This window comes from Erpetoichthys calabaricus, chromosome 1, assembly GCF_900747795.2.
Source record: "Erpetoichthys calabaricus chromosome 1, fErpCal1.3, whole genome shotgun sequence".
NCBI lineage: Eukaryota > Metazoa > Chordata > Cladistia > Polypteriformes > Polypteridae > Erpetoichthys > Erpetoichthys calabaricus.
The window spans coordinates 35526818-35815175 of record NC_041394.2 but is presented as its reverse complement, the minus strand read 5'-3'; the positions used below and the strand labels follow the sequence as shown (position 1 = coordinate 35815175).

At 39.9% G+C, this 288358-nt stretch overlaps 3 protein-coding genes across 7 annotated transcripts; 1 reads left to right on the top strand and 2 right to left on the bottom strand.

The window, feature by feature from the left end:
• Nucleotides 1-19160: 19160 nt before the first annotated feature.
• il1b (interleukin 1, beta) lies at nt 19161-26250 on the bottom strand. The gene is made up of 7 exons (XM_028797752.2): nt 26159-26250; nt 25878-25935; nt 25730-25775; nt 23686-23821; nt 23391-23579; nt 20653-20783; nt 19161-20453 (listed from the first exon to the last, which is right to left on the bottom strand). Exons 2-7 carry the CDS (start codon nt 25925-25927, stop codon nt 20232-20234), a joined length of 774 nt encoding a protein of 257 aa, XP_028653585.1. The 5' UTR covers nt 25928-25935; nt 26159-26250; the 3' UTR covers nt 19161-20231.
• An 80817-nt stretch (nt 26251-107067) lies between these two features.
• LOC114648586 (PH and SEC7 domain-containing protein 2-like) lies at nt 107068-221784 on the top strand. Of its 5 annotated transcripts, XM_051936253.1 has the most exons (17): nt 107068-107256; nt 107400-107634; nt 157576-158582; nt 174709-174793; nt 176717-177086; nt 181745-181942; nt 184785-184865; nt 191288-191400; nt 193743-193801; nt 201989-202078; nt 202426-202469; nt 202565-202737; nt 210369-210439; nt 210520-210665; nt 210749-210893; nt 211228-211371; nt 218983-221784. In XM_051936253.1, the coding sequence occupies exons 3-17, from the start codon at nt 157698-157700 to the stop codon at nt 219232-219234; spliced, it is 2856 nt and encodes a 951-aa protein (XP_051792213.1). In that variant the 5' UTR covers nt 107068-107256; nt 107400-107634; nt 157576-157697; the 3' UTR covers nt 219235-221784. The 5 variants fall into 5 exon arrangements, with proteins under 5 accessions (XP_051792213.1, XP_051792217.1, XP_051792207.1 ...); XM_051936257.1 differs by having other exon boundaries at nt 107068-107539; XM_051936247.1 differs by having other exon boundaries at nt 107068-107634.
• A 25165-nt stretch (nt 221785-246949) lies between these two features.
• pax8 (paired box 8) lies at nt 246950-266988 on the bottom strand. Its single transcript, XM_028820520.2, is given in 11 exon segments — nt 246950-249507; nt 255025-255111; nt 256289-256390; nt 256590-256817; nt 257048-257168; nt 259569-259747; nt 263294-263321; nt 263323-263420; nt 263506-263582; nt 263769-263966; nt 266429-266988. Coding segments are annotated over 11 exon segments (1383 nt in total). The 5' UTR covers nt 266620-266988; the 3' UTR covers nt 246950-249433.
• Nucleotides 266989-288358: the final 21370 nt, after the last annotated feature.

The window sequence follows — 288358 nt, the reverse complement described above, 5'->3', positions numbered from 1 at the left end:
TGGGTCCGCTTATCTTTTCTTTCTACACTTTTTCCTTTGACAATGTTATTTCTTCTTATGGTGTCTCCTGTGAGCTCTCTGCTGATGATGCACAGATCTTCCTCTCATTTCCTTCTTACAACTCATACAGGTTTCAGCCCAGATCTCAAGCTGTCGATATGATATCTTAACATGCATGAATGTTCGTGATTTTAAACTTAACCTTTCAAAGTCAGATATCCTATACGTGTCTTCTGATTCTCCTTCCTCAGATTTGTCTCTACGCATTGTTCTTGAAGATGTTTTAATGTTTTAAAACTGTTACAAATACATAGGTTGCAAAGTTATATTTTACAAACGGAAATCATTACCAGTTCGCCAACTTACGGGTTATACTTAAACGCGACGTGACGCGTGCGCCTATGGACGCTACTGCTACATAACTTGCCCGCGTACTTCATGTAAATCAGGAAGATTCCACCAGGTGGCAGTGCGAGATTTCATCTCGGCGAGAAAACGTTCGGCTTCCCAGTGTTGTGAATTGTTTGAAACATCCATTATTTTTAATGATTACATCCATCATTCCAGGGATGCGCCCATTCCAAGAAGGGTCTCACAGGCACACTGTGGAAATCCACTAAGGAAACATGCAAACTCAGGGCACGGAACACCAGGATTTCCTGCGTGGGAGCCGCTGTACCGCTCCACCACCGCGCGGGCGCAAGTATTAGGCCAGAATAAACTCGGCCCTTACTTCGACCAGACTCTCTCTCCGTCGGTTTATTCCAACCCAAAGTTTCAAACCCTTCAACCTCATTATTAATATTTTATTATTCTCTCAAAGATGATGCGAACAAAAGAGAGCGGTGCGGCTTTTAGAAAAGGAAATAATTATATAAAAAGAATGAAGAGGCATTATTGAACTACCTCAATTGTAGTAGTAATGTAATGTAGTTATAATTTTTGTCATTTTCATTTTTTGTGTGATATGTTTATTTTGTAATGGGGGTTTGTGCGCAAATTCAAAGAGTGCCCTGAGAACAAAACCTCTAGCTGGGGCTACTGGACTGACCTCACAGATTGGTCCTGTATTCCCCAAGTTCATGTAGCACTTTGCAATAAATAAACAGTAAAGAGTACCGTAGTTAAATTGTAAAGTGTATGCCATGAACCATATGGAAGCTGTTCGCACTAATTACTAACACCGATCTTCTGTTGTGTAACTGTAAGATGAGCTCATTTTAACCGCTGTAATGCTTAATCCAAACTTCCGTCCTAAAAGTGTACTCACGTCGTGGCACTTCAAATAGATTTAATAGACAAAATAATAGACTGATGTATGGATAAAAGGAAAAATCTATCAGGACTGAATTGGTCATCAAGAAATGAAAGAAAGAAATTGGGATTAAAATGATTTCCAAGAAATATACAATTTGTGCCTTTGCAAAAATGCCAAGTGAATTTGAAAAGGACGGAAGTCTAAGAAAAGCTGATAAAAAGTTTAAAGTCAAAATCGAAGCAGCCTTTACATTTTGCAAAACGAGATTACTACGATGCAATGGTTTGTCAATTGAGCATTAAGTAAATGTTTTGCGAAATGTCTTTAAGATTTAGTAGAGATTTATGTTTATATTGTGGTAAAAGAATTAACTGATGCAGTCTTAAATCGAGACAAGGAAGAGTGTTTAATAGCACACACGTTACCTGTAAACCTTCAGACCTTTTTACCAAGACCACTTTAGGATTTTACCCCATGCCAGCCTTGGATCGCAATACACAGGACGAGTTCGCCCAATCAGAATGCTAGACCCGACCGTCAATGACGATATTATTATTATTATTAGTATTATTATTATTATTATTAGTAGTAGTATGCCCTTCTAACCAGTTTAATTTCTTTTGATATCAAGACTGGATTATATTTTTATTTTGTCGACCTGGGCATACTGCTGTTCTTTAGAATAGTTGGGGGAAGGCAGGGGTGGAGGCCAAGCTCGTTAGGGATGCACACATGCCAAGGATTTAAGAAAATGTCTATAAGAAGTTTTATCATATTAGGGTTGCGCGTCTCATTTTAGAACCTCCGCAAATCGGCGGAGATGATTTCTTCATTATTAAGCCTGCATGAGGGGAGCGTGGTCAGCACTGGTACACTGTGACTGGTCGCGGAACATCAGTTTCTGCATGTTTATGTCTCTCTCATTAGTTTAGTTTTCTTCTGTCGTCGTCACACTCTTCTCTGTGTTATTTGTGCGGTCGCTGTCTTCATCAGACGATCCGTTTCTGTCCGACTCGTCACTTTGTTCTTCATCGTGGGGTTTGCCGTTGCAGTTTTGACTAGGCGTGGTTCTCGTTTGGCTTGAAGGAAACACACGTGTAAGTAGAATCAGACTTGAAGTTTTCGTTGTTATCGTTTGTGCTCCAACACCCCTGACGTGTGCTAAGCCATAAGCACGCATTAAGGGTGAATAGACATGTAAAGATGTGATGTTAACGCAATCACTATACAGTATGACCCATTTTCTGCAGTTATGTTTATTGTAAAAACTCCACAGTCCAAGTGTATGTGGTTTTAAAGCTTTTGTGAATCTCAAACCATAAGCAATTCACTCAAATATGAAGAGAAAAATTGATAATACAAAAAAAAAAAAAAAAAAATCTTCCTCTCAATGATGTTTCCATTAAAGGAATACTCCACCCAAAAGTTAGAATTCAGTTGCACCTCTAGATTAACAAATTTGAAATTCTCAGTTTCCCTTATTCACAAGTTGGCCCTGAACAATTTAATGGGAATATTATTGGACCTTGCTGAAAGGCTGTAGAAACTCACAGAAGCCAAAACATATTTAAACAATACCAAAAATGATTTGTAACACATAAAATTATATAATATATAAATACTGGTGTTTTTTATATATTTATTAGTGTAAGTACATACTCTTTTGTTAATATTAAAGGTTTTTAATCCTGTGTTTCCTGCAGAATGCAAGAGAAAAACATTTTCACCTAGAGACCCACATCTTCCCCTCATTTATTGGTCAAGAGTCCTGTCTTTAATTCATTTCACCACCCTTCTCATGATCCATCCATTTTAATAACCTGTTTGGCTGTGTTTGACCACTTCGAGCCTGTCACTTTGTCCTTTTTAAAGCAGCTGGTTTTCAGTATGAAGCCATCTGGCTCCCCCCTTGATGTTGTTCCTCCTCTACTTCTTAAGGAGGTGTTTTCTACCTTGGGTCCTTTTATTCTTACTATTTTTAATAGTAGTTTAACCTCTAGTGTCCATCCATCCATCCATTATCCAACCCGCTGAATCCGAACACAGGGTCACGGGGGTCTGCTGGAGCCAATCCCAGCCAACACAGGGAACCAATCCTGGGCAGGGTGCCAACCCACCGCAGGACACACACAAACACACCCACACACCAAGCACACACTAGGGCCAATTTATAATCGCCAATCCACCTAACCTGCATGTCTTTGGACTGTGGGAGGAAACCGGAGCGCCTGGAGGAAACCCACGCAGACACGGGGAGAACATGCAAACTCCACGCAGGGAGGACCCGGGAGGCGAACCCAGGTCTCCAGATCTCCCAACTGCGAGGCAGCAGCGCTACCCACTGCGCCACCGTGCCGCCCACCTCTAGTGTGGTGCCTAAAAATTTTAAACATGCTGTTGTGCAACCACTGCTGAAAAAAACGGGTCTGGACCACTCTGTTATGTCTAACTTTAGGCCTATTTCCAAGCTACCTTTTTTGTCCAAACTCTTGGAAAAAGTCATCTATACCCAACTGAAGTCCTTTCTAGACGAACATGCAATTCTGGAAGTGTTCCAGTCTGGATTTAAAACTCACCACAGCACTGAGTCCTCTCTGTTAAGGGTTTTTAATGATATTCTTTTGACAGTGGACTCTGGTGACTGTGTATTACTTATGCTTTTGGATTTAACAGCTGCATTTGACACGATAGACCATGAGATCCTCGTCTCTAGGCTGGAACAGTGGGTGGGCATCACAGGTTTAGCTCTCCAATGGTTTAGGTCCTATCTTTCAGATAGAAGTTTTTGTGTGATTTTACTTCCACCTCTGTTGCCCTCCCCTGGGGGGTACCACAGGGCTCCATCCTGGGACCTCTTCTGTTCTCCTTGTACCTGCTGCCACTCAGCGCTATTTTTTGGAAACACGGTATTTCCTTTCATCTTTATGCAGATGACTGTCAGGTGTATTTCCCTCTGAAGCACCAAGGTCCATGTTCTGTCCAGCCCCTGCTTGATTGCCTTATTGACATAAGGAGTTGGATGGCATTGAATTTTCTAAATTTTAATGAGAACAAAACAGAAGTCATGCTATTTAGGCCCAATAGCACCAGCGGGACCCCCTGCATCGACCTTTCCACTGTGGCTCAATTTGAGAAGTCCATGATCACAAATTTAGGTGTAAAAATGGATTCCACTTTAAAACTTGATAGCCATGTGAACACAGTGGTAAAATCTTGCTTTTTCCAGTTGAGGCGGCTGTCAAAAATCAAGCCCGTGTTATCTAAGCGCAACCTTGAAACAGTGATACATGCTTTTATAACCTCTCGTCTAGATTACTGCAATGCGCTTCTTTTTGGAATTAGCCAGGCCTCCATGGCTCGCCTACAGCTGGTGCAAAACGCTGCTGCTCGATTTTTAACTGGCACAAGAAAGCATGAGCATGTTACCCCGATTTTGGCTTCCCTCCACTGGCTTCCAATTCGTTTTCAAGTCCATTTTAAGATCCTTGTATTTGTTTTTAAATCTTTTAATGGCGGTGCCCCTCTTTATTTGTCGGAACTGCTGCACCCTTACGTACCGTCTCGCTCTCTCAGGTCAGCAGACCAGATGCTTTTACACGTTCCCAAGGCACGATGCAAACTCCAAGGTGATCGAGCTTTTTCAGTTGCAGCCCCAAAACTCTGGAATGATTTGCCGTTGCACATTAGGCTGGCTCCTTCGCTAGCTGCCTTTAAATCCTATTTAAAAACACATTTTTACTCTCTGGCTTTTAACCCTGTGTAATATGTTGGCTATTTGTATACTTTTTATACTTTCTATTAAGAATCTCTTCAGTTCTTATGTGTTTATGTGTTGTTTTTCTTTGTACAGCACTTTGGTCAGCCTTGAGGTTGTTTTTAAAGTGCTTTATAAATAAATTAAATAAATAAATAAATAAAATAAAAGCACAGCGTTATGGGAATGCATTTTTCTGTTTACTACAAACACTGCTTTTTTCTGGAAGTGACTGTTAATGATATTTTTTCAAATTAATGTGTTTTGTATGTTTTGAGAATACAACTTAAATAACAGACATGTGGATTCTGAGGCACAAGTAATGTGAGAATTTTTTTTGTTTTTTCCAGGGATGATTTTCACATTGTTTGATGGTTCTTTTATATCATAATTTTTTCTCTCATTCCTCATGAAAATATGAGATTAAACATTTTTCTTTGCCATCACATCAAACTGCTTGGGGTAACATACAAAATATCATTTTTGGGTGAAGTTTTCCTTTAAGGCTTACATGTTTGTTACATTTCTTTAAGTGTCTGTATAGCTTTCCACTAATACATATGTTAAATGTTAAATGATATATGTACATATACAACAAACAGTCAGGAAACCATATGCAATTGTATCTTTCTATTTTTCAAGCAATTCTAACAAGTTGACTAATTTTCTGATATTACATTACATTATTAGAAAGCTGTTGTAGACAAGAGATGGATGGAAAAATTGGATGTCATCATAATAAAGTCCTGTCCATCCCCACCAGGAGACAGGCACTCTCTTGGAGCACTTTTAGCCACAGGCTCATTCCACTACGGTGTGCGAAGATGTTCCCACTGGTACGGTTCTTTCCCCCGATGCACTCATTACATTTTTTTAAATTTATTTATTTATCAATTGATTCATTAATTGGCTATATTATCTGCCCTATGAGTCTGTATCCTTTTTATGTTTCTCCTGCTGTATGCATAATAACATAATATAATTTAGAAATACAGCTGAGCATAAGGATGTTCTAATACGTGATAGCTTTAGAGGATAAAATAATCTACCATGAACTCTAACTACATTGATCAAAATAATTAAGAGAACACTTAATCATTACAGTCTAACATCAAGTCAATGAAGCTTCAAGGATATCAGTCTGTTCAGTTAGGAACCATAAGCGACTGTGAATCAACTTCTTCTGCTGTGATGCAAATATAAGTGATAACAGGTGCACTGGAGAGGCAACAGCAAGACAACCTCCAAAAAGGGAATGGTTTTGCTGGTAGTGTCCACACACAATTGTTCTCTCCTTATCCTTCCTGACAGACTTTAATCTTGGTCTTGTGTTTTGCTAGTGTTCTTGTCACTACTGGTAGGGTGAGGTGGTACCTGCAGTCGATTTAGGTTGCACAGGTAGTCCAGCTCCTCCAGGATGGGACAGGATGTCCTATCACAAGAACGTTTGCTGTGTCTCCTACCACAGCCTTAAGAGTATGGAGGAGATACCAGGAGATGGGCCACTACACAAGGACAGGGCCATAGAAGGGCATCAACCCAACAGCAGGACTGATATCTGCTCCTTTTGCGTGAGAAGGAATAGGAAGAGCACAGCCAGAGCCCTACAAAATGACCTCCATCTAGCTACTGGTGTGCATTTTTCTGACCAAACAGTCAGAAACAGACTCCATGAGGGTGGTATGAGGGCCCAATATCCACTAGTGGGACGTGTAATCACAATCCATCACTGTGCAGTTCAATTGGCATTTGCCAGAGAATACCACAATTGGCATCTCTGCCATTGGCACCCCATTCTCTTCACAAATGAGATTAGATTCATACTGAGAACATGTGACAGACATGAAAGAGTCTCAAGACACCGTGGTGAATGTTAGGCAGCCTGCAACATCATCCAGCATGACCAATTTGATGGTGTGTTAGTGATGGTCTTGGGAGGCATATCTTTGGAGGGCCTCATAGACCTCCACGTGCCAGGCAGCGGTACCCTGACTGCTGTTGGGAACCAGGATAAAATCCTCAGAGCCACTGTCAGACCTTACGATGGTCCAGTGGGCCCTGGGTTCCTCCTGGTGCAGGACAATGCCTGGCCTCATGTGGCCAGAGTGTGTAGGCAGTTCCTGGATGATGAAGGTATTGATGCCATTGACTGGCCTACACGCCCCCAGCTCTCCTCTTGTAACAGCCCGTATGCTGGTATCTCCTCCATGCTCTAGAGACCTACTTGTGATGGCATGTATGGATGTGCCATTATGGAGGAGCTGAACTACCTGTGCAACCTGAATTGGCTGCAGGAACCACCTCATGCTAACAGTAGTGACAAGGACACTAGCAAAATGCAAAACTATAGAAGAGTCAGTCAAGAAAGATACAGAGAGAGCAATTGTCTGTGGCCTGGAAAACCATTCCCTTTTTTGGGGGGTGTATTACTGTGGCCTGTCCAGTGCACCTGTTGTCACTTTCACAATCGCTTATGCTTCCTAACTGGACAGACTGATATTCCTGAAGCTTCATTGACTTGGTGGTAGACTGTGATGATTAAGTGCTCCCTTTATTTTTTTGAGCATTGTATATGAAAGTAAGAATCTATTCAAATTAAATAATCACATATTTATATTTACTATTAACAATACAAGTAATTTTCTAAGGAAATTTTTTAAAACAAGAACATAAATTGAGGTACAGTAGGTCATATTTGCAGATCTTTAGTTAAAATCTGGCCTTGATAAAGGGGAAGGAGTCCTGAAACGAGTTGACCACGATGGACAACAGGAGAAAATTCAAGGATATCAGCTTTTAGTGAGGATATTACGGTTTTTCTGGTTTGGAGCATTTCATATATAACATCATGAAACTAAGGACAAATTACCTGATCTGCCTATGTTTAAAACATTTGTTGGTTTGTGAAAGACTTTGAGCTAAAATAAAAATGTACAATCCCTTCTTCTTAAATAAAATATATTTTTTAAAGAAGTGGAATGTGGGAAATGGTGAATTTGTAACTTCTAATATACTTCTAATATATGTTTGAAGATTGACTTTGGAAAACTGAAAAGTAACAGTTGGGAAGCACTGTACATTTTCTTTGTCACATCATGATTTCCATTTCATTTGTTTAAACTGCAAGGGCTGAAACCCTTCAATCTCTCCTAATAGGTCATACTTTTTAGTGGCAGAATCTGCTTGGTCACTCTTCTCTGGACTTACCCTAGTGCCCTTCTGTCTTATGGAGTCAAAAACTGAACACAGTACTGCAGATGAGGTCTCACGAGTGCGTTATTTAACTTGAGTATAACCCCCCTTGACTTGTACTCCAGACATCAGGGAGTTATATACTGTAACCTAACGTCCTATTAGCCTTCTTGATCACTTTTGGTCTGCTCTGTCTTGATGTAGAATAGTGACAAGTTCTCTATGACCTCTAGGTCCTTCTAATATGGGGTGCTGTCAAGTTTATATTGGCATCTCACCAACCATTGTTTAAAAAATATTTTTACTAGAAGTGGAATAATTGTTGCAACAGTAAATAAAACCTCTTACTTCCTCTTTATGATAATGTGTTTGTAAATTTTAGAACCGGATATGACGCAATTTAGAAAATTACCAGTATGGTTAAAGTGCTGTCTATGCCAGAAAGTCAATTGCAAAATTATTTTTCAGTAGATTAACGTAAGAAATAATAATTACCACCACTTAACAATGCATCACTTTATTCCAATTTTGAAGTTTTCTTTTACACATTCATAATAAAGGAAGACAAGTACAGGGATCCAGTGTTTAGTGCTACTGTATCACAGCTCTGGAGGCCTGGTTTCCAGGTGTGGGCTTTTTACTGTCTGTGTGCAGCTTGCATGTTCTTTGTGTACCCATGTGGGCACTTTATCCCACATTCCAAGAATATTTACTCAATTGACAAAACTGAACTGGCACCTTACTAGTAATAATATGCCTTGAAATTAACTGGCACCCTGTCTGGGGTTGGTTCTTGCCTAACATTTACATTAATTTGCTTAGAAGATGCTTTTATCCAAAGTGACTTACAAAAAGGTCAACATAATGGAGTAAATATCAGTCTGGGGGACTGCTTAGGAAAAAGTGCTACAGGGCAAGGTTACAAAATTGATGATCACAAGTGAAGAGCTCAGAACAAAATACAAATGAGTTACACCTAGGTTACAAAATCCTAACAGCTAATATTAGTTAGACAGAAATTTACTGAACAAGAGAGTCTTCAGATGCTTCTTAAATACATTGAAGGGCTCAGAGGTTTTAATGGAGATGGTCATCTCATTCCACCAGCTGGAAGCTACACATGAAAAAAATTTGAAATGATCTTCCACCCAATGCTGATGTCATAGCCTCTGGCACTTGTGACCCTGAACCTGATTAAACAGGTTAGATGACAGATAGATTAATCAAATAAAACAGTTTAGGTCATTAATGAAATAGCAATTTGTTATGAAAATACATGATGTGACATTCTTAAACTTACCTTATCCTATTCTGAGTCATGGGAGTACAGATCCTGTGCTGTCAGCCCTGCATACAAGGCAGGAAGTAGCCATTGACATTGTGCCAAACTATTCCTGGGCTTCTTAGCAGAAAGTTAAAATGAATTCTTTCAGAAGCAACATGACTGATAAGTGATGACCAAAGTTTATTAGGGGGTTTGTGATCCCATGATTTGTCTCTTGGTATTTAGCTATCATCTAAATCATTGAGAAAAGCCAAGCAAAATGACACCTTTTATTGGCTAACTAAAAAGATTACAATATGCAAGCTTTCAAGGCAACTCAGGGTGTCATTTTGCTTGGCTTTTCTCTACATTCATAATGGCTAACACGGTACAACACCCTAGTACTATCTAAATCATTGAAAGATTTCCAGTTTGAGTGGACTACAAACTACCCCATATGACTTAGTGAAGGCATGTGCCCCATCTACAGCTGCTCTCTCTCCCACGGTTGGTTTCTCCCTTGGCCATAGGATGGTGTTACATGCCCCCTGAAACCTGACACCCCTAGTCTTCTAATTCATATGCCTCTAACTGAGCTCATGAGCTTCTAGACATCACTGATGATACAGCAAGCCATACCACATGCACTTCAGGAGAGGTCATCTACCTGAAGCTAAGCATGTTCAGGCCCTGCCAGTACTTGGAATGGAGACCATCTTGGGAAAGCTTGTGTTCTTGCTAGAACAGGTGTTGGTGAGACCAGCAGGGGAAGCTTACCCTGAGGTCTGTCTGTGGATCCTAATGCCCCAGTGCAGTGATGAGGACACTGTTCTGTGAAAATGGTGCCATCCTTTGAATAAGACTTAAAACAGAAGCCCGGACACTCTGTGCTCATAAAAGATCCTGGTGTATCCTTCATAAAGAGTAATAATAATAATAAGTTTTATTTATGTAGTACCTTTCATACACTCAAGGACACTTTACAATTCAATAAACACATTAACAAGACCATATAAATTACATGCAAGAAAATGAATAATACTCATTGAAGAGATGTGTTTTAACAGGATTTTAAAATGAATAATAGACTTTTCCTCACAAAGGCTGAGAGGAAGAGCATTCCAAATTTTAGGGGCCATCACATTGAAAGCTCTGCCACCCACATTACTAACCTGTATTTAGATACAGTGAGTAAGTTAGCAACCGATGATCTTAATGCACGAGCAGGAGCGTAAGGAACCAGCAGCTCAGACAGATAATGAGGGTATAAACCATGAAGAGCTTTAAAGGTGAGAAGAATAATTTTATATTTGATTCTTGAAAAGACTGGTAACCAATGCAAATCATAAAGGACAGGAGTGATGTGAGCAGATTTTTTAGTGTGTGTAAGTAGACGAGCAGCAGAATTCTGAACATATTGTAATCTATTGATATATTTAGTCAGGAAGCCATAAAACAATGCAATAATTGCAATAGTCCAGACAGGTAGTGATGAAAGCATGAATCAGTGTTTCAATATCCTTCACACTGAGGAAAGAATGCAGATGAGCAATGTTGCAAAGATGAAAAAAGACTGTCTGTACAATTGAGCTAATGTTTGGTTGAAAAGTAAGAAGCTGATCAAAGATGACACCCAAGTTATGGACTGATGCTGAAGGTTCAACCAAGATCCCATCAATGTCAATTTTTAGCCCACGAAGGGTAGAGAGGACAGATTTGGTACCAACTAATAAGATTTTTGATTTATCAGAATTAAGTTGTAAAAAATTATCTGTCATCCAATGATTGATTTCTTGAATGCAATCAGTCAGTGCAACAGGTGAAGATGTTGTAGTTGCATCAACACTTACATAAAGTTGTGCGTCATCGGCATAGCAGTGGAAGCTCAGACCATACCGACAAATAATCTCACCTAATGGGAGCATATAGATGTTAAAGAGGATTGGACCTAGAACTGACCCTTGAGGGATACCTTGTGTGAGTGAAGTAGTGGCAGATTTGTGTTCCCTAATGAAGACCTAATACTGGCGATCACTGAAGTATGATAGGAACCAAGAAAGAGCAGCACTAGGGATACCAGTTTCTGAAAGCTGGGACAGTCAAATGTCATGGTTAACTGTATCAAATGCTGTGCTAAAGTCAAGGAGAACTAGAATAGTAGCCATCCCAGAATCAGTGGTTATAAGAAAGTCAGTGGTTACCTTAAGTAAAGCAGTTTCAGTGCTATGTAGGGCTCTTAACCCAGATTGAAAAGGCTCAAGCAACTCATGCAAGTTTAAGTAATCATTAAGTTGAGCAGCAACAACCTTTTCTAAGATCTTAGCCATAAATGGAAGATTAGAGATTGGGAGATAAAATTTTAGCTGTAATGGATCTAAGCCAGTTTTTTTTAAGATATGGGTTACAGCACCAGTTTTTAAATCACTTGAAAGAACACAAGGAAACAACAAATGATAAAGTGAGAAATGGGAACGGAAAGTTTATCAGTGCAAGCCTTAATCAGTAAAGTAGGGGCAGTATCTTGGTGGCAAGTAGATTGATTTAATTTAGATATTACTTCAGCAATATAAGTTGGTGTAGTGGGGTTAAATTTAGATAAATAAACTGAAGATTAAGAAGTAGAAACGGTCAACAGAGATGAGAAGTGGTTGGTAGAGAAACCTTGATATATGGTGTCACACACGTGTGTTTAGGAGACAGCTAAAGGGCTTAAATACAGGTAGTTCCATGCCAGACTGGGGGGGGGGGGGGGGGGGGGTTTGTGGCGGAGTGCACTAATTCTCCCTCTCGATCTTTTGCAGACCATTCTAGGGAAATCCCACCCGGCTCTGGGGCAGCCACTGACGTCACTTCTGGTTCCGGTCGGGATGACATCACTTCCGCTACTGGCCTTTAAAGCTGCCATCTTGCTACCTGGAGATCAGTCCTGTTTTGGACTCGGTTGAGTGAACATGTTTATGTTTTGCGATACTATTTGCAGCCGTAATCAATTAAATGGGTGGCTGCCCCAAACCTTCTCGATGTCTTTTGGTCGTTTTTCTGACAGTGGCGTAGTCAGCAGGATGGAGGAATCCCTGAAGAGAACAGGACCGGACCTGAATCATGTCCAGGTGGGAGAGTACCTGGGCCGAGCTTTCGGGTGGGGAGTGCGTCTCGGGTTTCGGAAAGAACCGGTGCAGACTCCGCTCCCTTTGTCTATCTCTGGGTCACCTCAATTGAATAGGGAGAGTGTCGTTGGGACACACAGACGTGGGCTGGTCTCTATGGGAGATACGATGGGGACTTATTATGCTCTCTTGGAGGAGAGAGCTGTCCATCCCACCGGGGCTAAGGTCCCAGAGGAAGGTAGACATTCCCCAGACCAGCAGGTGAAGAAAATTAAAAACTGGAGGTTTAACCCTGAACGGTCTACCCAAGAACAGCTAGACGTTCTGTGGGAAGAGGTGGCAGGCTGGTTAAGGCCCGCTGAATGTACCACCTTTCAGTTAGTGAAAAAAGTGGCCTGTTTTTTGTTCATAAATAGCCTGCCAGAGCATTTCACCCAGCCAGTCTGGGGAGAATTTGCAAACATAAACGAGCTCATTGAGCTCAAAGTAACAGCTAGGGCAGCCTCACAATTTGAGAGGGCTGAACGGTCCTTAAGTAGAAGCCGTAGAGATTACGTCCCTCTTACACTGCCCTCTCGACATAAACCGGAGTTTGCATTCGAAGTCCCCGATCCCGCGGGCGCAGTCCTCGCTCGGAGGCGAGGCGGAATGTAAGTGGAGAGAGAGGGATGGGTTGTGTGCACTTTCAAACCCCCTGGCTTTGGCTCATAAAGGTGAGGTCATAGTAAACGGTTATAAGGTAGAAGCCTTATTTGATTCCGGCAGCAACATTTCTATTGTTGATTGCCGATATGTACTACTGCAACAGTGGTTAAAAACAAAGACCAGAATTACCTGTGTACACAGAGATGTCTGCGCCTATGACTCCGCCCAGTGTTTCATCTGCCACGGAGGAATACTCCGAAAACTCGTTGTAGCTGTACTTCCAAATCCACCGTGTGCGGTGATTCTCGGGCGGGACTGGTCTGACATTAAAAGCGGTGCAGTACTGATCTCGCCTTATTTGAAATTAGGCCTAGTAACCAATGGGAATACACCGTCTCAGGTTGTCTCCATACCGTGTATGCAGCCGGTGGAGAGAGATATGGGAAACCCCGAGGAGGACTGAGAGATTCCCGGCCCGTCGCGGACTAATACGTCATCAATCCGCACCTCACCAGAGCGGGACGACTCTCCGCCCCTTGAGGTCAGCCCGGACCCTCTCTCAGATCTGAGCTTTCAATTCAGACAAACACGGGCATCATTTAGAAGGGAGCAGTGGAATGATGATTCCCTTAAGTTTGCAAAGAATGTAGTAGTCCTCGCCAACGGCCAACGCACCAATCAGCCCATGCCACAAGGACCCCACTTTGTGTTAGAAAATGATTTATTATATCGGGTCAGTGAACACGAGGAGGGAGTGCGGAAGTTGCTGCTAATTCCACGAACTTTCCGGCGGCACGTTTGTGAGTTAGCGCACGCCCATCTCCTAGGAGGCCACTTGGGCACCGAAAAAACTTTAGAGCGTATTAAGCTCCGCTTTTATTGGCCGGGAATTAACGAGGAGGTTCGCCGCTTCTGTGTTTCGTGCCTGGAATGTCAGCTGCGGCAAATTCCTAGGAGGGACCATGCTCCTCTCGTTCCCCTCCCCTTAATTGATGTTCCCTTTGAAAGGATAGGGGTCGACATAGTGGGACCCCTGGAACCCTCGGCCCCTAGGACATAAATATATATTAGTCCTCGTGGATTATGCGACCCGATATCCAGAAGCTGTCCCATTATGCTCAGCTAATTCTAAAGCAATCGCACGGGCACTAATGGAGGTCTTTGCGCGAGTTGGAATCCCTAAAGAAGTCCTTACGGACCAAGGGACGCCGTTTACCTCGGAGACGTTCAAGGAAACGGCCAAGTTACTCAAAATAAAGCACTTGAGAACCGCGGTGTATCATCCTCAAACCGATGGTTTAGTAGAGAGATTTAATCAGACTCTCAAACAGATGCTTCGCAAGGTGGTCAGCGGGGATGGGAGGAATTGGGATCAACTCCTCCCCCTCGTACTCTTTTCCTACCGGGAACTCCCGCAAGCCTCAACGGGGTTCTCACCCTTTGAATTATTATATGGACGACAACCCCGGGGCATATTGGACATTCTAAAGTAAGGTTGGGAAAGAGAGGCCCTTCCCACAACTAATATTTTGGAATATATCGTGCAGTTACGCGATAGATTTGCGAAGATTCGACCCATATTAAAAAGTCACATGCAAGAGGCGCAATCAGCACAGGCCCACTATTACGACTGTGGCACGACACTCCGGGAGTTCCAACCGGAGGATCGAGTCATGGTATTGGTTCCCACCTCCCACTCTAAACTACTTGCCCACTGGCAAGGGCCATACAAAGTTAAAGAGTGAAACAACCCAATCGTCGACCGAGAGAGCGGATATATCACGTGAACCTGCTGAAACCATGGAAGAAAAGGGACCCTGATCCCACCTCCGGCCAGCCCCGCTCCCTTTTTGCTCAAAGTAACACCCTTAACTTCGGGTCTAATTTAAATAACCGACAGAGGCGGGAGCTAGAGACAGTTATCTCGTCCGTCCCGGAGGTGGTTGACGAAATCCCCGGAAGGACTTCTGTGGTTGCCCATGACATTGTGACTGAACCCGGGGTCATAGTCCGAGAACGCCCGTACTGTCTTCCCGAGGCAAAGAAAGCAGAAGTGGAACTGGAAATCAAGCGCATGCTGGACCTAGGAGTTATAGAGGAGAGTCATAGTCCCTGGTCCAGCCCAATTGTCTTGGTTCCTAAGCCCGACGGAAGTTGGAGGTTTTGCAATGACTTCCGTCGACTTAATCAGGTCTCACTATTTGATGCTTATCCCATGCCTCGAGTGGATGACCTCCTTGAGAGGCTTGGACAGGCAGAATACTTGACCACACTTGACATGACCAAAGGGTACTGGCAGGTTCCTTTAACGGACTCCGCAAAGGGTAAAACCGCGTTTAGCACCCCTAGTGGGCACTGGCAGTATCGTGTCCTTCCATTCGGGTTACATGGGGCTCCTGCAACTTTCCAGCGTCTGGTGGACAAAGTGCTCCGCCCCCCTAGCATGTATAGTGCTGCCTACCTGGATGACGTCGTCATCTATTCCCGCACCTGGAAGGAACACCTACAGCACGTTGGAGCCGTGTTACAGACACTGGGAGAAGCCGGTCTTCGCATCAACCCAAAGAAATGTTTCTTTGGATTGAAGGAGGCCAAGTATTTGGGCTACCTGGTGGGTCGTGGTATGGTGAAGCCACAGTGCTCTAAAATACAAGCCATTTTGACATTGCCCCGTCCGCGAACCAAGCGGCAAGTCCAGGCATTTCTCGGATTAGCTGGGTATTACCGCCGGTTTGTACCACGTTTTTCGGAGAGAGCCGTGCCCTTGACTAATTTAACAAAGAAGAGGGCTCCTAACACTGTGGTATGGACTGATATGACTGAGGCAGCCTTCAGTGACTTAAAAAAGGCCCTGACGTCGGCACACGTTTTAAAGGCGCCTGATTTTTCATGGCCTTTTATCCTCCAGACGGACGCTTCGGACACAGGCCTAGGGGCAGTGCTGAGCCAAAGTGTCGATGGTGCTGAAAACCCCATCATGTTTCTGAGCCGGAAACTGTTGGATCGGGAGACCAGATACGCGACAGTGGAGAGGGAGGCTCTTGCGATTAAGTGGGCGATCACACAGTTGAGATACTACCTCTTGGGTCGGGAGTTTACTCTAGTCACGGACCATGCCCCTTTACAGTGGATGGCCCTACACAAGGAGTCTAACCCACGAGTCACGAGGTGGTTCCTCGATCTGCAACATTACAAGTTTTCGCTCATTCATCGGAAGGGTTCTCTACATACCAATGCCAATGCTCTCTCCCGCGTTCACGACCTCTCGGTGGAGGACGCCCGACCAGACGGGTCTGGGCTAAGGGGGGGGCCCTGTCACACACGTATTTAGGAGACAGCTAAAGGGCTTAAATACAGGTAGTTCCATGCCAGACCGGGGGGGTGCGGAGTGCACTAATTCTCCCTCTCGATCTTTTGCAGACCATTCTAGGGAAATCCCACCCGGCTCTGGGGCAGCCACTGACGTCACTTCTGGTTCCGGTCGGGATGACATCACTTCCGCTACTGGCCTTTAAAGCTGCCATCTTGCTACCTGGAGATCAGTTCTGTTTTGGACTCGGTTGAGTGAACATGTCTATGTTTTGCGATACTATTTGCAGCCGTAATCGATTAAATAGGTGGGTGCCCCAAACCTTCTCAATGTCTTTTGGTTGTTTTTCTGACAATGGTCATAATTTGTGACTGAAAATAGTCCAAAAATAGATTACAGTGCTCAACAGAGTAATATGGATTTTTAACAGCAGGTTGACAAAGTCTGTTAACTGTATTAAAAAGAGATCTAGGGCGACAAGTACCAAATTCAGTAAGTGTGAAATAGTACTTTGAACGTGCCGCCGATAAGGCACATCTGTATTCCTTCAGGTGTTCGGTGTAAGCCAGGGCGTGGACTACCAGACCAGTCTTCTTCCAGGGCCTTTCCAAGCAGCGACCAGTTTGTTTCATGGTACGCAATTCTGCTGTAAACCATGGAGAAGTCTGGGTAGTAAGAACAATCAAGGATTTAATAGGTGCATAATGATCCAAAATTTGTGACATTGTGGAATTATATCAAGACAAAATACGTATAGGGGAAGACAACCCAGAAACATCAGCGAGACAGGAAGCACCGACAGACATAGAAAAGGATAACTGATCAATAGTCTTGATATTCTGAGGTGGGCTGGTGCCCTGCCCGGGGTTTGTTTCCTGCCTTGCGCCCTGTGTTGGCTGAGATTGGCTCCAGCAGACCCCCATGACCCTGTAGTTAGGATATAGCGGGTTGGATAATGGATGGATGGATTGTCTTGATATTACAATAGGTTATTTTAGATTTTAGACTTATTTTAGGCAGAGGATAAGTGAAACTCAATTCAATCAGCTTGTGATCTGAGATACCGATAACAGAACCACATGTACAAACATTGTGCAGATCAACATTCCTGAGACCTCTGTGTTTCTTTATTTTCAGATATTATATGATGGACACATGCGGTGGGGCTGGCGCCCTGCCCGGGGTTTGTTACCTGCCTTGCACCCCGTGTTGGCTGGGATTGGCTCCAGCAGACCCCCGTGACCCTGTAGTTAGGATATAGCGGGTTGGATAATGGATGGATATGATGGACACAGTCTGCTGGTCATGTTTTGGCTCATTTTGTCTCATTACTGTTTGGCTGCTACTTAAGGAAAAAAACAATTAGGGGGTGTAAGTCTTTGAGAGTAAGTCCATTAAAATTAATTCAAAAGACGTTAATTAGCAGCAAAAACAGGTCACTAATTAAGAAAAGGGTTAGAATGAAAACCTGCTTCCACTGCAGCCTTCAAGGACCAGAGTTGGGGACCCCTGCTCTAACAGCTAATGTGTGTGGCTGCTGTTGGATCATCCAGGTGGAGGCTGCACATTAGTGTTGTTTGAAGTGGCTCCCCACTCACTTAAGTGCTTTGCCTAGTGAGAAAAATGCTATATAAATGTAAAGAGTTATTATTATTATTATTATTTTTATTATGGGATATTGACACCAACATTTGTCAGTATACTTGAGTCCATCCATCTTTCAAACTCACTTTATCCTGAGTAGCATTATGGGGTTACCCCAGCAAGCACGGGCACAGGGAAGGTACAATCACTGGACAGGGCGCCAGTCCATTGCAGGGTTAACACACACACACACATACATATACTAGGGTCCAATTACTGTCTATTTATATCTTATTAGCACAATTTTTTATCTATTATGTGTGCATATAATGCCATTATTATCTTTTTAGATATTTGTGCACCTATATGCTTTCTTCATATATTTAGTTCATTATCATATAAAGACTCTTTTTGATCTATATTTTGTCAGGATTGTGACCTAATCTCTCGCAAAAATGAACAAATCTAGTTTTCTGTCTAGTTTTTTTAGGCCCATAAAATAATGGTGTCCTATGTTAACAACAGTATGAAAATCCTGGAAGTAGAAGGAACAGGGAATTAAAACAGGGAGACAGAATTAAAACACGTAGAAATACAAATCGTACTATAGTGGCTGCCACTCGTGTTTCCGTGTTCAACAATAACCTTCAGGTGTTTCAAATAAATTGAGAACCTGATAAGCTCCACAAATCTTTCCTTTTTCCCACGCAAGTCATTTCCATTATATTTGTTATATAGAGAGTCTTAAGGAAGTAGTCTGAACTTTATTTTATATTTTTTTTATTTTATATTGTGGGTTTATCCTAAAATCATTTAAATTTGTTTTTCCATCACCAATCAACACTCAATACCTCAAAGACAAGGCAAAAACTTTTTCCAAATCTTTTAAAAATAAAGCTGACCCAAGTATTCAAGTCAAAGCACCTTTGGCAACTTGGACTCTTTAAGGCTCTGATACAACAAACTGCTATTCATTTCTGCAGAATATTTCAGTCCTGAGAAATATTGATTATAATGCATGCCATTCAGATATTGGGTAAGATTCTTTTAAAAAATAATTTTTTATTTGAGTTTTTTTATACAAAAAAGAAACTAGTAAACACTCACTTTTGTATTCAGTACATTTCATAACAGTCATCACATTTTCACAATAAATAATACACACACAGTCATAAAAACAAATGAACAGTTGCACACACAGTTCTCATTGTAAAGAAGAAAGCTGAACCTTTGACTCTACTGCCTCTCTACTTTGACATGTTTAGAAGTGGTGGGATATGAAACAAGTGATGAACAAAGAACCAAAGGATAGAAACAAATGGAATAAATTAAATACAAATGAAGGCATAGTGAAAATCATTATGATAAATAATTAATAAATACATAAATAAATAGTGGTGATGTCACCATTAATTTAAAAAAATCAGTCTTTAGTGTGTATATAGCTGAAATGAAGTGATAAAATAAAGAATAAAAATTGTAATTTAACATCCAAAATTAGCAAAGACACAATCATATTTAACATTATGGCCTTGCCTAAGCATTTATAGCAAATCACTGAATCTGAATAAGAGTTAAAGGTTCACAATGGGATAGTGCAGAGAGTCCGAAATGACACTCAGTTTTACATTTCCTTGCATCCCACATAAAGGCTGTTAAAACATTTTCATATTAAACAGTGCTATACAGTACAAGATATTCATAAATAAAACATTTAAATAAGACAGATTTGTTCCAGGAGAAAAAAGAATGTGTGAAATTAAATACACTAGAAATACTGACTTGCAAGCAAGTAAACCAAAGATAATAAATAAGTCATATAAAAATAAATTACAAAATAGAAGATCTTGATGCTACTTTCAAAAAAGTAGAACACTAAAGGATCACTCTGTGATACGTGCCCGTCTAAGTCTGTCAGTTCTTTCATTTAATGGAGGGATTTATTAGAATTGTCCTTTGCTACCTGAGCACCCTCCCTGACAGGCACATATACATAAGTGCAGTTACATTCATTTTTCCTTTACATTTTGTACTTTGTACATACTTTGATTTAGTTTTTATTTATAAACCAGCAGCTGGTTTCTTAAAGAGGTGGATTCCTTTTGTGGGGAGATTTCTTAACGAAACATCAGGAACCTAGTGTTGCGTTCTTGCACTTGGTTTTCCATGTGGCATAGCGTCACCTCCTTCCGCTCATCAAAATCTGTGCTGATGAACCAGCTTTCACAAAGGGCTGACTCAAATTGTGTGGTCGAGCCACTCTCTTGCTTGTAGAAGAGAAAACGAACCATGTCAGAATTAGAGTCAATGATCTGCAGTTGACTGCTGTCATCTACCTCCTGTAAAGAAAAAGAGGAACGGGGATAAGCTGCCACTGAAATGCCAACCACATGAGACATCTGACTGATTAGTAGGCTAATTACGTCATTCTCTACAGAACTTCTGTGAATATGTATTAGGAAGCTCATATGAGACCCACAGTAGTCAATATATGTTTTTTTATGTACTCTGTGTCTGGCAGTTTGAAAATCTCCTTACCTCCAGCTGCAGTACAGGGGTGTCCGCAGGTTTAGCACATGACAAGTACAGCTTTGTACCTGCGATTCCTAAAATGACAGGCTGCATCTTTGAAGGATTTACAAGCCGGTAAGTGGAGAGATTCAGTTTAACTAGAGAAAAAGAGAGAACCGGATTTTACAACTCTGTAAGCTTGAGCACATCACACAACTCCTTTCTTTTAAGCTAAAACTAAAGAAGAAAGATGTATTTTATGTATTGACTGTCAGTACTGATTTACAATTATTTAATGGCAAATTATACCAAAGCTTGGATCAAGGATTCAGTAAAGATGATGTCTGGAAGCCAACCACTCAGTCTTTGCCTGATTAGCAGTGATACCTATGTGAAACCAAAAGTGATGCCATTGTGCAGACACTCCATATTACATGTGTAGCCTACAGATACAAGCAGGAGTCTCTCGTATAACTTCTCATAATGTTGGTATCTCCCAGACTGAGCTGATATCTCATTGGCTATGAGTTCTACAGCATGTTGGCACTTCAGTTAACATTCCAGAGTTCTTGGTTCAAACTCTAATATGGACCCTGTCTACGTGACGTTTGCATGTACTTTTGTTGAAGTTTTTTTTTTTTTTTTTTACTGCAGGTACTTTGGTTTTCCTTCCATATCCCAAACCCATACAGATTGAATTTATTGGTTGAGTATGAATGTGCCCTGCAACGGACTGGCACTCTGGCTAGGATTGACCCTTTCATTGTACTTGTAGCTGATGAGATACATCAATTAGACTGAAAATGGATAGATGGAAGGGTAAAAGCCCAAACCCACAGGAGAAGGGCTGATTTCAAGTGAGCTGTAACCTATACGTGGAGAACGCCAGTATTCACAGAGCACCCTGATTATCATATCATGCGCTCCATTTACATTTGGTTTTGTGACACGTTTTCCTTTAATTTACATCTACAGCTATTTGTCTTTTAAGTGAAGGACCCTTTAAAGCCCATTGAGACATTCCTTGTTAGATTTTGTGCTAGAAATTAATTGCTGTTGTTGTTGTTGCTGGAGCATTCAATAACAGTTTGCATAAGAACAACTTTGAGGAGAACAGGCCACTGGCACCACAAAAACTTGCCAGTCTATTGACTGAAAAACATCATCAAGTGAAAATATGAGAATCCACAAACTACCCTCCCCAAAACACAATTTGGTAACTTGTATCTCTGATAAACTAACACCAATAACTAAAACCCTTTATAAAATCTGTATAAATAATATTGTTGGTGCTCCTTGACCAAATGCTTGTGTTACTTCATTGCAACACTCTAGCATGGTAGTAAAAGATAATTGTCTTGTCTAAGCCCATGTCGACTGTTCTAACTAATACACCAGTTCTTGATAGCTATTGCTCTCTCTTTCTCTAATAACTGCTTGCATTAATTTATCCATCACACATGTTAACCATGACATTTACAGAGCACATATCACCCACACTTTATAAAGCAAACAAAAGTATACTTTAAGTTAATAATATAAAATTTACAGTCAATTAATAAATATGTGCATTGTTAGTTGAGCTAGAGTCCCTGTGGTTTACTTTCCAGTGCCTTTGCCAGTAGGCCACATTAGCTGTACTGTACTAGGTAATACTAAGACTAGGTACGCTAATAAAAATCAAGGTGCCAGGGTGGTTCCTCTGAGTGATGACATAGGAGAACCATTTCTGTTACCCAAAAGAGCCATCTGCATGAAGGATCCAAGAAGAACCTTTTATTAAGCCCCCAAAACAAACATCATAAATAAGCATGAATAAATGATGACAGATTTATAAACTACCATGGGGTTCCTAATTTTAAACGGACTGTTGCTGCATACTATAACACAGGCTCAGTTAAGGTTTCTTAGACCTGTGAGTATCCTGCTAAATCGCCTATTATAAAGGTGCCAGAGCGGTTCTTCAGAGTGATACCATAGGGGAATAATGTTTGATTCACAAAATACCCATCTGCATGAGGTTTCCAGAAAGAGCCTTTATTTATTTAGATCCATTAGAGGCTTTACACAGTAAAAAACCATGAACAGATGGTAACAGATCTGTGAAATACCAATGGGTCATGATTTCAAAAAGACTCTCGCTGCATGCAAAAACACAGGCTGAGTTCAGGTTTGTTTAATCTGTTACTGTCCTGAAAGGTAGCCTACCACACATTAAATATTTCATTTTATTTCTACATATTAGAAAGTTTTTCAAAGCACAAAGAACCAACTTCATATGTGAAGAAGCCTTCCAAGAATGAAATGGTGTGTTGTCAAGCAATGGTTCCACAATGAACCATACAACCTAGTGAAGCACCATAAAGTGCCAATAAAAACATTTTTAAGAGTGTACTTTAAAAGATTTAAAGATTTCTGTTGTGTCCACATATTAGAAACCTTCTCAAAGTTTAAAGACTCAATTTAATATGCAAAGCACCCTTCACAGAACAAAAATGTTTTTTGCCAAGCAATAGGTCTACAAGGAACCATACAACTCTGTAAAGTGCCATGAAAGAATCAGTATTTTAAAGAGTTGTAGTATTAACTCTGAAAATCCCTGGATCAGTAAAGTAACTGGGAACACAAAGACGGTGTGAGTTCAGTCAATAAATCTATGCTGACTGTGGACATGTATTCTCTAACCCTAACCCTACCCCTAACCCTTTGACAAGTTTATTGGTAAGTAAGCCCTTCCCTTAATTATAAAATGCATTACTCCTTACCTTCACGCTTGAGGTTGGGGCCCTGCAGAGTCACAGCTATCAGGTCAGAATGGTCAGAGAACTGCCGGACCACCCAGCATTTCTGCTCCAAGTCCCTGATGGAGTGCAGAATGTTGCTCTGGTTTTGGGAAAAGATGCTTTCACTCTCAAAAGGGTTGCTGCTGGTGACTTCCTGGACTTTTTTCTCCTCTATAAAAAAAGAATGCGAAATGAGTATTCTGAAGATTAATTTGAAAGGCCACAAAAGAGTAATGTTAGGGAAAGCTTCTGGAAGTGGTAGTGAACTTTAACCTACCTAGAATTTCCTGATCCATGAGAAAGCGGACTAAATCTGTGTCGCTCAACGGTTTGGTGACCTTCCTTCTGTAGGATTTTAGCCTTCCCACAGTGATGACCAGGGTGACCAACTGTTGCATTGCTGTATATTTAATCTGCATATAAAAAGAAAGAAGCATTGAAAATTTGCACAGAAATAGCTTAAAATAACTCTTAAACTTAACCGACTTGGTTTAGGTGATTGGTAAAATGCATAATGTTAAAAGAACCTGCATAGCTGGGTTCAGAAATTATCAGCTAATATGGCTTCATTCATCTTAGATAGATAGATAGACAGACAGACAGACAGACAGACAGACAGACAGACAGACAGACAGACCGACCGACCGACCGACCGACCGACCGACCGACCGACCGACCGACAGACAGACAGACAGACAGACAGACAGACAGACAGACAGACAGACAGACAGACAGACAGACAGACAGACAGACAGACAGACAGATAGATAGATAGATAGATAGATAGATAGATAGATAGATAGATAGATAGATAGATAGATAGATACTTTATTAATCCCAATGGGAAATTCACATTTTTCAGCGGCAGCATACTGATCTTGATAAACTGTGACCCACTGCATAGCTGCCAGACACAGAACAAATCTGGACATTCACAAATACGTCACACAGACACATGAGATTTAACAGAGGAAATACAATTTCATTTTTCTTAAAGTTAATGTTGTCATCTCGATGCTATACTAACTTATTCATTTTAGATAATATAACTTTAAGTTAAATCACAGGTACTCTACATGAGTGTGTTCATACTGTTGCTAAAAATCACTTTAATCAGTAAAGAGCACATTTTTTATAATTCAACTTTTCATTGAAACACCTCAGTATTGCACTTAAATGTATAGGGTGGTACAATGCTTGGCACCACCAGCTCACAACTGCAAAATATGTATTATTTTTCTAATTATTCACTTTGTGAAATGTTAGCAATTCTTCCACTATTCTTCCCATGTCTCCATTTCATTTCTCAGAGAACTCCAGTTTTGTGTTCCACATCCCAGATGTGTTTTCTGGTGTGTCTTTGTGCAGCACAGACAAGTGTGCCATGCAGTGTATTAGTATCCCATTAAGAGATGCCTTTTATCTTATGCCTAACACTTTGAAAATATTCACCTGGCTTCTCCAACCTTAGGTAAAACCTGTAAACTGTCGTCCTTGCCTAATTACTATTCCTTTTAATTACCTTTGGCAATCATAACATCTGGAAGTGTCAGTTTTTTTCCCTTTAAGGCACTTCCAGGCCAGTCTTAATTTTTTAAACCTATTTGCCCTGTGTAGAGCAGTGCCAGTTGCACTGATCACAAATCAGATAAAAAGCCCATCCTACATAGTGTGAACTCACTCACACATGTTACAAGCAAGATAGGTTATTAAGGGGAAAAAACTGACACATCCAGGAAAACATACAAACTAGAGATAACAAATGACCAGGAATATAAATTAACCCACATCCATGCATTTGTGAGGAAGCAGCATTAACTACCATACCCTGTGCTTCCTGAAACTGAAACTGACAAAATGCTTTCCTTGCACTAAATGTCTTGTAAATGGAAAATTCCGACATACAAATTGTGCCATACTCTGCTATTCGGCTATGGGTGCAAATATGTATACAGTATATGTGAATATTAGTTAAAGAATTAAAGTTTTTAACATTATACATTTTAAATACACAAGCCTCCATGAGGTCATAAAATACTTTCCACCATATTCTGAGAAGTATCTGTTAAGTCAAAATAACTTTTGGCTAATAATTAACTGAGATACATCCATACATTCAACCATGTGTGTGACCTACAATAAGCTTTTAAAATGACTTGGAAATGTATTCAAAATAACCGGCAGTTTGGAACATAAATAAGTGATATACATCCATATATCCAACCATAATCAAGTAACCTTTTAAAATGATTTGGTCCGATATGATGCATTGCACCAGATATCCAATCAGAAAAATGCCTGAATGTGCAATTCATGCCTACCTGGGACTTAAAAGGACATTCCAGCTCCAGGTCGAAATGGGTAGTGCTGTGAAGAAAACACAATCAGGATTTAGGAAGAGAGCTCATTTTTTATCGCTGGATAAACATACGATCAAGTGAAAATAAGCTATAGAAGAAGAACTCTTACTTGGTTTGCATCATGGAGAGGCACTCGCTACTGCTGGATTCGTATGCCATTCTGAAAGCTGTAAGAGAAGATGATCTTGTCAATAATTTAAAGCAAACTCGCATGTCAGACAACACTTCTTCACAACAACTTGTGACAAATAATTCGCGACCCCATCTTCTTATAAAATCAGTTCTAAAACTGAAACTGTTAATCCGCTATAACATTAGTAAAAACCTCCTCCGAAAGTTCCTATTCCCACCCAACTCCTATTTGCCTCAAACCCCAGACGGATATCACACCTTTGTTACAACTCCACCTGTCTGACAGTCGCTTCGATACTGAACTGCTGCCCCGACTCCGAGCGGTTTGCTTTAATAGTCTCGCTCTTCCTTTTTGGGAATTTCCTGACTGTAAACCGCAAACATTTCCAAATTGCAGCCCCGCCCGCCCGAATTGTAAGCTTGTTTTTGTTAATTTCGCAGAGTCTTCAGATTTGTCACTAACATTTAATCGGTATTGTACTAAAGAGAATATAATGTACAGTACACCTTTACATTAAACCTTTTGTTTTGTTAGTTTCGCAATGTTTGAGATTTGTTACTAAAATTTTATCGGTGTCTTACTAAAGACGTATAATGTACAATACACCTGTAAATTAAAAAGATTTCACTCACTTTAAGAAATATAGTCAAAGTAATGATCGGTTAAATGTTTTCCAAATAGTATTTTAAATATAATCACTGGAAAATTTTTGTATGTAGCATATTTATCTTCTAAGCATTCATTCCGCCATTGACGCTTAACCCAACTTTAGTGGTGCAGGAGGCCGGCAGTATCGGGAGCAAAGCAGCATGCTAGACGGGGAACCGCAGGTCGCCATCGTGCAATCACCCACACCTCCTCACCCCAGTGTTATTTTTCGAGGGCCTTGTTAACCCTGATTTGTACGATTTTCAGATGAGAGGGGTAAAATCCCTTGCATTACTGATTCATATATAAAGGACAAGGAATGCAGATGTATGTTTTACTTTAAATGATTTGAGCACATATGCAAAAATTAGCCATAAATTACTCCGTACTCCACACCCGAAAAAGATAACACATTCACCACAGTATCTTGCAGAAAACAATAATGTATTAAAGGACACGTATTCAATCTTCTTGCAAGACAACAAAATAACGCATACCCTCCCCCTGATAATTAGACCAAAAATAGCAATAACCAGAATATGAAAAACTCTGTCCTTCTCTTCAATGAATTGGAAGTGCTCCGGCATAACAAGTCCTCAGCATAAGAATAAAGCTATTAACCTACCAGAGGGTCTGACACAGGCTTTTTGTATAAGCGTCCATAGAGGTACTTCTTTTAAAAGGAAAGATAACGACTCCTTTCTTCAAGTCACTTTAATTCTTCGGGATAGACGCAGGTATCACCCAGCTCCTTGCTGGTTTCATTACTTTTTTTCTCTTTTCTACCATCCACTTCTTTTTTTGTTTTGAGTTTTTCCACCAATTAGCACACTCAGGACCTTTCCCAAAAAATGCTGGATAATTCCTTTAAGGTCAGATATAGCCAGATTCATCAAGGCATGCTATAAATATTAATAACCCACAGGGAAATACATGCAAAATATTAATCCAGCAAACCGTATTTAGCAAGATGGCTTCAAGTGTAACTAGCCATGAATAATCTGTTGTATTTTTCTCATACTGTATTCCCTTTACGTTTCTCCTACCAGCAATACAAATGCAAAGGAACTGTAAATTAAATAACGTCTCTGGTGAATTAAGTGGTGAATGATCATCAGTACAAGGATGGAATAAAATATTTGTTTACTACTAGCTAAGCTAACCTACTGAAGACAGGTAATAGAATAAAATATAAGATATCAGATATTTGACAGCACGTGACCTGCGTATACTCTCAATGTTCCTCCTACGCCTTTCCTCGGGATCCTTTTGTGTTTCAACCTGTCTTATCCTGTGGTTCATCTCTTGATTGCATTCCCATAATGCCTGCTGCTCAGACTGTGTCATTTCGAGGCCCCTTGCTTGCCTCCTGTCCACCCCTATTACCTGCAATGCAAATACCACTCATGTTCTTGCAAATACAATACGTCCCGTCTTTGAAAGCACCTTGGTTGTATTTAGCCAACATCACCTTTAAGTTATTAATGTTGTTATCATTAAGATGCTAAATTTTTATTTATTTTTTTGCCAAAATAAAACAAAAATATCACACTCAGGAACTGATTTTCAAACACCTTATCATCCCTACCACTCAGCCAGCAAAGCCAAGCTGACCAATCAGATTGCTTAGAGGAACCAGACACACACACACACGCACGCACGCACACTCAGACAGTAGCGTTTAGACTATAGCAGCTGCACTTAGCTCATTATTCAGTTTTGACATGAATTGATCATCACCTACTTAAACAATCAGTGATAGAGTAATGTTCTTGCTTGTGGTTAAAAGAATCTAACATTACCAGAGTGACACTTGGTAATTCTTGGTAATAAATTAAATTGATATATTTTCTCTGTGATTTAATCTGGTTATTCTGGTTCATCCTCAAAAACATTATGCATTAGGTTAATTGGTGGTCTTAAATTAGGTATATGGATAAGTGTGCCCTCAAATAGACTGGTGCCTTCTCTGTGTGCGGTGGGGTTAAACTCTTATCAAACAATAAAGCCACTACATTGGATTAGGCAGTTGTGGAAATGTTGGGTTTGACTGAAGTATAAAGGGCTTGTTAACATTGCTACAATACCTCCTTGGAAGGGTACTCTGGAGGATAGTCAGTCTGGCTCTTCCCAGTACAACTCTGTGGTGAAGGGAATATACAGGAACACCCAGTGCCAGTGGATGGTGTAGTACCCATGCAGCAACAGGACTTTGAGTGCTCAATGTATAACCCAGACACGATTGGCATGGGTAACCTGGAAGTGATTATGGGCCTTGGCTTAAAACAACCTTCCAACCATATGACACTTTGAGCTTGCAGTTTGGATGTTGCTAAAAGACTGGCTGGAGGAGAAAAGTTGACTGGGTTTTAGAAAGAGTGTGATTTTATTATTAAATTGAGTGAAGGACAGTATGGCAGAGATAAGTGAACCAGTCATGCCACCGTGCAGATAAGGCCCGGATGTTTAGTTAAGCCCAGAAGGCTGAGGTTTTGTTGATTTCCTTTGTGATTAATAATTATTTTCTATCTGTTGGTAGTCAATAAAAGCAGAAATGCTATTTCCCACAGTGTGGTGCCAGCACTGGATGTTTTACATCCTCATTCTGTGCCGAATTGCATAAGTTGACTGAGCACTTTTGACTCTCTACGGACAGAAGTCTGCCCCCCTTGACTTCAGCACCAAGAAAAGCGGAAGCAAAAATAAGAAGTCGAAAGGTATTGCATAAAAGTTTAAACCTTCCTAGAGGTTTAGCTTAACTGAACTGAACAAACTTAATTACACAGACATGTAGACATATTTGGACAGCACCCAATAAACCACCCAATATATCAGTGGCTTTTATATGGTTGACATTCCCAAATTTAAAAATATAGCACCATTGTTAGGTTTCAGACAAAGGAAGGCTCCAGCCATAATTTGGTCTGTCTGTACTGATGAAAAATCTACCAACAGCATGCTGTGTGAACACATACAGTCAGTCAGCTTTATAGATCAGTTAACAATTAAAAGTACGTTAAAACAATTGTGGCTACACCGAATTATTCAGGTCAGCTGGTCCATTCATAATCACACAACGCTGGCAAAACATTGCAAGGTCAAATTCTGAAGGTCCTCCAAGTATGATCTCTCCCACCAGTTGTGGTTTTATGTGTATTCAGACCACCACACCAGTGGTTTAAGTCACTACTCCTGAATCCTAGTTATAAAGCATTGCATCCACAAAGTCTATAGCATTGTGAAGGACCGCTCCCACCCTTCCCACGGTTTCATTGTCATACATCCATCTGGAAAAAGGTACTGTATCATCTGAACCAAATTTACCAGGTTCTGCAACAGCTTCTACTCCTTGGCTGTCCAGACTCTGAAATTCTGTGCTGCCCCTCGTTCCCTGATGTGTCCCTAGTGGCCTCTTTATATATAGTAGATTTGTTACACTTGTTAATGCTGTTATTTTTGATTTTTACTATTTCAAATTATAACTATCTATTTATTTACCTATTATGTATTAATTATTTATCTGTTTATACTATAGTAAAGTTCTTTACCAGTTGCTTCCTTTACATTGCACTGCAGCCCATTGAAATATTATTTAGTGTTATTGTATGCTGCAATACTGTGTGTGGATGGTATGATAATAAAGCCACTTGACCTGACTTGATATATCTCCCTAAATTTTGTCAAATTGGCATCACAATTTGAGATTGGATCCTACTGTACCATGGTAACTAGTACAAGATGTGTTTGATGATTGACACGAATTACTGATGTATTTCATACTGGCACTTCAGTAAGTCTCTACTGTTTTTTGTTTTTGACTTACAACAGTCTGAGAGTCTCTACTATCACTAATTAGCATTAAATCTGGTGGTGGAGAAAGTGGGTTAGAAAACAGACATCTATGTTTTATAGATTGCTTTTTTTATAGTGCCAAGGCACTTTACAAGTACAGATTACATTTCATATTTGCTTTCATGCAATTTTTCCACAAACCACAAACAAGTTACATTTCTCCATGTCACAGAGCAATGAACTAGCAGCTTGTTTTAGAGTCCACTCCCCTAGCAATTACATTGCACTTGCATTGTCCTCTGGTCCCTTGAGAAGAGAGCACTCTAATGAAGGAAGTGCGGCAACTGGTTTCCTCTTCTGGCTATTACTAGAGTGTCTGGCCAGAGTGAAAGAAAGAAGTGATTTATGATGTGGACTGATCAAGTTCCCTCTCCCACTCCACGGAGCTACACTGATGTTAAGACTGAAGAGCAAGTGGCTGAGCTTGGGAATGAGCCGTGCCCCAGTTGCTTTGAATTTAGAGAGGCACACACAAGTTCATATTGATTTATAAACAGACTGAGCTAACATTTTTAGGGTCCATGGGGTGCAGATTCCCAGAAGCCTAAGATCTAGTGCTACACAAGGCCTGTTAAGACAGCAGATTTAATAAGGATACAGAAATCCACCTGCACCCCCAACATGCCTTTCTGAATGAATGACTGAGCAGCTCTTACTGTACCAGTTTCTGCTCTGTACTTCATCTAATAACAAAGGTGTAAATCAGAGTTGAGCTGATGCTTTTGCAGAGGCTCCATTGGACAGAGAGGTGCCCAGGTGGATTTTAATCTTGGACTTGTAACTGAGAATAGAACCTGCCAGGATACTATGGAGAAAATAACGCTCCTGTGTAACTGAAAGGGACTTTAATCCAATCAACAGAGGATACACCTACCTTTAAAACCAGCGCTGCATTCATCACTTGCACTCTCTGAAACCTAAAAGGTAACAAGCTGCTCTCTCTTTATTTGTACGCTGAAACTATAACCTTCCACTCTCTGTGGAGCAAACAGCCTGCAATGCTACTCTCCATACCACCTTGGAACTGGACACTCTGGACAAGCTCTATCAACTCTGGTAAGCCAAGCTCTGTGCCAGTGACTGAGTCCTGTCTGGGAACAGTGAGAAGCAGTAACATGTCACACCATTGATAAAGGGTCTCATGGTAAAGAGAAAGAGTGCACTCCAGTGCAAGAAGAATCCTCCACTTGAACCCCGAGCATGAACAGCAATAACTCCACATAATTATCGGACACCAGTCTTTAAGACTTGGTATCATAAAGCTGAATATCTGTGCCAAAATAAATTAGAACTCTAAATAGCAATAAAACAGCCAGCCCCTTCTGTGTTATATGTTTGTCTGTCTCATCTGTCTTGTGTCTTGTTTTATGTGTCAGTATATATGCATTCATCATATTCCTATATTTGTTATGTTTATCAATAAATGTTATTATGCATTTTAAAATAAGTGTGCTTCAGTGACCTTGATATAAGTCTAACTACTGAAGGCCTCATTTTACAGAGAAAAGTAAGGTAAATATAGTAGGATCGTCACCAAATTATTTAATTAAATACCAGCATTGTCAAAGGCAAAACTGATAATTAAGTAACAGAGTTAAAATTCATTTCTCTTTCTACAGTGGAGAAAAAAATCAGAGAATGTCTGGGCTGGAACGTATAAAGTTGTCTTATGCTGTATTGTTATTCTGCATTTTGTGTATTGTTTCTGATACTCTTTTTTGTTTCTAAGGCCTCATTTCTTTCTTAAATAAAAGTGTGAGTGTGAGAATAATTGTAATATAGTGAAAATTTATTTGAAAACTAGACACAACAGTATAGCACTGTATTACATAAGCGAAGGTGCCAAGTCAGTAGAAATGGATATGAGACAAACTGGCACAGAAGTTCAGACCTGTGAGGAAATGATAGCATGGAAAGCTATTTTATATTTCCTTTACAACAGGTAAAACTGGCATGGCCAGAATATGCATCGGGTACACCACATCCTGAACATCCCAAAAGTTCCAACGCCCATATTCAGCCCTTACTTAGAAAATCACTATTTCAATTAAAATGTGTCCAGGTAGAACCTAGACAGAGCACACGGTCCCAAGTTTGAATTATTATGGGGATGTTAACCATATTCTCCAGTAGTGCCTGTCCTTCAGGATCGCTAATATACAAGCAGCAAACTGGACTGGTCTGACAACACAGTGATGCTGTGCAAGAAGGGCCAGAGCAGACTGTGCTTCCTAAGGAGACGTGGGTCTTATGTGTGCAGCAAGTTGATGAAAATGTTGTACCAGTCCGTAGTCACCAGCGTGGTGCTTTGTGCTGCCGTCTCCTGGAGAAGCAATTTGAGTACAAAAGATGCACAATTCCTGAGCAAACCTATTAGGAAAGCCTGCACCATATTACAGTGAAAACCACAGACAAGCTGGAAGTTGTTATGGACAAGAAGATGGTGGCAAAATTGGATGACATCATGAAAAATCCCCTCTATCCCCTCTAGGAGATGCAGTCTTAGAGCACTTTTAGCCACTGGCTCATTCCTCCATGGTGTGCTTAGAAGTGCCTCAGGGGGTCTTTTCAGCCTGCTGCTATTAGACAATTCAATGCTTCCTCCCAACACCCCAAACTAAATGCTGATACTCTTTAATCTCATTTTGCAATTTCTGCACAATATACATGATTGATTGATTGATTGATTGATTGATTAATTGATTGATTGAATCATTTGTCATATGAGTCTGTATTCTTGTTTTTTGTGTTTGTGCTGCTCTCTGCATCTATATTTCTCTTGGGAGCAATAAAGTTGATCTAATTTAATCTATTGACCATGGAGTAAATTAATCTTAGGACTTTTTGTTTTGAGTCAACACAGGAGTTTAAAGCCATCAGAAAAAAAATAAAAGGTTTCACAACCGTCTGAAATAATTAACAGGAGCCTGGAGACAATTGTATCTAGCAGTCAACATCTAGCCCTGTAGATAAGCATAGGTAGTGTAGCTTTTCACTTTAATGGGGCGGTGTTTGAATAGGCATGCCTTAAAGGTACATTGAAATACTAGGGTGTTGTACCGTGTTAGCCATTATAAATGTAGTGAGAAGTCAAGCAAAATGACACCTTTTATTGGCTAACTAAAAAGATTACAATATGCAAGCTTTCGGGGCAACTCAGGCCCCTTCTTCAGGCAAGATGTAATCTGCCCTTTTTTCCTCCATCTGACTACAAGCACATGAACCTACAAGTAGGTTGACAGGTTCTTGTGCTATTGAAATAAAGTAGTACTAGGGTGTTGTACTATGTTAGCCATTATGAATGTAGAGAAAAGCCAAGCAAAATGACACCTTTTATTGACTAACTAAAAAGATTACAATATGCAAGCTTTCGAAGCAACTCAGGCCCCTTCCTTCAGGCCTGAGATTACATCTTGCCTGAAGAAGGGCCTGAGTTGCCTCGAAAGCTTGCATATTATAATCTTTTTAGTTAGCCAATAAAAGGCGTTATTTTGCTTGGCTTTTCTTGAAATAAAGTGAAATTCATTTATTATCGACCTAGCTTCTGAGTCTATTAAGGAACGAATACTGCATCACTTTTTGAAGTGTGTTTATAAATACTACATAAGGCTTATTGGGTAAAAAATTGTGTAGAAAATAATTAACTGAGGGAAACTTTGAAAAGAATGTTGAAGTGCCAATGAAGTTTGGCTTACCTTGCAATTTGATGTCAGCACAGATAATGAGGGGAGGAATAGTATCAGCAACAAGCCATACTATGAAATCCGTGCACTAGGTTAAGATCCATGACTAACAAGATAAGCAATTTTGCATTTCTCTCCACCCACATCCATCCATCCATTATCCAACCCGCTATATCCTAACTACAGGGCCACGGGGGTCTGCTGGAGCCAATCCCAGCCAACACAGGGCTCAAGGCAGGAAACAAACCCCGGGCAGGGCGCCAGCCCACCGCAGGGCACACACACACACACACTAGGGACAATTTAGGATCTCCAATGCACCTAACCTGTATGTCTTTGAACTGTGGGAGGAAACCAAAGTACCCGGAGGAAACCCACGCAGACACGGGGAGAACATGCAAACTCCACTCCACCCAGGAAGTGAACCCAGGTCTCCTAACTGCGAGGCAGCAGCGTTACCCACTGCGCCACCGTGTCGCCCTCTCCACACACATTTACACCTAATTGAAACAATTACAGGGTTGCAAAAAGGTGAAGCTCATTCTGTTTTTACAGAGTATAGGGTATGAACCTCCAGTGAATAAGGCATCATTCTTTAACTGGGAACATTCATTTACATACCCACACACCTGTACCTGGCCAATTTAGGATCTTACACTCCTGTAACTGCCAAGGAAACCCTACACAAAGGCTAGACTAGGATTCAAACATAACTTTCTGTGTCACTGAGCGGCTTTAAATCTAGTGACCACCAATTACAGTCCAGTGTATATCATCTGACTTGATTTGTCAGACTTTATGGATCAGTGGAATATTCCATGGACTCTCACCATGAAACATCTCATTTTAGAGATTCACTCTGTAGTATTGGTAATAGCCATTGGCCATCCGCAATTTTCATGCAGTATAAGCTAAATGGAGAGCTACTATAGTCAGCCATGAAGAGATTGCTTCTAAACACCATGAGCAGAACACTTCCTGGTGACATGAGCTGACCTCACTCTCTCATGCTTCTTCAGTCCCCATCTTTTCTGTGCAGCATTGCAACTACACTTCACGTTTCCATAGTGTAAATCCCATCTTCATCTCCAAGTAAATTACCATGAACTCACACCATAAAGCACCTCATTTCAAAGATTTGCATTATGGTAAACTGTCAGTGGTTAGTCATGAACCTGTAACATCTGACTCAGAAGCAACCTCCTTGCAGTTTGAGTTAAAGGAGCAACTTCGTTAGTCAACATCGCACAGACCATCTTTGAATACTGTGAGAAATGCTCTTTCTGATGACATCAGCTGGTCTCTCTCTTCTCCGGCCTCCACCTTTTCTGTGATATGTCACCACTACACCCATTCACATTTCAGATCCCAACCTTGCCACCAAATTAATTGCTGTGGACTCACACCATAAAGCATCTCAAAGATTTGTGCTACAGTGTGGTAACTGCCACTGGCCAACCACAAACCTTCAACATCTGGCTCAGATGCGATTTCCTCACAGCATGAGGTAAATGGACAGCTCCTTTAGTCAGCAATGCAGAGATGACGTCTGAACGGTGTGAACTTCCTGGTGACAAAGTATTGCTACTTCACTTGGCAAGATATACTCGGGATTCTTGCACATACAAGAGTATGGTCATTCAAACAGCACAGACAATGGACTACTGATTAGTTGAGAAAAGTAATCAAACCTCACTGGCAATGGAAATAACAATGACAATCTTGTAACTTTAGTTACTGAACTCCTATAATTACCTAGTTACACTTCTGTGTTGCTGTAATTTATTATTTTAATTTATAAAAATATTTTTTGGTGATGTCATTGTGAGTCCATCATTTTAAATGACCTCTGAACGTATGTAGCATGTTCCTAGTTATGATGCTCTGTTTTCAGACAAATAATTGACATCTTCGCAAAGCACAATATTGAAACACGATTATTATTTAAAGGTGGCTGCACACTATAATGGACATCAACTTACTGGATTCATAAAAATAAGAAAACAAACTGCAAATTAGAATTAGGTGAAGGACTAAAGTATTAGAGTTAGTACTATAATCTTTGGTTAGTGTTTCTCTGACTTTCTCTGATGTTTATGGCTTTGTTCACTTGGTATCTCTGATTCATTGTGATTGTGACTTACACTTCTACCCTTTAACTAAAAATGAGCTCACAGATTTAGTCTTGTTTTTCTCCTCCCAACTGTTTCTCTTTCTGATATCATGGAAGTCACAACAGAAACAAATAATTACAGCCACAGTGGTTACACAAGCCAGAGTGGTCTTAGTACCGGAACCAAACCCAGATAAATTGGAGAGGATTGCATCAGGAAGGGCATCTGTCATAAAACCAGTGTCAATTCAAACATGCGGACGAGAAATAGAATGTTCATACTGGATCGGTCAAGGACCGGGATACCATCAACTGCCACCGATGCTGCTCTCCAGCAGGGTATCAGCGGAAACTATGCTACTGCTGTGCAAAGAAGGTGAAGAAGAACAAGAGGAGCAAAGCAGGTTGGACAAACGGTGGGAGAGGAGAAAGGGAAAGAGTGTGGAGTTCAAAGTCGGAACTTTGAATGTTGGCACTGTGTCTGGTAAAGGGGGAGAGCTGGCAGATATGACAGAGCAGAAAAAGGTAGATATATTGGGTGTACAGGAGACCAAGTGGAAAGGGAATAAGGCCAGAACCATGGTGTGGAAAGGAACAGAAATGGGGTAGAGGTTATTGTGAAGGAAGAGTATATTAGGAGTATATAGGAGGAGAAGAGAATGTCTGAGAGAGTGATAATCTTAAAGTTGGAAATCGAAGGAAGACTAGCTATGTTGTATGATCTGGAGACAGTGGCATTGATGAAAAGACAGGAGGCAGAACTGGAAGTGGCAGAGCTGAAGATGCTATGATTTTCGCTTGGAGTAACAAGGTTAGACAGGATTAGGAATGAGAATATTAGAGTAACAACATAGGCACAACAGTTTAATGGCTGTTGTGGGGTACAAAATCTGTAAATTTTGTTCTGTATTTTCATTATATTTTGCTCAAGCCAACAACAGATGAACTAAATTCTTCCCAGTTGTACCTCACTTTTAAAACAGCTGTTCCAACAAAGAAAGGAAGACATGCTGGTACCTAAAGGCCATTGATTAGTTTATAACCTGGGCATCTAGGACAACAAGCAGCTAAATTGGTTTACAGCCTGGGAAAGGAAGACTAACAATCACATTTTGCAAAACCACCTGGTAGAATTTTATAATAAATATTCCTCATCTGAAGAGAGACATAGGAGGGAGGAAGAAGAAGGGATGAAGACATCAGGAGAATGGAACAGAGCAACATCAGAAGAGTGCGCCGGCAATGTGCGGCCATTTCCTTCTGATCATCAGAAAAGCATCTCACGAACAAATACAATTGCTAGATCACAAGCCGCCTGTAACATTCATCCTTGTTATCTTTACTTTTTCGTAAGCTTTTTCTAAAGACTGTATATATTCAGACTTTACTATCAGTCCTATTTACTATTATTCTTTGTTCTACTGGTATTATTATTCCTGTAATAAATACCATGCTGCTTTGTCTTAATGTCTAGAGTGATTGAAGTAATAAGGTAGATTTCTTTGAGCACCTGGTGCAGCCAGAGATTTGCCATTACCTCTGTGCTGTGAGGTTTAGTAAGGGCTGAGGGTGAAAGCTCCACCCAATAGTAGGGAACAGTATGTAAAGTAAGGCATTATTGGCTGATAAATGGCCTGTAGTCTTGGATGGTGAGCCTTTGTATGTTTAACTGCATTCTTGGAGACCAAAGGTAATATTTAGGTCTGAGATATCATTAAAACATCGCTTGTTGTTTGTGCCGATAATAAGTAAGTCTCTTGAAGTGCTGAGAGACTGACAGGCTGTGTTATTCCTAAGGCACTTGTGTGGTTTAAAGCGCTAAATGTTAACCAGCTGTGTGTGTCATTCATGGGACACTGATGTGGTTAGAGTCTGTGTGTATGTAAGTTTCATGCAGTGCTAGGAGAGTGACAAGTTATGTTATTCATAAGGTACTTGTGTAGTTTAAAGTGCTAGAGATTAACCAGCTGTGTGTTTGTCATTCATAGGGCACTGTTGAGTTTCTGTGTTTATGCGTATAGCTATGTATGCGTGTGTTAATCTTAAGATACAACAGTAAACCAACCTGGTAATGAATCTGATGAGTACACTTACACCTAGGTAAAGGGTAAGTAGAGGGAAATTCCACAATAATACAGTGGCCAAGTGAAAGTGGCTAGATTGAAATGATTTAGGCATGTGCAGAGGAGAGATGAGGGGTACACCAGGAAAAGAATGTTAAGGATGGAACCAGTAGGCAAGAGAAAAAGAGGAACACCAAAGAGGAGGTTTATAGTTGCGATGATGGAGGATATGAAGGCAGTCGGTGTGGCAGAAAATGATGTAAAAGACAGGGATAGATGGAGACGGATGATCCACTGTGGTGATCCTTAAATGGGAGCAGCCAGAAGAAGAAGAAGAAGACAACAAAAGCCATTAACTTACAGTGCCCTTTGTAATTTTCGGAACAAAGACACATTTTTTTCCTCAATTTACCCCTCTGCTCCACAGTTTAAAATTACAAATCAAATAATTCAGACGTGATTAAAGTTCACATTGAAGACTTTCATTTTAAAAGGATTTGCAAATATTTCGTCGCATCAGTAGAAATGACAATACTTTTTCTACATGGTCCACCCATTTCAGAGCACCATAATGTTTGGGACACAGCAATGGCTAGTATATTAAAGCAGTCATATTTAGTACTTTGTCGCATATCCCTTGCATGCAATGACTGCTCGAAATCTGCGACTCATAGACATCACCAGGTGCTGAGGATCTTCTCTGGTGATGCTCTGCAAAGCTTCTAATGCAGCCATCTTCAGCTCCTGCTTGTATCAGGTGCTTGCCCCCTTACATTTTCTCTTTAGCATATGGAAGGCCTGCTAAGTTGGATATAAATCAGGTGACTGGCTTGGCTATTCAACAATTTTTCATTTTTGAGCTTTGAAAAATTCCTTAGCAGCATGTTTGGGGCATTATCTTGTTGTATGATGAAGTGCCATCCAATGGTTTTAGAAGCATTTACTGGAACTTGAGCAGATAAGAAGTTTGTTTTTATATGCCTCAGAATTCATTGAGCAACTTTCGTCAGCAGTTCCATCATCAGTGAAGATAAATGTGCCAGTATCTGTGTCAGCCATACATTCTCAAGCCATAACACCCCCAGCACCATGTTTAACAGATGAGGTGGTCTACTTTGGATCTTGGGCAGTTCCTTTTTCTTCTCCACACTTTGCTCTTGCCATCACTCTGATGCAGGTTCATCTTTGTCTCGTCTGTCCACAAGACCTTTTTCCAGAATTCTGCCGGCTCCTTGAAGTCCATTTTCACAAACTGTATTCTGGCCATCCTGTTTTTCTGGCTAACAAGCGTCTTGCAGTATGGCCTCTCTCTTTTTGTTTATGAAGTCTTCTATGGATAGTTGTCTTTGACACATCCACATCTGCCTCCTGAAGACTGCTTCTGATCTTTCGGACAAGCATTTGGGGCTTTTTCTTCAACATAGCGGGGATTCTTCTGTCATCAGCAGTGGAGGTCTTCCTTGGTCTACCAGTTCCTTTACGATTACTGAGCTCACCAGTGCGTTCTTTCTTCTTTTAGATATTCCAGACAGTTGATTCTGGTCATCCTAAGGTTTTACTGATGTCTCTAATAGTTTTGTCGTTGTTCTTTAGCATCATAATGGCTTCTTTGACTTTCATTGGTACAGCTCTAGTCCTTATGTTGAACAAAAGCAAATTCAAACTCCAAAGGGTAGAAGCAAGCTGAGGTGTGTTATGAAGCAATGAAACCCACTTGAGGAATCACAGACACCTGTAACGCCAATTGTCCCAAAGTTTATGGTGCCTTGAAATGGGAGACCATGTAGAAAAAGTGTTGTCATGTCTACACGGTGTGACTGAAATGTATGCAATTCCCCTTAAATGAAAGTCTGTAATGTGCACTTCAATTACGTCTGAATTGATTGATGTGTAATTTAAAATTGTAGAACGGAGTGGTAAAACAAGGACAAATGTGTCTTTGTCTAACATTATGGAGGGTACACTGTATTAGAGTAGGTCCAGTCCTCAAGTCTAGTGAGACAATGGAGGCAGGGAGTTTATGTTTCAAGCTGCTTTCAAAAATAGCCTTCCATCTTAATAACCCTAACCCTAATTTTGTTTGCTTTACCAGAGAGGTAGTGAATCTTAAAATGAACTGCAGCTTGACAAACTATGACATATGGTGTTTTTGAGTCCCTTTTCCTGGTCACCCCAGGTTCTCTGATCTCACCTCAGTTGGGAGTAGAGGACTTGTCTGAGAAGATAGGAGTTGGGCATTCTGAAGCAGTGGCTCATTCTCTCGATTGTATCTGCTAGATCATAACATTAGTGCTGGTGGGCTGTGATGTGGTGTGCATACAAGAATTGTTAAATGCCCAGACTCTTGAAATCTGACAAATTTTGCAAATTTTTGCAAATGAGCTAAAAAAAATTGAGAAAAATTGTCTATGACAAGGTTTCATCACCAAATTTTCGAGCAATAGTTGGGTCTTCTGGAGTGAAAAGGCAAGATGTCACTTTCTTTTTTTTTTGTTTTCTTGACCTCAGCACATTTAGGAAAATGCAACTCTCTGTTTGCTGAAATGCTGGAATCTTTTGAGTTTTGTTTTTGCAGAAGCTCCCAAGGTTGATGGGGGTGGTGGTTTTGGGATCCGATGTGTTCCTCTTTTTTTATTGCTGAAACTTGTCAGGCACAAAAGGTCATTTTCCTGTGCAGCTCTAAAAATGTTGTCAACCTCTCTGTTACCATACAGAGGAACCAAAGCAGGAAATCTGGTGAAATTGAAGCCCATCGATTGATTTTGTGTGACCCCAAGCAAATGACATGACTGCACTTTCAAATTGTACATGCCATAAATATCTCTTCACTTAACTTAACTTCATCTTTCATTCTTTTGTCCCGGTGAGGGTCAAAGTGGTAATACACACTGGCTTTCTTTTCTCCAGCTTTCCAGAAGCTTCTGCTGAATAATCCAACTTTGAGATATCCATCCATCCATCCATTTTCCAACCCGCTGAATCCGAACACAGGGTCGCGGGGGTCTGCTGGAGCCAATCCCAGCCAACACAGGGCACAAGGCAGGAACCAATCCTGGGCAGGGTGCCAACCCACCGCAGGACACACACAAACACACCCACACACCAAGCACACACTAGGGCCAATTTAGAATCGCCAATCCACCTAACCGGCATGTCTTTGGACTGTGGGAGGAAACCGGAGAACCCGGAGGAAACCCACGCAGACACGGGGAGAACATGCAAACTCCACGCAGGGAGGACCCGGGAAGCGAACCCAGGCCCCCCAACTGCGAGGCAGCAGCGCTACCCACTGCGCCACCGTGCCGCCCAACTTTGAGATATGATCTATTCAATGTGTTTTAGATTAGGTTTTCACACACCTGTGGGAGATGCTCCGGGGATGCCATACCTACCTGCCTGCATCACCTCAACAGGCTCAGAAATGCGTTTCTCTGAAAAGTACTTGGAACTCTCCAACTGGAAAGTTGTACTAAAAACAAAGAATGCCTCTTACATCTGATAGTTTGCATTTCTATGTTTAAAAATAATCTGATACTAATTCTCATCTTTTATGTACACTAGGGGGCTCCGCCCCTGCTTGCTTTGCTTGCCCACCCCCATGTTTGGTTTACCGGATATACAATACAATACAATTTATTTTTTGTATAGCCCAAAATCACAGAAGAAGTGCCGCAATGGGCTTTAACAGGCCCTGCCTCTTGACAGCCCCCCAGCCTTGACCCTCTAAGAAAACCAGAAAAAAACTCCCCAAAAAAAAACCCTTGTAGGGAAACAATTGAAGTAACCTTGTGAAAGGCAGTTCAAAGAGAGACCCCTTTCCAGGCAGGTTGGGTGTGCAGTGGGTGTCAAAAAGAAGGGGGTCAATACAATACAATACACAGAACAGAACACAAGTAATCCTCAATACAGTATAAAAATAAAAATTCTAGAAGTACAGAGTAGAATTTCATATTAGATGATATCATATAATATGATTTGGATTTGTTTTAAGTCCTGGAGACCTCATTCATCAAGCTGCCTCCCCCATTTTGCCATTCCACATCTGAAATAGTGCTAATCTGATGAAAGGACCCCTCATTCCCACGTCCCCAGTCATCAGGGATGACTTTACCTTAGGCAGGCAATCTACAATTTAAAGAGATTGTTATTTTCTTGGGAATTGTTACATATGCATTGTTTTCACTTTTACTTTAAAAACTTTTGTAAAAACAATACTTGTTTCTTTATTTCCTGACCCACGCGAGGTTACATCTCTTTCTTGCCAGACATATAATACTGCTCGTGTTGTGAAGGGTGTTGCGGCTGAACGCATGCTAACGATATGCCTTTGGATCATTTGCCGTCTTTTTGCTGCTTGCTAGCTGCCTGTTCTGCCCGTCGCTTGTCGTTGTTTTAAGAGCTGGGAGCACATGATGCTTGTCTGCCAAAAGCACTCCAACAACTGCTAGCTTAGAGGTCTGTGGACTTGTTTTAAATGATGGTTCACTGCCTGGTCTTGCGTGACGTTGTAAAAACAATACTTGTCCTTTATTTCTGGCCCCGGGCGTGGTTAAATTCTTTCTTACAGGACGTATAATTCTGCTCGCATTGTCTGGGGGGTGGGCTGCTGTCGCGCTGCCCTTCGATCTTTTTAAAGCCTGTATGGCCGCTGTCCTTTTTGCTACGGCCCTGGGACAATCTCTTGGCACCAAGTCTCATTTTCACAGTCCCCCGCGAGACGATCTGTGGCAAGTCTCTTTTGTCTCATGGGTCTTTTAAATGTCTTCCGAGAAGATCACGTATCATCAGATTGCTTTTGCTTTCCAGGACAGGATTGTTTTTTTATAATAGAGAGATATAGAAGCATTTTGAAGCAATTATCCTTATACAAAATATCACTAAGAAAGAAAAATATAAACAAATGATAGATTAATTTTAAAATAACTACAAGGAAGGAACATACAAAGGGGGTGACACAAAGTACTAGAGGAAAAGTAAAACAGCAACACCTGTTGCTACTCTATAATTAATTGATAAGGTTTGATTTGCCATTTTGCCGTGGTGCTATTTTGGACTTTTCTTGTCTCAATGCAATCATTGGGGGTGTTTACCAGCAGTCGCGTCATTCCGACATCTGCAACCGCAATGGTATTTAAACCCCTTTGTACATCCGGGAGATTGTCTGTATTTGAAGACATCAGCGGAAATGAATGAGAAGTGCACTTTCAACTGTAGCCAGAAAACACTTCTTTACATAACAGTTGTGGAAGTCTGGAACAAACTACTGAGTCAAGTAGATGAAGCGGAAGCCTGACAACCTTTAAGAAGTATCCGGATGAGATATTGGGAGCGCTTAACGATTGGCTAAACAAATGAGTGGCAAGTGGACTGAATGGTCTCTTGTCAAATTTCTTATGTTCTTATGGTGAGAAAAACAGAAAGACATTCACATTCATAGCACCTTCTCTTGGTGTGCACTGTTGACATGACCTACTGTATATAACAAATAATGTGTTTTGTACTTGGTCTTTAACTCAAAATATTGTAGGTTTAAGACAAGGTAGTCACTTGGTGGCTAAGGTGTGTGATTGTAAGTCATGAAAGGATAAACTCACCATTGACTCACTGAGTGACCCCACATGAATCACTTGTTATGCCCTTAATCCAGTAGTAGACAAGGAGAGTTGTTGCACTATAAGTGTAAAGCACTTTCAGATGGTGTAATTTACTAAAAGGGGCTATACAGAATACTCTTCCTACTATAATTTTTATTCAGTTTTGGATGTTTTATAGTAGTGTACCTGGCTAGTGGCTGCAACTCACAGAGGTGGCCAGTTCAGTCCCAACTACCTGACCTACTTTCAATCCAGTTGTAGAAACGTCTGCACTAGATAGAGTGGCGGGTGCTGGCCAGGAAGCCTTCTTAATGGAAGGACTGGGAGAGAAAGTTTGCTCAGGGTATTATCTCCCCCGATCATTAGATGGCAGCCCCCTGGGTTGTTACAATACCATTGATTCCCACAGGCCATGCTGGGAGTTGGAGTTTGATGGCTTAGCCCTGTTGGGTTCCAGGGGTGCTTCCAAGGGGGCGCTGCAGACATTGTTGAGCCCTATTTTGTCAGGTGGAAATGCTTTCTGACCAGGCTTAAGGGGCACCAGAAGTATTCCTGGGCACAGCATAAAAGGAGCCAGCTGCCACTGCTCCACGAGCCAGAGTTGGGAGAAATAAGACAAATCTTGCTGGAGGAAGCAGGAGGTGGGAGAGAGAAAGAGAGTTGGCGCTGCGGGAAATGAAACTTGTGTGCAGTGAAAGAACTTGTGCCTGCATCTGTCTGTGTCAGGTTTGGAGAGCTGGAGCGCCCCCTGTAGGCCACAACATATATAGTGCTATGGCATGGTGTGCACATTACAATTGGCTATGTAAAAATGGCTTGTTTTGGGGTTGGTGTTTAATTATGAATAAAAAAAAATGATTTTTTTCCTAGTTAACAAACTTTTGGCATTAAGGTCTTTGATTTTTATTTAACAATTTGAACTTGACATATAGACATTTGTTAACAACATTGGCTTGAATATTCATCTACATCTCATCTCATGATTCTTTTCATTGAAAGATTTTCATTGTCTCATTCTGAGTTAGTCTACTGTGACGGTCTAGGTTAGCTCCCCAGTCCCTGGCAGCTTTAACCCAGAACTACTGATAACATGTCTGAGGATGAGATGAGAAAATGAGGACAGACACATTCAGCAAGTGTAGGTGCAAGTGTTCTGTACTATTTTTACAAACAACCAACGTCTAAAAGTGCCATGCTTTAATAAATAAATAAATGCTCCATAAAAATGATGTACAATGTGGAGGTTAAAATCCCATAAACAATAAATAACTCTTTAAAATGAGGTTAAACACAGGCAGATATTCTTTTATGAAAACATCCACCCCAGTTACCTCATTAGGGCCTTGCAGCATGAGGAGATGCCTGGTCCCATCGACCATTAAAATCAGGCTTACATCCCTCGCTACCATATCCCAGCTTTACACGGGCGACCCCGCGAGCCCTGATCCTACTCAAACCATCGTTCCCTTCATGTCCTCAGGAATCTATTTTGAGCGCATTGGTCACACATGTTCTGTGAGGTGCTTAGCAGGAGTGACCCTCTTCAGTCCTGTCGAGTGCTGGCCACAACCGACCACCTGCTTCCATCTCTCTCTTTCCTTTAACCTATTTTCCTTTCCTTTCTTCTTTTGTCTCTCCAATGTCCACTCTCCTGATTTTAATAATAATAATAATAATAAGACATTTTATTTATATTGCAGTGTAGACACCCTTTTATGCACCAATCGGGTGCAGATGCCGCAATCACCTGCTCCGAGGTGTGAATAAAGCACATGACCAATGCGGGTACATTTTCACATGAATGTTCAATCAGCCAAGCACCCCAATCAGCCCTCGGTGCAGTGTATGCATGTTCCCATGTGCACCTGCACCCTTCTCAATATCCTTTAAAATGTGCGACACCACAAATCTCTTTCATCACATCTGTTCATTTAGCATCACTGGCAAAATAAGCTGTTCTGCAATCTGAAGACCCCAAGTTCAAGTCCCACTGCTGTCTTAGTCTTCTTCTACTCTTCTACATTTTCATTTAAAAATGGTGTTTCCAAATCATTTATGAAAGGATCTCTGTCCACACTAAAATGGCCCGAAAACACACATGATGTAAACTTTCGTCTACACTAGGCAAACACGTATTGGTGGAAAAATTATTGAAGGGATGGTAAAGCTGCCAGCCATGCCGTCTTAGTGACAGTTAAATGATTTTACTTTTACATATGTATCCAGTATTTAAACTGTACAAAATACTATTTAGATTGTAGAACAGAGTGACTTGCGGAGTCCCAAAAATAGCTGGGGTCCCAACCTGGCCATCCCGTTTAGTCGTAAGGCAACACAAAAGTAATAAACTTTAAAAGAAACAAACATGTGTATGGGGTTTCAGTAACACAGATTAACTGAATAGCCGATCCAACTCTATGTCAGTTGGTATGACTGGGGGCTCAGGACACAAGTGAGACGCCACCTTCCAGGTTTTTATAGGCTCCCGACTGGAAGGGGCGTGACTTTCTTGGAGTGACAGGGGCGTGGTCAGTTAGCCTCCTGGAGCCTTTTTGTGCTGCTGAGGGAAGACACAATACAGTTACTGTAGTGACAGGGTGGTACCACATACCTGACTAAAGCTGGCAAGGTAATCCTCAGCCACGCATGCGTGACAAAATGCATACATACAGGTAAGCAACACAACAATCACCATGGAAAGCAACTCTTTTTTGCCCTCTATATTGGGATATGGTTTTCTTTCTTGAAGGGTGAGATGTTGTAATGAGCAGGATGTAATCAGGGAAGAGCTACATAATAAGAATGAGCAAATAAGATCGCAATTAGAGCATTCACCTTTGAAAGACTGTATTTTTGCTCGTCCACTCTATAGTACATAATAATAGTACACTCTCCTTGACCTAAAAGTAGCCATTGACCACTAAATGGAAGTGGACTTTAGTCCAGCAGAGTTACAACTTCTCTTATAAGCTAGGTGCACACATTCCTTTACTTTCTTTAGAGCCAGGAATCTCAACAATATATTTCAGTGAAACCTGAAAGTTACTCTCTTTAGATCCCGTGGACCACCCTGACCACCCTGGAAGTATGGGAATTGTCACTACCTGCTCGATCTAGTCTTCCAAGCTGAGCTTTCCACCAGTGCCTTAGCCCAGTTTGGGGGAAGACACATTATTTCAAGTAGAGAATCTCAGACTCTACACTCTTGTATCACAAAGCCACAAATGAACTGATAAGACACCACCAATTGGACAAAGAAGAGTGTCCCTTACAGCAAACAAAGTTCTTCTGTTAAACCCGGACTCACAACATTGCAGTACACAGAGCATAAGACACAGGATCAGCTCTGTCATTTTTTGTTTCCCTAGTTAAAACTGTAAGTGGTGCTCTGCCATCCCCTTTGCTTTGAGTGGAATCATCATTGCCAGACATGTACATAAAAACTTGAAGACACATGAGAGGAGCCAGGACTGGGAGGAGTGGAATATGGAGGGTTTGGAAATAAAACAGTCTCTTGACAACTCGAGGGGGGTGGGGGGGGGGTTTAATTACTTTAAGCAATGTCCATTTCAAGGACTATCTCAGAAAGATATATGCTTGAGGAATGCCTTTTCAGAAAACACGTAGGAATTGGGCTGTATTAGCAGGCTTTATTTATTAACTAGCTGAAGTACCCAGTGTTGCCCAGGTTCATTTATTTATTTTTACATTTAACGCCATATACTTCTGAAAACAAAGACGCTGAATTGTACTGTGATAGATAGAAATTACAAAAGAAAGTTGGTCTTCAATAGGCGTGTGCCTGAAAAAGAAAAACAGATTTCATAGAGAAGTGATAGGGTGTTGTACCGTGTTAGCCATTATGAACGTAGAGAAAAACTAAGCAAAATGACACCTTTTATTGGCTAAACAAAAGGTATCATTTTCCTTGGCTTTTCGCTACATAGAGAAATGACAAAAAGATGAACAAAGATGGAAAACCAAAGAGATTGTGAAAGTAGGGGTTAACAGATTCATCAGTTACCTTCTTCAGCTCTTTGTCACTTCTCTCTGCTTGTACAGTTCCAGTTCTGATTACAATGAGATGGTCACATGGAGCCTACATCTTTACTACAAACAGTGGGTGAAGTGTAAAGAAATATATTTTGAGGGAAGATCATCCTCCATTCTTTTGCAGATACATGGAGATCATTGCATGGGTTGTCCCAGTGAAGGATGTCAATTTAATTGCTTTTCAGTTTATATCTATTAAATATGATTTCTGTATTGTTCTGTATTATTCATGTATTCAAAAAAGACGACTGTTTGCAAAAGGAACTTAATCATAGAATCCTGAGGCGTTTGCATTTATCAGGATTTGCAGATAGATAGATAGATAGATAGATAGATAGATAGATAGATAGATAGATAGATAGATAGATAGATAGATAGATAGATAGATAGATAGATAGATAGATAGATAGATAGATAGATAGATAGATACTTTATTAATCCCAAGGGGAAATTCACATACTCCAGCAGCAGCATATTGATAAAGAAAATATTAAATTAAAGAGTGATAACAATGCAGGTATACAGACAGTTGATAACTTTGTATAATGTTAACGTTTACCGAGTCGCATAGTGTGGGGGAGGAACGATTTCCTCAGACTGTCAGTGAAGCAGGACAGTGACAGCAGTCTGTCGCTGAAGCTGCTCCTCTGTCTGGAGATGGTACTGTTTAGTGGATGCAGTGGATTCACCATGATTGACAGGAGCCTGCTCAGTGCCCGTCGCTCTGCCACGGATGTCAAACTGTCCAGCTCCATGCCTACAATAGAGCCTGCCTTCCTCACCAGTTTGTCCAGGCGTGAGGCTTCTCTCTTCTTTATGCTGCCTCCCCAGCACACCACCGCGTAGAAGAGGACGCTCGCCACAACCGTCTGATAGAACATCTGCAGCATCTTATTGCAGATGTTGAAGGACGCCAGCCTTCTAAGGAAGTATAGTCGGCTCTGTCCTTTCTTTCACAGAGCATCAGTATTGGCAGTCCAGTCCAATTTATCATCCAGCTGCACTCCCAGGTATTTATAGATCTGCACCCTCTGCACACAGTCACCTTTGATGATCACTGGGTCTATGAGGGGTCTGGGCCTCCTAAAATCCACCACCAGCTCCTTGGTTTTGCTGGTGTTCAGGTGTAGGTGGTTTGAGTCGGACCATTTAACAAAGTCATTGATTAGGTCCCTATACTCCTCCTCCAGCCCATTCCTGATACAGCCCACGATAGCAGTGTCATCAGTGAACTTTTGCACATGGCAGGACTCCGAGTTGTATTGGAAGTCCGATGTATATAGGCTGAACAGGACCGGAGAAAGTACAGTCCCTTGTGGCGCTCCTGTGTTGCTGACCACAATGTCAGACGTGCAGTTCCCAAGACGCACATACTGAGGTCTGTCTTTAAGATAGTCCACGATCCATGCCACTAGGTATGAATCTAATCCCATCTCTGTCAGCTTGTCCCTAAGGAGCAGAGGTTGGATTGTGTTGAAGGCGCTAGAGAAGTCTAGAAACATAATTCTTACAGCACCACTGCCTCTGTCCAAGTGAGAGAGGGATCGGTGTAGCATATAGATGATGGCATCTTCCGCTCCCACCTTCTCCTGATATGCAAACTGCAGAGGGTCAAGGGTATGTTGAACCTGTGGCCTAAGGTGGTGAAGCAGCAGCCTCTCCATGGTCTTCATCACATGTGATGTCAGAGCAACAGGCCGAAAGTCATTCAGCTCACTAGGACGTGATACCTTTGGGACTGGGGTGATACAAGATGTTTTCCAAAGCCTCGGGACTCTCCCCTGTTCCAGGCTCAGGTTGAAGATGCGCTGTAGAGGACCCCCCCCGCTCCGATGCACAGACCTTCAGCAGTCGTGGCGATACTCCATCTGGACCCGCTGCTTTGCTGGCACGAAGTCTCCTCAGCTCTCTGCTCACTTGCGCTGTTGTTATTATGGGTAGGGATGTTTTTCCTATGCTGGTATCAGCAGAAGGATGTGTGGAGGGTGCAGTACTCCGAGGTGAGAGTGAGAGTGGGTTAGGGTGGTCAAACCTGTTAAAAAAGTTGTTAATTTGGTTTGCTCTCTTCACGTCTCTCTCAATGGTGGTACCCCGCTTCGAGCTGCAGCCAGTGATGATCTTCATCCCATCCCACACTTCCTTCATGCTGTTATTCTGCAACTTCTGCTCCAGCTTTCTCCTGTACTGCTCCTTCGCCGCCCTGAGTTGGACTCGGAGTTCCTTCTGCACGCGCTTGAGCTCATGCTGATCACCGTCTTTAAAAGCCCTTTTCTTCTGATTCAAAAGGCCCTTGATGTTACTTGTAATCCATGGCTTGTTGTTAGCATAGCAGCGTACTGTTCTTACAGGAACTACAATGTCCATACAGAAGTTGATGTAGTCAGTAGTGCAGTCAACAACTTCCTCAATGTTCTCATTATGAGATCCCTGCAGAATATCCCAGTCTGTAGTTCCAAAAAGTTCTCTCAGAGTATTCTCAGCCTCCAGGGTCCACTTCCTGAATGATCGTGTGGTTACAGGTAGGACTCTAACTTTTGGTTTATAGTGAGGCTGAAGCTGAACCAGGTTATGATCTCCTTTCCCAAGCAGTGTCACTGTCCTGCTCCACAGACAGATTGAGGAGATCGTTCCTCCCCCAAACTATGCGACTCTTTAATTCCACCAGGGGGGGTAAACGTTAATATTTAACATTATACATAGTTATTGTCTGTTTTTTTCACCTGTATTATTATCATTCTTTAATTTAATATTATTTATTGTATCAGTATGCTGCTGCTGAAGAATGTGAATTTCCCATTGGGATTAATAAAGTATCTATCTATCTATCTATCTATCTATCTATCTATCTATCTATCTATCTATCTATCTATCTATCTATCTATCTATCTATCTATCTATCTATCTATCTATCTATCTATCTATCTATCTATCTATCTATCTATCTATCTATCAACAGAGTAAGCAAAAGGTCAGCTTGCAGTTACAAGCTTAAGATGAATGTCTTTTTCGATTCCTGTTTGGTCTCCAGTCTTCATGTTTGACAATCACATGAAATACAGAAGATAATCTGAGCGGTATGGCTGTTGATTAGTTTGGCCAGCCCTTCAATTTAGTGTTCCTGTGGAATATAAACTAGGTGAAGGGGCAACAGCTGGTTTTCTGCATCTCTGTTAAGTCTTATCTTTCAGCAGAGAAGGCCCTTGTGTAATGCTGGAAGCCTAGCAATGCTCACTTTGCCCTGAAGTGGGTTGAATGAAATTTCCTTTATTTACGGATGATTCACTTTAACAACTTCCTTTTAATTGAGTAAATACAAAATGGGTTCATGTGGAAACACGTCTCCTCTGACAAATTTACCGGCTCATGATGCAGCAAACAGTCTATCCTGGAGAGAGGGGAAGTCACAAATCGCACTTGTAAAATCCAGATTGACATTGCAGGGTGTTACTTCATGTTAGAGTTGCTCAAACGGGTGAAATGTCAGTGACACTTTCGCTCAAATCTTTCTCAAGTCTTCCTGCAGGATATTCCAAAGGTGTGGGTAATTAGGATAGATAACACACCCCTTACTATAATTTGTGTTTATTTATAGCTAAAAATCTTATAATTAGTGACGTACACATCACAATTAATTTGATATGTGCATACTTGCAGCACTTGTTTAGAGTCACAGTGTGGAACTAAACCTGTAACCTTCTGCTCTTCACTTCAAAGCCTTAAGTCACTTGATTGCACTCCCGTCGATTTATTGAAATAGAAAAAATGTAGCCATTATTGTTTAATATTTGGCTGAAACCTTTGCCGTATGTGACTTACGATATTGGAATACTCAACTCAAGCACAGAGTATTTAGCAAACTTGTGATTTCAAGTGCAGTGCTATAGCTATTGGACCACTTGCCAATAAGTAAGGAGAGAACATTTTCTTAAGTGATTTTTTTATATGTTACCCCATGAAAGTTTGAAGTGATGACTGAGAAAAAAATTTTAATCTCATGTTTTTGTGGAGAAAGTACATTACAAATTTTCTGATAATAATAATAATAATTAATTACATTTATATCATGCTTTCCTCGCTACTCAAAGTATTTTACACATAAAGAGAGGAACCACTTCAACCAACACCAATGTGCAGCCCCACCTGGATGATGCAACGGTAGCCACTATTGCACCAGAACACTCACCACACATGAGCTGTTAGGTGGTAAAGGAGTTAGAGAGATAGATGGCCAATCAGGGACAGGGGATGATAAGGGGGCCAGAATGATCTGGCTGTGGTGGGCAATTTAGTCAGGACATCGGGATACACATTACTCTTTTTGAAAGATGCTCTGGGATCTTTAATGATCATGCAGAGTCAGGACCTCAGTTTTACATTTCATCCTAAGGATAGGGCCATATTTAGAGCACTGATTCCCCGTCACTGCACTGGGACATTGGGATCCACATTGGATCACAGGATAAGGTCCCCCTGTTGGCCTCACCAACACCTCTTCTAACAGAAACCCAAGCTTTTCCTAGATGGTATCCCATCCAAGTACTTGCAGAGCCTAAACATGTTTAGCTTCTGGTGGCTGACTTGAAGTGCAAGTCATATAGAACAAGACTGAAAAGTGGCCAACGCTGGACAACAGCAAACCTGTCTATGTCTATGAAAAAATATCTCACGTTACTCCTGTCTGATAGTGTCCCTTCAAGTCAAGTCATCCAGTCGCATGCTCACAATGTGCAAAATGCATGTATTGTTTGCTAAAATATTGTTAAACAAACATCTCAAGAAAATTAAAATAATGTACAAACAGGGGGCACACTTTTGAACTGAAAGCAGGACTCTTGACTAATGAATAAAGGAGAGAGGCGTTTTGCATGCCATGAACATATGACTGAATTACTTGACATGTGGCTTATTAGATATGAGTAAAATGAGATTTTTTTCATGGTCTTTTTGATATTGTTTGATATTGATATTGTTTACCATTAGTCACTATTAGGCCACATTCTATCAGAAACTTTGTTATGTCCTTTCACATAAAGCTGAGCTTAAAATGTTTTCTCAGCTATGACTACAAACAATGTGGGATAATTAATGAAAAAATTTATTTTTTTTTGGGTGGACAACAACAACAACAACATTTATTTATATAGCACATTTTCATACAAAAGAGTAGCTCGAAGTGCTTTACATAATGAAGAAAAGAAAAATAAAAGACAAAGTAAGAAATTAAAATAAGACATTAGTTAACATAGAATAAGCGCAAGGTCCAATGGCCAGGGAGGACAGAAAAAACAAAAAAAAAACTCCAGAAAAAAATAAAATCTGCAGAGGTTCCAGGCCACGAGACCGCCCAGCCCCCTCTGGGCATTCTACCTAACATAAATGAAATAGTCCTCTTTGTATTTAAGGTTTTCATGGAAGGACTTGATGATGATGGTCATGCAGACGTCTGGATTTTAATCCATCAATGTTGGAACATCACGGTGCTTTGAGTAGATGGTGGTGGCACAAGCCGCCACCACAAAGAAACCGGAAAAAGAAACAGAAGAGAGAGTAGGGGTTAGTACGGATTTTAGAGCCACCATGAATAGTTATTATAATGAATTGGATATACAGAGTATCAGGATTAAATTAAAGTGAAGTTATGAGAAGGCCATGTTAAAGTAATGTGTTTTCAGCAGTTTTTTAAAGTGCACCACTGTATTAGCCTGGCGAATTCCTATTGGCAGGCTATTCCAGATTTTAGGTGCATAACAGCAGAAGGCCGCCTCACCAGTTCTTTTAAGTTGTACTCTTGGAATTCTAAGGAGACACTCATTTGAGGATCTAAGGTTACAATTTGCAATATAAGATGTCAGACATTCTGATATATAAGATGGGGCAAGATTATTTAAGGCTTTATAAACCATAAGCAGAATATTAAAGTCAATCCTGAATGACACAGGTAACCAGTGTAGTGACATCAAAACTAGAGAAATGTGCTCGGATTTTCTTTTCCTAGTTAGGATTCTAGCAGCTGCATTCTGCACTATTATTGCAAACGATTTATGTCTTTTTTTGGGTAGTCCTGAGAGGAGTGCGTTACAGTAATCTAGTCGACTGAAAACAAATGCGTGAACTAATTTCTCAGCATCTTTTCAATGATATAAGAGGTCTAACTTTTGCTATGTTTCTTAAGTGAAAAAATGCTGTCCTAGTGGTCTGATGAATATGCGATTTAAAATTCTGATTACAGTCAACAGTTACCCCCTAAGCTTTTTACCTACGTCTTGACTTTTAATCCTAATGCATCCAGTTTGTTTCTAATAGCCTCATTGTATCAATTATTGCCAATCATTAAAATTTCAGTTTTCTCTTTATTTAGCTTTAGAAAATTACTATTCATCCATTCAGAAATACAAGTAAGACATTGTGTTAGTGAATCAAGAGAATCAGGGTCATCAGGTGCTATTGATAAATACAGCTGCATGTCATCAGCATAGCTGTGGTAGCTCACGTTGTGCCCTGAGATAATCTGACCTAATGGAAGCATGTAGATTGAGAAGAGCAGCGGACCCAGGATAGAGCCTTGTGGAACACCATATAAGATATCATGTGTCTTTGAGTTGTAATTACCACAACTAACAAAGAATTTTCTCCCTGCCAGGTAGGATTCAAACCAATTTAAGATACTGTCAGAGAGGCCCACCCATTGACTAAGGCAATTTCTAAGAATATTATGATCAATGGTGTCAAATGCAGCACTCAGATCTAAGAGGATGAGAACAGATAAATGACCTCTGTCTGCATTTACCCGCAAGTCATTTGCTACTTTAACGAGTGCAGTTTCTGTGCTGTGATTTGTTCTAAAACCTGACTGAAATTTATCAAGAATAGCATGTTTATTGAGGTGGTCATTTAACTGCATAATGACTGCCTTCTCTAGAATTTTACTTAAGAAAGGCATATACTTTTGGAGTATACCTTTAAGGTACATAAGAGCCACTATGCTACAATACCAGGCCTCCATATGGGCTGATCAGCCTCTTAAAAACACCTAGCAGGTTTGCATATTCTCAGAATGGTATACAGTGTTAATAAAAAGTATTCACTTCTTGTACATTTTTAGATTTTATTGTCATACAACATTGACTCATAGTGAATTCAATTTGGCTTTTTTGAAACCTATCAGCAGAAAAAGGCTCTTTAATATCAAAGTGAAAACAGATCTTGCAAGGTGGACTAAATCAACACTGGGACAACCATTTGACTTTAAATGTCACAGAATTAATTCAATGATCCTCACCTGTCTGGTTTTCAGTTGTCTGGAAGGTCCAACTTGTAGTGAGTTAATATGGTAGCCCAACCTACACAATGATGACAAAAGAACTCTCCATTCAACTCTATGAAAAGGTGATTGAAAAGTACAAGTCAGAGGATGGAGACAAGAAAATAATTAAAAGAAATGGAAAAGTATGGCACAGCTGGAAATCTGACAGAGTAGACTGTCAGAGGGGGGCATTTTTTTGTACACTGGGTGGTTTCGTTTCTCTCTTAGGCGAAAGAGCATGTAAATATTACATTTAAAACACATTAGATGAAGAGGCAATAGGCACCCATTGTTGGGACTGGGGTGAGAAGTTAAAAGGCAAATTTCCTGGGTAATCCTGTTACTGATTATTACGATGGCTGTCTACAAGATATAGGTATTTGCTGTCTTGCAAAAGAATCACCACTTTGAAGTTTTAACTGGTTAAACATACAAACACTATACAATTGTGTAACAGGTGTCTGGTCACACTTACAGGTAATCTAACTTAGACACCATTAAAATATCCGACTACGCCACTCAGTTTTATTAAGGGACTGGGAACTCTTGAAATTTACCGATAATAGCACACAGGTTTCTTTAAATTAGGCGGTGAGTAAACACACAATGAAAGACACAACAGTAATTCCAGAAAAAAGCAACAGTAAGTTCTATTACACAAGACAATAAAAAGTACATTAAAAGATAAACGAACCTAATAAAATCTAAACATATCAGGAACGAATTTCCCTTTTTTAAAAGGAAAATACACAGTCCACAATCTAAAAGTCCATTAAAAGCAAGAATTGGAGGATACAACCTTTAGTGGTGCAGAGTTCAGTTTGTGCACTGTGTTACCCCAACACTTAATCGTTCAGCTGTCCATGGATGCACTCTGTTCACCGGACACTCATTTCCCTACAGAAGTTGTGTCAAATTGTTGAATCCCTGTCAGCATCTCTTCGTCGTTCCTTTTTTTCCATTCTGGGCTCCTTGTGTTGCTATGACCTAGGCACGCCTCATTTCTCGTCTGTCAGCTTTGCTTGGTCCTTTCATGCGGATTCCCTCTCTCGCTGAACCCACAACTGGTGTCTCCTTGTGGAGGTGTCTCTTCCTCCCTGGAAGTGTTGCCGTCCTTGTGCCTCACGTGGTGTAAGCCAGGTACCCTCGTCTGCCTACGAGCCCCTGTGCTCTGTCCGAGTGTCTTGGCAGCGTTCTCAGTGGACTGTCCCTTCTGCCTTCTGCTGCCCAGGAGTTTAACACTAGAATTACCAGAGCCTACGAAAAAACTCGTAAATCCGTCCCACCTTAAATCGCGTCTTAAATCCGTTTGCACCTCTCCGCTAGAGTCCTTTGTCATCTAAATGTGCTGATAAACAAAAGCTACTAGCAGCCAGCTATTCCATCCCCCCACCGACTTAGAACGAATTTCTCCTAGCTCATGCCTTGCCTTGATTTGATTATCTGGGATTGAAGTGGAGTTTTAGAGTGGAAATAATATACAGTAGTGTTATTTGGAATACACGCATTTCATGTGTGTTCCGTTCCGTTCAGTAGTCTGTGCAAACACATTTTTAAAACAGAAACGTTTTTCATATTCTAATAGTAAATGACACAGCTGTTTTCACATAAATAAAAGTGCATTTTTATTCAAGAGTATAACCGAAGAATAAAGAAAGCAAGTTACAGTTGGTGGTTGATACGACAGCTTGCGTGGTGCAATGTTAAGAACTGCTGATTTCAAGTGACGGTGAGATACGAAGAAGGCAGCTTCGCCAGCGTTTGTGTGTCAGAACCCTTTTGGGGGGGGGCGGTAGTATGCATCGTGGTACACTGCAGACCTATAGCGTGTCTTTATGTCAGATGGGGTTGCATGGATTGATTCTGAATGCGACTGCGAGAATGAAAAGTGAATTAAAAAAAAAAAAAAAAAGCTAACCTTTACCAGTATCATAAGTTACACCGGCTGTGACAGACTGAAATCAAATTTATGTTGTTATTCTAAAATTGTAAGAATAAGAGCAGTTCACTTCTCGAAGTGGAGCCGTGCGGGATCAAACTCGCCACCCTCTGATTCCCAGTCAGGAGCTGATACCATTACGCCACCACAGCGGTTGAAGTAAGTGTGTCAATGTGGCATGCTAACGCGGCTTTTTTTTTTGTGCAGTTATATTTTTGAAGAAAAGCGCACGTGTTCTCTTATTTGTACCTTTTGTGAAAGTGTTTCTTTGATATATGGACTTCAGGCTTCATACGTTATATAGTTTATGCCTACATTTTGTCATTTACTATTAGAATATGAAAAACGTTTCTGTTTTAAAAATGTGTTTGCACAGACTACTGAACAGAACGGAACACACATGAAATGCGTGTATTCCAAATAACACTACTGTATATTATTTCCACTCTAAAACTCCACTTCAATCCCAGATAATCAAATCAAGGCAAGGCATGAGCTAGGAGAAATTCGTTCTAGGTCGGTGGGGGGATGGAATAGTTGGCTGCTAGTAGCTTTTGTTTATCAGCACATTGAGATGACAAAGGACTCTAGCGGAGAGGTGCAAACGGATTTAAGACGCGATTTAAGGTGGGACGGATTTACGAGTTTTTTCGTAGGCTCTGGTAATTCTAGTGTTAAATCTCCTTCAGTCCCTGCTGTTGTCAGTCCTGGACAATCAGTTTAATCAATGGCACATCTAAATTTCCTGGGTTTAACAATTAATGAAAACACAAGTTAACAAAATGTATTGTTACCAACCATTAATGAGTACAGATCTGCTGATTAGAGACCAATATTTGCAAACATGTTAATTTCAGGTAAATACAGACATCCTCCAAGGAAGGAGCAGTTCTGTTATCACAACTTGGTATTGTTTGTAATCTCAACCAGCCAAAGTGACTCCTTTGCAATACGGCAAATACCTACATCCTGCAGACAGCCTTTTAACTTCTCACCCCCCAGTCCCAACAATGGGTGCCTAATGGAACCACCCAGTGCACAAAAAAATGTCCCCCTCTGACAATTGTCACAACAGAACTGCTACTTTCTTGGAAAATATTTGTATTTATCTGACTTGGAAAGCAAAATGACACCTTTTATTGGCTAACTAGAAAGATTACAATATGCAAGCTTTCGAGGCAACTCAGGCTCTTTCTTCAGGCAAAGATGAAATAAGATTATCACATCTTGCCTGAAGAAGGGGCCTGAGTTGCCTCGAAAGCTTGCATATTGTAATCTTTCTAGTTAGCCAATAAAGGTGTCATTTTGCTTGACTTTTCACTACATTCATAATGGCTAACACGGTACAACACTCTAGTACTGACTTGGAAATTAACATGTCTGAGAATATTGGTTTCTAATCAGAATATGTGTACTCATTGATAGTTGGTAACAATACATTTTGTTAATTTGTGTTTACACTATTTGTTAAACCCAGGAAATTTGGATGTGTCATTGTTTAATCCATCATCATGTTGATCTAGGCAGGGACTGAAGGACATTTAAACTTCTGGGCAGGAGAAGACAGAGTGAGGGACGGTCCACTAAGAACGCTGCCAAGATACTCGCACAGAGTACAGGGGCTCACAGGCAGACGAGGGAACGTGGCTGGTATGACGTGAGGCACAAGAACGGCAACACTTACTTCCAGGGAGGAAGAGACAGCTCCACAAGAAGATGCCGGTTGTGAGACCAGCAAGAGAGGGAAGCCACATGAAAGAACCGAGAAAAGCTGGCAGCCAAGAAGTGAGGTGTGCCTAGGTCGCAGCAACACAGGGAACCCAGAGTAGGAAAAACAAACAATGATGAGACACTGACAGGGATTCAATGATTTGACAAGACTTCTGTTGGGAAACGAGCGTCTGGTGAACAGAGTGCATCCGTGGACAGTTGGACGATTATTTGTTGGGGTAACACAGTGTTCAAACTGGACTCTGCACCACTAAAGTTTAGATCCTCCAATTCTTGTTTTTAACAGATTTTTAGAGTGTGGACGGTATGTTTTCCTTTATTAAAATAGGGAATTTTGTTCCTGATATTGTTAGATTTTTTTTAGGTTTGTTTATCTTCTTAATGTACTTTATGTTGTGCTGTGTAATAGACGTTACTGTTGCTTTTCCTGAAATTACTGTTGTGTCTTTTATTGTGTGTTTACTCCACTGCCCAATTTAAAGAAACCTGTGTGCTATTATCATTAAATTTCAAGAGTTCCCAGTCTCTTAATAAAACTGGGTGGCGTAGTCGGATATTTTAAGGGTGTCTAGGTTTAATTACCTGTAAGTGTGATCAGACGCCTGTCACAAGACTGTCCACACAAACAGAAGAAGATGAGTGACTGAGGCCACCAAGAGATCTATGAGACATGGAATAAATGTCTGAGCCTTTCTGTCATGCTAGAAGACATTCTAGAGCAAGGGTGTCGAACTCCAGGCCTGGAGGGCCGCAGTGGCTGCAGGTTTTCCTTCTGACCCTTTTCCTAATCAGTGACCAGTTTTCACTGCTAATTAACTTATTTTCCCTTCATTTTAACAGCCCTGTTTTTAAGGATTCAGTCCTCTGAATTTATTCCTTTCTTCATTAAATGGTAGCCAAACAGAAATGAGATGTGAAACGAGCCAACAGATGACCAGCTAAACTGAGATTTCAAACTCCAACTAATTTCACTCCAACTAATCTCTTAATGAGAAGTTGATTCTTGCTGTTAATTAAATTCGTTATTTAATTCCATTCTGACACAGCAGACATTTCCAAAACTGTTGATTTTTCTGTTTTTTCTAAGAACATCGTCAAAATGTTTTGGTGACCTGAGAGTTCGACCTTACCGAGACCATCACCTAAATTTTCTAAAATTGTGTGATTGGCACAGCTGATCATGTGGCGGCCTGTTTTGTGCCTGTGGTGTTATGGGTCCACAGCTCTCCAGCAAAGCCCAGTTCATTTTAAATAAATAATTGCCACGCTCGCGGCTTAGCGAGGGGGCGTGGTAACTGTAGCAAGCCGCAGGGCGATCTGCGGCATGGGCGTTTCTCACCTAAGTGCACAGGTGAGAGACTGCCCACATCCGTGATTGTTCCTGTGGCTAATGGGCTGCAGCTGCTATGTTCTCTCCACATACAAAGAGAAGCGCGAGCCGGTTAGAAGAAGAGAAGTAAAACGAAGGAAAGAGATAATGGGAGGTAGCAGGAAGCAGGTGGAGAAAGCCGGTGTGAGGAAGGAGAGTGAGCGAGCGAGCGAGAGAGCGAGAGCAGGCTCGTATTAGAGAAAGCAGGCAGCTGGGAAGAGAGCCCACGTGGGGAGTGTTTGGCCGACACTCAGTGGGGCTGAGAAAGCGGTCGCTCCAGCTGAGTGACTAAGTAGCTGGAGTGACCAGTGGAGGAATCGACTTGACCGTAGAAGGCAGCGGGAGTTGATGAGGCTTTGGACTGGTGTAGCCTCAGTGTGAGCGCCTTGGCCACTGAGGAATGATCCAAAGTCTTGGTCCAGTTGGGAGCCCGACGAAGCCAAGGAACGGAGGGCTACCGGACTAGGTTGAAGGACAGCTGATCTTGCAGGTAGGCGACTCTCCTGTAGAGCAGACCAGATGGGCGTAGCAGGGGAGCCGCCATGGAAGCAGAAGACACCAGGCTTGTGGTTTTAACATTACTTCCTGTGACATTTTACCTCGTGATTTTTATACAAAGACGTTTCCAAAATTTCTTAAATTTTAGCATTCCAGAAACATACAGTTGCTGAGACTGGAGAGACCGTGCAGACAACAACAGTTGCTTGGGTTCTTTACCAGTCACAGCTTTATGGGAAAGTGGAAAGGGAAAGAGACAGAGGGGTTAGAAGCACGCGCTGATACAGCACATTGCCGCCCCACCATATGACAAATCAACTCATGATCCCAGATTTAAGACCCTCAGCAACGAGTGACACCTCAGCACCACACTAGTTCAGATGGAGTGGAACAGTGTGAGGTTTTTTATGGTGGCTGGAGTGCCAATTCTGCCATCAACCCCCAGGTTTTTCCCTGCAGGTTGAAGGGCCTACATGCACGGCTAGATGCAGATTAACATCATACCCAGGTCGGTGCAATTGCAGGTTAAGGGCCTTGCTTATGGGATTTAAACCAGCAACCTTCCTGTCACCAGTGCAGATCCCCAGCCTCAGAGCCACCACTCCACCCCAAAAGAGAAAGCTACTGTTAAAAAAGGAAGACAAACTGGAGACTCTGAAGTCAGCTTCAAAAAAGTTTTATGATTTGATGAGAACAAAATTTGAGTGTTTTGGCCAGATCACTAAATGCCATGGTTGATGTAAAACCAAACACAACACATTATCATAAACACACCATCACCACTGTGAATCATGGTGGTGGCAGCATTGTGTCATGGAGATGCAGGCCCTGAAAACCTTGTGAGGGTAAAAATGAATGCAACAAAAATACAGAGAAATCGTGGAGGAATCATGGAGGTAGTCTGCAAGAAACCTGCACCTCGGGAAAAGATTTTCCTGCAAGACAATGACCCCAAGCTTAAAGTGAAAGCTACCCAGAAATAAACGGCTTAAAAACGACAGCAAGATTAATGTCCTGGAATGTCAAAGTCAGAGTCCAGATCTCAGTCCAACAGAGAAGTTGTGGCTGGACTTAAAAAAATGTCTGTTCACTCTCAATCAGTACGCAACCTGACAGAGCTTGAGCAGTAGTGCAAAGAAGAACATGGAAAAATGGCTAAGCTGACGTAGAGGGGCCTGTGCATACAGCCTCAAGGCTATCATGGCTGACAAAGGTGCATATACTACATACTGACTCAAATACTTATGTGATCAAATATTTTGTGTTTTATATAGAGCACTTTTTTCAGTTTGACATTAAAGAGTCTGTTGATCAGTGTTAAAAAGTCAAATTAAATCCATTGTGCTTCAATGTTGTATAACAATAAAATGTGAAAATTTCCAAGAGTTGAATACTTTTTGTAAGCACTCTACATGGGGTAAGTAACAAATAAAAAAAATCATTTTTGGGTGGAGTATTCCTTTCTGTAACATCAGTTCAGATCCTTCAATGGTCGAAATCTCATCTTCAAGCTTTTCATTGTATTTATCAGTTTGGAATTTTCACATAACTCTTTAGGAAGCATGGCAGCACAGTGATATCACTGCTGCCTCGCAGTGAGGATAGCAAATGTTCACATGGAGTTTGCATGTTCTCCCCGTGTGTGTGTGGGTTTCCTCCAGGTGTTCCAGTTTGCTCCCACTGTCCAAAGACATACAAGTTAGATGAACTAGAGACGCTAAATTGGCCCTAGTGTGTTTTTCATGTGTGGGGTTGTGTTTTCCTTGTGATAGACAGGCACCCTGTCCAGGGTTTGTTCCTGCCTTGTGCTCCAGCGCCCCCTCCATGACCATAGGCAGGATTAAGTGGCTTAGAAAATGACATGACATAATTCTTTCAGGTTAATGACTTTGACACCAGAAAGTAAATCTGTGGATCCACACACACTCTGTATATGCTGTATGCATATACATTAAACGAGTAAACAGTAAGAAGTTGTTCATTTTAATCTGGTGTTGTTTTCTACAGTTTAATATAATTCATGTGGGTTTATAACTTCAAATACATCTAAGGTAAAAAAATTAAAAACATATGGAGTTCCAATAAACTGATTCTACAAATCAAGCTTAGGACATTCAATAACAACATTAACTTAGTCCTTCTTTATGGAGCTGACACCTGGAAGATGAGAGTTACATCCAGCAAGAAAGTTCAGACCTTCAATACAAGTCTACGAAGAATCCTCCAGATATGCTGCCCAACACCATCAGCAACAATGACCTTTGGGGGAGGCCAAGCGGATGGACTGGACACACCATCAGAAAACCTCCCACCAACATCACCAGACAGTCCCTGATGTGGAATCCACAAGGCAAAAGGACAAGATAAATGCCAAAAAACATGGGGCACCAGGACCTACAGTAGTGGCAGGCACCATTAGGATGGGCCTCACTTGAAGCCAATTGGAATAAAAGGTGCAGAACTGACATGCCTGGAGGACATTTGTCCATGGTCTATGCCCCAGGAGTGGTAGAAGGCATAAGTGAGTAAGGCAACATATACTGTTGTTTATGATTTTATTTGTTTTAAATGTGGAGGCAATCAGGCTCCTCCACAAGAGACTAGACATTGCATTCCCTCCAGCACTTTTCCATTTCCTTCATCTCAGCTTCTAATCACGGCACAATCCTTTTATTGTTTTTTCCACTTCAACCCAGTTTATTTTTCCAGGACTGAGTTGAGAAGTTTCAGAATGATTTGGTTACTGCTGGGTGCAATGCAGAACCAAACTGTGGATAGAACAGCAGTCTCACACAGAGAAGGGCAAACTCACTCCCACCAGTCAGAACAACTGGAGTAATCAAGATAAAATGAGAAACTGACCCCAGATCTAAGTACCACTATTCCAGCATCTTCTGCAGTCATAATTGACTTTGATTATATTTGTAAATGGCCTTTCATTGTTTTAGATTCAGGGTAGGGGCAGTGGCAGAGCTATTCGTGCTGCTGCTTCATGGATCCATGTCTGTCTCCTGCACCCTGTCATTGTCCATGAGGTGTTTGTACATTCCTGCCGTGTCTTTCTGGGTTTTTTCTCTGAGTACACTGTTTTTGTTTTTTTTCGCTCCATGCCTAAATATCTGGTTCAGTTCATTTTCAATTCCAAACTGGTTCTTTGATGTGTGCGAGTGGGCTCCTTAATGGGATGGTACACCCATTAAGCTCTATTTTTGGCTTTTATGGGCTCTTACCCTGTGTGAACCTGAATTGGAGTAAGTGGGTCTAAGAGTGTGATGCTCTGTTGTTTTATAATGGGAGGCATGTGGCACAGATACAACAACAACAACAACAACATTTATTTATATAGCACATTTTCATACAAAAAGTAGCTCAAAGTGCTTTACATAATGAAGAGAAGAAAAATAAAAGACAAAATAAGAAATTAAAATAAGACAACATTAATTAACATAGAAAGGAGTAAGGTCCGATGGCCAGGGTGGACAGAAAAAACAAAAAAAAACTCCAGAAGGCTGGAGAAAAAAATAAAATCTGTAGGGGTTCCAGGCCACGAGACCACCCAGTCCCCTGTGGGCATTCTACCTAACATAAATGAAATAGTTCTCTTTGTAGTTCGGGCTTTTCACGGAGTCACTTGATGCTGATGGTCATACAGACTTCTGGCTATGCAGCCATTTGACCCCCAAAATGTGGAAAAAAGTAAAAAAAAAATCACTTGTAGAGTAATGCATCCATAAGGAAAACAGCAAACAAGGGAAAACACGCAGGTCAGTGAAAACAAATTATCTCAGATTCTTTACCCGCTTCTTTAGTAAACAGACTAACTTTACAAAATACAGGAATTTCTCATGTTCACTGTAAAAGTGATTTAGGTCCACACTTCAGTAACAGTACAAACTGCACGTACTAAAAAGCAGCTTTTTCTGGTTTATAAGCACATTCCTCAGCACACTTCCTCAGTACGGACTTGCTCAGACCTGTTCCCACAGCAGCAGCTGGGAAGGCCGAAACGCATTAACATCTGTAAATCACAGGCCACACTCCGGGAAAACCCCACAATCAATACATAAAAGGATATCCACGACATCACCCATGAGATAGCTCATGCTGGAGTTTCATCACCACGGCGAAATCTCCCTGTAGGCGTACTAACTGAGAGTGTTACGCTGACTGACCCTTGACAAAAAACATGCTTTGGAAAATTGCCATTTGCTTAAGAGACCGCGCCCAGTTGTGACTGTGCCAGTTATGTAAAACTTCTATCTAAGTCAAATGGTGTGATTGGCCAGGAAAATGAGTAGCTGTGCACTGTCACTTCCTTGTCTTGTGGGTAAGAGTACATGTGTGTAAAGTGGGAAAAGAAATGTCAAGTAATATCAAATATTTAGAAAATGTAGTAAAAAAAAAAAAATATATATATATATATATCCATCCATCCATTTTCCAACCCGCTGAATCCGAACACAGGGTCACGGGGGTCTGCTGGAGCCAATCCCAGCCAACACAGGGCACAAGGCAGGAACCAATCCCGGGCAGGGTGCCAACCCACCACAGATATATATATATATATATATATATATATATATATATATATATATATATATATATATATATATATATATATATACAGTGATGGGTGGCCACAGCCATTACCCGGCCAGGATGACCGCTAAATGGAAGGACCAGGGGAGAGAGTATCCACAGGACACTAAAGGGCAGCCCTTCTGGGAGACTGTAGCACCACGGATTCCCACAGGGTACACTGGGAGTTGCAGTTTGGTACAACCCCATTGAGTTCTGTGGGGACTGCCAGGGGAAGCTGCAGAGCCCTACATTGAACTTCCATCACACCTGGGATTGATTCTAGGTAACGCTGATGAGGCACCTTGAGCAGTCCCAGGAGCTGCATAAAAGGAGCCGCCTGACTCCATTCGGCAAGCTAGAGTTGGAAGGAGGAAGATGAAGCTTGCCAGAGAGGGAGTCGAGGCGGAAGGACTGAGAGTGACCCTAGGGAGAAGGAAGGAACTGTGTCTTTTATACTTTAATGTTGTACTGTGCTGTGCTTTGGGAAGCAAGGAAACAGCACTTCCCCAGCTCTGAATAAAAGTCTATTGTGTGCTGCACTTGTGTCTCTGCCAGTCTGTGTTGGATTAGGGCAGCTGTACACACCCTGAGCTATCACAATATATACATATAGTAGGAGGAGAATGGGCATCAAGATGGCTAGGAAGGAGCATGAGTTATTACCTGGGAGGGAGGCCTGAAAGGATGGATTGACAGTTTGGCCGGCTGGGCGGAAAGATAACTATGTGCCCAGCTGGTATAAAAAAACGAAAGGACCAGCGGAAACCAGAACTTGGAAGTGGTTCCATTCCCCATATCCTAGGCTGCAGTTTTCCTCATATGAGAACCCACTCAGGATACCTGCAAGTGTGCTAGAGAAATGTGGTCCCTTGGGATCGGTAGAGGGCGCTGTCGTGAGAAGACCACCCTACTTTGTCTGTGGCCCATTCCTCCTGGTGCACCACAACGGCCGGCCTCATGTGGTCAGAGAATGAAGGAATTGATCCCATTGACTGCCCCAAGAACACCTCTGGGTGGGACATTATGTTTCAGTCCATCCGACGCCACCAGGTTGCACCTCAGACTGTCCAGGAGCTCAGTGATGCCCTGGTCCAGATCTAGGAGGAGATCCCCCATGACACCATCCTTCATCTCATTAGCAGCATGCCCCCCCCCAATATTGTCAGGCATGCACACAAGCACATGGGTGCCATACAAATTAATGAGTGCTATTTGGAGTTGTTGCAATTAAATTTCGGCAAAATGGACTCGCCTGCCTGCCTGTCGCATCGTTTTTTCCCTTTGATTTTCGGGGTCTTTTTGAATTCAGCCCTCTGTAGGTTCATCATTTTCATTTCCAACAAACGATGTGCCATCCTTTTGTTCCTAACACTTCAGTCCATAGCAGTAGAGACAGCCAGCAAGATTTTTTTCCCATTAAAATCTCATGTGCTTTCAAAGTGTTCCTTTAATTTTTTAACATACTATATATATAATACATACTATTGAAAACTACATTGATGTAAACCAGATTTTCAGTATAAACCAATGAGAAACGACAATATAAAAACGCCTTACCAGAAATATCATTGCCAAAATAAATTTCCAACTGTTCAGATTGAATTATTTAATGGCTATGACTTGACAGACTCAGTGCAGTGTGTGCTAAATGACCAGTTAAGTGGAGTCGTTTACAGCTGTACAGGTTGTTATGTCAGGGCCATACTGGAGTATACAGACTCGGTGTGCTCTTAATATGCTGTTTGCTTGGATACTCATATAGGATTATGTCCTGCTCAAATATCTGCCATCTCTATCTTGTTACCAGCTGTGATGCTGATGCCCATCAGTGCCTGCTGTACAGTTGGACTCCTGGCCTCCTCCAGTCTCAGAGACCCTAAAGACAGGCTGACGTGTTCAGCACACCAGTAGGACCTGATGGAGTCAAATGGAGGCTCAATGAGATATGAACTACAAACATCTGTCCTGTTTTAATCTCTAAATGTAACTTTTGCATAAGTAATATGTATTATAATAAACACATATTTGATGATCTTAAAGAGGTATTTAAAATCCCAAAAGTAATAAAGGTCCAATTAAGTCAAATAATTGAATACCCTGATTAACAGGTGCACAGTCACAAAAACTGCAAAATTATTACTCTTTTGAAAGCATAATATTTGCTCTTCACAGATCGTTTAACATAGTAAAGTTCATTGTAAAAATAATAATTGAAAGGTGACTATTAGCACCATGACAACTGTGTTTCTTACATTTAACATTGATAACATAGAGACAGCCAATGGATTCTTTAAAGTCACAATTTTATTGCCAGCTTTCTTAACGTTTTATATTCCCTGATACCTGAACGTGAGAGTGTCAAGTATGTGATTTGTAATAATCTGTAATCATAATACAGCTAAAAAATAAACTTAAATACGTGATTCACAGGCAAGAAACTCACTAGAGCTGCTGGTATATTGAGAACAGACATGAAGACCGAAGAATATTGACATCAGCAAACAAAGAACAGAGACTGATCTGCAGGCAAGAAGGGGCTACAATGGAATATTAGGAACTCTGACAGTTTATTCAACGTTTAAAATTGTGATACGTTTATAACCTTTAAAGTCTTTAAGGTGACCCGTTAAATGTAGACGGCTATTTCATTTGGACATTCGAGTAAACACCAACAGTCAAACATTTGTTTTAATCTGACTGACTTAATCAAGTAGAGCCCACACTTAAGTCCACGTCAATCCATTAAAATTAGGCGGACACAAATTTGTATTGTTATGTTCATTTAAATTTTCTTCAGACGTTGTTCAGTAACGATAAATATCTCATATGCAAACTTTTATTATTATTTTTTCAGAACCGCTACTTCATAAATGACTGTGGTAAAAATACACTGCAGTCTTAATAATGCACTCAACAAAGTGCTATAGTGTAAGATATTGACACTAGTAGACTATCGTCGCAGAGGTATTTTATGAATATACACTCCGTCTCTTACAGTCACTTTATCTTGACCGTCCACCTTTAGAAATCTTACACGTCCACCTTTAGAAATTACACCCACCTTTCTTTTTACGTATCCAAAAGGCAATTGGCTAAAGTGGAGCATGAAAGACAAATAACACCGATTGGCGATTTGTTGAATAAACCGCGACGCTTAAATTTACGATTGGCTGATCAGTGACTGACGTGCGCAAATTTAATATATGATTGGCTGAAGTCGAAAATGATATTAACGCCCATTTTACTCCGGTCTGCTGCAATATGTATTTGCCGTCTTCAGGCAAGAGTCTTTTTAGTATCCAATAAAAGGTGTCATTTTGCTTGGCTTTTCTTTACATTCATAATGGCTAACACGGTACAACACCCTAGTACTAACTTTGAAGGATGAAAGTGACACTTTGAATTTTAAGACAAATTTCACGTTGCTTATACTGTCACTGAAATAAATAAATGAACAAATAAATAAATACATGCATAAATAATAAGCGACGAAAGAAAACATTTCATGACTCATTTAGTTATTTATACTCACATATCCTCTTTATTTACTTATTGTGATATTTCACAACAAATCTATTTGTGTATTTATAGAGTTGCCTCGAAAGCTTGCATATTGTAATCTTTTTAGTTAGCCAATAAAAGGTGTCATTTTGCTTGGCTTTTCTCTGTATTTATATATTTAATTTTGTCTGAAAAATTCCTCCATACCCAACATGACGGAGTTTTGTTTAAGCATGTTTACGTTACTTGCACTCTCTTGTGCCATCTGCTGGTGAAACTCGTATATGCGGCATTCGTGCTGTTTACATTGAATTAACACGTTATACAGTAACATGGTTTGAATAGAGACACGAGTTTTATGGCCAGATACTGTATAAGGAATGTTTGCATCTCTCGGACTGACACAGACAACCTGGTCTACAGATCCACATTGTATGAAAAAACTCATCAAAAACTTCAAAAGACTTTGTGAGACAGTTATCTTATCCAAAGATCTTGACCATGCATTGTTCTCCTCTCTTGCTAAATGAATCTTAGCCTGGAGAGGTCTATTCATTTTTTACATTTAAGATGTCTCACTTAAAGGTTTTCCAACGTTGTCTCTGTCTTTGTGTCTATATGAACACAGAGAACTCTAGTTTCAGTATTACATCTTACCTGAAGAAGGGGCCTGAGTTGACTTGAAAGCTTGCATATTGTAATCTTTTTTAGTTAGCCAATAAAAGGTGTCATTTTACTTGACTTCTCACAACAAAAAATGAGTAAAGGCTCTACTTTTTTGGCCTTGGCTGAGGAAAGCTACCTGCAAGTTATCTATCTAGCTGCCCACACAACCAGCTATCCACAATATCTGAAAATAAAGAAAGGTGAAGGTCTCAGTAAGACTGATCTCTCAGATTACCAAAACATTTTGACGATGTTCTTAGAAAAAACAGAAAATTAACAATTTTGGAAATATCTGCTGTGGCAGAATGAGAGCAGCAACAAGCCATGGAATTAAAGAACAAGTTTAATTAACAGCAAGAATCAGCTTCTCATTAAGAAACTGGTTGGAGTGAAATTGGTTAGAGTTTGAAGACCCAATTTAGCTTGTCATCTGTTGGCTCGTTTCACGTCTCATTTCTGTTTGTCTGTGATTTAATGAAGAAAGGAATCAAGTCAGAGCACTGAATCCATAAAAACAGGGCTATTAAAACAAAGGGCAAATTAGTTAATTAGCAGTGAAAACTGGTCACTGATTAGGAAAAGGGTTAGAATGAAAACCTGCAGCCACTGCGGCCCTTCAGGCCAGGAGTTCGACACCCCTGCACTAAACAGTGGCATCTCCAGACAGAGGAGCAGCTTCAGCAACAGACTGCTGTCAATGTCCTGTTCCACTGACAGACTGAGGAGATCGTTCCTCCCCCAAACTATGCGACTCTTCAATTCCACCCGGGGGGGGTAAACCTTAACATTATTCAAAGTTATTGTCTGTTTTTACCTGCATTTTTATTACTCTTTAATTTAATATTGTTTTTTGTATCAGTATGCTGCTGCTGGAGTATGTGAATTTCCCCTTAGGATTAATAAAGTATCTATCTATCTATCTATCTATCTATCTATCTATCTATCTATCTATCTATCTATCTATCTATCTATCTATCTATCTATCTATCTATCTATCTATCTATCTATCTATCTATCTATCTATCTATCTATCTATCTATCTATCTGCAAATCCTGATAAATGCAAACACCTCAGGATTCTATGATTAAGTTCCTTTTGCAAACAGTCCTCTTTTTTGAATACATGAATAATACAGAACAATACAGAAATCATATTTAATAGATATAAACTGTGAAAAAGCAATTAAATTGACATCCTTCACTGGGACAACCCATGCAATGATCTCCATGTATCTGCAAAAGAATGAAGGATGATCTTCCCTCAAAATGTATTTCTTTACACTTCACCCACTGTTTGTAGTAAAGATGTAGGCTCCATGTGACCATCTCATTGTAATCAGAACTGGAACTGTACAAGCAGAGAGAAGTGACAAAGAGCTGAAGAAGGTAACTGATGAATCTGTTAACCCCTACTTTCACAATCCCTTTGGTTTTCCATCTTTATTCATCCCTTTGTCACTTCTCTATGTAGCGAAAAGCCAAGCAAAATGACACCTTTTGTTTAGCCAATGAAAGGTGTCATTTTGCTTGGCTTTTCTCTACATTCATAATGGCTAACACGGTACAACACCCTATCACTTCTTTATGAAATCTGTTTTTCTTTTTCAGGCACACGCCTATTGAAGACCAACTTTCTTTTGTAATTTTTCATCATGGAAATAGCCTTCACCCATTATTTCCTAATTAATTCCTAATCATTTAGAAGAAGTAGAATATAAAACTCTCATCTCCTCGAAGCTTTGGTGCCCTCTAGTGTTTGCTGCTGCTGATGTTCTTTATTTATCTTAAATTACCACTGGCCTTTTTACTTACATCTTGCAACATTTATCCAAAACTGATCAAAGCAGAATTGTTTGAATGACATTTTTAAATGTTCACATCCCAGCAGGTGACAAAACATTTGTACAGCCTGCCAACTACAGGGATGTCATCTATAAAGCCTTGATGCCAACGCTGGGGTCCAAAAACATTTACGGTAAATCATTGCATAGATAGATAGATAGATAGATAGATAGATAGATAGATAGATAGATAGATAGATAGATAGATAGATAGATAGATAGATAGATAGATAGATAGATAGAACAGAACAGAACAGAACAGAAAAGAACAGAACAAAAATGAAAATATGGGAAAGGGATTTGCCAAAAATAGGCAATCCAAAGGAAACAAGACTAAATCTGCTATCCAGTACAAGGAATACAAAAACAGAAGCAGAAACTCCACAAGAACTAGAAAAAACAATAAAGTGCTTGTAGCTAAGACCTCTCCTCCACAAACCTCAAAGACACTCTACTGGTACCATCTCCTCAAACTCAAAGCAAAGGCTGGGGTTGGGGCAAATCAGTGATGTCACAGTGGCCCCGCCTCTTCAGGTTCAACCCACAAAACACAAAGAATAGATTCAAAGAACTTACGTGCACAATACCCAGATACTAACTAATAAATGAACATGATATTAACAAAAATGCTTTAAAGATAATAATTAAAAAATTATAATCAACCAGAAAATAAAACACTGAATGAAGTCTGCGATTGAAAATCTCTGGAAAAAGCATGTAGTGTCATGGGGGTCTTTACCTGCTAAATTTTAGCATATGTTTGCCATAATCTGGTAGCCTAATAAAAAGCAGACACATGAATGACCCCACGCTTCGATATTCAAAGGTCGTTCAAAAAGACAATTTCACCTCGGTGATTAATAAAGTATATCAAAATCAAAAATGATGTGTTGTTGTGTGTAAAAAAAAACTAATAGTCACAATTTAACAAGCACTTAATTCCAATGCAAAAGTAAACATTACAGTCCTCAGATACTGACGAAGAAGCCTAACTCCCTTTATTTAAGAAACCTTGAAATCTCAGAGATTGAAATGTGGAAATTAAACATTGAAAAACATACTAGTTAAGAAGCTGGCCACCATCCCATTTTAAAACTAAATATTGAGTTCAGAAACTTAGCATATGCAATTATTTCATGGTGGCAGAGCGGCTGCCTTGCAACAAGAAAGCCCTCCTCATGTCTGTGTGGATTTCCAAAGACATTCCAGTTAGGAATAACTTGGCCCCTGATGTATGTACAGTATGTGAGTGCGTGTTCACCATGCGATGGACTGGCGCCCTGTCCAGGAATTGTTCCTACCTTGCGCCCTGTGCTTACTGGGATGGGCTTCAGCTTCCCTGTAACGCTGTTCAGGATAAAGTGGATTTAGGAACAGGATGGGTGGATGATTATTTCACGTAGGAGACAAGTGAGACTAATATTTAAAAACTTGTGTGCAGCATACCAGCAGCCACTGTGGCCCCCCAGCCCTGATTCTGACACACCTACCAGATAACACTCCATCTTTGGGATTCATGTTTGAAACCTATGCTGTATTGTGCTTAATTTAGATGACTAATTTTGCCTTTTCTTTCAGCCTGCAGATGGCAGTAACTTTCATTTTAATTTTTTTCCATGTGATTGAGGTAAAACAGGAAGGAAGCGTTCTTGTGCTGCCATCTGAACACTAAATTTCAAGTATGTGATACTTTTTGGGAATAGCAAAGTATCAAAAGTATTTATTTAGTCTTGTCCTCACACATCACACAACCCACTCCCATCTTTCAAACACAATAAAACCGAGCAACAATTTAGCACAATGCAATCTGTGAGAAGTAAAGTGGATATGCTGAAACAGGGCAGGGTTACAAAACTGAAAGTAAACGCAAACCATTGGCGGTGTCGTAATCCCCGGTTCTTCCTTATTTTATTTGAACATTTCATAAATGTTATTTGAACACAAAAAAAAAATGAAGGTGGAAGGAATTTGGAAGGCAGACAGCAAACCTGTAATAAACACATTGCCCATTATACTAGTTGTGTTAGTTTCCTGCTAATGTACAAAAAATGCAGTCCATATTAGAAAAATTGATTTATATGAGAAGTATATAACAAAACAATTAAAGGAATTAATCAATCTGATTTGTTTTTCTATAAAAATTACTATTTTGCAATAAAATTGCTACCCTAATCGCCAGATATTGTGGTGTCTGCAAAACAAATCCTGGTGGAGTGTCGTATTGGACCAGCATTGCAGACGATGACAGATTTTTAAAGCGTCTTTGTCGGCTTGACAGGACAATTGTTCAGGTTGTTACACAAAAGTCATTTTTCATCTTTCACTACCTCACTTTTTAAAGCAATGGTTCTCTAAGTGTGGCCTGTAGACTACTAGTGGTCCCCAAGTGTGGATGAACAATTTAAGGGTAACATTCTTTGAGAAATAGCATAAAGGGTTAATAAATGTTGGAAACGAGATAAAGATCAAGTGAACAACAAAATGTACACTGAAATATAAGATTTGGTTTAGGAAAAATACCGAGATGCTCAAGTAAATAAAGAATGTACCAGAAGAAAAGTTGATGTAAAATACACAATGTACTGAAGGATGACTAAGAGATGACTAAAAAATCAGCAAATGTCCTATAAAGTGAGAATGGAGAGCTGTTATATGCACTGAAATTTCAAGGGTGGTGTCTCATCTCAAAAGGTATAAGAATAACCAGAATATAATATAATAGACCTTTATTTTATATAAATCATTTGGGTGTAAACCAATGAATCCAACCAGAGTAAAATGTATGCATTGATTGACACTGTACATAAATTCAACAGTTCATAAAATGAACCTCTATGCTTTGTTTCTCTGATCATTCTGACTGTGCAGTAACAGACTGCTTTTGAATGCTCCCTCCAAGGCATTTTGCTGAGGAGTAATTAAAAGATACCATGAACAGCTTTTCTCCTGCCTGATTACTGAATTGTCCTATTAGAGGACATTTCATTCTTTAATAAGATGTTATATTTCAACCACACAAGTGTGAGTCAATTGGTCCACAAGCTTACAGTCATCAGGGCAAAGTGACTTTTAAATCACTCAGATACTTGGTTCTGTTTATCCGTAGCAATCAAAGCTGCTACTAAAGCACACTCTGTGCAGTATGCCTTTTTCCGCAATGCCACTAGACTATCAAAGTACTAGGGGGCTCCGCCCCCTGCTCGCTTCGCTCGCCAACCCCTGGTGTTGGGAATGACAAAGAGCGTGATGTATGAATGAGATATAGAATAGTGTGACGGTGCAGATGATGCAAATAGAAAGCAAACAATTAAGTGTGTGGCACAGTGTAAAGGTTTATTGGAAAATTTCTTTGTACACGCCGTTTAAGTGTAAAAGGTAATTCCAGGTCAGAACTTGTAAGGTCAATGAAGATGGTCATTGTCGTGATCAGAGTCAACTTTGTCACAGCTTAGAAAGAGTTGTGTCTCTCTAGGAAGTAATGCAATGACTTGGGTATTTATGTTTTACACATTAATATTTTTTGGACATAATATAGTGCGTTGTGTTAAAAGGGGCATTTGGTCTAATGAGATTGCTGTTCCAAATATCTCTGTAACTAAGTTGTCGCAGATAAAGGCTTGAGGAATTGTAACAATATCTGGGTGAAGTCTATCTGTATTGGTGAGTGTACCATCTCCCAGTTGTAATAACCAATTGTTATGATCTGGATCTGGATATCGCATGTTTTGTACTAACTGTATCTTTTGAAAGTAATGCCAATTGTCTGCGTATTTTAAGGTGCACTGAACAATAGCTGAGTGCATGGCATGTGGAACAATAGCTAAGCACTGTCTAAAATCTCCTCCTAATAAAAGTACCTTTCCTCCAAAGGGAATATTATTATTCATCAACGTTTGTAGAAGTTTATGAATGGTGTTGAGTAAGTGACTGGATGCCATTGTACATTCATCAATAATTAACAGTTTTGCAAGACGGATGTCACGTGCAGTGCTACTGTTCATGTTCATAGTGGATACCGATTTGTAGGATCTAATGCAGTTCAAAAAGTTTTTACTTTCAGGTACATCGTTAGTTAGAAGCTTCTGTAGATATTCAGGATATGAATGTAAAGGAGGCAGTCTAATTTGACCCTTTTGACAACAACGTGTAAATTCATTACTTGTATTGCCAGTTGTTTCTTCAGGGAAGTTAAGTGAATGACAATGATTGCAAATGACATTCATTAATCCCAATGAATTTTCCTGAATAGTGGACTCATTATTGAACGCGTTGTCAGCTAACTGGCGCAAGCGTTTAGCAGGTGTCTGTCGTTGATGTCCGTGACGTGTATGTTTTGCTTGTGCCGTTTGAGAGGCGCGTCGTTGTATGTCCAGTATTTGGGACGTGTTGTTTTGGAGCTGTAATCGATTTGCCGGTGCTGTGTGAGAAGCCCGTTGTAGTCTACTACGTGCATTGTTTGTATTGAGCCTTGCCCGTTTTTGTATGTCGGTCAGTTGAGCTTTCTCTTTTTGGAGCCTTGCCTGCTTGTTTTCCGGCATTCCAGATGCGCGGTGTAGACGTCTGCGTTTATTTATTTTGTCCCTTCGCTGCCGTTTCTGTATGTCTGAGACGGGAGGTGTTTCGTTTTGAACCCGTGCCTGTTTCGATGCAGCACTGTGAGACGCGCGCTGCATGCGTCTACGTTCAGTGTGTCTGTCCATTTGGGTTCGTTTCTGTAACTGTGTTAGTTGAGCTTTGCGTCTTTGGAGCCGAGACATTTTTTTCTTCCAGAGTTTTAGAAGCGCGTTGTAGGCAGCGAAGTGTATTGTTTTTTTTCATGCGGGTTCGTGTGTTTGGCCCCGTTACCCGAGCCGTATCGTTTTGTACCCGTGATCGTGAATGCATGAATTGTTTGTTCTTCAGCGTTAGAAATATGGATAAGTAATAAGGAGGATCGCACTCACTGTTAATATGGAGGTTTTTCTGCGGTTGAACGGTTAATAGTGCCTCATTGTAATGAGCTCCACCTATGCTGCATTGTGTGAACGTGTTGAGATGACGTATGTTTAATACGGACGGTTCATTTAGAAATGGGGCTTTGTGTGTCATTTGTTATTTATGTTACTGTGGTCGTGGGTCTGAATCGTCATTTTTGTGTACGTTTCGTGTGCTATGTCCCATCTGTCCCGTTTCGTGTCCAATGGGCTTTGTGTGGTGCTCGCGGTTTCTTTTTTTTTGTGTGCTAGGGGCTTGTTGAAACCTCCTCTTTGTGTGTGTCCCGTTTCGTGTGCAATGGGTTTCGTGCGGCGCCGGCGTCTGACTCCTTTTTTCTGTGCGCGACGCCTCATTTCTTATTTTACGTTGCATTCCATCCGGTTCCCGTTGCTTGCAGGGTGGGGGTTGGATTTGTGGGGCGCCTGCGCAGTACGTCTTTTGCGTCCACGGCCCATTGCCGGATGTCCCTGCGTCCATCCGGTTTACCATTCTCGGTTAGTAATGTGGATAGTGTGTCCAAAAGCGTCTGGTCTTTTGATTCTAATGCCAAACTAATCCTGGCAGAGTACTCTTGACTACAGTGGAAATTGGACATGGTGAACAAAGAAAAGTGACTGAAGTGTGGCTTAAATCAAGTCTTGTCCTGAGCAAGCAGGGGGCTTAAACACATGTTGAAGGCCACACACTTAGAAGTATGAAAGAACATGAAGCTCTAGCTAAAAAACTTTATGCATTAACTCAACATGCACCGGCCTGTCTCTAAGTATTTAAATAAATAATACATTTTATAATAAATAAAATCTCTACTCCAGTGAATGGGACAAGTGCATATCCTCAACTAGGATAAGGTCATTGGTAAGTAACGGCAGGAGTAGGGGGCTTGTCAGTGGTGTCTTTCCATATAATGAGTTTCCCATGGCGAAAACACAGTAATGCATAGAATGATGCCTTTTCGTGTGTCTTTATGTGGAAAATATTCAGAATGACATTTTTTTAATCATACTGCACTCATCGGTGGTAATGTGAATGAGAGTCATAAACAGAATTAATTTTACCATTGTGGTGGTAACAAAATTATATGTTTAACACAGCTGCAGAGAAGAACACATGAAAACATGGAAGTTTAGAGAGCAATATTGCTTCCTTATTTTTAAAACTACAAAAAAAAATCTCTGTGGTGAATTTCACAATTGCATAACTGCATACAAAATGAGTTTAAGTGACAGTTTCGGTCATCACTAGTCCTCACAATGAGCATACATGTGCACGTTAAACATGGCCACAAGTTACTCTGAATTTTATTTACACAAAAGGAAGGCACAACTCCAGTGCAGAACTGGAAAAAAGAAACCATAACAGTTAGAAAAGTTGCATAACTCCGAGAGTTGGTTGGTCTTCAGGTTTAAGTTTATAGGTTTTATAGCTTCATTATTGTCACTTGTACAGTCAAATTCTTACTTGCATGACTTAATCAACATGCAACATGTTGCTACTCTCTGGCTCCATGATTAGTGAATATAATAACCTGACCTTGAAATTTCTGTCTTCTTTACATGAAAAATCTCAGAATGTATTTGTTGTTAAAAGAAGAACAATTAGTAAATTCTTGGAATAGCCTACATAGTGTTACAGCAAGTAAAAGAAATGTTAATTTAGGCCATGACTCTGAATTGAATTCTGACGTAAAGTGTTTTCTAGTGTCCAGAGTTTATTTCATTGTTTGAATACAATAATTCCTTGAGAAAAGTAAGCACCTTTTTTATTTTTGAAGCTTGCAATGTTGTAACTGTCTAGTCTGGTGATTCAGTACCCATGTATAATTAAACAACAAGAAATCAGAGAGAAGGTTTGCAGTTACAGCAAGAAAACTCCTTTATAATGATGATAATTAAAGAGCACGGCTACAATGTAGTATCAAAAATATCTCCTCGTGCTGGTATGGTCGGTGGACAGCTTCAATTTGATTTTATAAGACAGATGCGCTGGCTTTACTGAGTCAGACACACTACAGGGATCTTCTTCAGGGTCATTAACACTTTGAACTCACAGCAGGCATAGTGCTGAACCCGAAAGGCTGGTATAACTGCCCACCTATCTACCATCACAACCCTGCAGGCCTGAATAACAGCCTAGAGATATTTGTTATGCTACTCTACTGTTACACTACTCTACTCTCTAAATCTTGCAGTCGCCTACCGTAGAGTGATATTCCTGAAAGTCTGCTACACCTCTCTGCCATTATAACCCAGCTGGCCGGAATATCGGCCTTTGTGGTTTTAGACTACGCTCATAATATACCACGGTCTAGATATGTTTTTACACTCCTTACAAAAGTTGCACTGTTGTATTTTGTTTTTTTTTTTGCTGCAGGTCAGTTTTGATTTTCTCTCAAAGGTTTCAAGAAGAAAATGGAAAGGACTTCAGTTGTAATTTAGCATGGGAGCAATTCAAAACAATAAATGCTTTGTGTGCACAGAGAAGTACAAGCAGATAAAGACAGTTGTGCCCTTCTGCTCCAGTGGAGGTTTCTTTCCTCCCTGAGCTCATCTTAGGACAATCAGCGTTATGGTGTAACACGTGCATCTTCCCAGTCAAACTCCCCACCTGCTACTGTCCCCAGAGTGGGTCACGCCCTACCCGAGGGAGTTCAGGTGCTTGATAGCAGGAGTGAGAGCCCCACGGGGAAGGGGAGATGCTGGGCGATTGATTGGAAGATGGTGAAGTTCATGTGCATTGCTTCTGACACTAAAAACTACTTTAAAGCATATTACTCAATGGTATCGCTTTGGTGTTAGGTCCTTATAATCGACAGTAGAAAATGAATAAAACTGTGAGACTGTGAGTGATAGAGCTTATTCTAGAAATTAACATTTTAAATAGAGCTTATTCTATAAATGAACATTTTTGGCTTTCAAAATTGTTGAAACTTGCTGGGAGACTTGGGTTATAGTGTGAAAATGCCAGGGAGGGCAGGGTTCAAAGGGTTATTTTGGAGATATGGAGGAAATAGACACATACACTCACTAAGCAAATAATTAGGAGCATCCACAACACCTACCTATCCATGTCATTATCTAATCAGCCAATCACGTGGCAACAGTGTAATGCATAAAATCCTGCAGATACAAGTCTAGAGCTTCAGTTAATGTTCACATCAAACACCAGAATAGGGAAAAATTCAATATCAGTGATTTCAACAGTGCCGTGATTGTTGGTGCTGGACTGGCTGGTTTGAATATTTCTGCACCTGCTGATCTCCTGTGACTTTTACAAACAACAGTCTGTAGAGTTTTACTCAGAATGGTGTGAAAAACAAAACACATCCAGTGAGCAACAGTCCTATGGATGGAAACGCCTTTTTCATGAGAAAGGTCAGAGGAGAATGGCCAACCTGGTTGGGCAGAGAGAAAGGCAGCAGTAACACTCTGTACAAATGTGCTGAACAGAAAAGCACTTCAGAATACACATCATGTCAAACCATGAAGCAGATGGGCCACAAAAGCAGAAGATCACATTGGGTTACACTCTTATCAGCCAAGAAGAGAAGGCTGAGGCTACAGTGGTGAGCTATGGCTCACCAAAACCAGACAGTTAAAGACTGGAAAAATGCTGCCTGGTCAGAAGAATCTTGATTTCTGCTTAGGCACGCAGATGGTGGAGTCAGAATTTGGTGTCAACAGCATGATTCCATGCACTCATCATGCCTTGTGTCAACAGTCCAGCTTGGTGGTGGTGTAATAATTTGGGGAATGTTTTCTTGACGCACTTTGGGCCCATTAATGGCAATCAATCATCACTTGAATGCCAAGATCTGTTTGAGTGTTGTTGCTGACCATGTGCATCCCTTCATGTTCACAATTTACAAATTTTCTAATGGCTAGTTCTAACATGATTATGCACCATATCACAAAGCAAACTGGTTTCATGAACTTGACACGGAGGTCTGTGTTATTCTATGACTTTCCCGGTCACTGGATCTGAATCCAACAAAACACCTTTGGGATCCGGTGGAATGGGAGATTTGCAGCCTGAAGGTGCAGCTGACAAATCTGTAGAAACTGTGTGATGCACTCATGTCAACATGTTGCAGAATGTCAAAGGAACATTTCCAATATCTTGTGGAATTTAGGCCATGAAGAACTAAGGCTGTTTTAAAAGCAAATGGAGACAATAACCAGTATTAGTATGGTGGTCTTAAGAATTTGCTCAGTGAGTGCATGGTGGACCTGCAGTTTCTCTTGTAATCCGTTTTCATGTTCTCATGTTCTCTCAGTTCTGGTGAGTCTTGTATGGCACCATCTGCTACTGACTCCATGTTTGAGATTCTACCAGGTCATAAACTTGACTGCATTACAAAAGTACAGAGACGAGTATTGTAAAATTTGTGACCAATAGGTGGTAAATAAGCCAAAATTCACACCAGTTTATGCACACATTTTTACCTTAGAAGTGTATGCACGTGAGTAGAGTTGGTAGGATGCAAACATTCAGAGTAGTTGTTAATATCAACCACAGATGAGAAGCAGTAAGAAACTTGGGTAATTATTCTTACCGACACAGATGTGACAATAACTGAAATTTCATTAAAACTACTAGGCCTTAGTCAACACCCTCGCTAGCTTTGCATGAATTCAAAATCTTTCTTAGTTTATAAATCACTAGTATAATTTTGCAGAGAATTTATAGTAAATAGTAATGAATTACAATTTGTGTAATATTTAAAAAATTAAAATTAAGGCAGAAATGTTTTGAAGAACTCTTGTAAAAGTACATATAGGTGTTGTGATTGTCTTGAATGGAGTAATCTTTTTTTCATCAATTCCCGATGGCTGATTCATTCAGTTTTAAACTCACCATGACTTACTGCCTGTTAGGGAAATCTTTCAAATATCAATCATGCAATATAACATTTTCTGTTCCCAGACTTCTAACCATGGGGATAATCTGCACATAATAGTGTTTAAATAATATATTGTCACACACTTAAGCTTGGGGACACCTTCAAGGCACTATTGAGGTAAGCTGTTCCACCCCAGGATGAAAGGGGGCGCTGTGACTAACCACCTCTCCCTATTTACCTGAAGGTCTGAGGAGCAAACACCTGAGGATCTGTGACCTCCCCCCTGGCCAGGCTTCAGAAGCCCTGCCTGTTTCAGCCCGGTAAGAGAGAGAGAGAGTGCAGGTCATCATTCTGAAGTAGCCAGTAGACGCAGGAGGACTGTTCTACTATTGCAACGTTTACAATGAAAGTGTAACAGAAACATGTCAATACCAAAAAGTCAAGATAAATACAATAAAGAAAATATGTTTAATGTCTGCTGCTGTGCTAACAATGATTTAGTGCCTGTCCTTCATGTGACATGTTTTGAAACAGTCCAATGTCGCAATTGGGACAGTAGTGCTGTGTTTCTTTGCACAATTTTCTTCCAATATTTTTTCTGTTGCTTGCTCATGAAAGGGTAGAATGTCAGTGTCTGACCTGCATGATCGACATGCCTTTTAAGTTATTGTAGGCCACCACCGTGCAACCCCTTAAATTAAAGCTGAAAAGTCTACACTTCAGTCACATAATGACTCCTTTATTACAAATCCATTGTGGTGGCATACAGAGCTGAAATTATGAGAATTGTGCAACTGTCCAAATTTTTGTGGACCTGACTGTACACCTGACTGAACATATATGTGAATTTAACATTAATATTAAATTACTGGGATTGGCTTTTACAATGACAATGCCAAAACTAATGACAAAATATAAGATGAATAAAAATGAGCTGCCCAAATTCATGACATGTAAAATGTCCTTTTGATAACCTTCCTCTTATGCCAATTTTTAGAAATTCTGTTAAGGTTATCATTAGAGTCTTTTACGCAGATTTGATTGATGTGTCTGTGTTATTATTAAATTTATTTAGGAATGATGATTATTATTGCCCTCATTTTGTATGTATTGATGTTTTTCTGTGAGATTCACTAAATCTAATTCCATGTAACTGACACTGTTATGGCAGTAAAGTGTTTATTTATTTATATAATCTGACTGAGCTCTCTCAGGAACCAATGACATCATCTGTCAAACAGAAAAGTCTTCTATTTTTTGCTAGGGGGTCATTTTAATAACAAATGTGCCGTGACACAGAAGTGCCTTTGTATCTTGGCTTATGTATACATTATTTTATTTGGCTTATAAACAAAGTTGCCCTATATAAGAATACAATAACTATGATGCATACAGTATACCAAGAACAATAAGAGCCTACTGTGACAACAATGCCTTTTTAACAGCATGTTTCATCTAAAATGGGTCTGAAGGCCTGAGGATGTGAGCTGAGAGCATGTTTCCATGTTAAAACCGGCAATTATATAAATTATTCTGCTCTTGCCGTATTTCTTTATTTTCATTTAGCTGAGGTATTTCAATCTTCCTCAGGAGTTGCTGATTCAATTCTACACAGCAGTCATTGAGTTTGTTCTCAGCTCGTCCATTACAGTGTGGTTCGAATCAATGACTAAACATAACAAAAACAGGCTACACCGAGTAGTCAGGTCTGCCAAAAACATCATTAGTGCCAGTCTGCCCACCTTACAGGACTTGTACTCTTCCAGAGTCACATACAGGCCGCAACCTTGTTGATTTACTTCCATCAGCCAGGCATTGTAGATTAATATACTCCAAAACAAGAAGATATAAGAACAATTTTTTTCCCCACAGGCCATCAATCTCACAAATGGTTAATTCAGTTTAATCAGGCTGGGCACCACACCCTCCAGGCCTCCCAAGGTCTTGCCATACTGTTTACATATTGTTAAGACTTGTTTTTCAGTGTTTCTTCACTGAGTTGCACTCTGCACATTGTATGCATATGTCAATTTACATTCTCTGTATTGTGTTTTTATCTCAGGTGTGTGATTAACAGCTGTGTCAATTATGTAACTTATACTTGGAGAATAACCAAAACCGGAGTCAAATTCCTTTAATGGATGCATGCTTGGCCAATAGATGTGATTCTGATCACATGGGACAGTGACACACACAGATTAGATAGATAGATAGATAGATAGATAGATAGATAGATAGATAGATAGATAGATAGATAGATAGATAGATAGATAGATAGATAGATAGATAGATAGATAGATAGATAGATAGATACTTTATTAATCCCAAGGGGAAATTCACACACAGTTACTTATTCATACAGGGCGAAAGATATTAGGCTTAGGGCACTCACTCGAACCTTGGTTGATAAGGCATACACATTAAATGGCTGCTACAAGGCAATTCCACGCATAGCTTGCTGCTATGGGTCAGCAAGGGTCTCATCCCTCGATTAATGTCATTGACCATATTTTTGCTTTTATTCTTTATACGTATTAGTCATACATAAAGGTAATAATTAGGTCATAGTTTCTTAAAGTATGAGTCGCATAGTCTTGAGACTCGCAGTTCTATTCAATGGGAAGGGGTCATATAGAGCTTACCGAATGTCTCCCAGTGGGTTGCTATGGGCAGTTTAAGCAATTGACATTGTTCTGCTATGTCCTGCGGTGGCAAATCCCCAAGGGGTACACTGGGATTACTATCATCAACAATTTTTCAAGGTGAACCATGGGATGACTGTCAGCAGCAATTCTGGGTCTCAAAGACACTGAGATGGTAAAATTATGTTGTAAGGAAAAAGGGTTTAAGAAATACTGCATTATCCATCCATCCATTATCCAACTCATCCATCCATCCATTTTCCAACCCGCTGAATCCGAACACAGGGTCACGGGGGTCTGCTGGAGCCAATCCCAGCCAACACAGGGCACAAGGCAGGAACCAATCCCGGGCAGGGTGCCAGCCCACCGCAGGACACACACAAACACACCCACACAAGGGCCAATTTAGAATCGCCAATCCATCTAACCTGCATGTCTTTGGACTGTGGGAGGAAACCCACGCAGACACGGGGAGAACATGCAAACTCCACGCAGGGAGGACCCAGGAAGCGAACCCAGGTCCCCAGGTCTCCCAACTGCGAGGCAGCAGCGCTACCCACTGCGCCATCATGCCACCCAATACTGCATTATCTATAGATAATTTAAAGGTGCAGCATTAATTTGTAGGATACTTCAGGGAGATCAAACTGTAACAGGAGAACAAATGATGTTAAGAACCCCCACACTAGTATATGTATATTATCAATAAACAAGACAATTGAAACAAATTCTGAAGAACAAGAGACACTGAAAAACTGATGCCAGTCTATAATGCTTTTTCCTCGAAGACATCTCCACGAGTTAATGTCGAACAATGAATGTGACATGAGCTTCTGACCTTGTGTCTCTGTTAAATTTATCAGTTTGTTTAATGTCATGTAACCTGCTTATTCCAGTACAGGGTTACGTGTGATTTCTTATTTTCAATCATTTTTTTATTTCACTTTTGACACCTTGACTAGAAGAGCTGGCAACTCATCCTGCCTTGAACTGATGCCCTCTGCAAATGTGAAAGAAATTGCAGCTGTTGGTGTTGCCACCTCATTATTTTTGAGACCTGGGTTTATTTCTTATCTTTGTGAGGTAATCCACTAACGTGGATTGTGTAAATCCTCTTCATATCTCCACTCCAAGGACACCATTTTAGGCTGACCTCTAGCTCAAAGCTGGTGTGATATATGTGCATGAGTGGTCATGGTGCATGTGTGAGTCTGCCACATGTCGAACTGTCATTCCATTCAGAGCTGATTCCGACCTTCCACCCTGTTTTGTCTTGGTAGAGTTCTATATTACTCTACTTTCCCCTTTTGTATTCTTTATTGTGTAGCCTTTAAAAGGATGCTTCAGATCCCATAGACTTAGCACTGCTTACAAGGTATTGTGCTTTATAACTTTTCCCCACCTTCCCTTCTGCATCTATAACCTAAGGCAATTACACAGAATAAAAAACAAGCAGAAGTTAACTTAGTTATTTGATTTAAATAATGTATTATTGATAATTTTCATAAAATAATAACAAAAAGCAAAATACATTTGAATATTGGCAGCCATATAACCTGATAAATGCTGATGTGTAGTTTCAGGCGGCACACAGTCTTGCAGTTTCCTTAAATGTCTCTAGTTAAGTCACCATTTTATGGCTTTGTTCAGGACAGCCCGCATGCCTGTCTCAATATGACTGCCTAGTTGTGCTTCTCAGTGTCATCTTCTTTTCAGGTCATGGTGTGAGATGCTCCTTCATCATGATGGTGAGAGAGGGATAGGGAGGGGTAAAGCAACTGAATTTATACATTCTTTGTCCTTACACCAATAGGGCATCGTGCTACAGAATGGCCTCTGATTCAAACCAATCCCAAAGAACCATACTTCAAACCAATGGGGGCACAGAATACGTTTCACCTTTGTTGAGTTGATGCTTGTCAGCTAGGTAGTTTGGCTCTCCTGTGGGGGTTGATTGAGAGAGTCCTGCAGAGAATCACTTGCCAAACTGGTTTTAGCCACTTCCCCTGACCCTGTCATAAAATTCTACAGTCAGTCCTAAAGTTGGGGGATGGTTAGTTAAACCTGTTCTTATCAGTGATATAACACTAATATTACTTTGCTTTGTCTAAGTTACAAGTAAAGACATGCAAAATATTTATCAACTTGTATACAAAATTTCACACCACAACACACCCATTGCTGTTAGGCTAGCCTTTGACTTCCTGCTCCCTAACATTAAAAAAAGCAGAGTCAGAAATCGCAGGGATGAGCTGGATGTATGCACTTTGACATTGGTGTAGGCCTTTGTGTGTTCAGCAAGTGAGCCACCGATAACACAGATCTGTTCACCTGTCCATTTTTCCACACCCACTTAGTCCTTAATGATCTGTCTTGGCAGAAATTGACTAGATAGATAGATAGATAGATAGATAGATAGATAGATAGATAGATAGATAGATAGATAGATAGATAGATAGATAGATAGATAGATAGATAGATAGATAGATAGATAGGAAAGGCACTATATAGTAGAGGAATAAATAGTGTAATACAGGGATTGGCAAATTTTTATGGTAATGGGCAGAATTGTTAATAATGCTAAAGGTGCGCCATATATAAAATCTACATGTGACTATGAAGATAGATAGATAGATAGATAGATAGATAGATAGATAGATAGATAGATAGATAGATAGATAGATAGATAGATAGATAGATAGGAAAGGCACTATATGACAGACAGACAGACAGACAGACAGACAGACAGACAGACAGACAGACAGACAGACAGACAGACAGACAGACAGATAGATAGATAGATAGATAGATAGATAGATAGATAGATAGATAGATAGATAGATAGATAGATAGATAGATAGATAGATAGATAGATAGATAGATAGATAGATAGACAGATAGATAGATCCTTAGGGGACATTCACATACTCCAGCAGCAGCATACTGATACAAAAAACAATATTAAATTAAAGAGTAATAAAATGCAGATAAAAACAGACAATAACTTTTAATAATGTTAAGGTTTATCCCCCATTGGTGGAATTAAAGAGTCGCATAGTGTGGGGGAGGAACGATCTCCTCAGTCTGTCAGTGGAGCAGGACAGTGACAGCAGTCTGTTGCTGAAGCTGCTCCTCTGTCTGGAGATGACACTGTTTAGTGCAGGGGTGTCGAACTCCAGGCCTGAAGGGCCGCAGTGGCTGCAGGTTTTCATTCTAACCCTTTTCCTAATCAGTGACCAGTTTTCACTGCTAATTAACTAATTTGCCCTTTGTTTTAATAGCCCTGTTTTTATGGATTCAGTGCTCTGACTTGATTCCTCTCTTCATTAAATCACAGACAAACAGAAATGAGATGTGAAACGAGCTAACAGATGACCATCTAAATTGGGTCTTCAAACTCCAACCAATTTCACTCCAACCAGTTTCTTAATGAGAAGCTGATTCTTGCCGTTAATTAAACTTGTTCTTTAATTCCATGGCTTGTTGCTGCTCTCATTCTGCCACAGCAGACATTTCCAAAATTGTTGATTTTTTCTTCTAAGAATACCGTCAAAATGTTTTGGTGATCTGAGAGATCAGTCTTACTGAGACCTTCACCTTTCTTTATTTTCGGATATTGTGGATAGCTGGTCATGTGGGCAGCTCGTTTTGTGTCTCATTATTGTTTTGCTGCTAATTAAGGAAAAAGAAACAACAAAGGGGCTGAGTCAAGTTAATTAAAATTAAGGCAAAAGAAGTTAATTAGCAGCAAAAAACTGGTCACTAATGAAGAAGATGGTTAGAATGAAAACCTGCAGCCACTGCGGCCCTCCAGGACCGGAGTTCGACACCCGTGGTGCAGTGGATTCTCCATGATTGACAGGAGCCTGCTGAGTGCCCGTCGGTCTGCTACGGATGTCAAACTGTCCAGCTCCATGCCTAGAATAGAGCCTGCCTTCCTCACCAGTTTGTCCAGGCGTGAGGCGTCCTTCTTCTTAATGCTGCTTCCCCAGCACACCACCGTGTAGAAGAGGGCGCTCGCCACAACCATCTGATAGAACATCTGCAGCATCTTATTGCAGATACTATACAATTTATACAATTTATTTTTGCATAGCCCAAACTCACACAAGAAGTGCCGCAATGGGCTTTAACAGGCCATGCCTCTTGACAGCCCCCCAGCCTTGACTCTCTAAGAAGACAAGGAAAAACTCCCAAAAAACCCTTGTAGGGAAAAAATGGAAGAAACCTTGGGAAAGGCAGTTTAAAAAGAGACCCCTTTCCAGGTAGGTTGGGTGTACAGTGGGTGTCAAAAAGAAGGGGGTCAATACAATACACAAAACAGAACAAATCCTTAATACAGTATAAAAATAAAAATTTTGCAAATACAGAACAGAATTTAAGAGTAGATGATATCACATAATGTGATTTGGTGACATAAGGCAACACAAATGCCATGCAATACACATTTACACACGTACACTGAGTCACTTTAGTGGTGTCAGAAGACCTAACAGCATGGTGTAAAATGGAATCTTGGGAAGAACCATACATAAATATAAGGGGAACATGATAATACACATTAAAGGGCAGGGTTCAAATACTGTGCTACACCTCATATAATAAAAGGGTGACATACCTGTCCTGTCAGCCCACAGATTTAATCATTATTTATTCAGTGGGTGATCCCTGAGTCACAGTCCACATGATAGCACACATGATTGCACAGGTCAGCAGCTGCTATAATAGCCATAATGGCAATGGTGTCTAGGGCCAGGGTTTTGGAAGGATTTCCCATAGTGCATGTGACTTTGACCACAGGTGACAGATTTCATGAGGTCATTCACCTTGAACACTGTGCTAAAACATAAGGATGAACAGATTTCAATAATTACGTGTGACTGGTTTGTATGTCTAATAAAGATGTCTAGTTTTGAGTCGTCAACAATGATATAAAGGACCAACGTGTGATAAAAAGGACCAGTGGAGGGTATCCACTTCCCTCTGAAACATGCAATCCAATTTCCTTTTATATGAAGTGAGTAAATAAATCAAGACAGGCATCTTGGTTTTGGCTGTCTAGGGGACCGACACACATTTGCTAGACTGGAAACAGATAACCATTTGTAGAAATTAACAAGGTTACTCTGCAAAGGAAGGTCAATCAGACGCAAAAGACAATTAAATCTGTCTGAAGTGCAGCTTCCACGTATTTTTGCCAGCACTCTGATTTCAGACCATCAGCCTGCCCAGCTTATTTCCAGCTGTCAAATGAGTACAAGCAGAGTTTGGAGGGTTCTTGCTCAGCCATTGGCTCTGTTGAGTGAGAGCAAGGTGACCGTCTTGGCATTTTGCTTTCAGATTCAGTTGTGGGAGATTTGGGAATGTGGACCAGATCTGTCATTGTCTTCAGTTACTTTTTTTTAAACCAGTTCTGTAGTTAAGAGCAACTTTGCCAAGACAAGTCCAAAACCACAAGTGGCCAAGATCAAGCCAAGACCAAAACCAAGTCTAAATATAAGTGAGACTGAGTCCCAGTCCAAATTTGCTAATTCATTGATGGAGTTGTTGAGCATTCAGCTTTATTATTTCCCTCCAGATTCACTTAGACAATGGACTTAAGCATGTAAAAGGATTTCGGCAGTTGTTGAATTTGTATGAGTGTACACAACAGGACACAGAGATAAAGTAGCAAACATGTATCTCTAGCCCAAAACAAAAAAAATAAAATAATCATATTTCAGTTACAGAAACCAACAAATATGAATTTCCTTAGCAGTTAATGCTTTTTGAACATTTTTATAGAGTGACGTATCTTCTTCTTCTTTCAGCTGCTCCAGTTCTTCCATATCTTTCTGTCCTTGTCATCTTGCTCTGTCACACCCATCACCTGCATGTCCTCTCTCACCACATCCATAAACCTTCTCTTAGGCCTTCCTCTCTTCCTCTTGCCTGGCAGCTCTATCCTTAGTACCCTTCTCCCAATATACTCAGCATCTCTCCTCTGCACATGTCCAAACCAAAGCAAACACACCTCTCTGACTTTGTCTCCCAAAACGTCCATTTAAAATGATTTTTTTGTTTTATTTGTAATTATCAAACCAAAAACAAAATAAAATAACAGTTTAGGTTATTATTTCTTACAAGTATGGTATTTCACTTGGCATTAAACTCAACATTCTCTAAAAATATGAAATAATAACGCAACCCTCGTCCCCATGAACGGAGTTCTGCTGAACTGAAGCATAAGTCATATTAAGATGAACTGAAACTACTGAACTACTCAAGATCAGATTTAATTTTAGTGTGCCACACAGATCCACATCATCTTCCTAGAAGGTTGCACCAGCAGCGTTTTCTATGCTGACAAACAACAAGAAATTGGTTATACTGTCCTATCGGCTCACTGACACTTGGTGAGAGTAGACAAACATAAATGAGTCTGCTGCAGCTGTATCTATAGCTATGCAGGTAAAATACTCTTACAAGGTCAACTTTGGGGATAAATCATGTAAAAGATAAGGCTGAACACAGATGAAGGTTTGGGGCACCTGATGGTGTTCCCTGTAGATTGAAAAGGGAGATGGAAAAGGTTTCAAAATTGGCAAATATAGCAACATCTTTTCAGGTGCGAGTCTGTGAAAGTGACTGCTGCTCTGTGGTAGGAAGGGATGAGGCTTCTTGCAGGGGTGGGTATGCTTTCATGAGTAATCGAGTCTTAGATCCTCTAGTCAGGGGATGAAAAAGGAAAAGACGTGAATGACACTCCATCTTTCAGCACATAGTGGAATTACGATCAGTACACAAGCCATGAGAATCCCCCCCTGCTTATGTGTGTGTGTGTGAGAGTATTTTACAGGTTATACGACAGGCTTTAATGATAGTGGGATTAAGTGTGAGAGATCTGCTATTTAGTGACCAAAATCAAAAATTTACTCACCACCACTAAGAGGAATAAAAGAAGTTTATGGGATGCTAATAACAGTGCCTTGGGAATAGAGGCACCCAGGACGGGATTGTCCAATTCCATTAGTATAGAAGAGATGCTGTATATAACATGCTGTTTGTGGGAGTGCTGAGAAGATGATTAATATTCTAATATGGCTTCTTAGGGCCTGGACATCAGTAAGACCCTTTAATAATCTTTCCAAAGTAGTATAGTAAATATGCCAGCTTTATTATTACAGTAACGAAACAAAGCAATAATTGGACCACTACAGATTGCCTTATGCCAAGAGTGGCTGCAGATTTGCAATTTGTGAGTTGTAAAACTCAGATGAAAACCAAAGATCCCAAATGATGACAGAATATACTGTAAGTCAGGAAGCATGAGTGCAATCCCTGAAGTTCCAAAGTGTCCCTGCAGGGGGCCAAGTGTTGTGCATCAATGACAGTATTTCTGATGCCTTCTGAAGGGAGAATTGGCACACACCTACTTCTCCCAGACAGATACTGCCTTCCTTTAGTGGGAAACAAAGGTGAGAGCCTAACACAGGCTGGAAAATCAGCAGGGTAAGTTTGAGGATCTGAGCATGTGCAATGCATGGAATAATGGTTTTATTTGTATGGGAACTCCGATCTTTGGTCATTGTTCTATCAAATTAGATGAGGGAAATGTGAATGGTAACATAAACCAGTAACTTTTGAAGTCTTTGAAGCAGCCTGTGTCACCACCAACAGCACTACTGAATGGTCCAAACGTAGACAAAATACAAAGTTACATTTCGTAAAACCATCCATCCATCCATCCATCCATCTATCCATCCATCCTCTTCCGCTTATCCGAGGTCAGGTCGCGGGGGCAGCAGCTTGAGCAGAGATGCCCAGACTTCCCTCTCCCCGGCCACTTCTTCTAGCTCTTCCGGGAGAATCCTGAGGCGTTCCCAGGCCAGCCGGGAGACATAGTCCCTCCAGCGTGTCCTGGGTCTTCCCCGGGGCCTCCTCCCGGTTGGACGTGCCCAGAACACCTCACCAGGGAGGCGTCCAGGAGGCATCCTGATCAGATGCCCGAGGCACCTCATCTGACTCCTCTCGATGCGGAGGAGCAGCAGCTCTACTCTGAGCCCCTCCCGGATGACTGAGCTTCTCACCCTATCTTTAAGGGAGAGCCCAGACACCCTGCGGAGGAAACTCATTTCGGCCGCTTGTATTCGCGATCTCGTTCTTTCGGTCACTACCCATAGCTCATGACCATAGGTGAGGGTAGGAACATAGATCGACCGGTAAATTGAGAGCTTTGCCTTATGGCTCAGCTCCTTTTTCACCACGACAGACCGATGCAGAGCCCGCATCACTGTGGACGCCGCACTGATCCACCTGTCGATCTCACGCTCCATTCTTCTCTCACTCGTGAACAAGACCCCAAGATACTTGAACTCCTCCACTTGAGGCAGGAACTCGCTCCCAACCCTGAGAGGGCACTCCACCCTTTTCCGGCTGAGGACCATGGTCTCGGATTTGGAGGTGCTGATTCCCATCCCAGCCGCTTCACAATCAGCTGCAAACCGATCCAGAGAGAGCTGAAGATCACGGCCTGATGAAGCAAACAGGACAACATCATCTGCAAAAAGCAGTGACCCAATCCTGAGTCCACCAAACCGGACCCCCTCAACACCCTGGCTGCGCCTAGAAATTCTGTCCATAAAAGTTATGAACAGAATCGGTGACAAAGGGCAGCCCTGGCGGAGTCCAACTCTCACTGGAAACGGGTTCGACTTACTGCCGGCAATGCGGACCAAGCTCTGACACCGATCGTACAGGGACCGAACAGCTCTTATCAGGGGGTCCGGTATCCCATACTCTCGGAGTACCCCCCACAGGATTCCCCGAGGGACACGGTCGAACGCCTTTTCCAAGTCCACAAAACACATGTAGACTGGTTCGGCGAACTCCCATGCACCCTCCAGGACCCTGCTAAGGGTGTAGAGCTGGTCCACTGTTCCGCGACCAGGACGAAAACCACACTGTTCCTCCTGAATTCGTAAAAACCAGCATATCTAAAATTTATTGGGTAGAAAGAAATCAAAGTGTTACTCTATCCTAGAAAAAGATATGGCATTGGTCAGCAGTTCTTAACAAAGTTCAATTACCACCTCCACAAACTCTTGTTATAGCAAAACTTGAAAAAACACATTACAGAGATTAATAGATGAGGAAATGCAGCTAAAATCAGTATAACAAAGTATTAAATCACACAAATGATTACACAATTATTAGGTGACAAGGCTGGAGTAGTGCAAATTAGAGGAAATTAGATCAACATTAAGTCTTAGCTGGTGGAATTTCTTTGGAAATTTGCTACCCATAGAGGTGGAGTGGCTTAACAATTTGTGTAATCCAACAGTTGTTCTCCTGGGGTCACCACCCTATTATGGCTTTAACAGTTGGACAGTATATGTGGGGACAGACTTAAAAAAAGACCAGAACTTTCTTGTATTGCTGCCTCATTATGATACTAAAAACCTGTTGTTCTAAAAAGAATGAAAATCGGGAATGGTCTCCCACTCGACTTTCTTGTATACAGTACTCAGATATGGGGATGGATATTCGAGGAGTAAACCACAAGACAATGATTGTATTCTTATATTATGTACATTAAAGAACCATCAACAACAAATCAAATCAAATGAATATTATATTGAACAATTATTATAAAAGTAAAGTTGAATAAATCAGACTCTGCAGCTGCATAAATAAAAAAGTACCACTTCCAGTTAGTGAAAATAGCTCAAAAGTTGGTGGAAATCTACAATTTGTACCTGATACTTGTATGCAAAATTTGGTTGACCTAAGTGAAAGTGTTCTGAAGTTATCATGTTTACATACACACACACACACACGCACACACACACACAGACAGACATAATTCCAGAAATGGTATTTTCAGACTCAGTGAGGTCTAAAACATCAAGATTTACCAAAATCTCGAAATGGAATTGTTGGACCATTACCATACTTTCCCTATACTTCGTATATGACAAAGTAAAAAGGGAGGAATTGTTAGGGAACACACCCTTTAACTTCCGAAGGGTCACAATGACTGTTTTCATTTCAAGGTGTATTTTATGTTATGTGTGCTGTCACTAAAATAAATAAATGACAAAATAATGATATCTACTCTATACATATAAAATCCTAAGCGTAAAAGTGCAACAATTTTGTGCAACAATTTTATGTGACGTTTTTATGTCATGTTTTTTGTCACGCTTTAAATCGGGCTTATTTTAAAACCTACATATATATGTTTGGTATCATTCTTTTCAGAATGTATCGTACTTTAATGTGATGTTGTTAAATTTTCAGATTCTTATTTCGTTTTTAAATTATAAACTAAAAAATATCAAGAACTCACGTTCCGTGAGAAGAGACTTTGTGCCAACAGATTTAACTACGCCCAGGGTCGGAAATAAAAGACAAAGAGTAGGACAGCTGCTGTACAGGCTTTTAAATATTCGAAGTGCCGCGCGAGATGCATATCACATGGCACGGCAGCAGCAGCAAACCAGCAGCTTATTGAGCAAAGAGGAGGTAAAAAAAAAGGAAACTGTATTTCTTTCCCATTGTATCACCATTTAAGAGGGGGTTTTGGATGATCGACCACATCTCCTTGGGGTGCGTTCAGCCCCCCTCTTCACAACGCAAGGCAGAGACACTCAGTGGCTGGTGCCTAGTGCAGGCCGGGGAGGTTGGCGAGAAAAGCGAGCAGGGGGAGCCCCCTAGTAAATATATAAAGGAATAAGCAGCAAAAGCATTTTTCATGAAGCATTTAATTATTTACTCTCACTGTAGCTGCGTTTTTCCAAATTACCAAAGTTCAGCAACTCTTACTCAAAAATGGGATTCAACAAAAGCCTGACGCGCAAAAATGATTCCACAGACAAAATATTTTTAAAAGTTTAGTTAAGTTTCAAAGTAAGACAGTTCACACAAAAAAGAAAAATAAAATAGCAAAAAAGGAAAAAAATATTGTTAAGGAAGGTTCTGTTCAAAGCTTAAATCTTGTTACATCTCAAATCGTTACAATTTACTTAACATTTCTGAACATTTCAAAACGTTTCTGAACCATTTCAAAACGGTCAGAAAACTGTATGCTTATCCCATCTCTGAGTTGAAAATGAGTCTTTAAGTCCCTGTTTACTGGGACTTGTTCTAAACACAACTGAATCTAATATCACACTGTTTCTCAGGTATAGCAAGAAGGTTCTATCTCTTACTAACTTATAGGGGGAAAAGACTATACCATTGTCTATGACTATGGGAGAAATTATATTGTATTCAAATTAAGCAAACATTAATATGAGTTTAACTCAAAACTTTAACTTTCTAAGATTGGCTCTCACATTCCTGGCCCCTAATTGGCTATGCAGGAGCGGAGACAATTACTATACTTCAATATGAGCCAATTAACTTTACTTTAACATTAACTATTGTTTTCAAATCACTAGCAATAACACTACAAACAAACATTTTAAAAATTTCATATTTCAAACATTGGCTGTTTCTTGAAGCAGGCGCAGTTTATTCACGGGTCTGTCCAGTGTGCTGGTTTTGGTTTGCACACAAACTCTTCTGACTGCACCTTTGGCATCTGGCATTGTCTTGATGACTCGACCCATTACCCATTAATTGCAAGGTGTAGCTTTCTACAATTAAAACAATGTCCCCTGTTTCAAAATTTCTTCTTGGTGCAAGCCATTTTTGACGTTCTTGAAGTATTGGCAAATACTCTTTAGACCATCTTTTCCAAAACAGATCAGCAATATATTTAATTTGTTTGCAGCGTTTTCTTGGTATGGTTCATTTTCTGAAACGAGTTCAGGTGGAATTTCAGGTTGTGTCTTCATTAATAACAAGTGATTGGGTGTGAGTGGTTCTAAATCATTGGGATCATCTGATGTCTTTGTGAGGGGTCTGTTATTGGTTATTGATTCCACTCTACACATCATTGTATGAAGATTGTCATCATCGAGTGTTTGTTGATTTAGTGTTGAATTTAGGATCTTTCTTATGCTTCTGATTTGTCTTTCCCACACTCCACCTTGATGAGAGGCTGATGGTGGATTGAAAATCCATTTGCTTTCTTCCTGCATCATAGCATTGCCGATATTTTCGTGTTCTAAGTTTTTAGTAGCTTCTCGTAACTCTCTTTCTGCTCCAACGAAATTTGTTCCATTGTCTGAGCGCATGATTTTTAACTTGTCCTCTTCTACTCGTTAATCGGAGTATGGCTTGGATACAAGAATCAGTGTCTAAGCTATGTGCAATCTCTATGTGCACAGCTCTGGTTGTTAAACTCCACTACCTCTTGACTAGACTTCATCCTCTTTTGACTAGAAAGGGGCAAAATAATCGACTCCAACATTAGTGAACGGTGGTTGATTGGGTGCTAGGCAATCTTCGGGCAAATCTGCCATTATTTACTCACCTGCTTTCGCATTATATCTTCTGCACGTTGTGCACTTTGAAATTATTTTTCTGACAGCTGAGTTTGCTTGAGGTATCCAGTATTTCTGGCGTAACTGTGCGAGCACGTAGTTGCGCCCACAATGTCTGATTTGTTTATGAATGTGCTGCAATATAAGAGAAGCAACATGTGAAAGCTTGTGAAGAACTGCAGGATGTTTAGCTTCTTCGGGCATTGCAGCTTTGCAGATTCTTCCTCCAACTCTTAGTATTCCATCTTGTATGATCGGGTCAAGTTTATAGATTTGACTGTTCTTTTTAACACAAGTCTTTTTCTTTAAAGCCTTTAATTCTTCTGGAAATTCTTGCTGTTGACTGAGGTGGATAAGTTCTGTTTCAGCTTTAACTAAGTCATCTAGAGAAATTGGACTTGTTTTAAAGTCAGTTTATACTTTTTCATGTGCAGTGATTTTTGTTCTTCTGGATTACTTTTACTCTGACTGACTTCTAGTTGGAATGTTTTTCTTTCATTTCTTAAGTGCAGCATTAAGTCTTTAAACTTGAGAAACCAAGCCACTGCTTTCTTCACGCGATGCCAATCTGAAAAGTAGGTGATTAGTTTGTTAATGGGCTTGGTCGCCTCCTCTATTCTTGTCATGTTAACTGCACAAGTTTTAACTTCTGGATCATCTTCAAGGAGTGAATCATTCAGTTGATCTGGTCTTTTTGGCCACTCTCGTTCAGGCTTCAATAAGAAAGAAACTTGGACCTTGTGACCATGTGGTGCTTTTGAGAAAGTTTTCTATGCTTAGCCCTCTGGATGCTTGATCAGCTGGGTTAAGGGCAGATGTGACATACCTCCACTGTGAAGGCTGTGAATGATCTCTGATAACAGAGCTTCTGTTGGCAACAAAAGTCTTGAATCGAGTGCTTTCATTTGAAATGTATTTTAGCACCGTGGTGCTGTCAGTCCAAAATGTAGATTCTTCTAAGGGCATTTGAAGCTCACCTTTAAGCATTTTGTCCATTTTAACTGCCACAACGGCTGCTGTCAGCTCCAATCTTAGAATCGTGACCTGCTTCAATGGTGCAACTCTTGACTTGCCCATGAGGAATGAACAATGCTTTTTGCCCTCTTCATTGGTTAAAACAAGGTAAGTGACAGTGCCATATCCATCTTCACTAGCATCTGCAAAATGGTGCATTTGTGCTGTCTTTATGGTTCCAAACCCGGTAGGTTGAAGCATCTGTTCACTTTATAGTCTGTAAGTAACTGCAAATCATCCATCCATTTTTTCCATTTCTGAATGTGTTTGACTTCTACTTCTTCATCCCACCCAAATTTCTCTTTGCATAACTATCTTAGAATAAGCTTTGCTGGCAGTAAGGCAGGTGCTAAAAAACCAAGTGGATCATAAACTGAGCTAACAACAGACAGAATACCACGCCTTGTAGCAGGCGTGTTTTGTAACTTAATCTGAAATTTGAAACTGTCCATTTCTGTGCACCACTGGACACCCAGGGCACACTCTGAGTGAAGGAGACTGTGGCTCAAGCCTAAGTCCTTTTGTTCATGAGCTCTGTCTTCTTCTGGTATAGACAATAAAACTTCTCTGTTGTTACTCACCCACTTAGTCAACTGAAATCCCCCTTTGAGGCATAGAGCTTGGAGGTCCTTTGCCAGCTTTATTTCTTGATCTTCTGTTGGCACCAACCTTAAACAGTCATCCACAGAGTGTTAACAGCTGAGACCGGTGTTAACAACTTCCTCAGGAAATGTATCTCTGGCATCTTCAGCTGTTCTACGCAAAGCATAAGAAGCACAACTGGGTGAAGAAGTAGCACCAAAAAGATTTACTGTCATTTTGAATTCTTCAAGGTCTTTACTTAGATTACCTTCAGGCCACCATAAAAAACGTAAAAGATCAGTGTCTTTATCTGGTACTTTAACTTGGTAGAACATTGACTTAATATCTGCCATGAAGGCTACTGGCTCCTTTTTGAATCTTGTAAGGACGCCAATAAGTGTATTAGTTAGGTCAGGGCCTTTTAATAATTCCTCTGGTAGGTGGCCACCATGATGTGGAATGTACCACACTCTGCTTTCATTGCAATTCATGCTTTCTTTGGGTACCTTGACAGCATAACCCTTGTCTATAATGTCTTTCATGAAGGCTTTATAGTCTCCGTGGAAACCTGTATTCTTGCTCAGTTTTCTTCTGAGTCCAATAGCAAGCTGTTCAGCAATACAGCGATTGTTTGGCATATTAAGTGTTTCATCCTTCAAAGGTAAATTTAAACAATAGTGGCCACCTACCATTCTCGCAGATTCTGAGGCTATGCGCATGAACTTGATGTCCTCCTGTGACATCTCCTCTTTTTATTCACAACTGCGCTCTTGAAAATCTGTGTTATACTGTTGCAGCAACATATCTTCAATCTCTGTAACTGACACATGATTGATTGAATGTTTGGGCAGCTTACCACTTTGTTTTACAAGGTCATCTCTCTCTTTGTATGGTCCACCAACCACCCATCCAAGTGCAGTCTTCATAGCATGAGGTCCACCTCCTCGGCTAGGTATGATTCGTGACTGCTCGAAGATTTCTGGGTAGTTGATTCCTATTAAAAGATCAACTTCAGAGTCAATATGAGATAGACGTACCTCTTTAAGATATGCCCACTTATCGATATCTTCTTGTAGTGGAATACGTTCTCTGTTCACTGGAATGGAGACCTGTGTAAAGACCTTTGGCAAATCAATATATTTACCATCATTGAGACCACAGACTTACAAATCTGATAAGACAGAACATTGGGTTAGCATCTTTGAATCATTATCATAGTTACTCATAGTTTTGAGGAATACTTGTGTTCTTTTCCCTTGAAGGCTTAATTGTCTCTGGAGCTTTTCAGTGCAAATTGTTACTGTACTGCTGAGGTGTATAAAGGCGTATGTTTCTACATACCTTTCACTTTTCTTAGATTTTACCTTAACAGGAACTAATTGCAGTGCACACTCTTCTCCAGCCCCAGTAAAGTTACAAGTGCCAGTCTCTGTTTCCTTTTCAGTAGATGTTGCCACACTGGCTGAAGCTTTAGATGTTGCTCCACTCTCTTTTTTGATATGCAGGATGTCTGGGTGCTGAAAAGAACATGTCTGACATTTCATTCTTTCTTTACAGTTCTTACCAAGGTGCCCCCATTTGAGACAACGAAAACATAAACCTTTAGATTTTAAAAAGTCAATTCTTTCTTTATGTGGCTGTTCTTTGATTTTACTACAGTCAGCAAGGATATGCTGGTCATTGCAGAATACACAAGGCTTTTTAAATGCATCATTAACAGTCTTTTTGACAGAGATTTCTTGAGTCTCCTTTTCGGCAGCATCAGATATACTTGTAGTGAAGATACTTCCTGATTTCTGTCATACTTAAGAGGAGACCTAACCTTGTCAGTCTTTTCCTTTTTCTCTTTTCTGCCATAAATAAGATGCATAAATATCTTGGCCTGTTTATGTAAAAAGATAGTTAAATCACGAATTTCTATCTCTCTTTCTTCTTCAATTTCATAAGCTATGTCCCACCACTTATTTTGTAGAGAATATGGGAGCTTTGAGAGTATAGTACGGATATTTTCATTGCTATTAAATGCTGCTCGATTTCTTGTTTTAGTCATGGAGTCCATACAGTTATCAAGAAAGGTTGCATAGTCTCTCACGGCCTCCCTATCATTTTGTTTTATTTGAAGCCACTTCAATGCTTTACTTATGTATGCATCTACTACAAACGCTTGGGTGCCATAGTAACTTTCAAGCTGCTTTCTAGCCTTTTTATAACCTTCATCTGGTGGCAATAGTGTACAACCATTAATCATTTCCTGAGCTGATCCTCTTGTATATTGAATCAAGTAATCTAGTTTATCTTGTGGGTCTGCTAGCACGTCACCTACAGCGTGATCGAAGGCTCTGATGAATTTTGCATAAGTCATTGGGTCACCTGAAAATAAAGGGACTTGTCTGTGTGGTACTTCACCACGCGGCGCAGGAGGTGGTGGAATAGTAGCTATGTTTTGTTGGGTTAACGATTTAGCCATTTCGGTGATTGCTTTCTGACATTCAGCTTGATTCTTCTGATATTCGGCTTGATTTCGCACTAATACATTTAGTATATCATTTCTGGAGCTTTGAGTGTCGGTTTTTGCGCTAGTTGTGGGTTGTTCCTGCCTTTCCACTTTAGCCTTAAGTTCATGTAGCATTATTAGGATACTATCGAGTTCTGTGTGTTCAAGTGTGACTGTCGAAGAAGGTGATGCTGCGGCGGTTTTCTGGGTGGAAGAGTCACATTTAATATCCAAAGCGCGCTTTAACTGAGGAGAAACTTTTCGTACTTCTGACTTTGGGCGATTCTGTTCTTGCAATTGCATCTCTTTGAATTGATTAACTAGCTGTTTGTCAGATGTATGTGTTAACAGGCTATTTGTATCTTTCAGCCATACCGGTGTAGAGTCAAAAAATTATTTCCATCTCTTAGAATTTTCCGCGAATGTCGTTTTCTGTTTCTTAATCGCGCCTTCTTTACTTAGCACTGATAGTAGTCTTTATGCAGCTCCTCTATCTGACTGTGCGTCTCACGGAAAATTTCAAGTCTTTCTGCTACTTCTAAATGATTTTCTGAAGTGTCTTTAAGGCTTTCTATTTCAGTCTTAAGCTCAGAAAGCTGATCTTTCCTTCTACTTATATGATCTTTAAGATCTCCAATTACATTCTCTGGCTTTGAATCCGTACTCAAATCACTCCCGACTTCACCTGAGCTTTGCTTAGACATTACCATGATAACAGCTCGAGTAACTGACAGCACCTTTCCTGACAGCAACTTCGTCACAATCAGAACGTTCCAACAAAGCAGATTACTTCATTATAGTGAGGCTTCCATGACTAAGGCAAAAGCACAAGTGATCATCCACAATGTCTTTATAATATCACAGTCTCTTAAACATTCTCAAGTTCAGGTACAGCGACCCTGTTTTCATTTACGATCATGCAGAGATAGACGGTAAGAGCACAGTACCTCAGAATGACTCAGTTCTTTTTCTTTCGTTGACAAATTCTAGGGCAGAAGCGTCCTCTGTCCTCAGATGGTAGATTCCAGTTCAAGTTCAAGGCCTTCAGATGGCAAGTTTTCTGACGAAAATGTAGCTGCGTTTTTCCAAAGTTACCAGAGTTCAGCAGCTCTAACTCAAAAATAGGATTCAACAAAAGCCTGACACACAGAAATGATTCCACAGACAAAAAATATCTTCATTTTTAAAAGTTTAGTTAAGTTTCAAAGTCAAACAGTTCACACAAAAAAGAAAAATAAAATAGCAAAAAAGGAAAAAAATATTGTTAAGGAAGGTTCTGTTCAAAGCTTAAATATTGTTACATCTCAAATCGTTACAATTTACTTAACATTTCTGAACCATTTCAAAACGGTCAGAAAACTGTATGCTTATCCCATCTCCGAGTAAAAAATGGGTCTTTTAAGTCCCTGTTTACTGGGACCTGTTCTAAACACAACTGAATCTAATATCACACTGTTTCTCAGTTATAGTAAGAAGGTTCTATCTCTTACTAACTTATAGGGGGAAAAGAATATACCATTGTCTATGACTATGGGAGAAATTATATTATCCATCCATCCATTTTCCAACCAGCTGAATCCGAACACAGGGTCACGGGGGTCTGCTGGAGCCAATCCCAGCCAACACAGGGCACAAGGCAGGAAACAATCCTGGGCAGGGTGCCAACCCACCGCAGGAAATTATATTATATATATTCAAATTAAGCAAACATTAATATGAGTTTAACTCAAAACTTTAACTTTCTAAGATTGGCTCTTACACTCACTATCACTGTGTTTTTCATTTATTGTCCATTTTATAATATTTATTTGTGCTTTTATTTAAATTTGTCCGGAATATTCCTGAATACGTGACTGGAGTGTAAAAGAAAAAAAAAACTTTAAAGAAGACAGGCAATTTCCTTCGAGATCAAAGACCATATTTGCACAAGTTAAATAGCCACAGACAGTTCAATTGTGAAACATCAAAATTACGTGGAAAACACACAGTGTCACCACTCAGATTTTTATCTTCGGTATTTATTCAGCATGGCTGAAAACCCTCTTGTGCTTATAATCCAAAGCAGCCTCAGACTGTTTTGGGGTACAACATTTAAACCAAGGGTCACTCATGTGGAGATGGTCCTTGGAATATTGGTTGAAGTTCACTATTTTCTTTCACCAGGACATTTAAACCAAGGGTCACTCATGTGGAGATGGTCCTTGGAATATTGGTTGAAGTCCACTATTTTCTTTCACCAGGTTATCAAACAACACAATTGCATCCTGTCAATGCCCAAGATTAGACAAGAAGCATAAAATCCCAATTCCTATGTCTATCCTTCATTTTCTGTACCTAAACTACTATGGTAACTCCTGGGGAAAATTCCACCTGTTTCAAATTTAGGTAAGTGGACATCATTTAAAAAGGCATATGTGTACCTACGTATAGAAGGCGCACAATTCACACTGCATGCCAGGACAAAAAACAAGCCATGAAGTCCAAGGAACACTCTAAAGATCTCTGTGATCTAATGGTGGAAAAGCGTAGATGAGGGGAAGGGGAGAAAAACATTTCTAAAGCTTTGAGTATTCCAGGAGCATCATGGCCTCAATTAAGTTCAGAACCACCAGGACTCTTCTTAGAGTTGGCTGCCTGGACAAAACGAGTAATCAGGCAAGAAGGGTCTTGGTCAGGAGGTAACCAAGAACCCAATAATCATTCTAACAAAGTTTCAGAAGTCCTCTGCTGAGATCGAAGAACCTGTTGGAAGGATGACCATCTCAGCAGTGCTCCAACATTAAGGCATTTATTAGTGAGGTGGCCAGACAGAAGCCACTCTTAATTAAAGAACTCAAAGAACATGAGGATAAAGATTCTCTGGTCGGATAACAAATTAACTCTTTGGGCCAAACTACAAACACTCTATCTGGTTAAAAACTAGACACCTTCCTAATATCTTCACTGCAGTGAAGCATGGTTGTGGTAACATCATGCTATGAGAGTGCTTCTCAGAGGCAGAGATAGAGAGACTTGTCAGAATTGAATGAAGAATGAATGCAGCCAAATACGGGAAATCCTCAAGGAAAACCTGCTCCAGAGTACACACGACCTCAGACTGGGGTGATGGTTCACCATTCAGCACCACAATGACCTGAAGCATACAGCCAAGACAATGCTGGAGTGGATTTAAGATAAGTCTCTGAATGCCCTTAAGTGGCCCAGCCAAAGCCCAGACTTAAATGCCATGAAACATCGGTGGACTGTCGTGAAGATGCCAGTGTATAGACACTTCCCAACCAATCCAGCAAAGCTTGCCAGGAAGAATCGGATAAATGGCCCAGATCCAGGTGTGCAAAGCTTGCAGAGACTTACCCAAGAAGACTTTAAGTTGGAATTGCTGCCAAAGAGACTTCTACAACGTGCTGACTGAAGGGTCTGAATACTTATATGAATGGGAGATTTCTGTTTATGATTTTTAATGAATTTGCAAACCTTTCTGAAGATTGTTTTAAACTTTGTCATGATGGGTTATACAGGGCAGAGTGATGGGCAGAAATGTCAGATTTATCCATTTAAAATTAAATGTTCAACACAATAAAATATGCAGAAAGTGAAGGGGGTCAAAAATTTGCTGAATCCACTGTCAGTACTACTGTATGTAGTAAATAACATAACAATGTAAATAGAAATTAAATGAAAGCAAAAAACACATGAATACAGTAATTCAAAACTGACAAAGTAACAATAAAATTGAAAATAAAAAAAATCCAGGGATCAAATTCTGGCTATAGCACACATTCAAGGCTAAAGACCAGGTCTGTTCTATATAGTAGTCCCATGAAAGAATGGTGGAACTCGTAACTCATTTGAAAATCCAGAGTGACCGAGTGGAAGCCTTCCGTTTGGTTTGATTGTCGAAACACATCAATAGACTAAGCGTGATGAGTGTCATCAGCCATACTAATGTGGTCAGCTAGGACATGATTTGAACTGAGGACTCAGCATTAACCAGCTGGTTGCAGGATTTTTGTTCTCACTAATTTCTGCTTTTATCAGGACTTCTATTTTAAACATATTGTTAGTTCCCACTTTCTACTGTTACTTATGTAGATAAAAAAAACAGGGTTTATTTACTTTTTAGCACAAGTTGAGTGCCATTTGAGAGTTACTGTAAAGTTTCTAGTCACTAATTTGTTTAGAAATGTTTTGGCTGTGTCAGCTAATGATCACATTTCAGATTGCTTCTTTTCTTCAGGTTCTTTGTGTTTTGCACTAGTATTGTCCTTCAGTTCACGGCTACTAATTGAATACAAAGAGTTACTTCAATGTAGATTCTCAATGAGTGAGACTGGAGTGACATCTGGAAACTATCCATCCATCTATTTTTCTAACCTGCTAATCCAAGACAGGGTGGTACAAAGCTGGAACAACACCTGGACAGGGTGCCAGTCCATCGCAAGGAAAGCAGACAGTAACAAATAACCATCTGCTTCAGAGGCATGGTTTGAAATACCTCACAGACCACTGTGTAGAATTTGAATGTTCTCCCTGTTTCAGATGGTTTTGTTTTTCAAGTACAGTACTCCGGTTTTGCTCCCGCATTCTAAAAGCTACATAAATTGTCTTTACATGATGGATTGCAGATTTCAACCTGAGTATATCTATCAAAGAACTTGGACTCATCTAACTTTAGTTCCTGCCTTGTGCTTGATGCTGTCAGGAACAGTTCTAGAATCCTGTGGTTTTTGTTTATTATTTCCTTACCATGTGAGTGGAGTCCATTCCATGTGTTCTGTGGGTGGAACCTGAAGAGATTGGGCCACCCTGACATCACTGTTGCTGAGTCCTCCCTCTGGCTACTTTTGTCAGTCAGAAGAGGAGATCTACCAGGGGATTGTAGAATTGTTGTTTCCTTGGATTTACTGCTTCGTTTTGTGATTTCCATGATTGTTTTCTGGGATTAGCCTTGTGTGTACTCGTTGCCTTTTGGGTACCTTGTAGGCATATCCTTATCTGTTCTTTTAACCATTTTTGGTTTTTTTTTGCATTTTTTTCTATTTTCTATTTATAACTGGTAAAGATTCATTCAGGAACTTGTGTCTACAAGCCATGGTTTGACAGTGTTTCTCACTTGTGAGGCAATTTGGGGGTATATTTTTTACTTTTAAACCTAACTCCCATTTAGGGCCAGCAGATAGTAGGTGGGGAGTCACTGATTTTGGGTGAGCCTTTTCTGTGAAAGTCCTGGTCTGCTTTTATGGAGTATTTTGTTGTAAGGACAAAGTCCCAAGGAAATATTGTGAGCACCTAAATAGGAGATGCTAACGTGAGAATGCAATAGCAGAAATTATATTAGAACAAAAATCAAAAACCCAAAGCATAAACCTAACTGCTGAGTTTTTCCCCAATTTTAGACTTTAAGTATAACACAAAGAGAAAAAATCTTTTATTTGAAAGCATCCACCGTGGGATACTGGATTTCAGCAGTGCAATCATATTTAACCTCAAGATAATTGGACTGACCCCCAGATTGACCCATGAAGCCAAGGAACCTGACAAATCAGAAAGTGTGGTTCACTAAGGTGCTGCTAAAACCAATAATATATTAACCTCCACAATCATGTGAAAAAAAATATAGATAAAACTAAACTAAAATCTGCAACATACATACATATTTTGGAGGCTTCATGCCCTTTTTGCTGTTTCTGTATGTTCTGCTCATAACATTACACACCTTCTTCTACCTCAAGACATCCATCCATCCATTTCTTTACTCACTTATCCGGTTCAGGATAATGAGCCTGTACCTATCCTGGCAGTGTCAGGGGTAATATGAGCGCCAACCCTGGGCCGAGTGCTAGACACAAAATTGTGAAAGGTGGGGAAAGTCTCAAAAAAGGAGCAAAATCAGAGCAGGACTTTCACTAATATGTCTAGAGACCGGCCTCACTCCAGGCAGCCTGACCCCAAACTCAACAGGCTGGCTTCAAGGCTTACTCAGACCCAAAAATGGGGCACAGGCTTTCTGCAAAGTGACCTAAATTAATTCCACGTATAAAATGAAAAATGTCAGTATTCAGTACATGCAACTTTGGCAGCCATGACAGCCTGGAATTGCCCCAAAAGGGGCTTCTACAAAATACTGGATGAAGGGTCTAAATATTTAAATGAATGAGAGATTTCAGCTTTTGATTTTTAACAAATTTGCAAACTTTTCTAAGAACATGTCTTCACTTTTTCATGATGGGTTATTGAATGTAAATTGATAGGAAAAAATGGCAAGGGTATCCATTTACATTTAAATCTAAAATACAATAAAGTGTGCAGAAAGTGAAGGGGTCTAAAAACTTTCTGAATCAACTTTCTGACACTGAATAAACTAGTCAAATCATTCCTGATGTTATTATCTTGTTAAATCTTTGAGAAAACTGCATCATTTGTAATCACAATCAGGAGTTGGGCGTTTGTAAATGTGCCTTCACATGAGGTTTGATGTTAAGGGTGTTATATAAAATGGAAATTGATGGGCCGAGTCAATTAATCATCTCAGATATCCAGCTAGTAGTGTGAGGCCGGCCAATCTGATCTTGAGCTGGACTTGCATTCTCTCTCTTATTACACAAAATGCTTTTCAAGAGTGAGAGCTCAGCTGTTTCTCTGAAGTTTTTATTCTGTAGACAGAAAGAGAGATGGCCTATTAATCAGAGGTAAGCATGTTCCTCATGCACATTCTCGCTCGTGCCGCGATCTCCTTTTCTCATTTCACAACACTGAGTCTCCTCCCTTCTTGACACCTGGCCTCAGGCTGAAAACTTCAACCTAATTTGTATTTTCGAAACCAAATGAGAGAAGTGACTGGGAGACGGCATCTCCGCCCTCCATTTGGGGCTGGGCTTTGTGCTTCCTACATTCTCTCTCTAGTCCCGTCATGGTGTGGCTGCCTGTCGACAGGTTTCACCCCTGAACACCAGGAATGGAGGTAAACTCAGCTGCAAGAGCTCTGGGGCCTAGCAGTAGGGCCTGACTACACATTCTGTGCAGAGACCAGAAGTGTAAAAGCTGAGTGCATCTGGGAGTGACGCTGCAGCTCAGTGGGTTTTGGATTTTTTTTTTTTTTGCTAGCACGGCTGATGGCTGCTGACGCTGACAGGATGCGGTGCAGAGAAGTCAGCCTCCGCAAGAAGCACCACAGCTACAGTGTAAAGCAGGTGAAGAGCGTTACATGGTGAAAGAGGAACCAAAACCCCCTCTCCTGTTTCCAGGTATCAGTCACTGAGTCTTTACTTTACTGTGGACCTTCACGGGCTGCTTTACAAGGCAAATAAGATGATGACACAAAGCAATGTACTCTAAGAGGGTAGGCAACCATCTTCATCTTTTATGTTTTTAACAATGACAGCATTTTGGTGGTGGAGATGACAAACAGCACTGTCTTCTCTGCCACAAATGACACACTTTAATTTTTTAACACATTTTATTTGCGCTTTCTGTTGTCTGGCATTTTTACCTCCCAACCTGGGTTATGAATTATGTTCTACCCAAATATGTAATGATTAGCACAGTGATACTTATAATAATTGCTATTTACTGTAAGTAACACTTTACAGAATGAAGATGAAACAGTTATAGATGTGAGGGACAGACAGGTGCTCATTAGATGTCTCTACTTCGTATGCAATACAAAGTCCAGTGAGAGTCTGAAACTTTCCTTTTCTTGTATTCTCTTAAACAAAAATTCTCCATGGGCTTGAGTGACTCCCATTTTAACTTAAAAAAGGAAAACATGCACCTTAGATGCATCGGAATCCTCACTTTTTCTATAAGAGACAACATGGCAAATGTGAAAGCTGCTGTACAACAGATGGATTGTTCCATGTGTCTTTTTACACATACTTTGGCAATGTCATTCAGTTTTAAATATCTAGTCGAGTGTTTCCATCCTTTCTTCTCTGTCAGATTTTACTCCCGTTAGACCTGTCTGTGCTTTATCTCGCAGCAACAGTCTGACTTAGGGACAATTACCATGAAGGCAGCTCTGGCCTCTAGCTGGAAATGTGCAGATTCTCTCTTTGCTTCTCTCTCTTGCTCTCTAAAAATCTGAATTTTTAATATGACCCATCTGGAACTTTCAGTAGCAGGGATCAACTGCATATCCAGCTGCTATGTTGGAAAATGAAGTGATATGGAATAATTAGTTTGAAGTTGGATGTCCTCTGGCCACTTCAACAGACGTGTATCTAAACTTTTAGAGGTGGTTGCTTATTCTTTAGCAGGGCCACCTGCCGTCCTTTTGTGGGGCTACTTTGATCTTTCATATTTAAATATTACCTTGTATTTAGTGAATACAGAGGACTGGGCTGGGATGAGGATAGACAGATAAATACATAGATGGGTAGATAGGTAGACAGGAAAGGCGCTATGTAATAGATAGATAGATAGATAGATAGATAGATAGATAGATAGATAGATAGATAGATAGATAGATAGATAGATAGATAGATAGATAGATAGATAGATAGATAGATAGATAGATAGATAGATAGATAGATAGATAGATAGATAGATAGATAGATAGATAGATAAGACAGGCACTATATAGTAGAGGAATAAATAGTGTAATACAGGGATTGGCAAATTTTTATGGTGACAGGCAGAATTGTTAACAATGCTAAAGGTGGGCCGTATATAAATTCTACATGTGACTGTGAACCTGTTTAACCAGTACAATGTTTCTCAACTATGGGGTTGCGAGTTTCTATTGTTTTAATGGTAGTGGGTCATGGTAGGTCATGAAGTGATGATCACAGATGGAAGTGGAGTTGCGACATCAGAACAGCTGAGAAACACTTATCTAGTACGTGTGTTAATGACAAATATTAACTTTAAAAAATGTTTCTCCAAGATTTTTTGTATTATAAAACTATTTTTAATAGCTACTAAGAGCAATGCTCAAACACCAATAAGAGAGTGATTTTAAGTAAAATGATTCCATTGTAACACTGTGCTAGTCATTAACGTGGAACTGCTTACTTTGCTCAGACTGTTAATATCAACTGAGATGATGCTGATTGTTTCAAAAATTAATTCATTCCAAAGATGTGTATGTATTAATACAGTATGCTCTCCATGCTTGCTTTTAGTAATTTTCATTGTGCATGTTCTACCAAATAATGATGACATATGCACAATATAGCTTTCAAAATCTAGGAAACTAATCCAAAGTAATGCAGAGTTGGTAGAAATCAATCAAATAAATTTTGGTAAACTTGAATTAACATTTGCAATGGAACAGCAGTAGGACATGTGAAGCATTGTCCATATTAACAGGAATAGCAGATGAAAAGATTGCAAAATCTTCTCTCGTGGCGCCTAAAGACCTAATAGTGAAATTCAAATTTACGATGTACAATGACTCCCTGAGCTGCCTATCTGGTGTAGTCTCACTTCTGTCTGAAGACTGATCCTTTAAATTGTGAAAATGAATGGGTTTTGCTTGTTGCAGCTGACTCAGATTATTGCCATTGAGAAAACCTAAAATAACAATACAACTCCACAATTGAGCTCACCTGAAAAGTCCAACCCTCCTCTTCTCACTCGGTAATGAAGGGCTTGAAAAATACATAAATTGCCTGATGGCACAGTCAGGATGTCACCACCATTTTACTCCTTGTTTCACCAAATATATAGGATGAAATACAGGACCTTGAAATGTTTTGTAAATTATTTACAGGTTATTTTTCTGGTTGAAGTATTGAGTTGCCTATAAGTATAATATTATGATATCATTATAAAATCATTATAGGGTGTTTTTATTGAAGAATCTCATTGAATTGAATGTTTTTCGATTCAACACTCCATTTTAAAATGCATTTTTAATGTGGGCCATTTTCTGACAGCATTTTGTTTTGCATTTCATCTGTTTCACTCACAGAACACATGGAATGGACTGGTGAGCCTGTCAATCATAACACAACAGGATAAAAGACTCATTCTTTTTTGCTACTTATTTTTTTTTAATTCGTGTTTGTTTATTGTATTTTCTGATTTTGAAGTTGGCAATCCTTTCTAACTTTGATCTGATCTTGCTGTGTTTAGCTTTGGTAATTGGTTATTTTTTGATCTCCTGGTATTGACCCTTGCATTGTTTTTTCTTCCAGTCATCTTCTTTTTCACTTGCTCTCTGGGTAGAACACATGTAATCCTCTTTTCCATTGTAAAAGCTTTATTTAAATATTTTTGGGTGGCACCACTCAATTATTAAACTTACATCAGCACTCTTTAGTATTATCATGTTAAGAACATTCACTGAGATATAGAGACCATAGATTTCTACAACAAGTCGACGGACCACTTGCACCTGGTGCCACAGATTATATCTGGCCTGCGGGCCGTAGTTTGTTGATACTTGGTGTAATGAAAGGCATGGACGGACTGGTTCCTTGGCCAGGTTAGATGTTGGGAGGCTGCTTTGTCCCTTTAATACTCTTTTATTATGTAGACCATAACAGAATGTACCACTCTGTCAGCCTTTACTGTTACTTCCCCCTTTCATTTACATTCTATAACCCCAGGCAAGCAGATAGAGAACCAAAACAAGCAGAAGAAAAGTTACACATTTATACATGTATTATAAAAAACAAAGTAAAACAAGTGAGGCAAAAATACAATTAAAACCTCTCTGTCTTAGTTTCTGGTCCAACTAGGACTTTGCTTCAGCATTGCCTTTGAATGGAGTGGCAGAAACAGACAGCACAGCTTGTTCTTCTCCGATCAGAACAGAAAATGGCAGAGTGACAGCCTGCAGCATGTCATCCTCCTCTTATTATGGCTCTGTAGCCCCTAACTCACCAATAAAACAGCTCTGGCACAACTCATCTTTGTTCCTGTCAGCATTTTCTCCCGATTCAAAGGATATACAAATTTAGTTTCTGACTAACAATAAAGAAGGGACATACAGGTAATTAAATCATAGAACACCAGCCCACCCTGGCCAGTTCTCCCTCCCTCTTATCAATGATTTAATTCTTAAAACTCTGAAGGGGAGGAAAATATAGTGGCTTACTTTCAGAAAGCTATATTCTTCTTTAAGATATGTTAAAAGGCAATTTACAAATAACTATCATATTAAATATTAATGTTTAAATATAATGAATGATAATAATAAATAATAATCTTAAAAAAATTAATTAGAAAGGGCATAAAAGTTGGACAGCCAGTGTGGATGGGTGCTTCTTTTTCTGGTCCAGATGCCCTAATAGATTAACTGGGTGTGGGGGCTGCCATAACTGGGCCAAGTGTTCCCCCAGTATGCTGGGTGGCAGCATCCATCTGGCATAGCTCCTATCTGAACAACCTTAGGGATACATGGGATATGTAGTTCAAGGGAAAGTCCTTATAGGGTCCATGGGTGCCACTGGAAGGAGTTTATGGGAGGAGGCTCTCATGTCAGGTGGAAACCAGGAAATAGTTTCTGACTAACACTGTGCCATGCCAGAAGTGCTCATTGGTCAGGTTTAAAAAGGAGCCCTCCATCTCACTTAGGGGAGTTACAGTCAGGAGATGAGTTTGACAAAGCTTGCCTGGGGAGGAGTGGAGGAGGAAAAGAAATGTAATATGAAAGGAAGGTCATTGTGATTGGTGAGAGAGCCTGTGAAAAGGTATTTTTTGGAAAAATAAAAGAATACATTTGAACTCAGCACTTGGCTCTGTGCAGTTGTGGTCTAGGGTTGTGGCCTTTGATGCCCCCTAGAGTCCACAATAGAATATTAGGACATTATAACGAGAACAGACTATTCAGCCCAATAAAGCTTGCCAGTCCTGTTTATCTAATTCCATCCATCCATCCATCCATTTTCCAACCCGCTGAATCCGAACACAGGGTCACGGGGGTCTGCTGGAGCCAATCCCAGCCAACACAGGGAACAAGGCAGGAACCAATCCTGGGCAGGGTGCCAACCCACCGCAGTTATCTAATTCCTCCAAAACAATAAGAAGTCAAGCTGTGAAGGTTCTACTATCTACCTTACTACTTGGCATCTTTTTTCATGTGTCTGTGGTTCTCTGTGTGAAGAAAAATGTATTAGTGTTTGTGCAAAATCTGCCCATAACAGGTTTCTAGATAGATAAATGTATATGAAAGACACTATATTCTGCTATACATTTATATTTACAAGGTTGTGCATAAAACACCAGTTTGTTTATTGAATCACCTGTAACCAGCTTTTACCCCATCATGATTATTACAGATTTTATATATATTTATAAACAAATCATATTAACCTATTATGTTATTAAACTAGGGGGCTCCGCCCCCTGCTCGCTTCGCTCTCCAACCCCTGGTCTTGGGTAACCCGAAATAGATTTGAAAGAGATTATTGTATCTCCGTCAGTTGTGGTCTTTCGTTTTGAACCCGTGCCTGCTTTGCTTCCGCAGTTTCTGACGCGTGTTGTAGGCATCTATGTACATTGTATTTGTTCATGCGGAGCTGTTTGGTTTTGGAGCCGAGACAGTTTTGCTTCCGCGGTTTCAGACGCGCGTTGTAGGCTCCTACGTCTATTGGTTTTATCCATGCGGGCTCGCTTTTGTAGCTCTGTTAGTTGAGCTGGATCGTTTTGGAGCCATGACTCCATTAGTTATCCGTTGTCTACCTTTAGTAATATAGATAATTGCACTTACTGTTAATACGGAGCGTTTTCTGTGGTTGTACCGTTAATAATGCATCACTGTAATGTGATTCACATATACTATATGGTTTGGACGTGTGAGGATACCGTATGTTTAATACGGAGAGTTCGTGGCGCGTTGTTGCTTCATGTCCTATTCAGAAGCGCGTTTTGGACGCCTGCGCCTTTCGTACTTTCCCGCGCCTTCCGTACTATCTTTGTGGACCTGTGGGGCCTCCGTAGCCTCTTCTGTTTGACTCTGGGGTGAAGTGCAGAATCCTCTTTTTTGTGTGTCTGTGTCGTTAGTCGTTACCTATGGGCACGTTGTTGCTTCATTTCTCATTCACGTTAGTTGAGCTCTTTCGTTTTTGGGCCGTGACTCCTTCGTTCACGGTGGATAAGACTTCGATTGCGGTTTATGAGACGCGCGCTGCAGGCGCCTGCGCAGTACGTCTCATGGTCCCATTGCCGTGTACCTGCGTCCATATCCGGTTTATTCTCGGTTAGTAATATGGATAAGCTTTGTATAATAATGATGTCAATCAAACTGTTTTGGCATCTGCGTTTAATATTTGCAGGTAGATTTGTATCTGTTTTGAAACATAATATGCCACTTATTCTTTGGATCTTCATAAAACAACTGCTTAGTTATTATCACTTTAATAAAAAAATTGCATTTTAACATATAATAATCAGAACTGGAAGTTGCTGTAAATTCATGTCTGACTTTTTCTAATTTTCAAAGCATAGCCATTAAAAGTGCAGCTTCTCAAGGGGACGTACACACAATAACCTCATTCATTGAAGGTCTCGACAGACCCTCTTATTATCTCTGCAATGCAGACTTCAAAAGAAGTGACTGGCAACACACAGCGGATTAATCAGAAACAGAAACCCAGTCATGCCAGTTACAAGCTGGACTGAAAGTTAACAAGGCTAACCTAAATTTTACCTCCCCTGGCTACTGTTTCTCTTTCTTAGCCTGACAAGTAGGCCCCACACACATCACCTCGGTCTCCCCTGGTCTGTCTTTTTTGGTTTTCAATGACACTGAACCCCCTGTCTTAGCTCATAACCTGCACAAACACCTTCTGCAGTTCCTGAGATGGATATTAATTTATACTGAAGAGACAGTAGGAGATTTGAGAAGCCTAGCAAACCGCATAGTTGTCCTCTTGACCAGCACACTTCTCAAATTGGTTTCAAAATACCAGACTGCAAGTTTCTAGCAGAGTGGTCAACATGCTTAGTTTGTTTGTGTGGAAGAACCTCTGCTGGGAATTCTCCATGGGCTTCAGTGACTCCCATTTTATTCACTAATAATCAGCCAAAAGTAGGACCCAGCTAGTGACTGGGACAAATTTACCTGGTAATGGGTTGTCCCACATGTCTGTTCCTGCAATAAATTAAATATTTTTGGTATTATGTTCATTTTATTTTATTTTTTTTGCCAGACATTTATCCCTATCCTAGTTTACCTTTTGCTGCACTGTGTTATTCACACTCCATGATGAAAAGGACAAGAGATAAAAAAAGAAGGAGCTCAGATAATAGTAGTGCTCAAGCATTGTGCTTTTGTGCCTCCCATTGGGTACTTGCAGTAGTTTTGCTATCTTTGTGCTTTGGAGCACTTTCCGGCATATTTGTTTTGCCTAGCATCCTTTTAATTATATTTGTCTGTCTTTCATGTGTATGTATTATATGTGTACTGACTAGAAGCTTTCTCAGTATAATTTATTTTGGAACAAAGAGAAAAAAATCAAAGAAAAATGATCATAAAAACCAAAACACACACCAAAAGAATAGTAGTCAAAGAGAGAATTAAATTATTATGTATTTATCTAATCTTGGATAATAAAGAAAGTCATGTGGTGATCGTTACACTGTCACCAATCACCTTCTCCCAAAGGATCATAGGAAATAATTATAGCAACAGCGCAATCTAATCTCTCAAAATGGTCACTGCAGTAAGTAAACAAAAAAGTATCAGAAATGATGGTTAAAAATGATTAACTTTTAAAGAAAGTAGTAACTCACTAAAAATAAGAGCAGAATTAGGTACATTGGTTTGAGGAAACCCCAAATAAGAAGGTTTTGAATTTTATCTATAAATAAAATTCTACGAAAAAAATAAAGAAGAATATGTAACAATATGTAATCTCAGCTTTTTAAGGATTTTAAAGAAAACAGGAATTTATTTTAAGGTCAATAATTATTTTTTAAGACATACTTTGCGTATGAGGATCATCCAATTAACTGACAAGTAGTAGGCAAAATGATCATCCAGGAATAAAAATAAACACACATTATATGAAAGAGTCTAGGATTCTTTGAAAAAGGAATATGTGATAATTTGTTTCAGAAAAGCAATTCAATTATTATGTTTGTGTTCACATTTTTCTATTGACACCCCAGATTCAATGAATAACTTCACTATACTCATTAGCATGACAGAAGTAAAATATGACTGAACGTATGATGATGAATTTTGATTTTTGAACATGTGGAATCAATGTGGAATCGTTTTGTTTCAGTTTTTTGAAACATTTTAGGTGGATTTCTCATTGTCTATTTATTGGTTATCATTGTGATGCCATTTTGTTTCTTGTTGTAATACGGTTGCTGCCATTTTGTGTTGATCTTTTGCATAGCCATGCTTTTCACAGGTTGCTATGCCTATCACCAGTCATTGAAGCAAAAGTCTGTTAATCTGTTAGATCATTTTGTTCCAAATTTAAAAGATGGTGAACATATGTTATGGCAACCCAAGTGTAAGAAAAATTTCTAAAACAAAAATACATATTATGATTTCTCTATCTTTTGTTAGGGGCATGAATGCAAACTTAGAGTTAGGGCTTGATACATTTATTTTTAATAATGTTTTTTTGGTTATCCTCTTGGCTGGTGATACTTTTAACTGGAATATTTGTTTTGGACTCCTATAGTGGCAGTGAAAACTGGACAAACTTTCTGAATAATGGAGGCCTCAAGGAGAAGAAATATCAAAACACCAGAAAAAGTTGATAAGGAGGGACAGTTTCATCTTTCATCAAACCAAATTGCTAAATCGCAAAACAAAATTTCGAGAATGGGACTCTGAGAATACTAAGAATAATGCACAGAGATTTGTGATTTGCAAACATCCACAAGTGCTGACCATTACATTTTTCGAATTAGTGGTGTCAGATATCACAATCTGTGTGACCACACCACCACAATATACAATCATTAGATATGATTTCTCATTAAAAAAGCTAATATCAAAATTGACTTCACTAACCCCAAAATCCTATAACCTGGTACAAAATATAATTAATCAAGCTTAAATAGGAAAGTAAAATATTAAATATGAGCTCAAACCATAACACAGACCTTAGTAGATAGATATTTAGACAACAATTCTGTCACATTCACTTAATTTTTCAGCTGGCTATTTTTATTTTAATTTAGCTCAAAATAATGAATATTAGCAATTTCCTTTGTGTTTGTAACACTTCCAAGCTAAACAGTGATGGAGCATGTTAATACATAAGGGGGCATCTGAAATACTAGGGGAGAGTGTGGTGTGTTAAATTCTCAGATATCCACCAAATAACACTCCAATCCTATTAAGGAGATTAGTCAAATAAATGATAAAATTCTGTCTACACCCTTCTTCCCTCTCTTTCTCTCTCAAGCAGAATATTTCAGAAAGACTTAATGCCTCACTTTCACCCTGAGCCTTGTTCTGCTTTCTTTCTGAATGCTTCAATTTACAACTTACAAAGGCGTTGTTCCCAAGGCTTCTATAGCATCTTAGATACACTATATGGTCAAAGTTATGTTGGACAACCCCCCCAAATCACTGAGTTCAGCTGGCTCAACCACATCCATTGTTAACAGGTGCATAAGCTCAAGCAACATAGCCCTGCAATCTCCATTTACAAACATTGTCAGTAGAATGGGTCTTACTAAAGAGCTTAGGGATTTTAAATGTGGCACTGTCATTGGATAGACAGTGCCACATAGGATAGACATAGACCATACAAACTCAAAGAGCAGGGATGAAGTGTAACCTGCCTCTCCCCTGTTGCATCACTCACAGTGGAGTTCCAAACGCAATATCAGCTCATGAACTGTGCATCAGAAGGTTCATGAGATGGGTCTCCATGGGAAGCAGTTGCACACAAGCCTAAGATCACTGTGCACAATGCCAACTGTTGGCTGGAGTTTTGTAAAGCACACCACCATTGGTCTCTGGAGGAGTGAAAATGTGTTCTCTGGACTGATTAATCACGCTTCACTATCTGACAGTCTACAGGATGAATATGGGTTTGGTGGATGCCAGGACTGCATACAGTAGTTCATACTGTAAAGTTTGGTGGAGGTGGGATAATGATGTGGAGCTGTTTTCAGGGCTTGGGCAAGGCCCTTTGGTACCAACATACAAAGTCATTTTCCAACTTTGTGGAAACAGTTTGGGGAAGACCATTTTCTGTTCCTGCATGGCTGAACCTCCATGCACAAAGCCAGGTTCATAAAGATATGAACTCCAATGGCCTGTACAGAGCCTTAAACTTAACCCTATTGAATATCTTTGTGATGAATAGTGAATCAGGTCTTCTGGTCCAAAATCATTACCTTATGTCACAAATGCTATTTTGGCTTAATGGGGACAAATTCCCACAAAAAAACTTCAAAATCTTATGGAAAGCCTTCCCAGATCAGTGGAGGCTGTTAAAGTCACAAAGGGGATGGGGTTGGGGATGAGGCACATTCCTATTAAGCTCATTGTTTTTGGAATGGGATGTCCAACAAACTAATATAAGCGTAATGGTCAGGTGTCCACAAACTTTGGCCATATAGTGTAATAAGTACAGACTAAATATTTTTATGTGTGTGGATAAATGCAAGCTAAATATTGATATAGATAAGCAAATATAACAAAAAAACATATGTCTGACTAATAAAGCATACAGTGTATCACTGTGACGTAATAATTATGTATTATATTTATAGCAATGATTACTGTAGTTGTCTGAATTTAGCAATATATAGATTAGTGGATTACTAATCCTCTTTTGATCTAGTAATAGATTGATAATTAGTATTGCCTCAAACTTGCAATCAGACTGACAGACTAATGTAGCTGTTAAAACCGATGGATGGATGGATGGATGGATGGATGGATGGATGGATGGATGGATAGATAGATAGATAGATAGATAGATAGATAGATAGATAGATAGATAGATAGATAGATAGATAGATAGATAGATAGATAGATAGATAGATAGATAGATAGATAGATAGATAGATAGATAGATAGATAGATAGATAGATACTGAAGTTGTCTGAGACTAACCGTATATTTGTTTTAGCCTATTACTGTGATGAAAACTTGTGAAACAACAGAAAGACGTTGCTGCCACATGCTTTCCGTCACACCCCAGTACTAATTACATATCATCAAGTGTTTAAAAATATTTAATGCAGTGAGTCATGTAAATTACTGTGTGCCAGAAAACCTTCAAACATTCAAGAGGTTGCTTATAGCAGACCCAGATTTTAAACCTTTCGACGTCTGAGTAATGAATTTGCTGTGACATACAAAATGTCATTGAAGTTAGCAGCAAGGACAAGGTAGAACATTTGTGAAAGAAGGTGTAACTTTTCTGTTTGCATGAGTATGTTGTTTTGTGTGTGTGTTTTTTTTTTTTTGCATAATCTCTCAAAACAAGACAGTGGTTCAAACTGTGTATGAAGCTTTCAGGCTTCATGAAGCCACAAATGTCAGGGTTGATATGCTGCCCTGGGTGCTCACAGTTCTTGGTCTCCTTCTGTGATAGTTATAACTGAGATGGACTAGGATAAATGAGGGCACACATCAAGTAATGTCAGTCAGTCAGTCATTATCCAACCTGCTATAGCCTAACACGGGGTCACGGTGGTCTGTTGGAGCCAATCCCAGCCAACACAGGGTGCAAGGCAGGAACAAACCCTGGGCAGGGTGCCAGCCCACCACAGGGCACATGCACACACACCCACACACCAAGCACACACTAGGGACAATTTAGGATCGTCAATGCACCTAACCTGCATGTCTTTGGACTGTGGGAGGAAACCCATCAGACATGGAGAGAACATGCAAACTTCACACAGGGAGGACCCGGGAAGCAAACCCAGGTCTCCTTACTGCGAGGCAGCAGCGCCACCACTGCGCCACCGTGCTGTCATCAAGTAATGTGCAAAAGTGAAAAGTGTTTTTATTAAAGACTAACAGTGTCAAAAACAAAATGCAGTACAAAAGAAAATGTAATCAATAAATAATCCCTAAAAACTATAATCAGTTCATTCAAATGAATTTCATTTTTATTTTCTCCCTGACTTTTGTTTTATGGACAACAAGGACAACAAAGAATCTTTAAAAAACAAAGAATTGATTTATAACAATAAAAGGAGCACAAAAGGATGGAAAACTCAAAAAAGTACCAAATAATCTCAAAACAATGCCTGAAAAGGTAACCCAAAGCAAACAAGACCAATTTGCAAACCATAGAATAGCCCTCCCAAGTTCAGACTCGAAATGTTTTGACCAAATCACTATATATTAACTCAACAGAGCCTTCTCACTGTCTGGGTGGCACCACCTCCCAGGGTCTAAAATATCTGAGAGCTCTTCTTTCTTCCAACATGTAAGGTGAACTGGCATTTGTTATTTGGTCTTATATAAAGTGACCACAAATGTGTACATGTGTACACATCTTATGACAGTAGCTAAAATAGCTTCAGCTCCCAAGAAAATAAATAGATCATCAAAGGATCCTGCTAGTACCCCCAGTAAATCAGCTATGTTGAATCAAGGTTATCGTTAAGAAAGTGTAACTAAAACACCAAAAAAATTTGTTAAAGTAAAAGGAGAGTAAAAATTTCTCTAAATTGAAATTAAAATAGCATACTCTAAAACTGAAATAAAAACATCTGAATTAGCATAAGATGCCCTAATTTGGGGTGTTCATAAGAAATGTAATGATTTACTTCATGATGTAGAAGTACATGATAAACTAGAATAGTTGTGTCAAATAGTTGACAAATTAAAATGTTTGCTTCCATTTACATATTTAAAGCCTAAATAGTCCTGATTGTGACAGAAATGTGTAATTTTTCACTCTGATAGAGTTCCATAGAGGGCTAGATTCCAAGTAAAAATGATACTACCCCTGAGGTCGGTTAATGTGTCAAGCAGAACTTCAAGTTCTTCTGATCTTTTTTTGCTGAAAACACCTATTGGTTTACTCATTGTCAAGAGTGTAATTTCCTGCACAAAATATGGTCCCAAAATGTCATAATAAATAAATAAATAATACATTTTCCCATGCTCAAGACACTTTATGAGGGTTTTTCAGGTGTAGAGGGCCACAAATAGGAGCAACCCCAAAAATCTTACCATTTTGCTTAATTAACCATCAAGATGAGTTGATCAGTCGCATGTAAGGGTTTTCTCGTCCCGGTGAGTCAGAAGGTGCTGGCCAAAACAACAGACGTAATTTCAAAGTGTTCATAAGTAATTCTTAGGAACGCAATAATCATCAGTGGAAGCAAAATCTGTTGTTGCTATCAGAGAGTACACTACTGTTGACCAAAATTACCAACAAGGTGCATTACACTCCTATATATTACATTCCCAGTTCTGAATCACAATCTGATTATTTATGTGGTTACCTACCAGGTAACGCTTGTGCTTGGTCGGCCAGTTGGCAAACTTCCACCACATCCTCTCAGTTGCGAGAAGCAGCTCATAGATATGTGATAGAGTATCTGTCAAACAATATAAAGAGTACACAACATGTGTTTCGTCCCTACTGGGGCTTGTCAGGTGTAAGTACTTTTGCATCCCCTTACAGGGATCTAACAGACATCAGCACCTGAGGCAAAGCCTCTGACGTTGCTCCACAGCAGCTAGTTTGCTTATCTGACAGGGTGAAGATCAGAGTACAGTGTTACATTCCTAGTTCTGAATCGCAATCTGATTATTTAGGTGGTGTGAAATGAACAGCCTTGACACACACAAAAAGGTTTGTCCCTGGCTGCAAATGGGTTTGAAAATGGCACTCATGTACATTGACTGGAGTCCTGAACTGAACTGCCGTTAAGCAGGAAAGATGGTGGCTTTAAAGGGTCCACACTGGAAGTGGCATCATCTTGTTGTCAGAACTCAAAAAATCATCGTCCTTGGCTCGTCAATGTGGAATCAGACCGGATTTCCCTTGTTTGGTCTGCCGAGGTAGCAGAATTAGGTTTAGTGTACCCTACCACCCCTTGGCCTGGCGTGGAATTACCTTCACATGGTCTCTTCAGCTCCCTCCTAGTTGTGCGTGTGTGACAGTGGTTACTGGCAAACATCCGCTACACCCTCTCAGTTGCGAGAAGCAGCTCATAGGTACTGTATGTGAGTACAGTACCGTATGTGAGTGTAAGTGAGTCAGGAGGAACAGCACAATAGTCTTCCTCCAGGTAATCAATTACAGTGGAACCTCGGTTTGCGAGTAACTTGGTTTACGAGTGTTTTGCAAGACGAGCAAAAATTTTTAATAAATTTTGACTTGATAAATGAGCGAGGTCTTGCAGTACGAGTAGTATGTATACTCTTTGTCTGCTGAGTATCATGTGATCACAACTGAGCTGATGGTTCTTCTCTCTCTCTCGCTGCTGGATTGTGGGCAATCGTCTCCTATTCTCCATCTGAGTCAGCGTGCCTCACTCATATAGTCAACATCCGTACGAGCGTATACTGTTTACTACAGCATTAGCATTGTGACTGTGTATGCGCGCGCGTGTATATGTGTGTGTGCTCGCTCGCGTGTGTGTATATGTATGTGTGCGCACGCTCGCTCGTGTGTGTGTGCATGCACGCGCTCGTGTGTGTGTGTGTATGTGTGTGCTCGCGTGCGCACGCGTGTGTGCTGTGACATGCGAGTCCCCGTCTTGCACCCTAAAACATGAAGCTGAGTCTCAGTACTTTAGCAACACCAGCTTTATTCAGCTTGAAACAGCAACAGCGAGGTTATTTATACACAGACACAGCAGTCGGGCAGGGCCCTGCACATTTATAATGTTCCTTGTTCCTTGCATCACCCATCGACGGCAGGCGCTTATAGCATGTCCGCGATCTTTTGAGATTCGCTTTTATGGCGAACTGCTACAGCACTGGGAGACTGCGATTGCTTTGGGACGTTCTTCCACGTGTCGTCCCGTTGGGTGGAATCCCACAACAGTTTAGAAACTCACTCACACCAGCCATGATTCTTTTCAAAGGTAAAGTGCAGGTTAATTTGTTTTATGTATTTTTACTTTATATTTTGTATTAATCATTTTTATATGAATAGTTTTGGGTTGTGGAACAAATCATCTGAGTTTCCATTATTTTTTATGGGGAAATTCACTTTGATATACGAGTGCTTTGGACTACGAGCACGTTTCCGGAACGAATTATGCTCGCAAAACGAGGTTCCACTGTATTTAAACTTATGGAAAGCCCATAGGTGAATCCTTTACAAATTCACATGAAAGTAACCCAGTAAGTTTGACTTATGCCCACCCATAGCAAATGTTATGCATTCACAGTTTGGTAGTTATTCACTTTTAAGTAACTTTTAAGTAACTTTGGTTAGTGAAACATCCATCCATCCATCCATTGTCCAACCCGCTGAATCCGAACACAGGGTCACGGGGGTCTGCTGGAGCCAATCCCAGCCAACACAGGGCACAAGGCAGGAAACAATCCTGGGCAGGGTGCCAACCCACCGCAGGACACACACAAACACACCCACACACCAAGCACACACTAGGGCCAATTTAGAATCGCCAATCCACCTAACCGGCATGTCTTTGGACTGTGGGAGGAAACCGGAGTGCCCGGAGGAAACCCACGCAGACACGGGGAGAACATGCAAACTCCACGCAGGGATTAGTGAAACATAGTGAAGCAAAATCATTGGGTCAGAAAAGAACCACAGAGATGGTGGTTTAAGTCAACTTTGGTCCACCATCAAAGCTAACAAAGTTTGTAACAATTAGAATATTCTGAAAATTTGTAGCTTGATTTGCAATGAAGTAGGAAGAGTTGCTTTCTGTAAAAATGCAAACATGCATGTTACATTTAGTAAACCATGGGGCCTGCTGAATTATGATATGGAGCGTTTAACACCTAGGTCCCTCATCACACTCCATTTATGATAAGCCTAAATATTTTCTTATCCTCCTTCCATCATTAGCTGTTTTGATGGGCACTAAATCTTTTTGATCAGCAGAGCACCTTTATTTTTCCTCAATTTCTTGTGTTATTTTTGTTTAGTTTTCTTTTGAGATCAGACTTTTTGTGTCTGGGTTGAATCCTGTTTTGCATGTGATGCTGAAGGGTTTGGCTCTAGTGGATTAGGCAAATTAGAGAAAACATTATTTATGAAATTAAAAATGTAACATGTTTTTGGCTAGTCGTTGTTTTGTAAGTTCAGAATGTGACTCTACTTTTTAAAACTGAGCCTGAATGATTTTATATAATCTGGTTGTATGCAATATGCTGTTAAAAGAAGTAAGTGGTAAAGCTTCCATTACAATTTTATTTTAAATTCTTTAACTTTTAAATGAATAAATTAAAGAATAAATGGTTGGAGCCTGAATAGCTTCAATGAACATGACACATTAAAAAATGTTCAAGTTTGGTCTGTAAAGCATAAAACATTCAGATTATTTTATATGAATATATAATTACATTTAGCAGTGAACAGAACTATTCTCTCTAAATTAAATTCCCAGTGAAACGTACAGTTTCCTATTTAAAAAATTCATTAAACAAATCCATAAACACATACTGTATATTTTCAACTCCTCTACAAGTTTTTTTCTCAATTTATAAAAGCATGGGCAACTTTTTTTCTGGTCCAGTGTGTAGAGGGGAGCTGTGGTCATGCAAGGAAAACGTACCTAGACTTTCAGGGATACTTCTCCGCTGCTAAAATCATTCGACTTGGGCATGTGGCTGTCAGAGAACCTCTGGAAGGATCCCATCTTGGATCGGCTTACAGAATTGGGGAAAGTGTTTAATGCTGCTCCAACGTGGGGCAAAAAGAGAAGAAAGGATCAGTAAATTTTTGATTTCAAAAAGTGCAGTGATCAAAACCATAGAACAGAAGATATACTGAGTATCTAAGCCATAACGCAATTCAAAAATCATAGACAAATGAATAGGGGTCAAAAATCAGAAACATAATATACAAGATTTTTCTTTTTGACTTACTGTATCCGCAAACTCGAATGTTGATACATCTAAAGTGACAGTTTAAAAAACATTGCAGTTGTGACATCAGAAGCAGAACGTCTGGAAAGACACCCCTGGAAACCAGCAGGTGCATCCAGGAAACAGCTGCATTAAATGGAATATCAGAACAACCCAAGCAATACCATGATCCCCCATGAAGAATATAAACCAGAAATAAAACTCATAAAAATATTTAAAATTTTTAATGCACCGTATGCATTACAAAATAAGCAAATATGGTGTTACCTCTGACCCCAAAAGAACAGTGTGAGCTGCAGACTGAAGCATGAATGTGAAAACAGGCTGAAGAGAATGCATGTGACAGTATACAAAAGGGCACCCAAAAACTTCTGAAATTGCTAAATTATTTTAAAACTTACAGCTAATTCTTGTTTAGTCATTTTCAAAATGTTCTCCATAAGATACCATACACTTGTCATAGTTGCTTCTCCCATTTCTGTTAACACTTACTATAATCATCTTTCCAAAGCCTCCTGCATTTTTTCCAGGATTTCTTCCACTGTCGAAAATCTTCCCCTCAGTCCCAGTTTTAATCTTGGGTACAAAAGGAAGCCACCAAGAGCAAGATCTAGTTAAAACAGGGAGATGGGAGGTAGCAACCACATTGTTTTTGATCAAAAACCCTTTGAGTGACAAAAATGGAATGTGCAGGTGAATTGTGCAAAATCCATTTTTGGGTGCGCCATTTCTTTGTTTGTTTTTCTTTCCTAATGCTTTCCTATAGGAACCTCAACATTTCAAAGTAGTGTTGCTGATTAACAGTATGCCTTTATGAACAAGTCAGTGTTTTGTTATGGTAGGGTCCTAGGATTCTCCCATTTATACTCTTTATTATGTACACCTTAACAGAATGCCCAAAGTCTCGTACTCTTACCAGACTGTCAGTAACTGTAGTTCAGCACTTCCCTCTCGCTTTTACATCTGTAACCCCAGGCATTTAGACAGAGTACCAGTAAAGAGAGGAGAAAAGAAGTTATACATTTATTCATGTATTGTAGATCCATCCATCCATCCATTTTCCAACCCGCTGAATCCGAACACAGGGTCACGGGGGTCTGCTGGAGCCAATCCCAGCCAACACAGGGCACAAGGCAGGAACCAATCCCGGGCAGGGTGCCAACCCACTGCAGGACACACACAAGCACACCCACACACCAAGCACACACTAGGGCCAATTTAGAATCGCCAATCCACCTAACCTGCATGTCTTTGGACTGTGGGAGGAAACGGGAGCGCCCGGAGGAAACCCACGCAGACATGGGGAGAACATGCAAACTCCACGCAGAAAGGACCCGGGAAGCGAACCCGGGTCCCCAGGTCTCCCAACTGCGAGGCAGCAGCGCTACCCACTGCGCTACCGTGCCGCCTGTATTGTAGATAGTAAGTGTTAATCTTCAAATATTATAACTAGTGCCATAAACAAAAGCAAATACAATGAGGCTTTACAAACCATGCAACCTCATAGTGCTAAATATGTAGTTTCAGGTGCCACATAAACATGTAGTTATGCTTGATTCTCTCTGGTCAGCTCATCTCTGGTCAACTCTCTTGTGGATATCATCTGGTCAGCTCTCCTCTTAGTCAGCTCACCATCTGACTTTATATAGCTTTCTTCCTTAGTGGTCCTGTCCCAGTCTCATTTGCTATTTTTATAAATCTAAAACCTGTCTCTCATCCTCCAAGCTTTCTTCTTTTAGGATGGTGGTTCATAGAGTATAAAGTGTTCCTACACACCTAGTCACCAATTCCACTAACAAAAGGTCTTATCTGATCTGCTAAGTCATAAATGTCCCTGAGCAAAAAATGACTTATTTAGTTTCCTTGCACTTTAAAATTTGATAGTTAGACAATACCTTCAAACATTTATATCAGAGGTTCTCAAACTTATTTTGTCTACCGCCCACTTTGAGAATCAATTATTTTCTAGCGCCCCCCAAAATTTTTAACTTTACCACATCTTAAAAATCACAAACACAATCACTACTTTAATTATAGCGTGCCATATGTGTCTTATCCTGTTTCTGAGTTCAAACTTACATTTTAAATGAGACTTTCTAACTAACGGGAGCAATAAAAACGCAACTTTATAATATTTAAAAAGACTTTTATTCAAATTAAAACAAACATTTCAATTAAAATGTTAAAACTTATCTAATGTGAAGGATGAATCTGATGATTTTTATCAAGTTTGTTAATATCAGGTTCGAATTTCCTCTTTTTAGTTAGCAGCGTTGCCACAGCACTAAATCCACGTTCACACAAATATAACGATGGGAATGCTACCAAAAATCGTTGAACAATCGATCACAAGCCAGGGTACAATTGTGGGACTGGCTTTTGTAGCCAAAATTCTTGGTAGCCATTTTTGAATTTGATTTGTATTTCCCCGTTCGTTGTCAGTTCTATAAGTTCTTCCTCAAGCTGGGATGATCCTGCTGTGTTGACATTTGAAAAAGGATCCAACACCCACTCCGGTATTTCCAATTTTAAAATGTCCTGGAACCGTTCTTTGCAATCACTGTGGAGGTTCTCCAAATGTTGGCAGTAAACAAGCAAGTTGTCGTTGATGAAGGGTACTGCTGATAAATTAGGGAAATTGTGAAACTCACATCTGCCAATGTTTTTCTTGTGTAAGAGCAGTTTGGCTATGAAAGCAGCAACGATATTTTTTGTTTTAATCAAGTTCAAGTCGTCACCTTGAAGTTGGAGATTGATATCATTAAACAATTTATACAGGTCTGTCAAGTACGCAACATCATTCTTTGATGTGATGAGGTTGTTGCGCAATTCTGTGTCTTTGTTTTCCAAGAACTCTATCACAGAGTCAAACAGATTATAAAATCGAGTCAGACAAGTACCTCTTGATAGCCAACGCACTTCTGTGTAAAACAGCAATTGGTTGAAATCTTCATCATTAACAACACAAAGCTGATTAAATAATCTGTCATTTAAAGAGCTCTTTCGGATTTTATTGACCGCTTTGATGACATGTTGCAGTGATTGAAACAGCCGTTCACTCAAATTTCTTGCAACCAAATGTTGTCGATGAATGACGCAATGAACAGCGAGCTATGAAGCCTTTGTGACGCCCTGTCATAGCCGGGGCGCCATCCGTAGCAGCTGATATAATATTCTTCAAGGGAATTTCTTGCTCATCACAAAACTTTTCCAGTGTATTAAATATGGTTTCTCCGGTTGTATCTGTCTCTAAATTTCTAGCAAATAATAGTTCTTGACATATTTTCTCATCTTTAATAAACCTCACGTATGACAACAATAGTGCTTCATTAGTTGGTAAAGTGGACTCATCCAACTGAATTGAGAATTGACTAGTCTTCAGATGAATGCACAATGAGTCTTCAATATTTTCAGCCATTTCATCAATTCGTCTTTGCACAGAACTATTGCTCAAAGGAATTTTTCGAATAATATCTGCCGCTGGTTTATGGAGCCCAGTAGTTATTACTTCTTTTATTGCCGGTAAAATTAACTCTTCTCCAATAGTGTGTGATTTGCCTGTTTGAGCAATTAACAAAGAGATATTGCACGAGGCTCGAAGTCCGTCATCGTCTTGCTTAGAAGCCGCTGAAAAAAGTTTTGATACAGTTGGCTGAGCTATGTACTTCTTTTCCAGGTCTTGAAAATAGGCCACATTTTTTTCTTTCTTATCTGGATGCATTTTATTCAAATGATCTTGTAGCCTAGAAGGCTTCATCGCTTCATTTGAAAATGTTTTTTGACAAAGAAGGCACATAGGCGAAGATGGATTTGTAGGATTTTCAACAAATCCGTATTTAATATGTTCTGCACTGTATTGCCGTCTCTTCTTTTTTGCTTCCGACATAGTTTTGTCTTTACAAATACGTGAGTAAAGTATCGAGCTTAAAAAACTTTCTAACGATTGCGCGCAAAAAACGCTAATGAAAATAAAAGAAGTATTACGCGCTCTTATATAGGATTAAAATACAGCACGCACCGACAAGGGTAAGACAAACATGCACAAACTCGTTTACCTCATTCGATGGAATTCGTACTGAGCAAGTTAGAACGGTAACCGTCATTTTTATCGAAAATAAAAAATATCGAATTAAAAAATGTCGAAATTTTAGTATAAATAAAAAATTGGTTTAGGGGTTAAGGCTAGGGCTAAGATTAATTTTTTATTTATATGAAAATTTCGACATTTTTTTAATTTGATATTTTTTATTTTCGATAAAAATGACCGGAATCAGTTAGAACAAGTATCGATGATCCAGCTGCTTGATACAGGATTGCACAAATCGCGTTGTTTAATAAAAACTTGTTAAAACTTGATTGCTCATGGGCTACCTACGAAAGCCATGATAAATTATTTATATTTATACAATCAAACAGGACAGGAATAAGAACGAAATAATCGATGTAATATAGTAGGTAGGTTTTGATTTTAGTTTAAATTTTAAAATATTAGAAAAAAAACGCAAATCAGCCATCGCCCCCCTAAACCGCTTCAACACCCCCCAATTTTCTCTGGGCCCTTTAACGCCCCCCTGTAGGCCTCCAGCGCCCACAAGGGGGCATTATCACCCACTTTGAGAAAGACTGATTTATATTGTTAGACATTATTAATGAAAAAAATATTTTCAGCCTTCATGATAGATATTATTCTCTGTCTGTCAATGTAAGAAACTGTGATCATCAAAGTTCCTTGGTGGCTTGGGAAAAAAAATGTGAACGTGAGCATCGGTAGGCTTTACGCTCTAGGAATCAAGTTACCTGAATTATTCTATAACGTTTCAGTAATTGTTTACCACTCTGATGCTGACCTTTCTGATAATAAAATAGGTCATTACGATAGCAACGGAAGAGAAGAATTCATAATTAATTGCAGAATTACAGTATTTAAGTGTTCCTCTAGAGCAGGGGTCACCAAGTCCGGTCCTGGAAGGACCACTGTGGCTGCATGTTTTCATTCTAACCCATTTTTAATGAGTGCCTTGTTTGTGCTCCTAATTAACGTCTTGGGAATTCATTTTAATTGACTTGCTTTTTAAAGATTTGTTCCCCTGAATTTTTTCATCGTTCCTCTGCATTGCTTCATTTCTTTCCTTAAATGGCACCCAAACAGAAATTAAATGTGAAGTGAGTGAGCCAAGAGAAGACCAACTAAGTCAGGGCCTCAAACACCAACCAATTTCACTCCAACCAGTTGCTTAATTAGTCACAGAGTCTTGTCATCAATTAAACTCATTCTTTAATTCCATGACTTGTTGCTGCAATAGCTGACATTTCCGAAATTGTTGATTTTCTCTTTCTAAGAGCACTGGGAAACCTGAGCAGATCAACATTCCTATTCCTTCATCTTTCTTTATTTTCAGATATTGTATGATGGACACTAGTTGTTTTGGCTCATTTTGTATCTCATTACTGTTTGCCTGCTAATGAAGGAAAAAGAAACAATTAAGGGGTCTGAGTCTTCAAGAGCAAGTCAATTAAAATGAATTCAAGAGAAGCTAATTAGCAACAAAAACAGGTCACTCATTAAGAAAAGGCTTAGAATGAAAACCTGCAGCCATGGTGGTCCTCCAGGACCGGAGTTGGCGACCCCTGCTTTAGAGTGCCTCTTTCTCTTGCACGATTTGGCTCAAAACCTAATCAGCACATTGTTATCTCATAATACGCTTAGGTTTCCAGTTTGATATTTTTATGTCTAGCCATTTTAGTTCTAGATCGTCCTCAAGAAACTCTGACACACAGACACACACACGAAGGCACACACCTATCATCGAGCTATCAATGTTAAAGGTATCAGGGACCCCTAAAACGTTGAGTTCCATCGAAAACCGGAGATCTAAATTTTTGACAAATCTAAAGCTTTCGCTCTTCCCCCTATAGAAGATAGGTTATGGTGAGAGAGGGTGCAAAGCAAAAGTCACTGAAGTCACTTCCACAATTGTACAACACAATGCCTTTCAATGGACTGATTAACCCTGTTGTATGTATACGATATCTAGTGGCATATAGCTACACGCTACTGCTGTGCTGTTGACCAGTTTGGGGAATGTAAGGGTCCTCCCTCGTAATTTTATTACAGTGATCCCTCGCTATATCGCGCTTCGCCTTTCGCGGCTTCACTCTATCGCGGATTTTATATGTAAGCATATTTAAATATATATCGCGGATTTTTTGCTGGTTCGCGGATTTCTGAGGACAATGGGTCTTTTAATTTCTGGTACATGCTTCCTCAGTTGGTTTGCCCAGTTGATTTCATACAAGGGACGCTATTGGCAGATGGCTGAGAAGCTACCCAACTTACTTTTCTTTCTCTCTCTCTTGCGCTGACTATCTGTGATCTTGACGTAGGGGGTGTGAGCAGGGGGGCTGTTCGCACACCTAGAAGATACCCACGCTCGTCTAAAAATGCTGAAAGATTATCTTCACGTTGCTACCTTCTGTGTGCAGCTTTTAAGTATGCTGCACGGTGCTTCGCATACTTAAAAGCTCAAAGGGCACGTATTGATTTTTGACTTTGTTTTTCTCTCTCTCTCTCTGCTCCTGACGGAGGGGGTGTGAGTTGCCGCCTTCAACAGCTTTGTACTGGCGGTGCTTCGCATACGTAAAAGCAGCCCTATTGATTTGTTTGCTTTACTCTCTGTTTCCTTTGAAGAGGAAGATATGTTTGCATTCTTTTAATTGTGAGACAGAACTGTCATCTCTGTCTTGTCACGGAGCACAGTTTAAACTTTTGAAAAAGAGACAAATGTTTGTTTGCAGTGTTTGAATAACGTTCTTGTCTCTCTACAACCTCCTGTGTTTCTGCGCAAATCTGTGACCCAAGCATGACAATATAAAAATAACCATATAAACATATGGTTTCTACTTCGCGGATTTTCTTATTTCGCAGGTGGCTCTGGAACGCAACCCCCACGATGGAGGAGGGATTACTGTATAACCATGAGTCTCAATCTGAGCCTGTAATCAGAGAGAGGACTACACAAAAATAAAGTGACTTGAATTGATTAATCAATTCAAACCACAAAATAACATACACAGTTCAAGAAAGAAATTAATATACAATTTAATAGCAGGAACATTTTGTAATTGGGGCAAACCATATTAATCAAGATGAAGCTTACTGTATACCGTATCTGGCAGTAATTATCTCTGCAGCTTTTCGTACTCTTGAACATACAATAAAGACGTGACATGTGCTGTGAGAAGGGAATAGTGTTGTAAGGGTTCGGTAAGAATAGAAAAGTGAAATTAAGTTTCTCAAAATGACATATTTATTATGTTTTATGTAATATACAGTTGGATGACACAGAAAAATGGTGGGCATCTCACATAGTGTGGAACGTGGCCAAGTCTCTAAGTGAAGTAATGCCTGATGAAACATGCAACCCCCACAGAGGACATTCCATGTCTATGGTTTCCCAGTTAATGATGTTAATCTAACCTTTTGTTAGGGGTCTTTAAACCCCTTCCTCTAACTACCCAGTGTTCTCTGGACCTGGTACTGATGGTACACAGAGGACTTGTTTTAGGAGACTGAATTTCAGTATTCTGCAGCAGTGCATCATCCAACGGATTTGGGTGTGCATCATCATGGCTCTAAGGTTGCTCAGTTTTTGCTTGGTGACTTCACTGGAAATGGTGAGGCAGTCATCCCAGCTGATTGGCAAAATCTTACAAAGAAGAAATCTAGTTTGGTTACAGATAAGAGAGCAGTCAGTTTGAGACATCGTGAAAGCATAATGCCTTACGAATGAAGCAGACCAAGTAGTGTTTCTTGACACACTTTTGTTGAATAATGTGTTGGTTTAAAGTCTTTAATGCTAGTGTGTCATAGAGAGGATTACTCACAATGGTCATCAGTTTTGTCTTTATTCTCTCCTCCACTACTTCCTCCAGCAGGCCCACAGTGCCTCCCATTACTGAGCACACTTTCTTAATCAGCTTGTTGATTTGGTAGTGATAGTACCAGCCCAGCACACTACAGCATAGAAAGTCTCGCTGGCTGTCACAGAGTTGTAGAACAATAATCCATGTCTCACTACCTTGCAGGAGGGCAGTGGCACAAATGTTCTTATGAACAATTTCCTTTTTAAGTTCAAGGGGTTTTTTTAGACCTGACAGCGTAGTATTTTGAAATAGATTCTTGCATAGCGGTTGTGATGTTAAACAACCTCCTCAATGGATGCTTTTTAAGGTAGCAGTCTGCCAAGGATCAGAAAGTGGTTCACAAATTCCAGAGTTTCTGCAGAGTGATGGTCAGGAGCTTAGTTATCTCACCAGAGACATCATTGTACAGGATTTCAGTTTATCAACATTAAGGATCAGTTCTAAGCTCTAACAGTCCTCTGTGAAGATCTTCAAAGTTGACTAGCGTTCTACTGTGGAATGTTTTAAAGTGAAAGTCATCTGCATAATAAAGGTCAGTGACTATGATGTTGGTCACTCCTGTCTTCGCATTAAGGCAGTGTAGGTTGAAGAGATTTCTGTTAAACCAGTGTTCAATTTCAAGGCCACAAGAAGAACAATAAGAAATCAGAAGCAGAATACAATAGAAGTAAATTGCAGAAAATTGCAATATGATGACATAACTTTGTTTGATCCCTTATCACATAGAAAATGAATCCGTTTCCTAATTATTGCAAAAGAAAGTTTAAGTCTCCTAGCAATGCAAATAAATCTGGTAGGGCATCTGTGTCTGACCAGGATTTTGCACAAAGCTTTACCACTGCTGAAGTCAAAGTCCTTGTCATGTCAAAGAAAGCTTCTTGTTGCTGCCCCCAGTATTTCTCTCAGATTTGCCAGGTTACAAAGGTCATGTTCATATTGGTTCACAATTGTCAAAGTCACATTGGGACTCAGAAAGGATTTCTTTAGCAAGTGGGAGCATAGATTTAGGAGCACATGGGCAAAGATTAACCTGGTGGTGGAGAGCAGAGCAAAACCAGAATGGCTTGCACACTTTGATTCTTCACAAAATAGTGATCTGGTGTGATTGCGTCAAAATTCCAGGTTATGAAGTTCTGTAGAGATACAGTATCAATCATTCTTCAGTCCTAAAAGCATATGATGTCTCATGTGATCTCCTCTAGGGCTACAGATGTGTTTTCTGGATGTTTTGAAATTGCTGGAATCGTTTCACTTGTCACTGTGGAGTCGTAGTTCAATAGTTTCTTCAAATTCTAGTTCCAATTGGGAAAGATGACAGTATCCTCTAGAAGGTTTAATCTTACAAACAAAGTGAAGTAAGGCCTTTTGAATTTCGAATTCAATGCACATAGGATCTTTGTCAACTCTGAAGAAACTACTGATAATGTGGTGATCATCAAAAACTCCTAAGCTTTCTCCTTCCACCATTTTTTCTTGTATCTATTTCTGGGGCTCAAAGTTTGTTCTCACACATTTATCTAGTGATATCTACCATGGGCCAAATAATTTCCTTTTTCAGGATAGTTGGTCCTGTGAAAAGTGCTGTATATATCAAAGGTAGGATCATTTATTGAGCCATTTACTTTTCAACATGCATTATTCAATTTTGAGAATGTAGGGTGTTAGTTTACCCATTCAGGAACTACGTCACTGTTTTCTGTATGTGCCACATTAGATCTGCTGGCATATGACATTGACACATAGATCTTATCTTTTCCATTACATTATTAGTCTTCAATAAAACACCTAACAAGAAGATAAGGCAAAAAATAAATGAATTGTATATTTGTGGTTACATTTAACAGGAAAACAGAGTGATAGTCAAGATAAGGCTGTGCTCTGATAATTTCTTCAGAAATAGAATTCTATTGATGTTGGCCTTTACTTGCCAATGACACAAACTACAGGTTGGAGAGTTCCAGTGTAGAGAAACAGCTCTGTTGGGGCCCTTGGGTGCCATAAGAGGGTGCTGCCAAGAGAAGACTGCCCTGGTTTCTGTTCAACCTGAAAGTGCTATGGATGACCACTGCTGCAACACCAGAAATATTTCTGGGTCCAGTTTAAAGGAAGCCCACTGCATCTCCTCAGGCAGTCAGAACTGGGAGGCAATGGGTGCCACTTAACAGGAGGTGTGAAAGGAGAGAAAGAGAATTCACTTGTTTTGTAATCGTTGTTTCGTTGGTTGTTCACACTTGGAGAGGTATTTGGTGCAAAAGAAATCCCTTATTTGAATCCAGGGCTGTGTTGGGCAACATTGTGCCTGTGGTTTGGTGTTCAGTGGCACCTCTACTGGCTACAATATACTGTATATTCTCACCCAATATGTGTGACTATATATTATACATATATATATATATACATACAGTTTGTAAATATATATATATATATATATATATATATATATATATGTGTGTGTGTGTGTGTGTGTGTGTCCGTGTGTATGCGTGTGTGGGTGTGTGTGTGTGTGTGTGTGTATGTGTTGATATGATTAAACAGGAAAATGAAGTGTTGGCCATGATGAGGTCATGCTTTTATCATTTCTTCAGAAATAGGGTGCCATGAAGTTGGCCTTTCTGCTTACCTGTCTACTACAGGTTGCAGGCTCACCAACTCCATTAACTGAAGTCCCCCACGAGGATCAGCCTACCTTTTCATATCCAGATTAGAGTAAAGCTGCATTAACACACCTGTCAGGAAGATCAATACAATCATATACATACTATCTAGTTCTATTTATTCATATATACAGTATATATATTTATATTGTGAGCCACTAGGGTGTATACTGCCACCCTAAACCCCGACACAGACAGGCAGGACACAGGTTCAACTCAAGACCTGTGCTTATTTACAGTTTGTGCACACATTACCAACACCGCAATACACAGTCCATTCCCTTTCTTGCCGCCAGTCCTTCTGCCTCCACTCTTCTTCAGGCTTTGTCCATTCCTTTCTCCCGACTCTGGCCCCTGAATGAAGTATGACAGCTCCTCTTATTCAGGTCCCGGGAGTGTTCCAGGTGGCTCATCAGTATTACCTGAAATCACTCCCAGGCATGCTGGAGGTCCTCTATAAGGCTCTGCAGCTCCCCCTGGTGGCCCCCATGGAACCAAACTCCAGTTCCCAACATGCCCTGCGGGAATCCATGGTGCCATAGCCGCCCAGGAGGGCTGCCAGGAGGTATTGCCTCATCAATGCCCATTCCCCTGGTCTATTCCACTCTGCTGGCATCCCAATATATATAAACATATATAAACATACATAAACTGCTGAAAAAAATTACAGAAACACTTTGAAAACACATCAGATCTCAAAGGGAAATTAATCCTGCTAGATATCCATACTGATATGGACTGAGTAATGTGTTAGGAATGAAAGGATGCCACATTGTTTAATAGAAATGAAAATGATCAACCTACAGAGGGCTGAATTCAAAGACACACAGAAAATCAAAGTGAAAAAATGATGCGGCAGGCTACTCCATTTTGCCAAAATTTAGTAGTTTGTATGGCTCCCACGTACTTTTATGCATGCCTGACATTGTCAGGGGGGCATGTTCCTAATGAGACGACAGATGGTGTCCTGGAGGATCTCCTCCCAGATCTGGACCAGGGCTTCACTGAGCTCCTGGACAGTCTGAGGTGCAAACTGGTGGCGTTGGATGGACCGAAACATAACGTCCCAGAGGTGTTCTATTGGACTGAGGTCAGGCAAGCGTGGCAGCCAGTCAGTGGTATCAATTCCTTCATCCTGGCGGAGTGGTGGCTCTGAGGCTAAGGATCTGCACTGGTATCCAGAAGGTTGCCGGTTCGAATCCCCGTCACTGCCAAAAGAGATCCTACTCTGCTGGGCCCTTGAGCAAGACCCTTAACCTGTAATTGCTCCAGGGGCGCTGTACAATGGTTGACCCTGCGCTCTGACCCCAAGGGGTATGCGAAAACTAACAAATTCCTAATACAAGAAATTGTATAACGCGAAATAAAGAACAAAAAAAAAAACAAATCCTGCAGGAACTGCCTGCATACTCGCACCACATGAGGCCGGGCATTGTCGTGCACCTTGAGGAACTCAGGACTCGCTGCACCAGCATAGGGTCTGACAATGGGTCCAAGGACTTCATCCAGATACCTAATGGCCATTGTCTAGCCTGTAGAGGTCTGTGTGTCCCTCCAGATATGCCTCCCCAGACCATCACTGGCCCCCCACCAAACTGGTCATGCTGAACGATGTTACAGGCAGCATAACGTTTTCCAAGGTTTCTCCAGACCCTTTCACGTCTTTCACATGTGCTCAGGGTGAACCTGCTCTCATATGTGAAAACCTCCAGCTCCAGTGGTAGACCTGCCAATTCTGGCATTCTATTGCAAATGCCAGTCGAGCTCTACAGTAACGGGAAGTGAGTACAGGGCCCACTAGAGAACATTGGGCCCTCAGGCCACCCTCATGAACTCTGTTTCTGATTGTTTGGTCAGAGTCATTCACACCAGTGGCCTGCTGGAGGTCATTTTGTAGGCTCTGGCAGTGCAAAATAAATCCTATCCTCTATCCTCTTTGCCCAAAGGACCAGATACCGGTCCTGCTGATAGGCTAAGGACCTTCTATGGCCCTGTCCAGCTCTCCTAGAGTAACTGCCTGTCTCTTGGAATCTCCTCCATGCCCTTGAGACTGTGCTGGGAGACACAGCAAACCTTTTGGCAATGACACATATTGATGTCCCATCCTGGAGAAGTTGGACTGCCTGTGCCACCTCTGTAGGGTCCAGGTATCGCCTCATGGTACCAGTAGTCACGCTGATTGTAGCCAAACTAGTGAAAAAACAGACAGAAAAGATGAGGAGGGAAAATGTCAGAGGCCTCCCTCCACCTGTTAAACCATTCATTCCTGTTTTGGGGGTCATCTCATTGTTGCCCCTCTAGTGCACCTGTTGTTAATTTCATTAACACCAAAGCAGCTGAAACTGATTAACAAGCCCCTCTGCTACTTCACTGACCAGATCAATAGCCCAGGAGTTTTATTGACTTGATGCTATACTCTGATTCAAAAGTGTTCCTTCAATTTTTTGAGCAGTATATATACTTTTTTACGTTTGAACACTTGATTTCCATCTGGTCCGTGCTTAAATGTTTGCTCCGTGCAAACTGCCACTAAAAATCAGCAGCATGCACCTCCAAGGGTTGTGTTGCTAAATGCTTTAAGAAAAGAAAAAAAAAACATTGTGGCTGTCACCACAGGAAGTTACCAAAACAGAGCGCAAGAGCTGAGGGAGGTTTAATCGACTCCTCAAATCAAAAAAGAGTCGCGCCTGTTCCCTTTTCAGGGCTTAAACTGCCTCTGCCCAGACAGATCAAACAGTGGGGGTTAAAGAGGTGGAGGGCAGCTTTAAGTAAGAGGATTGCTTTGGATCACAAGACTGGAGGAATTACCCATAGGGGACAGAGCACAAAACTGTGACCGAGGGGCGGGGTGACTAGTGTAAAACATGCCTCAAGTTTGCAGTGATGCATGGGAAGACACTTTGATGTAAGCGCCAGCTCAGTAGCCACAGAGTTGACTAGGACAGAGAACGCTGAACTCCACCCCAGCCTGCCTCTCCTCTTACTTAGAAGTGTCATGCTCATGACGATCTGTGGGCAGGAAGTTTTTTTCAAAAAAGACAAGAACCTTTTTTTTTGAGTGTGTGTGTCTCCTGACACTTTTTGTGAGCTGTGAGTCTCCAGCTTCCACTGCTGTTACCAAGATTACGAAAAATGGATTGCAAAAAGACACACATAAAGGTGGGTTGGACATATGGCTGTTGTGGGAAATCCCGATGGGTTTTCTAGTCTTTGGTACCACCGTTTGAGTGAATGTTTCGAGTCTCTGTCACTTGGCTTCAGTGGAATATTGTGACAAGCAGAGGACTCCAGAAGACAGAGAACAGCATACCTCATGGTAAGAAACTGGGTTAGACGAACAGGAACAAACGGAGGCCGCAGTTCAGAGCTGGGTAAGGATGACAGAACTGTATGTTAAGTTTGGCACAACGATAAGAACATCGTGGTGAGGAAGAGACTAGAAAGCTGAGAAGTGACACCGAGCTGTAAGTGCATTTCATTATGAACACAATTTGTTGATGTCCAGCTTCACTTTTCTCCTGTAAATGGTGCCTATAAACCATTTTAGTGAACAGGGCCCTAGAGGCTGGCCTGTAGCTACTTTCCTGGCCTTCCACATCTTTAATTATATCATATTATGTGATATGATCTACTGTTAAATTCTGCTCCGTACTTGTAAAATTTTTATTTTTATACTGTATTGAGGATTTGTTCTGTTCTCTTGTATTTTATTGACCCCCTTCTTTTTGACACCCACTGCACGCCCAACCTACCTGGAAAGGGGTCTCTTTTTGAACTGCTTTTCCCAAAGTTTCTTCCATTTTTTTCCATACAAAGGTTTTTTGGGAGTTTTTTGCTTGTCTTCTTAGAGAGTCAAGGCTCGGGGGGCTGTCAAGAGGCAGGGCCTGTTAAAGCCCATTGCGGCACTTCTTGTGTGATTTTGGGCTATATAAAAATAAATTGCATTGTATTATATTGTATAATTAGTAAACTTTTGGTTGTTGGAATTTGGGGGGGTCCTGGGATTTGGTTTTTGGGCTTACAGGATTGATGAGCTGATTGAAAAGCATAGAAGGTTAGTAGTCCAAATCAGGGGGTACCTGTATTTATAAAAATTATTAGGCTTTCAGTAAGGGAAATGCTAAGCCTTTACAGAATCCATCATTTTATACCACACCTTTCATTGTGCTTTTACAATGAAGTAGAGTAAATATAATTTATTTATTTTAGTTCACTGAACAAAATAGTGAGATGAGCTGTAGGACTGGCCAAGAAATGCCCTAAGGCCACATTGCATCGTGACATCAAGGATGAACATAGTTGAATTTGAGGGCTAGCAGCAGTGATGAAGTGGCAATGACCTCTTGTATGCAGTTCAGGACACATCTGTATGGTTGAAGTGAGTAAACAGGAGAAAACGTCAGGTCGACCTCCATCACTTGTTCCTTTGGGCTGGCCTCTTCCCAAGTGGTCACTCTCATGTCCTTGAAAGTGTAATAAAAATGCTGTGCGTAGTATAAGGCACTTAAGCTTGTAAGAGGTGATTGTTGTTTGTATCAGAGTTGAGCAAACGGAGCGAGTAGAAAGGAAAAGGCTGAATCTCTGGAATTGTATGGGTGGGTAGTTGTGTCAGCTTTTAGTGGGAATGAAAAGGATAAGAATTCCTGCCATGTTTCATTTGTGAGTGTGGTAACCCTTGCTATAATCCTCTCAATTGTGTATAAACCACTAAATGAACTTTTAGTTGTTGTTTTTACTTGCAATGTTCAGGTGTGTCATGGCTGCTTGGAACAGAGTAAGTGTAGGCAGCAGAGCAATGCTCAGTCACAGAACAGTAGCAAAGGGTGCAAAGCAGGGACTAACTTCAGGTAGTCACCTCCCAAATCAGACCTCTTTAGAATTGCCAGTCATCCTAAAAACATGCCTTTAGACTGCGGAAGCTGATGGCCATGTATACACAGGGAGAACATACACACTCTACACAGAAGGTGCAGGCAAATGACCTGCCCCAGCCACTACTGTCATCCGATGGAAAGATTCTCTCATCTGATTGGTTCACCAACACAGACTCCACTATTGAAAATACAGCAGCGGGTAGTCGGCCAGTTGGCCGAGGTCTCCAGGACTCTGACTTTATTTTTCACTTTCTCTTTTACAATTTTAATCTCCACCATTGTCAACCTGCCATAGTTTATCCATTAATTAATGGACAGATAATTTTGGATCCATTTATGTTTAATCAGTTGCTACCTTGTTTTCTGTGCATTTTAACAAATCTGCATTTAAATGTGTGTCAATTATCCATCCATCCATTTTCCAACCCGCTGAATCCGAACACAGGGTCACGGGGGTCTGCTGGAGCCAATCCCAGCCAACACAGGGCACAAGGCAGGAAACAATCCTGGGCAGGGTGCCAACCCACCGCAGGACACACACAAACACACCCACACACCAAGCACACACTAGGGCCAATTTAGAATCACCAATCCACCTAACCTGCATGTCTTTGGAATGTGGGAGGAACCGGAGCGCCCGGAGGAAACCCACGCAGACACGGGGAGAACATGCAAACTCCACGCAGGGAGGACCCGGGAATCGAACCCAGGTCCCCAGATCTCCCAACTGCGAGGCAGCAGCGCTACCCACTGCGTGTGTCAATTATGTATTTACTAATTAGTACAATCTATACTTGCATTTTAACTGAGAATTGATCACACTGCTCTGCATCTTCACTCAATGAAGAACACTACACAAATAATAAGTTGTATTGTTCTATCCAAGAAAACCATTTTACAAACTACAAGATAGCAAAACATTCTGAAACCTGCTAAATCCAATTTGGTAGTTGTGCAAAAAGGGACCAAAAATCCCAGAATTGTTAAAAAAAAAAAAAAATTATCATAAAACTTACAGCAATTCCCTTTAAGCCACCTTCAAAATACTTTCCTTGAGATGCAATACACTTGTCCCTGTGCATCTCCCATTTCTGAAATCATTTTCTGTACTCATCTTTTGTTACAGTGTCTAAAGCCCTCCTGCATTGTTTTGTGGATCTCTTACACAGCAGCAAATCTTCACTTCAGTCTCAATTTTAATTTCAGAAACAAAAAGATGTCTTAATAAGTAACATCTAGTGAATGTGGGTTTTCAAATCACCAGCCACATTCTTTTTGGTCAAAAAGTCCTTGACTGTCAATGCGGCGAATGCAAGATGTGCAATCAGGGTACAAAATGTAACTTTTTGTGCATGTCACTCTTTTCGGACGTTTTCTTCCTGATGGTTCTCTATAGATGGCTTGGCACTTTGATGTAATGTCGTAGATCAAGATTCTGTCAATGGGGAACATGTCTATCAATGTCAGAAAAACACGGTCATAATTGTCATTTGAAAATTTGCCATGGTGGCTTGGAGAAAAAAATGGCCCAAGTCACCTTCTCTTCTAAATGACAGAAAAAACACACTTAATCATCTCAGCATGATGCCACTCAGCAGACTGATTTTCAGACTGTAGGCATACGATGTCTAGTAGCAGATAACTATTCACTACTGCTGTATTATTGACCGATTCTGAGAAATTTTGGGTCCTCTGTTAGGAATAGTGTGGTGCTGAAGTGTCACCTATTACATGGCTGCACTCGAGTCCTAATTTGGGATCCTAAGGTGATTCGTCTTGTGGTGGGTGCAACAACGTGTTGTATCAGTACATGCACCCAACTTCCTCTTCCTCCTCCTCCTCCTCATAATTTGTATTATAAATGTGAGTCAATTACATGGCTCTGCCACTCAGCAGGACGATTAACCTGAATGTAGGCATGCGATACCTAGTGGCGTACTCAACTCGATAACTACACCCAACCCACCCAACTTGTGCTATTGACCAATTCTGGGAATTTTTGGGTCCCCCCTTGTATAGTGAAATTTTGACTTACTAGCACCAGTGTCTACTGGAGGACTCTGAAACAAACCTGCAAGACATAGTTGAAGCAGAAACTCTGACAACCTTCAAGAAGATGAGATATTGGGAAAGCTTAGCTATTAGCTAAATAAAAGAGCTTGATGGACTGAATGGTCTCCTCTCATCCTGGCAAATGTCTTATGTATTCTTATGTATCCTGGCAGCCATCTCTGCAGAGCAGTGAACAGCCACAGACAGAACACCAGTCCATCCTACACCCCAGTCACACACACCAGGCCAGTTTCAAAGTGACATTTAACCGAACCTGGAAATCTTTTAGGATGTAGGAGAAAACTTGAAGTACCTGTGGGAAAACTCACATGGACATGGGAAAACATGCAAAACTCACATGGACAATGTCCAGGCACAGCAGTGTTAACCACTGGACTACTGTGCCCCACTACACTACAAAATAGTCCGTGATAAAATAAAAAGACAAATTAAGTTTTAAGTTAGACAGAAAAATACATTTTTGGATGAGATTTTCTGCTGGGGAAGGCATGATGTCACAGTAGAGAGCGCTGCTGTCTCCCAGAACTTACTTATGTGAGTGAAGGTTAAACGGTGACTCTAAATAGATAAAGAAAGTGTGACTGAGCGTGTGCACAAGAATGTATTCCTGTGATGGATTTGACACCCTGTCCCAGGTTTGATCCTGGCCAGTGCCTGACATTCATAGGCATCAGTGCTACCTTACCCTAAAACAGATGAAGCAGGTCTTCAGAATTGATATACAGGTGGAACTGCTGCTCTGACTTTTCAAATTTCCTCAGATCTGGACTATCATGAGGTGTGTTACAAAGTGAAAATGTTCATTAAAGCCTCTGTGACATCATAATTCTAATGTGGTTGGTTCCAAGTCATTCAAAATGTAAACTGGCCCTTTGATTTGAGACCTTTTACTTTGCAGTGGAGCTGATTGCTCCCTTGCTCATGCTTTTGTAATGGCCTAAATATAAAGTTACAAATGCTCATTCTGTCTGTGTCAGCAGTAGGTCTCCATCACAGTTGAGAGGCATCTTCTAAATTTACTTCGTTTTATAAAGTGACACCAGCATCTGTTTCCTGATGACAGACTTATCGAAACGTGGCCCGTGGTCTGACAGGAAGTATTTTCACAACTGCAGAATTTCAGTTTGTAGGCAAGTGCAGTCACTTCCTTGTTGTCAGCCTGAGAGTTGCTACCCTCTTTCAAGTGTTGCTTTCTCCTGAAGGAGGCTTTCTGGAGCACACCTTCACAACAGCTAAATCCTAGACGTGATGGCTGACTCTTATGTCTCTCACTTGGGTTCAGATTTCTGTGATTCAGCCTACCCGTGTTCTGGCACTTCTTGTCAGTTTGTCAGAGCCGGAAATTTGGGTAACATCTTTCAGTCTTCTCAGCTTTAACACTCAGGCAGTCAGTGTCATGCTTAGTCTTTATCTCTGTTCAGCTGAGTACAAAAAAACTGTCTCCTTCAGCAATGATGCAGCTGTCTACTGTATATACAGTCAGGTGAAAAGGTACTCTCTATGAAATGATTTCTCTTTTCCACCAAATGTGGGCATATCAAGGTTTTATCTTCTTTAAAACAGTATCTTTAGATAAAGGTGATCTAATTGAAAAAAATATGAACATTTGGCTTTGCAATAATTTATTCAATGAAAATCGAACAGCTTTGCTATTTGTGTCTATGGAAAAGTAAGTCCAGCCTCAGCTCTAATAGCTGGTAATGCCCCCTCAAGTTGTTATTTCCTATACTTGTCTATGAGTCTCTGACAGCAACTGGGAGAACGCTTCTCCCACATCTCCATGCAGAATTCCTTCAGTTGTGCAATGTTTAATGGGTGTCTTGTGTGCACAGACCATTTCAAATCACCCCATGGTACTTCAATAGGATTCAGATCTTAGTCATTCCAAAACCTGTCATTTCTTTCTTTTCAGCCAGTCTTTGGTGGATTTACTAGTATATTTAGGGTAATTGTTATGTTGAGCTTCAATCTTCTGAGATATGGTCTCATATTACCCTCAAGATACCTCTACTACAAAGAATCCACTCTGAATTTTTCAGTGATGGTGAGCTGCCTGGGCCCTGAGGAAGCAAAGCAGGCCCAGACCGTAACATTTCAACCACCATGCTTTACAGCTGGTATCAAGTTATTCTGGTAAAATGCTGTCTTTGGGTTTCACTGAACAGGTCTTTTGGTACTGTGGCAAAATATCTCCGCCATTGCCTCATTTGTCCACAAGTCCTGAAGTTTTATAAAACATTACATGGATTTGATCGTGAAAATATGTGCATGGCAAAAAGCAGGAAAAAAGTTGTATGGCAAAAAAAAAAGAATGATTAATAAAACCTGGTGTATGCAGATTTCTATGTAATTTACCGGTTGTAAATCACAATCACCTTGCAAATATGCATACGAGAGCACACCACAAACACCACTCTGAAACATCCATATATGGATCATGCTAATCGACCTCATACATATGCAATCATGATGCTGCAGAACTTCCTTTGACATAGGAGCAGGTCCCTCCTGACACTTCGAGACCCCGCCAACTACATTCAAGAGTATCTGGCTGTGCCCCGCAACTGACAGCATAAGATTATTTGCAGCATTATAGCGCCTCTCGTCTGCACTCTGGGGGTCCAGAAAAGGTGTAAGGCACCATTGTTTCAGTGGGTATCCGTTATATCATGTAATGACATGATTGCTGCTACAATGAATAGTTCAGGCCATTTCAAACACTGAGGGTTTAGGCAGTTACCTTACCAACAAGCCAGCCATCACATACAGCACCATCACATCTGACAAAATTACTTTGTCTCAAAATAAATTAATCACAGGCTGACCCAGGGTGCTAATCCATGACATTTGTCAGTCTCATCTTGGCATCACAGATGACTTGTGCAATAATGGAATGTCACTGGTTATGGTTAGCAAAAGCAGCTTCATTCTCACTAGATGTCCTTATTGCATTATGAGTGCAGTACATTTCTCCAATTACGTTAGGAGAACTGGACCCGGCTGCAAATTGCCTTTTGAAGTTTGCAAAACATATATATATATATATATATATATATATATATATATATATATATATATATATATATATATATATATATATATATATATATATATATATTTAATGTATGTACACTCAAACCATACAAAACTGAATGCAGTGCCTCGCCAGTTGCGTAATGGCTTCCAGCACAGCAAACGTGTTGGAGTAAAATTTCTCCAGTTCCCTGAGAAGTAACAACAGGTAATCAATATTAACAAAAAAAGCAACAAAGTTCTTCAGTTCAAATACGCAGCTTTGTCGCTTTTAAAAGAGAACTAAAATACAGTCTGTGCATCATATTCATCACTTTGGAGTTGTAATATATTTGTCACATCAGCACACATTATAATAACAGCTCAGTGATATGAATTATTATGCATGCACATCATCATTTATCTTGTTGGATTACATTTCCCTGCTTGATGTCATCATTTCCCAGTTTCTCTGTAATGTTGCGTATGCATGGCTCAGTGTTGCTACAAATATGCGTAAGCTTTAACGTCAATTTTTCTTTTGTAAATCCCAAAGTTTGCCTCATAGGTTGCATACACACTTTTCAAGCCTCTTTTTGTGTGTATGCAAGCTTTATAAATGAGGCTCCTGGTCTTAGTTGTTCATGGGCCTGTCTTGACCTGATGATCTTTCTAGAGGTCAAAGGTTTCCTCCTGGCACACCACTTATGTAGATGTAATTTGTGCAGCATCTTTCTAATGCTAGACTCATGCAATTTGACATCATCAGTAGCAAGAGCAACCTGTAGATCCTGTGATGAAATTGTGGGGTTCTTAGAGACGTCTTTCAGCATCTTATGCTTTGTTCTTTAGCTGAACCTGCAATTCAGTTGGCAGTTGTTTGAAATCTCCACTTGTAGAAAATCCTCCAGACAGTGAAATGATTGATTTCCAGTAGTTTGGAGATCTTTTTAAATCTCTTGACAGACCTATAGGCATCTATACCCTTCTTTATGAAGGTCTCATAGCGCATGGCATGGTGATAACACACACTTCAACAACAAAGAGCAAACCAAACTTGGTGTCTGAAGTTTTAATATGATGGGTTCAGACAAGGTCCACTCTAATGATGTTTTAATCATTTTCACCTGATTCTAATTTGAGGTATTTGAAGAAGCGATAAATGTAGGGTGGATTTACCTATTCCATATTTGAAATTTGCATTTGTATTTATTTAAATGACACTATGGAGTATGAAATGTAAATGTGACATGATGTTTGCTATATCACCTTTATCTGAAGTTACTGTTTAAATGAAGATCACATATGTTAAAAGAGAAAACACATTTAATGACGTCTATTTACTTTTTCACATTGCTGTCCACCTTATTGGGCCATTCCAATCCCATTAACTACTCATTCTGTGAGAGCATGTTAAGTGCAGAATAGGCCATTTAAAGTAGGCAGACTGATGATCATCTGGTTAAAATTCAATGGGAGATCATGCAAGACTAAAGGTTTAAGAGGCTTTAAATGTTGCAATGTAGTGGACACCATGCACGCTAGCGTGAGAGCGCTAGAAATTCATGGGTGTATCAAAAATGAGCTACCAGTCCAATGGTGGTCCAGTTTTTAATGAAAGTGGCAAAAAATATGGAGTATTCTCCATAATCTTAGATTAGATTACTTTTGATCTTTATTGTCACATACACTGAAGAGCAGAGTTAAATTCTTTTGCCACAGTGCTGGTGGGGGGAGCAGGAAATTATATAAAAGCAATAAGACAATAAGATGATGTATAAATAAATAAATACAATAAGTAAGAGTAGTAGAAGAATGACGCAGTGTACATAGTGAAAAGCAGAACCATAGAAACTATTACACTGTAGTGGAAAAAAGTGCAAATGGCAGTAAACATGTACCATAGAATTCAATTGGACATAAACCAACAGGTGCGTACAGTACTGGGCAGGTAAGATCAGGTTACCGAGAATTCAGTGCCCTTAAGTTCTGAGGGAAGAAACTGTACCTGAAGCATGTGGAGTGTGTAGTAAGGTTCCAGTAGCATCTACCAGAAGGCAGACGGGAAGACAGTGAATGAGCTGGATGATGGATTCAGCCCTCCTCAGACACCTGGTTGAGTTGATGATATGAAGCTGTGAAAGGTCAGCCCTAATGAGTTTAGAAGTAGTACGGATGGTCCTTTGGAGGAGCTTGTGGTCCTGGCAAGTCAGGTTACCAAACCACACTTTGATGCATCCTGTCAGGATACTTTCATTTCTGCAGCAGTGGGAGTTCACCAGTCTTTTGGTTTCCACCCCAAAGCTCTTTATCTTTCTCAGGAAAAAAAGCCTTTGCTGAGTCTTTTTGACGCTGTTGTTGGTTTTTACAGACCACTAAAGACAGTTAGTGATCTAGACCTCCAGGGACCTGAGGCTGCTAACTTTTGGACAGGGGAGCCATTGATTGCCTTTGTTCTTCTTGAAGTCAACAGTGACCTCCTTTTTTTCTTGATGTTTTGGAGAGATTGTTGTCATGGTACCAAATGGTCTGGTCTTTTACCTCCTTCCTATAGGCAGGCTTATTATTGTTGGTGGTGTCATCTCCAAAGTTCATGCTGTGAATAGACTGTATAGCAATGGTCTGACGCAGCAGCCTTGTGAAATACCAATGCTGGTGAACAGTGTGGGGGATTTTTTTGTTGCAAATCCTCACTGACTGGGGCCTGTTTGTCAAGAAGACAAGCATTCAGCCACAGATAGAGCTGCTCAGACCAAGGTCTCTGAGCTTCATCACAAGGCTGAAGGGCACAACTGTGTGGACTGCAGAGCTATAGTTGTAGCATCCTGACTTAGATGTTTTTCCTTTCTAGAGTAGGGTGTAGGGTGAGGAACATGACATCACTCACAGATGTATTGCACTAGTACACAAACTGTAGTCAATCCAAGGAAGCAGGGATATTGTGGTTAATATGGAATATGACCACTTTCTTCAGGTACTTCATCACCATCATCAGAGCTTGAAATAATGGGCTGATAGTCGTTCAGGCAGATTGTGATTTCTTGAAATGGTTGATGATCAGGTGTATACCTTCCAGGCAACAGTGTACCCATCAACAACAGGTTAAAGTCCTTTGCTACCAAGCTAGGAAAATCCAAAAATCTCTCTAGGATGTAACAGAGAATTAAGCTTAAGACTGTGACTTCCATAGTGCCCTGATCATAGAGTATAGGCATATCTCTGAGAGGAGACAAATTGAGCTATATGGCGTAAAATTCCTCAATAGATAAATTTGTAAATTATGGCAGACATTGGCATTAACACTTTCTCCTTCAACCCCTGAACATTTTAAATTGCTAAGAGGGTAAAAGGAGAGACCTGCTCACTCTTGGGTAACAGTGCCTAATAAAGTGGGTTCTCAGTGTATATGCATGTTTAAAATATGTGTGCTTTCATTATCACCAGTAGATGTTCCTCTCCATAATCTTGGGTCAATAACGGATTGGAGTTTCATTCATTCTGACCAATCAATGCTCCAAATAGGACATCTATGTATCTATCCATCTGTTTTTAATCCACTTTATACGTTAAGGCAGACTTTCTTCAAATGAACCATGAATAGAATTCAAATGCATTACTAGGTACACCACACTTAAACCCAAATAAGTAATTAAATATGGGGTTTGTTCCTTTATGTTCATTCATTTTTCATACCTGCTTCTCTTCATCCTTGGACACAGACAGTCAGGTCCTATCCTAGCAATGATCCATGATAATTGGGCACAAACACTTGGATCCGATCAATTTTTCAAATCTCTCCAGGACATAACAGTGAATTTAACTTACGACTGTGACTTCCCTAGTGCCCTGATCATAGACACTCTTTCATCCATGCTCATAATCTGAGTCTGAGCCTATGCTGTTACAAGCCTTAACCAAATGACAGCCCTTTAATGAAATCACATACCCCCACATACACAGAAGCCCTCAAATCTCACATGGATTCATTTTCCATATCTTTAATCATTCTAGGTTGTTGGAAGCCAGAGCCTGGTAGCTTTTTTTCTGGGCTGGACGTCAGTTCAACCAAGGGTACACTAACTCACAAGTCATCTTAGAGTGGCCAACACACCTAACAACATGTCTGTGAACACCTGGAGAAAATCAACGAGCCAACAGATCGAATAGGCAAGCTCCTTTCAGAAGGTACCCCAGTCAGGATTTAAACCAGGGTCGAGGTATATTGAAGCAGCCACTCTATCCTCTGCACCCTCATGCCACCTGAACTATAATTTTTATATAGAAACTTTTCATTAATTCTTACAACTGTATAGAATCCCTTATTGGTCACTGTGGAGATAGCAAAAATGTGTAAGAGGAGGTCATAAGGCTTGTGGTTAGGTTTAATGAAGAGAATAGGACAGGAAGTGATCCCACAACCATATGGGCAGTCATAACAGATGGGCTCCATTAGTTCTGGCCGCTCACCCCTTACCTCTGTCCACTGGTAAGCATGATGGTGTCACAAAAGCAGTGCTAACTAGATGAAGAAAGCTGCTTAAATGGAGTGTGAGAGCAACTAATGAAGGGATGAATTCAGAAAAACTGTGGAGTAGCTACGGCTTTCCCAGCTCAAATTTTAAGCAAATCATTGTACTCATGGCATAAGGGCTGCAAGGAGCTGGTGCTTATTCTGGCTCCATATCAGGAACAACACTGAAAATGGCATTAGTCCATCACAGGGCCCATTCACACAGAGACTAGGCCAGTTCAGACTTTAAATTCAGCCTGGCATGCATGAATATCGAGATGTGGGAAGAAAAACCTTGACAGACATTAGGAGAACATGATGGCTCCATACAGACAATAACCAAGCTCAGGATTCAAACACATGAGGCAGAAAAGTCAACCACTGAAATTATGCTACCCAAAAGGAATAAAGATGTAAAGGAACGTGTGAATACCAATACAATAGATTTAAAAAAAACTCAAATAATGATAGTACAGCAAACTAGTGGACCTAAAGAAGAAGACTGAGCAAAGTGATGGGCTCAGTTGGTTTACAAGAGAAAACTGTGGGCAAGATTTTTCTCCATCTTCTGACCCTGATTAGTCCTGGAAACATTAGATTGGACAGGGTGCCACTTTATTATGGAGCACCTACACACCCTCACTCATTCAGCTCAGAGTCACTATTCTGCCTAATCTACACATCTTTGGAATGTGGAAGGTGACTGGACTCAAATGCATTCTGATGGAGCTGAGGGATAGTAGTGCCAACCAATTTTCCATTGTGACACTCTTGTGTTAGAGGCACAGAATCAAGTCTAGCTTGTTTAAGCAATGGTGGACACAGCACCCCCTAAACCAGACTGGTATGAGTGAGAGTTGCAGCCTGTGTGAGTGTGGCCTGTGATGGACTGGCATTCTGTTCAGAGTTGGCCCGGCCTTGATTCCTGTGCTGCCAGGATTGGCCCAACCTATAGTTTTGGATAAAGCAGGTTCAACGATACTGTAGCTGAATGTTTGTTACGAATGTGCTGAACAGAGCTGGATGGTGATGTGATGCACTAAGCTGTTTCTCTTTAGGAACGTTTATTCTTTCTGATCCACACCCCTTTTTTGGTTAGCACCATGTTTAAACACACACACACACACACACACATCTTCAAAGTCTTCTCAGCCAAGTAGATGAGCATATGATGCTCCTTCAGAGAGCTCTCTTTGTTTTTTGCTGTTGCCATCCCTCTTGCACTCCGATGTTTTATATTAATGACTCTTTGCTTAGTTTTGCGAAGACAATGTTGCCTTCACCCTTTGTGTTTATGTTTCCTGTTTCATATCTCATCTTATCTATGGGTTTCTTGTTTTCTGAATACAGCTTCACAAAATATTATCACACTGTTAATAGATGAGGGTAACTATGAATTGTTTCATTATGCTGTTTATGCCTTTGGAAAGGGTTAGTACTGAAGAGGTGCATTGGCAGGTGCAGAGGTGACACTTAGATGGTACAGCACACAGAAAAGCACTTTGCCATAAATAAGGAGAGGAAGCCTATAGGACAGGACAATTGTCTTACGGTGTTTCAGTGTGGCCTTTGACGATCATATGCTTAGAAAGGATTGCCATATTAAAAGCTTCATGGTCATTATCATATTAATATCTAATAATCAGGGTGATCTAAAGTAAAGTGTAATCTACTGGACAGCATTTTGGATTAAGACTTGTAAATGGTGTCAAGTTATGCTCCCAAAAACATCTTAACTCCTCACCACCGCAGATGCCAACTCAGTCTTTGCTATTGCTCCACAGTTTCCTATTGTTTCACTGACACGTACAACTAGGTGGGCATGTTGAGCTACAGTAAGAAAATTTGTGCAGGTGACCATCACAGCCATTAACTTATTTTGTATTACACTACAAGGTGTGGCTACTAAAGAACAAGACTGCGGATTGACCAACATTACTCAAGCTGGGTGGGGCACATTAGAGAAGCATAACAACGACATTTATTGATATAGCACATTTTCATACAAATGATGTACTTCAAAGTGCTTTGCATAATGAAGAAAGAGAAAAGAGACAAAATAAATAAAATAGAATTAGGGAACACTAATTAACATAGAATAAAAGTAAGGTGCGATGGCCAGGGAGGACAGAAAAAACAAAAAAAGACTCCAGATGGCTGGAGAAAAAAACAAAATCTGCAGAGGTTTCCAGGCCACGAGACCACCCAGCTCCTTTTAGGCATTCTACCTAACATCAATGACCTCACAATCTGTCCTCATGGTATCCAGGGTTCACATGGAAGAATTTGATGATGACAGTCATGTGGACTTCTGGCCTTTAATCCATCAATGTAGGGACATTACGGTGCTTTGATCAGGTGGTGGTGGCGCAGATCACCACCACAGAAAACCAGTAAAAGAACAGCAGAGAAAGTAGGGGTTAGTACGAGTTTCAATTACATCACGTTATTAATTTACTGTTGTCCATTGTTTGAAGTTAACATGTTTTTCTTGTGTGTTGAAACGATGATCAGTTTGAAGATCAAGCAATAATTCAGTTTAGAATCTTTGGTGGAACTGAACAAAATTCCTACTGAGTTCTTTCAGGTGCTAGCTGAGGTTTACAGTGAAGAATCCATGTCACAAGAACGTCTGTTCGAGTGTCACATAAGATTTTGTGGATGTCAAAGACAGTGAACATCCTGAATATCCATACACATCAAAAACTAACCTGAATGCAAAAAAGTCAAAGAAATTGTTTGAAATTATTAGTGACTCAGCATTCAAATGACTGCAAAAATGGACCACATCAATAAACAAACACTCAGATAAATTTTACAGGACAAGTTGCCCTGAGGCTTCTGCCCCCTGACAGAGAGTTGCAAGGGAATTTGTGCCAACATTTTGAGGCAAATTTAAGCAAACTCAAAAATGTAAAAAAAAATTGTCCTCACTTTAATGTCCAGTGTGTCTCTGTGTAGACACTTTATAAAAATATCTACTTGAATAGTTGAGTGGCCTGTTTGGAAAGCAAAATGAATGTGTGCCTCTTTATTATATCACAGAATTGGAGGCTCTAATTAAAATCAAAAACTCAAAAGTGTTCCATAACTGCATAAAGTCCTAGACGGAGAGTGTATGCTTTGTACAGATTAAAATGTTTTTTTTTTATCTTCATGTACAATATTCACTGGGCAAATTGTTAGGACCACCATACTAATACTGGGTACTGTCTCCTTTTGCTCTCAAAACAGCCCCAATTCTTCATGGCATGGATTGCACAAGATATTTCAGACATACCTTTGAGATTCTGGCCGATGTTGACATGATTGTCTCATGCAATTTCTGCTGATTTGTCAGCTACATATTCATGCTGTGATTCTCCCGTTCCACCACATCACAAAGTTGCTCTGTTGGGTTCAGATCAGATGACTGTGAAGATCACTGAAGAGCACTGAACTCATTGTCAAGCTCATCAAACCAGTTTGAGATGACTTTTGCTTTGTGACATGTTGCATTATCATTCTGGAAGTAGCCATTAGAAGATGGGTAAATAATGGCATTGTTCTCATGGCATAAGGGCAGCAAGGAGCTGGTGCTTAGTCTGGCTCCATGTCAGTTACAACTTGAAGGGATGCACATGATCAGCAACAATATTCAAAACAGGCCGTGTGTGACATTCAAGTGATGAATGACTGGTGTTAATGTGCCTAACGCCCACACTATTACACCATCTTCACCGGCCTGGACTGTTCACACAAGGCAGGGTGGTTGCATGGATTCATGCTGTTGGTGCCAAACTCTGATCCTATCATCTGTGTGGCTCAGCAGAAATTGAGATTCATCAGACCAGGCTACATTTTTCAACTGTTCAGTTTTGGTGATCCTCTACCCACTGCTGTCTCAGCTTTCAGTTTTTGACTGAGATGCATGGAACCCAACGTGGTCTTCTGATCTTATAGCCCATCTGCCTCAAGGTTTGACATGTTGTGCATTCTGAGATGTTTTCCTGTTCACCATAGTTGTACAACGTGGTTGTCTGTGTTGGTGCAGCCTTTCTGTCAGCTCAAACTGTTCTGGCCATTCTCCTCTGACCTCAGTCATCAATGCAGCATTTCCATCCGCAGAACTGTTGCTTACAGGATGTTTTTTGTTTTGTTTTTTTGCTCCATTCTGAGTAAACTCGAAAGACTGTTGTGAGTGAGATACTAAACCCAGCTTGTCTGGCACCAACAATAGCACCACAGTCAGAATCACTAAGATCACATTTTTTCTCATTTTGGTGTTTGCTGTGAATATTAACTGAAGCCTCTGACCTGTATATCCATGATTGTATGCAGTGCTTTACTGCCACATGATTGGCAGATTAGATAATTGCATAGATAAGCAGGTGGACAGGTGTTCTTAATAATTTGTTTAGTAAGTGTAGCTCACTATTGTGTGGCACAATGGCTAGAACCAGGCAATCATTATGCCATGCCCAATGGCACAATTGCCTCCTTAATTGAGCTGACCAACTCTCTCAGTTGGAACAAAAGGATTTTTGACATTTAACTTGCTCTCTAAAACTTGATGTACTATATTTATGGTCAGATAACCCCACTGACCACTAATACACACCAGAAGTGATATGTATGCGCTCATCCATCCAGTTTCCATTGACTCCATTCTGTACTGAAATGTGACAAGCAGGAATTAAAACAGCAGCTTTGTCAGTTTTTGATCAATCTTTTGTGGTAATTTCTCAACATGTGTGTATCAGTTATGGGGTAAGTGGTGTTACTGGAAATCTTTTCGTTTTGAGTGTTAATTGTTTGGTAAGTGAATTGAGCTTCCTAATTACCATTGTGTGGGTATTTCACATAGAGCGTGTTCATCTTGGACTAACTTATAAAAAGTACATTGTCCTAAGGATGTGCAAATCTATTAATGTAAGCATATGTTGGAGGAAGTGAAAAATACAACAGTATTATGTTTGTTTTGAGCAGAGGTCATTAATAAGATAATGAAAAATGAAATATTCAAATCAAAATCTTGTCTTTAATGCCAAATTTTCGTTGTGCCTATTTGTTGCTACTTCACTGTTTTTCATGACTGAAAATAAAAGTAAAGTTACAGCTCAATTCTAACCGAAATATCACCGCCCACCTCAAAATTTCAGATGCCCCTACAGGTTTTTCCCTGGTTAGAACTGCAAGCTTCACACTGGTTGGGTTGAGAGCCAGGCCTGGCCACCATCTGAATGCAGGTTATACATTTTCTGTGTGGATTTATTTTGGAATTATTGCTGGTTTCCTCGAAAAATGTGCTTGTTCTGTGGATTGTTGGCTGTAAACTGCTGTGAGTAAGTGTGCCCTTTAAAGCAGTGGTCCCCAACCTTTTTGACAGCAAGGACCACTTTATTAGATGCAAATTTTTCCACGGACCGGTTGGGGGGGGGGAGTGGGGGGGACAGTTTTAAACACAATTTACATAACATTTCTATTATTATTAAGTTATTAAGCAGTTTGCATACGTTTGCAACCTGAGATTTTTCTTCTTTTTTTGCATATAACAAAGACATATGCTTTGCATTTGCCATTCCAACAGATTGCACATCACAAACATTAACACTGTTACCGTTTTTTTCATGTCTGCCGTTTCTATAGGAGGGTGACAATGAGTTAAATTCCAATGGATGTTTTTCAAATGTTGACAAGCAATAAGCAAAAGGAATCAATGAAACCACAGACAACAAAAACAGAAAAAAAACAGTACGAGGAAAGTTCGAAGAAAGCATTTTTTTTACAATGTTTCTGATCTAACTGCTCTGTGGATGATTCATTCAGGCATTTCAAGGTCACTTCGTTGTAATGAAAGCATCTGCTGAATGTACTTCGTAGTAACACGATTTCTATAGACTCGTGTCATATGGGGAAACTGTCGGGACCATAAAAATACTTTGTTGTAATAGTCTCTCACCTCGGTCTCTCTCCTCTCTCTGCACCGCTGCAAAGCCCCGCCCTCCAAGCGTTCTGAAAAGTCTGAGTGAGTCGCCGTTGCCGGCAGTTCTCTCGCAGCCCGGCTGTCAGACGGCTGCGGCCCGGTAGTGGGTCGCGGACCGGTGGTTGGGGACCCCTGCTTTAAAGGACTGACACACTAGCCAGGGTTTCTTACTACCTTGCATATAAGTGCTGGCTCCTCTGTGACCCTGTGGATATAGAAAATGAATGAATGAATAACCTGTTAGCTGCGTGATGCTCTCTCATTTACACACCAAGTACAAAACTAAAAGTTGTTTGTATCTGGTTTATAATATTTACTCATACTTGTGGAACACACAGCCCTCCTGCCCTCAAATAAAAGGCAATAGAAAACAGTAGGATCAGCATGAGGAATTCAAATGGATTGGGATCAGGCTTAGTCTTCTTTGGAGTAAAAGAGTGCATCTTTTTTGTGATGGTGTTTGCCTGTTGTGTGTAGCGAACATGGCAGGAATGCCATTTGATTTTGGAACAGCATACTTTCATTGGTGTTGTGTAACATCAGTTTGGAAGCACATTTTCACTTCTTGAACCTGATTGCCTTTTGTCTGTGGTTTTTATTCTTCTTCTTCTTGTTGCAAATAGTGGTGTCTTGGAAGTTCTTGTGAAAGTTATAATGTCTTTTAGTAGTTATGTAGTGTTCATCACATGTTCAAAGAAAGTGTTAGAACTTGTGTCATAATGGCATCAGTCTTACTTTTTTACTTCTTGAACCTGTCTGCCATCCATCTGTGCGTGTAGTTTTTTCCATCTTCTTCAACTTGCCTTCTATTAGTAAAGGTTTAGGCACAAGGGGTGTTGCGTTAAGTGAAGTCCTGTAGTTTTCTAAGTAAATAAAGTGAGATATCTGTGTTTTAAGGCCATGAAAGAGTTTACTTAACAGGTATGTATAGTACATGATAACTGATTGAACCGGTCAGTCGTCTGTGTGGGAGGTTTATTTTTTATATTTGTTTTTTTTTTCATTTCATGTGAGCACATATACATTGTTTTCTGGGGGATTTTCATCATGGATGTAAAAGATATGGAGCTGTTAAGGCTGAGTATGTCTTCTAAATCAGTTTATTCTTGCACTTTCTATGGGTGCTCAGGCTGATGTTTCAGTTTGTTATTCATATTGTTCTGCCATGTCATCATTTGTCATTTGTCAACAGTGAAACAGCTCTTCCTTTTGGCCCGATGTACAGGTGAGGTTGCAGATCCCGCCGTTTTCCTTGGCCAAAATGTGTGTATGACATGTACTGTACTGTAGTGTACTTCATGGTGTTTGTCATGGTTCTTATCAACAATTCCACGTGCAGACATTGTATCCATACCTCCATTCTGTATTCATGTCAAACATGTGTCAAGATGTACACACATGCAAGTCAAGGTGTACTGCCATGTCTACATTGGTTGTGAGAAGGAGTTGCAGCTGAATTTTGGGGCTGCCACAGGCTGGACATCAAATTCATGGGTTGTGTTGCATGTGTCATGGCATAAGGTGTTGATTGAGAACTAGATGAAGCTTCAAGGTTGTTTTTAGACAAATAGACAACACTTAGCAATTTATATATTGTATATGTCTATTTATAAATATGTATATTGTAAGAAAGGCGTTATATTGTGCCTGACCTGGCACAGACTTGACATGGGAGGCACGTATAAAATAAAAAGACTTTTATTTTTCTTCAGCTGGGCGGCACATCTTCCCCGTGAACCTCCCAGCCACAACACAGTCCCAAGCACTAAACACTAAAGTCAAAAACACTCCTCTCTCTTTCACCACCACTCCTCCACAGCTTTGTCCTCCTTCCACCCGACTAAAGCCGTTGAGTGGTGGTTGCTGGCTCCTTTTATGACCCACCCGGAAGTGCTCCAGGTACTTCATCACCTGTTTCCAGTTGCACTCCCAGGTGGGGCTAAAGATTAGTCCAGCTGGGCTCAGGGACCCATGCCGCGCCCCCTGGTGGCCACCCCAGACCCCAACAGGGCTGTGAAGAACTCCATCTCCCTTGAAGCCCTGCAAGAGACTGAGGCACAGCTCCAACCCAGGGGGGTGGCCATTCAGCGTCCAGGGGGATGTACTGCACCATCCAGGGCTGCTCCCCCCCCCCCCCGCCACAATATATATATTATATATATATATATATATAGATATATATACAGTATATGTAAATGAAAAGCTCTTTGGCACATGTTTAACTGGAAGTGTTAAATATGGATGCAACATTTGTAATGTTCATCAACTGATGTGCTCTACTTTTAGATGGTTTTGGTTTGTGCTTTGACTCCCTGTTATCTTCACTAAAATATTTTTCTGTTTTCACAGGTTTAAATATGTGACAATGTAAACTTGGAGCAAGCATGCTACTACATACAATATGGAATTATGAAAAACATTGAACACAGTGGTGACATGATTCTCAAATAAGAACTATTTGACCCATTGGGATGGAGACCATACAGGTGGATCAGTCTTCAACATCACAATTAGAAGTGCCAGCATACTGTTTTGACTATCTGGAGCCCCTAGACTGTATGTTGACATCTTCTCCTTCCGATTTCTTGGATGTTGACCTGGAAGACAAGATGAGAGGAGAGGATGCCTTTTTTGTTGCAGAAAATGAGTTGCAGGAATACATGATAGGCAATGAGGAAGTCAAAGTAGAAAGCAGCAATGAAGCCTTTCTTCAAGAGCCTGACTCCAAGCCTCTGACAGACACTGAAAAAAATGTCTGCACACACAGTGAGTCTGGTCTCTTGATGGACTGTGAAAACCTTTCATTTCCAAATCAAGACCACCAGGTCACAATGGAAAATGAACCTGTCATTTTGCAAACTGATCTGAAACAAACAGTAACACAGGAGAGTCCTGTAGACTTTACATGTGATGATGAAAGTCACGTGCCTAATGACAAGTCAGAACCAATATCATTACATACACAAGGCTCATTACACATGAGCTCTATGGATTGTGAATCTCTGGGCCAGTGCTTGGACCCCCTTGAAATGACCTGGACTGACAATCCTTTAATGGCACCTTATGTTGGTAGTGAACAGTCCACCTTTAGCGGCAAGTCTGAAACGAAGGCTCAACTTCCTGACGGAACATGGCTCTCCATAGTCAAGCAGTGTGAGAGTATTTGCTACATGGAAACAGACCGTTGGACAAATGGCCAGGTGACTTGTTCTGAGGTCAACAGCCAGGTGACTTGTTTTGAGGTTGGTGGAACAGAGAACAGCAATACTGATACTGTAAACATAGACATTCCTGCTGTATCATCTGTCATTCTGCCACCCAAGAAGAGAAGGCCAATAGTCAAAGAACAAGTTGAGGTAAATTAAATTAATTAATTTCTTCTTTACATAAAAAATCACATTTCAAGGGTTTGGGTGGTTGTGAATGAGTCTAACTGGACCGTAATCATAAAAATGACACATCAAAAATGCATGAAAGTGGTGAGTAAAGGAAGAAAAGGGTACCAGAGCTGGAGATCCACAATTTACTAACCTCTTACAATACTGTTATCTTTCTGGTGGAAAGAGCTCATCCCCACTCTGGTGCATTCTACACCATACAGCCCAAACCGTTGTGGGAGACGCATTGGTTAATGAGGGTTAATGCTACTAACTGGCTCCCTTCTTACTAACTCCAAACATGTAGATTTTAGATGTAAAACTGAATCCTAGAATCTGATGAAATTTTTAGATGACACAGCCATATTAACGTGTATCAGATTGGACAAGAAAATTAATATAGGACACTAGTGAAGGACTCTGCTAAGTGGTACAAACAGAATCACCATCAGCTCAACTTCAGTAGGACAAAGGTGTTAATCCTAGATTTCAGGAGTGTCAAGCCCACTCTGCCTCATTGATGGTGAAGATGTGAAGATGTTGAGGAAATACAGAATAAGTACCTCAGCTTTATTCCTGAGTAGGTTGAGGTCATTTGGTGTATGTAGGCCATGTTTACATGTTTTCTACCAGGTTGTAGTGGTCAGTGTATTTTTTTTGTGGTAGTGTACTGGGGCAGTAACATTAGTGCATTGATTAAAAAGGCTGGTTAAATCTTTGGAGTCAGGCTGAACACACTGGATAAATTGGTAGAACAGAGGTCACTCAGCATGCTTCTTACAATCTTGGATAATGACTTTCATTCCTTGTATGAGGTCTTGACTAAACAACTGCATTGCTCCAAGAAGTGCCATGTGAGGTTGTTTCTGTCCTAAGCCATCATATTCTATAATAAGTCACCCCATTGCGGAGGTGGTCTTATCCCTATGTGCTGAATGGTCCTGAGCCAGTCTAGCAGATGTCTTAAGAGACAAAGGCACTATGCAGCCGTCATTTTTTTACATGCTTATAGATAATTCTTGTTATAGGTGTCTTTCCATCCTGTTAACATTCACTTAAGATTATGATAATTCTTGATATATATAAACTGCTCAAAAATTAAAGGAACACTTTGAAAACACATCAGATCTCGATGGGGGAGAAATCATGCTGGATGTCTATACTGATATGGATTAGGTAATGTGTTAGGAATGAAAGGATGCCACATCATTTAATGGAAATAAAAATTATCAACCTACAGAGGGCTGAATACAAACACACCCCGAAAACCAAAGTGAAAAAATGATGCGGTAGGCTAGTGCATTTTGCCGAAATTGCAATGCAGCAACTCCAAATCGTAGTCAGTATTGTATGTTTGTTTAGTTTGTATGGCCCCCATGTGCTGACAACGTCGGGGTAGGGGCGCATGCTCCTAATGTGACGACGAATGGTGTCCTAGGGGATCTCCTCCCAGACCTGGACCAGGGCATCACTGAGCTCCTGGACAGTCTGAGGTGCAACCTGGCGGCATCAGATGGACTGAAACATGTCCCAGAGGTGTTCTATTGGATTTAGGTCAGGCGAGGGTGGGGGCCAGTCAATGGTAACAATTCCTTAATTCTCCAGGAACTGTCTGCATACTCTCGCCACATGCAGCCGGGCAATGTCATGCACCAGGAAGAACCCAGGACCCACTGCATCAGTGCAGGGTCTGAGAATGGGATCCAAGGATTTCATCCCGATACCTAATGGCAGTCAAGGTGCCATTGTCTAGCCTGTAAAGGTCTGTGCGTCCCTCCATGGATATGCCTCCCCAGACCATCACTGGCCCACCACCAAGCCGGTCATGCTGAACAATGTTACAGGCAGCATAACATTCTCCACAGCTTCTCCAGACCCTTTCACGTCTGTCACATGTGCTCAAGGTAAACCTGCTCTCATCTGTGAAAAGCACAGGGTGCCAGTGGTGGACCTCCCAATTCTGGTATTCTATGGTAAATGCCAATCGAGTTCCACAGTGTCGGGTAGTGAGCACAGGGCCCACTAGAGGATGTTGGGCCCTCAGGCCACCCTCATAAAGTCTGTTTCTGATTGTTTGGTCAGAAACATTCACATCAGTGGCCTGCTGGAGGTCATTTTGTAGGCTGTGGCAGTGATCATCCTGTTCCTCTTTGCCCAGAGGCACAGATACCGGTCCTACTGATGGGTTAAAGACCTTCTATGGCTCTGTTCAGCTCTCCCAGAGTAACTGCCTGTCTCCTGGAATCTCCTTCATGCCCTTGAGACTGTGCTGGGAGACACAGCAAACCTTCTGGCAATGTATTGAAGTTGGACTACCTGTGCCAGCTCTGTAGGGTCCAGGTATTGCCTCATGGTACCAATAGTGACACTGACCGTAGCCAAATGCAAAACTAATTAAAAAACAGTCATGAAGTGACGTGTAGACATACCCTGCTGTATCTTCCCACCACTTCTTCTACAGGAATAAAGAAACATCATGGGGGTGCTGTGGCTTCCTGTATAGTGAGATTTTCTGGTGAAAAAAACACAGTAATATGCACTGTGGTGCATTTTAAGGGGTTTTATTACGAAAAATATACAGCAGGTCACAAACTGTGCACATACACACAAACACAGAAGTGTAAACAATGCATTACAGAACAATATTCCTTGTTTTCCACCACAAAAAAATAACTTTTAAAACATCAAGAAAATTATTTTTTATTGAGTTTTTGCATTCCACAAATGAGAAATCTCCTGCAAAATTGTATGAGAATCATAACCTGTTAGCATTAAGTAGGCCAACTAAATAATGTAATTGATTTAAAAATACAATATGGCAGTGTTTGCAAGCTCATTTCAAGAATCATCACACACAACCCTAGTGGACTGCTGTCTAAAACACAGTCTTTGTTGGTTGGTTTGGTTGTTCTTTATACGTAGCTTTACTTTCAAGCCATGGACTTTGAATTTGGTCACAGACAACTGTAATTTAGGCTTTGACAAATTCCTTTTATGATTGACCCCAAAGGCCCAAATTTAGAGTCAGTGATAAGAAATACAAAAGTGTGAAGGCTGACATGTTTGCCTATCAACCAAGCAATCTAGTTGTGATTCCTATCTATTACACTTAACATTGTCTTTGTATTCAAACACCTCAGTTTTTTATCATGACCCTAAGCCCACCATGGGTGAGGCCATATTGAGTTATTTATTGAAATAAATAGTGCTTCACACCAGAAGAAAAAGCAGAGAATACTGGAAACTGAAATGTTTTCCAGTACTAATAGTTATTATATACTAAATCTTCTTCTTCTTCTTTCGGCTGCTCCCGTTAGGGGTTGCCACAGCAGATCATCTTCATCCATATCTTTCTATCCTCTGTTTCTTGTTCTGTTACACCCATAACCTGCATGTCCTCTCTCACCACATCCATAAACCTCCTCTTAGGCCTTCCTCTTTTCCTCTTCTCTGGCAGCTCTATCCTTAGCATCCTTCTCCCAATATACCCAGCACCTCTCCTCTGCACATGTCCAAACCAACACAATCTCGCCTCTCTGACTTTGTCTCCCAAACGTCCAACTTGAGCTGACCCTCTAATGTACTCATTTCTAATCCTATCCATCCTCGTCACACCCAGTGCAAATCTTAGCATCTTTAGCTCTGCTACCTCCAGCTCTGTCTCCTGCTTTCTGGTCAGTGCCACCGTCTCCAACCCATATAACATAGCTGGTCTCACTACCGTCCTGTAGACCTTCCCTTTCACTCTTGCTGATACCTGTCTGTCACAAATCACTCCTGACACTCTTCTCCACCCTGCCTGCACTCTCTTTTTCACCTCTCCTCCACAATCCCCATTACTCTGTATTACTGTATATACTAAATGAATCAAGTTTAATGGTAATAAAGTTTGGTAATAAATAATTTGTAAAGAGTCTTTACTTTTCCACATTGTCACTTGGACAATGCCAGGTAGTTCAGCTAGTTTTGTGAGATTCAGTAGACACCTGTATGCCAGATGATGATTCCTTACAGTTGTTTGCATATATTTTTTTATAGTTGGAACATAAACAGGTTAAATGACTTGCTTGGAGTCACATGGTGAGCAGTAGGTAGGAACTGAACCAACCATCTTGCGGTTTAACATTCAGTAGTCTAATTACTTCTCCATACTGCTTGTCAAAAACTAGCATTAACTCTTTAAGGGCTGAATTATTTTTTTCCCTTTTATCCCAGGGCTGAATATTTTTCCAAAAAAAAAAACACACAAAGCAATGGTTTCACACATAAATCAACCTAAAATACTTACTTATGACAATTGTCACTCTGTTTTATATTCCATGAGCCTCTACAGCATGTAAATTCACCTACTTATTACATACCCATTTGTCTCATCACTGATAAGCTGAAATGCACTTACTGGGATAAGACAGATTGAAGTAGTTGAGTGGCTGGTAATCCATAGAGTTCCACGAGTGTGCCATGTCGTCTAATGAAGTCCAGTTGCCAGTTTGCCTCCCACAGATCTACGTCTGTGTAGTCCTCTCAGGGGGAACGTTGCCGTGGGCGCATCAGCTACACGAGGGTGTTCAGCACTACGATCAAATGGGGACTGATCAGTTGACGCAAATACCTGACTTTCATTTTCGATTTCCAGATCATTTGCATCAAAATTGGAGTTTGATAAGTGACCATGTAGTCCTCCCAGGTGAACGATATCATAGGACCGTCAGCAGGTGACTGATCAGCTGATGCAGGTACCTGACTTTCGTTTTCGATCTACAAATTAGTTGCATCAAAATCAGAGTTCGATAAGTTAGAGTCTGATTCAGCAAGAATACTAAATAAATAAAACACGGTGCATTTTGCTTTGCACATTCGCTTTGCTCTCTCACCTGATGTCGATGCCATTATAGACATTGTTCACTCTGCGCTACTTACCCACTCAGGAATTCTACGTCAATAGGGTCAACCCATAACATATCAACATTTAGAGCTTTTATTACCCTCTGCCTCTGGATGTCGACTTTAGTCGTTATTTGCTCTCAACCCCTTATTTCGACAAAAGTCAACATCCGGCCCAAAAGAGTTAAATAAAGTCAGCAAATACTCAAAGGTAGTTTGAAGAAATTCAAAGGTGTTGTAGCACAATGATTAGTGCTTCTGACACACATCTCCAAAGATTTGATCTCTTTCTGTGTGTTAATTGATACTGTATGACCTGCAATGGACTGATCCCCTGTCTCCATTTATTTCATGCTGTGATCCTATTTAATTAATTGATACTTGCAGGTCCAATTGCCTGGTTTTAATTATTTTCACTATGTCTTCAACTGGGACCCTGGTACATTAATTGACTTGTTTAAAGTCATAATAAGTTAGTGGCAAAGACTGAACTGTCATCTTTTGTGTTCATGATCAAATGATTTAGCCACTACCCAATAACGCAAAAGAAGCTCATTTACAGGACGAATTAGCAATAGATATTTGTAATTGATGTGGCTTTCTAGGACCAAGGCTTTTGACCCTGACACAAGGATCATCAGGTGATTAAACATTGTTAAAAGTCATCAGTACAGAAGATTTGTCTAAAATACAGTACGTCTGAACAATTAATGGTGTGTTCAGATCTGTGGTTTTTGGTCTTGGGACCCAGTTTTATCAATTTTTGTTTAGTGATGACCATTTATTAGTAGAATTTTAATGTAAACTAGTCAACATTTTCTCCTAAATGACATACACTAATAAACACAGAATTTAAACACGGTGTACATAATAGTGATTGGCACTCATTAAAAAATAAATCAACACATTGGGTTTTAATATTGAATTAAATTTAGTGCCCCTTTGTCTTTTTTAATTGGTAGCCTGGGCTGGTCTGAGTTTCAGAAGTTTGTCAAAATCAGAGGTAAGTGAAGAAGTCACAGAGAGGAATATGTTTGTGTCTGTGGACAACTGACATGTCTAGAATTTCAGTGCACACATTTACTGCACAAAGCAAGACGAGCTTTTCCACAGTTGTGTGTGCTTTCTTATTTTTGGCAGTTTGATGTGCAATGAGATGATGCTCGGAGTGGATACTGGTTTATTGTACAAGCACACTAGAATGGTTTTCATTTTTCATTAAAAAATAACTTTACTTCTGTAAGTAGCATGCTTTGTTTCAGGATGTCTTCATAGTTGAAACATTCATGCTTTATTATGGTAGTAGCATACTGATGATAATTCACAGTGGTCACTGTTCTCCATGCTTCATGGTAAGAGTAAATCGATATCTCAGAAAATCTGGGTTGCATGTTCTTTTAAAATTCCTGTTTGGTTCCAGGAGTTTGAGATAATCTTGTGAGCTCGAATGGTACTGATGAACTTGCCCGTGTTCTTTTGCTTTTTTAATGAGTGCGTATTGTGGTCTATTACAAGTTCTCATCTGCTCATAACTGAACTTATGTCAGTCATTTCAATTCCTCAGTATGCAGGACCAAAATATCCCTTTGACTGGTAGAAGAACTGAAATCTGCAATCAGTAGTCCCCAAAATCATTAAGGTGATGGGTGATTTTACTTTATTTTTTTAACTTATTCTGAAGACCCATGCATCCAGAGACCGATATTTGGGTTGGCAATCCACACTTTGAGAAACATCTCTTTAGGCTACAGAACAGAATACCTGAGAGTTCTTCTCTTTGCAAACTACAGAATCATTTTTTTTTATTATTTTGATAAATATAAATCTCTCTATTATAAAAGAAAATCCTGAGACAAGACAAGATGGGACTATTTCCAAGAGATTTTTTCAAGTCCTGCGAGACTTCATCCACACACACGGTCCTCTCACCTCTCACTCGTGTGAATGTCTTTGTCAGACACAGTTCCTTCTCTCTCAGCTCTTATAAATTTTTACATTTTCCTTACTTTAAGATTCCAAATAAAGAAGACTTATTATGTCCAAATCTTATTGAAGAATTTCATCCTGAAGGGTTATCAACCGAAGAAATGAGTACACAGGCAATCATAGCACCGAGAAACGGTGAAGTCAATAGAATTAGCGTGAAAATTGTCAATCGGCTACACGGTAAATTGGTTAAATGTGTATCAATAGACTATGCTGAAACAGTTGGTGGTGATCGTGAGGGAGATGAAAACATTAACTTACAATATCCCGAAGAATAACTACAACCGTTAACACCGTCTGGTCTTCCACCACCCAAATTACTGTTGAAAGAAGGATGTATCGAAGAAAGGTAATGTAGTACATCTTCAGGGGATAACATTAGACACCAAAGGAGATCTTGATATGCCATTCATATTAAAACGTTAACAGTTTCCCATTAGAATAGCCTTTGCAAAGACAATTAACAAATCACAGGGGCAAACATTCGAAAAAGTCGTTTTATTTATTAGGGAGAAAGAAACGAAATTCACTCATGGGTAGTTATACGTTGCGTTGTCACGATGTAAGTCCAAACACAGAATCAAAATTCAATTCATATTGACAAAAATTCAAAATATTGTTTTTACTGAAGTTTTACAGTAAAAGTGTAAGTTTAAAAAGTATTTGTGTGTTAATTTCAAAGCCAAACAGAACAAAATTGTATAACGCAACAAATATCTCTAACACAACATGAAACATAATTTACTTTCATATTATTATGTTTTACTATTTTTTAATATGGTTAATTACTCGCTGTAATGTAAAATAGTTCTATTATGCATATAACAATCTCTTTAAATTGTACATCCACATCCCCATACGCAAGCAGCAGAAATGCAAAGTGGCGAATGCGTAGAGCCGGCCTGGGGGTTGGTAAGTGAAGCGAGTATAGGGTGAAGCCCCTTAGTAAGAGGAACAAAAAATTTAGAAATTGTTTAAATGACCATTCTTGAGTCCAATAGTATTAACTGCAAACAAGCTGCATTAGTTTGCTGCTGCCAATGTTACTTACTGTATAGAAAAGATTATCATTACTGCTTTCTCCATGCACTTCTTCACATGAAAGGCCAAAGAAACCCAATGTAAAACGTTAACATTAACCTGACATGAACAGCTTTTATTTATGCCACTGGATGGAAATTTGTGTCTTTTAGCTATTAGCCAATCAAACGAGTTTCATTAATTGAGTGGCCTCCTCTCGTTTTCCAAATGTCTTATGTTCTGAACACTTACTACTGTAACTCACACAGACAGGCAGTGATGTCTACTGGTTAATGCACTGAACTATAAAGTGGGCTCCATTTGGTTTGGGTCCCACCACTGACTGAGGAGATCACTTAAAATGCTAGGGTAGAATTAAATTTAAAAAATGTATAAATAATGCTATTAGTACACCTGTAAACCACCTAAGAATGCTGGCCACTATGGCAAGAAATTATAATGTGTAAAATGATACTTACTGAGTGGCATGGTGGTGTGGTGGTTACTGCTGCTGCAATGATGCTGGGATTCTGATCTCAGTATGGCCACTGTCTGTCTCGCAATTGCCCTTTCTTCTGCAGGAACAGAGATTAAATCTTAACCTAATCCATGTATGGGGGGAGCACATTCTACCTTTGGTGTACCACTGAAACCAGGGCCACTTGTTCTGGGATGAGTTTACACCTCCAAGGATCCAGCAGATTTACACCAATAAGAAATTCCTCCATCTCAGTCTTCTGAAGATGACAGCACAGCATGTTCTCCTCTTGTATGCCTAGATTTTACTTTTCATTCCTCCCACATCCCAAAGACGCTGAGCTTGTTTGATTAATTGTCCAAGTGTGCGTGTACAGAGTGGCAAAATGGCATCCCATTCAGGGTCGATTCTTGCCTGACACCCAATGTTGCAGGGTTAGGCTTCTGCTAAATACATAAGCATATTGAGAAGACAGACTAGATGCAATACGCATTCCTTGTTAGATAAAGGTTGTGATTTATTTTAGAAGTGGTGTGAGGACTTCAAATGCACCCAGGGAAGCAGGCCAGTGTTCTACCTGTCTGCCCAGAGGTGGTGTGCCAAAAGGCACTTGCATGGCTGCCTTCAACCTACAGTTTCCATGGGTTGTACTTACTGTTTCACATGACAGTAGATGGTAAATAATAACCAAATAGAATAAAATTAACTGACAGTACATAATTAAGCAATTAATAAATGGGGAGGAATCCTGGCTTGGCCATAACAATACAGTTGTAAATAAGTCTCATGTCATCTTCCCCTTTTTCAGGCGAGAGTCAAGGTTATTTGTAAGTGAATAATTTTTTTAACTCTAAATGAGGTGTGAAATTTGCCACAGTAGCTTTTTGTAGAAAGGTGTATCAACAGTTATTCTAATATATGATCATTGTTTATTCATTTCCTCTAATATATAAAGATAGCAGTCCTTGGACCTAAACATCTCAACTCTGTAGTGGGTTGAGAGGCCTGGTCTACTCATAGCGGTTTTTATGTTTTCACAGATGGATAGACAGATAGCACTTCATTTGTACCCAAGTATTGAACTTGCCATACATTTTCTTTAAAATAATAAAAGCCTTTCAAATATATTTAAAATGTTTGTTATGGCTTTGTGAAGTTTCACTGGAGAAAGATAAGTGGTCTGTATACTTGCCTGCTGTTACATTACAGAGTTGTTGTCCTTGATCAAGTTTATTTCTTTGTTCATTCAGTTATTTTTTATTTAAATATTTTTTGTATTGTGTAGGTTCTGTTTTTTGTTTTGTTCTTTCTGTGTTTTGTTTATTTGATGTGGTGTTTATTCATTCTAGTATAATGCTGTATCATGTTAACATTATATGTATTGGTTGGCTTTGTTCATTTAAACTACCCTGTTTTCTGTATGTAGAGCCATAGGAGGTGGGCCACCAGATTATTCAATGGGGGGCTACCCCAGCTATATAAATGAAGAAGATACTGTGGGTACTGGTTTAGCTAGATTCCTGTGTTTATTTATTTATTTTTAAATTTTATTGATTTTATTAAAATCACACAACATTCCATACAAATAGATCAATTTTACAAAAATAGGATTGAAAACAAATCAACCCCCACCCCTGAGAAAGAGAGTATGGCCGGCAGAGTAAAACTTAAAGCTAGTAAAAAATAAGTAGATAGATGAATTGATAAGTGAATAAAGATAAATGGAGAAGAAAAAGAAAAGGGGAGAGAATCTGCTTCCTCTGTGCTTTGAAAGCTTATTCTAAAATGTTATTGATTAGATCCTGCCAGGTTTTGAAAAAGTTCTGCACAGATCTTCTAAGTGAGAATTTGATTTTTCCAACTTCAAATAGTATAAAACATCAGTTACCCACTGACTTAAAAGAGGTGAATTAGAATTCTTCCAGTTGAGCAAAATAAGTCTGTGTGCCAATAGTGTAGTAAAGGCAATTACAGTTTGTTTGTCCTTCTCCACTTGAAGCCCATCTGGGAGCCCACCAAACACAGCTGTTAGTGGATTAGGAGGGAGTGAGACACCAAGGCTGTCTGAAAGGCATTTAAAGATTTTGGTCCAGGATGATGTAAATTTGGTGCAGGCCCAGAACATGTGGCCCAATGAAGCCATAACTTGATTGCAGAGTTCGCAGGTTGGATCTTGCCCTGGAAACATTTTGGACAATTTTAAACGAGACAGATGTGCTTGATATATAATTTTGAGTTGAATAATTTAATGCTTTGTGCATATGGAGCTCGAGTGAATTCTCTGCATGGCTACCTTCCACTCCTTTTCTGAGATGTTGAGTGAGAGATCCTTTTCCCATTGTCTTCTTGGATCTTTGAAAGGGAGGGACTATAAAATATTTTTATATATTGCAGAAATGCTGTCTGAGTCCTCGAGACTGAGTAACTGTGCCTATGTTTAATTTATGAATTCAGTTTTTGGAAATTTCTGGCTTTTGACCACCACAGCATAAATTACCATCTTCTGTTTTGAGATATTTGGATTTGCTTGCCATTATTTTTCCCCTTTTTTTTCTTCCTTGATAAATTGTTGAATATTTAAAAGAAACTTTGTTCTTCTTTGGACAGAGCTTTTCCTTCTCTCCTTTTTGTTATTGTGGAGATGAGAAAATATTTGAATTTTAAAAGCCTTAACCCTATTGTGTGTCTGTGCAGGCCTGAAGGTCTGCCTTTAGACTTTAGAGGTGAGGCCTTTCAAGTAGGCTAAACTCACTAATAAGTTCTGGTCTGGCCTTTATTGTGTCTTTTTGAGGCTTGCTCGCCCCTTTGTTAGTCTTTGTGGTGGATATCATACACCTCTGGTACTGCAGATCCGACAGCTTGACAGGTTCAGTCAATACAATGGGGGCAGTTGTGATCTGCATATATATTTGTCATATATGTGTACTTTTCTCAATCATTTTCTGAGAACTCGTCCTTATGTTGAATGTTTCTTGGGCCATAGTTAATGATTCTGATTTACTTTAATTGTTGCCTATTATATTTGGCTGTTTTGGCCACCATTTTAATTTTCCGTGCCTTTTGTAGTTAGGGTACCTTCCCATGTTGTCAGGTGCATGCTCTTGCAGGTCATGACCTTTGGGTAATAAGGCAACAAGTTTAAAGAGCACACTTGTGAGCAGTAAAGAAAGAAATTTCCATGGCACTATATTAATAAGTCCCAAGGGATCTAATCTATGCAATGTATTGATGCATGGAAAATGAAAGTTAGATGTACATTTTTTATTATTTTTTTAATATTATGTATTTTTTTATTGAAAACTGTTTTGTTGTGTAAAAGTGCTCATGAAAGATGCTTTTTATACTAGTAGACAAGTTATATACTTATTAGCCTTGATTTACATGTACACCCCACTTTATTGCCTAACGCTCATCCATTCTTCAATCATGTGTCAAACACAACAGTGGACAAGGGCCTGTCACTGTCGCTACCAGATTACAGATCAAATACAAAGCAACTGCAGAATACCTTAGCAAAGGCCAAGAGCCACTTCAAGAGCAGCATTCCTGCTGGGACATAGCAGATAAACTACCTTTGAAAGGGCTGCACAGAGGAATATGGCAGAGGCTGGCGACCTCAGCTTCTAAACCCCAGCAGGTGCCAGAAGCTGCATACCTCATCGTTACCCCTGAAAGGGCACCACAGTTCTAACAGTACGGGTACATCTCACACTTAAACAAACATACCACACATAACTCAACAACAAGGCCAGGTTTCTACCTTTGAAAATGCAAAACAAATAACAAATCACTCGAACAAGCACACTGGAGCAAATGATATCAACAAACAAGGCAAGTTTCAGTGGGGTAATATTCAAATTTTAATTTATAATCATTAATTATGTTTTTGCAAAAAAAAATTAAATACTAGAAGTCAAAAGTAGAAGAAAAGATGAAACCTGCACAATTCACAATGAATTTCTCTAAAAACAAGCTTTGCTTCAGTATAAGCAGGGAGGAGAGATGTCAATGAATTAAAAGAGTCTAGACTTATAAATCAAGGTGTTCCCCTTAATGGTGCCGCCTTGGTCTGCTTCTTCTTTGTTGGGGCATACTGTAGATTGCACTGCAATTTTGTTCTTGGACTTCACAATGTTTCTGTGCCACTTCAGAACTGCCTATAATAACAACATATATTTATAAAGAACATTTTCATACAAATTATGCAGCTCAAAGTGTTTTACAAGATGAAGAAAAAAAAAGAAAAATACAAAAATAAGATTAGGCTATGCTAAGTAACAAAGAATAAAGTAAGGTCCGATTTTTGTTGCAAAATAAATGAACAATTTACATTTACATTTTTTCACTTAGCAAACACTTTTATATAAAGCAACTTACAAAAGAAATCAACATAGTTGAGTAAACATCAGTCTGGGTGACTGTTTAGGAGCAAGTGCCACAGGACAGTTACAATATTAACCATCATAAGTGCATTTAAAACCAAATACAACAACACAGGACTAGTTACACTTTTTTTAGTGTTGTGAGTAGTCAAAACAAAATGTGATAAAAAGAATGTGAGTTTCCCCAATAAGTTCCACAAAGCAGACAAGAACCTTCACCAGCCTGTCCAGATAAGCCTACACCCCATGCATCCACCCCCCAGCTACCAACAGCAGGCTTTGGCCTACACAGGCCCCAAAACGGCAATCTGGCTTTGAAAGATCAAAATATAATAAAAGTGCCAAAACATACTAAAATATCTTACAATGGAGAGGATAACTACAAACCTCTGCCCTGTAGAGATAATGCAAAGCAAACCAAAAATCTTTATAAATTGAGACCGTATTGTCAAAAATAGCAAAAATAAAACAAAAGGCACAAAAGGAACAAAAATGCACTTGTCTAAAAGGTCTCAATGCACAATTCAAAATACAGTATTCCTAGAGCAAACACAATAAACAAACCAGAAAATTCAAAAGAAAGCAATTCTCACAAAAAATTCCACAAACTCAGTGATCCACTGCCAGGACCCTCACACTGGCCTTTGTATAAAAGATGAAGGGAGAGCACAGTAGCAGTGACATCAGAGTGGCTCTACTTCCAACCACAACTATCAAAGAAAGGCAAAATATTTAAACTTATAAACCAACAATACAAAATAATGAGCAAACCTAACAGAAATTACATAAAAGCGTAATAATTTTAATTCAGAATGAATCAGAGTGACAGCAAAACAGAAAATGCACACACATTAGATTCAGAAAGTATTAAGACCCCTTACTTTTTGTACACTTTATTGTGTTAAAAATTTAATTTTAAGTGGATACATTTGACTTTTATGTTCATAAATCTACATTCAATTACCCATCATAACAAAGCGAAAACGTGTTATCAGAAATGTTTGCAAATTTATTAAAAATTCAAAAGTGAAATTTTTCATTCATATAAGCATTCAGATGCTTTACTGTGGCACTCCAAATTGTGGCCAAGTATATCCTGCTTGCTTTAATTCTCCTTGAGATCTGTCAAGAACTTGATTTTAGTCCACCTCTGTCAATCTGAATCGATTGGACATCATTTAGAAAGGCACACACATACTTGTGTACATCAGATCCACAATTAACACTGAATGTCAGGACAAAAATCAAACCATGACATCCAAGGAACTCTCTGTAATCAAATTGTTGTGAGGCAAAGATGAGGGCAAATGGATAAAACAATTTCTGAAGCTTTGAGAGTGCCCAGGAGCACAGTGGACTCAATTATTGTGAAATGGAAAAAGTTTGAAACCATCAGGACTCTTCCTAGAGTTGACTGTCCAGCCAAGCTGAGTAACAAGGCAAGAATGGCCTTAGTCAAGGAGGTGACCAAAAACCCAATAGTCACTCCAACCGAGCTTTAGAAGTCCTCTACTGAGAAGGAAGAACCTGTTGGTAGGATGGCCATCTCAGCAGCAATCCATCAATCAGGTGTTTATGTGAGTGTGGCTAGGTGGAAGCCACTCTTCAGTAAAAGGCATTTAAAATACTCTGAGAGCATGATGAGACAAAAATTAAACTCTTTGGGCTGAACTCCAAACACTATTTCAAGTGAGGTCCAGGCACTGCTCATCACCTGCCTAATACAATCCCTGAGGTATGCATGGTGGTGGCAGCGTCATGCTGCTTCTCAGTGTGCTTCTCAGCAGCAGAGACAGGGAGACTGGTCACAGTTGAAGGAAGAGCGAATGCAGCCAAATATAGAGAGATCCTGGAAGAAAATCTGTTCCTGTGTGCATGTGACCTCAGACTAGGGCAATGATACACCTTTCAGTATGACAATGACTGAAGCACACAGCCAAGACAATGCTGGAGTTCCTTCACTACAAGTCTCTGAATGTCCTTGAGTGGCCCAGCTAAAGCCCAAACTTAAACAACATAGAATATGTGTGGAGAGACGTGAAGATGGCAGTTCACAGATACCTCTCGTCCAGTCTAACAGAGTTGAGGAGGATCTGTCAGGAAGAAATGGAATAAACGGTCCAAATCCAGGTGTGCAAAGCCTGTATAGACTTACCCAAGAAGACTCAGAGCCTGAACTGTTGCCAAAGTGCCTTCCACAAAGTACTGAATTAAGGGTCTGAAGACCTGTATAAAGGAGAGATTTCAGTTTTTGATTTTTAATAATTTACAAACCTTTTTGAAAATATGTTTTCACATTGTTATTATGGGTTATCCATTGAAAATTAAACCTATAACACTAAGGGGTGTTCAGAAACTGAATCCATTGTAAGCGCTGGAGGAAACTCTTGTCAAATAGAAAGACCTCCACTAGTACTCTGACTCCTACCAGAGCTACCTTTCTTATTGCCAGCGCCATTTGACGACCTGCTCCTAACATATAATGACCAATGTTTCCTGCACTACAAGGCTCAATCTGCTGGACACTACGTCACATCTACAATGATCAGGCCATGTTTGACCCCAGCTTCCAGTAGCATTTACAATTGCACCAATGTCATGTAACCTGATCATCTCTTAGGTAGATCCTCCCACAGTTCTTTTCATTATTTGTGATGGCTTCTAATAATATCTTCAAACACACATACTGTAGATAAGGCATTACGTTGGATTTTTTAAAATTCAAAATAGGAAATGGCCTTGTCTGCAGTTTCAGAATGGAATCCAAAAGGATCATGCTGATCTTGTTTTGTATTTTGTAGTGATTTTTTTTTATGATAACTAAAGCAGCAGAGGAGAAAGTGAACACCAAAATAAAACAACATTCGCCATTACAGACGGCATCTTTGTGTACTGCCAGGCTGTCCCTGAGGTAGCACAGAGGGAGATAGAATTCCAGGGAGGAGGCAGCGCTGCAGTGACGTGTGGAGATGCTAATGGCAGGACGACCGGAAGCATAATGTTTTCATGGGCCACTGCAGTTTCTTTTTTTTTTTTACTTAGCGGGGATAATGACATCAGCCATCCAGGGAAAAGTCAGATGTCAGGGCATGGCAGGTGGCCAAACATATCCAGCTGGTACTCAAGTGAGATGCTCTGTTTAGCAGTTCGAACACTGAGCAGACAGTTCAGCTAAGCTCAATCAAAACACAGCTCACATGCCTTCTGTCAGCGTAAAGTCAGGAGCTTTCAAACAAATATTTTTAAAAAAGGAATCCAGGCTGTTCCTTTGGCAGAAGCTGATAATCTTATTTATGATGAAGTATCAATAGACAGGGCACTCTGGTAATTTAGGCATGTTGGGCTCTCTCTACAGGGGTTGGATTCACCTACTTCTGAGGAATATCCAGAGGAAGAATTTATCGAGTGTGGGTGCTTGACACCACCTGAACACATCTCAGGTAACAAATCCACATTTTTTTACTTAAGATCTTGTTCTTAGTATCTTTCCTTGTAGATACATGTTAAAACCAGAATGCCTGTTTATGAAAGCAAACCAAACTGAACCACTGAAATAATTGGCAAGGATGCTAATCTTCTACCTAGCTTGGATGTACAGTTTACCACCCTGCTCAAAGCTGTGGCAATGTGCGATACATGCAGTCCCCGTTACCCCCCAAATACCGTCTATCAAAATCACCACATCTGTAATGCTCTGTGGATATAATTTCAGAAGATACTGATTTTGCTTTAATTATTGAAAAATGTTTCCTTTTTCTTTATGTCATATTCTTTAAAGCTGTTGGATTGCTTACTAGGAACACTATTACCTTTACCTAGAGGGTTTTGCAAATGTAATTTGTGACACTTGTGATGTAACTGATGCAATCTTACAAAAGCATGGGGTTCATATTTGTACCTTATCTAAACTTTAAAGATGGAAAGAATTTTCAACCCAGTTCTAAAATGGATTGCAAGCATTCCAACTTTGCCTTTTGAGTCTCAGTTTTACCCCATAACAGTTTTAACACCAATCACATGACTTGTTGTTGCTTTTCTGAGTATTAATTCAGACTAACAGTTTGGACTTTATTTTACTAAATATCTGTGATGTAAATGACCAGCAAACTGGGTCAAAAAAAACAGACATTCATGTAAAATTGATATCTCATGTAAAATTGATATCACATTACACTTACGATTTGTAAGGATCCTGTGTTGCCCTTTTCATCCATCAGCCATGGGCTGTCATGCCATGGACATGCCATTTTTTGGGACATGGGACAGCAGGTAGTCTATCTATCTATCTATCTATCTATCTATCTATCTATCTATCTATCTATCTATCTATCTATCTATCTATCTATCTATCTATCTATCTATCTATCTATCTATCTATCTATCTATCTATCTATCTATCTATCTATCTATCTATCTAATTATGTCAACTGTGTGCGCACTCCTGATTAGTAACTTAATTAAGGAGAAAATGCCCTTTACCCATTAGGTGACTGAGGCTGCTCTGTGTTAAATGGGTCATCAGTATAAAGGAAGCAGGAAACATGGTTGAACGCTACTGACTAACTTCACTTTTCCAGGGTACTGAATCTGTGACTCAGTTTAAGATCAATCAGTATACCCATTTGAAGACCTCAGTGGGACTGATGGTTGTCGCCTCTTGTTGTCTATAGAGAGTAGTTGTTATTATTAGACTTCAGACCCCTCAATGTCCAGATCGAACCCTTCAATAACCCAACAGCTTTTCTTTGTGCAGATAAACTTTAAGGAGTGTCCATCCCTTGGTTTATAGAGTATGCACACTTTTACTTTCTTTCAGAGACGCCCACAGCGGGTAATGTTGCCCACTTAGTATCATCACAGTTTGACAACAGTTCCTCCTGGGCACAGAGGCTTTTCCAGTGGCTTTTCCAGTGCAATCAGTTATATGCCAATTCAGTTTACAGAAACATCCAACTAACTAAATAGAGTCAGAGTAAATTGAGGAGTTGAAATTTGTACCATTTGCAGTGGATGTGACTGATAATCTGGTTGAGTCTCAGCTGTTAGGTGACACTGAGATTGCTTAATGACAGGACCTGCATCCTGATTTCTGTTTATTTTTGCTCTCTTAGTCAGCAGCATAATGCACCAAACTGATCCTGGATATCTTCAGTTGAATTTTTATATGGTATGCCTCCCCCCACTTCATGTACTGCCTCGATCCAGTTTCAAAGCAGTTGATGCATATTCACTCAAGGTCACAAATCAAGGCCATTTCATTTTTATAACTTGGATATTTAACATCTCCTTCTAGCAGCCACAGTAGTAATTGCATTTCATTTTCACTGGTATTTACTAAATATTACTTTTTTTTTACCAACTAGATTCGAAAGATAGTATAGGCCTTCCCAGTGAGGGGCTCCTCTTTTGTTCATCAAGTTTGTCCATTGTATCAGACATTCTGGAAGATGAACTGCAAGAAGAACAAAGAGTCTCTGGGGAGAAAGCTGAGCAGGTGGCACAAGAGGTAGATCAAGAAAAAGAAGTAGGCCTGCAAGATGAAGGGTGCCTCCAAAACAGCCAGCAGCCCATGTTAAATACAGAGACCACACTGTGTGCCCAGCAAGAAGCAGAAATGGAACCTCAAACTCACTTTGAGCAGCTGGACACCACCAGCCAGGACCAAACAGAGATCAGCCTGGATGAAACAATGATGAGCAATGGCAAGGAGGATGTGCTGGAGGATGTGAAGAGGTGAGACCCATGTTTTGTGACAGTGTTAGATCTTTCAAAGGCATTAGAAGAAATGAAATCTATCTAAATGATTATTTCCTTTACTAGCAACTCAAGCTTAAAAGTATCATCTTTAAATCAAGCTGTATATCATGTGAAGAATATATGTACATTAAAAGTCAAATTAAACTTTTGAGCTTCTCCACATAGATCTTTGCAGTCATAGCTCAAGACTAAACGTTATTTGTCCATTTTCTGGGCCGATTTATTCTAACACATGGTGCGAGGATGCCATTCCCAGCAACAAGGCTTACAAAGTGAAGGTTATTCCTTAATGTGATGGATGCCACTCCATCACAGGGTAAACAAATTTCACTTTATTCTTAAATCATCCATCCACTTTCCAAGCCTATCACAGGGTTGCAGGAAGTAGGAATCTTTAGTAAAATTATTCACAAGACAGGTGCAAGCATAGTATGGGACGTTACTCAATTACGGGGCAGTTTATTATAATCATCCACCCATCCATCCATTCATTCATCTATTATCTGAAAATGGTCATTTCAGTTTTAAGGGGTATTTTGCCTCAATGAAAAGACGGAGCTAACTGCATTAGTTACATAAAGAGACAGAACTTTATTCGTCCGCAGGGGGGAATCAGGCTTTTTACCGAAGCTCTTTAAATAAATAAATACACCTTGGATAAAAGTATCAGCCAAATAAGTAAACATAGAGGCTCTTTAGTGTGATGAAAGTCCATAACTAGTTCCTTGGTTTTGCAGACAACTGTCTTTCTGCACCATGAAACAAAGTTCTCCACCTGACTCATATACTCTGTCGCATCCCTTTTGTTGATGCACTCCATAAGTGCAGAATCATCTGAGAATGTATGCGTGTGACATGACCTGGGGCCTCATGTATAAACGGTGCGTATGCACAAAAATGTTGCGTAAGCCCATTTCCACACTCACATCGCGATGTATAAAACCTAAACTTGGCGTAAAGCCACGTACATTTTCATGCCAGCTAAATCCTTGGCATACACAAGTTCTCCACTTGGTTTTGTAAACTGGTGGCACCCAGCGTCAAAGTAGTGCTTTTGTTCAAGTGTGTTTCCCTTCCTTTTTTAGATCCACATCCCTGATGCAGCTTTATAAATACACTGAAATGAACTGCATATTGTTTATTAGTTTAAGGCATCTGATTGTAATTAACCTGTAACAATATAATGGTCCACGGAATGGCCAAACTATTCCAAATACCATAGCTGCTTTAGCGTTGTTCCTCTCACTGCACCACTCGGAGTATTTATCCTACTGTATCTGAGTGTGAAATCACAGATCTACAACAGCTGATCAGAAAGAGAATTATCGGTATACAGCATCAAGCACACGCTGCCTCGGCCATGCACACTGTCTATTGAACTTCTCCCAATACGGCAAACACTTCAGAGCCTTTCCTGTAGGGACATCGCGGTTCAGAAACAGTTTCATCCCAAGAACTATAAATGCACTCAATCAGTCCATCAAGTGCTCCTTGTAGAAATATACAACATATGCTTTAAATAATTAAAATCCTCAACCATAACCTCAATAAGGAAGATGATAGACTGATTCACTGATGAATGGGAATATTTACTAGATTTTATAACATTTTCCAAATTGTGGAATAACAGAGGTTATCACTGTTTCCTCATAGATCCAGCATTATGGATTGAAATTCCTGCCATTCTGCTATTATGATTTGCATTTGTTTAAATTATTTGCAGCTTTATTTCATACTATTTCCTCAATTTTCTTTTTCATTTGTGTGGTTTGGTCTAGAGTAGAATCTCATTTTGATAATGGGTTTTTATTTAAACCTTTATTTAAAGATGTTATCCCCATACCCTCATTTTGTTTCATTATGGGTGCTGCTATTTTATTTCTGTAACTACAAGTTTGTGGGGCTCAGATGACAGAAAGTGTTTAGCTCACTGTGGACCTGTAAAGGTCAGAGCAGGGTCTTGCCACTTATCTCAGTTTGTAGAAAAACCTAATAGTGGTTTTAAGTATTTGGTTTATAAAACTATCTAGTTATGACTTAAAGCTTTGTTTTCTTTTGAGTTTGATTTTGAAATGTGCTTTGGCTTGTTTGAGATAGAGCCAGAAAAAAGACATTAAAAAAGAAAACAGTCAAAACAGATAATATGAGTGCCAAAGCCAAACAAGACACAAAAAATGTGGTCAAAAATTCAAGAGCAGCTGTCAAAAACCAAAGGTACATTCAGAATAGAAACTGCTTTGAAAATAGTAATTTGAAAAGGGTTTTGACTTCTCAGCTTAGATAAGGAAGTGAATCCTAGACAAACTTTAACCCATCATGTTGTTACCAGAAGGTCATGACCTCAGAGGACACACCCTAACAACAGTTAACATGACCAAAACAACAGGAACCCAAAATTGTGATGGCTGTAAAAATCCAAAAAAACAGACAAAATGGTCCAATAAATGTTATAACTATTAAGGTGATATCAGGCTTGGGCCAATGGGTTGCACAGGAGACTGGAAAGAGTTCAGGTTTCCAAGGTACAAAATCTTTATTGCTGACCAGGCAGGGACAGACACGAGACCTTATTCTGAAGTAGATTATCAACAGCAGTAAAGCACACAGATTTCAACTGTCAAACATAGCAGTCCAGCTCCCATCTCCAGGTCAAAAGAATACAAAGTCCTCCTTATCAAGTAGGTTCAGTGGCTCGGAAGCAGCTACTGGAGCAGAGGCAGTCTGAGGGAGAGAGGACAGGAGAGTGAACCATTAGGTTGGCTGGCACACGGTCTTTTAAATGTTCTAAACCTCATGCGAGAAGCATGTTGTGTGGTAAGCCTGTAAGCCTCCAGCCGATCCTGCAAAGGGGACGGGTAAGAGTGTGTTTGCTTTTAATTGTAATACTGTTTAAGAGAGAGTTTCTGAAGGGAAGCTGTGTTTCTTTGCCATAGGTTTACTGTTTAACAGAGGGACAGCTTGCAGTTAATAGCATAAGAGCATGCAGCTGGTGACGCTATGTGGGAGGAAAAACGGAGCAGGGGAGCTACTGAACTGTATATGAGTAACAGTCACCGCCATTATGGGCAGCTAACTGGAGACAACACCAGTAACAGTATTTAGAGTTTTCAAAAATAAATGTCAGATTCATAATTACAGACCCAAAAAAACCCCTAAAAAGAGTGTCAAATCTCAGAAATTCATGGAGAAAAGCATATCAAAAATAGAAAGCAAATATTAGCAGCATGAAACAAGGTGGTCTTGTAAATAAACTATGCTATACTTTAAACTGTGTTTCATCTCTTGATTGCTTCTCACTAAAATCTGTCTCATTGTCTTAGTGGTAGTACATTTGCTCCCTTGTCTGTATTTTGCAAGTTGTTCTCTGTGTCTATGCACCAGTGTTTGAAGTGGAAAAAAAGATCAGGGGACACTTCAATTTATGTGCACAACCTATTCCGCCCACCTCTGCCCTTCATCCCAATTTTTTGAAACTGACAAAAAAATAAAAACTGCATATATATTTTACTGCCTAGCTGCCTCCAACACTGAAAACAAGAAACTATGAAAAGGCTTCATATTTCAGCCCATGGGGCTTTATTTTAGTTAGCACTATGTGAAAAGAAATACATGCATTGCCTAGAGAGTTAGCTATCTCCTAAAGAGCACAAATAGCCACAAAGTACAGCAGAAGTGTGTAAATAAAGAAAACCAAAGGACAAATGTGTTAGATTACTACAAAACAATTATTTAAAATTCAGACAACAAACTGTAAAAAATATATCCCCAAGATTCCTCCATGTCCACTACTTAACTTGTGCGATTACCATCCAAGTAAAACTAGATGAATAGACAAAAAAAGAAAAAAATGCCCAGAAAACAACACGAAAAGATGATCAACAAGATTTTTAGCTTGACAACCTAGAAGTGAGAAGTGTGAAGTGTGACAAATGGCATATGGAAAAGATGGCCAAAGGAGAGAAATAATAAAGCAAAAGAGCTTTAAGGGTGAATTTCCTCACTTTTTATGGTTATAAAATTTCTACAAAAAGTATTAGTTTATTTTGGTCTTTTATCAAATTGCATTATTTTACAAGAACTAGAGGAAGGGTGGGACAGCTGCATAGTGGTGAGCACTGCTGCCTCATGAACCTTGATTTGCCATCTGCACCAGATTACTGCCGCAATGGAAATTGCATGTTCTCTTCCATTTGCATGAGTTTTTCTTTGGGTACTCTGGGATTCCTACCATATCCAAATGATGCTTCTGTTATATTAACTCATGGTTCTCAGCTGACCCTTTAGAATGTATTGTAATTGGGTTCTGTGATGGTTTGGTGCTCTTTCCAGGGATGGTTCCTGCTTGGGTAGGCTTAACTAAATGGAACTAATCAAGCCAAAGAAAGTTGTTATGTTCATTGAAGAAAAAAATGTTAATTTATTTAATTAGGATGGCTACTTCTTATGTCCCACAAAAACCTCAGCTTCAAAATGAAAATAAAATTTAAAGAAGGAAAATGGTGAAACCTTTAGACTACATTATCTTTGTGCTTTTATGTTTTGTCCATGTTTTCCATGTCAATAATTTGATTTGTAACTCTGCCCTCTGCATCTAAGCTTAAGACAGTCCCTCAGTTTTGTTTTTTCTTTGGTAGTGTCTCCAGTGACCTCCCAACAGTGAAAGTGAGTTTGGTAGCAGACTCTCCTACCCAAGAAGATGAGCCGGTACCTTCAGCTCTCCCACCACTACCTGCAAATCAAGTGGACTGGGAATCGGCTCAGCAGTTGTCCAGCCGCCTCTACAATTTGGATGGGTTCAAGAAGGCAGAGGTGGCGCCATACCTCTACAAGAAGTAAGATTTCTATGACACTATGAGGTCGATATTGTGTAATGGTTGATGACTGCCAGTACAGTGGTGCTTGCTCTTCACCCCTGCCAACACTCAGTTTTTATAAATTTAAAATCCCCACAGAAAAGTTGGAAACGGCAAGGTCAGCTCATTGATTTTTGCTATACACTTACAAGGCTTGGATGAATATGATGTGAGAGTTAAGAATTCCAGCTTTAATTTTATGGTATAAGAATCTAGATGTGTGAAACAATATAGACAACAGCATGTTTTGTAGCAAACCATCCAATTTTTAAGCAAGCATAAGTACTTAGAACATGTGAATAACGGGTGTTACTTTTGTCCTTTGTCACAATAATCACAAAAAGGTACCAAAGAAAGGTTTGGGGCAGCCATCTCTATATTATGTTCTGGCTGCAAAAGGTTAATATATTGCACAGATCTTTACAGATCGAAATCCACAACTGAACTGCTTCTATGGAGACAAGATGGCAGCTTTAAAGGCCAGTGTAGGAAATGACATCATCGGGGCTGGAATAGGAAGTTACGTCATCAAGCCCAGGACCGGAAGTGATGTCATCAGATATGGGTCTGGAAAGTGACGTCATCAGAGGCAGAAACGGAAGTGCCATCATCAGAGGCGGGACCGGACATGACATCATTGGAGGAGCCAGAACCCTGCAGGATTTCCTGAGAATGGTCTGCAAGGGATCGAGAAAGACAGTTAGTAAACCCCGCCATCCCCTGGTGGTGGAATTACCATTATTCAGGCCCTTTAGTTGTCTCCTACTCACACATGTGTGACACCTGTTAGATTAATTGTTTAAACAATAAATAGCTCTGAAAGTAAACTCTTGGTTTTTGCCTTGGACTTCACCTGTGAAGACCGCATTGGTTGTTAAAAAGGATATGGCTGTTAATGGGAGAAAAGCAAACCATTTTGAAGCTAAGAAACAAGGAAAACTCAATCAGAGCTCAAACATTTGGTTTAGACAATACAACAGTTTGGAATGTTCTGGAAAAAAAAGCAGTGGTGTACTGAGAAAAACAGACATTTCAACAGGTTGGCCAAGGAAAATGTGAAGAAAAATCCAAAAAAACACCAGTCAGTGACAACAATTACCAATTTAGATCATTCATGTTAGGGGGAATGCCCAGTGGGGGCTGAGTGGTCTCATGTCCTTGGAACGCCTGGAGATTTCATGTTTTTTTTCTCCAGTCCTTTGGAGTTTTTTTTTTTCGATCCTCCCAGCCATCCTTTAATTTATTCTTTGTTATTTAGTATTACCTAATCTTTTTTTTATTTGTATGTTTTTATTTTTTAAAAACTTTTCTTTCTTCATTTTGTAAGGTACTTTGAGCTACATCATTTGTATGAAAATGTGCTACATAAATAAATGCTGTTGTTTTTGTTGTATTGCCAACAACCTCCAAAGGGCAGGGGGCGAAGGAGACACAACCCTCCACTTGAAGGAGACTTTGAGTGCAGAAATATAGAGGCCATACCACAAGAAGAAAACCATTCACCATTAATTAGAATTGGAAAGCCAGATTGGAATTTGCAAAAAAATAAAATAAAAATCTCTGGAACAGTTATAATGAACTGATGGATATGATAGAAAGGCCAAAGTGTGGTGGAAGATAGAATCTGCTCATGGTTCAAGAAATTCAAGCTCATCTGCCAAGCAAAATGTAGCTAGTGTCTTGGTCTTGCATAGCTGCTTCTAGAACAGGCTCACTAATCTTTACTGATGATGTAACTCATAATGGTAGCAGCAGAATAGATTCAAAAGTCTACAGAAACATTTAGTCTGCCATTATACAGAGAAACTGCGGTGGGTTGGCGCCCTGCCCGGGATTGGTTCCTTCCTTGCGCCCTGTGTTGGCTGGGATTGGCTCCAGCAGACCCCCATGACCCTGTGTTCGGATTCAATGGGTTGGATAATGGATGGATTATACAGAGAAATTAATCCAATCTAATTGGGAGGAACTTCAACATACAGCAAAGCAGTGATCCCAACACACTGCCAACTCAACAAAGAACTTCATGAGTGGAAAAAGTGGAATGTTATAGAATTGCCAAGTCAATCACGAGACCGTAAACCAATTGAGCAAATTTACCACCTCCTGAAAAGGAGACTCAAGGGAAACATTCTGGAACAAACAACAGCTGAAAGAACCCATGGTAACCTGGAAAAGCAGAACAAAAGAAGAAACCAACCTTTTGGTGATGTTGATGACTCGCAGGCTTCATGCAGTAATTGCAAGTAATGGATATGCAGCCAAATATGATATGTTATTTGCTTTAGTTTAGTTTAGTTTAAGACTATCTGTTTCTCTACTTTTGCACGCCTATAAATTGGGTGGTCTGTTACAAATGGTGTCATGGTTGATGTCAATACCAGGAAATAAAAACAGAAAGTCTGAATTCTCACCTGATGTTCATGTTGTGAATCTCAAATCCGGATGTCTTCATTTTATAGCAAAAACAAATGAGCTAGCCTGCCGTTCTAATACTTTTGGAGGGGGCTGCATGCATGACAATTTAAGGACCAACATGGAGGGTCTTTTGCTGTGTCTCCATGTTTGCTTCTAATAGGGCCATAACAGATTTATTTTATGAAAGCTTTCTGTAAATGTTTTGAAAATTTTAAAGCTCACTACATTATGATTGTGATGACTTAAACTCATAATAAATGAACAAAAAATCTGGGCTTTCCACAACATTTTGGTCAAATATTAGTCTGATATATGAGATGTTACCATTTTAAATAATAGGGAAAGGAAATTTATTATGATGCTACTGATTCATTTATTGTCATTTTATTCTTTTCTCCACTACCAGCAATGACTTCAGTAAGACTGTGGCTGAGGAGTATATGAAAAATTTTGACTTTTCTGGACTCACCCTGGAGCAGGCATTAAGGTATTGTAAAGCTACATGGACCCTAGGAGGTTCATCTGGTGTTCTGCCTCTTGATGGCCCAACAAGTGTTGTAATAGATAAAACAAGACAGCATTTGGGTCAACAGTCCACATTTGATAGAAGACACTGTGCCACAATCTTGTGCATGGAACCCTGGATATACTGTCTTTCCCACTCCAATGTGTAAATTCAAAGTGGTAGGGGTGAATGGGTGGCATGTTGGTAGGTGGTAGTATGGAGACTTTTTATCTAATAAAGTACAGTCTCTCTGCTCCCCATTTTGATGGTCAGGTATTAGGACTATTGATGGCTCTTTAAAGAAAGTCAGGATTTTAGGGACACCCAGACCTCTAGGTGAAGCTCTAACAGGATGACACCAACAGTTCCCTAGTCCATTTCGTCATTGTCAGGCTCCCTTTAGAAGGGAATTGAAAAGGCCTTCCTGGCCACATTACAGTTGCACTTGGAGTAAGGAGGTCTAGAGGTGTCAATAGTAAGAGAAGGCAGAGATTAAAGAGAAAGGAGAGAAGAAGTAAGCAGAGGGACATAAAGCTGTCTGGGTAAGTTTGGAAGACTTGATTGACAAAATGAAATTATAGTTAGTGTGCACTTAAGCTGAACGTGGTTAGGTATGTTGTTTTTTGTATTTAATCTCTATGACCCTTCTAGCTGTAATTTGATTTTTAAAAACATTTTCCTTTCTATTGATTGACTTTGGTCTTCTTTATTTGGGTGTGGAATCTGCTTGTCGGGCCACTGTGGTCTGTATCACATCTGTCTGATTATTTTGAAAGGTGCCAGGCTAAAACCTGCTGGTACCCTCCATGAACAGTTTTTTGGATGACCATAAAGAACTACTCAAATGTAAAGGAAGGTGACCACCCAGCTAATGTCCCATCCTAAAATATTTTTTCTGAAAATCCCTTAATTCTTTTAAAAGCAACAAAGAACAGCATATTCAGACACTAACCTGTCAGCTGTTAGTTCTTAAGCAGAGAGTTTTGTAAAGATGTAGAATAGCAGGTTAGAGCAGCTACACATCAGTGTCCTTGCCATCTTTTGAGAGCTTTGGCACCCTACACGTAAAGCTGATAGAAAGACTGCCATCCAAAAATGGTAGAGCTGTGGTGGAAAACGTGAAAGTAGAGCTAAAAAATGGATGGAAACTAGTAAAATTATTAAGGACTTTCCATAGCTGGATTCTAGGGAGGCAGCACCAACCTTCACATATATAGATCAGCTGAATTATTATATCAAAGATCATAGATTCATAACATAAAAACACATGTAAGGAAGAGGTAAAAATAGGGAGAATGGAAGCAGATTAAGAAATCAAAATCTAGATGTTCCTTTGGGCCTAGTTTACACAATTTGATGTATTTATGTGGTAAAGTGGCTCACCCACTTGTCCAAGATAAACTGTCTGTAATCATCTAAATGAATGAAGTGCCACATCTCCGGTGGTTCAGTGTACGTAATATTTAATTTAATGTTATTTATTATGATTGTTATTAATATTAGATACAGTATATGTTTTATGTCTGCAAGGAATAGTCATCAAGTAAGAATTTTTGTGTACATTGTACATGTGACAATCAAAAGACCTCAACCTTACCCATAGTACCTCCAATAAGCGCTGACCCTACTGTCACTGTCTGCCACTACTTCTCTATTTTTCTCATTCATAGCCCTGGCTTTTCTTCTTCCTGCTTGTTATGAATGAAGAGTTTTTGATAGTGTCTGTAGGTTACGTTTCTGTACTCCTATGTGTTCATTTTATACTTGTTATTTACTTATATTGTTATATTTATTTGTTTTCTCTACTCCATCTTGTTTATGATAGGCACCACTATTTTAATTTGTTTTTGTCCATGGGCATATTTTTGTTGTCAATATTTCCCCCCATGGGCCTTTGCTGCGAAATTAGTATGTAATCATTTTAGGAAGTAGTGTGTTGTTTGTGCTATGATTTGGCATTTTCTTAATTTTATTTTTGACAATTATGATGAATGTCCTGGTAATTGATGTGTCTATTTTGTGGTTTTGCTACTCTAATAATTACCTTTTTTCCTAGAAAGTGTCTAGAAAGAGTAAAATAGTTATCATTATTCCATGGCACCATTTTTGTTTTATACTATTATCACTATTGTAGTCCTTTTGCATTGAGTGTTAGCAGCAAATTCTATACAGAACAACCTGAGAAAGCACAGCAACCAAAAAGAAGTCAGTGCATACATTCTCTAATTTTCTGGTTTTTGTGATCCATTTCCAGTCTATGGCTTTGATTTTTTGAGAAATGTTTTTGGGTGCAACTTAAGATCAATTTTTTTTTTGTTGTTCTTTATTTCGCCTTATACAATTTCTTGCATTAGGAATTTGTTAGTTTTCGCATACCCCTTGGGGTCAGAGCACAGGGTCAGCCATTGTACAGCACCCCTGGAGCAATTACAGGTTAAGGGTCTTGCTCAAGGGCCCAGCAGAGTAGGATCTCTTATTTGGCAGTGACAGGGATTCGAACCGGCAACCTTCTGGATACCAGCACAGATCCTTAGCCTCAGAGCCTCCACTCCGCCCTAATTTGGCTCACTGATTAAGAAATCAGCTTGACTTTTGACGGGGATTCATCTCCTGGTCCTCTCTCATTAAACGTTTTTCAGTTTTCCTCAGGATAGAACAATTTCACTACAAGATTGGTTTGTGTTTTACTTTTTTTTTGTTGTTGTTTTTGTATACTGATCTTTGGCCTCAGACATTTCAGACTTTTTCCTTGTTCTCTTGATGACTGTTTTTGCCTCAAGATCTTCTTCATCCTTTGTTTAAATCTTTTTCTAAATCTGTGGAAGCTACCATGCTGTTAGAAATTAATTGTCAACTTTGTTCAGTTTTCTTTATGAACATTGAGTATAATGTTTCATATTTTAGTACATATTTTTTGTCATTTTTGTGACATTACTGTGTGGCCATCTTTTTTATTTGTTTTATGTAGATACTGTCCTTTTACATGGCAAACACCATTTTGTCATTAATATGTTGCATGTTACTAAGCACATACCATCTGATTCGTCATGAAGTCATGGAAGATGGTAGCACACTCAGGAATGCATCCATACATTAAAGTCAAAATCTTTGTGGAGAACTTCTATCATAGTATTTTTTTGTTTTTGTTTTGGATTTCTGATTAGAATTTTGGTTTTGTTGAATCATTGTTCTAACCTGAACTAGCAACTTGACTATTCTTTGCTACAGTCCTTTATAAGATGGTCACTTGTCTCTGCCATGCTCTATGATAAATTGATAAGTTCAATAGGGTACTTCATTAGTCCTTTTCAAGCACAATACATTCCAACTCATTTCCTGATTCAAAGGACAATGAGCCCTACTCTGAGACAGTTTTACATTTGCCTTACTTTTACTCCTGGGTGAAGCTTTGGAACCACACGAGAAGTCTTACATTGGCTAGATGGCCACCAGGCTAGAACTTCCACTAGCGGGAGAAAGAAATGTCTGAAGTGACACATTCTTCTAGTGCATGTCTTCACTTGGCTACATTCTTAAGATGGTAACATGGTCCCTTTGGTTCTACTCTGGGACTTTGTGCTACAGCCTTGTGGATTTGAAGAAAATGGCTGGCCTTCTGCTAGTCTTCTTTGTCTACACCCTTACAAGGGCAACATGGCCCATGCCTAATAGACTGGAAGCTAAAAGATAAAATGTTGCTATCTGCTAGGATGGAGTGAGGTGAGGTCTTGACCTTCGTGGTCTCTCTTTCTGTAATGGCTTCAATTAAATGAATTCAATGGAAGCCACTAAACCTGAAGGGATTTCCACCTTTTAGCATTAGCCTATAGACACCGGCATGTAGAGATTCACTCCTATCGGCAAGGCAGGGTTTGTTCTCTTTGTCTCTCTTTTGGCCCATTTTGGACCCTATCTTAATGTCTTATAATTCCCATTTGATTCTGAAATCAACAGCTGCCTTTGACAATATAGACCATGAGAACCTCATCTCCAAGCTGAAGCAGTGGATGGTCATCACAGGTTCAGCTCTCCATTGGTTTAGGTTCAGTCTCTCAGATAGAAGTTTTTTGTGTCATTATTGATGGTTTTACCTCCACCTCTGCCTGTTGCCCTCCCCTGGGGGGTACCACAGGGCTCTGTCCTGAGAGCTGTTCTCTTCTCCTTGTACCTGCTGCTGTTCGGTGCTATTTTCCGGAAACACAATATTACCTTTCATCTTTGTGTGGACGACTGTCAGGTTTATTTCCTTCTAAAGCTCCCTGGTCCATGCTCTGTCCAGCCCCTGCTTGACTGCCTTATTGACATCAGGAGTTGGATGGCATTACATTTTCTAAATTTTAATGAGAACAAGACAGAAGTTGTGCTATTTAGACCCAATGGCACCAGCGGGACCTCCTGCATTGACCTTTCCACTGTAGCTCAATATGAGAAATCCATGATCACAAATTTAGGTGTGAAAATGGATTCTACTTTAAAACTTCATAGCCATGTGAACGCAGTGGTAAAATCTTGCATTTTCCAGTTGAGGCGGCTGTTGTCTAAATACAACCTTGAAGCAGTGATACATGCTTTTATAACCTCTTGCCTAGATTACTGCAATGCGCTTCTTTTTGGAATTAGCCAGGACTCCATTGCTCGCCTACACCTGGTACAAAATGCCACTGCTCGATTTTTAACTGGTACAAGCAAGCATGAGCATGTTACAACGACTTTGGCTTCCCTTCACTGGCTACCAGTTCATTTTCGAATCCTTTTTAAGATCCTTGTAATTGTTTTTAAATTCTTTAATGGTTGTGCCCCATTTTATCTGTCGGAACTGCTGTACCCTTATGTACCATCTTGCTCTCTCGGGTCAGCAGACCAGAGACTTTTACTTGTTCCTAAGACACGATGCAAACTCTGAGGTGATCGAGCTTTTTCAGTTGCAGCTCCAAAACTCTGGAACGATTTGCCATTGCACGTTAGTCAGGCTCCTTCACTTCTACTCCGTGGCCTTTAACCCAGTATGATATGTTGACTGTCTATGTACTTTTTATCATGAATTTCTTCAGCTCTTATGTGTTTATGTGTTTCTGTTTCTTTTACCCTTTGGTTATTGTGTGTCTGTTATGTTGGGTTTTATTGTACAGCACTTTGGTCAGTCTTGATGTTGTTTTTAAAGTGCTTTATAAAAAAAATAAATCACTTAGTGGACAACCATCCAAAGGTTGTCATAATAAATTGGAAATAAGGAGATGAACTTGATGTGCTTCAGTAAATGAAACCTACATAGTTGGAGGTGTGGTAGACATGAGTGTATCAGGAAGTGGTTACGGCAGAGGACTTCTGTTTGCAAGGTTGCTGGTTCATTCCCGCAATGTTGACTCACGATATGACCTTAATCAACTCACTTTACCTGTCCAAGCTCCAGCCTATAATGACACTTACCATAAAAGGTTGATCGTTTTATCTGGAAGAATTTGGATGTGTTCTGATATATACTTTGTGCTCTACAATTGTGCTACAAAAGAAAAAAAAAACATAAACAACTCTTCAAAAATGTTGGCGCTCTTAAAATAGATTAAGTCTAGAAACATATCAAGTCTAGCCAATAGTGATGATCAAAATGATTCACACGATTTTGAATATCCACCGAAACTCAATATTTCACTTTACAAATAAATTTTCAAAATGAATTATGTTTCTCCTCCAGGAAAATTCATGCAGTTCACACGAGGTGAAAGAGTATTTTGTTTCTGTCTGGATGTATTTATATGCATTAATTCTTCATGCATCTGCCTGTCATTCAGGATTTAAATAAAGATCTCTAGTAAAAAAAGTGTGCATTCCCTCAGCTTGGGTAAGGCAATTGTTAGGTAGTGGTGGAGTGCTTGGCACTGGTTGGCAATTGTTAGGTAACAGTGGAGGGACTGGCACTGAGTACCTTCTGGGTGCTGAATTTTCATGTGGAGAAAACACAGTAATAAACATGATGGTGAGTTTTGGTGTGGCTTCAGGTGGAAAATACGCACCATTTCACACTTGTTTAAAAATGTTCTGCACCACTCCATGTTGATATGAATAAGGAGCATAATTTGAATTGATTTTACTGGTGTCAGATGGTTTTCATGCTTTATGCAGCTGCACAAATGAGCACAAATAAATATGAAAGTGTGACCAAGGCTTTAGGGAGCAATATTTCTTGCATTCCACCTAGAAAACAAAAACCTTCAAAATCCCCAAAACTCTTTAGTAAGTTTCACTTTTCACAATTGCAAAGTTGCCTGCCGAACTAATTTACTGTCAGTTTCATGAAACTGTATGCAAATCTAAACTTGATTTTCATTCATCACCACTTGCCCCCAATCCACCTGCCTCTGCCATTGGACCATACATGAAATGTAATGTATTATTTTGTTTTTCAGATCATTTTTGAAGGTGATGGTGCTGATTGGGGAGACCCAGGAAAGGGAGAGGGTTTTGCAGCATTTTGCCGTCCGTTATCATACCTGCAATCCAAACTCCTTCAATTCTGCTGGTAAGTGAGCTACAGCTTGTTCATAAACAGTGAGCTGTTAGAAATGTGAGTGTTTTGGAACTCAACATCAAAGCAGCATCAATCTGAATACCTTTAAACATGTTCCCACTCCTGTAGGCCTCTCCATGTCCATTCTAAATGCATCTGTTTAACTTTACCGCACAGCCATCACTTGTTTAATCACGTTTTGGACTTTACCCTGTCACCTGCCCCATACCTTGGATGCCCGTTCGTATGTTCATTTAGAGACGTAATCCTTATCTTCAATTAAATATTTCCTGATCCCACCTAGCTGCTTTGAGATGTAGCTCTTCTTGAATTGATTCTATTTATTAAGCCATTAAGTACGTCTTTGCTCTTAGGTGACATCCCATCCTGCCCTTGTACTAGACAAAGGATCTCCATTTCACCTTCCACTTGGGATGCCAGAAATATGAAGAGATCTTTACAATTTATGAACGAGGTTTATAAATTGACAAATGTCTACATTAAGTAACATACACTTTCTCTGTTGTGATTCAGACATGGTGATAGACAATAAACCAATTTAATTATAATTTATTTATAAAATAAGGATAATACTGGGTTGATATATGCAAAGCTAGGATGGAGCACACATTGGCCTTTGGGTCCTTGGGTGATAACTGGCGCATAGAGTGGTCCATCAAGGCTTTCAAAGGTGAATTACAGTCACTTCTCCTGATGACTAAGCTATGAAACATGCACCCAAGAGTATAGGATGTGCTAACAAGAGTGTCATTTAACTGTTATTGATACTGCATGAACAAATGGAGGGAGACAAATGCTGAAGGCTAGCTTGCTTTCTGAGAGAGATTCATATGTCCAGTTTTAGAACCATCTTTTGAACTACTTAGTCACACATTTCATTCCTCTGATCTGAAGGTTAAAGTGATAGTCACAGATGCCATGCCAAAGAAAAACATGGCAACATGTACACCCATAGATCAATTATAGGCAACACCCTAGCTCAGTGGTTCTCAATTTGTGAGGTGGGGCCCCCTAGGGGGGCATGAAGTAACAAAAAGGGGGGCGCGAAGATGTGAAAAAAAGAAAACAAGAATCGTAAATATGAAAAATACATCTATTGAAACCAAAACAAATTAACTTAAACTACATTCTGATACTAGAAAAATAAATATAAAGTTAGATAAATGTCGATAAAAGTTAAGTAGGTATAATAAAATATGCATCTATGATATATCATTAGTTAAAAAAGAACAAATTGGTATTAGTAGGCTCCTTTCAAAAAAACCTTAGGAAGGCGCGATTAAAACTGTTATGAAAACTCAGGTCACAAATACTTAAAGGTTGAGAAACGCTGCTCTAGCTAGTAAATATCTAATTTTTCCAGTCACAAATTTTCCTTAGAATTGATAGACAAGAAGATCCACATATCTTCGTCATTAATGTGCCTCCTGGCAACAACTGTAATTACCCTGTTTTCAACCAAACCATTTTACTCATTTACTGATGTGTATAAATAGACTCCTTACCTCTTCAACATAGCTCAGTCCTTTCTGTTTCAATTTTTTAATCCTTGTTTGTTTTTAGCATTCAGTTGTTTTTTTAACCAAGATTTGTTTCAGTGAACACTCTCAGTAAAGCTTCTGGTTCACCTGACAATTTCAGAAAATTCAGAATTTTCACCAGAGCTTGTTCATTTTAGATTGTAAACTATGTGGTTTCATGTTTAGTTTGAACCTGTTCTTTAATTGATCCACGTTTTACTTTGTCTCTTCCTATGGATATTAAGATTGCAAATATGAAGCTATCATACCATATTGAAATTGATTCTTATTTGAAACAAACTCAAACATCTTGTGACACTGGGCCTTCCACCAAAATATGATCTTCTGAGAAAGATGTTTTAATATAACGTAGCCTGAGATACATGTAGAATATCAGATAATTTAACAATTGAATTTAGTACTGCAATTTGATAAGATTTAATGCATCAGAATTTAGATAGATAGATAGATAGATAGATAGATAGATAGATAGATAGATAGATAGATAGATAGATAGATAGATAGATAGATAGATAGACAGACAGATAGATAGATAGATAGATAGATAGATAGATAGATAGATAGATAGATAGATAGATAGATAGATAGATAGATAGATAGATAGATAGATAGATAGATAGATAGATAGATAGATAGATAGATAGATAGGAAAAAAACCCAAAAGAAACATTTTAGCAATCAGCAAGAACAACCTCAAATACACAACAAAATTACAAACAAGAAGGAAACTTCTAATCTGGCAAAATGTTTATGGTGTTACATAGTGACCATAGTGTTGTGTCTTTCTTTCAGAGTCTGTCCTCACGCTCACTTGTGCCCTTATGCTGTTGAACACAGATCTTCATGGCCAGGTAGGAGAACATAACATTTATGAAATCTCTTGAGGACAAAATACACTATTTCAACTGCATCTAAGTTAACATGTTATTCCTTTTTGTGTCTTACACTTAAGTTATGTGGTAGTTAGCACATTTCTCATGGTTTTTCACTATGGATTATGTTAAACAGTATGGCAAGCAGTAATTTAGCTTCAGAGATCGATCTATCTATCTATCTATCTATCTATCTATCTATCTATCTATCTATCTATCTATCTATCTATCTATCTATCTATCTATCTATCTATCTATCTATCTATCTATCTATCTATCTGTCTATCTATCTATCTATCTATCTATCTATCTATCTATCTATCTATCTATCTATCTAAAAGAAAAGGGGGAAGAAAAGAGGGAACACCCGGAGTGCTTCCGGGTACGCAGCCGGCACATCCACCACACTGGGGAGTGCCGGTGGAAGATTGCCGGGGAGCACCTGGAGCACATCCGGGTGTGTATAAAAGGGGCCGCCACCCTCCAGTCATTGACAAGCGTCGGGAGGAAGGCAAGGAGGTAGCCTGAAGAAGGCATTGTTGTGTGGCCAGGACTTTGGGATTTGTGGGCACTTGGAATTTGTAAATAGTACGTATAATAAACGTGTGTTGGGTGACATGAGCGTGTCTGCCTGTCTGTGTTCGAGCCAGTCTCCACACTATCTATCTATCTATCTATCTATCTATCTATCTATCTATCTATCTATCTATCTATCTATCTATCTATCTATCTATCTATCTATCTATCTATCTATCTATCTATCTATCTATCTATCTATCTATCTATCTGTCTGTCTTATAGTACCTTTCTTTTCTGTGTATCTTTCTAATTACATTACTGGTGTATGTACATGAATGCCATTGTAAAGCATTATAAGAATATAATCATATTGTATACATTGTATATAATTGTATATATATAATGCATGCTAAGTGTACTTTTTATTTATTTATTTGTTTGTTTGTTTTGTATTATATTTTTGTTGTCTGTTTGATGGATACATTCATGAAAGAATGTCATCACGCTACGCACAGATGACAATAAACTTGACTTGATTTGACTTGACTTGGACAATACTACACTGAAAGCCGCGAAAAAACATTTATTGCAAGACAATAACATGTATTTCCAATATTTTGTATTAATTCCAGCACAACAGCTGCAACGTCTCTTAGTGGTAACGGATTGCCACGCAATCTTTTCGGCAATTATATGCATTTGCTCAGCGATAACTACAACATTTAGTTGCTCCGTGTTGAACCGTTACCACTAAGAGACGTTGCAGCTGTTGTGCTGGAATTAATACAAAATATTGGAAATACATGTTATTGTCTTGCAATAAATGTTTTTTCGTGGCTTTCAGTGTAGTATTGTCCACTCGATAGGAAAAGAGTTGTTAAATAATTTGGGACCGGTATTCGGAGGATTGCCTAAAAGACTAATATCTAATTGAAGAAAGCTTACACAAGAGGGCATGAAATATTCAGGCCTTCCTTTCAAATACAACATGAAACAATGACATAATATACCGCAGCATTCTAACTCCTTACAGTTCAGTGTAGTTCGGTGACTTGTCCCAGGTATACTGGGCACATGTCAGTAGCCACCCCTAGATAAGATGCCAGTCCAATGCAGAAGTAAGAATTATTCATGAATTTGAAATACCTGCAGATGGCACTAAAGAAATGTTTTTTAATATGACTAGGTTTGATGTGAAAAACGTTGAAAGTGATTGTATTCACACAACCATCTCAATATTTTTTATATGTTTCCTAATCATCACAGTGCACAATCAGAAAATTAGATTTTTGTTTTGTCCTTCCCCATTAACATCTAGTCACATCTGTTAGCTAAAGCAATTAAATTAAAACACAAGGATGTATTTACATCAGATTAAAATACAATTACAATATGCAGAAACACAAAACACTGTAAAACTACAACATAATATAATATTATCAAACCCACTTAGTCAAAATATTCCCAAAAATGGCCAAAATCTCTCATAATGAATCAAGATTCACTGAATACAAAATAATAAAAAATGGGAAGTTGTAGTGCAAACAATCATAAGATGTCACAAAAGTTAATATCCCACCACAGTGGTTGATATAGAGGGAAAACAGAAAGGGAGTCCATATTGTTCAATATATCACAGTTAGTGTGCAACCTGTTTCATCTTCTGTTCAAAGCCACGCAAGCTGCTAACTCCACGGGTGTTACTTAAGTATGACATAGAGAGCAATGATTTCTCTGTCCAATCCAAAAGCAATAGTTGCAGAAATATACAATCATCTGGGAACATCCTAGAAATACTGATGTGTTTCTGGAAAAAGTGTCCTTTCCTTCAAAGTGCAGACAGTCTAGAAATAAACACTAGAATGAAAAATGAAAAAGAGCAAGTAAATGTAATATCACAGCCATGGCTAGGTCACATTTAAATGTATTTTGAAAGAGTTAAATACATATGTAAATATGCAAAGTAAAATTTGATTTAAATATGAAAACTTCACCTTACCACACAACACATCAGCCACAGGAGCCACAGGAAGTGTTTTTTATTAAATATATTTAAGAGCATTTAAAATAGTGAACAGCTTTTCTGTTGATTCTGAAATATGTTAAGCACTGTTTCAGCTCTGCTTTACGTTTCAAGATCTATATGATTTTTCATTATAGACTAACACCACAGTGTTGAAGAAGCAACACATAATATATGGCAACCCATCTCTTTCTAGACCATTGAGTGCTGCACTTTTATTAAGCAGTATTGCAGCTCTATGCGCTCTTATGCACTGAAGCACTCAAAGCCACAGCAGGAAATTGCTGTGCTCTTTTTAATGCATATATTTTCTGTGGTGACCTATTTTAAAGTTTCAGTTCTATCCATTCATCATCGGACATGCTTAATTCATTTCAGAGTCTTAAGGGCTGCAGCTTATCCCAGCAGTATCGGGCAGAAGGCAGGAATCAACTCTGACATCACAGAGCTCATTCACACACTAACAGCATCATGGATAAATCAGACTCTGTTCTGGCAGCAGCATGCACAAGATGGATCCAGCCCTGGACAGTCTGTTTCATGGTCTACTCATGCACACACTTACATGCACCCTCACACATGGACACTTTGGGGCTGCCATTCAACCTAACACACACGTCTTTAGAATATGGGTAAAACAACAACCGAGCACAAGATATTAACCCACAATGATGGCTTCATAACGCAACAGAACTAATCATCTTTTTTATTAAGTAAATTTACTCTTCAAGGTGTGTAGCAAAGGGCAGCAGGCTAGGGCTGACCATGTCTTGTTCTTGTTCTAACTGGCATAAAACAGAGTAAGATTTTAATTAAACAATTGGGTGAAAAAGGCTTCATGCCAAGCTCATTACCAAAAAGACTAAACCAAGCTGTCATTATTCCTTAATCATGAGCCATACATCGAATTTATAAATATCAAAGCCAAGGTTTCATTAAATCAATTGAATGTATAGTTCTTTCTATCCAAAACTCAGGTGATTTGGCATTATGCATGGTGTCTTAAATGTGTTGACGACGTCAGGAGATAGACAGACAGACAGACAGACAGACAGACAGACAGACAGACAGACAGACAGACAGACAGACAGACAGACAGACAGACAGACAGACAGATAGATAGATAGATAGATAGATAGATAGATAGATAGATAGATAGATAGATAGATAGATAGATAGATAGATAGATAGATAGATAGATAGATAGATAGATACTTTATTAATCCCAATGGGAAATTCACAAGATCATGGAAGATGGAATATCATGGGATGGAATATCGTTGCAAAAGGCACACTATAACTCTAAAATGGTGGTACTCATAAGAAAACAAAGCGGTGTCGCATTATAATAGTAAAAGAATTCCAAACTGTTAAGAGGAACATGATAGAACAACAGGTTGGACTGAATACAAGTCCACAAAATGACACGCTGACAACATCAAGTTCCTTTACGTATGAGTGATCGCAGACAATTTTGTAGGAGAGGGCAAAGTTTTCTGTGAACCACTAAATTAATGAATGTTCATAGAAACCAATATAACTAATAAGAAAGAGAGATAAACTGTTGATTATAAAGGGCATTTTTTACAATAAACATCTCAGTTGGTGATAATATACTCCAATAAACAGGTAAAGTCTAAGATTGCGAGGTTGAATAGAGAAGACTATAATATGCATTACTTGATCTACTATCATGGCGACTTAGGTGTGCACCCAGTGGCCCTGCTCACGAAGAGGCCTTAGCATATGCAAGAGACAAAAATGCTTAATAACAGGAAAAGTCCACGTTTTCATTTACAGTACAAGCGCTCGCTACAATCTGCCATACAGCACACGCCCCTGACCCACTTCGATACTTACAATTATAAAACTGTCCAATCAGAAATAAATAAAATCATGAGTCTGAGCTTGTAGAAATTGGTGGGACATGGTCAGAGCAGGAGCCTCATTTCAAAAACTGCGTGGATTTGAGCAACACAAAATGCAGCCGTATTACCGGACAGTGTTTTGTGATGTTTAAACTTTTTGCTGGTGTTCGTTTTTTTTAAATTTTTTGGATGCAGATTCAGAATAGGGCGGCACGGTAGCGCTGCTGCCTCGCAGTTAGGAGCCCCAGGTTCGCTTCCCGGGTCCTCCCTGCGTGGAGTTTGCATGTCCTCCCCGTGTCTGCGTGGGTTTTCTCCGGGCGCTCCAGTTTCCTCCCACAGTCCAAAGACATGCAGGTTAGGTGGATTGGCGATTCTAAATTGGCCCTAGTGTGTGCTTGGTGTGTGGGTGTGTTTGTGTGTGTGTCCTGCGGTGGGTTGGCACCCTGTCCGGGATTGGTTCCTGCCTTGTGCCCTGTGTTGGGTGGGATTGGCTCCAGCAGACCCCCGTGACCCTGTGTTCGGATTCAGCGGGTTGGAAAATGGATGGATGGATGGATTCAGAATAGGAGGTCTCAATGTGGATAGTAAACTCTGGATGCAAATGTAACAGAAAAACTTTCAGACAAAGCAATTACTAATAGGAAAGGTTTGCTGTGCAGTTAAGAGGTAAAAGCCAGCAATGCAATATGATTAACATTTTTGTAATTTCAATCCAAATACATTAATGCAAAGACAACAATACTAAAAAAATATACATATACAGGTATACATACACAAACATATATATATATATATATATATAGTCACACACGTGCGACTAGGAGGGAGCTGAATAGACCAAGTGGAGATGAATATCTGCCAGGCCAAGGGGTGGCAGTGCACTAAATCTACCTCTGTTATATATGCAGGCCAAATACAGGAAAACCTGCCTGATTCAACATCACTTCCAGTTCCGGTGCCCAGACTGACGTCACTTTCGGTTCCGCCACCCAGACTGACATCACTTCCACTTTTCGGCTTATAAAGCCGCCATCTTTTCTTAACCTGAGCAGTTCAATCTGGAACTCCATCCATGCACATCAGTGCTTATTTAAAAACACTGTTTTGCAGCCAGGGATAATATATGCTGGGTGCAGGAATGACAAGTCTCAAAAAATAAAAGTTGGGATGCCAACCAGGTTGTCCTGTTTAACTGAAAACTTCAATAAAAAACAACACCTCTTGGCATCTAGGCTTGTTGCCGTCTGACTTTTACCTTAGCAAAAGGTTCAATTTTCACTGCAGGTTCAGGGTCTATTAGTCAATGGTCACAAAAGAAACCTCCTTCCAGGCAGCTGAGGTTCTTATAGCTGGGGAACCCATTGCATACCTCGACAAAACCTGTGAAGAGATCCTCCAATGCACATGCATGAGAATTGTGCATGTGTGGCAATATATGCATTACAGGCTCTGCTGAAGTATATAATAACCCACCGGGACAAGAGGGGGCACTGTTGATAACATTGTCATTTCCTTATTTCTCCTCAGTGTCGAGAAACTGCCTAGTGAGGGCAATTGAATCTGCCTCTTCTGGTTTACCCTCCATAAAAGCACTGGCTTCCCAGAAGGATGCATTGTATTGGCAAGAGCTACCCACCGGACAGAACCTCCGAGCAGACTGACCTTACTTGTGGCTAATACCTATCTTCAGCCCAGAACCCCATAGTTTAAATAAGCCAAAAAGTGTTTCATTTGTTTTGAATTATTAGACATTAAATGGGACAAACTGGTTGGCGCCTTAAATTTTTCCTTTCATAACCTGTCATTTCTGCACATGCCCACAATATATATATCTTATATATAAACATCTATGCATGGAAGTGTGTGTGTCTGTCTGTCCGGCCCTGGTGGCTCTGTTATCTTCGATTAGATTTAAATCATGCCAAGGTGCCCCTAAGTTAACAAGTCAGAAGAAGAAAGAAGTGTGAGGCCACAGCATGAATCATAAAGAAGGCAACTCCGTCACCAAAGTGAAACCGCCTAGGAAAGAGAAACTCGCTTAGCCGCAAATACACAAGTGAGGCGAGCACATCAGCAAAATGAAACCTCCGAGGAGAGAGAAACTCACTGAGCTGCTAATAGTCAAGGGAGGCGAGCATGTTGGCAAAACGAAACCTCCAAGGAGAGAGAAAATTGCTTAGCTGCTGATAGTTAAGGCAGGCGAGCACATCGGCAAAATGAAACCGCTGAGGAAAGAGAAACTCGCTTAGCCGCTAATGCACAAGCAATGCGATTGATTGAAATGCCAGAATCCATGATATGCCATGGTTCCATTGTTAATGAAATATTTGGAGACAGAATCTCTAAGGACATGGCACAGGACATGACACAGTCCTTTGCCAAGCGAGCCATTCTGTGCCCAAAAAATGATGTAGTTGAATGACTTCACAATCAAGTAATTGGCATCATTGATGGTGAGTATATTACTTATCTAAGTGATGACTCCATTGTAACAGAGGATGATCAGGAAAGACACAACTTTCCTGTGGAGTTTTTGAACAGCATTACACCGTCTGGAATGCCAAATCATAGTCTTGCGTTGAAAGCAGGATGTATTATTATGCTCCTTCGAAACCTAAATACAAAGCATGGACTGTGTAATGGAACTCACTTGGTTGTTACAGATTTGAAACAAAATGTAATTCAAGTGGAAGTTCATACTTGATCAGCTGAAGGTGATACAGTGTTGATTCCTCAAATCGATTTATATCCATCTGAAACTGGACTACCTTTCAGATTGAAACGGTGACAGTTTCCCGTAAACCAAGCCTTTGCAATTAGTATTAATAAGTCACAAGGTCAAACATTGGATTGTGTTGGAATTTATTTGCCAGAACTGGTTTTTGGGCATGGACAGATATATGTGGCATTCTCCACAGTGAGACAAATGCAAAGTGTTAAAGTAAAAGTAGAAGAATCCTCAATTCAGGGCAAGTTGATTAAAGATTGCGACAAGGGTTTTATACAGAATGTCGTTTACTGTGAAGTTTTTTAATGTGTAAGACAGCAAATGTAAAACCTGTGGGGACAATGCAAATAATATCTACCTACTTAACTGGTCCAGTGGGACAACATCAGAGTCAGATCCTCATCACTTGCCCAGAATAGTTCCTTTCAATTACCTGACATCTCTGCATTTCAATTTTTTTCTGACTATTTCAATAGTTTCTAGGAGCCCGGGCTTTTTACAGCATGGGCTTACACAGCTTATATATTATATATTTATATATCACAACGTTCCCTAGGGCAGTTGCCTTCTCCCTCTTACCACCCCATTGAACACCCAATTTGTTATTGAACAGAACAGAAGGAAGAATTAGGGAGAGAGGTGTCAGCCAGCAACCAGTAATATGAAGGAAAAGGTCCATACAATGCTTAACCACAGCGTCCAAGCTGAACTGTACAGCCACCAAAAATATATTGGACAAATACCAGCACAGCTAAGGGGCCTTGCGTTTATGTTCTGTTGTTTTTGATATTTCTAGAGGTAGCTCAACCCAAAATTCTTCAGAAAAGAGAAATCAACGAGTCCAGAGAGTCTACTGTAATGTCTTTTTCAGTGTGAGTGTGTTTTCCATCCATCTCTGCAGATGGAGTAAAATGGCTCCACCAAACAATTGATCTGAGCTGGCACAATTTGATCATTTTGTAAATGGTGCAGTTTTGTCATACTAGTCCCCAAACTACAAACTAACATTCATGTTTATCCACCTGCAGAATCTTGGAAAAGCCATGACCTGCTCTAGTTTTGTTTCAAATCTCGATGGGATGAATGATGAGGGAAATTTCCCCAAGGACCTGCTAAAGGTAAGAACCTGTCCACTATGTCTCACTATACTGCATTTTTACAGCATTATGGGACAGGAAGTCTCTGCATTTCCCATCACTTTAACCTTAAATCATCCTGTTTCATGGTATCAACCTAATGTCTGGATCATGTCTAGAAAACTTTATGTTTCACTTAAGAGGAACTCTTTATTTTATCCATAACTCCTGCTGGTCAATGTTGAAGATGCAGCTACCTCCCGTGCAGACACTTAAGAATTCAGTAATCAGTGATAAAACCATGATTAAGTTTGACACCATTAGGTAAATATTTGACCCTATTTTGAAATCCCCCAATTTTAATATGAGGTAACACTTTTTGATTTCAGAGTTTATATAACTCCATAAAGAATGAGAAGCTTGAATGGGCCATGTAAGTGCATTTTACTTGCTTTTGCTTTTTTCATTATGTTTCCTTCATATTCTATATAAATTGTATGAAAAACCTTTTGTGCTTCTTGCCTCCAGTGATGAGGAGGAATTGCAAAACACTTTGATGCCACAAGGAGAGGATTCAGTGGATGGCCTGGCGCGTAATAAAAGCAACCCCTTCCTGGATGTGGCCCATGACCAGAAAGCTAAGGTGTACAAGCAGGGCTTTCTGACGCGCAAGGCACATGCAGACATTGATGGGAAAAAGAGTAAGTGGTTACAAAAAAAAAGAAAAAATGGAAGGCCATTTTTGTTAAATATATTTTAGTTTTTGCATCTTTGATGTGAGAAAGTTCATCCTTGATAATATTAAACTAGTATAAGAAATCACAGTTAACACAGAAAGACCATGCTTAGCACTGTTAATTGATTCTGGAGGTTAAGCAATTGAGTAAATATATCATAAAATGTATAATCATTATAATAATAATATTATTAATATTATAACCACCCTTTCCTCAGCAAAAAATGATGTAAATAACATTTTTAGACTGGTAAATGCCCTGTTGTTTAATATTGAACTCTTCTGAGGGACCAAATACAAGGATATTTTTGGTGACATATTTGCAAGTGACACAGCGGCTCATATAACATCTCAAAGTGTCTATTTAAGGAATGTAATTCTCATCTGTGAAGTGAGATGTGGATGAATACATTTTCAAACCCACTTTATCCAGTTCAGCATCCTGGCAGCACTGTTTAAGATTTAAAAGGTATTATTATTATTATTATTATTAGGACTAAGAGGAGGTTTATGGATGTGGTGAGAGAGGACATGCAGGTGATGGGTGTAATAGAACAAGATGCAGAGGTCAGAAAGATATGGAAGAAGATGATCTGCTGTGGCAACCACTAACGGGAGCAGCCGAATAAATTATTATTATTATTATTATTATTATTATTATTATTATTATTATTATTATTATTCCAAACCATTGAATGGGATTCCAGGTCACAGAGGGCCTAACCCTGTTCTAGCAACACTGGGCTCAAGATAGGAAACAGCCCTGGATTGGACATGAATCTACTTCAGGATGTGATGATTATGATGATGATGCAGATTATTATTATTATTATTGTCATTTTTTAACCCATTTAATCCAGACCAGGGTCACAGGGGGGTATAGGAGACCACCCCAGCTAACATTGGGTGCAATGCAGGACCAAGTCCTGGACAAGTCTCCAGTCCATCACAGGGCAAAAATACACACACACACCAAACACAAAACACACACTGCAGCCAATCTAGTGTTACCAATTCTTCTAACCTGCACGTCTTTGGACAATGGGAGGAAACAGGTGCACCCAGTGTTAAACCCATACAGACATGGGGAGAACATTCAAACTCCACACAAGAAAGACCTGGGACACAGACCCTGGTCTACTTACTGAAACACAGCAGTGCTACCACTGTGGCACCCTTATTATTATTTTTATTGTTGTTGTGGTTGTTGTTGATGTTGTTACTTAAGTTTATCTGCTTACCTGGCAAAGGTCATCCAGAGTGAATGCAGGAGAAAAGTGAGCAATGACAACAGACAAGGCGGCCCTGGCAGGGATGAAATATATACAATTTAATATTTTCTGTTCTTTTGGCCTTTGTAAGTTGTTTCTTTCACCTTGTGTGCCATTGTTGTGTTGTAGCCTAATAATACAGTGCATCCGGAAAGTATCACTTTTTCCACATTTTGTTATGTTACAGCCTTATTCCAAAATGGTTTAAATTCATTTTTTTCCTCAGAATTCTACACACAACACCCCATAATGACAACATGAAAAAAGTTTACTTAAGGTTTTTGCAAATTTATTAAAAATAAAAAAACTGAGAAATCCCATGTACATAAGTATTCACAGCCTTTGCTCAATACTTTGTCGATGCACCTTTGGCAGCAATTACAGCCTCAAGTCTTTTTGAATATGATGCCACAAGCTTGGCACACCTATCCTTGGCCAGTTTCGCCCATTCCTCTTTGCAGCACCTCTCAAGCTCCATCAGGTTGGATGGGAAGCGTCGGTGCACAGCCATTTTAAGATCTCTCCAGAGATGTTCAATCAGATTCAAGTCTGGGCTCTGACTGGGCCACTCAAGGACATTCACAGAGTTGTCCTGAAGCCACTCCTTTGATATCTTGGCTGTGTGCTTAGGGTCGTTGTCCTGTTGAAAGATGAACCGTCGCCCAAGTCTGAGGTCAAGAGCGCTCTGGAGCAGGTTTTCGTCCAGGATGTCTCTGTACATTGCTGCAGTCATCTTTCCCTTTATCCTGACTAGTCTCCCAGTCCCTGCCGCTGAAAAACATCCCCACAGTATGATGCTGCCACCACCATGCTTCACTGTAGGGATGGTATTGGCCTGGTGATGAGCGGTGCCTGGTTTCCTCCAAACGTGACGCCTGGCATTCACAACAAAGAGTTCAATCTTTGTCTCATTAGACCAGAGAATTTTCTTTCTCATGGTCTGAGAGTCCTTCAGGTGCCTTTTGGCAAACTCCAGGTGGGCTGCCATGTGCCTTTTACTAAGGAGTGGCTTCCGTCTGGCCACTCTACCATACAGGCCTGATTGGTGGATTGCTGCAGATGTTTGTCCTTCTGGAAGGTTCTCTTCTCTCCACAGAGGACCTCTGGAGCTCTGACAGAGTGACCTTTGGGTTCTTGGTCACCTCCCTGACTAAGGCCCTTCTCTCCCGTTTGCTCAGTTTAGATGGTCGGCCAGCTCTAGGAAGAGTCCTGGTGGTTTCGAACTTCTTCCACTTACGGATGATGGAGGCCACTGTGCTCATTGGGACCTTCAAAGCAGCAGAAATTTTTCTGTAACCTCCCCCAGATTTGTGCCTCGAGACAATCCTGTCTCGGAGGTCTACAGACAATTCCTTTGACTTCATGCTTGGTTTGTGCTCTGACATGAACTGTCAACTGTGGGACCTTATATAGACAGGTGTGTGCCTTTCCAAATCATGTCCAGTCAACTGAATTTACCACAAGTGGACTCCAATTAAGCTGCAGAAACATCTCAAGGATGATCAGGGGAAACAGGATGCACCTGAGCTCAATTTTAAGCTTCACAGCAAAGGCTGTGAATACTTATGTATATGTGCTTTCTCAATTTTTTTTTTTTTTTAATAAATTTGCAAAAATCTCAAGTAAACTTTTTTCACATTGTCATTATGGGGTGTTGTGTGTAGAATTCTGAGGAAAAAAATGAATTTAATCCATTTTGGAATAAGGCTGTAACATAACAAAATGTGAAAAAAGTGATGCGCTGTGAATACTTTCTGGATGCACTGTAGATGAGTAAGTGTAATATTCATAATAAAACCAAAATAATGTTTATTTTTTTGGTGGTAGTCCACTTTTAGGTTCACCGTGACATAGAAGACCCTCATACATTTCAAACACAGAGAAAACAGAGCTGGCATGACCCAATTACATGATTTTAAAGCAGAATAGAGAAAAAATGTGCACACATAACCAAAAACAAAGGTCAGCCCTATTGTTTCTAATTCTTGAAAGGCACCAGACTGAAGAGACCTGAGGATGATACAGTCAATAATAGTTCTCAGGCAGCCTTCCTGACCCCTTTAGCGCAGGTCATGTAAAAGGGACGCAGATGAGCCAGTGGGGTCAGCACAGAGTCCTGTACTCTACTGAGGTTAGCGAGTGAATGTTTGCTCCCTAATAGAGCCTGCTGTGTCTGGAGGTGAGAGGTGAATTGATGTGAAGACTCCTTGGTAAACCAGAGGCAGAGGGCAGGGAGAGAATGGCAGGCACACTGCTTTACCGTGGGTAAGCGGAAAAGCTCTCCCAGTGGGTTAGTTACCAATCATCTCTTGTATTGTTAGGCTCAATAGGCCAGTTATGGGTTCCTTCTGCTCTTTTGACTTTAGTTCTATTAGAATATATTTGTCTTATGCTGTCTTCCTTCTCCTTTCAAAGTTTGAAGCACCCCTTTGAATATCAAAAGATTAAAAAAATATGAAAATAGGCCCACAGTATACCTTTAAATACACAAGGTATCACATGAATGGATATGTCCTCACAGGTGGCGCCATGTTAGTGCTACTGCTTTGCAGTAAGGAGAATGTGGAAGATTGTGGGTTCGTTTCCCGGTTCCTCCCTGTGTGGATAGCGCTTTGAGTATTGAGAAAAGCGCTATATAAATGTAATGAGTTATTATTAATTATAGGTGAATCTTACAGTGTTTGTCATTGCCAATGCAAATATCTAATCAGAATTTCTGTATAATGCAAGGATTTACATTACATTTAATAATAATAATTCATTACATTTATATAGCACTTTTCTCAGTACTCAAAGCAATATCCACACAGGGAGGAACCGGGAAGCGAACCAACAATCTTCCACAGTCTCCTTACTGCAAAGCAGCAGCACTACCACTGCGTTTCACAACAAATATAAATATTCACACTATGTAAACATGCTTGGAGTGTATCACCTAAAAAGTACATGTGTAGAATTTTCTGCTTGGCCTCAGGAATGTCCCACTTTCCGGTCCAGCAGTAATCAGTGAGCATACTGGGAAACTATTTGTCATGCTCATCGCTGTCCACTCCAAGATTTTCTGGAAAAATTCTGGAAAGTTCTAAAATGTTAACAAATATAGTTAAAAAAATGTAATTCTTAATTTAACTTTTAAAAACCCACACACCTCGATAAGGGTTTATCAACTAAATGTATAGGCCTAAGAAAAGTTTCTGAAAGCAGCATGAAAAGGTACTTTTCATCACCCCTAAGTTGTTCTGCAAATAAATTTTTGTTGACCAGTGATATTAGAGAAAGCAAAATCCAAGATATTAGCTCAATTTAAAATACAACAATAGAAAGACAATTAAAAAGAACAACATGTATGGCCCAGGGGAATAAAAATGAAAAAATAGACAAGCTGTACATGTATTCTCACACAGCATATCCAGTCATATGAGTAGTAAAGAAATAGGTTAGAAAGTAGTGACTGTCCAACAGAGAAATGCCCCTTTAATACTGGATGCCTGCCTAAATATCAAAAGATTAAAATAAAAATCGAGCTTGGTTATGCAGCTCAACAGTGCCCCCTTGAGCATTATTAGGTAAAAATTGCAACTGTTCAGACCAAAAGCACACACACACTTGAAATATGTGAAAGGAACAAAAAGTTAGAAAAGATTCAACTGTACAACCCAGCATGGTCCCTTTAATGGCAGAAAATGGGAAATCATTTCGAAATGGCTGCCCGTAGCTTTGCTACAATGAGAAAAAGAGAAAAGCTTTTGAAAAGCAGCAGCTGTATGTCCCTCAAACGTGACAGGGAGAGAAAAACACCTACTAAAAAGTAAATGTGTAACTACTTAACAAGAGAGAAGTGAAAAATTGAAAGTGCGCAGCCAGTAAAGAGTTATGGTGAATTGAAATGAGTTGCTAGGAATTTGTGTTGGTGTCACGGTAAAAACTATTTCGGCCATTAATATGGTGCACAACAAACACAACCAATGCATAACACTATAGGACATTAGAATTGCACGCTTAGTTTAGGCTAGACAAAGGTGTTTGGGGATTGAAGATACACAGGTGAATCAAAACCCCTGGCTGACCAGAGTGTAAGCAACAGGAAAGAAGGCGATGGTTCATGCACTAAGTGACCACTACATTTTTCACAATGGTAATAACTGAGTGAGGTTTTTATCCAGATAAGTGTGGTCTTAAGTTATGTTGGCTGTTCGCTTCTTCAGCCAAGATGTGCAAATATTTGTACTGTAAGTCCCGAGATGATCCCAATTCCTGCTGTCCAAATAGCACACTTCGGTTTATGCTGTTGATGACCAAGGAGACACTCAAACCAAGAAGAGTCTGTTGCCCGACCTTCACTGTGATGCTGGAAATCCACTGTCAGGCTGTAAGTGGTGACAGAAGAGATCTTTCATTGTTTGCGGTAATCAGGCTACATCCACTAGAAGTCTAGAGGTGATGCATATTCCTGACTGCTTCAAATAATTAACATTCATAAATGTGCTACATTTTTCCTTTAATTGTTTATTGTGTTAAATAGAAGACAAACAAGCTAACTCAATCTGCTAACAAACCTTTGATTTTAAATTAATGTAGCATGAAAATATTAAATGCTTAATTAATGGAGAGAGAGAGAGAGAGGTACGCTGATACAGCGTATTGCCACACCTTTAGGATTAGGACCGAGTGCAGCCATGCAACGGGTGACACCTCAGCACCACACAAGTTCAGATGAAATGGAACAGTGGGAGACTTTTTATGGTGGCTGGAGTGCCACCAACCCCCAGGTTTTTCCCTGGGCTGGATGCAGATTAATGTCTTGCCCAGGATGGAGTGGAGTACAAAGTATTTCTGTTTATATATTGAGGCTATTTTGTATACTTACAGTATGAAGTCAAACTGTATTTTTTACTATTTTATAGATTTCACATTCTATAAAAAAAAGTAAAGGAGCAGAAACGTTTAAGTTTAAGTTTGATCTTCTTATCTCATTTGTTGTCAATACTCATGTGTTGGTTATTAATTCTAGCACGGATTATTGGTTTACTGTAGAATTGTGATTACAATTTGTGTTTTTGAGTATCATCTGACACACTGTACTTGCCACAGATGGAGCTGCTTTCAATGACTCCTTTATAAAAATGAATCAACACTGATTTGCAGAGCCTCATGCTGCAGACAGTGTGGGACTTTGTTGATGTAACTCAAGTACTGCATGCTCCAAATCCATTATGTCCATGGTAGGCACAGCAAGGGACACCCTTAAGTCAAGTGGCATGCTATGGACACCGAGGGGACTTCCCCTGTCCAAAAAGTCTAATAATGCTGAAAGCACGCTCCAAGACTGTAACCCTCCAGTCTTTAAAGTCCTTGAAATCTAATACCACTGGATGCATGCTATAAATCCTGAGGGGTGATGTTTATGTAACTTACGCCGCACCTTCTGGACCTACCTTTCAGATGGGCTTGCTGATTAGGATGGGTTAAACTTTTAATGGCAGAGCACTGCACTGTGGGTGTTCAAAACAACCCATAAGCCATCACGAACACATCGTATTGCAACACATTCTGTCCACTGCGGTTAACACATACTTTTTAAATTGCCTTTGCTTTTTGGTTTATTTTCATATTCATTTACTGCCACTTTTCACTGTATTTCTATTTATTAATTGTTTACATTTTTTCAAAATGTTTGTGTGACAAATGTACAATCATATATTTATAAAAATAGAAACCAACTCAGCTTTACCCATATTTCAGCTCTCCAAGCGCTTTGCCAGTACACTTGCTCACGGTGTATTTTCTTCACTTCCCAATTGGGAGACTTTCTTAGGGTTGGAGACTGAATCAGAAATTTTTGTTGTGTGCCTTAATTCCATGTGCATAAACCAAACTGTCACATTTCCTATGAAGAGTTTACGTTGTAGCAAATCAGACATATCCAACCCTTAAAAATACTAGTGAGTGACAATATACCTAGAAGGGCCAAAAAGTCAATAAAACCAAAGAATTGACAGTGTAGGTTAGGAGTACAGACACTTTGTGAGTGGCCGGTGGGCAAGTGGGAACATGCAGAACAGCAGTGCCACCTTGTGACATGTAACTGTTGTGCAGAGAATTCTGCCTTGAGCAGTCACTGCCTCCATTTTAACTCAGTTTTAACAGCCGTGTTTCCTCAAATCAAATTCTTTGATGGACTGGACAGAGTGTTCTCAGGACAGACTCCTGTCCCCCACAGCCCCGAACTGGATTAAGCAAGTTTGGAAATAACTGGATGTCATTTTATGTTATGATTATACTGTTAGTACTAACATACCATTTTGTCTTTGTTTCACTTTGTCAGCACCCTGGGGCAAGAGAAGCTGGAAGGTTTTTTATGCAGTTCTAAAAGGAATGGTGCTTTATTTGCAAAAGGTAAAAAAGTGAAAATGTGCTGCGCAACACAGTGCTAAGGCTCTATATTCTAGCCCAGCATTTCCTCTTTTGCTCCTCAGAATGAATGTAAGCCCAACTGGCAAAACTCTGAGGAGGTGATCAGCGTGCACCATGCCTTGGCTGAGCAAGCAGTGGACTACACCAAGAGACCCAACGTGTTTCGCCTGCAGACCGCTGACTGGAGAGTCTTCCTTTTCAAAGCATCGTGAGTGACATAGAGATGGTATATGGGAATGAGGCTTGAAATGAGTGAAATGTGGAAAGTCATTTGTGTCTTCTGCTTCTCAGGAACACTGAACAAATGAACTCATGGATCTGTCGGATTAATCTGGTGGCTGCTCTCTTTTCATCACCTCCATTCCCAGCGGCTGTTGGGTCACAGAAGAAATTTGTGAGGCCTATTCTCCCAGCGGCCCAGTCCAAAAACACACAGGTGTGCAAACTGTTAATGAACCTTTTGACCAAGAAGATCTTCTTTCAGTTCATAAGAACATCAGAAACTTGACAAATGAGAGGAGTCCATTCAGTTGCTCGATTGTTTAGCTAATAGCTACGCTGTTATAATATCTCATCCAGATACTTCATAAAGGTTGTCAAGGCTTCTACTTCAGCTTTTTGTTTTGTTAGTCTGTTCCTGTTTCCCACAACTCTTCTTCTTAACTTCTATAAATCAATGTTTTTATATACTGTAGCATACACCATGACTGACATTGCAAGGTGCTGTAGAAAACAGTTACAAGGTTACTCGTATTCTGTCCTCTTTTCAGGAAGAACAACTCACTGCTCATTCATCCTGGCTAGAGATTTTCACCTATGACCTTGAAGACCACCAGCAGAATCCACCTGAAGGGAAGAAAGGTCGCACGCGTGACTTGGATCACAGAGTTAAAGAAGAGTACCTGCAATACGAGGTGAGTGCCTGGACAGCCATAATGAAATGAAGATGAGAGAGAGGCATTTAAATAGTAAAGAGGGTTTAATGTCAAAGGGTTATCCATAAGATGCTCTCTCCTTCTCCAACAGGATCAAAATTACAAAGGTTTGTGACACAGAGTCCCTTAGGTACTTTATGCAATGTTTAACTTCTTTTTATACATTATGTTTTGGTCCTAAGTTGGATTCTAGGTTGAGGCTTCTGTGTGAAATTGGCAGAGTCTCTCCAAGTTTTCCCATGTTTCCTTTAATGGCCTATTTTGTTTAACATAATCAGTTTCTAATTGGACTCCTTATTTATGGGTAACCACATGGTCAAATACAATTGAAAATTATATTATGGCTGCTCTTGCTTCTTTGTGCAGGTGTTGCAGTCCTATAAATGCTTTACATCATCTGAACAGTAGATTGGATTTGGTGAACAACATGGATGTTCATTATAAAATGGCTAGGGTGAGCTGCTCTGTTTGAAGAGGCTCAGATCTAATTGGCACAACAAAATACTGGGGATGTTTAACTAGTCAATAGAAGCTGGTGGACTGTTCAAAGCTGTGGTCTGCTAGGGAAGTAACACCAGTTTTGGGGTTGCCAGACATCTGAATAACCTGATTGGGAAGGCCAGCTATATTATGGAGGCTGACCCTGGACTCTTTCGATACAATAGCAGTTAAGAGGATAATGGCAACATTACAGGCCCTAATGATTAATGCTTCCCATCAAGACCTTGACATATTGTCTTAGAGAATCTTTAGCCTAGCCACCAGCTTCCACTATGGTGCAGCAAGAGGTGCTGTTGGGCCAATGTTTTTTCTACAGCTATAATAATGTATCATGTCTCTTTCTATCATGCCCATCTTCCGTCTGGCAGTTATAACAGACATTGAAATAAGAACACTATACATTAAATGTGCACTGGATATTTCTGTGTACCTCTAGGTCTTGCACTTGTGTAGTTGTTTTAATTTTGCGTGATTTTCCACTAGGTCCATTTTCACTTCCTATCTATCTATCTATCTATCTATCTATCTATCTATCTATCTATCTATCTATCTATCTATCTATCTATCTATCTATCTATCTATCTATCTATCTATCTATCTATCTATCTATCTATCTATCTATCTATCTATCTATCTATCCATCCATCCATCTGTAGTGCCTTTCATATGTTTAATAAGTTGATAGTCTACTTTTTTTCTCTAATGGACTCTTTAAAAATGAGTGTTTTAGATTTCAAATCCTTTACATCCCCAAGGACTCTCTGCCTCTCAGCCCTCCCAAAATGCACTGAATGGGGTGGATAGAGACGTTCAGTGTAAAAAGGCCAGAGTGAACTATTCTATTTGAGGAGGCTTAGATCATTCAAACAGTGTGACAAGCTATGAGAGATTCTCTACCAGGATATAGATGCTAGTGTCAATGCTGTTCAGCAGCTATGGGGTTGTCAAATTTATGAATAAACTGATTGGGAAGGCCAGCATCTATACTGTGTGGTTAAAAGTTTGTTGACACCTGACCACATATGTGACCTTAATATACATCTATAACAGTCTGGGAAGACTTCCATTGTGGGAATGTGTGCCCATTCAATCAAAAGAGCATTTGTGAAGTCAGGTACTAATGTTGGACAAGAAGACTTGGCTCACAATAGGAGTTCTGATTCATCCCTGAAGTTTTCAATAGGGTTGATGTTATGATTCTGTGCAGGCCACTTAAGTTCCCCCATGTTTTATGGACCTGGCTTTATGCAGAGGGGTACAGTCATACTCAAATAGAAATTGTTTTCCTGGAACTTTTGCATCAAAGTTGGGAGCATAAAATTGTCTAAAATGTCTTTGCATGCTGTGGCATTAACAGTACCCTTCACTAGAATCAATGAGTCTATTCCAAATCCTAAAAAAAGACCCAGAAAATTATACCTACTACATGATACTTTGGGCACTATGCAGTCCAGGAGATGGTGTTCTCCTGGTATCCGCCAAACCAAACTTCATTCATGACATTCATGAAGAGCAATTCATCACTACAGAGAACACAATTTCTCTGCTCCAGAGTCTGAGGGCAGTGTGTTTTACACCACTCTAGCCTATGCTTGGCATTATGCATAATAATCTTAGGCTTCTGTGCAGCTGCTTAGCCATGGAAATCTATCTCATGAAGCCTCAAGGCACAATTCTTCTGGTGATGTTGCTTCCAGAGGCAGTTTGGACCTCTGTTGTGAGTGATGGAAGAGAGGACAGGTCATTTTTATACACTATGTTCTTCATCACTCAGTGGCCCCATTCTGTGAGTTTATGTGGTCTACCACTTCATGGCTGAGCTGTTGTTGCTCCTGGACACATCCACTTCACAATAATAGTACTTAACAGTTGACCACGGCAGATCTAACAGAGCAGAAATTTCACATACTGACTTGTGGCAAAGGCGGCATCTTATGATTGTGCTATTTTTAAAGTCAAGGAGCTTGTCAGAATGACCGATGCTACTGCCAATGTTTGTCAAAGGAGATTGCATCACTATGTGCCTGATTTTATGCAATAGACAACAGAATTTTTCAGCGTTTTGCTTCATATAATTTTTTTAGTGATTATGATAGATAACTTCTAGGTGAACAAAAACATAATTTCAGATTGACTGTGTCAAGTAGGGATTTGGGGAAATATAAAATGAATCTTTATTGAATTTAGTGTGTTTAATCACGTAATGATGCTGACACGCTGCATAAGTTCAACTGACCTAAAAGTGTTTTACTGCTGATTTTCATCTGTACCTATCATCTGATGTTTCTCATTTTTGTGTCCAATAATAGTTGGCCGGTGTTGATGGGTTCCACTTGTCCTGATACCATATTTCCATTGTTGCAATTTCCTGTTGAGACCTTTCTCCATGTTTGTCACTGACCATACTAAAATTAGTAGGGAAGAAGTACAATTGTGACTGCGGAAAGTGGACCTTTAGTGACCTTTAGTGTTGTAAACTTCATGATTTTGTATGCTTGAAGCATGTTGTCAACCAATTGAATTTAACTTGGTGCTCGCTTGGCCTGCCAGTACCTATCAGCTGCCTCCAGGGTCCCACAGGACAAAAGGGACCGGTAGGACTCCTTCTTCAGCTTGACGGCATCCTTCACCGTCGGTGTCCACCAACGGGTTCGGGGATTGCCGCCACGACAGGCACCGACCACCTTACGGCCACAGCTCCGGTCAGCTGCCTCAATAATAGAGGCACGGAACATGGCCCATTCGGACTCAATGTCCCCCACCTCCCTCGGGATGTGGTCGAAGTTCTGCCGGAGGTGGGAGTTGAAGCTACTTCTGACAGGGGGCTCTGCCAGACGTTCCCAGCAGACCCTCACAACACGTTTGGGCCTACCACGCCTGACTGGCATCCTCCCCCACCATCGAAGCCAACTCACCACTAGGTGGTGATCAGTTGACAGCTCCGCCCCTCTCTTCACCCGAGTGTCCAAGACATGTGGCCGCAAGTCCGACGACACGACCACAAAGTCGATCATCGACTGAGGCCTAGGGTGTCCTGGTGCCAAGTGCACATATGAACACCCCTATGCTTGAACATGGTGTTCGTTATGGACAATCCGTGACGAGCACAGAAGTCCAATAACAAAACACCACTCGGGTTCAGATCGGGGGGGCCATTCCTCCCAATCACGCCCTTCCAGGTCTCACTGTCATTGCCCACGTGAGCATTGAAGTCTCCCAGCAGAACGAGGGAGTCCCCAGAAGGTATGCCCTCTAGCACCCCCTCCAGGGACTCCAAAAAGGGTGGGTACTCTGAACTGCTGTTCGGTGCATACGCACAAACAACAGTTAGGACTCGTCCCCCCACCCGAAGGCGAAGGGAGGCTACCCTCTCGTCCACCGGGGTAAACCCCAATGTACAGGCTCCAAGTTGGGGGGCAATAAGTATACCCACACCCGCTCGGCGCCTCTCACCGGGGGCAACTCCAGAGTGGTACAGAGTCCAGCCCCTCTCAAGGAGTTTGGTTCCAGAGTCCAAGCTGTGCGTCGAGGTGAGTCTGACTATATCTAGCCGGAACCTCTCAACTTCGCGCACTAGCTCAGGCTCCTTCCCCTTCAGAGAGGTGACATTCCACGTCCCAAGAGCCAGCTTCTGTAGCCAAGGATCGGACCGCCAAGGTCCCCGCCTTTGGCGGCTTTGGTGGTTGCTGAGGCAAAAACTCGGGCGTGGGAGGAGTTTGGGGAGGCCATGGAGAACGACTTTCGGACGGCTTCGAGGAGATTCTGGTCCACCATCCGGCATCTCAGGAAGGGGAAGCAGTGCAGTGTCAACACTGTATATGGTGGGGATGGTGCGCTGCTGACCTCGACTCGGGACGTTGTGGGTCGGTGGGGGGAGTACTTCGAAGACCTCCTCAATCCCATTAACATGCCTTCCAATGAGGAAGCAGAGCCTGGGGACTCAGAGGTGGGCTCCCCCATCTCTGGGACTGAGGTCACCGAGGTGGTCAAAAAACTCCTTGGTGGCAGGGCCCCGGGGGTGGATGAGATACGCCCGGAGTTCCTCAAGGCTCTGGATGTTGTAGGACTGTCTTGGTTGACACGCCTTTGCAACATCGCATGGACATCAGGGACAGTGCCTCTGGATTGGCAGACTGGGGTGGTGGTCCCCCTCTTTAAGAAGGGGGATCGGAGGGTGTGTTCCAACTACAGAGGGATCACACTCCTCAGCCTCCCTTGAAAAGTCTATTCAGGGGTACTGGAGAGGAGGGTCCGTCAGATAGTCGAGCCTCGGATTCAAGAGGAACAGTGTGGTTTTCGTCCTGGTCGCGGAACAGTGGACCAGCTCTATACCCTTAGCAGGGTCCTGGAGGGTGCATGGGAGTTTGCCCAACCAGTCTACATGTGTTTTGTGGACTTGGAAAAGGCATTCGACTGTGTCCCTCAGGGAATCCTGTGGGGGGTACTCCGGGAGTATGGGGTACCGGACCCCCTGATAAGGGCTGTTCGGTCCCTGTACGATCGTTGCCAGAGCCTGGTCCGCATTGCCGGCAGTAAGTCGAACCCGTTTCCAGTGAGAGTTGGACTCCGCCAGGGCTGCCCTTTGTCACCGATTCTGTTCATAACTGTTATGGACAAAATTTCTAGGCGCAGCCAGGGCGTTGAGGGGGTCCGGTTTGGTGGGCTCAGGATTGGGTCACTGCTTTTTGCAGATGATGTTGTCCTGTTTGCTTCATCAGGCTGTGATCTTCAGCTCTCTCTGGATCGGTTCGCAGCCAAGTGTGAAGCGGCTGGGATGAGAATCAGCACCTCCAAATCCGAGACCATGGTCCTCAGCCGGAAAAGGGTGGAGTGCCCTCTCAGGGTTGGTAGCGAGATCCTGCCCCAAGTGGAGGAGTTCAAGTATCTCGGGGTCTTGTTCACGAGTGAGGGAAGAATGGAGCGTGAGATCGACAGGCGGATCAGTGCGGCATCCGCAGTAATGCGGGCGCTGCATCAGTCTGTCGTGGTGAAAAAGGAGCTGAGCCGCAAGGCGAAGCTCTCAATTTACCAGTCGATCTATGTTCCTACCCTCACCTATGGTCATGAGTTATGGGTAGTGACTGAAAGAACGAGATCGCGAATACAAGCAGCTGAAATGAGTTTCCTCCGCAGGGTGTCTGGGCTTTCCCTTAAAGATAGGGTGAGAAGCTCAGTCATCCGGGAGGGGCTCAGAGTAGAGCCGCTGCTCCTCCGCATCGAGAGGAGTCAGATGAGGTGGCTCGGGCATCTGATCAGGATGCCTCCTGGACGCCTCCCTGGTGAGGTGTTCCAGGCACGTCTAACCGGGAGGAGGCCCCGGGGAAGACCCAGGACACGTTGGAGGGACTATGTCTCTCGACTGGCCTGGGAATGCCTTGGGATTCTCCCGGAAGAGCTAGAAGAAGTGGCCGGGGAGAGGGAAGTCTGGGCATCTCTGCTCAAGCTGCTGCCCCCGCAGCCCGACCTTGGATAAGCGGGAGACAATGGATGGACAATGGATGGCTCTGTAATTGTCAAAAAATTCTCAACCATGTCCTTGAATGCCTTCTATGTGATTTCATCTGGCCCTTCTAGCAGATCTTTGAACCGCTTGTCATTGGTGATGCGCCTGATTGGAGGTCCAACAAAAATGTCTTTCCTTAATCTTAGCATCAGTTATTCATAGAAACATCTGTCTCAAATATTTAAATCTTTCACCTTCTTTGTTCATCGCATTTTTTTTATCCATCCATGTTTTATACAAACAGTAGGCAAGTGATTTATGTGCCATACTTTTTGCCCTGAAGCCAAAAACTTACAAAGTGGCCAGTTCTTCATAATCTAATGAGGCTCTTTAGCACGGCTGTCCAATTTGAAAATGAAACAACAGTTCTTGGGATATCTGAGCTGCATCCCCAAGAGGAGTCCACTACTTTTGGATAGCCACAGATGTTCAAAGTAGCAGTTGGTGTACTGCATATTTATATTTATAATATGAGAGTAAATTAATAAAAAAAAAGTAAGCAATTGCAATAAAATGGTACATGATAGAAACATTTAAAGGTGCTTTTTGTGACCATTGGGCTAAAATCTGTAAGGTACACCCGAAAGTGTTTTGGAAGCAAAATCTTTAGTGTCCGGTGAAATGGGTGTGACTAAAACACCTGAACTCAAGGTGTGTCCACACACTTTTAGCTCTATCTATCTATCTATCTATCTATCTATCTATCTATCTATCTATCTATCTATCTATCTATCTATCTATCTATCTATCTATCTATCTATCTATCTATCTATCTATCTATTGTTGCACCCGGACGGGGCTCACACCCAGCCGGGACGCCCAGGAAGACAGGAGGAGAGCTCATTCCTCCTCCAGACCGCGAGGGGGAGTCCGTCCTGGTTGTATTGGGGGCCACAGGTACAGAGCTTGGAAGCTCTACCCTGTAGGGGCCCATGGCCACCGCCAGGGGGCGCCCCGATGCCTTGGGGACCCTGGACCCCAGCGCTTCTGTCATAAAATTGTGCTAATAAAAGCCAGCTGCACTACAGAATTATACTAACAGAATCCCCCTGGGATTAATAAAGTATCTATCTATCTATCTATCTATCTATCTATCTATCTATCTATCTATCTATCTATCTATCTATCTATCTATCTATCTATCTATCTATCTATCTATCTATCTATCTATCTGTAATAGAGAAAGCACACTGCTTATTTTTTCCCTTTTGTCAGGCAGAGAACCAAAAGTGGCTGATCACTTTATCTATTGCAGACATGTCTATTCTTAGAATAAGGAAAGTATAAGGTCAAGATAAGACCTGAGGAAGTCTCCCTATATTTAGAACCAGATGCGACATCACATTTAAAACAATCACAGTCTTTACTGATTCACAAGGAAGTGAGATTTTAGTGTTCAATAAGGTCAGAACATCTGGCTTCATCCCCTCTAAACATGTTATTCTAAAGAATCATTGCACTAGTGCTAATGCCACTGCATTGTCTCAGTGATGATGTGAGTATACCCCTCTTGAACATTACACTTAAATATTAAGCTTTATCCTGTGTAGCTGCCTTATGTGCATCTGTCTTCATCTCTCTTTCAGAAAAGCCGATATGAAGTCTATGTGAATCTGCTACAGGCTAAGAAGAAGATGCTCACTGAAGACCTGGATCATTTTGACACCTTGGTGTGTGATGCGGTTGAAACTGAAGAAGCCTCACTTCAGAAATCTCATTCCAGCCCATCACTCAACCTGGAGTCAGCTGCTCCAATAGTCAAAGTTAAAAGAAATATTTCTGAAAGACGTACCTACAGGAAAATAATTGTGCCACGTCGAAACAGAGACCTGCTTTGATGAAGGTTCATAGCAGTAGTGTGCTCACTGTTTTTCCATAGCAAACAAGTGTTCCCACATATAAACAAAAGTGTCCAGTAAGTCTTCCAGAAGTGTCCAGTAAGTCTTCCATTTGCACTTGACACTGTACCAAAACTTCCCAGCTGTGATGGTTTTCTCTTTTTTATAAGTCTCCTAGGCATAGGTTAAGTTCACTTACGGCATATCTAGAGACAGGAGATCAATGATCATACAAAGAAGCAAGAAATGTAGTGAACGTTTTAAAAAATGCAGTCCCCAAATTTAAATGATTAAAGAAATCACTTTCAAACAATCTCCTTTGGCCAAACTGACTTTCAAAGAGAGTGTTCTGTCAACTACTAACACCCACCATAACCTTCTTTCACAATACCATCCATTCTGGTCAGAGTTAGTAGAGAAATGGGGCATAAAACAGCAACCAGCTCTGGACAAATGGCCAGTGACCACAGGTCTGTGCCACTGTCTGACACTTTACAAGCATCAATAAACAGCCTTTTTATTTGGTGTAGTTCCCTGGTCGAGAGAGCATGATTCTCTGACAATGCATGGTTTGAACCAAGCAACCATCCGTTTACCAAACAAACAAACTAACCTTATTTTATAGAAGGCCTTTCAATAGTGAACACCAGCCCCAGGTATTTTTCAAGAACAGAACTAGACTTGAGCACAGGCTCATAAATTGACTTGTTCAGGGTCGCACAGTGAACCAAGGGTAGATACTGAACTGGCAGTCTTTTGTTTTATAGACCAATCCTTGAGTTGCTATGCCACATAGCCTAGATGGCGAAAGAGGTCTGTTGTTTTTGGTGCCTTCCAATAGTCAACAATATCGCAAGGCATTGAACAAATACAGATCCTAAATAGTTCTATTGTTTTTATATACATTTTACAATATACATATACAATACACAATTTAAAGATGACAATAGGCAGGTTGCATGACTCACACAGGGTCAAACAATTCTGAAAATACAGAGAATGAACTGATCAATTTTATAATTTATTTATTTTTTTTTATAGAATTCGGATGTCTTAGCCATTAGGTCATCTTCCTAAATAACTAAATACCCTTTCTATTTAGTGCCTTCCAATAATGATCACTCTACCACAAGTCTTAATAAGCACTTTTTTTTATTTTTTACAGCTATAGGTGAAATATTTGTATGTATTTTCTACCATTGGCGCATGGCTCAGCTTCACACACACATTTACATTCACTAAAACAAGGTAAATAACATGGTTAAAGCATAAAACTTGCCTGTTAAAATCCTGCAGTTAAATGGACAGATCCACTTATGGAGTAACACTTCAGCGTCATTAACCTGCACTGAAAACATGGCCACATACCCAGGTTTCTCACCGAGAAATGTACATTTGTTAGCATGGTTTCTCAGAGACTATCATCCTCGCAAATATTTCTGAAATTGGGTTTCTGTAAATAATCAAGTTATTCAAGTGTATGCAAACACACTCACGGGGAGACAGAGACCTGGCAGCCTTACAGTCTGTACTGCACATCTTAACCACTAGGGGTGGGTGGCCAAACTGCCTGCCTCGTTTGGAGTTGCCTAACCAGCTACTTGTTCTCACTAATACAATGTTAGAATGTCTGCACTGTGAATGTGGGTACTATCTGGCTTGTCTCACTTGTAAAGAAAGCATGTTAAGTCAGTTACTTGGAAAGAAATGTCTGGAAGACCATATCACCACCAAATAAATACCCATCAGCCGGTCATTTAGATGAGCAATTAAAAGTTGTGCCTTCTCTATTGGCTCTTACCTTTTCAACACCCAGTAGGTTCACAGCAGTGGAGGCCTGGTGCTAATGGGCTGTTTCCTTGCACTTTGCCTTTAACAAAATGGTCATGCATTGTATGCTTTGGCTAGTCATTTTCATGTGTTCTTACGTTATTCTTGCCAACGATTCCTCCTGGAAAACATTTTGTTCAACTGAGCTACTCTCTTCACCCTTTATGTATATGAAGGGGGTTGCTTTTGAGAAACCTTCAGCTTCAGAACTGTTGGATGGTGAACATTTTCTTTCTTTTTACTTCTGAATATTCATCATTGCTGGTTGAGGATGTTACGGTCAGTTTATTTGTGGCTTCATCACCATGCACCATTCCTAACGACAGCCAGCCGTTCAGCCCAGCATAACATCTAAAGCCTTGCTCATGTAATGTTTAAAAAAATATTATCAAGACAACACAAATTGGAAGCTGGGCATGACAGCATAAACAAATACACTGGAAATAAACATCAACAGAAGACTATGTGAAGACAGAGGCAGCCATAAATGAACATACAGGCTCCATGAATCCAGACGTGAATGCACTTTGCTTTATCTCAGGGATTTCTAATTTTGTGCAGGGGTCCAATGTCAGGACTTGGACGTTTTATTTTTACTTTGACACAAGTAGTTGTATCTGTAATGTAACTCTTGACTCTCTCTTAAATGAAGGATTCCTTGGCTACTGTGACTGGCATTGCTTATTTAAAATTAAACTTGAATGAATGCAGAAACCCAGAGAGACCTGTCTCCTTTCTTATAGCTGTAAAGATGTAGTTTGTTTATGGATTTAACAGGACTGTAAGTTGTAAGTTGTTCTTCAAACCAGCATGCTTGAAATGTCCTTTATTTTCTTGCCTCCACTCACTGGAGCACATTTCTTTTTATTGGCACTGTATAAGATAGACCTCTGTAATGGCCTACATATTAGAAATGCTGTGGAGAGTCAACACTACACCATTAGTACACTTCTTTTCTTCATCCACCTGGATAGTGGGAAGTGCTGCTTAGATTGGACAAACTGAACAAATCACAAGGACCAGATAACTTTCATCTTCGAATATTTAAAGAGGTTAGAGAGTGCATTCATAAACACTTGATGTATATTTTTCAAAAGTCACTGCAAACTGGGGAAATTCCTAAGGACTGGAAAATGTCAAATATTATCCCATTATGTAAAACCAGTAACGGTGCCAGTGAATACACTTGACTTGACCATGCTCCATTGACCCTTGACCTTCATTGACCATATACTGTATGTGTATAATGATTTAAGATATGAAGAGGTAGGGTAAGTGATGGCAAAGGTGGTAGCAATGAGTATGACGCCCGTACACACGCGCCGCACAGCTGCCCTGCTGCTCGTTGCTGAGAGTTGATTCTACAAATAAAATAAAAATACAAAGAGTAATAATTCCAAAACTGTTCACTTTTAATATAAAGCTGTAGTGCAGAGTTTCAGTGTAGTATATGTGTACCAAATTTCAGACTACAGGTCATTTGATTTTTGACCTTGACCTTCCTGGGTTGACCTTTGACCTTGGTGCTCAATCATCACCACAAAAGCGGGTAGTAGAGGTCACATGTTATATATGTACCAAATTTCAGGTCAATAGGTCAAACGGCTTGCGAGCTACAGGTGATTTAAAATCCTGGACAGACAAACAGACAGCCACGGTAGCGTACTATATAAGAAGATGGGGGATCTGGCTGATCCAAGTAACTATAGGCCAGTAAGCCTGCCATGCATCATGGGTAAATTAATAGAAGGAATTATTGAGGAAAAGGTGGAGCAATTGATGTCTAGAACAGGAGTGTTGCTGAACACTCAACATTCAGATGAAGGAGGTCGTGTTTTACTAACATGCAGGATTTTCATAAGGAAGCAATAGAAGCATATGAGCAGAGAGGTGCATATGCATTTTAACATTTGCAATCACTTAAAAGATGTCCATTTGGAGATTAGGGGGATTTCAGTTCAAGGTCTGTTTTATTCTATTCTATTCAGCTAAATTATATAGAAGCAGTCACTATAAGCAGAGAGCTAGACTGAGTGCAGCACAGCAAAGCCATCTTCTTTATATCATGTGTTAGGGATTATCTTCACTTGTTGGTGGCTCTTCTCCTTTCCTCAGATTGTATTTTTATACAGTTTTGGAATGTCCTTCAACATACTTATCTAATCAGGTAGAAGTATATGTTTTTTTTCCTTGGATACAGTTTATACAATGTAAGGTTATGCAGTATACCAGTAGTGAAAACGTATCAAAAACCCAATTTTTAAAATGCTATGGAGCCAGCAGTTTAGTTCTTTTAATGCAATACAATACAATTTATTTTTTTGTATAGCCCAAAATCACAGAAGAAGTGGCACAATGGGCTTTAACAGGCCCTGCCTCTTGACAGCCCCCCAGCCTCAACTCTCTAAGAAGACAAGGAAAAACTCCCAAAAAATCCCTTGTATGGAAAAAAATGGAAGAAACCTTGGGAAAGGCAGTTCAAAAAGAGACCCCTTTCCAGGTAGTCTGGGCGTGCAGTGGGTGTCAAAAAGAAGGGGGTCAATACAATACAATACACAGAACAGAACAAATCCTCAGAAGTACGGAGCAGAATTTAACAGTAGATTATATCACATAATAAGATTTGGATTTGTTTAGAGTCCTGGAGACCTCAGCCATCAAGCTGCCTCTCCCATTTGGCCATTCCACAGCTGAAACAGCACTGGGCCAGCCAATCCGATGAAAGGACCCCTCTTTCCCACGATTCATGCAATCCTCCATCAGGGATGACTTTACCTTAGGCAGGCAAAACAACTTGGCAGGTAGGCCGTGGCACCAAGTGTCACATTTGAGTACCGAGAAGAGAAACAGAAGAGGTGAGGGTTAGTAACAAATTAGAACTATCATGTTACTTATGTTTTAGTGCTAATGACTAACAACAGAGATGCAGTCTGTACAGTTAATCAGCAGCTCTAGTCAGGGTGTGCTAAACTGAAGTAGTGAGTCTTCAGCCGGGATCTTTTGATATCAGAACTATATGGTAGGTTTAAAGAGCTTGTGTTAAGCACTTGGTTCTTCTGCTTCGTGCTGAAAAATTCAAAAGGGTAACAATGGAGTGCACCAAAATACCCAATTGCGGAGGGACATGCGCATTTATGCTGCACAACAGGGAAGCATGAGAGTGTGCACCAAAGTGGCTGGAATGAGATGGCGGTAAAGGGGAAAGTATTTGTTATTTGCTTCATTGTTATTTCATCAAAACTTTAGTACCAATCCGACACTTAGTCTTCACTACAGCAGGCTATCAAATAATTACCCCAGTACACGTTTATTATGTTTCTATTTTCATATCTCAGTGATATTTTGAAATCTCACAGTTGCATCCCTGATCATAAGACAATGGATCCCCTGCCATAATGTTATAATTTGTGTTCATTTGAAATGACATTCTCATCTATTGGAGTTCTTTTTATGACATATTAAATGTTCAAATATTTTTGTGGGGTTATAGAACCTAATTCTGGCGTCAACTTTTTGAAAGTTATTCATTTTTCATGTCTTTTTGCGACACCATCTTTGGATTTCTGGGCATCGCCATTTTGAGCAGCAGTTGTGCAAGGAGTTGACGTTTCACTGATATGAGATAAAAGGTCAGCAAAGTGCACATCTCAGTCATCTCAATTTGTGGATATTTCAAAAGAAATCTTTACATGTTGCTTTTCGTGTTACTATTTAGCTTTCGGTTTCAACTTTAACTCCTGTTTTATCGGTGTGGTTTGACTGTATTTTTGATGCTTCTTCTCCTGGTCATTTTTATTAATTTAATCTGCTTCCCTTTTTCTAAGCAAACTCATATCACATACTCTTTTGTAACTGTGAACTTACCAGCCAACTATCATGAGATCATGAGCTAATTTATCTTTTGCTACTCCACTAACGTCAAATTAGATTTCTTTACAGGGGTTTTTGGTCCTAGGAATCTCTCTAAACAGAATTTTGTTTCAGCTTTTTGTTTGAATCTTGTATTTTTATTTTTGATTTATTTTCGTTGCCATTTTGTTTTTGGTTCAGGAGCTGCTATTTTGTGTACCTGTTGTCTGGGATGCCATTTTGATTACAAGGGACGTGGTTGAGTAATTCATGACAGGTTGAATGCTCACCCTTTCTACGTTTCTGTTTGTTGATAAACCCTATTTTTGTGTACATTTTTGCCGCCTAAAAAAGTGCCTTTGATTCTTCCAGTAACAAAGTTGTTTCCTGAACTCCTTTTACGTCACTTTCTGCCTCTTCTTTGTTGTCTGTGCTTACGATCTACCTTTTTTTTGTTATTGCCCTCACTTTGACTAAGTCTTACCTTCTGATCGGCCTCACAGATCCTGCCATACTATTTAAAAACAGGATGCCAACAGAATATCAGCTGCTGCCAAAAAGGCCATCCTCTCACACCTTAGTATCTCAGGGGTTTTTGTACATTGCACAAATTTCTAAAATGTTCACTGACAACAGCATTGCAAAAGAAAAGGCACTGACTGCAACATAAGCCCATGAACTTCTACCTTGGTTTTATCAGACCATTGGACATTTTCCCACATGGGTTTGGGAGATTTAATTTGTCATCTTCTAAAATGTACCTGGGCTTAGATTCTCTTTTTGTGAGTGATGGATTCCGTCTTGCCAACCTACCTCACGGCTTAAACTTGTAGAGAATATATGAAATGGTTTTATACACACGTTTTGGTGTATTTGCTGTTTTTTATCATGTAGATTCTGTTTTTGAGGTTTATTTACAATTTCAAATTATTTTGACAAAGTTTAATTTCATCAGCTACCATTTTTCCATGGCCAACAAGATAGTCTAGAATTTTCAAAGGGTGCTCCTGACCCCAGAAGTGTTTCCAGGGAATGTCTCAGAAAATAACTTCTGGAATGGAGTTTACTGGCCACTCCTACCACATGTTGAGTATGGAGTTGGAAAAGCAAAGCTTAACTAGCAAGAGGAACAGAAATCAGAGTTTGAAGACAAACAGACACACACCACTTTTTGTCCTTGTCTGGTGGCCGGAATCTCACTCTGTAGGTTTTGTGAAATGCAAAAAAATATATCAAGTAGTGAAATGTGAAACAACCCCTTTTTCTTTTGCATGAAGATTCAAGAAATTGATGCAAAAATGTATTTACGTGTGATGTTGTAATCTTAATTCTCACTAAAGGGAGCTTTTAGGTGTTTTTAAAGTTTTTGGGAATGGAAAGAAAGGAGCATTGATCTTTGTGGATTTGCCAACAATACACACCCCCTTTGGACCCATAAACTTCTCAGAAAATGGTCCAGATTAAAATAAATAGAAGAAAAGCATATTTTGGACATTTAGCATGGCTAAACTTAACGCAGGACGAGACCAAAACACTTACTCTTAAAGAAAAGATGAAATCCAGCAAGGCAATAAAGTTGTTAACCAGATCAGATGAGAAGAAAATGCTGGGCCTGTGGTCTTATATGAGGTTTAGACTGCAAAGTTTATCCTCAGGTTTTTAAAATGTTTATTTAAAATGTAATAAAATTATCTAAAAAATTAGAAGCTAATTGTTCATGGATGGACATACCAGAATCTTCAGCCCTGCTTGTAGTGCTGGTCAGTAGCCAGATGGTCTCCCCAGTGTCTGTCACACTGCTGTGTTTTCTGTAGCACAAAGTACAACTCTATCCAGCATTACCCTGTTGACCAGGTATCACCTTACCCAGGGCGTAGAGCAGAGGTGTGCCCACAATATTCAGAGATGAGAAGCCTGACTGGAGGATTTTCTTATCGGTGTAAACCTGCTGGATCCCCGGAGGCACAGATCCATTCCAAAAGAAGAGGTTGTGGCTTCAGCTGGACAGGGCAGGTAAGTGTGCCCCATGAACTTCCATCATCAATAATGTGTTCTGGTGGAAGAAGACAAGCAGAGGTCAAGACCTTTGCCTCAAGCTTGCCGGTGCCAATGATCAGGTAGGATGTGTGTCTGCTCCTTTCTAAGGTACTGCATATTAAAGACAGGCCTCCTAAATAACCACTCATACTTGAAATGTTAAGTAAAATTGATTTGAGAATAAGAAGGTCCTTTCCATAATGGACTGGGTGGCTTTCATTCTCTTTTAGTACTTGTTATTAATTGTACACGTTCATGAGGATAACTCACTGAGATTTTGAAATGTCTGTCATTCAACTAGATCTTGTTTAGCCTAAAATATGTTAGCCCAATAATCTTTTAGCAGTCTTCTCTTCATACCATCACTCTTGACCAGGGGCAGATCTACTATGAAACTAATGAAGGTTAAACTTCAGGGGCCCTAGAAGTGATTTTAGTCCGTATTGCTCCAAATGTTTGGATGTCTCCTGTATGAGAATTGGCTCTTAAAAAGTAATAATACTAATAATATACTGTAATTCGATACAATATAATGGTAAAAATAAAAATTTAAAGGTTTGCCATAAATGAAAAAACATTTAAGTTAAGGATATTCCAGTCTACATATAATCAAAATATATGCTGATGAAGGGGTTCCTATAACAGTTCAAGCTTTGTGGCCCCAAAAATGTAGTTCCACCACTGCTCTTGACAGGGGATGTCAAAAGATTGCTTGGGCAGGGGCACTGCCAGGATGGCATGGGCACAGTGTAGTCCTGTAGTAGGTCTCCATGAAAGCAAGAGGCACAGTAGCAAAAGCAAAAACAAAGATCCTGCACATGTCATTATTCAAACACATGGGTCACAGTAGGGTAGAAGGATACTGCCTTGATACAGGATGTCTCAAGAAGTCAATAAAAGGCCTGGATGCCAATCCAGGTGAGAAAGTGATGCAGCTTGAGTGGAACATGTAGAAGAAAGGTGACACAGAAGGTACCGTGTGTGGGTGGATGGCAGGAGCATAGTCAGGAATTTGTTTCTAGTGGTAATATAAAGGTGTATGAACCATAATTCTGTCCACGAGCAAACACTATCATAAAATGCATTGCAAATCCTAAACCCCTAAGCAATGGTGGATAGATAGATAGATAGATAGATAGATAGATAGATAGATAGATAGATAGATAGATAGATAGATAGATAGATAGATAGATAGATAGATAGATAGATAGATAGATAGATAGATAGATAGATAGATAGATAGATAGATAGATAGCACTTTATTTACCCCAAGGAGTAAATAGCTCATCAGAGACAGACTCAACACTGGCAATATTACTTGAAGTAGTAGTTGTTTTCAATCGTGGTTAAAAAATTTTAAGCTAAGATATGAATAAAAAAAAATCACTGCATGCTGCGAATTCAGTTCTTTCTTTCTGTAAAACCCACAGCATTTTTGTCAACAAGTTCTTTTATTCTACTGAATGTTATGGCTGTAGTTTTATTTCGATCCCTGTGGTGGCGCATATTTTTCACTAGCAGCTTTCATCTACGATATGCTGGGTTGGTATCTTTAAGATGGACAGTTCCGCTGTGAAGTTTGCCAGCGTCTGTGCGGGTTTTCGGGGGTTGCTTCTTAGGTCGCAAAGACGTGTGTGATAAACTGGTTGACTGATTCCGAGCAGCTTCTCTCCACACCTCGTAAGCGCTCTCAGCCACCAACCTGCGCGAGTGTTAAGTGTATGCGTATGCTCATAATGAACTCATGTTTTTTCAGTATTGTACACCTGGCAGGTAGATATGCGAGTAAGGATTTAACTATATTGTATAAACGGGTCAAGAAACCTCAACTAGAAGCTAAATAGGCTTATAAATAAATGCACCCTTGCCCACCAAACCGGACAAAAACAGGGTGTGCTCTTCGCGACCTGTAAAATTGGATCAAGTAAACGAAATGGGTGTCGCATATGTCGTAAATATGTGGTAAATAATAAGATGTGTAATTTGGTTAAAGAAGTGTAGTCTATAAATAACTGTTATGAAAAGGGAATATTGTCACATTAGTACAAAATATGATGGTACTTACAAATACAGACATAGTATGTGGACGTACGGTTAAACGTGAACTCCTCAGCTTTAAAGTTCTACCTTACAGGCAATTCCAACAGATTTCCATATCGACAGAATATTAATTAATTATAGCCCTTTTCATCTGATTGTACCTTTAAAATGCCACGGCAGATATGAAGCAGGCGCACCTTTAATTTTAACATTTGCATCAAAAAAACAGGCGATAGGTATTCTTTCTTTCTTTCTTTCTTTCTTTCTTTCTTTCTTTCTTTCTTTCTTTCTTTCTTTCTTTCTTTCTTTCTGTCTCTCTATCTGTCTGTCTGTCTTTAGATGGTTAGCGCATCTGCATAGGAACTTCAGTGAATCTTAGAGACAGCTGTAGAAATGTACCAATAACAATTACTCTGTTTCTCTTTACATCTCTATATTCCTCTGTCTGAAAGGTGGATCAAGGTAGGTACAGGAATATCTATCTATCTATCTATCTATCTATCTATCTATCTATCTATCTATCTATCTATCTATCTATCTATCTATCTATCTATCTATCTATCTATCTATCTATCTGTCTGCCCTCTTAAAAATAAAGGTGCCAAAGCAGTTCTACATTGTGATGTCAGGTGAATCGTTTTTGACTCACAGTAGAACACACTATATGAAGTTCCAGAGAGAACCTTTTATTTAATTGAATCCATTACAAGCACCATAAATGCGGGGAGATGACAACACATTTGTGAAATACCAACATGTTTCTGATCTTCAAGGACTTCTGCTGAATATAGTAACACAGACTAAGCTCAGGTTGTCTTAAATCTGTCAGTATCCCACTATAGACTGCTATACATTAAGGATGTCCGTTTTGTCCGCATAATAAGACAATTTCCGAAGCTTAACGAGCTAACTTCATATGCAAAGAACGATGAAGTTTTTATTTGACATGCAATGGATTTACAAGCACTGCGGTGGGTTGGCACCCTGCCCAGGATTGGTTCCTGCCTTGTGCCCTGTGTTGGCTGGGATTGGCTCCAGCAGACCCCCGTGACCCTGTGTTCGGATTCAGCGGGTTGGAAAATGGATGGGTGGATGGATTTATAAGCAACCACACAACCCAAGTGCCACTTTGAACTATTATTTTTTAGGAATGCATCAATATATCTAACAGTCTTTATTTATTTATTATTAGTAATATGTTGTCTTTCATATCTATATCTCTCTTAGCTTCTGTACCGGCTTTCATCTCTATTTCTCTCTCTCTACTTTGCTCTCACTGTGTTATTTATAGCAAACCAAAACGAGTGTGTTATTCTTTTGGAAGATCTGATTTTATTTTTACATTGCAATCTCCAGAAATATTTTCGACTGGTATTTGCGTGGTGGTTTACTGACAAAAAGCAGACAAGTATAGAAAAACGTCCGTGTCAATGAGAGGTGGCTTGAGTCAGCTTGGAGTTGAACGTCTCTCTCTGCAGGCGTTTCTCGAGTCTCCTTTTCTCTGCACATTGTCTTTCATTTTATTTAACTATTTCAAAAAATATTGTAATTTCTAAATACATTACATTTTGTTTAATTAAAGAATTACATTATAACTCATGGAAGAAGTAAACAAATCTTGGAAAATTCGATGTCGTTCATTTAGGGTAACAGAAAATAACGACCATAATAAAAATCCATAAACAGCACAAAATAATATAAATTCAAGCTGATTTTTCTGGAGTTTAAATACTGGCAAAAGGAAACCCTGACACCCTACTAAGATGTTTGCGCATTTTTTCCAGTGCAGCCTCTGTCCAAATGTATCGTGATGACAGCTGCGCTAGAAATCGAGCTATTTAAAAATCATAATCTCTCAAAAGACAAGCGGAAGCAATGAAAATGCAAAGACGGTATTTTTTGTAAATTAAGTGGCCATTTATATTATTTCGGCTTTATTCTCAGAGCCTGTCGTGCCTCCTGAAGGGTGATCTGTCATGCCGGGGACGGCAGCTCCTTCTAGCCCGGCGGGTCCAGGTGGACCGAGGCGCCGAGCCGCCGAGCGGAACCTCGTTATAGCGGATACTAATGAGCCTGCGAGCGGGGGAAATAATTGCAAATAAAAATACACGATGCGGAAAATAAAAGGGAGATTAAACAGATGTGCGTGTTTTCAGGATCATTGACTTTGTCCTCTTTTTCCCGTGTTTTTTAATTGCCGCCTTTTAAAAGATGCAACGCTCTTCTTTACCTTAGTGGTTTTCGATATTGAAAGATTTTATTTAGACATCTAATATAAAGCCTGGTATTGCATTTCTGATATGTGTTATAAGTGGCTGGTTAAATATTTTAAATACTAATTAGTTATACTAATAAAATATTTTTTTACATGACAACCTCGTTTGGGTCTGGCCTCAGCATAGCAAATCTTCCGATGTGTGGCGCCCACAAGGAGTCTCCACGGGTGCTGATTTGGCACCCGGAGATGCTGGGCTCGCCTGTTATGATGATTTTTTTTTTTTTCTCGTGCACTCTTAAAGATAAAGGCTCCACAGCAATGCCAATGGAGAACCTTTTTTTTGGCTCCCTTAAGAACCATCCACACAAAAGTTCATGAAAGACCTTTCATTGGATCCATAACAACCTCTATAAATAATCATAAACGGGCGATTCAGTGGGTTCCTGATTTTTAAAGGACTCCCGTTGCATAAATAACACAGGACAAGTTCAAGTTTTCTTGATCTGTTTATCCTGCTAGGTCGCCTACTATAAAGATTTTTGTTTTGTTCATATATTGAAATCCAAAGAGCAGATTTAATATGTGAAGAACCTTTCCCAAAATAAAATAGTTCCACAACGACCCACACACTCCGGTATAGTGCCACTTTAGTGCATCAGTACAGTATCAGAGATTGTGGAGCTACACTGTGTACAACGCAAGGGTTCTGTAACTCGCAGGTGATCACACGTTTATCGTCGTCTTCGCATTTGTATCGTACAGCATAGAGCAACGTAGTGGTTATTACCAGAATTTTACAGTTGGATGAAATTTAAAGTTAAAGGCGCTATACAAAATACAGTTTTATTGAACCGTTAGATGTCATCAGGTCCTCTTTTTGAATCACTTTTCAATAGACGATATGATTAAATGACTTCAGACGTGCTGAGTATATATGCAGGCAATTCCATAGAATAAAACTGCCTCAATTTAGAAAGACGTAAACACAACACCGACATGTTGTTGTTGAGTATTTTGTCGTTAAAAGGGTGGAGGAGTCCGCTAAGTTAATGTGCTCAATAAAGGTAAAATCGTATCTATTACGTGCACAAGATGCATGTTCTTACAGATGCGCTTGAAAGAATCTACTACTAAAATTAAGTGAAGACTAAAAAGGATCCAATGAAATCAGCTGAGCTGCCAGCACAGGCACAGCTCAAAAAGCCTTCGGTGGCAGCACACTGTGACAGTCACGCGCTGATCTCGACGATTACCTTATAGCTACCAAAAGAAAACAGAAACTGGGCAAGAGCCGCAGGTGGAATATTTAAAAACACCTTTTTTAACGACAATAACGTGCACGAGGATTACATTTGCTCTTAAAAATAAACAGAAGTAAATGCTGATGACAAACATGGAAGTTCACCATCAGGGGGATTCCTTGTCGATGATACCGTCGACATTCAGGTGCTCTTGAAAGACAAGCGGCTGCTCCCGGCTCAGAAGAAAGTTAATTTGCGGTCCGTGCAGCCGCCTTCGTGTGCCGCGCCGAAGTTGGTCTTTTGGAAAGTTATTGGGTATTAGTTGATAGCCGGGAGTGGAAACATGAGCAACATGACGCCGCAGCCCTTTATTATTATTATTATTATTATTATTATTATTATTATTATTATTATTATTATTATTATTAAATTCGCCCATCAGTTTTCTAGGCTGAATGGTCTCTGGAAGGAGGTGCGCCAGTTATCCGCACTGCAGTATCGGCATAAGTTGCAGGAAGAAGAGTTTGGGGGTAGCCATTGGTGGGGTGCAAGGTCTTATGGTCGTTGCTGCATTTTTCGGCCATTTGAGTGCTGGAGGGTTTACCAAGAATTATTGAGGCGCGTGCGATCGCTATAACCGAGTTTCTGGGCTCTCTTCACGTTTATTATTTACCGCGTGATTTACATTCGAATTGAAATCCGGTCGGGCTCAAACTATAATTAGCATTACCTTAAGGATTTTCGATATTTAAATATTTTTTTTAGACATCTTTATAAACCCTGGTATTGCTTTACGGATATATGTTATAAGTGGCTGGTAAAATATGTAAATACTGATTAGTTATAAAAATAAAATATTGCTTTAAATGCCAGTATCGTTTGGGTCTGACTTTGCAAATCAACTAAGATGCCCTCAAAGCCCTCGAGTTTATTTACTTATTCATTTATTTATCTTTAAAATAATAATATATCGTGGTCCTCTTCAAATATAATGTCAATCCATGAGACCGCGCCTAGTATTTTGTGTAGGAAATATTTTTCCAATTTTTGTAGTAATAGCCACTTATTATTGTAGAAAGCAAGAAGCAGTGGAGCGTCATGGCTCTAGAGACTCCACTTTGATCTCTGCCCTGCCCACCGTGCGTGTTGTGTTTTTATGCTATGCACTTTTGTTTTCTTCGGTTTTCTCAAGGTGCTCCAGTTTCCTTCTACATTCAAAAAGGCAGCGTGTTAGGTTAATTGATTACTCCATACTAGTTGTGGGGCTTCCCTATCAAATTGACTTCTCCATTATTATTATTATTATTATTATTATTATTATTATTATTATTATTATTATTATCATTATTATTATTATTATTATTATTATTATTATTATTATTATTATTATTATTATTATCGTTTTCGACCATTCTTTTAATCACACACTAGTAAAATTAAGGTGCCAAAGTGGTTCTTCAGACTGACTCCTCAGTGTTCCCAAAAGAACCAACCAGTTACATAACATTTAGTTCAGTAAATAACCATGAAAAGGTCCAATACAATAATACAATACAATTTATTTTTGTATAGCCCAAAGCCACACAAGAAGTGCCACAATAGGCTTTAACAGGACCTGCCTTTTGTCAGCCCCCCAGCCTTGACTCTCTAAGAAGACAAGAAAAAACTCCCAAAAAAACCCTTTCAGGGGAAAAAATGAAAGAAACCTTGGGAACTACAAATCAGAGAAAGGCTCTTTTGCAGGTAGGTTGTGCATGCAGTGGGTGCAGTGGGTGAAGAAAATACAATACACAGAACGAACACCATAATCCTCAATACATTACAATAGTAAGATTACAAGTACAGAGCAAAATGCAAGAGTAGATGATATCACATAAGAGGATTCATATTTGTTCAGAGTCCTGGAGACCTCGGCCATCAAGCTGCCTCCCACCTACTGGCAATTCTACAGCTGAGTCAGTGCTGGGCCAGCCAATCTGATGAAAGGAACCTTTTATCTGACAATTCCAGTGCTCCTCCATCAGAGATGACTTTTCCATAGGCAGGCAAACAAATTGGCAGTAGGGCAGTGGCACAAAGTGCCACATTTGAGTACTGAGAAGCAGAATAGGTGAAGGTTAGTAGCAAATTATAACTATCATGTTACTGATGTTTTAGTGCTAATGACTAACAATTGAGATGCACTATGCACAGTTAAACAGCAGCTCTAGTCAGGGTGTGCTAAACTGAAGTAGTGAGTATTCAGCCAGGATGTGCAAGCTGACACTGAAGGGGCATCTCTTATAATAGCAGGCAGACCATTCCACAGCTTTAGGGCCCTGTATCTTGTAAAAGGCGCTATATAGCGCCCGACCCGGCACAGACTCACGCAGAGGCACGTACTTAAACAAATGTACTTTTATTTTATCTTCAGCCGTGGGGCACGCCTTCCCCGTGTCCCACAGGCCCAACACAGTCCCAAAAGCACTTCAACACAACAACTCACACTTCTCTCCACCTCAGCACCACCACTCCTCCTCAGGCTTAGTCCTCTTCCTCCCGACTCTGGCTCTTCCAAGTGGTGGTGGCTGGCCTTTTTTATACCCCACCCAGATGTAGTCCAGGTGCTTGGTCACCTGGGTCTAATTGCATTTCCGGGTGGGGCTGAGGAATTGACCAGCCGGGCTGGTAAGTCCACGCAGCTCCCCCTGGCGGCCATCCAAGCCCCAACCTGGCTCTGGAGGACTCCATGTCCCATGGAGCCTTGCGCCAGGTTGGGGAATCATCATCCACCAGGGAGGCTGCCACCAAGCGTCCCGGGGGAGGTACTGAGCTGCCCATGGTGGCTCCCCCGGAATAGATGCAGCAGGGGCGTCCCTGCCGGGCATGGGACCCGGCTGTCCTTTACAATCTAAAAGCTCAACCTCCACTGTTATTTTATTAATTTTTGGAATCATAAGCAGACCGACATCTTTAGATCTTTATGTGAGTTCTGGTTTATAAGTAATGATAAGTTTAGATTAGTAAGCATGACTACAGCCATTTAAGGCTTTATGAGTTTTTGAAATCTGTCCTAAACTTAACCGGGAGCCAGTGTGAGGATTTAAGAACTGAAGTTATGTATTCGTATTTTCTTGTTCTTGTAGTAATTTTTGCAGCAACATTTTGGATTAACTGGAAGCTGTATAAAAGCAGTTTGTACATCCAGTGAACACTGCATTGCAGTAGTCAATCCTACATGAAATTAATGAATGAATTAATTTCTCTGTTTCCCGCATATTTAGAAAACACCTTCATTTCCCAACATTTCAAAGAAGGGAGAAACATGATTTAGGCAATTTTGTAATATGCATTTTAAATGACATGCTAGAGTCAAAGATAACACCAAAAGATTGTGGGCTGATTAAGTAAAACTAATGGTGAATCCAACTGAGTTAAATAAAGTCAAAATATCGTTGCGATCAGCATCATTCTCTCCAATAATTAGCTTCTGTTTCAACAGGTGCTTAAAGACAAGTAGTTCTCATCCCTCCACTCCTTTAATTCACTAACACAACTAATTAAGACAAAATCTGAGAAAAATCATTTGGTCTAAGTGCAAGGTATAACTGGGTGTCATCTGCATATGAGTGAAAATTAACATTATGTTTCCTAATGATAGATCCCAGTGGAAGCATGTAAAGTGAAAACAGTAAAGGTCCCAGTACTGAGCCCTGCGGGACACCATATTGAACTTCTGTGTATAATGATGGAGTACTGTCAGCACATTTCTGTAATACTGCGGTTGATTTGATAAATAAGAATTAAACCAGGCAAGGACACTGCCTGTGAGCCCAATGTCATTTTCCAGCCTGTGTAATAAAGTAGAATGGTCAGTGGTGTCAAACTCTGCGCTTAAGTCTAACAACATAATTACAGTGAAGTTTCCTTCATCATCGTAACATACTTTGAAATACCAACATATTCATGCTGCCTCTACAGTAAGCTCTTTTGTACCATGGGTAGCCTATTAAATGCTTTTGTTCTGTCCTCATATCATATTAGACAACTCGCAAAACCGCAAAGAACCCATTTCATATGCAAAGAACACTTCTTATAATGAAATACCTCTTTCTCAATCAACAGTTTTATGAGGAATGGCACTATCCAGTAAACTACCATTTTTGAACCAGTATTTTGAAGTTTGTACACCATTATAAATAACTAGCTGTGTAAGCCCATGGTGTAAAAAGCCCAGGGTCCTGGAAACTATTGAAATCTTCAGAAAAAAAACTGAAATGTAGAGATGTCAGGTAATTGAAAAGAACTACTCTGGGCATCTCTCTCCTAGGAGGTTTTGTTTTGCCGACGTGCTTGCATCATTTGTGTATTAGTGGCTAAGTGACTTTGTCTTTCTTCGGAGGTTTCAGAGGTTTCATTTTGCCGATGTGCTGGCCTCGCTTGCTTATCCTCAGAGGTGGAGCCCTTACCCCGACTCCACCTCTCACTTCAGGGCCAGACAGAGACACACACACTCCCATATATAGGCATTTATATGCAAGATGGTACTTTAATGGCAATTTATTCTTTACTGGGCTGGGTGGATCCTAATAGAACTGTTTCTTGACTTTCATTGGAGATGTATCGACCTGCAGAAGCACCGCACCATAGGTCACTACAGGACTACGCAGTTTTAGGGCAGAAGTAAAATATTTTTAGGTCGTCACAAACCAAATTGATTGACATGTTAACCACATCAAACCCTAACCTTAACAAAACTAACCCCAAATATTAACCCCTAACCTTAACTTTTTATTGTACACGGTAACCATACTAACCCCTAACCTTAACGTCCGTCCTATAACTGCTGGTCTGTTCTGGTCTTGCAGTTGGATATTATAAGGGGGAGTGTTTCATTCTGGGAAGGGTTCTTTGCATATGAAGTTGGTTCTTTGTGCTTTGAAAAACTTTCTAATATGTAGAAAACTGAAATCTTTAATGAATTTTATATAGTAGACTACCTAGTAGGACACTAACAGGATAAGAGGGTCCTTTTAAAATCATGACCAATTCAAATTTCACTAATCTGTTACCACCTTGGTTATTTATGGATCTAGTTAAATAAAAGTTCTATCTGGAACCTTCATGGGTCTTTTTGGAATCAAAACCAGTTCCCCTGGGCATCGCTCTGAAGAACCGCTATGGCATCTTTATTTTTAAGTTTATAATTTTGGGTGCACTTCGTTCCTCAATCTAATTTACACCAGTTTTGGGTCGCCGGGAGACGAAGCTTATCGAGGTAATATTAGGGGCAGGGCAGGAATCGTCCTTGAGCTGTTCGAGCAGCAGATTATCGCATGACAAACTCACAGAGACAGCTACGCACACTTTGTAAAGCACCGATTTGGGGTCGAGAAAAAAAGGCTAGTACCGCCTTGTGACGATGTCCATTATACGTATCAAATAGTTTTCTATACATGAAAACAGTTAAACGATGTTGCATATTATTTTTGGTCAAAGCAAAATCTTCATTACATTAACATTCTCATATTTACTTAATTCAGTTCAGGGTCCTGTGGCGGGCTGGCGCCCTGCACGCGGTTTGTTTCCTGCCTTGCGCCCTGTGTTGGCTGGGATTGGCTCCAGCAGACCCCCGTGACCCTGTAGTTTGGATACATTATCCCGCTGGATAATGGATGGATGGACAGTTCAGGGTTGCAGGGGCCTAGAGCCGGACTTGGATATTTCGACAGTTCATTGCATAACCCCCTCACCCACATGGCCATTTTGTCAACCAGCACATTTTAGGAGGTATTTGAGAAAACCAGAAAACCCCAGGTACACATGCAGGGGAGCGTCCGTGTTAACTCCACACATGCAGACAGCGACTGTGCGCAGATTTTGAACCAAGGACACCGCGCATCAGAGAGTCACGGAGTCACGCAGACTGTTAAAGCTGGCAAACACGTACAGATTAGCATTATCTATGCACTTCATGAGACAAAAATAACTAATCAAAAATTCCAAACGTTAAAGACACGGGCAATCCTCCGAATACCGGTCCCAAATTATTTAACAACTGTTTTCCTATCGAGTGGACAATATTTAGGAGAGACACGAACAGCTCCCCCCGTCATAAACATCCGTGACTGTCCCACCTAGCCTCATATCCCTCCGCGCCACGCTCAGACAGATTGACCAACATCCAGACAAAATCTCTAAGGGGTACGGGGGGGGGGGGTGGACAAACAAAACCTCACCCTCCTCGGTATGTCCATAAAGAGCGGTATATCTATGGTTGGTGTCACCTAGTCCGGTATCCAAGTTACAATTAAGACCCTTCTTATGCCCCTGAGTGACTAGATGAATTACGTTCCTTAACAGAGAGTTCATCGGACTTGAAAAATGTAGCGCACGGACACGCGGCTTTTTAATGCAGTTTTAATGCGCTTTCTCAATGGAGTCGCCCATTTTGCCCGGGGCATCTTATTTGGTAATTAATAATAATAATAATAATAATAATAATAATAATTCATTGCATTTATATAGCGCTTTAATTCACCCCGAAACATTGCACAAAAGATTCTATAGATAGCCATCTGGGTGTCACCCTCTCTGACGGTGTCCGCAACTTCCGCTGTAGCCACTGACCGTAAACGGTTTTCCATAGATGTGCCTGTAAAGGATTCTACATAATTAACTCGCCTTCATCAGGAAGAAGCGTTCTATTAGTACTGAGTTCAAATAATAATTATTATGATTTAAGATAAATGAAGGTAAAAAGTATTGCAAAATATCTGTAAATTGTAAAGTGTTTTTATTTATTTATTTGTAAAGGAAGCCTTTTTTGGCAAGAAGCGCCTAATGCACATTATTGTAAGAAAGAAAAAAGTCCGCTATTGTGGCGTGAAGCAAACCCTTTGATTACTCTGGGCTACTCCTTGGTCTTTGGCTTCCCCTGGCCACTTATGGTTGCCACGGACTTTTTCCTCCACCCTATCATTTCAACGCGCCTGTCCCGACAGCCTTGAGCGCAGGGAGGAAGACAAATTGGTCTGGACCGCCACTGCATCTCAGGGGGACACTAATTGGTTCTTAACCTTTATTCTTCTATGGTTCCCCAGAGAACTGTAGGAATATGTAAGCCCCCAAAACAGGCCAATGGTATTTCCCACTTTTAGTTTTGCTGCAGTCTTGGCAGAGGTGCTTTGTTTTTACTTTCATTTATAAGCCAAATTGTTTTTGCTATTAATGATTTTAAACTGGCTGTGCTTTTAAAGCATAATACATTATCAAGACATTTTAAAAACAGCCAGTGTGTTTTTATTAAATAAAAGTTGTTTACAGTGCCTGAATTTCTTACTCATAACCTAAAATGAGTAGGCATTTTTTGGGATAAATAATAACGAGTAATTACCAGCCAACAGAATTTGTTGATGCAGATATTTTTGATTAAAAAAAATGTTCACTCGGCTTAAGTATTACTTTTTAAATTATGAATAAAATGAACAGGTATTTCTGAAAAAAAAAATCCAACGTAATTTTTAAAATACAGAATTAATCACAGCATAATTTTTTTTTCATAACTTAATTACAGAAGCTACTCAGAAGCTATTCAGCACTGGAGCGTTTCCATTAGCGATAGCAGCATTTAAAACACAATTGTAAATGCAAATTCCTTTTCTCTCCACATACTACATTCAAGTAATCAGAAAGACCAAAGCTTCGTATCAGGCTGTGGCAGCCATCAGGTAAGCCATGGGACAATCAGACCTGCATAGCTTTAAAAAGTGAGTGAGTGGTGGCAGTGGCGTGTTGTGAAGTCAACCTGCCATAACCTTTGAGAGACTGTCATGTTTTTCAAGTCATGCTAATACTTTAAAATTTATATAGCAGAGTGACATGTCACCTTCATTTCATTTTTTCTTATTAGACCATTAGCCCCTTTCCCATTCTAACTAGAGACCAGTAGCTGCAGTGCACTGTGCTGTGTAAATTAATGCCAGTGGACAATGGCAACACATCTGTGGCTCAATATTAATGGGGGGGGTCTTTGAGAAAGCTGACAGTTATTGCATGCCATATTAGATATATACAATATAAATGAAAGACCTGTGTGTGTATGGAGCAGACCGCTCTGCTCACTCTCAACCACAGCCACCACATGGAGCATGCATGCACTTTTAAATTTTTTCAGCACTTGCATGCACATCACTTCTCACTACGAAAGACCTGCAGTATTGTCATGCTGATGACACAGATAAAGAGACACGATATTGAAACAAACCAAACACCGCGGCTCAGCAACGTGCAAGTGAAACACCTCAGCAACGGAGGACAAGGCTTGAAGTTTTCACTAAAAAACATGGTCTATCTGGAGGTATTTTGTTGAGTCAAAGATTAATAGGACTCAAATGCCAGCGATACAGCTAAGATATGTTATCGCCAGTGTCTTCTTATGAAAGCCAGTGGGGCAGAATGCACAGGTGGGTCTACGTTCTCTGCCCTGGGTAATTCTTAACAGTTAGTTGACGCCTCTCCAAGTTCATGAATATAGTAAAATTGCTAGGGGATCTTCAGGTTGTTCTTTGTCCCGACCACACACAGCTAGCATAACATAATGAAGAGGGCGTCCACTCTCATCAGGTAAGTCTGACGCCCTTGTTGTAGCTATGTTATTGATCCGAGTATTTTACTGCAATTTTATAAATATTTCAATCATCTTGTGGGCCCCCTTGAAAGTTTACTCTGGCTCTTTAGTAGGCTGCAGCCCTCAGGTTGAGAACCACAGCATTAATACATTTTTACTCGCAAGGGACCAATTTATAGTCATCTTACCTAAACTGGAGAGGACAAAGGATAACCATCACACATCACATTTCATTCAAATTGCAGAAAGGTGTGGGGTTTCTGAAAGACGCAGTACGGCCGCGAGTATTCGGCAAATTTCACATGGTTCCCACAGTTGAGGCCAATTCAGGGCCAGTTTCTTGTTTGGGTTAGTTACCTACGCTGAAATCAGGATATACTTTGATATCTTCTTCTTGTACATGTAATTCAGGTTAAAAATGCACAATTATGAACTCTATCTTTACTCTTTAGGGCAAATTTCGCACAAACATTAGGAAGTTTTTCATCACCCAGAGAGCCATAGAAACAGGGAATATGTCCCCATGTGATGTGGTAGACAGTAAAATATTAGGGACCTTCAAAACTCGACTTGATCTATTTTTGGAGGACTTAAGTGGAGAGGACTGACGAGCTTCGCTGGGCTGAATGGCCTGTTCTCGTCCAGATTGTCCTAATGTTCTATTCATAATAACACACAAGCTTTTTTTTTCTGCCATGCTTAGTTTAATTAAAATATTTTTTTCAGAAATAATTTATATACATTCTTTTGAACAAAAACAAACACAGGATTCACCACAGGCCCCTCTCCCGAAGATCACCTGGGAGCTGATGCTAGTGGTCGTCCATGGAGTGCCACACCCGTAGCCTTTTTTGTAGCTTTTTTGTTAATTCACATCATTGTTTTTTCTTACACCAAAGTAGTTCTGTTCTTCATCCAGGAAGCCCTTTCTTCAATATTAACATTTTTAATTTCATAGTACAGGTACATACATGTCCATTGGTACAAACATGGCAGGTCCTGGTTGAAGTAATCAGTGCAGACCTTAAATAGACGGAAAGTTTATCATCTGCTTGATGCTTTCTGAATTCTCAATCTAAGTCTGAAGACACATTACATTTTCCTGTGGGATACATTGAATTGTACTGTGGTGACAAAGATAGCCATGGTGCCCTGTAGAGGACCTTGATTGCCTAAAGAAAAACCAGTTGGTCAATGAACCTGCCTTGAAAATGCAGCTAACAGGGGCAGCAAGGCTTGAGAGTGTTGCAGAGAACTCATCTTAAGGATTGGACTTTTTGTGCCTCAAAAAACAGAATTGTCTCTGAACTGGAGTGTCATACACACTGAGACAACTGTACCGAAAAAGAGAAGATCCACGGATAGTTTGCCAGTGTTCAGCGGAGACATATTCCCAAACTTCATTAGTGTATATTCCCAAACACCAAAAGAAGGGTCAAATAGTTCAAGTGACAAACACTAGGTTGGCAGTAGAGAACTTAGGGGAGCTGCTGGTGAGTGACTTGGGTCATCTTGGAGCAAACATCATGTAATTACAGAATAACTCCTATTATTGTCAAGCTTGAGCCAATGAGGTGTGAACTGAATGGAATGGCAAAAGCAGATCTAATAACTGCACACAGAGATCACCAGGGTTAGAATAAACCATGCAGTTAAACTAACCTGTACAAGTGTATGCAAAGAAACAAATATAACCATGTGATTACTGCCAGTGATAAATAAAAATGTGATACAGTAAGAGTCAATAGGGAAATTTCCACCATCGTACTGTGTATGGCACTTGGTCGTTCACTCAAAATAAACTAAAGTGGTTAGAGCACAGAAAAGTGAATTGTGATCAAAAATAAGATTACATTAACAACAGAAGTTTCTGTTAAACTGACTCGTATGGAACACTCTTAAAAATAAAGTTGCCAAAGCAGTTCTTTAGAGTTATGCCATAGGGGAGAAATTAAAGAACTATCTGTATGAAGGTTGCAGAACGATCCATTATTTATTGAGATCTGTAACCACTTCAATGAAACCTTGGAAATATGGTAACACTTACACCCAGTTATACTGGGATAGGCTCAGCTGCCTTGCAATCCTGCCATGAATAAGTGGGTTAAGAAAATGGAGGGATGGATAGATGTTAACACTATCCACTGGTTCCCTGATCTTGAAAGAACTGTTACTACATACAATAATTCAGGCTAAGTTCAGGATGCCTTGGTCTGTCAGTATACTGCTAGAGCTTACTACACATTAAAGAATTCGATTTTGTCCACATATTAGGAACCTCTTCAAAGCCCAATATTCTAATCTCATATGAAATTAATCCGTCCCAGAATTAAATGTTATTTTGTCAAGCAATGGTCACAGCACCCTGGGAAGAACACATGGAACACGTGATTGAAAGAAAGAAAGCAGAATACCAGGAGCTCATGGAGAAGTGCCAAATTAGAGGTTGGTGGATTTCTATGAGCTGATCAAGGTGGGCAGCTGGGACTTCACTGGGCAGCTGCTGTGCAGGGTGTTATCTTTACAGGGAGGTCTATAAGAGCTGTGACAGAAAGCCATTAAGTGGCTGTAAATCAAGAGAGCCAAATTATGAGAGTCCAACAGGAGGGCCAGGAAATGATCGACATGGATCACCAAGGCGAGGGTGTATAATGTCCAAAGATCTGAAACACCTGAGGACCTCAGGAACATCATTCACTCTTAAAAATAAAGGTGCCAGAGTGGAGCAATGCCACAGGGCAGGGGTCTCCAACTCCAGTCCTGGAGAGCTACTGTGGCTGCAGGTTTTCATTCTAACCCTTTTTCTTAATTAATGACCAGATTTTGCTGCTAATTAACTCTTTGTCTTTTAATTTTAATTGATGCACAACTAAAGACTCAGGCCCCTCAATTATTTCTTTTTTCCTTAATTAGCAACCAAACAATATTACGACACAAAATGAACCAACACATAAACAACAACCTGCATCCATCACACAATAACTGAAAATAAAGAAAGGTGAAGGCCTCACTAATGTTGATCTGCTCAGGTCCACAAAACATTCTGCCAGCGCTCTTAGAAAAGAAAATCAACAGTTTTGGAAATGTCTGCCATGGCAGAATGAGTACCATGGAATTAAATAACGGGTTTAATTAACAACGAGAAATGGCTTTAAGTTAAGAAACTGAATGATGGTTGGAGTTTGAGGCCCCAACTTAGTTGGTCATCTGTTGGCTCACTTTTATGTTTAGGTGCCATTTAAGGAAAAAAGAATCAATTCAGCGGTCCGAGTCTCAAGAAAAGTCAATTAAAATAAAGGGAAATAGTTAATTAGCAGCAAAAGCTGGTCACTAATTAAGAAAAGAGTTAGAATGAAAACCTGCAGCCACTGGGGCCCTCCAAGACTGGAGTTGGAGATCCCTGCCATAGAAGAATCATTTTTGATTCCCAAAAGAACCTTTATTTATATACAGTAAATACTTGTGAAATACCAATTAAGTTGTGATTTTACAAGGACTCTTGCTGTATACATTATTATTATTATACAATAATACAGACAAAGTCCAAGTGTTCCTCTCGCATTCATTCTAAGCTCCCTTTGGTGTGCTCATTTCTAGTTACTGATCCCTTGCAACACTAACCCTACAGGCTATTCAGCAAGTCACTGGCTGCTCACAGGTAAACTAATATCTTGGACCTAACTTCTCCAGTTGAAATAACATTTTAAACATCACTCGTTTGTCATTATGTGTGCACATTATTCCTCACATCTTGTTCTTTCATCATTGGCCCTCAGCCACTTTATACTGCATGTCACGACAGAATGGAAGGCTATTAATGACCAACCACCCTTTCCTCATTCCTTACTGTTGTCACTTGTCCTTTTATTATATAAGGTTGCATAGTCAGACACACTCCACTTGTCAATCTCTCTGTCTAAGATAATGCAGATCAAATAGTAAGGTAAAAGAAAGTGGTGAAATGTGTTGTCGGTCAGTTCCTGCTCATATCTGTCTACTGATTTAAAAACAAATTAAATCCTAACATGCCCTATGGATCTGAACAGCTTCAAGGACTGAAGTCTACACCAACTGTACTACAAAGTCCATGTAGGTCCCAGCTTCAGGTACTACTGTGGACACAGGGAGTGTTGGAAATATCTTACAATTCTGTGGCTCTCTTAACTGGCTTTAAATTGGCCCCGCATGTGTGTGTGTGACATTTAATGGACTGGGGTTCCACTCAGGGCTGCTTCCAAAGTCATCCTTGATGGTGCTGGGGTAGGTTACAGCACTATGATAACAGATGGATAGATATAAATAAGGTGTGCCTCCCACCCGTTGTGTGTACACGACGACAATATTGATCAAGTTTGTAAATTGACTGGATTGTCTTATAACAGTGTAGGCCAAGCTAAATTAACATTTAGAAGTATCTCAGAATGCATTTACAAAATCTTAAAATGAATTACAGATATGTGGAAATAGGTCAATTTCAAAATATTCTAAATGCATTTTAAGGTATCTCAAGTACAATTCAAGATACCTTGACATACTAGATTGTTCATTTTCAGATAACTCAAATGCATTTCAAGATATCTCAAATACAATTCAGGATATTTTGATATAAGTTTCTGTGCATTCTGAGATATCTCAAATAAATACTGAGAACACTGCAGGTATTTTGAAATATCTCAAATGCAATTCAAGATATCCCAAAATGACATCCTGTAATATTGTCTGTGCTTTTATGGGGATTTCCATGATTATTCTAAGATATCTTAAAAAACTTTACAGATATCTCAAAATAAGCAGAACATCATTCTGAGACATCTTCAAGTGCATTGCAAATATCTGAAAATAGACTGGAAGCTATTTTAAGATATCTGGAAGTGTATTTGAGATACAGTATCTTAGAATGTATTTCAGATATCTTCATATTGACTCATATTGTAGTTATCTAAAATACATTTTCAGATATCTGAAGTTCATTTCATAATATCTCAAAATGGGGTCTCTGTTCTCTTTCTGATATCTTAACTTGTATCGCAAATACATTTTAAGGTATCTCTAAAAATACATTAACTTATTTCAATGCTTCTGAATATCATTTTCAGATACAATAAAATTCAAGATAGCTCAAATAAGTTTCCAGATATCTTAATGTACAATAGCAACCTTTCCATTTTCAGATATCACAAATGTATTGCAAGATATCTTTAAATGGGAAGTCCTCTTAAAAACAGGAAATTAATTACACAGGATGTAATTTTAAAAAACCCTGAGCTTAATTTCAGATATCTTAAATTGCAGGTAAAGATACCTCATAATGTAATTGAGATTTCATAAAATTCAAGGTTATTTTGAGATATCTGACATCCATCCATCCATTTTCCAACCCGCTGAATCCGAACACAGGGTCACGGGGGTCTGCTGGAGCCAATCCCAGCCAACACAGGGCACAAGGCAGGGAACCAATCCTGGGCAGGGTGCCAACCCACCACAGGAAACACACAAACACACCCACACACCAAGCACACACTAGGGCCAATTTAGAATCGCCAATCCACCTAATCTGCATGTCTTTGGACTGTGGGAGGAAACCGGAGCGCCCGGAGGAAACCCACGCAGACACGGGGAGAACATGCAAACTCCACGCAGGGCGGACCCGGGAAGCGAACCCGGGTCCCCAGATCTCCCAACTGCGAGGCAGCAGCGCTACCCACTGCGCCACCGTGCCGCCCCATATCTGACATTTTTTTATATATTTTGTAATAAATTTGATATATCTCCACATATATTAGAGGTATCTTAAAATATAAAGTAACATGTTTTGAGATATTTGGAAATAAGCTTAAGATATTTTAAAAGGTGTCCTGCATTTTAAGAGATCTGATTTTGAGATATCACTAAATGTTAATTTGTCTTGCCATATTCCACAGCCTGTGGCTTACTTAACATCTAAATAACTTTGCCCATCATAGACGATGTCAGATTGGTGAGCTAAGTGTTTACTGTTCCTGAAAGATGGAAGGACATTTCAGTCCACCTGACAGAGAGAATCAATAAAATAATCTTAAATTTATATGAAAAACATAAATTAGTAATAATAAATAAAGTCTTAAGTGTTTTCAGTTTATCAGATGAACAGTTCATTCAGTTTGGTCGCATATGTACATGCCATTGTCAAACCAGCTTAATTTAATTTTAATTCACAGGTGGCTACAGTCTATTACAAGAACATTGTCATAAATTCAGGAACCAGCTCTGGACAGATCACCACTCCACTACTGGGCCCACTTACTGTACATACACACCCCCCCCACATACACACACACACAAGGCCAAATAAGTTAACAAACACACTTCTTTAGGGTCCCCCTGAGCAAATCCCAGATATAAATAGAAAGAGTATACAAAGCAGGACACAGTATTTGGACCCAGAGTTCTTAGTTAGAAGCACAAATTACTTTATCTCAGGCTGGTCCCCTATATAGCCTTACATAAGGTATTCAACTTTCAGTTCAAGAACCTCTAGGGAGAAACCAACTGATATGTTCTCCAGTCCTGGGACTGGAGTGGTGGTCTGTGACCCAAAGCCCATCATGTATGAGCGGTTTGGTAGGTGTGCCCAGTGACCAGCTTAATTCATTTTGTATAATATGCCTTAAGAAGGACAGTATTCAACTAGTCATTCATTCTAATCTCTGAACGTTTCTGTTCTGCAAATTAAGTCAGCTCTATTGTGTGGATAGAACTGCAATGTTCATATAATGCTTCAACCAGGATTCGAAAATAAATCACTTTTAATGTAAAAAGCTATGAAAGGGGCTATATTTCTTACAATATCTTGCTGATGTTGGTGTGCCAGGTAAATATGCATTGGAGGTCAAAATGGAGCAGCACTGAGGTGAGCTCAAGTTTGAGAGGCTGATGTGAGCCAGGGCTAAATGTGCCCAGCAGGTCAGATGGATTAAGTGTCTCTCTACGTCTCTGCTGCTCTTTTGAAACATTGGTTGGGTTTATTCATTTAATATCAGGCATATTGGGGACTCCTGCCAATCAATGGATCATGCAAATTCCATACTACATACTTTATGTTGTACCTGAAGGTACCCAGTCTTTTCAGCCTAATGATCTGGTCAAGAGAATATTCCACTAAAACTATTATTGAGTCCAGGGTGAGATAGGATCATCCTTGTTAGCCTTCAGCTAGCTACTCTTTGAATGTAAGCCACGTCTATCAGCTCGACAAACCCAGTCTGAGTAAACAACAGCCAGATAGCTAGCTGAAGGTGTGCCACCCCATCCATATTAGAAAGACTGAGAAGGAAAGCCATCAATCTAGGACTGGAAAACACTACACATACTGAAGAACATGGGAGTCTGATAAAAGAGAACTTATATATGCAACCATCAGAAGAGATGCACTTCTGTATTTGATGCAAAGAAAGGCTTCACTGGGACCCACCCTTATGCTAACAGACCCTTATAGATTAACCCTCCCAGGTTCATTTTTAACTGTTCAATGGGGACAGGGATGGTCATTCCATCATTCTCAAAGCTGGTTAGGCAGTGATGTTTGGGCTGTGGTATTCCTTGGCAGTACAGTGTCATTTTCACAAGGGTGGCCTTTTGCAGTTTCCATAACACCCACCACCATACTTTGTCCTGTACCTTTTAAAAAAGAACCTTTCAAGGTATCAGCATTATATATTTCTTCTTGAATAATTGAAATTTTGACCATTTTGCCTCCAAATTCATTATCCTGGATTACTTGCTGGCCAACATTTAATACTTGAAGAGTTGGGGTTTGGGGATCTAAGGGTCTGAGGTGTGACCTTCAGCTCCAGCATTTTTTCACCACTCATGTTACACTGTCCAATTCCACAAAATGTGGAGCAACAGCACACTCAGAAGTAGACCGACTGCCTTCCATTCACTGAGATATTCAGACTGGCATTCCAAGGAAACCAATTAGGTTGAACTTTGATATGAACTGTTATAAACAGACCAGGCAACAACAGGAAGAGGACTTCATGTGAAGGCCTTGCTCATGAGGAGTCTTGTCCATTTTGCTCCATGGCTCAGTTCACAATTTTATTACATCTTCTCCATAGTTCTTCTAGAAGTTCCAGTTCCAGCTGGTGTCAGCCTACATAATTAGTTTGTTTTTGTTCTTCTGCCCTGCCCTGCCTGCCAGAGGCCTTTTGGTGCTTTTATTTTCGTCTGTCACCAGGATGAGAGCTTAGGTGAAAGCTCCTTCTGTGTCGTCATGAACATTGTCCTCAACAGAAGGAGGCCCAGGAAAGCAGCTCAGATCTTGTTATTTGTATGTTTCTTATGTTTTCATGGTCATCTAGAATAGCTCTCGATGCCCTACCAGATAGGCGGGCACTAGAGATGGTCATAGGCAGTGGCAGTGGAAGGAGGGGCAGACCGGGTGGCTGGGCTGTAGTAGTAGGGTGATCCTGAAAACAGAGACAGCAATGTTATTTGAAAGTACAGAAAAGATGACATTTCATACCATGTTAGATTCTCCACTGTATTTTACAATGTTGCCACTGTAAGAATAAACAAAAAGAAGGAAGTCACTCCATTGCAGTCAAGTCAAGTCAATTTGGGTAGCATGCACTGGTAAAGTGTGTTGCTGCACCCACTACATGATGAAACAACTTGGGATCCTGGTTTGAAACCCCCCAGGCAGACACGTGGTCCAGTCCCACCCTCCGGAAATGATCCTCTATCTGCCACAGCCAGGTGTTACGTGGGTGACCCCTTGGCCTGGTCCAGCCACTCGGGTCCCCAACAATGAGGATCTTATGAATCAGATCACCCTCAGGAAAACACGCCACATGGCTGTAGTGCTGTAACTGACGTTCCCTCACAATGCAGGTAATGTGCCTCATTCGGGACTCCATGAGCAACCGCTCATTCAAAACAAAGTCAAACCAATGGTACCCAAGGATTTTCCAGAGAGACAAAGTACCAAAGGTGTCCAGTCTTTGTCTCTGGTCACTGGATAGCGTCCATGTCTCTCAATCATATAGCAAGACAGGAAGCACAAGGACTCTAAAGACTTGGACCTTCATCCTTTTGCATAGATATCGGGAGCACCACACACCCCTTTCCAGCAACCTCATGACCTCCCATGCTCTCCCAATCCATCGACTGACTTCATAGGCAGTCACCAGAGACATGAATGTCACTGCCAAGGTAAGTAAACCTCTCGACACGGTTAACACTCTTTCCGCAAACAGGCACACTGCTGATGGCTGTGTCCAAGAGGTCATTAAAGGCCTGGATCTTGGTTTTAATCCAAGCCCAGACATTCAGACTCCTCGCTCAGTCTCTCGAGCGCCCTGATCAGAGCCTCCATTGACTCCACAAAGATCACAGCATCGTTAACAAATTCAAGATCCGTGAATCTTTCTTCACCAACAGATGCTCCACAGCTGCTGGACCCCACAACCCTGCCCAACACCCAGTCCATACAAGCATTGAACAGAGTAGGAACAAGAACACACCCCCGACGAATCCCAGGATCAACTGGGAAAAACGCAGAGGTCCATTGCAGTGATTACATTTTAACTGACTTTACTGAACCGATTCTTTCAAACTACCTGTTTAACTTAATCAAACAGCCTGATTGTTTTGGACCCGCCGTTGGGACTAAACAATGATACAAAATGTCTAAAAACTGAGTAAAATCATTGCTATAATTAAAGTAACATATTTTGCTGTTAAAATGCCATATTACATATCCAGATATCACGTTGCAAAGTTTTACCCATATTGTCTTTCTTGAATGTCCTGATTCAAATGATGTGTACAACTTGATTATCCAGTAAATGGGGGGGGGGGGTTCACCTTCCAAATAACACCACAATCCACTTTCTATATGTCAGAATTTTTTTTTTGAATCTTGCAACTATTAATTTAGGTACACAGTATAATTTCTGTACCAACTGTATATACTCTGACAGTACGGTCTGCCATTCAAAATGATAGAATGCCATTGGTCTTCAATAATAGATGTGTATGCTATGGACACCTACTTGAAAACAGTAAAAGCGGAAAAAATACTTTTGTATTGCTTCATATATAACTTGTAAAAATTTCATAGCAATTTTTTATTTGGACATTCCTGACACATTCACTGACACTTTTATAGTGTTTGGTAGCTTATTCCAACATGTATGGAAATAAGAATAATGTTCAAAGTGCATTTTTTGGTGAAAATAGTATTCTGCTGCAATATATTTGTATTTATTTCTCTATGTGTAAAAATTATGAAAGACTAATGTCTGCCTTTTATTTTGAGGGGTAGAACATGAATATTGAGTGAAGCATGATGACGTTATAGCCGGTTAAATCAAAGTAGCAGAAAATGGACAAAAATGAAGCTGATTTTAAAGGGTTAAATTCATTTGATTCATTTTTAGGATTAGAGACTGTCGCATATGTATAGTCTGGGGGTGGTCCTGTTCTAATTGCATCACAAATATATTATTTAATAGTTCAAATGTTATTTTGTGATAAAAACAGCATGTGTATGTGTTTATATGTGAATAAAACGAGCTATATATTTAACATGATAATAATTCATATAACTTTGTCCTGTTTCAGTAGACAACACATTTAACTTACATAACTAAAATGAGATGTCACTTTACAGAATCGCAAATGAACAAGAATTGTGTGACTTGTTCATGTGTAATAATTCATTTCAAACTCAAATGAAACAGTGAATGAGAGACTCATGTGAACACTGACTTGTTTTCTTATGATGATTCTCAAATGATCAAAAACTGTGAAACTTGTTCTCAGGTAATGATTCAGTCTGAACTCAAAGAATCAGTAAATGGTACATGCCCGGTGCAATCAATGAACCATAAAAAAGTGGGTGCTGAAAATAAATAATTGTTAGAAAGTAGAGTAATATTTTTTATAAGGTTTACTTTGTGTGACTAATTTGTAGGATGTGCATAAAGGTATTAGTTTTATTATTGTTAATGTATTCCATTTTAAACAATTCCAGAAATGAATTGCAAAATAAAACAATAATTTTTAATATATTGAAGAATGAATCATCAGTGAAAGAATTCTTATTTGCCAATATTGATATAGTTTGAACTCAAAAGAATCACAAGTGAAGCGAGTCGAGACTCATGATGACGTCATGCAGGACACGCATACCATTTAACACTCTCAATGAGTTCCACTGAATCAATTTATTCATGCTTGTGAAATGTTTCATACGATTCACCAAAAAGAATTGAATGACCCAAAAAGAGTCATTCAAAAAGAACAAATTGTTCACGAGTTGCCTATCACTATTCCCTAATGAATAGCCCTACTGAAGAACAGCTCTCCAGACAGATCAGCTTTAGGCTGCAGACTGTAAAAGTATTAGGGACTCTGGTGTGAAGAAAGTAGCCAAGTGACTCACTCTACAATGGTTTGACTCACTCTACAATGGTTTGACTCACTCTACAATGGTTCCAGCCAACTACGTAGGGCATTGGAAGTTGGAATACTAGAAAGACAAAAACGTCCATAAGGCCAGGCATCACCGTATGGACTTTAGAGCTGGGGTGTAATTGTGTCTGGCATCAAAAGGTGAGGCTTTTTGGGTTAGTACCAGCCTGTTGGTCTGAGCTTGACTGATCAGGTGACTCTTTAGAAGGAAGCCAGTACAGTGTGCTTAGACTTGGGTGGAAGGAAAAAACTCACTATTGTAAGGAAAGGTGACAAGATGGGTGAGAAAGAGTGAGGTTACAGTTTAAGAGATCCTACTGATGTGTAATGTGATAGCCTCCCCATTACAATAAAACTGAAGAGGCCTGCTTGATGAGCTGATGTGGGAAATTTCCATTAGTGAAATTGGATACATATCCATTTCTGGCTGGGAGTCTCTGGATTCACAGCCAGCCACTAACATGTGAGGACAAGACGAGAGGAAGAGAGGGGTGAAACTCTGAGCCATTCCTTTATGGTGACACAGTTGCTCGAGACTTTACTGACTTACTTCTAATAAACGGTTCTCACTGTAGGGATGCAAGAAAATTTGAAGGTGTAAGACACCACGGGTTGACATTAATCATGAAAGGTAATGCAAAAATGTTTTTACAACTTCAATCAAATCCTTGGTAGCTGTCGAACAATTGATTTATCCCATGTGCCACCCTGAGAACTCCATTTGGTCTCTTTACTGAAATCAGTCCACAACATTACCCACCCAAAATACACTGAAACTGTAGAAATCTGCAGTTAGGGAAAGGAGAAGCTGGCCACATGGTGTTGAAATTGCTAAGATTTATTCATTCAGTCTGGAAATATGCTTATGTCATTCTTGGGATCCTGTCATGGTGGCATTGGCGATAAGATAGTAAGCGGCCTACAGGGGATTTCCCTCTTAAAATAGTAATAATAATGAATTTCATTTATATAGCACATTTCTAACCTATTCAAAGTGCTTTACATGGTAGGAACCACTTCAAGTTCCACCAATGTGTGGAATCTTCCTGGATGATGTAAAGGCAGCCATTTATGTGCTAGTAGGCCTACCACACATTAACTATTAGGTGGTGAAGACGTGAGAGAGATAGTAGCCACTAAGAGGCAAGGGATGATTAAGAGGGCAGGCTGTATTGGACAGTTTAGCTTGGACATCGGGCATCAGAATTTACTATTCCAGTTCCAGTAGCAACTCAAGTTTTTCCTCAATAATTTCCCATCCAAGTACTGGTCCAAACAGGCTTAAATTCAGGTGGATTACCTGTTCTGAAGTGCAGGTGGTATGGCTGCTGGCTTATCTGCTGCTTATCTCAAACACCAAGTACTTTGGCATGTCCAGTTATTTACATGGTTAATATCTGCCCACACTTGAACTCTACACTCCACCCTTTAAAAATCAATCATTCCCATCAGGTTGAAAAAAACTCTGGCATGACCAATCTATGCCAGATGGCCACACATTCACACTTAAACATCACAGGTTAATTTAGAGTCAACAATCAACCTAACCTGCTCATCTTTGGGTGGTAGGGGGCAACTGAAGTGCATGAAAAAGAAATGGAAGTATGGAGAGAACATGCTGACTCCACAGAGACAGTTAACAAGAAGATATATGACCACAGATCTCTGCAAAGGTGAGGCAGCAGTTCTGGTCATTGCACCACCAGTTTGCCTCTAAATAAGTACCATAACAGAAAAATTTCCAAACCCACTCCCAGAGAATTCCAGAGCATAGATTAGAAGCATTCGGCAAGACAAACATACTTGACTAATTACTAGTGAGCCCGGTATTCTCTACTTAGACCTTCTCTAAATACTCTCCAGGACCTTGAGAGGTTTTTGGTTTATGGAGTCTATCTCATACTGTATATTCAGGATTTGTTTCTTTTTTAACAAAGGTATTTTATTTTTTCTGGTCTACATTTTACATTTTTGCAGGGCCAGATTGTTTGGGTTTAACTTTTATTATTAACTTTTCATGTTTGTGTTTAGATTACTTTTATTATTGTTCTCTACTTTAACCATTTTGCAATAATAAATACATCACAAAAGAGAAACATCAGGCACAATTCAGGAATCAACCCTCCACAGGATGCCAGTCCATCGCAGGAACTTTTTACACATAGACCCACCCAGGGCCAATCACTAACTAACCTAACTAAGATGAACAGAGGGTGGCACGCAGGTAACAAACAAGGAAATTAATTTTATCTCATGCCTTTCATGATAACATCTCAAAGGTCTTCACACATATAGTAAAATTGTTTCCAGACTCCTCCAACTGAGGCAAGTGAGGTCATCCACTAAGGTAGTGGTTCTTAGACAGCAGGCCACACTGCTTGCCTCAGATTATCCACTAAGACATCATCTTACCAGGTATCTCTTGAGTAAAATAAATCCATGCCACCCCACCCCATAGATGCCCAACATTACAAATTGAAATCAATAGATAATAAAAAGCTGCTGACCGAGAATACTGGTGTTGGTGAAGCGCCAGGCATCGCTGTATGAGGTGTAGGGCGAGTGTGAGTAAGCACTTGCTGAATAATCGCTACCTGTGAAGAGAAGAAAATGTCAGGTCAGGATTGCATTGTTGTTGAAGCCTCCAAAGGCAACCATGCCATGAAAAACAGCCAATCCAGGCAACTAGAGGCCCTCCAGGACAAAAGAGAAGATGACGTGGCTGGCAAGGCTTGGCAGTAAATGATTGCCAACAGGAGCTGAGATGGCAGGGAGGGCACAGAGCTGCATGTTGTTGACTGTTTTCTGCCCAGAGCCTGCTGGGAGTTGACTCATAATTCACCCGCAGCTTAGTTTTGTAAACCATTAATTTGCAGGCTTGCTGAGTCACTTGGGGTCAAATCTAGCAGAGCAGCAGTGCGGAACATCTCAGTGCTGGCACTCTCCACGCTCACCTCCAGCTCGCCCAGCTCTCTCCTTTCCTTTTTCTGCTGCATTTCAATATTTAATAGGCGCTTGCTATTTCCCTGCTGAATTCTGGCCCTCCCACTTTTCACCCTGCATGACCAAAAATAAAACTCACGACGATCCCATTTCACACTTCAGGTAGCGCAAAATGCCACATTAGAAGATGCTACCCACCCTCAGCCCCTCACTTTTTTATCCACTTACCCCCAGGAGAGCTCTGTTTCTATAGGAGCTCACTGCCTGTACCCTTGGTGACAAGGACTGGGCCCACAATACAGTAACCACAAACACCATCATGGCCATTTTTCCATAGAAACACTGTTGTCAACACACTTGACAGCAGCCATTGGCTAAGGAATGAGACCCCCTACTAGCCTCACCACTCCGGCTTCAACAGCCAGGATTGTGGCCCTGTGGTGTTTCCATGGTAATGTGTTGTCAACAAACTTTGATGCAGGAAGTTGCCAAGTAAAATGACCCTCGATCTATGTCTTCCTCACCTCTGCCACCAAACCCCCTCCTCTGTAAACATGTTTCTTCTTGCCATCATCAAGTCACTCAGGCTGAGGAAAGCTTTTCCCATCACAGGGTTAAATCATTAACCTAAAATCCATTTCTTTCTTTCCATCCTATTAACTAAACCAAGTGTGAGGAGAAGCACAGTACCTGTGGGCCTCCCTAAATGCTATAGACACCGCGTTTTGGCTGTGTGTACCACCATCACCTTCACCCCAGTGTATCTAACCTGTACTACCTGGCACCCATTTTAGCTGAGCCAATCCTAGCATGCTATTAAGTGCTTACCTGCCACCATACCAGCAATTGCTGAGGAACTGTAGCCCGTCTGCCCACTGGTGGGAATGTGTGGGGGATAGCCTGGAAGAGTGGAACCCACCATATCCCGACCTGTGAGAAGATAAAGAAGCAAATATGAGGAGACCAGTCTTTTCCTGCTCAGTCACAGAGCTAGAAATCAGGGCAGAATTTCACAGACTGGTGACTTTTGGCACTCTGTTTTGAGGGACATCATGATTTGTGATTGAAATGATCTGGTTGAGCAAGTTCGGGGGTAGTGGCACTGTGCGACTGCCAAGGTCCTCCTTACCTGAAATGACGGGCTGGCTGCTGAACTGTCCATATGCTTGGGCATGCTGGGAAAATGCGCTGAAGTGCGGCATATGAGAGCCGCTACTGACGGAGATGGCAGCCTGGATTGGCTGCAGCTCTAGAAGGGCAGGGTTTGGCATGTAGGTGGGGGAGCAGGAACCGGGGTGAGTCAGATCCGGAAAAGACTCTTGCTTGACACACAGAGGAAGAGAATGGAAGTCGGTGGCTGTGAGAGGTGGGGAAATGGAGTGAAGTCAGATGAGATGAAGAAAGAATGAGGAGAAGACGAGTGAAAGATTCCACCCCACTTGCTGCACCTTAGCTTCACGGAGTGTTGAAGCCAAGCGTGCTCGCCTGCAGCCTCTACAAGAATCAAAATGTACCAGTTCCATTGATTCAAAGTGCTGATGGCCTATACCAGATGATGAAAAATCAGTGATCTGTCAAAATACTTACCAGAAACTACAGAGTATCCCTGGTGTCCAGAGAGATTGCGGCCAATAGCGGTGCTTGACGAGGACAGGGCATTCTTGCACTCATCCACACTGCTGTTCAACAGGGACAATGGGTAAAGAGCCTTGGATTGAAAGACAGACACAGAGAGAGGGTGTGAACAATAGCAGCAACATCAGAATGTCTAGGGAAGCATTAGGGATTGTTGCAGTCGTGGTCTGTCAAGGAGACTGTAGAACAATGATATGAAGGACAATTGACAACAAGAAAAATTATCCCTGTGAGTTCTGAGGGGTCATATAGTAATATAAAGAGACCATTCAGACCATCAAGATCCTTTGGTCAGCATATAGCGAAATTGTCCTAATATCTCACCCAGAATTTTAAAGTAAATTCCCAAGGTTATCACTTCAGTCAAGTCTCAATTTCCATTATGAGGACACTTTCTCTTCACCATAATTAGGTGTCTTTGAGTGTGAGATTTATTTTTTAATTGTAAGAATTCTCTGGAATTAACTTTGAGAAATGTAAAGGTTTGGAGTGGCTCCACAGAGTCTTTTCTGTTCAGACATAAAGTGATTTAATTCCCTTAGCCTGTCAGAATAGGACAGATAATTTACTGTATAAGCTTTCCTCTGGTTGTCTTAAAAATATAACTTGTCTTTGGTGACTAAAGCCATACCCAGTACTCCAGTTGCCATCTCACTAGGTATTCTGACCCTGATATTTTTCTCTTTTAATTGCTTCTGCACATTGCCAAGAAGGTGAAGTGTCCACACAATATGAAGGGCTGTCTTAAGATTATGTGAGGAGCTGTTAAGAACCATCCTGCTCCAAATCCTCAGGGTCTATCTTAAGCATTAAACCGTGGTGGACGCATCTGGGAGCTTTCTAAACATTGGCTTTATAGTGTTTTTTCACAATTTTTGGTATTTTAAAGGTGGGCTTTGAAAAGGCTGGTACGTTATTCTAAAATACCTATCATATTCCATCAGAACCAATATTAGGATGCTCTTCTTGAAAGGTCTGTATGACAGACTTTGACATTCTGAGCAAAGGCACTCCATCATATTACTACAAACCTTAACCATATCTGTCTTGAATATTCTGTGTATGGACCTTCACTGTCCTTCACTTCACCTTCAAGCTTCTTTCTGTGGACCTTGACTGTTTTTGATATCATGCATGAATTCTCATGTACTCCTTAGATGAGGTAAATAAATTATGTCGATGAACTTGAACACTCTGAGGGCAGACCTTGATAGTCCTTCATATCACCATGGACCATCACTGACTGGACCTCAACAGTTGTTCATAACACTCTTGAACATTCTGCTCAAAGGATTTAACAGTCCTTTGAGTCAGTGTTGAGCTTTTTGATGTGGACTTTGGTTGTTCCTCATATCACATATAAACACTACAAATGCCTGTACCCTAAAATTGGTTTTGAAAAATAGAGGGATAGTTATATATGGAAAAGTAAAACTTCAATATACTGAGGTCTGGCCTTGACAATTCTTCATATCATTACGGAACATCACAAGGAGGATTTTAATAATATTTCATAACACTGCTGAATATTCCGATGATGAAACTTGACAGTTCTGATCACCATTGAAATTTTAGCTGCCATCAATGTGGAGCCTCCTGCTGTGGACCTTGACTGTTCTTTATATTGTGTAAAAATTCCAATGTGCTGGTTATATACAGTACATCCTGAATTCAACTAAACAAATGGATAAACAAATGCAAATGACAGACAAAACTCATCATTTTTGAGTTCATCATTCCTGTCCTGAACATTGTGGGCACAGATATTGACAGTATTTCACATTGCTGTTGAGTTTCCTTCTGTGAATCTTGATTGCTTTGTATTTCATACACCAATTCTAGAGTACTGGTCACATACGGTAAAGAAGTTGAACTTGAATGCTCTGAGGACATTCCTTGTTAGTGTAAATATCATCTTGAAGTATTTCATATGGGCTCTGACAGGTCTCTATGTCACTCATAAACAATTTCAAAGACAGATCTTCAGAGTCTATTATGTCACTGTTGAGTATCTCTGAGTGACCTTGACAGTTACGCTTGTCCTACTTGAATATATTGAAGACAGACCATGGCAGACCTGAGCTTCAAATCATATATACCTTTTAATGTATTAGTAACATAAGGTAAATGAAACTTAAAGTTGAACATTGTGAGGACAGACTTTGATAGACCTTCATATCATCAAATAACTTGCCATTCCTAAGGTTGTACTGTGTTCTCGTGGCAATTATTAAGACAGACCTTTACTGTGGCTCATATCTGTATTGAGTATCTCAGGGTTGCATTGACAGTTTTCCAAGTCTGTCAAGTCTGTGAGGATAGGATATGAAAGTCTTCAGATTACCATTGACCTTATTTCTATGGCCTCTAGCACACCTTCCCTTCATTTTACATGGCTCTAGTAGATTGACAAAGTCTGACCTTTAGCACATATAATTGATTTCCAATGTGTATTCAGTTTATGTTGTCATACCTGCTCAGTTTTGCTGTGGTTGGGTGATGTGAAAGCATCAGGTGGATAATGGTGCCTATCAAAGCCGCATTCCAACCCTTCCAGGTGCTGAGCCGGGAAGTGATCAGGTCGTAGTTGCTTCCGTGGTCCACCCCCACTGCTCTGAGAGTCCACGCTAAGGCGGCAACTCTCTTGGTCACCTGCATCGTACAAAAGTTGGATAAGTTAGGGTTAAAGTTAGGCTTAGAGTTAGGGTTAGCCAACTAATATATTTCAATATTTCACCTATATGCTGCATACTAATAAAAAGACAAAGGAAGGGACGATGAATGAAAAACCTGAAATCCTAGTGTTTAATTTGTATGTTCATTCATAACAGAACTAAAAAAAAAAAGTTTTACTTTCCAGCATATGAAACTGAAAGATGGATATCCTGAAGCAAAGAGATCTTGTGTGGAGTACAGTTACAGGAAGTACAGTTAAGAATCGGGTTGAGAGATCTAAAGACTTGGATGAGGTAATGCAGGGACAGACAATGGCAATAATGAGAGGCTCAGAAGAGGTTGGTTTATCTCTTGTGAGATGTCACAACACAAACAGAAATGTTTGTTCCCATGCTTTTTGAAAAATAAAATTATATTTATACAATATATATGATAAGGAGTTCAAAAGAAAGAATGACACTCTCCTGACCAATACACATCCCACCACATCATCTGGACAAACAAAGGTTATGATGTCAAACTCAATACACAGCCATAAAGCTAAAAGATACACTATTGCAGATGTGGGTCATGAAAGGACAAACGAAATGTCTTGCAAAAGCCGCAAGAAAATGACAGGACATGATGGGCAAACAAAGCAACAGCATAAAGAGAACTGAGAAAGTCTACCAAGGTGGAGATATCTGCACTACAAATGGAGGATTCAAACTAAACAAACATACACACAAGTGGACAGCGCCACCATGACACAAGTAATGGTATAACAAGTGAGCAGTACAGAGAAGGACAAATAGACCAGAAAAGCAATACTGTGGCTGACATCTTAGAAACAACTCAGATGTCAAAAAGACAACAGAAAGAGAGGGATACGCAAATCAGCAATATACACAAAAGAAGACAGCTTAGCTATGACGCAGAGTGTAGACTGATGTTCAAAAATAGCAAATGTATACATTTAAAATTAAATGTACAGCACAACGAAGTGTGCATAAAGTGAATTTTTTATAAATCTACTGTACTTCTTTGGGAATGATGATAGGACTGGGATCATTTAAGTAATAACTACTGTTTTAAGATTTCATGGTTGCAGTCTAGTATTAAACATATACTGTATAATGTACAGCATTTGTCAAGATTTCCTTTTGTTTATTATATGTTCATTATTTATACAAAGTAGATAACATGGATTTATAACAAGTATATAACATTGAACAGCCTGTGCCAATAGTATCCATTTATTCTCATTAATTATTGACACATGCATACTGTTCATAATTCAGTTGTTAAATTTTTCCGTCTCATTAAAGTTGGACAGACATTTTAAGTCACTCACAAGGAACTATTGGGTATGGATAACTTATGCAATACCAACACACCGGTCCCTACCAATTCATCCATTTTCCAACCCACTGAATCCGAACACAGGGTCACGGGGGTCTGCTGGAGCCAATCCCAGCCAACACAGGGCACAAGGCAGGAACCAATCCTGGGCAAGGTGCCAACCCACCGCAGGACACACACAAACACACCCACACACCAAGCACACACTAGGGCCAATTTAGAATCGCCAATCCACCTAACCTGCATGTCTTTGGACTGTGGGAGGAAACCCACGCAGACACGGGGAGAACATGCAAACTCCATGCAGGGAGGACCCGGGAAGCGAACCCGAGTCTCCTAACTGCGAGGCAGCAGCGCTACCACTGCGCCACCGTGCCGCCCTCCCTACTAATTCACTTATTGAAAATTGTTTTTTCTTATGTAAGCAGAAAGTGAGTTGGGACAAACAAAGCAGAACCATAATAGATTATTGTAAGAAGCAGAGAATACCTACAAGATTTCATATTTGGAAAGATCTTACTTTGGTAAAAAAAAAATCAAGAAGAGGAAAGATGCAAATATTAAGGGATTCATGAGAGATTCAGAGGAGAACAGAACCACGGGGTGATCCTGAGGCCCAGTGCTACAAGGATCTATTGGACTCTGGAAATATGCTGAGATCTACAGGCTCAATCAGAAATAGATGTAGTGGATTAATCCAATGACAAATTACTTGACTTCTGGTTGGAGGGTTTGTCAGATTAAGGCCATGTCACACATTAAGACAATATACAGTTGTAGCCTTCATTTAAATAATCTTAGCGAGTCAATCAGAGGCAGTCAGCAGTGTGCTCCAGTAAAAGCCAGTCATGTGATATGACGTACTCAGAGACTCACTCCAACTAGTCCGTCATTCACTCCTACAAAGGAACCAGGAATGAAGAACGCAGGTGCTTTGGACCTGGAAACAGAAGAGAGGCTCATCTGTCTGAAGCCACATGTTGTACGTACCACGATACAACAGAAAAAAGGGCGTCATACCTGTTAACCCTTTATACAGCACCGGCTCCATCAGGCAGCACATCATTAGCTAGCACAAGAACAGGCCAGCACAATTCTGTTGGAAGGTCTGCATGCTGTTGTTAATGTGCTATGTCCAGCTATTATTAGTCAAGTAAACTGACATGGTCCAGCAATAAGATCCGCTACTGCAGTGAGTAAGTCTGACATACCGAATGACTAGAAGTCATGCAATGTGACATCGGCTTTAGAGAACTTCGACTTTCCAGCACAACTTCACATTTCTAAAGTATTGAAATAACGCTCCTTTTTCTAACAGCTAATAAATGTTCTGCCTGTTGGTGCCGATGCCCATGTGAAGGCCTTCCAGGTACAGCATTTTCAGCTGCAATTTTTTTTATTTTCTAACCCCAATCCAACCCCTAACACTAACCCTTTTCTTTTATTCTATTCTATTGTGGTACATAAAACAGTTGAGTCTTTTATTTGTTTGTCAGGATGAAAACACCCGTGTTCCTCATTCCTCAGAGTAGCATTAAATGGATTGTTCTTCCTTAATTCACAGCTCTTACATGCAAACAAGTCTAAGGCAAAATCAAATCTGTTTGATTGTATTGGAGTGAGTCGTGGACTAGTTGGAGTGAGTCGCTGGGTGCGTCACATTACATGGTTAAACTTCACAGAAGCGCATTTTAGCTAAGATTATGTAAAAGAAGTCGATGATTGAAAATTGCTAGAAAAGGCATCTAATGTGGCATGGCCTTTAGTAAGGCAATGCGTTTAGACCTAAGGTGTCAGACAAGGGATGATGGGAATTAAAGGTGGACTTGGCTGAACACAGACATAATGATAATAAACTAGAGAGATAATGACATAAAGCTATGCAAATAAAGCATGAGCAATGATTGATGTACAAGAGGTCGTCTTCACTTAGCCACAGATAATGGAGTAACTGCTGATGGGTAAAGTGATGAATGACATCCCAAAGACAGGTAGGCAAAGCTGTCAGTGACAATGAACCTAGTAATGGACAATGCCAGTAGACCCTAAAACATATGGAGATCTACAGGGTTCAACAGAATAAACAACAGGCATATGAAATAAACAGGCTGAGAACATCTAGTAATGGACAACTGTAGTGAAGCAAGAAGGAGGCCACCAGCTACAAAGAAACGCACTCACTGTCATCATGCTTTCTCTTGCCTTCGCTACCCCCCCTGCGCAATACCCAGCAGTCCGTTGATGGAATAAGTTGAACCCAGTGAGTCAGATTGGGGTGATTCAGGGGGCGTCACTGCAGAGCTTGGGACTGGTAGGGACAGATCAAAAAGGAGAGTGGTGTCATTGTCATGGCGAGAAAAGCAGTCAACAAAGCTCTAGTAAGCTTTACTTACTCAGCGTGTGCCCAGGGCTCAGGCCCTTGCTGTCCATTGGAAGGTTGAATGGCTGTTGAACCTTTGTCCGGATAATCCTGCAAAGGGAAGAAAGGTCAATGCACTTGTGGAGATGCATCGCCTTCTACTTGTCTGCTGCATGCTTTGTGACATCCTCCACTTTTTCCCTCCTAACGTTCTCTTTGTGCCCACCCTGGCCGTATCATGTGCTTCTGCACTCCAATCAACTCTGTCCTACAGTTCACCATGGCCCTTGGTGTTACCTATTAATGGAGCTGACGCTTGGCACCGTGTCATTGTCACACACCCCCTCAGACAGTAGCCGGTCTCGGATCTCCCAGGCAAACATGGTAGGATTCTGACGCTTATATTCTGCTATCTTGTCCACAACTTTTGGTGTGGCCACTTTTGGTTTGGAGCCCCCAATCACACCAGGCTTGATGCTTCCTGTTTCATAGTACCTGGGGAGAGTGAAAGAATAGTACTTTTAAACGGATTTAGAATTAACAAACTTGCATTAAGGGGTTCAGTCAGAGCAAATTACCAGCCAGTGCAAGATGCTATATTTCATGGAAACAGGTCTCTCTCCACATGTCTTTTGTATTGTGTCCATCTTGCTTGTCCTTTTTGAAGTCATTTTCTGTCATCTGTATCTGTCCCTCATCATTTTAAGCATCCAGCTTCCCTCTCTTTAAATGTAATATAACAGAATATTCTCAAACCTAATTCAGGGTCATGGGAGGCCAGCTTCTATCCTGGTAGCATCAGGCACAAGGCAGGAACACACCCTTGAAGAGGTGTCAGTCCAGCACAGAGCAGAGCACACTCACACAGGACCAGTTAATGTCACCAACTAACCCAAAAATAAATGCCATTTGGATGTGGGAAGGCAAGTTGGAGACAAAGAAAAAAATGGACACATGCAGAACACGCCAGCTCCACACAGGTAATGACTGGACTGGAATTTGAACCCACACACTGTTCATTTACTTTTATGCCCATCACTCTTTCATTTGTACATCAATTGCCTTTTTTTGGTTATTTGATTATTCTTGTCTCTCTCTGTTCTCCCTTCAAATGTCCTTTCATTCATTTTCCACATTGTCTCTTTTCTTTTTCATGTCTCTTTTTTATGTATCAGCCTTCATTTTCCCCATTTGTCTCCCTTGTTCTAGTCTTTTACCTCTTTAAATGTTCACTTCTCCACTTGTTCAATATTTGTTTGTTTACCTTATTTAGTGTCCATCTCACTTGTGCCCCTCTTTGTCTTTTTCTCATTGTTTTCATGTCTAGCTCCTTTACTTTATTTGTCTGTCAGTCGCTTCTCCCTTTGAATGCCCTTCTCTTTTCTTTTTGCCCACCCTTCTCTTTTAACACATTTATTCATTTTATCTTTTCTGCATCCTACCCCATTATTCTTTAAACTTAAATATCCTTTAATTGTAACTATGAGTTGTCAGACTCCTCTCTCTCTCTCTCTCTTTCTGTCTGTCAGTCTGTACGTCTGTCTTTCCTTCTCACTCTTGCTCCTTCTCTCATTCATATTTTGTCTGTCTGTCATTCTCTCATTGCTTTTCTGTCTATTTCTCAGTATGTCTGTTTCTTCTAGCATTCTGTCTGCCTTTTCTTTCATTCCCTAATTCTTTCTGTCTGCCTCACTGATTACATGTGTCTATCTCTATCATTTTCTGTATCTTTCTTTTTCTCTTTCCCATTCTGTCTATCTGTCATTCTCTCTTTTTCTCTTTCCGTATCTCATTTTGTCTGTCTGTCCCACTCATTATATTTATCTGTTTCTCTCTCTCACTTTCTCCATCTTTTGTCTGTCTATCTCTTCCTCTGTGTCTCTTTCATATTCTGTCTATCTGGCTGTCATACTCTCATTGCCTTTCTATCAGTCTCTTGCTCTGTTTGTCTCAGCCCTTAGTCTGTCTCTTTTCACATTCTGTCTGTCTTCTTGTATCTTTCTCTTACCTGTCTATCTGGCTTCCTGTCTACCTGCCTCATGTTTTTTTATCCCGTCTGTATCTTTTATTATACTTATCTGTCTCTCATTTTCTTTCTCCTTCCTTTTCTCTATTTCTCTGTCACATTCTGTCCATCGCTTTGAGTAGAGAGAAAAGCGCTATATAAATGCAAAGAATTATTATTATTATATCTGGCTCACATTTTCTTTCTGTACACCTTTCTCACTTTTATTAATCCCTCCCTCTCATCCTCTCTCTGCCTGACTGTTTGTTTCTCTCTACTTCTGTGTCTGTCTATTTACCTTTCTTTGTGTCTCTCCTCTCTCTATCTCTCTCTCTATCCATCCATCTCTATCTCACATTCTGTCTGTCTAGCAGTCATTCTATCATCTTCCTTCTGTCTGTTTCTCATTCTGGCTTCCTGATTCACTCATCATAGACATCTGTCTCTGTTTATTTTCCTTTTTCTCTTCCTTTCACATTCTGTCTGTCTGGCTATTATTCTCTCATTCTCTTTCTGCCCAATTCTCCTTCTGTCTGTCTAGCTGTCATTCTTTCATTTTCCTTCTGTCCATTTCTCATTCTCTGTGTCTATTTCACTCATTATAGGCATCTATCTCTATTTCTTTTTTCTCTTTGTTTCACATTCTGCCTTTCTGTCTAGCATTCCCTCATCCTCTTTCTGCCCATGTCTCATTCTGTCTGTCTGTTGTCGCTCTATCGCTGTCTATTTCTCTCATTTTATTCATCTGTTTTATTCATCCTTACCTGTCTGTAAATTACCTTGTTTGCCTGTCTTTCTCTGCCATTCTGTGTCTGTCTGTCTACCTTTATATTTGTTTCTTCTCTCTCACTGTCTGCCCGTCTGTCTCTCTGTCTCTCTCTCCACAATGTCTTTACCTCCCACCCTCAAAACTGAGCTCCTGTGTCTCTTTACTCCCTTGCACTTCACTTACCTTCCTAATATCTTGCTCACACAGCCATGGCTGACTCGCAGCTGTCGTGAAATATCACAGGGACGAACTCCCTGGTGAGCCATGTCAACGATTCGCTGGCGGATCATTTCAGGAAGTGGCCGTCCATTCACAAACATTCCGCCTAGTTGGTTAAGGCCCCCATGACCTGGGGGAGAGAGGGGTGAGAACATTAATTCAGACCTCGTAAGAGAAATAAGAGAGCATACCAGAAGCCAAAAGCTGAATTGACAATTAGAAAATCCTTAGTGAAAACAATACTACTGCATGTCAGGTGAGCAGCTCAGTTCTTTTCATCCCCTCTAATGTATTTTGAAAGTTCATGAAAACTGTAAGTATCATGGTTAACATGGAAATTTGTTTGGATGAAACAGAAACCCCAAAAATCAGATGCAGAAAGCAAAGTCACAACATCCACATCCAATGAAATGGACAGTTAATCAAATAAAAATGACAGCTTGTGAGGGGCGGCCTGGCAATTATTGTGGCTGCCTTCACCAACCACTCACTCAGTCAATCAACTGGGATTCTTGTGGGCTTTGTAAAGAGAGTTTTGATTTTGATATCTATGTGAGATGTGCTGTATAAAATAAAGATTGATTGATTGATTGATTGATTGATTGATTGATTGATTGATTGATTGATTATACAACCACTGAGCTAAACTACATCAAACAGTCCATCAATTTGCTTAGGAAAGTGCCTTTAAAAGGGGCTCACTTTGAACACCTCAAAGCAAAATAAAGATTAATTGATTGATACCTGAACCACCTTATTCATCTTTAGCATCCAGTCAATGATCAACTGAATCTGCTTTCATGGATTTGTAAAGTGACTTTAAATGATACTTTCCTATACTAAAAAAAAAAGTAATTAAGTTATTCTATCCTTACTAAATATGTTTTCAATTAAATCTGCACTTGCATTGTACTGTAATTGGGGATGGTATTCTCTTATAAAATAAATATTGATTGAGTTCTGATCAATTATCTATCAACTGAATCAATCGATTTATTTGGGATTATTGCTTTAACTGCCTTGTGATGATGCTACCTATATATGTGCATATGTATGGAAGCCTGAAAAGAATAAAATTAGTATTAAAATTACACAGATGGACGGCTGTGTAGGTGGAAGGATTCATGTTGGATTGGTTGATACAAAACACACTATGGACAACTTCATTACTCTAACAGTGTAATATTCCGTCAATCAGAGCTGCATGTGTGTTTGTTTTGTTGCATATCTGTAATGGTGCTCTATGTTAAAGACACTACATAAACGTAATATTGATTGATCAATAGGTTGACATTACATGTACAGTTACATTTAGCATAACTAGTCAGTCAAACTGTTATTTATGTGCACTTAGAGGACCTTTGTGAGAGTGATTACTCAAAGTTACATACATACTGTACATAGTCATAAATAGATGGTAACAGAATATGTAATAGATAGATGATAAGACTCTTACAAATCATACTTTTTTAATTGCACTGTACTGTATGTTGTGAGGTTCCTTTTAGAACCATGGCTTGACACAGAAACATTTCATTCTGAAAAGAGTTCTTTGCATATAAAATTGGTCGCTTGGGATTTGAGAATGTTGATAATATGTGGACAAAATCAATTTTTTATGTTTAGTAGGATGCTTAGCAGGATACTTATAGATCAAGAAAACCTGAAGTTAGTGGCAGGAGTCCTGAACCCACTGTTATTTCACAGATATATTCATATTAATTTATAGGGCCTGTTATGGATCTATAATAATATAGGATTTTTTTTCTTTTCTGGAATCTTCAAGTTGCAACCAAAAATGGTTCCTCTATAATTCTGATTGCTCTACACAATTAAAAATAATGCTTCTTTAATGGCACTTTAGGACATTTTATGGTTCTTTACTGGGTTGTGAGGTTCTTCAAGGAGGAAAAGAACAATTTTTGGCACCTTTATTTTAGATAGATAGATAGATAGATAGATAGATAGATAGATAGATAGATAGATAGATAGATAGATAGATAGATAGATAGATAGATAGATAGATAGATAGATAGATAGATAGATAGATAGATAGATAGATAGATAGATAGATACTTTATTTTTGAATAAGAAGTTTTAAAACAGATTTCATGTCATTTTGATGGGAAGAGTAACATTAAAGGGTGGTTCCACTGCCTCATAGATCAAATTGTGAGTCTGTTTATTTTCTTTGTCAAGTTGGCATGTTCTTTGAATTTGTATTTTTTATTTACCTATATTTATATGTTTTATTTGTTCATTGAACTTCAGTTTTTCCTCATTTCTCTGGAGATGTGTATGTTATGTAAATAGCAGTCACTAAATTAGCCTGGGATAAGTGACAGGCAGTGTCTGCACATATCAAGGATTGGTATAGGCTCCAAAGAGTTGGCTGTTGCCTTGTACATGATGTTGCCGGACAGCTAACACCACTCTGACTCGAATTAGGAGAGTTTCAAAATGGAGACTATTTAATATTTGCACTGCAAAAAAAATTACGATGAATTAACATGTAAGTAACATGCAGAAATAAGAATATGGAAGGGCTTAAATATTAACAAGTTGAAAAATCTCCAAGCCAAAACTAAGCCTCATACTCAAGCGTCGCCTTCTTCCATCAGAATATTACAGAACAGTGATGAAGTGTGAAATTAAATGACTCCGTTATGGGAAAGTGCATACAATGTACTGTGTATTGTATAAAAAGGTCACTCCACGTTTATTAATCATTTTTATTCCACTATTTTGTTGCTGGCTCTGCATATAACTACATCATTTTCTGTGCTCCAATCTGCTTGTCCAATTCAGGGTCTCAGGTACCTGACGCCTATCCCAGTAGCGTAGGGTTCAAGGCAGGAACCATCCCCTGGACAGGAGTGCATGACCATCACATGGCCTCTCACACTGTTCCAGTTCAGAGTAACCAATTAATCAAATTGGGTGGGTGGAAAACAGGAGTAGTTGGAAAAAGGCAGACACGACCATGCTGAGAACATGCATAACAACTCCACAGAAGCAGTGACAAGGCCAGGATTTGAACCTAGTCTCTCAGAGCGGTGAGAGAGCAGTACTACCCACTACACCAACCATAATAATTCCCTTTTAAAATCCTATAATTAGTTACATTTACATAGCACTTGTCTGACTTACTCAAAGCACTTTACATAGACAGAGACAAGTCTCTTCAACCACCAGCAACGTGCAGCATCCACCTAGGTGATGTGATGGCAGCCATTCTTGCGCCAGTACACTCACCACACATTAGCTGATAGGTGGTTGAAGGGGTTAGTGATATAGCTAATTAAATTCAAGGGATCACTAGGGGGCCAGAATGGACAAGGCTGTGATAGGATTAGTCAGGACAGCAGAAACACTGTGATTGAAAGACGTCCAGGGATGTTTTATGATCACAAGGAGTCAGGACCTCAGTTTTACAGCTCATATAAAAGGACGGCACCATTTTTACAGCACGGTGTCCTCATCTTACTGCACTGTGGCTTTGGGATCCAAACTAAACCACATGCTAAATACCCTCAGGTGGCCTCACCAACACCTTTTCCAGCCACAACTCAATCGTTCCCAGCCAAACACTGGCGAGACATGCCCAGCTCCTGAAGTTCATGTGGTATGGCTGCAGGCTTTTCATATTTAATTGCACAATCGCTATTGTTATACTATGAGTAAGCCATGAACACAACACTTGATATCCAATTAAGAAAGTCTGTTTTATTTAAATGCTTGGTGTGTAGGAGTGAGGATAGGGGGAGTCATTACTAAAATGCCTAGAGAAGTTGACCACACAGTTAAAGGACTGCAGTGAACTCCTGAGAGAAGTGTTCGGCCAAAGTTAGCATGGATCAACATCTCAATTTAAAAGGATGGACTTGTTCCAGTGTAGCATAAATTAGCTCAGAGTAAATGTGCTTACAGAGGAACAAAGGGTTGGTACTTAAAATACTTCTCAAGTATACAAGTAACTGTTCCAAATAGTAGAGCTTGGCAATAAAAATAATAATAATAATAATAATCCATCCATCCATCCATCCATCCATCTATCCATCCATTATCCAACCTGCTATATCCTAACACAGGGTCACGGGGGTCTGCTGGAGCCAATCCCAGCCAACACAGGGCGCAGGGCAAGAATAAATCCCAAGCAGGGAGCCAGCCCACCACAGAATAATAATAATAATAATAATAAAAATGACACATAACATAACAAAAACTGGCTTAATCTAAATCAGGGCCTAAGGCTTTAAACACGGGAGTGCCACGTATTGTATTTACAAACTCAGAGTAGCATTGTGGAATGCTGGGTTCAAACCTCAGTCAGGTCGCTGTTTGTATGAATGTTCTTCATTATGTTCATGTGGGTATTTTCCAAGGTACTACACTTTATAACCTCACACTGCAAAGACATCCATGTCAGGATGAGTATTGGCTCTTAAGAATCCAAATGCTTTTGTGCACTTCATCCATAGAAGATTGGTGCCATGTGTCTAATTCTGCTTGGATTGGCTCCAACGCTCCATCAGCTTCCACCAGAAGAAGGGGCTTCAGAAAGCGGATGGAAATCTTTTAGAAAAAAATGCTACGGCAAAGCTTAGAATGACAGACTGACTGACTGATTGATGGTATAAAGTTCTTATAATCTGAAGTGTAAATGAACAGGTTTAAGCACATTAGCAGCACTACGAAGTACATCATTTCCCACACCTTTTCCTTCGTTCTTTGCTTCATTGTTTTCTTTCATATGTGGTAGTTGTTGTGGTGAGTTTGTGCTTTGGCTGTCCACTCTAAGGGCAAAGCAAGAGTATCATTTAAAAACTCTTTATAAGAGTAACTGCGCACCTGTTTGTCTTGTCTCATCTACCAAGATTAAACACATCTGCAACGTTACATTTTTTACATTACATTCTCAAATTCACTTAACCAGGTCACAAGGGGACAAATCCTATTCCAACCATGCTGACAACAAGGTATGAAACAACCCTAGATGGGACACCAGACTATCAAAAGACCACTGATGCACACCCACTGCACTCACAATTCTGAATCACCAGTTCAGCCGACCTGCATATCTTTAAGCACGTGGGAGGAAAACTGAAATATCCAGAAGAAAACCCACCCAGACACACAGAAAACATACAAACTGTTCACAGACAATGGCCAGGTGCAGGATTTCGATCAAGCAGAGTGGATCTGTGAAGCAGCGGCTCCACTCACTGCACCTCCGTATACAACATGGCTGCATTTGAGCAGCCAAGACCACAAGGAATACACGGATATCTAAAGCCCTACAGCTATGCCAGTGACATTTGAGTGAAATAGCTGGGATTCTTTCCTCCATAGTGACTCCCTTTCAGTTGAACTGCAAATGCTTACATTTTACAAAGATTTTAATTCCTATCAAGTTTCTTTGATATTTCTCTATTATATAGTTCCCTTGATATGGGCTTGTTTTCTGTTATGTAGCATTCCTAATACCTATACACCCATTTTATTATACAGATAAAAATAAAACAACATTAGACAAAGATAGATATATGTATTTAAAAGCTGCTATGTAACAGATAAATATGAAAAGTACTATATAGATATAATGGAAACTGTATAATAAAACCTTTCTATTATAGAGTGCCCTTCATAGCTGTACAGTTTCTTTCATATTTATCTGTCATACACCACCTTTTGTATGGATTTGTTTATCTGATATACTGTATATCACCCCTCTTATTATACAGATATGAAGGGCTCTCTCTAATAGAACCTTTCACATTTATCTCCTATACAGCACCTTACATATCTACATGTCCATCTTTCTATTATGGAGTATAATTTATATCTGTACAGATTCTTTCACATTCATCTGTCATATACAACCTTTTGTATGGATTTGTTTACCTGTTACATAGCAAACTTCCTATAAAGATGAAAAGGACACAGTGTAATAGAAATATACATATGTACATATGAAAGCAGCTCTACAATAGATAAATATGAAAGGTAAGGTTCTACTGCACAGTGTCCTTTATATTTGTAAAGTGCTGAACCTTATCTTTCATGTTTATCTATCATATTGCAGTTTTCATATCACTACTATCAATTTAGCTTCTATGATATCGAGCCGTCTATTAGTAAGGCTTTATTATACAGTGTCCCTTATATCTTTATAATACCTTTCATATTTATGTGTCCTTTATTTCTACAGTATATGGTACATTTAACATCTATCTATCTATCTATCTATCTATCTATCTATCTATCTATCTATCTATCTATCTATCTATCTATCTATCTATCTATCTATCTATCTATCTATCTATCTATCTATCTATTATGATTTAAAAGACTCCTTGAATAAAAACCTGCAAAAAATAAATGTAGAGACAGGCAGACGCCACACTCCTGTAAGTCTGCTTTTAAACAGCACAAAAAAAGATGCTGCATTTCATTACATTTTAAATTAGGTTTGTGTTTTCATTTGGCCTGCAGGGTGGATTGTCTGTTTTGTTATGTAACACATCTAGATTTTTTTTTTTTGCAATGTTTTTGGTAACGGGTGTATTTTCATTCTAAAAATAAGCTACAGATCATGTGGCTGGGATGAATACACCACACTACATAGTCTATTGCTCCATCAGGCAATGCAGCGTGGTGGTTAAGCTTTTTAAACCTCAGAGGCAGAAGTTCAGTCCCTACCTCCCATGTGCAAATTGCTTAAACTGCCTGAACTCCAATGATAAATAAAAAGAAAACAGGTAAGCAAGTGTAATGTATTGTGATGGAGTAAGTCACTGTCGTTAAAAGACATCAGCTAAAAACATAATAATTCCATCTATAACACATAACACATAACAAATGGCAGACATCATGCATTACATCAAGTACATTTGGTCAGCTATGTTGTCCCAAAATCTCACCCACCAATGTTTAAAAGCTTTTGAGATGTCACTTTCAAGTGCGTGGCTCTACACAAATGGCAGACTGGGATTTGAGCTGGACTGTAATGGGTGTACCATCAATGCTAATTCTTTTTTAGATGTGTTTAATTATTTTATTTCTTGTTAGATTGGAATGGGGTGGAGTGGTGGCTCTGAAGCTAGGGATCTGCAATCAGAAGGTTACCGGTTCAAATCCCGTAAATACCAAAAGTGACTCTACTTCATTAGACCCTTGAGCAAGGCCCTTAACCTGCAACTGCTCCATCCTAGGCATGATGTTAATCTGCATCCAGCCCTGCATGTAGACCCTCCAACCTGCAGGGAAAAACCAGAGGGTTGGTGGCAGGAATGGAAGTCCAGCCACCATAAAAAACCTCCTACTGTTCCACTCCATCTGAACTAGTGTGGTGCTGAGGTGTCACCCTTTGCAAGGCTGCACTCGGGTCCTAATCTGGGATCCTGAGGTGGTTTGTCATGTGCTGGGTGCGGCAATGTGCTTGTTAGATTGTGGAGCAAGACTCTTAGGTTATGTCCTCAGGTGAGCCACCTACTACCTGGGCACAGTGACCTTATCCTTGGGTGCTGTTCATCTGCTCTCCTTTGATGTCACGTTTCTGCTTGTTTGACATCTTTAGTCATTTTGTTTAGGCATTTTTGGTTCTTTAATTTATGGCTCTGATTAGGAACTGTCTATTTCAAAAGACTTTGTTACTTTATATTGATTTTGTAATTAATCATTTTCTGTTTTTTTTTTATTTTACTTCTTAGTGTTTGAAATTTTATTAATTAGAATATTCAGTTTGATTTTGTTTTTATAGTAACCAAAATAATTTTGTAGGCAGGGTTTCCAACAGTTTACCTCCCTCTTTTCAGGATTCTTTTGATGCCACAATCACAACATGAACAAAGAACTACATGCTGATTGAACAAATGCAACATTCAAACGGTAGCAATAAACACTTTCACAGATTCTCCACAAGGTTCCTGCTCATTTTCTTTAACTCTGCACATACGAATGTCATGATAACCCTAAGCACTTTATTCATTGCTTATTAAAAGAGTGGAAAAAATGACAAAAAGAAAAGACAATGGCACAAATCAAGGATTTGCACTAGAATGTAAGACTTCAAAATGCAGAATGATTCATTAGTGAGTTCTTTAGCCTGATTTGCATGACTTTAGAGTGAACAAAATACGCTTCTTAAGGTGCCATATAATCCTGTTTATATAATATAGCATTTTAAAATCTGCTTAATCCAATTCTATCACCCAGAGCCTATCGTAGTGACATTAGTTCCAGGGCAGGAACCAACCCCAGAAGGTATGCCAGCCTATCATCAGATACTCATGCAATCATCTGTATGGAGGCCAAATGGTACTCACCTATTGACCTATCATGTGTGTCTTTGGGAATGTGGGAAGAAAACCGGGGTAGCTGAATGAAAATCTACAGAAGTATGGAGAGAACATCCAAAGTCCACACATACACAAGTACTGGGTCTTTAATGGCACTATGCTGGGTTATGTGGTTCCTCATAGAGTCATTGCTAACAAAGAACCATTGCATTCTGTGAAGGGCTCCCTGTGTATGAAGCTGGTTCTTTGGGCTTTCAAAAGGTTTTTAATACATGGACACAACAGAAATCTTTAATGTCCAGTAGGCTACCTTGCAGGATGCTGACAGATCCAGAGGACCTGAACTTTGCCTTGTGTGATTGTATGCAGCAAGAGTCCTTATAAAATCATGAGGACATTAGTATTTCACAAATCTGTTATCTTCTATTGATGGTTATTTATGGAGCCTGTTATTAATCTAAATACACAAAGGGTTCTTTCTGGATGCTTTTTTTTTTAAATCAAAAATAGGTTCCCTGTGGTATTGTTCTGAAGAACCACTTTGGCACCTTAACAGCGTAAACATCAAACAAACATGAAATTTCACCTAAAGACATGGAATTAGTGAAGCATCACAGCTAGCCTCTGGACCACTCATGCCTTCTCAACCCTGTTTTGACATTTCTTTATACGCATTCCCTACCTCATTGGTCATACACAGAATTATTGAGGTCCTTATGTGTTACCTCTGTTGCAAAAGTGGTGGCAGCCATGATCACACTTTAGGAAAAACTCCCAATACATACTGTAAATGCCAGGTAATGGACACAAGCTATGGAGGTCTCCTGTCCTTTGTCGAAGTCACTTTCAGTGCATGTCACCCTTTTTACTCCATTTAACCCAACATTAATGAACATTTGCCCTAACATTTATGATTTTCTGTTTTGTAATGGAATTAAGAAAATTATTTAACAATTAGGCCTATTTAAGAGTCTGTGAACAATTTATGTTTTAGGCCTTAACTGGGGCACTGCAGTGCAAAACTATGATTATTATTTAAAGATACAAATCAAAGGTGACCTACATAAGAGAACTTCTAAATGCAAAGTGCAAGAAAGAAGCTGAGGGCAACCCCATGAGGTACTGGTAATGAAGGAATGAATCACCTGGAAATCATACATAGAAGGAAAATCAGGAATCACCTTAAGACCTGACCTTTCCACAGAAATTAAATGTTCTACATTCATACAATGGACAGAACCGCCGTTAGTCAGTGAAGAGCACTGCACAAAAAGAAATGAAATTCGATGGAGGGAAGAAATGGAGCTCTACCTTCTAGTGAATACAACAGTGGGAATCACAAATGATAACATAAACCACATTGATAATAATCATTATTTTTATAGCAGTAACGAGCACATTTTGAACATTTTTTCAGTTTAACATGTCTTACAGGTTATAATAAAATTAAAAATGTATATAATATAAGGTCAACGGGGTGCATGTTTGAGACTGTGAATTGTAAATGAAGAATGTAAGTCTTACTTTTAACAAATCAGATTCTGACTTGCGCAATCTAGTATAAAATATTTAACTGATCAGTGATGGGCTGTGTCAGGGTGCATCTGCTAAAGTAAAAAAGTAAAAGCTATTAGGCACGCCGAAAAAGAAAAAAAAAAAGAACAGTAAGGGCAGTGCAGCCTTCCTCGCCCGATGAGCACACAGCCGAAATGTTGGGCCTCTGTTCTTGTTACAGCCTTTACCTTTTTGCCATTTAATTGATTGGTTCTGTCTCATACAAAACTCCTGGCATAATTATTAAAGAGATACTGTCTGAGCTAATAACATGCCCATGCTTTTTATGTGAACTTTAATACACATTTAATGTTATTCTTACACCACACTAAGAACTAACCAAAACTAGCTGATCATACACAAGCATAAAATTAGGCTGATGCCTTTCTTTTTGATGCAACAAATGAGTTCAAACCTGCACTGACATTTGTGTCAGTTTTAAAACTGAATGATTCTGTCTATCAGTTAAAAAATAATATAAATCTTAAATGTCCACTACCGTCACAGAAGACACATTCCTGAAAATGAAAGCAAACTGGCTTCTTTTTTTAATCAAGTCATAATAATAATAAAAATAATAATGAATTTAACTAGTCATTCAAGAAAGAGATAGGTATAGAGATTTAGAGAGTGATACACTCCTAAAAACAATAGTTATTTAATGGTTCTTCACTGGGTTGTGTGCTGCTTGACAAAGAATCATTTCATTTCATTCTGGGAACAGCTCTTGGCATAAGACAATTGGTCAGTTGGGCTTTGGTTTGTGCTAATATGTGAATAAAATAGAAATCTATCTGTATAGCAAAGCAACAGAATGCTGACAGATCAAGACACACTGAAAGTGTTACAATTGCAAAAGCATTTTATTGGGATTAAAAAAATTAAATCTTCAAGGTAACTAAAGAATTAAATGTAGTCTAATTTTGGATATATGAAAGTCTGTTGTTTGTTGGTAATTAATATACTACACAAAAACACAGAGTTATCTAAAAAATGTTCTTGATTGAGTATATGCTTTCAGTTTTAACAGCAGATGTGCTTCAAGTAATTTGTTAATATTACCAGCAATGTTGCTGTTGGGAATAATAATAATAATAACAATAATAATAATAATAATAATTTACAACAAAATTGTACTTACTAGAGTTTTTTTTATATTCAAATCAAGTGATCTTATTTTTGTATAGTGACTTTACAGTTCCATGATGGCACTTTAGTGGATGGTGTGGTTCCATTTTTTTACAAAAAAACATTTCATTCTGTGAGGAGTTTTTTGCATATAATATTATTTGTATGGGTTTTGAAAAGGAAAAAAAATAGAAATCTTTCATGTAGGCTACCTAGCAGGATGCTTTCAGATCAAGAGAACCTGAACTTAGCCTATGTGATTCTGTGCAGCAAGAGTCCTTTAAAAACTAGAAGCCTGAAATCTGTTAACATCTCGTTGTGGTCATTTATGGAACCTATTGATCAAAATAAAAAAAGGTTCTTTCTGGAAACCTTCCTATGGATGGTTCTTTTGGTTCCCCCATGGTACCACTCTGAACAACCACTTGGACATCTTTATTTTTAAGAGTGCACAGACAGATTCCTCTAAACTCTTATAAAAGATTGTTCTTTAAAGGCAGTTTGCTGAGTTCTGTGGTTTCTTGTACAATTATTTTATTCTGGGAGGGATTCATTGCATATATGAAATTATTTTGGTAAGCTTTGAAACGGTTCCTGATATGTGGACCAAAAGAACACTTTAGCTAACAAGATACTAAGAGATTTGGGAAAACTGAATTTGGCCTGTGTAATTGTAAGCAGTAAGAATTATTTTTAAAAAAATCATGAAACGACTGGTATTTTAGAAATCTATTAAAGTCTATTCATGGTTATTTACGGAATCTTTTATGTAATCTTCATTCTGGAAATGTTATTTGGTTGGTTCTTCTGGTAACCAAAAATGTCTTCACTAAGAGGAAACACTTGAAGCTATAGGGTTATTTTCTCATTATATATTTATTTATTTACTGGTCCAGAGCATTGCTAAAAGTTTAATACTGGCACTGGAGAGGGTTACATCAGTATCCAGTGATTCGCTTTCCCTTTTCTAACTGAAGAACTGAGTGAGCCTCCTGAGGATCTTATATTCTTAGCGCATTTTAATGACTTGACAACCTTTACCTTTAAAGTGTGATGCTTTCCACGATTCGGATACGGAACCAGTGCTTCTCCTGGCATCACTCGGTGCAACATGTCACTCCACTGATAGTCTCCTTCAAGCCAAGAGAATTCTAACTGTACCTTTGCACGTTAGTTCCTCGTGTTTTGCAGGTTTATCGTTAGTATGTCTTCGCGATATGTTTTCATCTAAGCATGCAGGAAGCTTGTTATATTCCAAGGTGACGGAATCCGAAGAAGACGCTGTTACCATGTGTGTTTAAAAATTTAGGGGTTGTTATCATCGCTTACTACCGTGAAATCATTTTGTTAGTGTCGCATCTCAACTCCAGTAGTGTGATAATCGGTTTCAGCCGCCCGACAAGACACTTTTCCTTTGCAAAGCGAAAAACAAAGGACGGTGCACAGAGGATATAAGAAGTTTCTGTTTATGTGTATATGAAAGGCCGGCTTGCTTTACAATGAACTTTACAAAACCACAATTCTATACCTATTGTTTGTCATATTGTCGGAAGAGTTAGTGGTCCTGTGCTTTCTCTCTCTCTTTCTCTCTCTCTCTCTCTATCTCTCTCTCTCTCTTTTTCATCATTTTCTTTCTCTCCTACCACTCCTCCCCTTCTGCGCACCACTAACCTTACTAAATTCCCTTCGTTTTTAATTTAACCGCCTTTGCTCATTTCCACATCAAACGGCGACTTAGGAAGCGCGCTATAGTCATTTGCAGCGGTGCTCATGTGTATCTGAATGCGAGGGCAGGCTTGGCCGGTCAAGGGGAAATGAAAACAGCAGAGCCAAGGGGGATCGGCGTGAGGACAAGGGGGACGATACAGATCTGGAGGGGGATCCCATTACTGTGTGCACCTGGACTGGGCCATACGAGCGGCCCAGCGCCCACACACACAAAGGGCCGCGCGGCGCATCGAGAGACGGCCGCTGTTCTTTTAATTGCAGTCTCGCCGAGTTCTTTGAAGAGCCTTAGTTTGAAAGCGGAAACCTTTTATTTCAGCCCCTTGTTATTGTTCGACTCTTTAGGTTTTTCCTTGTGGAAGGGTAATTGTTGTTGTACGTTTTATTTAGTTTAATGTTGCTTCGCATTCCGGAAGAAAAAGAGAACCGAAGATGGGCAATTATTGATCAAAATTAAAAACTAACACCTGATAAATGTATACATAGGGCTGAATCAAGTAATTGATCATCTGTTCTAAATGTTCATTCTGATCAGCTGTTAGGAACACTTTTAGAGAAAACAGTTTGTTTTCGTGTTGGGATTCAAATTGAACAAAAAACCTATCCAACACCGCGACACCACTTTAACGTGTTTTATTAAAATGGAAATAAGAGAGCCGAAAACACAACATGATTTCCATTTCTTCGCGGTGGTGGGGAATGCCGTTAATAGTTCACGTTTAATGGCTTTACACGCAATAAATCGTTACCGTGTCAGCTTTTGACGAGTGAAAATGAAGCTGTTCAGTGAGAATATCTCTAGTTTCAATAAGAAGATTTGTAGGTTCACATCTTACACTTACACAGAATCTCGGAGCTGTAAGCATTAATTTAGTTGGCTATATACTCCTTAACAAAAAAATAACTACATTCATTTTCTATTCGGTTCTCAACCCGCCTTTTCCATGTTTCAATTACAAACCCTTTTTTAATTAACCCTAAGAAAGATCAAGGAGTTTCTTTCCTAAGTCAATTTCCATTTTCTAGATGCGTTATTATATTAATTTAGTTATTATTTAATGTTGAAAATTATTAGGTCATTAAAATGGGAATTTGTGTTTGTTCTAAAAACATAATAAATGAATCATGAGTTACACCCGAACCAACTGGTTGAAGTGTAACTTGAAATATCCGCCTTACAACCGATATTCTAATCAGCATGAATTCGATTTGTTAAGCTTTCTACATTTTTGTTCATTTACATAAATCTGTGTGTTCGTCTATTCTTAGCTGGGGTCGCATTATGGGCACAAGGAACTGTCCCAGCATGGGACGCTGCCATAATCTTAATTAACAGATATCTTCCTGTTCTGTCTTGACGCCCAGTTGCATCCCTTAATTAAAACAGTATACGGAGGTCACGTATTAATACATATAAAATAAATCTATTTAAAATGAATAATTTCATCTTAGAGTTTCAGCCTTGCTCAGTAGTACACATACCACTGCCTTAGCATGATGACACCATAAATCTGCACTAAATATCCTTTTTTATTTAAATAAAATAGGTCTAGTTTGATTTACCATATCTTTATTTTAAATCAAAATGCCTAGTGTTTTCAGTGCGAATGAAAGATGTATCATCGTCTGTCAAAAAAAAAAACATGCATCCATTTATTGTCTGTTTGAATGTTTGTCTTATGTTGATCAATAAAATTCAGCATGCTTGTCGTAGCTAATTAAACGTTTTATTCCGGACTTAATGTCTTCATTTTAACTTACACCAATGGTGTGTACTGACGACTGTGGACTGAAATAGAGTTGAACGGATATTCGGTAACAGTTGAAACGTAACAACTGCGGATTCCGCAAATAAATGCAATGGTAAATGAACGAGAACTACAAGTGAAGTGTTCAAGTTCTTCGTTTTTAGGCTTAAAGATGACGCTTCTTTTAATAACTCGTCTTACCTATTTCACTGGATCATCACTGATTTGGGAATTCTGCTCTCAGTTCTCTGTCTGTTCAGTTTAAGGCCGTCAATCCGTCCATTTGTCCGCCGAACATCAACCCACTTCTGACGGTGCTTATCTGTTATGTCTTTGCCGATTTTTATTGTGTGCTTTAATGTGCTTTATTCTTGATTGTAATTGTTTTCTATTTTTTTAAATAAACCTTGCTAAAGCACCGCTTGAGACGGTATATGCTATTGGCACAAGTTTAAGAAATTTTGAATAAAAGAAAAGTCACATAATTGAAAGGTTCATTAAGATATGAAGAAAGAGATAGATAGATAGATAGATAGATAGATAGATAGATAGATAGATAGATAGATAGATAGATAGATAGATAGATAGATAGATAGATAGATAACATTTTTAATTTGATAGATAGATAGATAGATAGATAGATAGATAGATAGATAGATAGATAGATAGATAGATAGATAGATAGATAGATAGATAGGAAAGGCACCATATGATAGATAGATAGATAGATAGATAGATAGATAGATAGATAGATAGATAGATAGATAGATAGATAGATAGATAGGAAAGGCACCATATGATAGATAGATAGATAGATAGATAGATAGATAGATAGATAGATAGATAGATAGATAGATAGATAGATAGATAGATAGATAGGAAAGGCACCATATGATAGATAGATAGATAGATAGATAGATAGATAGATAGATAGATAGACGTCCGCTGTTTGTGGTATGTCAGAATTATTGTTGACGGCGGCTTTCTTAATTTGACAGCTTAGATGGTGTTAGCAGAAAACTCCGACCGCGAATAAATAAATACTTTTTCTATATGAAAATTGAGATTTTGAGAATGAATTGGTCCCACCACGTCCTCATCAATGTAAACAGCCTAATCCTAAAGTAAGCGTGTGTAAGATGTCAGTGTGAATTTGATGGCTCCTGAAAACAAGTTAAACACAACAGATCCGAGTGAAACCGCTTTAGGGGGCTTCTTCTTCTAAAATACCAGCCCGAAATGAAAGAGGACCGCAGATCCATCAAGGGGGTAATTAAACTGACAAAGTGAACAGATCGTTATCTTTGCAGACCATTCACAATTTAGCTAAATGAACTTTTAATTAACGTCCAGAGGGACCTCAGAGGAAACTGCCTTTGTCAGAAGAGTAAAAGGTTAAACAAAACAATCTTCTTTGACAAATGCATGATTCCACTCAAATTAGCGCCTGATTGTCTTCAGATTCCGAAAACCAGAGCGATTTAGGCCTCCGCTTCCCAAGAAATTCTGCGGACATCCAAACACGCAGTCACTTGGACAGTTTTATTAGACAATCATCGACGATATCGTTTGACAAAATGGTGCCGTATGATAGATATGCTATTGAGGTGCTAAAGATTTACGATTATGACACTAATTTCTATTCTAATTAAAATTCATTCAATGAAATAAACTATTATTTTTCTATATTTGACGGGTGTAATAGACACGAAGCCGAATCTCGTTCTATAAAATGTCTTTCAGCTAATAATAACCATCATTGTTATTAAATGAAAGAAGTGTTCACGGATTGTTACGCCTCAAAGCAATTCCCATTTCTATTTTGCGTATTATTCACCGAAAAAACGATTCTGTGCAAATTGCCGTTTATTTCGTTAGAAAATTAATACTTATTTTTATATCTGATTGCAAATGGAGAACGCTTTTCATGTGGATGAAAAGACTTCACGGAAATTAAAGAATTAAAAGTAGTTTAATTTTGGATATATTCGAGTAAATAGTCTGCTGTTTTGTTATAATTAGTATACTATTAGTAGTTATCTAAAAATGTTATTGATGTTTTCAATAATAATAGATTTAATTAAAGTACTTTATAATTATTGCCAGTGGTGTTAGTATTGATGTTAATAATAATAATAATAATAATGTACGAGTAATTTACGCTGACTAGAGTTTTTTAAATTCAAATCAGTTCAGTTATTTTGTATAGCGCTCTTAATTAACTGACTATACGGTATTGCAATGGCATTTTACTGTGTTGTGTGGTTCCATTGCTTGACAAAGAATTATTTCATTCTGTGAAGAGGTCTTTGAAATTGGTTCTTTTGGGCTTTGACAAGGAAAAAACAGAAATCTTTAATGTGGGCTACCTAGCAGAATACTGACAGTTTATGCAGAAAGAGTCATTTAAAATCAGGAACCCATTGGTATTTCACAAATCTGTTACCATCAATTTATGGATATTTATGGAGCCTGTTACAGATCTAAATAAAGAATCTTTCTGGAACCTTAATGTGGATGGTTCTTTTTAGGAACCAAAAATAGTCCCCCTATGGCATCGCTCTTAAGAACCACATTTTTAAGCGTGCTAGGATCAGAGCTTTAATAATGCAAACACAAATCTTAGAAAACGGGTTTATGAAAAAAAAATGCTATATCTATATAGTTATTTCTTGACTTTGATTCCTCCCACGGCACGCACGGGCCCAATTTGGTTAATTGGCGTCTGTAAATTGCCCCGCTGTGAGGGAATGCGGTGCGTGCGTGACGGGGCCCCACTGCGCTGAACTCGCGCACGTCATTCAGTCCAGGGCTGCTTTTGGCTTAAGCTCCGGTCATCTTATTATGTTTTGATATACTTTACAATGAAGTTCCATTTACAGTTTTTGATTTTTTTTTCTTAGAATTGCACAAAAAGAAAATGGCTGCTTATCTGCTTAAATGGGTGTCCTAAAAATCTCCAAAACCTGAAAGTGCTTTGTATCATTTAAATAACAGGTAAATGCAACCTTCCATGTACTGCTGAAACAGTCTAATATTAAGGAATAACAGCAAAATTATTTCATTTTTTTGGAAAACATATGTGATGTCATGTTGCTTAAGAGGATCATACAGGCTGCACCGTCCGTTTCCCTGATTAAAAGGGTTTGTATGCAAAGCATGTATTCTTGTATACAAAGCAATTATGAATAATCGTCTTTCCACTCAACTTTTCCGCTCTTACAAGAAAGCAATCATTTTCTTCCCAATTTACCGCAGATCACGCATTCGTTTCGTTTTAAAATTCTGCCTCAGAGCATTTCAATGATTTAACTTTATTTTAAAAGTAAATCTTTTCGCAATCCACTCCTCCTCGTTATTAAGATTTTAAGCGTGCAATGCATAACAACACAGACAGAAAGTGCCTTTGTGTGTTTTTCTTAAGACAAATGTGTCTCGACTAGGCCATCCTTTATTATATTAAATGTTCAGTGTGGGATATCGATTTTTCCGCCTTGCTGACCCCTAGTCGATGAGAAAAATGTACTCCGGCATGTGAATGGAGTCGTGTGACACTTCGAACGAGAGAGGTCGACACGGCCCTTCGCTGGAACTGTGCCCGAGGGGCGCGAATTTCGCGTTTACGTGTGCGGTGCGGGTATAGTTGATGTGTGTGTGTGTGTGTGTGCGTGTATGCGTGTGTGTTCACAATCGTCACCTCAAGTCATTTAACATTCGATCTACGTGACACTTTAAAAACGCGATTAAACTCATTTATGTAGGCACATCGTATTAATCCTTTTATAAGGACCTCGCTGCCTGGCTGCTTTTCCCCAGTATTAAACAGCACAAGGACAGTGTCTTGAATGTGACCTTAAAGAAAGTAAAGGTTTGTTTTCTATCTATAATATGATTTGCCGGCCGCTTTTCATGATTTCGAGTTGATTTTACTATATTTTTATTTAGTAGGCCTACAGTGTCACAATTTACCCAGTTCCCCTAATACAAATAAATTGTAGAAAATGAACCAAATATAAGAGTAAGCAAACTAAGAAAAATTTCCTACTTTTAAGCTAAATGCGTAAATCACCTTTAAGCTAATATGCTGTGTACAAAAAGGACACAGATTCTTTTGTTTTGAACAATTTCATCAGTCATATTCAGTGCATCAATGCAATCCGCGGAAAATACAATTATTTAAAAATGTTTACCTCGTCCATTGCTGTGTGACATTGTCCGGTCAGCCTTCACCCTGGGGTACTAGGTGTGTGCTCAGGTTCAAACTACGCCTATAACTTTAGTAGCTCAATAGATCCAAGGAATCGGTGTCGGTCGAAACGTTAAAAATACTTCCGTGTGCACAGAGTATAAAATGCTGCAAAAAGGACAGATTATTAAGTGTTAATTTTGGGATAAATCAATCAGCAAAATTATGTAAATGAAGCACTTGTTATTGTATACGAGGAAACATAATACTACTACCGGAAAGATAGCCCTAATAGAGTCAAACGAGCTTTCCTCTGCTGCTTAACGGTTTGAAGAGCTTTCACTTGCAGATCTGGACCGCTCCGCATGCAGCACTGAAAAGATCTGAGCAAAGTAATAGAACTAACCCAGAACACAGAAGGGACGGCCTACCCGTCATCAAAAGGACTGCCATCTCTGGAAATTCGAGAGAGCCCATCGGCCTCGTTACATTTATTAGAGCATCAAGCACCATTTGGTATGTGATACAGGAGAGCTAGCAATTCATGACTACCTCTGACATTAGAAACCAACCGAGAGCCCACAAAACCGACATCACACACAGGTAGCCTGCACAAAGGGGCTTCACATAGACCACACTGAGACACCGTACAAAACACACACCCGTCTCGTCAAGTCAGAAAATATTTACCTGATCGCTTTGTCGCGTCTCAAAAGGCTGCTTGTGAAGACGACCCTCAAAAGGGAGCGATCGGCAGCTCTCGAAATAAATCCACACTGCGCGTGCAACGATTGGTGTGTGACCTGAAAAGGGTCCAACTGGAGTGGACAAGGCCCCTTATAGAGTCACCTGCCGTTTTACAAAGTTTCGAATCAGGAATTCCTCTTTCGGGTCGATGGTTTTATCCCGAGGATGTGCTTTCAGATTGGCCGAGCCGCTAGTGAGAAATGCGATTGGATGGAGGCTTTTGGGAGGGAGAAAGGGTAGTAGACTGGGGAGTGGTGCAAAAAAAATGAGTGGGATTTTTAAAAACGCACGGATCACTAGTCCTCAGAATTAAAGAAACAGCTTCGCCCTGCAGGATATTGAGTATGTAATTAAAGTGTATTTACACTATAAGGGCACTTCGGAGATGGCGCTGATTTTACTCAATGCATCAGTGTCCCCTTGTCGCTCGTGATTGTAGCTCTGGCGACTGGCTATTTATCTGCTCTATAATGATGTTATTTATGATAATAATGATGGTGACTGATATTAACTTTGTAATCCGTATTGTTGGTCCTTTCAGCATGCCATAGCCTTTACCAGAACTACTACAAGCATATTTTCTAGCGCAGATCTCAAGTGAACTCCATCGTGTAGAATATTTCTTTGCATGATGCTATAAATGTATCACAGGCAGATTAAGTGTCGTGCTAAGAGTCAGCCAATGAATCGGACAGTCACGTTTAACTTAACATATAACTCATAAACCACTGGTTCTTGCTGCCTAAAAATTCTGGTTCAGTAATAGCACTTTACTGGGATGTATGAGTTCTTGGACAACTTTTGCTTGTAGCGCCATTTAATTCTCTGAAATGTACGTTGCAAATTAAATTGTTTTTTTGGGCTTTAAAGGGGTTTCTAATAAAACGGAAATCTTTAATGTAGGCCTATGAAGATTACCTAACAGGAACACATCGAGAAAACCGATTGTATGCAGCGAGGGTCAATTAAAATAAGGAATCCGTGGGCATTGCACAAGTCTGTCATGATCTATTCATGGTATTTATGGAATCTGTTAAGGAGCTAAATAAATAAAGTTTCCTTCCGGAAGCTTCACGAAGAATGTTCTTTTGGGAACCAAAAATTGTTCCCCCCGTGACATCACTCTGAAGAACCCCTTTGGTACCTTTATTTTTAAGAATGACAGCAAAGCTAAAATGATCTCATCGGTAGGCATAGTGACAATCCGCTTAAAACCACCACCAGATCAGCACATTGAACTTTTCTTTAAAACTCGGAGTTGATGACAGTCTGATGGCTGAAGGGGCCAGAATGGAGTTGTGTCCATGTAGCAATTGCACGCTGCACGACACCCGTAGTCAAGATGCTTTGGTTGAACATGTCGGCAATTTTAATATGAAATACAGTAAATATTGTGAATTTCCCATTGGGATTAATAAAGTATCTATCTATCTATCTATCTATCTATCTATCTATCTATCTATCTATCTATCTATCTATTAACGAGTTTTAAATAACTTAAAATTGAATTTATTACCGGAAGAACGTCTAGGCTCGGTGTCTGCCACAGGTGCAATTTTGCTAACAGCGCTATATGAAATAAATATACTTAAAATATTGGTCCTTTAATGGAACTTTATGGTTCTTTATTGGGATGTGTGATTCCTCGCTGAACCATTGCTTGACAAAGCACTGTTTCATTCTACGATGGATTCTCTACCTATGAAGTTGGTTCTTTGTGTTTTAAAAAACTTCCAGAACCTAGCACTCTTAAAAAAGTGGTACTTCAGAGCGATGCCATAGGGGGACCGTTTTTGGTTCCCAAAAAGAACCATCCTTTTTTTAACGTGTGGTGAGGCTATCTAGGAAGACACTAACAGATTAAGAATATCTGGACTTGGCTCGTGTTATTGTATGCAGGAAAGAGTCCTTTGAAATTCATGACTTACTGGTATTTCACAAAGATGTTACTATTGTTATAGTTATTTTCTGTAAGGTGCGCCTGTTTCAGATCTAAATAGGTTCTTTCTTTAATCTTCATGTAGATAGCATGGGATCCAAACATGGTTCCACTGAAGAACGACTCTGGCACCTTGATTTTTAAGAGTGCTCGATTATGTGTGAAGTGTGCAGGTCATTTTTAGGGCCTCACCTCATTTTTCATTTTGCTCAGAGCCTTATAGTTATGTGTGACTCGAGTCGGCTAATTTACGCTGTCCTAAAATTGGGCCATATGCTGTTTGCTTCGAGAACATTAAAAATCTTATTAATCATTATCTGAAATGAAGTGGGATAGAAACTGCTTTAAAAAAAAAAAGGTCCAGCACCAAGTCTCCATCACTTGAACTGTTAAAATGATATTTTACTCCATGGGTCACTTCAGTAACTCGTGTTATGTGTTAGGTTTACTGAGTAATTAAACTGAATAACGTCTGCGCTCTCTGATCATTACTAACATGCTCAACATCTGACTTGTTTCACTGAGAATATAAACCGTAAACATTGTAATAGCAATCCACGCGTTTTT

Bases quoted from the DNA above. Each gene is read 5' to 3' on its own strand.
- il1b (XM_028797752.2), bottom strand. From the start codon at position 25,927: ATGGCATACGAATCCAGCAGTAGCGAGTGCCTCTCCATGATGCAAACC. The intron at 25,776-25,877 runs GTAAGAGTTCTT...TTTTCTTCACAG, and splicing joins CTCTCCATGATGCAAACCAA to CACTACCCATTTCGACCTGG. The intron at 20,784-23,390 runs GTAAGGAGTAAT...CTTTTTCTCTAG, and splicing joins CCCCAACCTCAAGCGTGAAG to TTAAACTGAATCTCTCCACT.
- LOC114648586 (XM_051936253.1), top strand. From the start codon at position 157,698: ATGGAGACCATACAGGTGGATCAGTCTTCAACATCACAATTAGAAGTG. The intron at 177,087-181,744 runs GTGAGACCCATG...TTTCTTTGGTAG, and splicing joins GTGCTGGAGGATGTGAAGAG to TGTCTCCAGTGACCTCCCAA. The intron at 181,943-184,784 runs GTAAGATTTCTA...CTCCACTACCAG, and splicing joins GCGCCATACCTCTACAAGAA to CAATGACTTCAGTAAGACTG.